We start from the raw sequence: 242,129 nt of genomic DNA, 5'->3' as shown, positions 1-242,129 counted from the left end.
CAAGATATTCCTGGGGGGAAATGCAAAAGGTTCTGGGGGGGAGGATAGACGGAACAAGGAATGACAAATGGTTGAGGCTGGGGGGTAGAAACATATGGGGCTTGACCATATGTGCCTCTTGTATTTGTTGAACTGAATGTTAAAGGGTCACTGTCTGCACAACATAAGGCTTTTAAGTGAGAAATCCTAAGAAGCACAGAGACCAAGTACAACAGTAACGGAATTCAGGGAAGGCTTTGGGCACAAGAGTATGGTATAAAAGTCAACAGTATCACTCTACACAAGATACCACACAACAGAGAAATCATGGAACCCAAACTATAAACTATGAAGAGGAAATCCTTAACACCTCAGGATAGGCAAGGATTTCTTAAAATACAAGTGGCAGACACCTAACAAAAGATTGACAAATTCACTATACTCGACAGCTATCGAGGAAAACCTCTACAAATAAAGACAAATGCTAAGTTAGGAGAAGACATTCGCAACACATACATCGGTTAAACGAATAAAGTAGGCTCTCTGAAGCTCTGCACAGCTCTAGGAGAACGGGAACTGCGAGGCGCATTTTATGGAAGGGTGGACGGTTCACAACAGTCAGTGTATAGTTTAATGAACATGAAGGAACACTGCATTCCTGAACCACCAGAAAAATGGGAACTATAGTCACACCAATTCATAGTGACACAAATTGTAAAAGTCTGATCACATCTAGTCTTGGTGTATATGTTGGTGAGAATGTAAACTACTAATTTTGCAAGTGACCCAGCAAACATGAAAGGCACACTTGCAGGGACTATATTTTATGTACTGGTAAACAATTCAAAGACTCAAATGTCCATCTCAGGGAAACAACTATGATTATATGTATTCAAGGGAATGTAGCAATTAAACCCTGAGAGAGCCTCAAAGAGTAATGGTTAGTGACAATAATTTGGAGAACATTTCTGTGTTATACATTTATGTGAATTAAAAAAAAAATCCCCCGACACTCAACATATGTATTTACAAACAGTTTTAAACATGGTAAAAGTAAATATTGAAATGGACTAAAAGTTTTTCCATAAAATTAATAGTAGAAATTGTCTATTTGGACAGAGGGAAACTAAGTTGGCTGTGTAGTGGTATAATAAGGAGACAGTTCAACTTATCTGTAATTGAAAATTTCTTTTACTTTGAGAGAAATTTAGACTCAAGTGAAAAATGTTAACATTTGTTTACCTCTGATGATATGTATTCAAACGGTTTTTATCATGATTACACAAACATTTTTTTCATAAAAATTAAATTTTATAAAAACCTAAAACTGAAAGGTTGAAGCTCTAGAATGAAAATGTTATACATTTCACTGTAAATAAAAATGATCATTCCAAGGACTTTAGGAATAACATTTGTCGTAGGGGGACTTCAGAATCGTGTGTGTGTATGTATGTATGTATGTATGTATGTATGTATGTATGTATGTATGGTGCACTCCTGGGCTGCGCATTGCACGTGTGTATGCGGGTGAGGTCCCAGCCGGACTTCAGGAGTTCGGACCTGGCTTTCCTCCCAGCTTTGCTGCATTCCGCAATCGGTAGTAACGTCGGCCACGAGGAGCTCGGAGGATTCTGGGAAGCATTTCTGTTTGTTTGTAACCATGGGAAAAGTTCCTCTCGGTCCTAGAGGGATCCGCGTTCATTCCCCGTTTCGTTTCGAATGTAGTCCTCGGCCACTGAAATCGAGTAAAACCGAAAAGTAAACAACACTAAGTAGGCTCTCGAAACTGTTGTTTCACAGTGTCCACATTTTCCAGTTGGAATCCGTAATGCATATGATTTTTTTCTCTAAAAATATTTAGGATCTTGAATTTTAGTAATAAAAGATTTACAACTTACTGCGAGTTTTAGAAACTCTCCTTTAGGAGGTTAAGCATGGACTTGGAGAGTTTACCTCATATATTCTATTTGTTTAAATTTGTTTGAAGGTGGATTTTCTACAAGTATGATTTGTGAGAAAGTTTACCTCGCATCGTGTTCCAGTTAAGAAGCGGTTCTAACACATGTGGGAGACTCTTTGTATTTTTCCCTATTTACTGTACACGTGGAAAAATTTTTTTTAATTTTGTTCTGAGATGTCTATATTGTAGTATTAAGCACAAAGAACAAACCACTATGATCAGGAGATTTTTCATTTTTAGTATTATCAGCAAATTTCAACGATGCGGTAAAATGTGCTTGCTCTCCGCCCAATTTAGAGAGAGAGAGAGAGAGAGAGAGAGAGAGAGAGAGAGAGAGAGAGAAACAAATAAGAACAACCACAAAACCCCACAGCGGGACAGAAAGTGCTGAAATCCTCCTAGGGAAATATTTACTCACAAGTCTACTGAGCTTATCTGCTGACGTCTCCTTAGCTTTTGCTCCAAGGTCCCGTGTGCGGTGAGATAGTTTGCCTCCGCCCGGCCACCGTCCCCCAGCGTTCAGCATATTTTGTCCTCCGTCCACCTCCGTTTCGGATTACTCACCGATCTGAGTTGTGAGGGAGAGGTGTCTGTTTCGGGGAAGCCGGCTTGTGTTGCCGGCGCCATGGAGTCGCCTTTTAGTCCGGTTCTTCCTCATGGACCAGATGAAGACTGGGGTGAGTGGATCTGCGAATGTACCCGAGCTAAGTCGGGCCGCGTCTGTGGTTCTTTTTTTTTTTTTTTTCCTTTTTTTTCCCCTCCCGATTTCTGCCCGGTGGCGGTGACAGGTGTGGACGAACCGTGTCAAGGGAGCGAGGCCACGGGATGCGGGTGGTGGAAGAGCCTGGCAGAACCGCTGGGCTTCTGTCCTGGCCTCAGCGATCGTTCTGATGATGTTCTAATTGAAATTGCTGTAGTTTTCCAGCGTGTGTTCGTGGTGGAAATACCAGGTGATTTTGAGGAACCAGAACTCAGTAGGATGACTGTAGCTGCCCCAAAGGCTCTAAGCTATTTTCTCAGACTGTGGGCGTGTGGGTGGGGAGCGGTGTGTGTGTGTGTGTGTGTGTGTGTGTGTGTGTGTGCGCGCGCGCGTGTGCACTGCACGTGTACGAATATGTTGAGAAAACATGGTTGAAATACAGAAGAAAATCCTTGCCTTCCACTTTAACTGTTGGTTTAAGACATAGATCCAAATTGGCAAAGAAGAAACTGTCCCAAGCACCTGACCTTGTGTCCCTGATTACTAGATCTAACACAAACTGATGTAATCCTGACTGCTCTCCAAACACAGCTCTGAAATCTCTTGTTAGGTCTATTTTTGGTGTTCAGGAAGGATGGAATAGAGAATGACAAGGGACAAGTTTTGGCATCTAAATCCTTACAGACATCTGATATTCCCCTCTTGATTGCAAGACAGAATGTTAACAGGATTATGTGTATTAATACATGAATAGAGTTCTGTAGACATCTCAGTGGATCCTGTAATGAGACTACACTGTCCTTCAGCTTTGGGACACTTTTCTTTCTTGGACCAACATTCCACTATAACACGAGTGGACTCTCAGCTAGGAAGTATTGAGGATCCTGGTTTAACAGTGGCAGACGCTCTCTACAATTACAACTCTTGGGCAGGTTTCGACAACTTTCTGGAAAAAAAGAGAGAGACTTGAAATGTCCATTCCCCAGTGCATTTTCCCAGCTAAACTCTTTTGTTATGGCAAGAGCAGTCACTTGTTTAGGACTTTATTTTTGTCAGCTATTCTGTTGAGCACACTGCATGCCTTATTTATATTATGTTCATAACAGTCCAATGAGGACCTACCATTCTATAGATGTTGAAACCGAGGCTGACAAAGTCTGTTCTCTGAGTCTTAGACTAGTACATGATAAAGTAGGATCAGAACTGGGCTTATCTATCTTTGAAGTCTGTGCCTCTGGTTTTTCTACTCTGTAACACTTTACTATTTTTTTTCTAAAGGCTAGATTCTTCCTAATGCTTCTGTTCTTCTTTTTTTTTTTTTTTTTTGGTTTTTTTGAGACAGGGTTTCTCCGTATAGCCGTATACAGCTCACTCTGTAGACCAGGCTGGCCTCGAACTCAGAAATCCGCCTGCCTCTGCCTCCCAGAGTGCTGGGATTACAGGCGTGCGCCACCACCGCCTGGCAATGCTTCTGTTCTTAACAAGCCTACTTAGGTATGTCAGGTAGTTACCAGTAGTTTCCTCAACCATTTGACCTTTATGTTTGTAGTATTTCTTAACGTATAACTATGAGGCACTGCTGGATGGTATTCTGTTGTCCTAGATTCTGATTCTTAGCTGCATTTCCCTAACTCCTAATCTTGATTCTTCAACAATGTTCAGTTCTTTGTAGTCAGCTGACTGACTCCTTTCTCAGGTATCCTTCCCTGTCTCCTCTTGAATATGTCCTTTCCCCAGTGTTTTTTAGCCTTCTCTTTTCAGACCGTTAACAATTGTCTCTGGCTCAATACTTTCATCCCTCAGGTGTTCAGTAGCTAGGAGAGATTTTTGCAGGCGGTAGAATTGAATACTACTGTCTACTAGAGCTTCTCAATAAAATAATGGGTTCTTTGGTACTTGCTGTTTTGGATATTTGGTTATTTTACTGATGTATTTAAAAGTGATTTTTAATGGCTATCCTGTTAAATTTTGAAAATTGGATTTTATCATTGGTATTTCTTTTGAAGAACAAATTGTACAATTTGAAGAAAGTTATCTCAGCACAGGGTACGGTGGGATGTGCTTCTATTTATTTATTTTCTAAATGTGATTAATGACATATAGAGCTGACATCTGCAAACAGTTTTTGACAAGGTTCAGATAGCAGATATTTTAGGCATCACTGTCCCATGGTTTCTGTCAAAGCTGCTCTGCCACAAGGAAGAGGCAGCCATAGCAGACGGCTTAGACAGGCGAGGATGGCTGTGTTCCCTTTCCCTGCTTTAAGCCTTCTGAATGCTGGGATTACAAGCATACAGTACCATACCTTGAGGTCTTTTGAGACTATATAGCATAGTGCGGCCTACAGCTGTCATAAGCTTCCTGCCTCTCGCTCCCCAATTATATTTAATGTATCACTTAATAATCTTTTTAAAAGTACAGCTTTAGAATTTTAGAGTAATTGTACAGTTCCATGTACTTCTCTCTACTGTTCCCTCTACTGGTGACATCTTATGTTACTATGCTGGTTAGGGTTTTGTTTTGTTTTTTTATTTGGCAGAAGCTAGAAACATCAGGAAAGAGGAAACCTCTATTGAGAAAGTTCCTCCATCAGATTGCCATGTAGGCAAGTCTATGGGTCATTTTTTTTTTTTTTTGATTAATGATTGATGTGAGAGGGCCCGGCCCATTGTGGGTGGTGCCAGTCCTGGGCAGATGGTTCTAGGGTGGATAAGAAAGCAGGCTGAACAAGCCATGAGGAGCAGCATCCTGGCTTGGCTTCTGCTTCAGTTCCTGCTTCTAGGTTCCTGCCCAGACTTTCCTTCTAGTAGACTCTAATTAGCACATGTAAGCCAAGTAAACCTTTTCCTTCTCAATTTACTTTTGGTCACAGGTGTCTTATTACACCAATGGAATGCAAACTAAAGCAATTAGTATTGTACTGTTAAGATGAATGAGCTAATGTTGATCAACTTTTTCTTTTCTCTTCTTCCTTTTTTCTTTTCTTTCGGACATAGGGTCTTTTTTTGTTTGTTTGTTTTTTGTTTTTTGTTTTTCGAGACAGGGTTTCTCTGTGTAGCCCTGGCTGTCCTGGAACTCACTCTGTATTCCAGGCTGGCCTTGAACTCAGAAATTTGCCTGCCTCTGCCTCCCAAGGCTGGGATTACAGTCGTGTGCCACCACTGCCCAGCTAGGGTCTTCTTTTGTAGTCTGACTTGGCCTGGGTTTTTGATGTAACCAGGCTATCCTTGAATTCTTAATGCTCTTGTCTCAGCTTCCCAAATATTAGAATGAAAGGCATGAGCCACCATGTCAGGCTTGGTTCATTAGTGTTAAGTAAAGGATGAGCCTTAATATAGGGGTTTTGACAAACGTAATACAAGGTCGTCATTACAGTGTTGTGTAGAGTAGTATGTGTCTTGTAAACATACCCTGAGCTCCGCCTGCTCATCTCACACCCCAGAACAGATCTCACTGCATCCACCATTTTACTTTGGTTGTAAGGTTGGAACCGATAGTATAACCTTTTCAACCTGGCTTCTTTACTTAGTAGTATGCATTTGAAGTTCCTGTGTGTGTGGCTTATGACTTCTTTTTAAGCACAGAGTAGTGCTAAATATAAGGATCTTGAGAAATGTATAAGGAGAGTGCTCTGTCATTACAGTGGTCTATGGAATATGGAGGATAGCTGGTATGCTCAGGTTTTGATGTTGGCCCTCTTCTTCACTTGTAGATGACTGCCTTCTTGCTGTGTCCTCACATGGCACTGAGGAGAGTTACCGCTTCCCACAGCATCACTTAACCTTAGTAATCTCCTCAAGATTCTGTCAGATATAGCCATATTAGGGATTAAGGTTTCAATATAACTTTTGGGAGGACATAATTCAGTTTATGTATGTTTATCTGTTTATATATTTATTTGCATATATATGTGTATATGCAGTTTGTATATCTGTTTACATGTTGCTGTCTTGGTGCCTCCAGTGTTTAGCACTTATACATGTAGCTGCTCTGAACATCTGTGTGCAGGTTTTTATGTTGGTGTAAAATTTCTTCTCATTTGGCCTGATTCCAAGGTGCACAGTTACTGGATCATATTCTAAGAGTATGTTTGGTTTATAGTAAATTGCCAACCTTGCACTATTCTGTGTCTCCGTCAACAGTGAGTGGATGTTTCTGTTTGCTGCTGCCAGGACTTTGGAGTTTAGCCTTTTTAGCAGGCCTGTGGTGGCACCTTGTTTTAATTTGCAAATTTCTAATATTATATGGTGTTAGTCATCTTTCCAGGGCTAGTTTGCAGTCCTTCCTTTCCCTCTTCTTTCCTCTCCTCTTCCTCTCACTGAGTTGTGCAAAAGCCACTTTTTCTTTTTTTAAAAGCCACTTAAGAGATGTGTGCCAAGATGAGAGGCTTCCTGCCACTGCGGTTCCTCTCATGCCTTTAGTATCTCCTTTGAAGTCTCTCTTCCTTTTCTTGCACTAACCAAAGCGTGACTCTCCCCTGATGACACAGCTTTCCCCGAAGTCCTGGTGAAAGCTTTCTGCTCACAGCTACGCAGCAGACTATAGTAGGTGTTTCTTATCATTCTCCGCCATCTCCAGATCATGGTCCTCCCCTCTGCATTAAGCATCTAGGTGTGAACCTTACTTGGTCACTGTATACAGTCTTCTACCTCGTTCTGTTGCTGAGATCTGCTGATTCTTCAGTCACTTTCAGTCCCTTTTCAGAAAAATGTAGCTGCCAGCTTCCTGTGACTTTCTCCAACACGCTGCTGTTGGGATTCTTGGATATTTCAGTAGGCTTGGCCAGTCTATTATTGGGTCTTGTTATTGTCTCCCTCTCCCTCTCCCTCTCCCTCTCCCTCTCCCTCTCTTCTCTCTCCCTCTCCCTCCCTCTCTCTCTCTTCTCTCTCCCTCTCCTTCCCTCACTCTCCCTAAAACTTTCCTTCTCAGCCTCTTAACACGTCCTCCTTCATGCTCTCAGTTAGAACGTCCAGTCTCTCTCTGGTTCATCTCCTTTTCCTGCCTACTTGCCTTTCCCTATGTAGGTGCTGAGGATGCTCTCTGTTACTAGATAGACCAGTTTTCTCTGTGTAGGCCGCCAGCGGCCACATACGAACCGGGTTACCTGGAAGAGAATTCTGAGGGCGATGGGAAGGGGGGCGAAAGGAGAGACTGAGTCAAGGCGACAGTGCCGGTCAAGACTAACTTTAATATTTCTATGTCAAGATTTATAGTCTTAGGGGGAATAACCCAACCCCTCCCAGTAGCTGGTCACATCAAAGGGCAGGCCGAGAAGTCTTCGGCTCCAGATCTCAGCGGGTCGCCTGTTTCCAGTCTGGCGAGGTCTCTGCTGGGTCTCAGGTGAAACCGCCTTGGGGCAGTGTTGGTAGTCAAGGTGAAGTCGCCTTATTGTTCCAAGGAACAAAGGCCGGAGGTAACCCATCTGAAGAGTGGGGGTTGCCAGCCAGCTTAATGTTGTGGGGGAAGAGACATCTCTGTACATTTCAACTCCCTCATGCTTTATTAAAAATGCCACCCAAGCTCTTTTTCCTAAGTATTTCTCCCATCTCTGTTAGAAAACAAACGTAGTTAGTTAACTTCTCCTATTTGGAGGGGAAAATGCCAAGCTTCCTTAGATGCCACTTCCTCTCTTGCTGTCACCACATTTTTCCTCCTCCTCTTCCCCTATTGCTTTTTTTTTTGAAAGTCCATGTTTAATTGTGACCCTGACTCTTCGTCTAGCTCTCCTTTGTGTTCTATTGATTTCTTTGTTTGTGTGTGGAGGTGTGGTGTACATGCCAAGGTGCATGTATTGGGGTTTTGTCTAAGCTCCACCCCACACCTACCTGGCAATAGCCAGGTATGCCCCGCCCCAGAGATCTGGCCCACTATAAGAGGGGCTACTTGCCCCTCCTCTCTCTCTTTGCTCTCCGCTCTCCCATACTCTCTCACCTCTCTGCCCCTGGGGCTCTTCCCCCCCCCCCCCCCCCCCCCCCCCCGCGTGGTCATAGCCGGCTTCCTCTCTCTCTCTCTCTCTCTCTCTCTCTCTCTCTCTCTCTCTCTCTCTCTACCTCTCTTTCTCTCTTTCTCTCTTTCTCTACCACTAACTCCCATCCCCTATTCTGAATAAACTCTATTCTATACCATGTCTGTGTGTGTGTGTGTGGTCCCTCAGGGGCAGAGGTGCCCAGGCAAGGGCCCGCCTGGACACCTTCCCCCACGCCGCCTAGCCACACTCAACTAACCCCCTATACTCCCCCCTTTAAGCCTCATCATCCTGCTGCCGAAAGTCCTCATCTAACCTCAAAATCCTTCAGCATGGGCGATTGATTATCTTCAGGATTGATTTTTTTTTTTTCCTTCCACCATGTGATTCCTGGAGATTAACCTTGGGACCCCAGACTCAGCAGCGAGCACTTTTCCTTACTGAGCCATCTGTGGCCCCCATATTTCATATTATTGAAAATAATAAGACTCTGGTCAGGCCGAGATAGAGTAAAAAGCAAGGTCACTGTGGAGGAGTAAACAAATAAGTGGTCAGGGCAGAGGGAGGTGAGGTGGAAAAGCTTGCTCAGAAAGCTGAGAATCCCAGCTGCTGTCATTGAGGGAAGTCTGAGTGTTGGAGGTGTGAACTTGGTGGAAAGGCCATAGGGATAGGCAGTAGATTTAGTCCTTTAGAACGATACTTTGTGCTATTAGTTTCTCATGGATTCTTCTGAAATAGTCTATATATACAGAAGTGCATTTATCCACCTTCAGTTTTTTTTTAAACCACAGAAAATGAAAGATTGGTTCGTATACTATATCTGTATTTTCTATATGCACCAACTGTGAAAATCCTGCCCCACTTACTTTGTGCCTCCTTACTACCCACAATTCTCCCGCTTTCACCACCGGAAACACAAGCATGCAGAATGAAACTCCTAAATATTTTACTGGGTATTTCTTAAGAACAAGTGGTGTTTATTTACAAAAAAAACCAAAAAAAAAAAAAAAAAGCCCATGAATGCATGACAATATTTATGGTTCTAAGCCAGACCACAGGGTTCCTTATCTCGCATCAACTATGGTCGTCCATAGTTAGAACAGGAACACATTTTGAGAAGTGTGCTTGCTGTGTGACGGTCTTAGTGTGGCATCTGCCTACAAAACCTAGATTTTAAGGTCTGCTACACACTTAGCCTGTATAACACATATGTGCATATACAACACACACATAATACTCTATCGCCTATGGCTCCTGTGGCCACAATGAGCAAAACAATCAAAGACTAAATAAAATGCAAGAGACGGTGCTGCAGTTGAGACACAGTAGATGTAAGCTGCATGACCTGTCATGCACCGTGGCTCACTATTTTGTTGTAAAGCTGCTTTTATAAGTACAGGGGACACACTGTTAGATAAGGAGGAGAAGTACACTGTGCAAATCCTAAACTAGGAACATAGTTGTCGCTTGTCATCATCAAGGATTATGTGTATACTATACATAATTGTAGGTTTTTATTAGCTTCTCGATGGTTGTTTACACATCATTACCACACCTACCTGAGTGTCCATCATCATAAGATACCATGACAGCCCTGATGTTGCTAGGTGATAGGGGTTTTTCAGGTCTGCTACAATTTTTTGTGACTGCCTTTATATAGTGTTGACCATATTTGTTTTCAGCATCCCTTTTTAAAGGCGTTTTTTTGTTATGTTTTGCTTTGACGGACTCCTATAGCCTAGGGGAGTTTCCAGTTTGCTATGTAGCTAAGGATGGATGACCTTGAACTCCTATACCCCTACCTTCCCCGTGCTGGCATTACAGGACTTGTGTGTGCCTCACTCCTCTGATGGAGCCAGTCTCACCCTTCAGTAGGTTTAACAGGATCTTGTTATGTTAGCATGCTGGTTCAAACTTTTGATTCTCCTGTGTCTACCCCCTGAGTACTAAGCTTACAGGTATGTGCTACTGTAACTGTCCACAGCTACACCTAATGGGTTCCCTGGAAGGGAAGCTGGGGATGTATGGGAAGGCAGCGAAAAGAGATGGAGACCAAGACAACAGTTGCTGCAGAACCAGTTGGGTTTGTTCCACCCGTGGCTTGTGTTTTTCACGTCCTTGAAGAACCGTGGACTTCACCTTGGTCTGAGCACTCCACCCTGGGTGGAGGGGATTATGGCTAGCACAGGAGTCCCAGTTCAAGGCTGGGAGAGGAACTTCACCTTGGTTAATGTCAAGTTCCTGCCAGGTGGCATGGCACCCCAATAAGGCTCTCTCTCTACATGCTACCATGTCTGTCTGTCTTTTATTTGTTTTCGTTTTTTTTTTTTTTTTTTTTTTTTTTTGGAGAGGATCGTATATAGCCCTGTCTGGCTTCCAATTCATGGTATAGATGAGGATGACCTTGAGTTTACTTTAAATAAAATGTTGAGATTATTTTTAGTTTACATGTATGGGTGTTTTGCCCATGTATATCTGTGCAACCATATGTACATCTAGTACCTGTAGAGGTCAGAAAAGGTGTCAGGTCCCCTGGAACTGTAGTTGTGGATAGCTATGAGTCAACCTGTGGGTGCCTGGTCTTGAACTCAGGTCTTCCAGAAGAGCAGCCAATGCCCTTAACTGCTAAGCCATCTCTCTAGCTCCAATTTATCTTAATTTAAAATAAGTAAGTTTATTTGTTTTGTAGTTACTGTTGTGTATACATAAACATGTGTGATGGCAAGAGGACAGCTTTGTGGATTCGGTTTTCTCCATCACCTTTATGTGGGTGCTGAGAAGGGAGCTTAGGTCATCAAGCTTGCTTGGTAGGTTGACCATCTGAGCCCTACTTGAATTTCTTTATTATCATTCTGCTTCTGTCTTCCAAGCAGGGCTGCAGGCATGTGCCATGCTTGGTTCATATGGGGATTGACTGTATGTTGTTTCATGCATGTTGTGTTATACCAACTGAACCACATCCCCATCCCAATTTATAGCTTTGTTTTAGCTTCGGTATTGAGCAGAGCCTGCCTGAGGGCTATGGCGGAAGTCGGAGATGATTTGGAGGCTTCTTATTGGGAATTCCCAGAATTAATTGATAGCAGTAAATGTCTGTACATACACATGCATGGTTTTGAGTCAAGATTTGTCTGTTTCACTCTGGCTGGTCTTGAACTGCTGGACTTAAGCTATCTTGTTTTAGTGTTTTTTGTTTTTGTTTTTTGATTCCCCTTCTCCCTCCCCCCCCCCCCCCCCCCCCCCAGACAGGGTTTCTCTGTGTAGCCCTGGCTGCCCTGGAACTCACTCTGTAGACCAGGCTGGCCTTGAACTCAGAAATTCATCTGCCTCTGCCTCCCAAAGTGCTGGGATTACAGGCGTGCGCCACCACCGCCCAGCTTTAAAAGCTGTCTTGTTACTTCAGCTTCACAAGTAGTTGAGACTAGAGGTCTGTGCCGTACTGTCCCTCTGGACACACACTTTAAAATTCTGAAGTAGCTTCAAACCTGTAAGGACATTGTTTTAAGAGCTCCGAGAAGAACTCTTGCATGCTCTTCTGCAGTCTTTAAATTACATCACAGTTGCCCATTTCCTTCTCTTTTCTCCTTCCCATCTTTCACCCTTAAATACTGCAGTATCTATCACCCCCCCCACCAGAAGATAACAAGCAACGCCCCACTATAAGCTTTCCTCTATTACCACAATGTGTTTCTTCCATTCAGAAAATAAACAGGGTGTACAACACTGATGTTCGTTTTACAGAGGTGGTTCACGTTTTGCTATCTGTCTTAGTTGTCTGGAATTCTTCCTGCAAATACTCAATGATTGTTTGTTGTTGTTGTTGTTGTTTTGTTGTTGTTTTTTTTTACATGTCTCCTTGATGTCCTTCATTCTGGAATAGCTCTTTAGTGTTTTTTCCCTTGTCTATCATTCCCTTAGCAGTCTTTATGCAAGAATTTAATCATAATCTGAGTCTATACACTATGCCTTGTGACCAGACTCAGGCCATGCATTGGCAGGTATGCCTGATGATGCTGTGTTTGATTCTCTGAGTCATGTGGTGCTGGGCACATGATTACAGATGAGTTGCCATCTGTCAGGTTTCTCTACTGTCAAGCCAGTTTTACCTTTTGTGTTTTTATTTATATTTGGGGGAGATAATGGGACAAGGCACTAAAGTCCTGTTATTACCAACATCCCCACGTCCCTGTCCTCCCTGAGTCAACCATTCTCAAATGGTTGCCACAAGCAAGTTATCTCTATCCTGCCTTACATTTATTAAAGCAATGCTTATACCCTTAGAAAGAGCCCTTTCCTTTCCCCCTCTTCCTTTTTCCATATGATTTCACTGAATTTTTTTTTATTAGTGGCTTGTAAACTTTTACTGTGTCTTGATGTTTAGATTTCTCAGATTTGATCAGTGGGAGTTCATTCATGTTAGTGCCTTTGGTCTTTCAACATCGCCATGTGCACATGAAGCAGCGAGGATTGTACTCAGGCCTTGCACATGCTGGGCATGGCCTTGTGTCTTCTGATAGGTTCATGTCTTTTGCTGAGAATTTCCTTTTTTTTTTTTTTTAAAACAAATTAAGATTTCCCAGGCTTATTTTGTCCTTTGCTCTGAATCAGTCCTTTCTCCAAAGTGCCCCTTAGTGATTTCCATTTAGTGGAGGGTGGTTCTTAGTGTCTGCTATCTGAGCACTATCTTAGTCCTGACCACTAGCTTACCTAAGACTCAGTGTCCATCTACTGCCTGAGTAGAATTCTCATTCTTCTGGGTTGTCATTGTGCACAAACCTCTCACCAGGCAGAACTAGGAAATAAATGCATGTCTCTGTGTACACACACATAGAAGAAACATCTTTAATGATCTTTCTTTCTGTTTCATAGTTGTTTTGAAACAGCTGCCATTCTACAGCCCAGGTTTGCCTGGAAGTAGTAATATAGCATAGGCTAGCTAATATGGAACTTGCATATTCTTTCACCACTGCCTCTCCGATGCTGGGATTGTAGGCATGTGCCGCCGTTCCTGGGTGTACATGAGTGCATTTAAACATTAGTTCATTTACTAATCATTTCAGTCTAATACCTTATAGTTATAGTCCTTTTACCCTCACTCATTCGGTGTTTCAGAACCCTCCCTCTGACAGTGAGGCGCCTCACTCCAGTTCCTTAGATATAGTTATTGGTTTGCTCCATCAGTTAACAGATTGTTGACTAGAATCACTGCTAACTGTTGAGGCTTCTCTCCTATCTGCCACACTCTTCTCCCTCCAGCTCCATTTCATTGGTGGCTAGGGAATATTGCCATCTACACCAGGCAACCTGCCCTTCTTCACCACACCATTTCTGTGAATACCAGACCCTTTGCTGCAGATGGCTATGCATAAAACCCCAGCAGCCCCACTGCTCTGCTGCTTAGATGCTGGCTGTGGGGCCCGGGAAGAAGGGAGATAGGAAGAGGGGAAAGGGGATGAAAGGTACGAAGCCAGGTTATGATTTATAAACATACGTTTTGAATAGAAAGTGGATAGGATTTGGAGGTAAATCTAATATAGGGAGAGCACGGGAAAGGAGTAAACATTGGTTCGAAGGTTTTCGGTGAGCCGCCAGGAGAATTGAATGTCATCAAGTAACAATTAGAAACAGTAGAAGGTTAAATAGAAGGAACAAGCCCTCCGTTTGGAGTGTGCCAAATCGGAGGTACTTTTTAAACAATCAGGAGATGTAAACACAGTGTGATGTCCATGCCTCTTGACGTTATCAGCTGGAGATACGTATTTGGGAATGCTTGATATAGAGATGCTATTTAAAGCCAGGAGTTCTGTGGTGGTTCAGAGAGAAAACATTTGATAGAAAACTTTAGTCTGAGCCCAGGGGCAGTTTCGTGTTAAAGGGATGGGGAACCATTAAGGTAGGGTCAGCCAGCGAGGTGGAAGGAGATTCAGGTGAATGCAGGTGAGTGTTACGGAAGCTAAGTGAAGAAAATGTTTTAGTTAATAGGAAAGGATCAGACTGTCAGATGCTCTTGATTGGTCAGTAGAAGCAAGGACTGTGAACCTAGTAGTGTGGAGGTTACTGGTGACGTCAGTATCTTTTGTATGGAGTGTTGTGATGACTGGAGTAGGTTCAAGATGCATGGGATGAAATGAGAGATGGCAAATGCAGAAACCCTGGAGGCGTGTTAGCCTGCACTTCAGGCACATGCTCACAGTCACCTTGCATGATTTTTGGCTCTGGAGCAGAGCTTGAAGTAGCCTTTTCTGACAACTGTGTGGGTGGCCGGGCATTCTTACTATCTATACATTATTGCTGTGCTTTATTTTAGTTGGTGAAAGATTCTTGTCACTGGTCAGTGTCTTCATTACTGTTGTGTTGCTTTATGACACCATGACCCAGGCAACTTATGAAAGCAAGCATTTAACTGGGGCCTTGCTTACAGTTTCAGAGTTAGTCCATGACCCTCGTGGCTGGGGGCATAGCAGCAGCAGGGTGCTGCAGCAGTAGTGAAGAGCTTATGTCCTGATCTGCAGGCAGCCTGCAGAGAGAGCTGAGGCTGCATCTGGTGTGGGCTTTTAAAACTTCAAGGCCCACCACCAGTGACACACCTCCTCTAGCAAGGCCATATCTTTTAATTCTTAATAAATAGTTCACCAACTGTGAGTCTTTTGTGGGGAACTGGTATCCTCATTCAAACCACCACAGCCAGACAAGTGAACTGCCTGTGCAGCTGAGGAGCGTCTGCATGGAGGGAATCACACAGGAGTTTAGTACAAAGGAGGGTCTGGAGCTGGGAAACTTTAAAGAGTTCTGGAAGTGTTAGGAAAGGGGGGCTTTACAGAGTCTATGGTGTAGTGGGCCGAGTCAGCACCTTGAGCTTCAGCTAAAAAGTTTTTTCATGTAGATTATGGAAGAATCTTTTTCTGGTCCATATTTTTCTTAGTTTATAAGCAAACTTCACTAGAAATTAGAATATACTTCAAATTGCTGAAATTTAGGCAAGTCTTTTATTATCTATTAAACATTTTTGTATGTACTTCTGTGTGAGTGTATATACATATGTGTGTGCATGTGTGTGAGTGTATGTATATATGTGTGTGCGTGTGAGTGTATGTACATATGTGTTTACTTCTGTGTGAGTGTATGTACACATGTGTGTGCAAGTGTGTGAGTATATGTACATATGTGTGTGCATGTGTGTGAGTGTATGTACATATGTGTTTACTTCTGTGTGAGTGTATGTACACATGTGTGTGCAAGTGTGTGAGTGTATGTACATGTGTGTGCATGTGTGTGAGTGTATGTACATATGTGTTTACTTCTGTGTGAGTGTATGTACACATGTGTGTGCATGTGTGGGAGTGTGTATGTACATATATATCGTATGTGTGTTGGGGTGAGGGGGGGCATGCCACAGTGTGTGTGGAGGTCAGACGACAACTGTGTGTGTGTTGCGGTTTGGTTCTCCTCCCGCCCTCACGTGGTTCTGAGGACAGAACTCAGGTTATCAGGCCTGTGCAGCAAATGCCTTTCCCTGCTCAGCCATCTTGCCAAGCTGCCACTTTTTGGCTTTGTTTTTTAAGACATAGTCTCTTACTGAAGCTGGAGTTAACTGATTGGGCTAGAGAGCTCTAGGGAATCCATCTTTCTCTGCCTCCCTAGTGCTGAGGTTCGAGGTATATATAGCTGTACCCAGTTTTTTTGTTTTTTTGTTTTTTGTTTTTTTTTTTTTTGTTGTTGTTTTTTTTGTTTTGTCTTGTTTTGTTTTGGTTTGGTTTTTTGGATTTGGTTTTTTTCGAGACAGGGTTTCTCTGTAGTCCAGGCTGGCCTCGAACTCAGAAATCCGCCTGTCTCTGCCTTCCAGAGTGCTGGGATGACAGGCGTGCGCCACCACCGCCTGGCCGTACCCATTTCTTTGCCTGTGTTACGGGGAGCCACGCCCATGTTCTCATGATGTTCACATTGCCGGAGCTTGTCAGCAGCAGCTGTGCCTAAAGGAAAAGGAATAGATCCGCCAAGGGGTGCAGAGCTGGTTCCTCTCTGACTCCTGAGTGACAGTAGCATTTATTTTCCTTCTTTACCCTAGAGTCTACATTGTTTGCTGAACTTGGCTATTTCACAGACACCGATGATGTGCAGTTCGATGCAGCGCCTGAGACTTACGTAAGTATTTATTGTTGGAGAAATAGTGAATAACTTGATGTTTCATCTGTACTGTGATTAATGTATGAGGGTTTCCAAATAAGAGGTTTAGGCTAATAGCTAAGTGACACCATTAACCATGAATGTTAGTAGCTCTTGCAGCCACAAAGTATAGAGCTATAAAACTGTCTAGGTCTTGGTTTGAGAAGCCTTGTGTACTTAGCATATGTTTTGTCTTAGGAGTGAGTGACCTTGGAAAAGCCATTTGACAACCTGTTTGTTTTGGACTTAAGGCTTCATTCACTCTGTAGTCTTGGATGGTCTCGAACTTACTACATAGCTCTGGCTGGCCTGCAGTTGCTAGCTGTCCTCTTGCCTCAGCCTTCTGAGTACTGAAAGCATAAGTGTGAGCCATTAGCTGAGTCCTAGTTCTTGATTTTTACAGATCCTTTGCTGCTTGTGGGAAATAGTAGGATTAAGAGGCATGTGTGAGTCATGTATCTAGTCAAAAGGAATTTACCAACTTCCTCTTCAAGAGCTCTGAAAATTAGTCATGTCCTTATTTTTATCTTTGATTGGTTAGAGAACTATGTAAAAACTGTTATTGTAATACTTTGAGCCATCAAGGTGACTTAGATTTTTTTGATTGGTATTTCTGTAGGGGTTAGCTTTTGGAATTCTGAACTTAGCCTCAGTCTTGAAGCCTTTACCTGCTCAGCTTGTCTTATTGGCTCTAAAAGTGTCTTTTGGGGTTTGTTTTTTGAGTTATAAAAATGTTAGAAGTTTGAAAACCGCAGAATGGTTAAGGTGAAAGCCATCCTCCTGCGGCGCTCACCATCTTTGTGCCTCCTACTTCGTCGTTTCTGGCTTTATTCTATGGAGGTGATATGAATAGCTATTTGTTTGGACTTGCTTTTCTTAATAGCAAAGGGAAAACATCTACCTTGTTGGATATGGGTCTCTCTCACGGCCAAGGACTCAGTTGTGAATCTTTAATGGTCTATTTCCACAAAAAAGAATAAATCTCACAAAGTTTTTAGCTATTGAGCATGTTTCCTTTTCTAGTTCTTGGCCTTTGGGGAGCCAGAAGTGCTGTATCCCTGGGTTCTCTAAGATGTATCTGCAGTATGGCGCGGTTGGCTTGGGTGGTAGCCATTATGTTAGCCATGGTACATGGTGCCTGTGGTTTTATTTCACGGGGTGTGTGTTTCATTTTTAATCATTTGCTGATTTGACACCTACAGGAAAATAATTTTGATCATCTTAATTTTGATTTGGATTTGATGCCTTGGGAGTCAGACATCTGGAGCCCCAGCAGCCACTTCTGCTCAGGTAACTGTGTGCTTTGCCCACAAATGCTCTGACTAGACTTGTGCTATCGCTTGGTTAATACTCAGAATTAAGTGAGTCAGAAAATCCTGGCCAACAGGGCTTACAGAATGAAAAGGATGAGGCTAGGGTTACCAGCAATTAGGAGCCTCATAGTGGGGAACCCGAATTTGGTGTACATCCTTTTGAGGAGGGGCACAGCTTGGCTAATGCTGTTTTTTTTTCAGTGTTCAAAGTTTTATAATATCAATAGAGAGAACAGGAAATTGGATGAAAATATCATTTGTTTCCTATGTCGGCAGTTACTTAAGGTATAATGATTGAAGCTTTTACAGGCTATTACTCAGGGCAGATCAATACACTAGAAAAATCCTTGATACTGGGACAGAGAGTTTAACTACAGTTTACAACAGTTTACTTTGGATTTTAATGTTCAATTTAAAACTTTAAAATTTTTGTGTGTAAGTGTTTTGCCTGCATGTCTGTGTATGTGTGCTTGTGTGCCTGGGGCCCAAGAAGACCAGTAGGGGGTGTCTGGTCCCTGGAGCTGGAGATGATTGTGAACCATGTTGTGGGTGCTGGGATTGAACCTGGTCTGCTGGAAGATTAGTCAGCTCTTAATTGCTGAGCCAGCTCTCTAGCCCTAAAGCTCACTTTTTTTTGAATACAACTTATAATTCCCTTTTAGCCTTGGCTAATGTGACTGCGAATGAGAATCGATTCAGAATTTTCATTTTCCATAGCTTTATGCAACTTCTCAGCCACTCTGGCTTCGTTCTGCAGTCTTGTTATTTACAACCATTGAGCCATCCTACTGAGGGATAAAAAGTAACATTCTCATAACTTATACTTTTTTCTTACCAATACATCTTACCTTCTTTATTAACTAGATACAAAAGCTATCATTCCCTTTAATCTTTATTAATTTTTTTCTGGTATGTGTATGCGTGTGATGTGTGTGTGTGTGTATGTGTGTGTGTGTGTGTATTGAGGCTAGAGAACTTTTTTAGAAAAACATTTTAGAATTACTTATTTTTTTATATTCGCGTGTGAATGTTTTGCTCACATGTATGTTTTGCACCATGTGTGTCCCCAGTGCTTTCGGAGGTCAGAAGAGGGTGTTAGAGACCCTGAGTAGTGAGAATTTTGGTTTCTTTAAAAACACAAAAATATTATAAGATTGTGTTTTTGTTTAAGTCCCAGGTGTGGGATATGGGACTGCTTCAGATTGCCTGCAGCAGCTGACTGTGATTTGCCTCGTGCTCTAGCAGGGGAGTGATTTTGCCAGCTGCAGATAGTTTCTGCAAGTGTCTGGCATTTGGAATTCTGGGGATTCTTCAGAGGGGATATAAATGTTAGGGCACAAGAGGCAGGGTGGATTGTTGGTTGGTGGTTAGTTGCTGTTGGTTGCATTTTGTAAGTAGTTGCATGCATAGAAAACAAAACAAGAAGAATTAGATATCCTGACAATGAAGATCAAACTGATGCCAGAGATCAGCAGGAAGTAGTCTAATGATAAGGCTCCCCTCTATTCTTTTTTCTCTATCTAGTGTTAGGGGTTGAGAGGGTGGAAGAGTAGCCAGAAGTCTGGCTACACCCTGGAACTGGAGTTACGGACAGTTGTGAGCTGCCATGAGGGTGCTGGAATCAAACTCGGGTCCTTTGTTCGAGCAAGTGCTTATCAAGCCGTCTCAGCTCTGGTCCCCTCTGTTCTTATCCGAGGGATTTCTTTACCACAGAGCCTCTTCCTGAACCCAGAGCACATGCGTTTTGGCGAGGTTGGCAGCTAGCAGCGCTGGCATTTTTAAGGGAGCTTGATGAAGTTGGGCTTGAGTGTGCTGCAAGAGCCTGGAGCAGGCTGTCCTGACAGGAGACACTGAAGGAAAATGTCTTCTCCTGTCTTCTAGTGTGCTTCCTCCATCTCTGCATACACCGCCTAAAAGGAAGCGATCATTAGTAGAGATCATTAGCGTCACAGACTGTAGGAGTTGAGAGAAAGTGGGCATAGACCAGCACAGTTTCCCAGCAAATCCCTTTTTATCTCTGCCCTTCCTATTCTCCTTCCTTTTATGTTTGTATTTTGCTCAATTCCTGTCTTCCCTCATAGAATGTGAGTTACAAGAGTGCTCTCCAGTCCAAATACCTGATCCATAGATTCTGGGAAGCTAATAAAATGGTTGTCTCAGCCAAGGTTTAGTTACATGGTAGTAATAGTACACTTGGGGGTGGGTAGCTCCGAGGTGAGATGTTTACCTAGCATGCACAAAGCCTGGGGGTTGATATTCAGTTCCTCAAAACAACAACAAACTGTAGCAACAACAGCAATCAACCAAAGAACCAAAAATAAAACAAAAAGCCAAAAATCCAGAGCGAACATTGACCTTGTCTTTTGTATTCTGAGGTGGGAGGTGGGAGTTGATTAGATGGGTAAGTTCATACAGTGAAGGTGACTAGATAGACACGATTTACGTGGGGGAGTGTTGCTGATTTCCATCTCCTTTCTGATTCAGGGTAATTGGCTTTTTGTATATGGCATAATACTGAAAACAGGAGAGTTTAGAGTAGAATGGTTCTCCCGCTCTTGTTCCTTGACTAACAAAGCCAGTGCAACCAGTTTCTTTTTTTTCTCCAGAGAATTAGTGCAGATGTGACTTCCTACAGGAGTACAAGTGTATGCTGCTTTCTGATCTTGAGTTTTTCATTGAAATGATATGTTTTTGTAACCTTGCCCTCACTACTAATTGAATTTTCAAAGACCATTTTACCTTTTCACCCACCATATATATGGGTGGGTTTATATGGATTGGTGTGTAAAACTGTTCTCTATGTCTTTCCATGACAGACATTAAGGCAGAGCCCCAGCCCCTTTCTCCGGCTTCCTCCAGTTGTTCCGTCTCCTCACCTCGGTCCACAGACTCTTGTTCTTCAACTCAGCATGTTCCTGTAAGTGGACAGTCTTGTGATGAACCGAGTTATAATCCATCTGGAAAATGGGGGTGGGTGGGGAAGGCAGTTGACATTAATGTTTTGAGTAACCTTAAGGAAAATGCAGACTGAGTGAGGCGAGGAGTCAGATGTCATGGATCAGCATGCCACGTCCAAGAGAAAGAACACCCTTGTACTCTCTGGCGGGCTGTCAGGCCTGTTCATTCATTCATTCATTCATTCATTGTTTGTTTGTTTGTTTCTGTCTCTTTCTTTCTTTCTTTCTTTTCTTTCTTTCCTTTCTTTCTTTCTTTCTTTCTTTCCTTCCTTCCTTCCTTCCTTTCCTTTCCTTTCCTTTCCTTTCTTTCCTTTCTTTCTTTCTTTCTTTCTTTCTTTCTTGAGGCAGGATATTACTGTGTAGCTCTGGCTAGCCTGGAACTCATTATGGAGACCAGGTTGGCTTTGAATTTGTAGAGATCCTCTGTCTCTGCCTTCTAAGTGTGGAGATTAAAATAATAACCAGCACACCAGCCTAGTTATTATTATTTTTATATTTATATAAAGCATACATATATTTATTGTTATTATTATTGTTCTTACTAGTACTGTATTGTTGTTGCTGCTGCTCTTCGTCCTCCTCCATGTCCCCATTCTTTTCCTGCCTTTTACTTCTCCTCCTCCCTTCCTTCTATTCTTCTTCCTCCTGTTACTCAAAAGCTTCTTCACCAGTCAGTCAACAGGTCCTCCAGTACAGGAGTGAGGATTAAAAAGACAGAGACAATTAGACAGTGCTGCAGCATGACCCCAGTCAATTCTGAGACTGAAGGCGGGTTTAATTTTTTCCAGTCTGCTTTTATTCCATTTTTATTACATACAAGTACTAAGAGCAATAGTAGTACAACGAGGAGCAAGCAGGACAATACACACTAAATAGTCAAGGCAATAAGCAAAGTCCTGTGACTACTCCACAGGGACAGGTGTTTCTACGGGTGTGTAAGAATGACCAAACTACCTGAGCCCACTTCCTCGCCCAAGCCCAAAATCTTGCCTGAAGCTCACTTCTTTCATTTCACCCCAAGATTAAAATTCCTGCCTTAGCCCACTTCCCTATTATAGCCTAACGTTAGATTCCTGCTTGAGCTTAACTTCCCTGTCATGCCCTAAGGTCGGATTCCTGAAGCCCATTTTCTTGTCCTTGACCAGCGTCAGGCCCCGCCAGGCAGCACATCCCCCAGTAAGGCTCTCTAGCTTCTTCACTCAGAATTCTCTAATTTTTTTTATTCTTGTTCTCTTGCTTACATTGCCTTTTTATTTGGAATGATCTTAAATTTGCAAGTATATTGTGGAGATTTTTGTCTGAGCCATTTGAGAGTCAGTTGGCCACTGAACTCCAAATTCTATGTCTACTTCCTATGAACAATAAATATTTTTTTAACAACAATACAGCCATCAAAACCAGGAACTAAACATTGATATATAACAATAATTTCATATGCAGCCCTGTAGGCCTATTTGTTTTAGCTATTGTATTTGCTTTTTATATACCTCTACCTTCCTTCCAACTCTTATTCCTTCCAACACCCCAACACCAGGTAGGAGAGAAAGAAGGATAGAGGGGAAAGGAGGCTATGTCTCTTTAAACTAGGAGCAAGTCTAATCTTCCTCTATCAGGATGTCTCCAGCTTCTTCTGCTTCTTCTCTCAACCAGCAACAGCAGGAGCGGAAGCAGCAGGTGAACCAGCCAAACAGCCAGGCTTCTTCCTTAGAGTCCCTCCTGCTTCAGAGCTTCCCCAGCCCTCTCTGGGCTCTGGCATTTTTTTTCTCGCTTAAGAGTTCCCAAAATTAAACTATCTGCAGTGGGTACAAATCATGCCCCTGCTGGAGCACGAGGCAAATAGTCTGCTGCTGTGGATAATCTGAAGCAGGCCACACCTGGGGTTAAAACAAAAACATGTTTATATAGCATAACTGAGTTTTAAAAGAAACCGAAACTCACTACACAGCCCCAGTTTAGATTGTGTAATTTCACATGTAGCGCCATTTAGATTGAAACCAGCAAAAGCATCAGGGTATAGTGCATGTGCTTGTCTTACTGCTTTAACGTTCTTTATTCTGGAACAATTCTTCCTTCTTGATTTTGTGCTTTGATGGCCTTATCATTTGGATAGGCAGGCGTTCCCTGGGATCTGGTTGAGCTTTAGTGGCCATGGCAGAAAGGCGCAGAAGTGGTTCTGTGTCTTTTGTTTGCTTGTTTTTGTCTGTCTGTCTGTCTGTCTGTCTCTCTCTGTTTGATTTTTTTAGAGAAGGTTTCTCTGTATAGCCTTGACTGTTTGGCTATCCTGGAACTCACTCAGTTTACCAACTCATAGAGATACACCCGCCTCTGCCTCCCAAGTCCTAGGATTAAAGGAGTATGTCACCACTGCCAGATCTGTTTTTGCCCTTTGAGATAGGATCTCACCTAGTTGAAGCTGGTTTAAAGTTGCTATGTAATGGAAAATGACCTTCAACTCCTGATTCTCCTGCTTTCCCCTCCCAAGAGCTGAGGTTTCAGGTGCAGGTCACCCACACTCTACCTCTTTGTTTGTTTGTTTGTTTATTTATGTTTTTTGAGACCGGGTTTCCCTTTGTAGTTCTGGCTGTCCTGGAACATTACAGGTGGCGCACTCTGGGAGGCAGAGGCAGGCGGATTTCTGAGTTCGAGGCCAGCCTAGTCTCCAGAGTAAGTTCCAGGACAGCCAGGGCTACACAGAGAAACCCTGTCTCAAAAAATACCAAAAAAACCACATACAAAAAAAGATTCAGTTTGATGACACAATTTCAGCTTGTCCTGTTACTGGTGATGTTCACCTTGGTCAGCTGACAGCATCTGCTAGGCTCCCAGCTATGAAGCAGTGGACTCTTTCTCCTTTTGCTAGTTGCCAATATTTCGTGAAGAAGGTACTTTTAAACCATTGAAAAGCACTCTTCTTAAAAAAGATAAACATTTACTGTTTTATTTCGTGTGTGTGTGTGTGTGTGTGATGTATGGTTGTTCATGGATGACTCACAGTGAGTGTGTGGAAGTTAGACTCTCACCACTTGGGTTCTAGGCTTTGAACTCAGTGCCTTTATTTGCTGATCTGTTTCTCCTGCCCAAATGTGCTGTTCTTTGTCAAGCTTTATATCACTTATATATTTGTTAATATTAGTGTTGACTTATTTCCCACTTGGTTTAGATTATAACCTCCTGCTATGATTATTTATTCTGATTCTTGTGTTGTCTTGTGTTGTCCATTAGGAGTCTCTTTCTAGGGCTCCTGTGATCTTTTACTATGTTTCTGTTGGGCTCAGCCATCTTACATCAAGGCTGTCTCCTGGGCTCGTCCAGCTCGTCCAGCCTTCTCAGATCCCCTTGTGAATGTGTCCCAGTCCTTCTGGTGCCCTGACAATTCCCCCAGGCATAGGTGGTGGTCCTGCAGCTCCATCTACTGTCTGATGGTTAAATTATTCAGAAAGGGATATTTTCTATGTGAGTGTTAATTTTTCACAAGGTAAAGGTAGATCTCAGATCCATTTGAAATTGCCTTAGTATGTGATTCGAGACACAGGTTCAATTTTTTGTTTCTCTAAATTATTATTGAAAGGTTTATTCCAATATCATCTATTAAAAGTTTATTTGTCCCCTCACTGATTTCACTTACAAATATGCATTTTAAATTTATACCGATATTATTATTATCATCATCAAATATTGGTTTATTATTATTGATTTATATTTTGAGTTTTGAGACAGAGTCTTGCTTTGCAATTCAGGCTAACCTTGAACTCATGAACGTCTGCTTCAGCTGCTTGAGCGGTGAGGTTCTAGGTGTATTCCACATGCCTGGCTTCCATTTACTTTTAAAGATGAATTCATGTTACTGTGTATGTATTAAATCTGTTGCACCTAATTGCACATTTCAAAAAACATTCACTGTTTCTTACCCATACTATGAAGAATATATTTTTGTAAAACTAATATTCTCTTGTGGACCTTGTCAGGACCCCTTTGGGGTGTATGTCCACGTGTGGTGGGCGATAGGCTGCGGATGTTCATGTCTGTTCTTGCTTAGCTTTTCCGGTGCTGCTGTAGGCACTCTGCAGGCCTGTCAGCAGGGTTTGAAGAACCCAGGACCTCTTCTGCTAAGGCTGATGCTACCCAGTGTTCTGGGTTTTTTCCAGATAGGAAATCTTTTTGTTGTTGTTTACCTGTCATTTCTTTGATTATTGGTTGTTTACAAACTGTCTCTAGTTTCATTATGTATTTGTGATCTTCTATAAATTGTTTATTCTTGTCTTCTGACAGTTGTGTATGGCTTTACTGTGTGTCTGTGTTATTTACAGGAGTCAGTTGAATGGTTAGGCCACCACGCTGTGTTACATGACTTCTGCATGTGTGTTAGTGTCTAGGGAGGCTGGTTCCTCAGGAGTTCCTCACTGCTGTGAGACAGCTCTCAGTCCTCTTGACCTAACTAATCAGGTAGCTGACCTGAGCCCCAGGGCTCCCGGCTGCACTTCCCAGCCTGAGGTTACAAGTGTGAGAGGCTTGGCTCTCAAGTCTCAAACTCTTGCCGGGTAAAGGTGTTGCTAACCTCATCTTCCTGTAACTGTCAACTTTGTAGTCTTTGTTAAGTAAAACTTCTTAATTTTCAATTACTCATCTATCCTCCCACATATACCTTCTTTCCTTCTTGGCTTAATTTTGAAGTGTTTTGTTTTATTTGTTGATGTTTTTTCAGTTTTCTTTCAGATTTAAAAATTTTGTATCAGTCTTTTGCCTGTACGCATGTGTGTGCACATGGGTATGCCTGGTGACTTTGGACGTCAAAAGAGTGTCAGACACCCCAGAACCGGAGTAGAGACGGGTGTGAGCCACTGTGTGGTGCTGAGAAATAAACCTGGGCCTTCTGCAAGAACAAGTGTCCTTACCTGCTTAGCTAGTTCCAGGACCAATTTTGAAGTTTTAAGAAGTTCTTTTGTGCTTGTAGGCCACAAAGATATTTTCCTGCATTTTCTTATATTAACTATATACTTTATCTTTAACATTTACATTTTCTATACCTTTTGAACCTACTTTACTATGTGTTATTAGAAGGGAACCTTAATTTTTCTGTTACCCTAACAAATATGGCAGATTCTCTGAAAATTAAGAGACACTTGTTAAATGCCAATGTCATCCTAAGACATCTTTATATTATCTGTTTTTCCAGTAAATAAAATAACTGTTTAAGATTAATCTCCTTTAAATATTGTGGGAAAAGGCAGTGTTGATAAAAAGGATTAATAGACTTTGCTTTTGAGATTCTTTTAAGGATCAATACAAGAAATGGGAAGGGATCTTAGTCGTAGCTCTAGCCTTATAAGTCACTGTCTGTATGGCTACAGACCAGGTAAGGTCAGAGTGTGGGAGAAGTGGGAGCAGATGAACGATTTGTCTACTGTGTGAGTGCTGCATGGGCATGCTGCCTTTTGGTGTCTTTCCTCTGGGGTCGGTGAGTGCTCACTGACCAGTAGTCGCTTATACCGCATCTTATCTTCGCAGTAAGCTGCCTTCGGCACTTTTCTGTTTATGTAAGATCTTGTTTTCTTTTTAAGTAATTCATTGCTCAAAGATTATACGCTTGCTCATTAATTGTCTGTGTTTTACTGCAGGAGGAGTTGGATTTGCTGTCTAGTTCCCAGTCTCCCCTTTCCTTATACGGCGACAGCTGTAATAGCCCCTCCTCAGTAGAGCCGCTGAAGGAAGAGAAGCCTGTCACTTGTCCTGGGAACAGAACGGGTACCTGTTGCTTTCCCAGCTTCTAGTATTTCTATTTTAGACAACTTAGGTTCCATATTTAAAAGGCAAATCCTGGATTCAGCTTATATTTATTAAACTGGCTTGTGTTTTTAAATTAGTGTATCATTTTGTTTTCTTATGTGTAGGGTGTTTTATTGGTATGTGTGTCTGTGAACCAAGTGCGTGCCCTGCCCCTCCCCCCCCCAAGGCCAAAGGAGGCTTCAGATCCCCTAGAACTGGAACTGCAGACAGTGTAAGCTGTTGAGACTCCAGGTCCACTCAAGACACAGTCAGTAGTCTCAAAGCCCCTAAATTACATCTTATTTTTCTGTTGTTCTGAATGATAACTGTGAAGAGGACAAAGGGAGAAAATCTTTTGTGATGGTCTTTGTTGCCGTTGGTGAAACGTAGTTAAAATAGACTTGGATTCCATCATCTTCGGAGAGGTTGTAAAGGTCCCGTTAAAGACACTGAGTATGGGAGGTAACACCTCTCACCTTGTTAGGCGTAGGCGTCATTCAGTAATTTTAGCATTATCCTTTACCAGCTCATGCTCCCCTTCCAGGAACTGCACAACGGAAGGTCTCAGATTAGGGAGTTCTCTTCAGTCCATTCAGTTACAGAGCAGCGGTGCTCATGCCCATTGGTGATTGTTACTCAGAAGTCAGGGTGACACAGAGGAGAGTGTGCAACGTGGTATCTGTTCTTAGCTTTCTTCACAATGATTTGAAGTTTTGTTTTTTGTTTTTGTTTTTGTTTTTTTACTCTAGAACATGGACTGACTCCAAAGAAAAAAACTCAGATGAGTTCAAAACCTTCAGTTCAGCCCAAGCCTTTATTACTTCCAGCAGCACCCAAGACTCAAACAAATGCCAGTGTTCCGGCAAAAACCATCATCATTCAGACACTACCCGCCCTCATGCCGCTGGCAAAGCAGCAACAGATTATCAGCATACAGCCTGCACCCACCAAAGGTACCCCTGGAGACTGTGATGCTTTGTGTTTAATGGAAAGAACTAAGGCTTACATTACACACTTTATTTTAATTTGTGTTAACTTTTTTGAGCATGTTCCATCAAATCAGGAAATGTCCTTGGTCTAAGGATTTTTCAGAGACAACTAATGTGGTTCCTGTCCTTGCAGAGACAGAGCACTACAGGCCAGGGCTGGTGCTTCTTTTCTCTTACAGCTTTTATTGTGATGATATTTGCATTCAAGGGGCTGCTGCTGCTGCTGCTGCTGCTGCTGCTGCTCCTGCTGCTGCTGCTGTTGTTGTTGCTGCTGCTCTCCTCCTCCTCTTCCTTCTCTTCTTCCTCTCCTCCCCTCCCACCTCCTCCTCCCTCTTCCTTTTCTTGATTTCTTTTTCTCTTGCTTTTTTGAGACAGAGTCTCATATATCGTAAACTGGCCTAGAACTCTGTAAGTAGAGCAGGCTGGCTTCAAATCAACAGAGATGTACATGCTTCTGCCTCCTGAGTGCTGGCACTAAAGGTGTGTGCCTCAGCTGGCTGAGGTTTTTAATATAAAACCACTTAGAATGAGGAAGACATTTTGGGAGACATTTGTATTGCTATTTTATTTTGAGATTATTCTGGTTGTGGCAGTTTTGTTTTTTGTTTTTGTTTTTTTTGTTTTTTGTTTTTTTGTTTTTTTGTTTTTTTGAGACAGGGTTTCTCTGTGTAGCCCTGGCTGTCCTGGAACTCACTTTGTAGACCAGGCTGTCCTTGAACTCAGAAATCCGCCTGCCTCTGCCTCCCAAGTGCTGGGATTAAAGGCGTGCGCCACCACTGCCCAGCTTGTTTTGTTTTGTTTTAGGGGCATAAAATAATAGGGACCATTTCAAATCAGGGATGTGTTGAGCCATAAATCTGGCTCTTAATTTCTGAGGAGACTGTAGTTTGTTAAGCAGGGCATTGAACTAGGTTTTAGAAGACCTGACTTGCCAACCAGCTCAGAATTGGTGTTTTTCTGTATTTTATCCACCAGATGGCCTCATGCACTTATGATTCTGCAAGAAAGTCAAATGGATGTTAAGGGTTCCTAAACTAGTGAAAGAAATTCAGGATTGAGGACTTGATAATCTTGAGATATGTGATACATATGAGATATGTAAGTACAGTTTAGTCATCACTGTACCTACATTAGTCTGTGTGCACATGGCTATGAGAAAATTTATGCAGTGCATATTTCTCAAGATTGAATTTATTGGCACTAATTAACACTAGGAGCTAATAGGGCATCTGTAAATAAACATCAATGTCACATTTGTGTTTATGGCCATATTTGCATTAAGGCTGGTTAGCTTATTTCTCTGGAGCACAGTTTCAATGGGAAAGGCTTCATAAATTTGATCTCAACCCTGGGCATTGATGACCTAAACAGAAGAGCGTAGGCTTGGGTAAGGCCTAGGTAAGGCCTACTCCTGATGAGAGAACAGAGCGAACAGACCGACAGCTTGAAACGCCGGCCTTCGTTCCGGAGCAGCGTTCCCGTTAGTTTTTGTAATAGGAACAATGGCAAGCCTGTGGAATAAGTGCTCTGTGATTTGCAAATGTGTGTTAAGGGTTCATCAACTCTTTGAAATGAGGCAAAGAGTTAGTGTATATTCATAAATGGAGTTTTAGGACTAGTACCTAAAATATTTCCAAGACCTCAAAGTAATTTGTGTCTTTCCAAAGGCTGAGAATTTAAGTTGATGAAGAACCTCATTGCAGTCCCCATAGCTATTAAAGCACGAGTATAAAAGGCCAAAGTATGATGCTAACCTCAGTGTGTGATGAGGGGCATCCGAGCGTGCATCCGAGCGTGCGGGCAGCTCCTAGCTCTGTCTGAGTGATAGGAGATCTTTTCTTGGTTTTGCCTTTTTGTTTTTTGTTTTCCTTTCTTTCTTTTCCCCTCCCCTTTCCCCTCATGCTCAGGCCCTGCTTGCTTTTGTTTCTCTGTTTCCTTACTAAGGATGATTGTGAGCCACCATGTGGTTGCTGGGATTTGAACTTCTGATCTCTGGAAGGGCAGTCGGTGCTCTTAACCACTGAGCCTCTCTCCAGCCCTGTTTTTTGTTTTTCAAGACAGGGTTTCTCTGTGTAGCTCTGGCTGTCCTGGAACTCACTCTGTAGACCCGACTAACTTGGAACTGAGACATCCTCATGCCTCTGCCTCCTGAGTGCTGGGATTAAAGGGAAGCACCCCTACCAGCCCAAGATCTGTAGCAAGATACAGATTGTACTTTTTTGAGCAGCTTATCAGTTCCAGAGATTAAAATAATACATTTTGAATTTCAATAATTTCATATGATCTAAAAACTATATTTTTGATGATCATGTGTTTGTTTTTATAATATAATCTTTGGTATTAATATTATAATCTGAATATTAAATATGTATCTTTCATACTTTTTCTTAACATTTGAACTTGGAATGAGAGGTTGAAGGTGCTGGGGAGATGCTCAGTCAGCAATGCTACCACATGAGCCTGAGGACCTGAGCTCAGGTCCCCAGCACCGCAGAGAAAGCAGGGTGCTCAGCGCCTCTCTGGAAACAGGCGGATCCCTGCGGTCTCTGATCAGCCTGTCTAGCTAACCGATAAGCTCCAGTTTCAATGAGAGACTGTCTCAAAAAATAAGGCGGAGAGCCACTGAAGAAGTACCCATCAGCAACCTCTGGCCTCCACACGCATGTGCCTACACATGCATGTACCACATGGACAAGAAAGAAAAATGGAACAGATGTAATTCCTAAAGGCTTAAGTTCAGATTCTCTAGCGTGGGGTTAAAGTGCATCAAAATATGGTTCCAGTTAGGTTTGCTAACTTTACACTACAGTGTCGTTATTTTCTACAAACCTTTGTGCTGTCTAACTCACCTGGCATTGTCGCTTGAATTCTGCCTACCTGAGCTTTTTTTTTTAAATGTATTTTTGCTTCTAAGTCTTTTTTGCCCTGTAAGAATCTTATAAATAGTGCAGTTGAAAGATGATTAAAGCCTAGAATATTTGAAAATGTAGAGCGAGAATTGGAAGTATAGCTGTTATTAAATCTAGCAATGTAAGCATTGGTAATTGATGGGTGTGTTGGGGAGGGTCATGAAGGATAGAGAGGAGAGTCTCTTGTGTGACTTCTGTTTCTGTCAGACTTCTTTGATGATATTAAAAGTTACTGAAATTAGGAGATACTTAGAGAGTAACATCTAAGGGATGCCAGAGTGAAGCCAAGTGGTCTGGCTAGCCATATCTTGGCAATTAATTATAATATTTTGTCTAAAAAATGATGAAGTATAATCAGTTTCATTCTCAGGATTTTACCTTTTAATTTGAGATTTAAATTTGTATAGTTACATAACATTTATGAGAACTAATAAGTTAATAATACATGGAAGCTACTGTTAAACAGAAAAAAGTGTTAATAATGAATGAATGCCAAACTGTTATTATGTGACATTCTTCTAAATGCTTAAATACATTATCTTATTTAATAGTTACATGTCTCTTGGGATAGGTATCAATATTTTCATTTTATAGATAAGAAAGACTGGTTCAAAGAAATATTTGATCACATTGACACATGAGTGCTATTTTAGAGAAAGTAGATATCCCATAAATGTTTGATATATATAGTTTGAAGTTTTTAAAGAATGTTAAAAAGAAAAATCTGACCATCAAAATTAGTGGTCATATATAGAAGTATTTAATATTGAATCCATCTGTCTTCCATTGAGGGGATTTGCAAATAAAGCTAGAGAGGATTTTGAGCATGCCCAAATGGGTAAACAACCCTTTGGTGTGTTCTGTTTTATGTGTTTCCACACCAGGAACAGTAGTCATTATGCTCAGTTGCTAACTGTGAAGGCCCCACACAGTCCTTTGCATTGTATCTGTGGTCTGTTCAGCACCCAGCTAGTAACTGTGAGTCTTCTCTGTCTGAACATATTGTAATCAGTTCAGTGCTTCCTGCCATTCTCTTGAGCATGCCTAAAATATTTAGAGGGTCCTTGACTTAAATAAAGTGAGGATAGTGAGGAACTTTAGGGTGTAAAAAGCTTGAAATATGGCCTGGAATAAAGGAGGGAACAGTGGCCTGGTAGGACGTGAGCCATAGTTGGTGTTCAGGCTGCCTTGGTAAATCTCCATCTTCCCAAGATGCAATTCTCTTGGCTGGGAGATAGGATAGTGAGACAGAGGACAGTAAAACTTGGATTATTTTTCTCTCCTCTCCTCCCCTCTCCTCTCCTCCCCTCTCCTCCCCTCTCCTCCCCTGCCCTTCCCCTCCCCCCTCCCCTCCCTCCCCCTCCCCTCCCCTCCCCTCTCCCTCCCCTCCCCTCCCCTCTTCTTTCCTTTCCTTTTCTGTTCTTTTCTTTTTCCTTTCCTCCCTCCCACCCATTCTCCCTTCCTTCTTTCTTTTTTTCCAGTAACAGGAATTGAACCTAAGGCTTTGGTTATACTTGGCAAGTGCTCTATCACCAAACTTTATACATCCACACTCTTAACTTTCTATTTTGAGACAGAGTCTCATGTTGCTTAGGCTAGCCTTGAATTCCCTTTGTGACCCTAGGTGGCCTTGAACTTGTGATCCATCTCTCCCCCCTCCCCCCCAGCCTTCTTAGTAACTGAGATTATTATGCCTCTACCACCAGGCCCAGTTTTGGATTATTTTTTAAAATTAATTTAAAAGAATGGTACAGATATTCACAAGTGTTATTTAATAGTGCTTTAACTCTAGCTGGGGTTGCAGGCCTGATTTTCTTTTTTAAAAAAGTAATTCTATGTGTTTATTATCTTCTTCATTCCTTGGAATAGACTCAAAGTTTTGAACAGTGCTTAGAGAGGGAGATTTTTGTTTTTAAATCACAATGTTAAACTTAGATTGTATGGAACATTGTTTCTGAGAATGTTGTTCTATTCTCTTAAGTGTGGTTGTGTGAACGGTGGGCCCAGGGCTGTATGTGGTGGGTGATAGGAATGGGCGGAGAGCAGTGGCCTTGTGGCCTTTGAAGCCATCCTCTCAAAGCTCTGTTTGTTGCAAACTATTATTGCAGATCCAACTATCAGTTTTGCTTATCTTTGAATAGTTATGTTAAAAAATTGTAGCTATATTTTTGGTTAATAAGCTGTAAATTCATAAGTTTTTGATTGTCTTGGTTTTGAGGTGCTGTCTTAATATATCCCCCGAGGCTAGCCTTGAACGCAAAAATCCTGTCTCAGTCTCCCAAGTGCTTGGACTTATAGCCATACACTATTTTCTGTCCAATACAAATTCATTTAAAACCATAGCGAAATTCTTAATAACCTTTTCTCATTGTGTACTTTCGCAGCCCATAGAAATGGCAGACCACCTTCATTATCTACATGGATGAGCTTTTTCTTTTTTGTTATTAATAGAAGAGTACTTTGGGGATGGTGGTGTACCTGTAATCCCAGCACGTGAGAAGCTGAAGCTGGACGCTTGTGAGCTGAGGCTAGCCTGGGGTCTATAGCAGGTTCCAGGCCAGCTTTGAGCTGCATAGTGAGATCCTGGCCCAGTCACCCCCTCACTGCCACCCAGGGTTCAGTGGTAGAAGGCCTTCCTAGTATGTGGGAGACCCTGAACTCAGATGCCAGTGCCCGGAGAAGTAAGGATGCTCAGTTAGGAATCCTTGGCTTCAGTTTCACATTACAGTGAGAATGTCTTTTTATTGCCAGCTTAACTTAATGCTTTATTCATTGCTGTTAAAAACACAGTATTTGTTCATATATTAAAATACATGTATACTTTTATTTGTATATCTGGCCTAAGCATATATCTCTATAACTGCCTTTAACCCATCTCTCCATTTTATAAGAATTTATTTTATAACAGAAGATCAGTTTAGGGGAAAAGAGGATTAAACATGTTTGGCAATGTTATGTTTCAGTAAATGATATCTATTTTAGATTTAAGAAATTAATTTTACATTTTCTTTTAAAAAATCTATTTATTTACTATTAATCTATTATTTACTTATTTATTTTAAACTCCAGATTTTATTCCCCTCCCTGTCCATCCTCCAACGGTTCCACATCCCATACCTCCTGCCCCCTGCCCCACTGTCTCCACGAGGATGTCCCCACCCCACCTGACTTCTAAACTCCCTGGGGCTCCCAGTCTCTTGAGGGTTAGGAACATCTTCTCTGACTAAACCCAGACCCAGCAGTCCTCTGCTGTATGTGTGTCAGGGGCCTCATATCAGCTGGTGTATGCTGCCTGGTTGGTGGTCCAGTGTCTGAGAGATCTCAGGGATCCAGGTTAATCATGACTGCTGGTCCTCCCACAGGTGGCCCTCCTCCTCATCCTCTTCCAGCCTTTCCCTAATGCAACCACAGTGATCAGCTACTGTCCATTGGTTGGACAGAAATATCTGCATCTGACTCTTTCAGCTGCTTGTTGGGTCTTCTGGAGTGTGGTCATGCTAGGTCCCTTTTTGTGAGTGCTGCATAGCTTCAGTCATAGTGTCAGGCCTTGTGACCCCCCCCCCCCTTGAGCTGGATCCCACTTTGGGCCTGTCGCTGGACCTTCTTTTCCTCAGCCTCCTCTCCATTTCCATCCCTGTGATTCATTCAGACAGGAACAGTTCTGGGTCAGAGCTTGGACTGTGGGATGGCAACCCCACCCTCCCCCTTGCTGCCCTGACTTTCTACTGGAGGTGGGCTCTACACGTTCCCCCTCCCCACTCAGGGCGTCCTGTCCAAGGTCCCTCCTGTGATTTCTGAGAGTCCTTCACCTCCCAGGTCTCTGGCACAAACTTACAACTTATTACTTGTAAGTACTAATAACTGAATTGGGAAAAATTGGTAACATTGAATTCTACTTCTGGTCTAATTTTTGAGGTAACTGAAACAAAGAATTTTATTTTATGAATTTGACCTTTTTTTAGCCATGACAGATGTTCTAACAAACAGGTGTTCTGAAAGTATTATTTTGATTTTCAGTTTTTCCTGATCCTTTGAAATATGAAACTGAACTTTATACGCCATCTTAAACTGTCCAAATGCGACATGTCTGCTTTTCCTTGAAGAAAAATTATAAATTTTTATTGAAGTTTAGTTTCTGGTTATAATAATACCTTTATTCAGCTAGATAAAGCCAAACTACTACAGATATTAGGCAAGGCTTTTTAATACCTTATAGAATTGACAAGGAAAGGAAACAGGCAGGTACAGTTTTACTAGATCAGGGTTATGAGCTGTGCTTTCCTGAAGGCAGAGATGTGAGTTCTTCTCGGCTGAGTGCAGGTTGAAGATAATGGCAGCTGAAAGGCTAGAAGACAATGTGAAGACGGCTGGCTAGGTGGGGTCAGAAAGGCAGCTACTGTGCCTCTCAACTAAAGTTTGTAGTTTTTGGCATTTGTACTCACTTGGCTCTTTGTATATGTATATATTTGTAAAAATTTAAAGGGTTTGTTTAAAATAAGAAAAATTCATATAGTACTAATAAAATTCTGAAGCTAGTAACTGGAGAATGTAGATATGATCACAGATTGGTTATGTTTTGTTATATTGAAAAAGATAAAACTGAACTGCCTGGTTTGTTCATGTCTCTAGTGAGTATTTTTGCCCCCTGCCCCCCAGCTCTTCAGTACTGAGGACTAAACGCAGGGCCCTGAGCGTCCTGGGCGAGCCCTTGCACTGAGCTGCGTCCTGGGCGAGCCCTCTGCACTGAGCTGCGTCCTGGGCGAGCCCTCTGCACTGAGTTGTGTCCCCGGTCCTCTTTTTATGTACTTTGTGAGATGAAAGTCTGAATGAACTTCTGATTTTCCTACTTCAGCCTCCTTAGTGGCTACAATTACAGCTTGTAGTTGGGTCTGGTTGTAAAAAGTGTTTAAATTTAAGTGTGTGTGTGTGTGTGTCCATGCACTCTAGAGCTGGGGTTGTGTGCAGTTGTAATCTGCTCAGTGTGGGTACTGGAAATCAAATCCCACCTCTGGAAGACTAGCCAGCACTCGTACCCACTGAGCCATCGCTCCTGCCATTTGTTTGTTTTGTTTTGGTTTGGTTTGGTTTTTTGTTTTCAGTTGGGTCTTGCTGTGTTGTCTAAACTGTCCTCAGGTTTCTGGGCTTGACTGGTTCCCCTGCCTCAGCCTCTTCGCTACTAGGATTTGTACTACCATATTTGCCTTGAAAATAGGTTGTTAATGATAGTTCATTGGTCCCATTAAAATCACAACATCAGAGTCTCTCTGAGCGTGTTGCCTCTGTGGAGTCTTTTCCATTGAAGTTCTCTGCTTCTCTGTAAAACGGAGCTGGTGTTCAGCTACTCCTACACGGAGTTACCTGGAGTTACCCACTCGTTGGTTCCTTTTCTCTTTCCTAACCCAGGTCAGACGGTTTTGCTCTCTCAGCCTACTGTGGTTCAACTTCAGACCCCCGGAGTTCTGTCGTCTGCTCAGCCAGTTCTTGCTGTCACTGGAGGAGCCACACAGCTACCTAACCATGTGGTGAATGTGGTACCAGCCCCTGTGGTGAACAGCGCTGTGAATGGAAGACTTTCCGTGACTAAGCCTGTTCTACAGAGCGCCACCAGAAGTGTGGGTTCAGATGTAAGTACTTTTAAAATGCCTGATTTTAAAAGAAATAAACAAATTCCTTTTGCTTTTGCCATTTGCTGTTTTGAAGTTTGTTTTGTTGAATGAAGTAAGAGTGTGCCAGAATTGTACATTTGGTGTTTGGTGGAGTAGGTCCTAATGAAGCATGAAGTAGGAATGTTTTTTTATTCTTACTTGTTATTAGTATATTTCATCCTGGTTCTCAAGTCCCAGCTGAGCCATTCACTAATATCTCATAGATTCTTTCATAATTCCTGACTGCAGTTGTTTTTAGAAACTCCCCTGATGAGAATCCATATGAAGTCTGATGAGAGACTTCTTTTCTTTTCTTTTCTTTTCTTTTCTTTTCTTTTCTTTTCTTTTCTTTTTTTTTTTCAATTCTTTTTTTCTGAGACAGGGTTTCTCTGTGTAGCCCCGGCTGTCCTGGAACTCACTCTGTAGAGCAGGCTGGCCTGGAACTCAGAAATCCGCCTGCCTCTGCCTCCCAAGTGCTGGGATTAAAGGCATGCACCACCACCGCCCAGTGACTTCTTTTCATTTTATTTATTTTTGGTGGTGGTGGTGGGGGGGTGCGCGCACCTGAAAGTCAGAGAACAGCTTCTTGAAGTGAGTTCCTTCCTCCTTCACTGTGGGTCCCGGGAATTAGCCTCAGGTCTCTAGGCTTGGTGGGAAGGCCTTAGCCTGCTGAGCCACGTCGCCCATCCTGGTCAGTATTCTGCAGCACTGTCAGCACTCCTTCAGTCCTAAGGAGTCCGTCTCTTTGTGGTCATTTGGACCTTTACTGTCTGTCTTTGTAAATCTTAAAATTTCTTATTATAAACCATCCTTTGCCACTCCTTAAAGCCAGCGAAAGCACTTGCTGGTCAACTCTTGTTTTCTTTTAATGTCACTAAATTCTCTTTGGTGAATTCAAGGGAATTGAGTAGCAAGGTCCTTTGGTTTTGTCTTGTCTTGTTTATTTTATTTTATTTTATTTTATTTTATTTTATTTTATTTTATTTTATTTTATTTTATTTTATGTTATGTTTTGAGAGGGTCTCACTGTGTAGCCCTGGCTGTCCTGGAACTCAACTATGTAGACTAGGTTAGCCTCGAGCTCAGAGAGATCCGTGTGCCTCTGTGTCCCTCCCTGGTGTTGAGATTAAAGGTGCATACCACCATGCCTGCTTTATGATCTGTCTACTAGCATTTATTTAAGCATTGTGGCAGTGACTGGCTATGAACCTGGGAGTGTACTTCTCCTCCATAAATATCGCTGTAATCTCAGCTGACAACATTGAGAAAACTTGTAGCAAAGCATATCTAGTGAGTAGAGTATCCTTGGTTCACAACAAGAGTCCCCTGGTTTGTACTGATATGGAGAGCAGTGCATCATATGGAGAAGGAAAATCAGTTTTGTATGGAGAGAGAGAGAGTGGCTCTTTCTTGTGGCATCTCCTTGGTTGGCTGCGTCAAGGTGAAGTTGAATGTTTCCTTCCTAGCCTCTGGCTGTCAGAAGCTCAGTGAAGTGGATAATGAAAACAAGTTTGTGCTTTCTATGAGAAGGACATGGCCACAGAAGTAGTTGCTGATACTCTGGGTAGAGTGGAAGGGCTCTGAGGTCCGTGCCAGTGGCGTGAAGGACACGGCTTTCCTGTGAAGCAAGGTGTCTTTGACACAGTTGAAGTGCACAAGTGAGTAAGAGGCGTCGTCCTTGTTATAGAGCAGGGGAAGTAGAGAAGTCCAAGTGCGTTTGTAGACGCACTGTGTGTGTCAGTCTGAGTGTTCTCACTTGATCACCGAGAGGAGAGAAGGCTGTTGTGGGTGGACACTACCGTGCCTTGGTGGTCGGGGCCCAGAAGAGCAGGATCTGCAGACTGTCAGCTGACAGAAAGCCCTAAACTGAGAAGGAGTGGGGCACTCAGGATTCAGCGTCTCATCACTCCAGCTGTCCTGCAGCACAGACACTGAGGTGCTGCTCTGAAGAAGCGCACTAGGAAGGCAGGAAGGAGGTGCGGAAGGTGTGGATGTTTTGGTCGGAAGAATGCAGGATGCCACCCACAGAAGAGCACCAGGAACAGAGCTGCACGAAGTCCTTGCTGAGAAAATCTACTACATCCTAATCCAGTCAAAAATCAGTCTTTAAGAGTAACAAATAGTACATGTTTCAGCAGCACATAAACTAAAATTGGAACAATACAGAGAAGATTAGCATGGCCCCTGTGCAAGGATGACACGCAAATTTATGAAGTGTCCATATTAAAAATGATTAACAAATATCTAGGAGTCAAAACAGAAAGGCATCTGGTGAACGCAAAACAGAGGAAGCGATATTGGAAAGGCAGAGATAGCTATGGGAGCTGGCTTTCTCTCCTTTTATTAAGTAGGAGATTTTCTAGTATGTAGTATGCAGAAAATGAATGACAATAGCAGAAATTCCAAAATAATCTGAGTGGGTTATTTATTTATTTATTTATTTAGTAAGTGTAACCAGTAGCCGAGTGGTGCTGCTGCACGCCTTTAATCCAGCACTCGGGAGGCAGAGGCAGGCAGATCTCTGAATTTGAGGCCAGCCTGGTCTATAGAGCAAGTTCCAAGATAGCCAAAACTACACAGAGAAACCCTGTCTCAAAAAAAAAAAAAAAAAAAACCTAAAAGAGCATGTTTTTCACAGAACCAGAAAAATTTAAAATGGTGGAAATTTTTCGTTTTTTTTTTTTTTTTTTTTTTTTTTTTTTTAATCTTAGACATGGATATATTTTTTATCATCGAGATTCATAAGAGAGAGCAGGGAGATGTGAGCCGCCCCCCCCCCATGCTTGTCTGAATATCCCCCAAACTAGGGCCTTGGGCCTCCATCCTTGGGGGATACGATCAAGTTTATACCAGTCTTGCCACATGGCAGGGATAGCTGGTTCTAATACCAGGGCTTTTCACTTCCATCATTTCTGGGGAGGCCCCTTAGCAGATTCAGAGGAACTATTTTGGCCAGACCTGAAGGGGTTTGAGACTGTAGGGCTGGCAGGGACAAGGGCTCAGGGATTTGTCCCCTGGCTTGCTGGGTAAAAGTAGCATTTTAACTTCCTGACTGGCTTTTTGGAGTCTGTGAAGGGTAAGGAAGGGCATTGGGTGGCTGCTGTGTACACAGGGCTTGGGGTTTAAGGTCTAAGAGGAAAGGTGTCGAAGAGGGAGAGGCAGGGCACACGGGCACACGGGATTTGACTTAAGACCCAGCTCAGGAAAGAGCTCATTCCTCCAGCAGGGTTCCCTGTCCAGGTCCCAGCTGTGGGCTTTGCTTCTCTGGTAATTCAAAATCACTTCAAATATCTTCTGAATATTTTTGAAATTAGGAGCTTGGCATTTTTTCATGTAATATTCCCAAATGAAAAAAACACTAGAAAACATTTGACATTACCTTAGAACTTTAAGTAGAATGATAGTATGGTGTAGTTTGTTTGTTTGTTTGTTTGTTTGTTTTTTGGATTTGGTTTTTTTGAGACAGGGTTTCTCTGTGTAGCCCTGGCTGTCCTGGAACTCACTCTGTAGACCAGGCTGGCCTCGAACTCAGAAATCCGCCTGCCTCTGCCTCCCAGAGTGCAGGGATTACAGGCATGTGCCACCACCGCCCAGCTGGTATAGTTGTTAAATATTAACATAGTTTGTCATATTTTTTAACAATTATAATACCCCACGTGTTTAGAACTCCTGAGGAACACAAGATGGGAAAGGTTTCTAAAGACAGGGCTGGGGTGTGGTCTGTGGCATAGTGCTTGCTTCTCATGCACAGGCCCTAGGCTCCATCCAGGACCCACTCTACAAGCCTGCCCCATCCCCAAGAAACATGCCATAGGAGACTGGTTAAGGATTGTAGTGATTCAGTACACAGGAAGGGAGGACTGAGGGCAGACATGGGAGCTATCTCTTAGGAAAGGTAGGGTGTCATGTGGACGACAGCATTCTTCTCTGAGTTATTCAGTGGGTCATCTGGAACAGGTGTAGGGAAGCGATAGAAAGAGCTCTTCTAATCCTGAGCTTTTAGATACAGACATTATGTTTAGAAACTGGGACCATTCTTCTTTCAAGACTGTGATTAATAGGCAGCTGAATGTTGACAATTATGGATTCACCGACCCATTTGTAATCTCCAAACAAATTCAGTTAATTACACGCTGGTCTGTTAGCCAGATATCTTTCATTGGTTGTTTGATGTGAAAGAACATATGTTCTGCTTTTGCAGTATTTAGAGTACTCTGGGAAGTTTTGAGTAACTTGCTGACAAAGGCTTAGTTAACACCTTAGTTAGGATATTTGAGATGAGAGTGTATTTGTACTGATGAGTGTTACCTTTTATTGTTAGCAGTATTGGCTCTGATTCAGAAATTAGAACTGACAGAATTAAAAAAGAGATATTGATGTAGTATGTGTTTAATGTAAGAGACCAAAAGACTATTAGGATGATCTTCCCATTAAACAGCCTTGAGGTTTCTGAGCTGTTTGCACTCATAGCAGGGTGTCTTAGTCCCTGTTCAGTGCTGTGAAGAGACACCATGACCAAGGCAACTGGTCCAGGAGAAAGCATTTAAGTGGGGTCTTGCTTATAGTTTCAGAGGTTTAGTCCACTATCATCATGGCAAGGAGCCTGGTGGTATATGGGCGTGGTGCTGAAGAAGTAGCTGAGAGCTACATCCTGAGAGAGAAATGGGTCTCGATGGGCTTTTGAGACCCCAGAGCCCTCCAGCAGCGACACACTTCCTTTAATAAGGTCGCATCTCTTACTCTTTCTCAAATAGTGCCACTCCCTGGTGACTAAGCTTATATGAGGGGTGGCGGTGGGAAAGGGGGGTGTCGGGTGTGTGTGTGTTTGTGTGTGTGCTATTCAAACCGCCACATAGGAAATGAGCCAAGACTTTTCAGTGTGAGTTTTTCATATTTATTTGAGGTAGAAAAGCATTAGTCTGTCCTGTCAGCTGGCTAACCTTCCCAAGGAACCCAAAGTCAAACCTTTTCTAGAAGGAGCTGTAGAGAGGACTGGCCCACAGGAGCAGCCTCTATGCTAGTAACATGCACAAGTGTGAATTAGTGTAGTTACAGTCTTGACTCAAAATGTACCCCTCATTTTTTCATATCATGGCATTTTTGTGCTTTTAAACCATATGGTGGAAAAATTGTAATTCAGAAAGCTATTCCATCAGTCTTTGGAGGCTTTCTCATGTGGACACGGCTGCTCATTCCCTACCTGTTTTGAATTCTTTTGTTTGGCAAGCCCCATTCTCTACGAGTCTGCTCCTGCCATGACCGTATTCTGCAGACTACATTAAGTGCCACATTTTCTGTTAAGGAAACATTTTGCCTGGTTCAGATTATAATTTCAGTCTTCCTGCCCTTGCTCGTAAATCTTTAACTCTTGGAAACTTTATCTACATTTTCAAGAAGTACAGTTTGGTTTTAGCTCTGATCCTGATGGGAAATCTCAGACATTTTATATTAGTGTAGATGTTCTCTATGTAGTCTGTTAAATGAAATTATGAAATTAGAAAGTTGGCTTGGTAGAGAGCATGGGTACCTTTCGTTTGAAGGGCCGTTGAATGTTGCCAGGTGTGAAGTTATGGCTTGGGCATTCTGTTTAAATCTCTTACACTGTTTCCATCTCTTCTCATCTTTATCTCAACAGTTCATGAGCCTTAACCACCTTGGTTTAGGATTTTAAGATTATGAGATTTGAGTTATTGAAATAAAGGACCATGAAAAATATGGTGAAGTTATATTCTATATATTTTATAGTGGAGCATCATAGCTGAGAATTTTACTGAAATTCATCAGCTGGAACAATGGAAAGGAAGAGATCATGAATTAGTACAGAGCTAGAAAGACCTTCAGAGGTGAGAGTGGTTGGCACTGTGTTGCCAGGAGGCCCCAGCCATTTCTCCTGCCTACCCATTCCCGCCATGGAACATCTGTTACACCTTCATCACTCTGCACACTTTCCAATCTTTTCTGATTGGAGACCTTGACACACAAACATGAACATGCGTGGACATGTGCACACACACACACACACACACTTCCAAGAGGACTATCTCTTTTGGAACTCCTGTGTCAGGCCCACAGAGCCAGCATGGAAAGAAGGGTACTGAGGTAGGATTCCTTCCCACACGCCTGCGGGCATTAGAAATACTGAAAAGGGCATTCTCCAATTCCAAATTGGATTTTATATTTCTTTTTTTGTTCCTCTCTTTAATTTCTTAAAAGAACTATTTATTTACGTAAACGAGTAAATTTTAACTGTCTTCAGACTCACCAGAAGAGGGCATCGAATCCCATTACAGATGGTTGTGAGCCACCATGTGGGTGCTGGGAATTGAACTCATGATTTCTGGAAGAGCAGCCAGTGCTCTTAACACTGAGCCATCTCTCCAGCCTGGATTATGATTTCTTTTTTTCTAGGAATGGTATTAAAAAGTTAGAGATTTGGGGTATTAGATTGAAGTGCTGTGGATGTGACCCCATGTGGATGCTCTTGAATATGCTATTCCTTTTCATCCAGTGGACAGATATGAACTCGGGAAATCTTCTATTCTTACAGTAAGCCAGGAGCAACCCTTCCCCTTTACCAGAGGGACTCTATACCTCTTCTTTCAAAGTTGCCTGTTGGGAACATAACACCAAGAAATGACTTTGATTAACCCCTACCACAGATGGTTATAACTTTGCATTCTTAGCTTGTCCAGTAAGGAATAAAACTCATGAGAGACCCTCCTCACAGGATGTCTTTCAAGAATGATGTAATTCTACAGTCTATTTGCGATGTAAAGTAACAGGCACTCTACTTGTATTCTTTTTCAGAGAACGAAACAAAACTCTAAACACTAACACCCAGGGTCCTCTCCTGAGCTTAAATGTGAATTGGCTCTCCTTTTATCCTGTGACTGTCTTAAGTCAGAGAGAGAATGAGTAGACAAGTTTTAGTAACTGAATGCTCTTTTTAAAAAAGCATTTTGTTAAAGCGTTTGTTAAGAACATCAAGACCACGGTATTTCTTTAGGCTGCAGAGTCAAGGAATCTGTCAGAACAATTTCAGGAGGAAAGATTTGGTGCTCTTAGAAGCTGTCCAGATTTTCGGAGGAAAAAGTCACTTTTGTGCTGACTAGCTTTTGGCTTTGCTACTACCAATGACTGCAAATAAAAGAAAAATATGCTTTGTTAAAGTATTTGCAGTTTCTCTTAAATGGAGTTTAGGGATGCCTAAAAATTTATCATGAATAAAGATGTTATAAATTAAAATTTATGGCTGCAGTGGCTCTGTGAAGGAAGCCGGAGCTCCCCTTCCCCTCTTCATGTGCTGAGCTGTGATGGATGGACTCATTGTGTCAACATTAGTGGTCTTTTTGAGACACGGTCTTACTGTGTGCTCTTGTGGGCTCAGAACTTGCTATGTAGACCAATTTGTCCTTGAACTCACACACTTCCCTGCTTCTGTTTCCCTAATGCTGGGATAAAAGGTGTGTGCCACCAAGCCAGCCTAGCTTCAAGTGTTCTTTATGTCTTTCAGTTTGCTATCTTGATAAAGCTAGTAAGTAATTATTTGAAAGCATGTTGACTTATATCTTAAATAATTAAATACTTTACCATCTTTTCTCTGATAGTCTGTCCTACAGTCTTACCTCGGGGCTCACTCAAGGGAGAAAGTGCTCTGCTGCTCAGTTCCCTTCTCAAGAGCATTCACCTTCACTAGTTTTCTGTCCATCTGTCCTGAAGTGGTTCTTACACACTTAGAGGTTTTGCTAAGTGACCTCTTCTAAAGAAATAATAGCTTACACATACACTGTCTTGCAACTTGCTTTTCTTAATATTTATTGGAGATTGTTCCACATCAGGACTTAAAGAAGAAAGGTAGGGATGGAAGTGGTCCGTGATTAAGAGCTCTGGCTGCTCTTCCAGCAAGTCTCATTACCAACATAGTGGCTCACAGTCGTCTGAAACTGGAGTTCCGGGGGGCGGGCAATGTTCTTTTCTGGCCTCCACGGGCACTGCATGCACATGATGCGCAGCTAATCATAAAAAATAGCCATATACACGAAATAAAAATAAGTAAATCTTAGAAGAAGGAGGAGGAGGAGGAAGAAAAGAAGAAGAGGAGGAGGAGGAGGAGGAAGAAGAAGAAGAAGTAGTAGTAGTAGTAGTAGTAGTAGTAGTAGTAGTAGTAGTAGTAGTAGTAAATGGGGGTCTGGAGAGATGGCTCAGCATTTAAAAGTACTGACTGCTCTTCCAGAGGTTCTTAGTTCGATTCCCAGCAACTTCATGGGAGCTCACCGCCATTTATAATGGGGTCAGATGCCCAGTTCTGGTGTATCTGAAGAGAGAACAACAGTATACTCATACACATAAAATAAATTAAAAAGAAAAGAAAAGCTAAATGGGATTCTAGTTCACAGAGATTCTATAATTCACACTTTGTAGTCTGAAGATTCTCATTTTGAATACCTTGATATATACTTTGTTTTTGCTTCTATATAAGTATTCCTGAGGAATTCCTAAAATTGGAATTGTAGGGTCAGAAGATAGGTGCTGCCTTAGTTTTAATAGAGTTTACTGTTATGAAATATAATGTGGCGAGGGGGGCACCTAGTGGGCCCATGACGAGGTGTTCCCTGAGGAATCATGCCACACAACAGACCTGGCATAGGGGAGTTTATTTGAGAGAAAGGGAGTGAGGGTCTGGAGAATGGGAAGAGGCAGATGAGTGGGCGTGTGGAGACAGCAGTGTCAGGAGGGTAGGAGGGCAGGGAAGGGCGGGGGAGGGGGGAGAGGGAGAGAGAGGTGGGGGGGGAGAGAGAGAGAGACAGAGAGAGAGAGAATCACACAAAGAAAAGGTGTGGTAACAGGAGTTAGAGACAACCTACTTGAATGGCATGTCATTTGATTCCCCCAGGCTCCTCCCAGGGACCTAGCAACTGCTTACGTCATCATCACCTGCCTCTGCCCAGTACGCTCTCTGTTCCCATATCTTCTGGCTGTTCTCTGTCTCTCTGTTTCTGTCTCTGTTTCTCTGTCTCTCTTCCCTTCCTTCCTTCCTTCCTTCCTTCCTTCCTTCCTTCCTTCCTTCTGTCCTTCCTTTCTTCTTTTCTTTCTTTCTTGACAAGGTCTCATGTAGCCCAGGCTGTATAGAACTTACCGTATAGCCAAGGTTGGCTTTGAATTCTTAAATCTTTGTTTCCACCTCCTGAGTGCTGGAATTTCCTCATATAATTCTTTGTAGTTCTTTGTTGATGTGTCAGTTAGTTTAAGGAATGATTTTACATTTTTTTAGAAACAACTCCATCAAGAGAATTCATAAACGATAATTTTTTCCTTCTGTGTTGGAGATTGAACTCAGAGTTTTGTACATGCTAGGGAAGCACTCTACCTTTGAGCTGAACTCTTGTTCTTTTATTTTGAGGTGTTCAATTTAGTAGTTTCACATATATTTATTGAGTTGTAGAACAGTGCTATCTAATTCCCAAGAGCCAGTCTGGGCCGGTGAGTTCACTCAGTGGGTAAAGCACTTGCACAAGCCTGGTGACCCGAGCGAGACCTGAGGATGATCGCTGGAAGCGATGAAGGTAGGAGAAGCCAGTCCACATGGTGCCCACATGGTGCCCTCTGGCCACATGCTGCTCTCAATCTGACCTGAGCTTCTGAGATGCTGGACTCTGTGCGCAAACAGAAGTACCGCACTTGCTTTCTCACTACCTTCGTTCTTAGTGTTTGCAGCTCATTTCCAGCAGCGACTTAGACTCAAGGCTCTAAACATTGTCTTGTTTATAAAAGGGTTTTTTTAATAAAGTGTTTATCAGTTGGTAAAGCTTTTAAAATTAAAAAGAAAACATGGGAAATTTTGAAACTTTGCCTTTTAAACTGCCTCAAAAGCCTCAAAAGGAACTTAGCCATTTGTGAAAGTTTTCCATCTACATAAGTCTCTCTTCTGTGCAAACAAATGTTTGTTTTATAAGGAAAACACCACACTTTATAGTGTAGTGGCACTAAGGGACAAATCCTTTGCAGCTGTGGATGTTTTCCTTTGGTTCTTTATTCTTTTTCCAAGGCATGGTGCTTGGTGGGAGAGATCTCTGAAGCAGGATGATCAGAAGCAGGAGTGGGCCAGCCGTTGGCCCGTTTCCGTCTGTTAAGCCATCTGATGTGCCTAGGTGGGAGTGAGTCAGTGAACTAGGAGGCCAGCCCTTCGATTTCAGGCTTGTACATGGGCTAACAGTGGTGAGCTAGCTTCCAGACGCAGGCAGGTACATACGTGTCTGTTTGCAGACGGCATGCCCTCCATGCTGTGGCCCCCCATGCTGTGGAGCCAGCTCTGTGTGGTCTGTGGAGCCTAGCGGGGCTACTGGATGGCTCCGAGAGGCTTGGAGTCAGCTGGCCTTGATTCATGGCTTGTCTGTTCTCTCAGTAGATTCTCATGAGGCTTAGTTATTAACTGTTATTGTTTTATTTTGTTTTAGAGAGGGTCTCATTGTATAGCCCCGACTAGCATGGTACCTACTCCGTAGATGACTCACAACATTTCTCTGGCTTCTGCCTCCCAAGTGCTGGAATTACAGAAGTATGCTATGATGCCTGGATTTAATCTTGAAAACTATAGTAATTTCAACAAATAGAGATTATATTATGTTGTCATTCTTACTACCTGGGGATTATTCTGATACATTGTATTTGCAAAAGTCAGTGTACCAACAGAATTTAACCCTCCTCAAGAACACTGAACAATGTGTATGTATGCTAAGTCTAAAAAGATCATCTATACGCTCTTTGTGGCTAGGAAGTGTGATTTAATATTATGTATTCAGATATCTAAAGACAGCTTGCTGAGATAGAGTGGCAGCTCTCTACTTTCAACTCCTAAGCATTTCATTTATTTATACAATTTTTTACCCTGCTTTTATTGGTGATGCTGAATATTTTCAGACCTATTACAATGGATCTTTTTCTATGAGGAAAACAGACTATTTGGCCACAGGTGGTTTTCATTTTTTTTCCCCCCTTTTTGGTCTGAGGCATGTGGGTTGTCAGCCTTTGAAATCTTAATGCTGTATATAATGTGCAGGTGATTTTTTTTTGTTTATAGAAATGCCTAATCCTTGTTTGAGATTTATTAAATGGTGTGCCATCTGTAAGCCTTCCTAAATCCCATAGATTAATTAGTCTTCAAAGTCGCCTTTTATCTAACTTTCAGTATAAATTCTTCCATCTGGGAACCTTCTCTTTTATGTGTTTTCTCGGTGTTCCATGTACTGTAGCACTCTAGTATTCATTGTGAGCACCGGCTTTCCCAGGAACAGTGACGCTGACTGCAGCTAGTGTTCAGCAGAACAAAGTGGTATTGTCCTGAGAATGTCTGGAAATGATGAGTAATCAATTTGTCATGGTCTTGTCCTCCCCACCTCCCTCCCTCCCTCCCCTCCCTCCCTCCCGTGTGTGTATGTTGGGTATTACTTTGATAGTAGTTGTAATGTAAGCAGTTAGTTATACTGCTTGGGAATAATAACAAAAACAATTCTAGACATATATAGAACTGGGAACTCTTGGCAGGTGCTGGGTATGTGCAGTCAACCTTCTCGAGGAGTTTCAGTTAGAAAGGGAAAAGAGGAGAAAGTGCTCTTTCGATGCCCATGTAATGCTTTTCCATGTGGGTTAGGACTGAAAGATGACGGACACCATCACGTTGGGTACCATTTGGTTATAGTTCACCACTGTTGCTAGGAGATGTAGTAATTGGGTAACTCTAAGTTTCCTATTATAAATGTGCTGGCTGGTTTTTATGTCAGCATGATGTAAGCTCGGTTCATTTTGGAGGAGGGGACCTCGATTGAGAAAAATTTTCCACCAGATTGGCCTGTGGGCAAGGCAGGGGTATACTTTTTAAATTAAGGCCCAGCCTGTTATGGGTGGCGCCATTCCTGGACTGGTGGTCTTGAGTGCTATAAAGACAAAGCAGGCTGAGAAAGCCATGGAGAGCAAGCCCGTGAGCAGCATCCCTTCCTGGCCTCTGCATCAGCTCCTGCCTCAGCTTCCAGCTGTGAGTTCTTACACCCACTTCCCTGGATGATGGATCACAAATTATAAAACGAAATAGATCTTTTCTCTCCAGCTTGATTTTGGTCATGGTGTTGATTTTGATCACAGCAGTAGAAACCGTAACTAAGACAGTTATCTTAAACAGAACTGATCTGAGACTGCATTTACTGAAGGAGTTACGGTACATCCCACACTAGAGAATTTTAAAGTTCATTGAAAAACAGATATCAGAAACTCAACCATTTATGTACATAATCTAATGAAGTTAATATTATTCTTTGGTTTTGTTTTTGAGACTACTTTGTTACCTTGCTACCCAAAGAAATTAGACTAATGATGTAACAATGGGTCCTGTATTTTTTGTTTGTTTTGTTTTTGTTTTTTATTTTTGTTTTTTTGAGACAGGGTTTCTCTGTGTAGCCCTGGTTGTCCTGGAACTCACTTTGTAGACCAGGCTGGCCTCGAACTCAGAAATCTGCCTGCCTCTGCCTCCCAAGTGCTGGGATTAAAGGCGTGCACCAACACCGCCCGGTTGTATTTTTTTAATGTAACAAAAAAATTTAAGTTGTGGCATGGTAGATATTTTTGGTTATTAAACAAAAATAGTATTATATATTACATTGGGTCCCAGGATCTAAAATCTAAGTGAAAAAAGATAGCTAGCATTGTTGAAACCATTGGAGTATTTTGGTTTATCTTCCAAATTTTGAGAATATAAGACATTCAGAGAAATAGATGAGAATTATTGGAGATGGAGGAGTGTAGAAGTTGGTTAGTAGAGAAGATGGCATCAAGTGGGAATAAAGAGCGTGGGCAAAAATGAGAACATAGTGTAGAGATTACTGTCGTTAGTTAGGGAAGAGAGAATACTGTCGTTAAGGAAAATTCCTACTAGTCCAGACTATTTTCTTTTCGTTTTAAGAATAGGGTTAGACTGGTGCCAGTCTGTGTAATCTGCAGGGCTCGGGCCTGGCCAGAGAGGCCAAAGAGTTACAGCTTTCCAAGGGGAAGCCGGAGCAAGGCCAGCTACTGCGCCTCTTCCTTGCCCACTGCTGCCCCAGGGTGTGGAGCTAGGGGCCAAGGTCAGTGCCTCCAAGCAGGAAGTGGCTGCACTCAGGCTGCTGCTCCTGGCTGTTTGGGCCCAGCCGAGGTCCAGCCATGAGAGAAGACTTTTCCCTGAAGTGTTACAGCTCAGTAAAACAGGCGCTCTCGGATATCTTTGGTGAAGTAACTCGTGCACTGTATTCCTCCTGGTTAGGGCCTTATACACACTTGGGGGTGGGTTGGGATCTAGAGGCAGATGCTTTCTATTGGCTTGGTGTGAGATGTTAGGGACGCCTCATCTGCATGTGGAAGGAAGTCAGGTGTTGTCCCTACTGGACTGATTGTCACAGTCCTCTCAGTGGGGTGTTGTGGACATGGGTGTCTTGTCTGGTCATGTGTTCTAGTGCACGAATCTGGAGTAGATTTAAACACCTACTGTCCTCAATTGTGAGAGTTCCTGGGGTTCCTGGATCTGCTGGACCTTACCAGGTTTCTGTCTCGTAGCACAGTCCACTTCGCCACAGACTGGCTTCAAACTTGGAGCAATCCTCCTGCTGTAACCTCTTGGAGTCCTGGGATTTTCAGTGTCATTTACCTCACATAGCTAGCTCCTTTGAGACACTCTCTGAGGGACTTGATGAAGGACCAGTTAGATGCTCACCAATGTACTTCAGAAAGCAACAGTGGTTAAGGTTTAGAAAGGATTTTTTACTCAGTCAACTTGAGTGTACTTAATTTGAGCAGCACATTTAAGGCTTATTTAAAGATAACCCCCAACCTATATTTTGACCAAAGATGTTTAGAAATAATTTGAAAAATCAGTAGGTGTTGATATTTTATGTGGCTACAAAACCAGTACCATGATTCTGTGTGTTGTGTAACTTTTCCTAGATTGCTGTGCTGAGGAGACAGCAGCGTATGATAAAGAACAGAGAGTCTGCTTGTCAGTCACGTAAGAAGAAGAAAGAGTATATGCTAGGACTGGAGGCCAGGCTGAAGGCTGCGCTCTCAGAGAATGAGCAGCTCAAGAAGGAGAATGGCTCCCTGAAGCGACAGCTGGACGAGGTGGTGTCCGAGGTGAGTGCTAGAGCGCGGCCGGCTGAATGCGTGTAAACTGATTTTCTTTTTGATAAGTAAATTGATAGTTACTTTTTTTTTTTTTTTTTTTTTTTTTGGTTTTTCAAGACAGGGTGTGGTAGGCATGCCTGTAATCCCAGCATGTGGGAGGCAGAGGCAGGCGGATTTCTGAGTTCTAGGCCAGCCTGGTCTACAGAGTGAGTTCCAGGACAGCCAGGGCTACTTTTTAAATCATATAAAATAGTAGTGCTAAGAAGATGGGGATACAAGAAGTACAGAATCATTTATAGTAGAAAAAAAATGATAGCAATGCCCTCTAGCACTGAGCCACACCCTTGCCTGACAGGTGACCTTCTGAATTGTGTGTCTCCACCTACCTGCAAACATCCTCTGCTTTCCTGGGGTTTCGTCTAACTTAATACTTTCAATATTTTCTCTTTCTCTTTTTCTCTTCTTAGTTTTTGGACTAGGCCTCTGTACATAGCCCTGGATGTCCTGAAACTATGTAGACGAAGCTGGCCTTGAACTTGCCAAGATCTACTGCCTCTGCCTCCTTGGTGCTGGGGTTAAAGGTGTGAGCTACAGCGCCAGCTTTTCTTTTGGTCAAGTGAGTCAGACTCAGGCTCCCGAACAGTCCTGCTATCTCTCCCCTTTTGTTATTATTCTTTCAATTTACGTTAAATTTTATTTTGTTATTTTTGAGGCAGGGTCTTACTTTATCACCCTGGTTGTTTGGGACTTACATGTGCACTGGACTGAACTTGAAGTTGTATAGGGATTATGGGAATGCACCACCACACTGAACTGGCTTTTCCCTTTTAAAATTTGTTTTATTTTTAATCTTTATTCTTTGAGAATGTCACAGTGTTCCCTGATCATATTCCATCATCCCTACCTCTGACTTTCCAGATCTGCCTGTCTTTCCTACCTATCCAGTTTTGTGTCTTTTTTTAAACCTGTAAGGACCAATTTGTGCTGCCTAGATATTCTTACACATGGCCTTCCGCTGGGCGTGGGAGAAGTCCCAGGGACAAACAACCTCCACTCCCCTCACAACAACTCACCATTCTTGTCAGTTTCCGAGCTGAGCATGACTTCATGCCCAGCCTTTCTGTCCACACGGGGATTTTGTCTGTCGTGGGTTTGCCCAGGTCTTGTCCATGCTGTCACATTCACCGTGAGTGCACATGTGCTGTGCCCCCTTGTTTTCTTATAGATGTCTACCATATTTTTATTCTTTCTGCCCCATATTCCACACAATTCCCGAACCCTGGGAAGAGGCAGTGTGGTGTATATGTCCCCCTTAGGGCTGTCCGTTCTGAAGTCTCATATTGTCTTCACTTTGGCTACAATTAGAAGCTTCTCTGATGAAGGCTGAGAGCTGTATCAATCTATGGTATGGTGATAAGTCATTATGAGTTGGTTTAATAGTCTGTCCATTTAGCAGAATAATAGGTGTAGGCTCTCCTTTAGGGCTATGACCTGTGCCGGGTTCTTGGACCAGTAATGGTGCCAGGTACCAGGGTTTCTCTTGTGGAGCAGTACTAAACCCAGGTGGACAGTGGTTGATGGCTCTGATGATCTCTGTGGCAGCCCCGGGCATGTCTTGCCAGGCCAGTCATTATTGTAGTGCACAAGGTTCGAAGCTGGGTAAGGTAGATGCCTGCTTTCTTCCTCCAGTAGTGTGCATAGCACCTCCCGGCCCTAACATCCTAACATTCTCACAGGTCAGGATGAAACTTCCAGGTCGGCACCAGCTTGTCATGTTGTATGACTCTGTGGTATCTTCAGCAACAGGGTCTTATTATAAAATTCTGGAGAGAAACCCCTAAGATTGATAGTAACATGTAGTGTTCAGGGCTCTCAGGGATCTTACTGGTCAGTAATTCCAAAAGTAACTCGTTCCTGGCACTGGACTTTTCTTACCTTGTGTTGTCCAGTAGGGGCATTGTCGCCTCACTATGGTAACACCATTTTAACTCTTTTTCCCTTTAAAAAAAGAAATAATACAATATAAACCATGTTTTAAATCTTTGCTTGACCCCTGATACCCTCCTTTGCTTTCTCTTCTCTCTGTTCTTCGGCCTGGTTCAGGAAACCTACAGTAACGTTGTCCTGAACGCGTAGATGCCTGTTGAGTGCTGCTTTTTATTCGGTTCTTTCTGTCTTGCTCCTGAGTGTATGAGCATGCTCTAGTGTTGCTGAAGACAGCATCTTTTTTGTTTGTTTGTTTTTGTTTTTTGGTTTTTTTTGTTGTTTTGTTTTTGGGGGGGGGGTTGGATTTGTTTTTTTCGAGACAGGGTTTCTCTGTGTAGCCCTGGCTGTCCTGGATCTCACTCTGTAGACCAGGCTGGCCTCAAACTCAGAAATCTGCCTGTCTCTGCCTCCCAGAGTGCTGGGATTACAGGCGTGCGCCACCACCATCCGGCTGAAGACAGCATCTTAAAAGATAGGAAGACAAGCAACAGAAGTACCCCAGAATTCCTGAGGATCTGCAGAAATACAAAGCTAAAACATTTTAATTTAATTAATTTAATTTTTTTATTACATTACATCTTGCTTACTGTGCTCCTCCCAGTCACCCCCTCCTACAGTCTTTCTCCCCTCCTCTTTTCCTTCTCTTCATGGGTGGGAACCCACCTATCTCCCCCGTGCTGGCGCTTAAAGTTTCTTCGAGGCTAGGTGCGTCCTCTCCCACTGAGTCCAGACAAGGCAGAATAGCTAATAGAACACACCCCAGGTACAGACAACAGCTTTCGGGATCGTTCCCTCTTCAGTTGTTCACGACTCACACGAAGGTCAAGCTGCACATCTGCTACATATGTGTGGAGAGGCCTAGGTCCAGCCCATGTATGTTCTTTAGTTGGCAGTTCAGACTCTTGAGAGACTCAAGGGTCCAGGCTAGTTGACTCTGTTGGTTTTCCTATGAAGTTCCTATTCCCTCAGGGGCCTGCAGCAAGCACTCTTATCTCTGTAACCCTAGCAATGTATATTTAGAAGGACGGTGGTCCAGGTCTCTCTTCAGCCCTCCTCCACCTGCCTGGCCCCTGTGGGTGCTGGGTTCAGCATCCTCAGCACCCGGGGCCTGGCTCCAAGGAGCCTAGGGAAGACATTTGGGCAAGTCTCTGGAGTGGAGTCTGAACACATGGTCTCTGCAATTCTAGCTGCTGGCTGTCTGCTGGCACCTGCCTGTCCTGGTCCTTGTTGCACCCCAGCCAATTCCATAGGCTCTCTGGAGGGTCCCATGGTGGTCATTAGGCTGCCCAGCAGCCAAGAGATAATAAAGACTGACTAGAACATCCCCATCTTTTCTCTTATTTTTTGGGGGCTCACATAGAGCTGGATCAAACTTGTTTCTGATTATGTCAATAGGTTCTCCCCCAGCTCCAGAGAAGGGATCTAGAAGGCAGGCAGCCAGGATGTTCTGTCCACTGTGCTGCTAGTGGCTCTTGCCTCTAGACTAACCTACCCCAGCAGTCCAGACAGTCAGTCACCTCAGGCATTTTGCTCAGTACTGGAAGGGGATACTTCCTTCCTCTGTTGGACAAGACTATTGGAGGCTTTAGTCTTTATAAAAGTACTATTTCTTTACCTTTGAGGTGTTTCAGTTTTATTTTTATGAGAAAAGCTATTCATACAACTTGTAGAAAGGAAGATTCTTAGTTACTGCTTTTCGTACTGTTGACATGCAGTTTCATCCTGTTTCATTTCCTGTAGAACCAGAGGCTCAAAGTCCCAAGTCCAAAGCGAAGAGCTGTCTGTGTGATGATAGTATTAGCATTTATAATGCTGAACTATGGGCCCATGAGGTAAGTGTGAAAATGTTTTGGATACAAATACTAAAATTTAAATATTAGTTATTTGTTATTGTTTTGCTCAACTCAAAAGTAAAAGGAAAATTCATTTGTTTTGAAAAAGAAAATCAGCATTCCAGATGTGTAAAGATAATTGGACAGGAGACAAGTACTTTCACAGATCTCAAAATGCATCTGGGAAGAGAACCACGTGATAAGTGTGACAGGAACAGTGATCAGACTGTGACTGGCCTTGTGAGTTCCTTGACATGATAGTCCATGGCATGTCATAAGTGCATGGAGGATTATTTTCTATAATGGCCAAGTGATATCCTGGAGAATCCTCAGGGAGGAGTCTGAACCCTGAATTGTGACACTAGTTTGCCAAGTGGGAATTATGGGAAAAGCATGGTAAGCAGGGGAAGCACCATGCTAAAAACATGCCTATAAAATAATATGGCATTCTTTTAAAAAGTAAAAAGTTCACTTTCTCTCTCTCTCTTTCTCTCCCTCCCTCTCTCTCTCTCTCACATACGCTTTCTCTCTCTCTCTCTCTCTCTCTCTCTCTATATATATATATATATATATATATACACATACACACACATGATTTTGTCTTTGTGTTTATATATACATAATTTATTAAATTATGCTTACATATGTACAATATGCATTACTCAAAGTGCTGTCTTATTTTTACTTATGTTAGCACATCATTCTTTTTTTAGTAACTTCATTACATTTTGAAGTATAGATATACTATTACTTGATATATTTCAGAAATTTTATGCAATAGGAACCAGTACTTACTATTAAAGTTAAGTTATTGAGAATTACAAAGAACTTACATTTATTAATATTTATTATATAATAGATTAAATAGATTTTAAATGTTTATTCATATATCATTACATGTTAAATAATAATAAAGTGTCTCCAAATATTTATGACACAAAAGAGAGTACCATTGTTTCTTTATTCTTCTTTCTTTTTTTTAACATAGACACACATACACACACACACACACTCACGCACTTCAAATCCCCCATGGTCTTTATGGTGCACATCTGGCAAACCCACACTTTGCCACTGTACTTTTCTCTCTTGAATCCAGACAAGCCACCATGTGAAGGGAAACACAACACAAACTTAGTTCAGAAACAGTGGTAACTCAATCTCTGGGTGCAACAAGTAAAACCTAATCTTGTAAGCCTTATTAAAATCTGATTCCTCCAGTGGTGAATCCTTGTGGATCCACCATAATACCAGGAAACTCTAGCAGTTACATCTTATACTTATGCTGTCCCCGTTTCAAAAGTACCTAACTCTTCTTGCGTCCTCTTTTCTTCCCTCCAACCCGGAAGTACCGCCAACTCGCCCAGTGATTGGCTCCTTTATTCATTAGGGAATTGGTTCATAAGAAGCCACCTGAGTACGTGACTCATTCCTCTTTCCAGACAGCCTTTCCCAGGAGAGCAGAATTAATATAAAATACAAACAGCACAGAGCCATCTACAACATGCTTGTCCATCCATTTACTTACTGCTGTTTTTTTGCCCGTGTGCACACCAGTCTTAGACCCTGCTCATTAGCTATGCTTCTGAGAGGCTGACATTGGCATCCTTGGTGTCGTTTGTATTTGGCTCTTTTCACTAGTTACATAATTCACCTCAGACATTTTCTTCCACCTGCTAACATCTTGCTTTGTGTTATTATTACATTTCTTTATGTTACGGTCTCAAGTTTGTCTAATTCACTACCTTTCTTTTGTAGAGGTAATTCAATGTTCATCCCAGAGCACACATACATTATATATGTTCATTCACTATTTCTGGGATATGTGTACTTTCAGCCTCTCACATCTTACAAGTCTGTGTAATCCGTGCTCATCTGTTAGGCTGAGCATATACAAATACTTGTAGGGCACTTACTGTTTGCAGGTGCTGAGCAGGGACGAAGGGACGCAGGCCTGAACTAAAGTACAGTCTAATAGGAGAAGCAGAAGTATAAACACTGTAGCAGGAGGGGGAATGATAAAGATACCATCAGTGATAAAGGCATTTAAAAAAGAAATAAAACCTCCTTTTCTTTACACTCGTTTCTCTTATCAGGTGTGTGGGTTTTCTAATTCTCTGGCCATCAGTTGGCACGCCTATCATTGAACTCTGGTCACAGACTACTAAGCATTACATAGGCTCTGCAGGCTTAGGGGCGAAGTCTTAGATAAACATTTCTTAACTCAGTCATCAGCCAGTTTGGGTTTGTAATTTATTTATGCAGACCAGCTATAAATTGTACATTCTCTAGTAGTTTGTTAGAGTGACTTATGAAACTCATACTGCTATTTAAAAACAACTTTATGAGTATCATGGGGTAAGCCAAATAGAGCTGCATAAGCTAAGCTCTAGTGGAGCCATGAGAATCTTCCAGGCCTCCCGAGGTTGTTTCTCCTCCCAGCATCTTCTTGTGCCTACCAACCTAGTTCTCCAGACCCACTGGTTGGAGTTTTATGGAGGCTTCAGTAGATTGGCATGATGGTTAGACTTCTAACATTTGGTGATTTAACTCAATTTTAGCCTCTTTCCTGTCCTTGGAGGTAGGGGATGAGACTGGAAATTCCAACTCAGTAATCGGGGCTTAGCTTTCCTGGCAGTTGGCTTCCTTCCTTCATAATTTGCCTCATTTGCATAGACTCAGGTATGGCTGGCTGAAAGGATTTTTTTTTAAATAAAAGTATTTGCTCACCTACATCACTCAGGAAATCTCAAGAGTTTTAAGATTGCTGTGCTGAGAATGCAGGAAGAAGACACCAAATATATTTCTTATAAAATCCCATTCATATTCCTAAATGAACAAGCAACGAATCAGTCCTGGGAGGCCTTGTGAATCGCATCCAGTACACAAGTGAAGATTAGGTTATGCTGTAAGAAATAAGGATGGGGCTGGAGGAAGCATTCTATGAGTGTCCGTTTGAGACAACAGACATTTGGAACAAAAGTTTAAAATGGGTCAGTGATCTTCACAGCCATCAGGTGTATCTCATTTCCACTGTAGATGGATCTACTATAAAATGGCCCCTTCTTATTAAGAAAAGATTTGTGTTTACAAAAGAATTCAATGGCCAAGATGGAAAGGGGGATTTAAGAATGGGAGAAAGTTAAGATGTTTGAAAATCCTGACGGGAAACCATCTAAGATCTGTCTTTCTCTGCAAGCTGAGGGAACAGAACACCAGGTCATGGAAATATTAAGAACTTTTAAAGTTTTGAAATATGTTTAAAAGCTTACATTGAAGACAAGTGAAAGAAAGAAGTGCTGGAAGATTGGAGGAAACAGGAGGTTCTTAACAACTTGGGATGTTACCAAGAAGGAGAAAAGACAAAACTGGCTGCAAAACTCATAAAAGCAGAGAACTGTTTCTTCTAGGCAAGGTTGGCAGACGCAGTCCACATCAAAGCCCAGAGAAAAACAGGGCTTCTAAGTCTGGAACCTGTCGCATAACCAGATGTTGAGAATCAAGATTTGTATTATTCAAGAGTGCCTTTTCATTGCCCCATTGTTTGTATAGCTTCACCTGCTGGAGGGAGTCTGCCAGAGGAGAAGAGAGTTCCCAGATGTTTCTTATCAGTTTCACCTACAAGATAGTTATTGAACAGCCCAGTAAAATACACGTACACTGTCTGTCTCTTTCTAGCCCCCCCCCCCCCCCCAAATTAAGCACCTGGGCCACAAAGATAGATGGCTCAGTGATTAAGAATACTTGTTCCTAATGAAGACCTGGGCTTGACCGCCCATACTTTCATGGTGGTCCATAAGTCCAGTTCCAGAGGATCCTCCTCAGGCGCGAGGCACACACATGGTGCACAGACATACATGGCAGCAGGGCATTCATACACATAAAATAAATCTTTAAAAAGTATATAAGAATTCCCCCTTAAAAACGACAATAATGAGAAACCTTAAGTAATTACTATTATGGTGCAGATTATGAGTTCTAGCTGAATTTTCTTGAATGCCACTGAATTAAATTAGCCAAACAAATGGATAGTTTAATCAGAGTTTTCTTAAGGATTCTAAGTTTAGGAACTTAAACTATTTTTGATGAGTTAATTATAAGGTTTTAGATGTGCAATGTAGAAATCATTTTGTGACTTACTATTATGGGCCCATATAGAAAAAAAAAAACAATTTGTCACACATACCTTAAGAAATATTCCCTGAAAGTTTTGGTTATAAAATATAAATATACCTTACATCTAAAGTAAAAGAATTTGTGAAAGGTAATGTGTAACAAAACAGATTCTGTTGAGTTTTGGGTTACTGTATAGTCATCACACAGAAAAAGAAAATAAATTTAACTGAATTAATTTATCTAACCTTATTGATTTTATGGATGGTGAAGAAGATATCTAGTTATTTTTGGCATGGGATTCAAGGAGTCAGCCCACTCTGGGTGGTCTAGAAAAATAGAGACTCTGGGCCTCAGGAAATGGCTAACCCGTTTGAGCCAGACCTGGTGATATAAGACTGTAATCTAGCTACTCAGAAAGGTGAGGCAGAAAGATCACAAGTTCCCAGCCTGTTTGAGCTCTACATAGTGAGTTCCAGGGCAACCCTGACATCTTAGCAAGACTGTGAATGAAAATAGGAACGATCAGACTAGGCATATAGCTTAGTTAGAGGGTTCGCCTAGCATACCCACAGCCTTGCTGCATAAGCCACACTCCTATAACCCTAGCGTTTGGGAGCTAGGGGCAGGAAGATTAGAAGTTCGAAGTCATCCTTAGCTATATGGCAAGTTCGTGAGCAGCATGGGCTACATGAGACCCTGTCTCAAAAAACAATCTACAGAATCAGACTGGCATTATGGCTATTTGAACTGCCACTTACAGAAGATCAAATGTATTAGATAAAAGAAGAACTACAAATACACAAAAGTAATGAAAGATAAAGTTGATTAGAACATTTTGGAGCAAACTAGACATATGCTAAAATGAGCAAAACATCAACTAACTTAAACCAACTATATCAGCTGGAAAGATGGCTCAGTAGGTAGTTGTCACAATAACTACTTTTGGACCTAAGTTTGAGTCCTCAGTTAAGAGCCAGTTTAGGTAGTGGGCAGAGGCAAGCAGATCTGGTGGATCCCAGGGGCTCGATGTCCAGCCAGTCTAGATTCACTGAGAGACCCTGTCTCAAAAAATAAGTTGGAGATCAGTAGAGGAAGACTCTTGGCATTGACCTCTAGCCTTTATACACCCATGCTTGGGTGAGTTTAAATATAGATGCACACACTTATACACACACACACACCACAAATACAAAGAAAAATAAACCAACTGTAACAGAGATTAAGAGGTAGCATGAGAGATGTTAAAAGACGTGAGGTCATACCACCACAATCCATGATTAGAGTCACATTACAGGTGATGCCATCATAGCCATGTGATAGAGTAACAGTACCAGGTTATGCCACTATAGTAATATGGCATCTGGTATCTGACAAACATGCCAAAAAGAACACCATGACCACTTCTGTGAAATAGTTGCCCTCAAATGCATTTCTCTGAAGTTAATCATAAAAAAAGATAAAGTCTAGATAAGGGGCACTGTACAAAAATCACCTGAATCTTTAAAAATATCACGGTCATGAAAGCCAAGGAAAGGCAGGATCACTCCGAGAATGAAGGAGAAAGCAACACGAGCAAGTGATGTGTTCCGTGGAGCTGGAGCAGAAAATGGAATTAGCGGGACTGAACGGGGACGGGGACTGCAGGGGAGGCACGGGCCAGTGAGTTAGGTCTGCTGCCTGTGCGCTAATTGCTTCAGCATTGGCACCGAGGAAACACTGGAGAAGTATATGTGAGTCACGAAACTCTTTGTAAGTCTGAAATTACTCCAAAGAGAAGTTTCCATTTGAAGTGTATCATACCCTCGGATCTTGCCCTCCCCTCCCACTCCCACTAGTCCCTTCCGCCCCCTGATGTCCCTCCAGCATGTGTATAACTGAGATTTTAACGGAAACAAATGAACAAACCCAAACAAACAAAAGTGAGCGATATTTGAGGAGAGATGGCACCAGAGAACAGGATGGCATAGACAGAGAAACTCCGGGATCTATCACAGTGGATCCCAAAAGGACTAAGGAAGATGGGGAAAGGCAACATTTGAAGACACTAAACTAGAAACATCCCAGAATGGATGGAAGACGGCAATCCTTGTACTTAACAGGCTTAGGGTAAATAAGTTCAGGGGAAAGAAATGAACCAGATAAAAAGATATCCACTCATATCCACCTCCCAGCAACACCACAGAACAGAAGCAAACAGAAAATTTCCAGAACACCCAAGACACAAGCAATATAGCTTACTCACGAGATCATTTTAATCAAAGTAGTAGCTGACTTCCCAACAGTATCAAGGCACTAGAAATCAATGGAATACTATCGTGAAAGTTTAAGAGAAAGTTCAACCTAGTGTCTCTCCTGACAAAAGCACCTTTTAAATATGGTAGTACAGGGCTATCTGAAGACACACAGTTGGCAAGGGCTTCCTATTAGCAGACCCTCATTAAAAATCGCTGAAGTTGTATTTGAAGAAGAAAGAAAATGTCCTTAATAAGATTTAGACAGAGAAGTGGCTAGCTAACAACCAAAAATGAAAGTTGAGCGAAGATTTTTTTTTTTTTTAAAGTTGGCAAAATGAACTTGTAACAATGCCTGGTTTGTTAGATTAAAGCAAATCAAGATGGAAATAATTACTGATACATTGGAAGTGATAGGATCGAACTAGAAGTGCTGTTTATTTTGGTTTGGGGAGATAGAGACACCATACCTAGACCTGCTAAGTTAAACTTTTAAGGTTTTGGACTAAGAAGCCACAAAATACAATTTGACTATTTCATTTCAAAGAGTATTAAAGGGAAAGAACTAGACAAAAAATGTATTCTGTGATGGAGATGAACTTGTGAAAATGGAATGACTGTGTGTGGTGGGGGTGACAGAGGCACACAGGCGCCACAGCTCATGCATCACAGTAGAGGACAACCTTGGGTGTAGGCCTCAACTTGCACCTTGTTTGAGGCAGGGTGGCTTTGCTGTTAACTGCTGTGTGCACCAGGCAAGGCGACTCACAAGCTCTGGAGATTGTCCTGTTTCTGTTGTTCATCTTGCCTGATGAGTACTGATCAGCATTACAGATGATGTGCTACCTAAGTGTACTGAGTACTTTCATGAAGTACTGGCTTTACGTGGCTTTTGGGGATTTGAACTCATGTCCTTACAATTGCACAGGAAACACTATATCCACTAAACCATTTCACTTGCTCCTGGACTGGACTTTTGTCTTTAGGAGGCAAATTTTGTTTAACTAGAGTGAAGAAAAAGCAAATTGAACCTTACTATGTGAAAAGAAACTGTAAGGCTATAGGAAAATTCACAGCTACGGAGGGAAAAAGCAAACAGTAGCCTAAAGCAACCTGAAGGAGAAGAACATCATTCTATGTAGTAAATCTGTAGACACCTCCCTATTAGGCTTGTCTTTTGTACTCAGGAAATTCGTAGGCCCCTGTTCTAAGCAAACGAGTCAGGTCATATCCCTGGGAAAGCAGCTCCTTCCTGGCAGGTTGGGCTGCAGTTTATAGATTTCTGTATTGGGTTTCCCCTTTCTTTTTAAAAGCCAGTAAGTCACCCTTTCTGCAAGTGGTAAATTCCTATCTCAAGGACATTGTAAATGCTACGTGAAAATCAGCAAGTGCTGGGGAAAGAGTTCTTTTTCCTCTCCTGTTCTGGGTTAGGTGATAGGCCCTGGCTAGATCTGCAGTCTGGAGTTTGGGCCTTGGGACATGCAGGAGGGAGACAGAGCTTGCCGTGAAGGGCCCAGCCGCCGCTCTGTACGTTTGCATGAGCCAGCACTTTAAGGGAGCAGCGACCATGGATCCTGCGCATCAAGTGTGAGTCAGGAGTCAAGTGTGAGTCAGGACTCAAGTGTGAGCTCAGAGGCAAAGCTAGGTCCATTCCAGCATTCTTGGGCTTGTCAGCCTTTCATTGTTTTACAGGAAGAATTCTAGTTTCGCATCCTGAGATGAGCTTGTCCCCAAATCTGGTTCCAATTGTGCCCCTTGTTTGATTGTTGAGCACATTTGGCTGTATGATATCACCATTTTGGCTGAATGTTAAAAGACACTGTGTAACTTAGATGTCAGAATTCAAACCGCCAAGTATAGATGGGTTTGTTCAGCCAGATTCTTAAATGTAATCTAATTCAAGCTCTTGGCTGAAAGTATGTTCCACATTTATCAAGATGGCACATAAGCATCTCAAGTACATATAAAATATATCTAAGTACCAGGTGTTACTGAGTCAGGATTGTAGAGCCAGCGCCAGGCTCTTTTCTAGATAGTTTAATTTATTCATGACTGTCAAAGTGTCTGCAAGGTAGTGGGTTGGTTCTGTTTTCTTTCAGTGTAGATGTCAGTCTTTGTTTAGATGGCTCCCAGTCTGTCTTCTGCAGACTGGATTTTAAAGGCGTGGAAAATCCTGCTGATGGTCTTCTCTGGTCTGTGCTTTCACATGAACTGTCTATAGTGTGCTTCCAAGGAGCACGCCAGGGCCTTTATCACATATCACCAGGCCACCTTCTTCTTTAGACCTCAGTTATAGTGAAACAAAGGCTAATTGAAGTTAGACACTGTATCCACACCTAACTTTCTTCTTTACCTGGAGTAGATATAACCCTGGGAGGGTATCACTTTTCAAGCTAAAAGTTGGTAACTTGTGCCATTTCCTCTCCAAGAGGGCGTCAGTAAGAAGCTAGACCAGGTTAGAAGACTCCTGTCAGTGTGTAAGCTCAGTGCATTGCTGTTTTCTCCAGATTACTATGTAAATGTAAAATATGGAGCAGTGAATGGTTTGCCAAAAGTATATGCAGAGATGATCCTGCTGCGTCAGCTGCAGGTCATACATAGTAAAGGAGTGGGTGGCTCAGCTTCGGACCGGGTGCAGAATAGGAGTTGTATGAAACTTAATCTGTGAACATACAAGTGTAATTATAATATTATCTATCACTTAGGCTTCTAGGAAGTTTACCATCAGTGCCATTTTTGTCTCCAGATTTGAATTATTTTATCATTTCAGTAAGTATTTTAGGGATCATTCTGCAGATTATTCTTAATTGCTAATGTCTACATGAATTATGGACATGTGCTATACACTTAGAATTTTTGATATTCCATTTTCCAAGTATAAGCAGCATTTATGCTCTCTCTGTAGTCCGTCTGTCACAGTGCGACCCTGGATGAGCTACAGTTAGGGAGTGTATATGTAGTCAACACAGTTTATGTGGCCTTCTATGCCAGCGCGTTACCAGTACTCTCGCTAAAGCAGTCCTTCTCTCCCTTCCCTCTATCCTTCCCTCCTTTCTCTTTTTTTTTTTAAAAAAAAATTAGAAAATAAGAAATAGAAATAAGTCAATTGGAAGAAAAGAGAATATGTGAAGGTGGAGACAAAGGTCTCAGAACTGTTTAGGTGGATTGTGTGTTGATAATATTAATACTTTGTTGGTGACAGTAGCTAGTTTGTGTGTGTGTGTGTGTGTGTGTGTTATACTATCAGTTATCGAACCCTACTATCAGTTATCGAACCCAATGAACCAAATAGTAATCTGATTTCCCCATGTGTTACCTCATTTTTCCTCCTCCTGCCTTAGGCAGCTGTTACTGGGATTGTTTTACAGATGAGGAAACTGAAAACACAGTTATTGGCTGAGCTGGAGCCCTGTCTTCATCACTAACAAGGCAAAGGCTTCCAGGCGGGCAAGCCCTTCCGGTTGGGGGAGCAGTGTCTACTCCAGCCTGCCGCTCTGCCCCTTCCCCTAAGGCTTAGCCTTGGCTGGGAAACAGGAAAGTGTCTGTCTGATGAATCGATTGGTTTGATGTAAGTGTAACAGCAAAATGAAGACATGAAGTATCCATAAAGCTCACTTATTTTTTATTTAAAATAAAAACAAATTCCAGAAGTGCCCCCTATGCCAGCCACTGACCCACAACAGCACAGAAATTTTTATATCTTTCAGTTTACGCTACATTAAGAGATAATACATTTAACAAGTAAAACCGTCACGTTGTAAATTCTTTGATCAGAATGAAGTATGGTAGGGTAATGGTTTTACAAGTGGCTAGGGGGTTGTTGGCATGTCGCTTTAAGTAATGATTGCTGTTTAACAGATGTGTGAGCTAAGGTTTGAAGGAGATGAGGTTAGCTGTCTGGATATCTGGGGAAGAGAACTGCAAAGGCCTTAGCTGTTGCAGGAGCCCTAGTGTGGGAAGTGTGTGATTCATTTTCAAGGGTAAGCAAGGAGTGTGGGCACACTTATGTGAACAGGACAGGAGAACTAAGAAAATATCATGGCAGCAAAATATAAGGGAAGGGTCAGATAAATATTTGGGCTTTTCATCATGCTTGGGTTGTGGAGAGGCATAACAGTCTGACCTAGATATTTAAAAGGTCACTGCAGTTGCTATGTTGTGAACATATGAACTGGGCAAGCAGGAAGGCAGCTGTGCCATTAAGTATTCCGTGGCGTCCTTGGGCTTTATAAAATATGTCCGCATCTGCTGTCTCATGTGACTCTCAGAAGAGCTCTGTGACAAATTTGCTATTTTTCATAAATTTACTGTGAGGAATTTAGGCTTAAAGAACTTTGCTAAGGCAGGCGGTTGAGTCACATCTTGAATCCAGATCTCCTGCCTTCCATCTCTGTGCCCTTTCCACTGTCCCACATCAGACCCAAGGTCTCCATGATCTTCCCCAGCTGAAGGTAATTCGGCTTTTCATGTTTGGTTCCTTGAGCATCAGCAGTGTGTGGTTTGGGGTGATGAGAAACAGTGTTCCTCTTACCTGTGGAGATGGCTTCAGTTTAAAAGAGGTCTACTGCACCTTACACAGGCTTGCCCAGGGTACACTTGGGTATATGCCGTTTCATGTTCAGCCACTTGCTGTAAAGACTGGATATCCAAAATCTTAAGGAGTAAGTGACCTCACGAATAATCTAAAACAGTTGTTGAAGTTTAGGACTTCAGAGAGGAAAGAGGAAAGTAACAAAAGTAATGCTTCTTTCAAACTTTGGGGCAAATTGAAGCCATTCATGTGGTATTAATCTCTGCTTTTCAGGATGGTTGACCCTAACCTGAGCAAGGCTGTCTGTGTAAGGGCTGTCCTGTGGATTAGAATTGTGACTCTTAGTGGATACTGTGTTGATTGTAGAGACTTAGGCTTCTGTAGTATTTGCTAGTTATTTAAATCGTCGACAGAACGTGACTTAACTGAATTATAAAATGTTCAGTTAGGGAGCTAGAGAGTTGGCTCAGGGGTTAAGAGCATGTTCTACTCTTGCAGAGACCTAGATCCAGTTCCCAGCACCACACAGCAGCTAACAGCTGTCTGTAACTCTAGTCCCAGGGTATTCATCCCCTTCCTCTGGCTTCTAAGGGACTGTATGCACATGGTATGTGCAAAGACATACATGCAACCAAAACATAAAAACAGGTAAAACAAAAATAAATAGATTTTCAAAGTTTAGTTAACTGTTTTATCAATATTCAGAGAAAATCAGTGGATGCCCACTCACCCACCTAAGTTAGAGAGTCAGCGGATATACACTCACTCACACTCACCTAAGTTAGAGAGCAGATATATGCTCACTCACCAAAGTGAGTTAGTTAGTCAACAGGTGCACACTCACTCACCTAAGTTAGAGAGTCAGTGAGTGCACACTCACCTACTGCACGGCCTTGCTGTGCCTGACTCACCCTTTTGTGTTCTTGGAAATTTAATTTTTTCTCAATAGTACAAAAATACTCAGGCCAAGAATATAAAGTTCATATCATCAGTAATTTTCTCACACCCTTTTACATGCTTGGCCACTTCAATAGCTGCCAAATTCCTCTGGATATTTATAATATGACAATTATGCTAAGAGAATCCTGAAATCTGGCAGTAGAATGAAATTCCTTTAAATACTAATAGATACAAGGAAACTATAAAAATGAATTTATTTTTGTAGCAAAACTTAAATTTTTCCCAGTTATTATACAGTTCAAGTATTTTTTTCTTTTTAGAAATTTCACTTTAAGCATTAAAATGTGCATGAATTGCAACCCTTGCTCCACAAAAGAAAGCAAAAAGGGGGAAGATAGTGATTTTATTTATTTTATCATTGTTGTTGTTATTATTGTTGTTGTTTTGAGACAGGGATTCTCTGTGTAGTCCTTGCTGTTCTGGAAAACTACCTCTGTAGACCAGGCTGACCTTGAACTCAGAGATCCAATTGTCTTTGCCTCTAGAGTGCTAGGACTAAAGGTGTGCACCACTGCAGCCTGGCTATCAGTGAGACTAGTGGGTTAAATAAGCTAAGTCATGGCTTAGCTTATTTAAATCCCAGCTGTTATCCCATCATTGAGTTCCTTGCTCAGAGTATTATATTGCCTCTATATAATGAAGTGTGGTGACATGCATTAAGTGAGATTTAAACTCTTTGGTTAAAAGAAGGGTATAAGTCCCTGAAGTGGCTGTGGTGACAGCTGTGGGTACACTACTATTACAACATCAAAGTCATTACCAGCAGAGGAAAACAGTGGCACTGTCATGTCAATAGGACACTTGTTTCCTAGTAAATGTAGCTAAGTAGGTGTCGCACAGTTTTGTTGCAGGTGAAATAGACGGAAGGTTAACAGCTTCTTAAATAAGCTCAGTATGTTTGTGGCGGTAGCTGGCAGTAGCCGGAAATAGTGGCATGAAGTGCCAGGTCTTGGACTGGTGGTCAGGTGATCGGTGATTGAAGGTGGTGATCAGTAGACTCTTTAAATCATCAACACATTAACAATATTGAACCAATTTACAAAAAAAAAAAAAAAAGAAAGAAAGAAAGAAAGAAAGAAAGAAAGAAAGAAAGAAAGAAAGAAAAAAGAAAAGGAAAAGAAAGAGAAGAAAAGACTCAACAAGCCCCAACTTTGCCATGTTGGGCCGCATGCGTCCTTCTGTGTCCCTGGGCCCCCTGCCCAGGCTTCTCAATTGTCCACTTCAGCTGGATCCACTGTAAAGATGTAAGTCTTGGAGGGAAGAGGCTATGGACATGGGTGGAGCATCCCAATCACTGGCAGACGTCCGGACAGCTTGTGGAAACACCGACTTTTAGACAAGCGCCCCAGAGTTTCTTCATACAAGAATATGCATTTCCAGCCAGTTACTAGGTCATAGCAGCGCTGCTGGGCCCAATGTCTTAGTCTGAGAGTTGCTGCTCTAGAGGATTCTGATCACACGAATGATGTGAAGCCACTTTTAGAAGGTGGAACAGCCACGCTGACTTCTCAGTTATAGCCTGACAGTTACGTTAGGGAGATCACTTACGGGTTAAAACACCAGCTGGTAGAGCCAAAGAATTGTTCTCGTGGTCTGTTTGCCAGGCAGTGGTGAGGAATAGTAAACCAGTAAACTAAAGCCTGAAGTGCAGGTGACTGGTGGAGCTACCGCCCAGGAAGTCCCTAGGCTGTCGGAAGCATTACGGTTGATGTGCGGAAGAGTGTAAATTAACACAAGCACAACCTGACTTGTTTCTGTTGTGTAAAGTGTTAGACATACTGAGCGTGGCAGGCAAGGCCATGTGTGGGCGAGCTGTGGTTATTGCTGCTGTCTCTTCTCTCTTAAGATAGTCCTCTTCCCACTGTGCTGCCTGTGTGCACTAACACGCTCCCCTTCCCTAAGTCATGGCCGCCGGAGCTGGTGTGCTTCTCTCAGATAACTATTGCCTTTCCTCATGCTCACTCTCCACGTTCTCTATCGACTGCTGGCTGTTAGATTACCTCACGATCCACAATGGAGACCCAGTGCTCTCAGCTATTGTATTTCATAGCGTTCTGTTTATTCCGGTTATGACACTGGTCACCCTTCCGTCTGTCAGTCAGCCAGTCGATCTAGCTAGCTATACAAAGTAACATAGCTTTGTTTTAAGGGTTATTTATTTTAGGTATGATCGCTCTATTTGCATGTATGGCCACAGGCCAGAAGAGAGCATCAGATCCCAGTACAGACGGCTGTGAGCCACCATTTGGTTGCTGGGAATTGAACTCAGAACCTCTGAAAGAACACACAGTGTTCTTCAGGTCACTGAACCATCTCTTCAGCGTACTTTTTTTTTTATCCCTCCCTCCCCCCTTTGGATCTTTACCACTGAATAGCTCCCTGGAACATAAAAGATATTCAATACTTGTTTTTTTATCTGATAAAATATTTGGGGAATTGCGATCAACAATGTAGTAACACCCATGGAAACCCTGTTTGGAATCGAAGTCCTGACTCCAGTTGGGTGGGAGGTTTCCTCAAGTCCCTGGGGGCATCAGAGCGCATCTGTCTGACAGGAATGATAGTGCACTGGGTATGCTCTACGCATAATGGAGGGACTGAACAGACGTGTTTTATTAACATAAGGGAAAGCTCTTAACTTTTCTTAGCATATTTTTTATATAGAATTTTTTGATAACACGTGTGAAGAATTTTCTCTAAGTCTTAAAAAGAAAACACAAAACTTCCGTCTTTATTTACTTTCCTCCTAAAACTCTTACTGTTTACTCCTTCGTCCCTGCTTCCTCACTGCTCTGCCCCCTGGTTCAGTTGCTCAGTTTGACTTTATCCAGGCCTCTTCAGTCAGAGAGCCTGCTCGGTCTCGTCCTCAGGCTCAGTGGGTACTGTTCGAAGCATCTCCCCTGGGTTCCGTTAGCCTTCTAGATCTCTCCCCCAGGTTCAGTGTGGTAGATCTCTGCTCCAGGTTCCGTTAGATAGCCTACTAGATCTCTTTCCCAGTTCAGTGTAGCATTTTCCAGGTTCAGGTAGATAGCCTACTAGGCCTCTTCATGGGCAGCAAGACTTGCAGTGTCGCATGGATGCTCAAGTATTTGGCCTGAAATAAATAATTGTAAGGACAACAGTATTAGTTTTTAGCAAAATTAAGTTTTATATAGTGGTCATAATTTGGCAGTCTACCTTTCAAGTTTATGGTATGTCGAGATGACAGCATGCCACGTGAGAGTGGCAGGGGGCAGTGATTTCTAGTGGAAAAGAATCGAGAAACTGAGAGTAAGAAATCAGAAAAGGATTCTAGAGAAATATATCTGCCTCTTGTTTTTGCCCGCCTTGTTCACCCATATTTGGAGATAAAGTGCTGTGTTCCCTCAAAGGCTTTCACTTGTAGACCAAATAGTCTTATGCTTCCCTAGGGGATTCCCTTTGTGTTGAGTCAGCATCATGACTAGTGTAAAATATGGGTGTAGCTTTATAAAATAATACACATATTCAAAATGATATTGATAAGCCAGATTTCAAAGTACATGATTGATGAGTTTAAACTATTAAACTTATCCCCACATTGTGTGTCTGCTTGCCTGCTTATGTTGTGGCAAGGCTAGTCGTGTGCGTGCCTACTGAAAGGGAACAGCTCCTGTTTCATTTGAAGTATCTGCTCATTGAAAACATCTGTATGCCACATTGGGGTAGATTTTCTACCTATTTTATTTATATGTACTTGTGTGAGTTTCTATTCATACATGTTAGTTTTCTGTTATGGTAATAAATACCCGAGATAAGTCAACTTAAAACACAGAAAGGTTTGTTTGGCTCTTGCTTTCAGAGGTTGCAGTGTAAGTCCCTGTGCTCAGCTGCTTTGGACTTGTATTGGCACAGTGCATTGTCAGGAACTGTTCTGTGGAAGAAGTCTGCTTACCTCACATTGCTGGGAGGTGAAGATGGGGGCAGAGGAGGGACGGGGATCCCAGTACCCTGTCAACAGCAGACTCAATGTTCTCACTCGTCTACTAGGTTTTAGCCCATAAAGGTTCCACCACCTCCCAGGGGATCCAAACCTTCAGCATCCAAGTCTTTGGGAAACAGTTGAGTATAAACCACAGCAATTTATATAATGTAATTAGAGGGCTTTACAGCAGGTAAAACACTGCTTTTGTTTAGTCAGTTTATAAACACGAGCTTTTATACTTATCAAAATTATTTTGCAGTTGTTGGCTATGTGCAGGCCGCCAGGCCTAGAGTATTTAAGGAGGTCGATGCTGGGACGTGTTTCTAGCGTTACTTTTGCTGTTTGTGTGAACCTATAAGGCCAGTCTTGCTTGCTTTCTAGCTATGTGTAGCATACACGAATGCCGTTTTCATTTCAACCTCTTCATTTTGTTGTCGGTGTTGGTTTTGTTATGTTTTGCAGCATGCTGGAGCAAGATTCCAGGAGAATGAAACCTAGTGTGAGCTCTGCCAGTCAAAGGAGGCATCTTTTAGAATTTTCATCGAAAGAAGTTAAAGACACATCTGATGGTGACAACCAGGAAAACAGTTACAGGTGGGACCGCCTACTGGCCGTATTTGATTTAACGAACTGGAGAGGTCTTACCTCCTATCTCTGTACATGTAAATTGGTCACATAGGTTTCGGTTAGTGGGCAAGTAAACTAGTAATGCCATGAATGTGTTGTATTTTTATGATCAATTTTAAGAATAAGTTTATTTTGAAACAGTTCCCAGTTTAGGATTTTTTTCATTGATTTATTTGCTTTACATCCTAATGGCAGCCTCCCCTTTCTCCCAGTGTCACCCTCATTTGTTGAGATGTGATTATGTAATCAGTTTGTCTGTCCTGACATACATATATACTGAAATACATGTGCCGTCTTCAGTTTTTTCACTGTTATTATGGTTTAGCACATTTATTTAATACTTACGTCTGGATAGATAATACGGCAGAATGATATAGTTGAACCGATTTGTGGTCATGAAGTAAAATTATCTATTTGTTATTTTCTGATTTCTTTCCTTTTTATAATTTGACAGATACCTTGGTAAATTTTCATTTTGCTTAGTAATAAAGCAAAAGATATACATGAAAATACAGCTCCTATAGTCTTTTAATTAGAAGAAGGTACGGTAAATAATTTTGGGACTGTATCCTTTTTGGTAAACATTGCCCTGTGTGTTTTTAGATTCTTATCAGAGGCAAATAAAACCAGACTCTTGAGCAGTAGGCAGAGAGCTCACAGTGCTTTGGGATGAAGTGCTTAAAATTGTTAAAGACCTGGTTACCACAGACTGTCTGCTGTATTACAAGGCAAAGGCCGTAGAGGAATCAGCCTTCTCAGCGTTTCCTCTTGAGGTTGAGTAAGGAGTCAAGAATCTTATATAATGCAGCTCAGCAGTGATGGCGGCCGTGATGGAGGCTCAGCAGTGATGGAGGCTGTGATGGAGGCTCAGCAGTGATGGAGGCTGTGATGGAGGCTCAGCAGTGATGGAGGCTGTGATGGAGGCTCAGCAGTGATGGAGGCCGTGATGGAGGCTCAGCAGTGATGGAGGCTGTGATGTAGGCACAGCAGTGATGGAGGCTGTGATGGAGGCACAGCAGTGATGGAGGCTCAGTAGTGATGGAGGCCGTGATAGAGGCACAGCAGTGATGGAGGCTGTGATGGAGGCTCAGCAGTGATGGAGGCTGTGATGGAGGCTCAGTAGTGATGGAGGCAATGATGGAGGCTTAGCAGTGATGGAGGCTGTGATGGAGGCACAGCAGTGATGGAGGCTGTGATGGAGGCTCAGCAGTGATGGAGGCTGTGATGGAGGCTCAGCAGTGATGGAGACTGTGATGGAGGCTCAGCAGTGATGGAGACTGTGATGGAGGCTCAGCAGTGATGGAGGCACAGCAGTGATGGAGGCCGTGATGGCAGAAAGCACTACGTGCTGTTTTCTGCTAATCTGTTGTTTATATGTTGAATTTGTCACATTTCTGAAATGTTGACATGCTGATAACAGCATTTCTAAAATTGATAGTTTATTAGTTTTCTTATCTTTCTAAAATGTGCCCAGGTTTTCTCTCCATGTTCTATAATTTTGAGTTCTCCACAGGTGGTCTTTCAAAGATTTTAGTTTTAGTTTAATAGTCTTTGGATTTAGAGGGTTTGATTAAATACAGTTAATTGCTAAAAAGAAGTAAAATTGTTGAGTTGGTACTTGAAGACACACTTGTTTTAGATAACTTTATAGGAATATTATTCACTCTAAGATAATCATAGTAACCAGAAGCCTTCGTGTATTTGCTCACATAGGCATGATATAAAACACTGACTCCTGTGACGTGTAGTGGACGGTTCACACATGTCACTCCCCGTGGAGGTCTGTGGAGGGCAACTCTTAGGGTGAGGTTTATCACCTTGAAAGGAGTACCTGAAAGGTGTAAGTCACCTTTGTGTCCCCTACCCAGCGTCACCACTGGACAAGAGAACATAGATTCTTAGGTCTCTTGAAGTACTACAGAAGGTTATTGTAGAACAATTTAGGAGAATTAGGCAAAAATTAGTTCATTAGTTTGAGGTTTTTGTCATCATCATCATCATCGCCATCATTATTGGTGGTAGTAGTAGTATTTTTGAATACAAAATACTAAAAAATTGTGAAACATTTGAAAACATCAAGTTATGTTCAGAACTAAATTTTATGTTTATATGTGCTGTCAGGACATCTATATATTTTTTTCTTTGAAAAAAATTAAATTTAAAATTTAAACTGCTACTATTTTACTAGTTTCCTGTCTTTCAAAAGTATTTAAAAATTTTCACTGGCACAGTACTTGAGCATATTTATTGACTACACTGTGTCTGTCATTTTGATAATGCACAATGATTGGACCAGAGGAATTAGTGTATCCATCATCTGAGACAGATATTCTTTTTTTTTTTTTGTCTTTTTTTAAAATATTTTTATTTTCTATATTCTTTGTTCACATTCCAAATGATTTCCCCTTTCCCGGATCCCCCCTCCCCATATGTCCCATAAACCTTCTTCTCTCCATCCATTCTCCAATCACCTCTCTCTATTTTCTCTGTCCTTATATTCCCTTCCCATGCTAGATCAATCCTTTCCAGGATCAGGACCCTCTCCATACTTCTTCATGGGAGTCATTTGTTATGTGATTTGTGCCTTGGGTATTCAGGGCTTCTGGGCTAATTAATATCCACTTATCAGAGATTGCATTCCATGTGTATTCTTTTGTGATTGGGTTACCTCACTCAGGATGATATTTTCCAGATCAAACCATTTGCCTAAAAATTTTGTGAATTTATTGTTTCTAATTGCTGAGTAGTATTCCATTGTGTAAATATACCACATTTTCAGTATCCATTCCTCCTTTGAGGGACATCTGGGTTCTTTCCAGCTTCTGGCTATTATAAATAAGGCTGCTATGAACATAATGGAGCATGTGTCTTTATTGCATGCCAAGGAATCTTTTGGGTATATGCCCAGGAGAGGTACAGCTGGGTCCTCCGGAAGTGTCATGTCCAGTTTTCTGAGGAACCGCCAGACTGATTTCCAAAGTGGTTGAACCGCCAGACTGATTTTCAAAGTGGTTGTACCATCTTACAGCCCCACCAGCAGTGGAGTAGTGTTTCTCTTTCTCCACATCCTCGCCAACACCTGCTGTCTCCTGAGCTTTTGACCTTAGCCATTCTGACTGGTGTAAGGTGAAATCTCAGGGTTGTTTTGATTTGCATTTCCCTAATGACTAATGATGTTGAACACTTCTTAAGGTCCCTCTTGGCCATCTGAATTTCTTCAGGTGAAAATTCTTTGTTTAGATCTGTACCCCATTTTTAATAGGGTTATTTGGTTCCCTGGAGACAGATATTCATTCATTCTTTGTGTTGAGAACATTCAAATTCTGTTTACTACATGTGTTGAAATACTTGCTGTATTGTGGTCAACCAGAGTTTACTGTGCTTCAGAACACGTAAAGTAATCCCTCTCCTCCTGTCACCCTGGCACCCATTAAGGCCTCTCCTCCCACACCCCTCCCGCTCTCCCCCATTCCTTTTTAGACTCTGATAGCATGATTGTATAAACAAACAGAACAGCGCCTCCCCCCAAAAGACTCCCTGTGATGGCAGGTTTTTAGCTTGCACATCTAACAGAGAAAATCGGTACTTTCCGGGTGTGTGCCTTGTTTCCCTTAATGCATTGGCCTGTGAATCGGTCCATGTCGGTGAAAACAGTAGAATTTCAGTATCTGTTATCAGTAGACAGGTTAATTTCCATGTCTCGACTACTATGACTGGTACTGCAGAAACACGGGCATGCGGAAAGATGTCTTTTTGACATGAATTTTGATTCCTTTGAAATAAAGTAGTTGGGTTTCTAGCTCTCTGAGGAACTTGTATTAGTGAAAATAGAAATCTTTGTCTTGCTCCTGAGCTTAAAGGAAAATATTTCTGTTTTTTCCATTCAGTATGATGTTTGCTATGAGCTGTCATATGTTGATTTTTTTGTCAATGTCAATTTTATATTGTTGAGATAATTTTCTTTTATACCTAATTTTCTTTTCTTGTTTTTGATTAAGGCTAGGATGTCGAGTTTATTGAGTGCTTTTTCTTCATCTTTTGAGACAATCACAAAGTTTTTGTTTTCCATCTGTGGACGTGGTGTGTTACACTTACTGATTTGTTTACATTGAGCCATCCTTGCATTTCTGTGATAAATCCTACTTGATCACGATGTATTGCCTTGTTAATATGTTGGCTTTGAGTTGCTAGTACTTTGTTGAGAATTTCCATAGCTATGATCATCAGAGATTTGGGTCTGTGGATCCCTCTTTTAGTTGTGTTCTTGCCTGGTCTTGATGTCAGAACAACTTTGGAAGGGTTTCTTTTCTTTTACTTCTTTGCACTAGTTTTAGACAAATTTACATCAGTTTTGTTTTGTTAGTTTGTGTTTTGAAAGAATCTCATTAAGGTGCCAGGCCAGCTTCAACCTAACAATCTTCCCTGTCCCAGCTTCTGGGACAGCTGGCACGCTGACACATACTCCTACTGCATCTGGTTCACACTGGCTCTCCTTTTGCAGTTTGGTAAAATTCAGCGGGGAAACTGTCTAGCCTTGGGCTTGTGTTCTTTTGGAGGTGGGGATAGAGACTTTTTATAACAAATTCAATTTTCTTACTTGCTGTGGGCCCATTCAAGTTTTCTATATCATCATTTGTATTTTTAAATGCCTCATTCTGTTTCAGTTTAGGAGAGTTATGGTTCAAATAGTGGAAGGATAGATTATAATCCTATTGTATAACTATTATATTTGTTTGTGATTAGCATATAACCGCTAGCAAATTGCATTGCATAGATTTTTTTCAATGTTAGAAGTATATGTATGTATACATATCTATATTTGTAATAGTATTTGCTTGTCAGCCAAACTGGGATACTTTTATGAAAGAGTATTAGTAGTATAGTGAGAGCTAGTATTAATTTTTACCTCAGGACAGGACATAAGGCTTAAATCACACTTGTCTTCTAGTAAACAGGAAGGGTGGTTTCCGCTCATGGCATCAGCCACAGTGTTTTTAGGAATTCTCATCAGCTCTAGCTCGCAGCATTGCACTTTCCTTTAGTGATTTGTTTGCTGAAGCGTCTTTTTCTGTATGGAATGGTTTGCAAAGATCCGAGGCCTCTGCGGTCTTTGGGTTAATCGGGTCTGATTGTCTCCAGATGGCTGCTTTCTTAGCCTCTCCCCTCCCTCTCTCCCTTTACCCCTGCCAAGTCTACTCTTGTATTTCTCCTATCAGATAGTTTGCTTCTCTACATTTTTGGCTGTTAGAACAAAGTTAACCCACACAGGTGTGCAGAAATCATTACTAGAGTTTAATCATATGGAAAGAAAATTACAGGTCAAAAATACAGTTTTGAAAGCAATTTTGGATTTTCCTCATGGAATTGGAAAAGTATGCAGGTGTGATTTTCAAATGACGTGTGTGTGTGTGTGTGTGTGTGTGTGTGTGTGTGTGTGCATGTGTGAATGTCCCATGTAACTTTAGTTTTTACTTCTTTCACTTGTGCCATACACAGAAATCATTACTTTTATTTTGAAATTAGTTATCCATTGTGGTAGTTGTGTGTGTTGAAGGGGATGTGGGTGGCATGTTTTCACTGTGGCAAATCTAATGGTGACCCATGTGCTCACCTTGAACTTTGAGATTTGACTTAAGTGAGTCACTCCCTAAAAGACTTTCCCTTCTGCATTGTTATAATTTTTAGTCAGTCTGCCTTTCTTTCTTTCTTTCTTTCTTTCTTTCTTTCTTTCTTTCTTTCTTTCTTTCTTTCTTTCTTCCTTTCTTTCTTTTTGTTGGTTCTTTTTTTCCTTCCTTCCTTCCTTCCTTCCTTCCTTCCTTCCTTCCTTCCTTCCTTCCTTCCTTCCTTCCTTCCTTCCTTCCTTCCCTCCCTCCCTTTTTCCTTTGCTTTTTCCTTTCCTTTTTCTCTCCTTTTTCCTCTCCCCTCCCCTCTCCACTCCTCTCCTCCCCTCCCTTCCCCTCCCCTCCCCTCTCTTCTCTTCCCCTCCTCTCCCATCCGTTCCCCCTCCCCTCCCCTTCCCCCTCCCCTCTCTTCTCTTCCCCTCCCCCCTCCCCCTCCCCTCCCCTTCCCCCTCCCTTCTTTTCTCTTCCCCTCCCCTCCCCCTCCCCCTTCTCTCCTCTTCCCCCTCCCCCTTCTCTCCCCTTCCCCCTCCCTCTCCCCTCCCCTTCCCCCTTTTCCCCTCCCCTCTCTTCTCTTCCCCTCCCCCTCCCCCTTCTCTCCCCTTCCCCCTCCCCTTCCCCCATTTCCCCTCCACTCCCCCTCCCCCTCCCCTCCCCTCCCCTCCTTCCTTTCCTTTCCTTTCCTTTCTAATTTTTGAGTGGCTGCTGTTTGTGGTGTTAGGGATTCAGTGCAGGGCCTCGAATAGGCAAGTGCTCTACCTGTGGGATTTCCTTGCCCCTGGTTAATCGAGGCAAACTCTTGCTCTGTAGCACAGGCTGGCTTCAGCTTTGGCATTGGGAACCTCCTGCCTCTACCTCCAGTGTACAAGCTTATCACGCCCACTCTGTCTTCCCTCCGTCCTTTCTGACTTTCCTTGTAGCTTCTCCTTTGTCGAGATCCCAGGCTTTAAAGCTGGGAACTCTGTTTATCTCCTGCTAAAGTGACTCATCTGCACGAAAGTCTCCATGTGTGTTCACACGGGGGATTCTCAGATCCCTGTCCACAGGCGGGACTCCTCATACACACTCACGCAGCCAGTCGGCTCTGACTTTTTCCTTTCCTTATTTAACTAATATTTGGTTTTGGTACAATTGTAAGGTTTAAGGATATTTGGAGTATCTCACTTCTCTACTTAGTAACTTCCTTTTTATTCAACAAATCCTAATTATGACCCGGTCTCTGTCTTCCCAACTTCCTCTTCTGTCTGTCCCACGTGCACACAGCTCTTCAGCAGTCTTCTGTGTTTCTTCGGTCTGCTTTTTTCTCGCTTTTGTCTCCTGTATCCTTCCCCTCGTTTCTGTGCAGCTGGTTTCCTCTTGTCATTGCCTTGACCTGGACCATCCTTTCCTTAGACTGCTTTATCTGAAGTCACTCCTGCCATACTTCACTATTGGAGTCCTTTGTTTCTTTTACAACAATTAGCACAGTTTTGGTCTATTTTATGTAATTGTTTTCTTGTGTTTGACCTGTCTTTCCTGTTAGCTCTTTGAGAATTTATTTCTGTTCTCTCTTGGTTACCCAGCACATAGGTGGTATTCCACAAATTTGAATGAATAAGTAAAAAGCATGAAGCTTATCATGGTCAGTTTTATATTTTAGCATGTCTAATTTATAAATTCAGAGCATCTTATACAAAAACAGATCTAAGATATCTTAGTGAGATAGATTAAAAACACAGACTGAAGAATATAACCAATCGTAGTGGGCCCAGTTCACAGTCTGATTTTCAGCTCAGGAGTTGTTTCTTATCACACTCTAGCTATGAACCATGCGACATAAAGCAGTAGGATAGGTACAGATGTGTGCTTTTTAAGTTAATGAGTAGCTACTAATTGTCACTTAGAGTTTCGTTAGTGACTCAAGGTTATCTACAGTTCTAAAATTTTTATTCAGTTTCTTAACTTTGTTGCTTTTCTCCTGTCAGATATTTTAGGTCTTCTTTACCCCCACTTTACACAAACTTATTTGGGGAGACTGTTGAGTTTTGTTGTCACAGAATGGCAAATGATCACAAGCCTGTAGGCCCTGTCATATAACAACAATGTTTCTGTCAACTGCTAACTTTTCCCCTTAATTTCTCCTCTACTCCAGCAACACCAAAGTTTATTGAATTCATGTGCTGGCCAGGAAATAGTAGCTAAGCAAATGTGAATTACTCCATCAGCTCTTAGAAACTGAGAGAATGACAGTCCACTGTATGGTTTATACTTGATTCTTTCTGTTATATTTATTTTGACCTGGCAACATATTCAATTTGGTATACATTTATTTTAATGAAAATTGACAGAAGTAAACTTTGTAAAATTTATGATACAAGGAATGATTTTGTGTGTGTTTGTTTCAGATATGATCACTCTGTGTCCAATGATAAAGCCTTAATGGTGCTAAGTGAAGAACCATTACTTTACATCCCTCCGCCTCCATGCCAACCCCTGATTAACACGACAGAGTCTCTCAGGTGAGGGCTGTGGATTGGGGCAGAAACTACTGCGTGGCCTCCCATGGCAAGCTTCAGAACCTAGAAAATCATTTCTTCTGCTTTACAAGAGCGTCTGACTTACTGTTGGATAACTGCAGGCCTGCCAGTTGTCCGGGTGGAGATGGTGGTAGGACATTCGATGTGATGACCCTGCTTATGTGTGCCTTGTTTGAGTGGAAGGATGGAGTGAAAGGTCAAATTCAGGGAAGGCTAGACTCGGGGACATAATGTTCTCAGCACACAGTATCCTTTTTTTCAAATTAGGAAGGTAATATCTGACTATGTTGTTCTGGACATATATTTATTTCATTATTTCTTTGAGTTTTGAACTCATGATTGAGAAGGTTGCCTTATAACAATCTATGTCTTATTAAAAAAACAATATTAAATTTCTTAGGTTATTTTTTTTCAAATTAAATTAAAAGCATTGTTAAGTAAGTAGTCAGATATGTTGAACTGCTCTTTGGGTCCTATAGAAAATTAAATTAATTTTCCAACAAAAGAATAAACCAGTTAACTACTATCAAATCTATTTGATTACTCCGTTTTATAGGTTGAACCATGAACTCCGAGGTTGGGTTCATAGACATGAAGTGGAAAGGACCAAGTCTAGAAGAATGACAAACAACCAACAGAAAACCCGCATTCTCCAGGTATGTTGTACTTGTATCTGAAGACATGACGTCCAGGCGCTGGGGATCCGTCCCGGGGACTTGTTTTTATCCTGGGAGATTTGGGGACTTAAGCCTTATTCCTTCCTCACTGGCTGCTTCCGATGCCATAGCTATGGCTGCCCACTCAGTCTCTCTCCCCTCTCTAGCAGGGTATTGTATCAAAGCAGTTAACTCTGGCTGTTAGGACAGCCTCTGAGTCTTCAGAGATGGGTAGGATAGAAACTCATCTCTTACACGAATTCTTCATAGCGCTGGGCTTTAGGGGGAAACCCAGTGAAGTGACTTCCAGGCCAGGGAGTGGCAAATGTAGAAAGGCCCGGAACCTCACGAAGTTGAGTAAAGCTGTGGGGAATGCTGACTGAGGGGTGGGGGAGGTGGCAGGAGCGAGATCTGAGGGCTGCGGAGGAGGGAGTTTAGCAGACACTGCGGACCCTGGTCTGAACTCCAGATCTCATTCAAGGCATGATGGACATCACAGTTTGGTGAGGGGAATGACTTGATCTGATTTATATACTGAAAGGTCATTTTGGTTAGAACTGGTAGAGCTCGTTAGTGAATTTGGGAGACAGGATTATGAGTTCAAGGCTAACCTGAAATATATAGTGAGACCTTGTCTCAAAACAAAAACAAAGAACCAAAAATGTTCATTTTAGCTTCCATACACAGCAGCCTTATGGGAGTGGGAGTGGCAGCTCAGGTAAACTGCATTGCAGTGGTCCAGACGGGAGATCTTTAGGTCTATTCTACGGTGGTAGATATGGAAGGGTAGGCAGGAATGGAGACCTCAATATATTTTGAAAGTAAAACTGTTAAGGAATTGTTGCTATAAAATAAAAAGGAATTGGTGATAGTTTCTGTGTCTATGGTGCTGGATTAATACTGATGCCAGTTATAGAGACAGAAACTGAGGAAGGAGTTAGAGACAGGAGTCAAGAACTTAGATACGGTTTCAGACAATCAGCTGAAGAAGTCTAGTACCGACCATGTGCCCATGTCTGGACTGTAGGTGAGAAGTTGAGGCTAAATGTTGGATTTCTGGGTGCTACTTCCCAATGTGAAACTAAAGACGAGAGAGAGAGAGAGAGAGAGAGAGAGAGAGAGAGAGAGAGAGAGAGAGAGAGAGAGAGAGAGAGAGAAAGAGAGAAAGAAAGAAAGAAAGAAAGAAAGAAAGAAAGAAAGAAAGAAAGAAAGAAAGAAACAAACAGAGAAACAGAAACTAATGCTGGGCATTGCACATGTGTGGGCTGCAAAAGACCTCCCTGGGAGGTGGCTGGCCAGCAAGATGGGGAACAGGAAAGGTCAGTGCAGCTCCCAGCCAAGCTTGAGACAGTCAAGACCGTGAGACATGAAGACGGTTCCTATTAAACGTTTACTGTTGTAACTCACTGGAGACCCGGGAGCTTGGAGCTGGCATTACTGTGGTTGTAGCGACAGAAGCCCAGGGAAGGGGACGTGGGCCAGTAACGTGACAAAGTGGCAGTAATTGTTGCAGAAGAAATCTCCAGAAATGGACATAGAGAATAAGAGTCAGCAAGGAGGTTTGGTTTGCGGATGGGAAGAATTTCACTTGGCTTACATGTTTGGTTTAGGTGCTAATATGGCGGTGCCCACATGCTGCCACATGGCCTGCATCCCAGCGCTGGGAGTGCAGAAGCAGAGGCAGGCAGATCTCTCTGTGAGTTTGAAGCCAGCCTAGTCTACACAAGTTCTAAGCCAGCCAGGGCAACATAGTGAGACCCTGTCATAAAGGAAAGGGAAGGGAGGTTGAGGGAGAGACAGAGAAAGAGGCATCCCGGCCAGGCATGGTGGCAGTGACTTGTAATCACAGAACCCAGGAAGCTGAGGCTGAATTTGCAGTCATCCTGAGCTACATACTAAGTTCCAGGCCAGTTTGGGCTGGATGGTCAGAGTGAGACTCTGCCTCAGGGAGGGGGAAGAGGATGGGGGAAGGGAGGGGGAGGGAGGGGGGAGGGAAGGGGAGAGAGAGAGAGAGAGAGAGAGAGAGAGAGAGAGAGAGAGAGAGAATATACATGTGCATGGGAGAGTGAGCTTAACTATTTGAAAACAGTACATAATTTGTTCAAAAGCACATTAAAGGGATATCAGGAAGCACATGCTTTAACCATATACAACTGTTTTTATCTATAAGATAATTAGAATTCGTGTGGTTGAACTCATGTTCTGACTTCTGAGGGTCTGTGTCTGTGGTCACCCAGTGTGCTTTTCTAGGCTGACCCGCCCCTTCTTGGCCTCCTGTGGCAGCTGCATTGGTTGTTAGTGCTCCTTGAGGCTGCAGGCTGTGAAGACCTGGCAGTCCCAAAGCTCTTCCTGGCATTGTGCATACAATTCAGCTACCTCCTCAGCCAGAGGGAAAGGAGACTGTTTGGCATCTGCTTCCATATTTGGAGGAAGTTTATCTTCCTGGCAGAGTCTAAATGATCGCAACCCAGTGACAGAAGGTTCGAGTAATGTGGTTTTCCAGCTTCTATCCTTTGTGCACTAGAGGAAGAGCACAAGAGTCAGGAATAGGTCACTGTCAAGAGATCACCTCACAAAGCTAATTTATGAAATTAGATGATAATTCTTGGCCTAAATGGAGGGTTTTTGCCTTGTCTTTATAATTTGTCACACTATTCTTTCTTATTTTTCATAACTGTAAGGGTTTTTTTTCTAATCCTGAAAGAATTCTAATGTAAGGGAAGTAATGCCCTAAGTTTAGCCCATTATTTATAGATTTGTAGTTTAGACTACAACCCCTTTCTCTGCTATTTTAGGTACATGTCTCTCTATTGGTCGCTAAGATAATAGTTCAGAAGTCTAGGAATCTTAGCTATTACCTAAAAAGGAACGACATGGAAGAATCTGAATTTGAATAAAGGAAGGCCTGAGTGAGCTAGCTAGGAGAAGAGTCATCTTGGTTGTGTGACGTTAGCTATAAAGCATGTAAGAATCCCTTACCCGCAGCTCCCCTACCCGCATTTCAACATATCTTCCCTCTTGATTATTTATTTTAGATATAAAAACGTCAGTCTTTAAAGTATTCTGTAAGTTTGGAAAACCAACCTTTCTTTTTTTCACTTTATTCAAGTTTCATGTCTTTGTCTTGACTTTTTCTATTTCATAGTCTTTGCAAAAAAAAAAAAATTTAATTAATATATATGAATGCACTGTAGCTGTTTTTCAGACACACCAGAAGAGGGCATCAGATCCCATTACAGATGGTTGTGAGCCACAATGTGGTTGCTGGGATTTGAACTCAGGACCTCTGGAAGAACAGTCAGTGCTCTTAACCACTGAGCCATCCCTCCAGCCCCCTCTTATAGTTTTACCCTCCTTAGACTGGAGCTGTTAGGAAAGATCAAGGATAGATCACAGTTGAAAGGACAGGTTTAAGAAGGCTGAACAGTTAGAAATTCTAGGGAGGCATGGTGGTGTACTTCTGTAGGTCTCATGCTCAAAATAGGAGAATCGTTTGTTTGAGATCATCCTGGGCCATATAACAAGACCCTCTTATAAAGGGGGGAGGAATTCCAAAGCTTTTTAGACTAAGTGAATGATGCCAGATACAAACCATTATTAGTAGGGAGGAAAAACAGCACCATAGATAAATATCACAGTAAAACTAACAGACCATAAAGAGTATGTAAGAGAGAGAGAGAGAGAGAGAGAGAGAGAGAGAGAGAGAGAGAGAGAGAGAGAGAGAGAGAGAATATATACTTGTATTTTTAAAGCAGGAATAAGCTATGGAATATATAGCTTATAAGAATGCAAATGGAGGGTCAAGTAGAATTATATAAATAAGTTGTTTGTTTGAGGCAGGTTCTTACTAGGTAGCCCCCTAGTAAGCTCATACCCTGAGCTTCTTACAGGGAATCAGATATCTAATTTTGAAGCTCTACTTCATGTAAAGATGGATGTATGAACACGATAATTACTAGATTCCAGGAGATTAGGCTGGTATTTATATATCAAAAATACTTACTGTTGTAAAGTAACAGCAAGATCACTTGCTAACATAATAGTAGTAGTATACTCTTGAATTCTGATTCCCTGACAAAATTCTAAAGATTGACTTACTAAGTTCTCAGGAAAATAATAGAACAGACACAGAGGAAGTGCCTTGTGAAATAGAGCTTTCTAGTGTGGCATACGTTGGCCGCTGATCGTTCCATCCTAAACTGTTCTCTGGCCAAAAGAGTCGGGTTAGATGCCTTTCATGAGATACAGCCATAGGTGTGTTAGGTGTGAGCAGTGTGTATGTAACTTGGTGAATAGTGGAAATTTTGTTTCATTTTGAGTCTTTCCTGTTCTTAAGAATTTGTTGGAAACATAATAATTTTTGACAAATATAAGTTGTTACATGTCCCATATTACTTGTACAGCTTGGTCATAAAACTTGCAGGGGGTAAACTGAACTTGGGCAGTCTTTCTATAAACTTTGTGGGAAGTACCTGAAATGTCTTTATAGGACAGTGTAAGATATAATCTCAGCCTACAGCATGGCCTAAAGTATTCTAAATAACAAATCCAGGTATGAGTCAGCACTGGAAGTTTTTTGTGTTAAACTTCTTTCTCTCTTCTAGGGTGCTCTGGAACAGGGCTCAAATTCTCAACTGATGGCTGTCCAGTACACAGAAACCACCAGTATCAGGTAAGAAGCTGCAGAAGTTCTTGGCCAAAGAGCTCGGCATGTCTTTTAATGGCGTAGAAACTCACACTTCCTTTTCATGCTCTTCTGATGACTTTATATCAGTTCAAATGAACATACACAACCAGCTAGCAATCCCAGCAAAGAGCTCACCTCTCTCAGATCTCTTAAGTACATACAGATCCAGTCAGAGGTTTATCCGTCATAACTATGCTGTAAATCCACAGTGCCCATTGCTTCCTTGTTCATGACCTTTTTGTCTGTGTGTTAGTTCTCTCCAACCCCTTGTTGGTGCAGGGTCACTTGTCTCTGTTGGTCCTCAATCTCCCAGCTGGCCCTCAGGCTTCCAGCCGGCTCGCTGTCCCAGCCTCTCACATCGCCGTGCTCATGCCTGGGACAGCCGTGTCCTTCACGCAGCTCTTTTGTGTGGATTCTGGGACTGAACCGGACTTGCTGTGTTTTGGCTCTTGTAGCTGGTGGTTTTACCTGCTGAGCTAGGTCATCCACCCTGGCTGGGAACCTTATATATCTTATCTTTAAATTTATGTAATAATTCAAAGTATATTTATATAGGAAAAGGCTGAGGAGTCAAGTTTTTTTTGTTTTTAATAATTTCTTAATTCACGAACTAAGTGGTAGAAGTAGACATGAGACACGCCTTGTCTGTGTGACTGTGTGACTGAGTACTACATAGCATGACAGGAGGTTTTGAAAGGCCCCAGAGAGCGCAGTACACAGCAGTTGAAATGGCATCATCAAGGCAGAGTAAGGTAAAAGGACAGCAGAGTGGGGCGTGATCAGTCGTGACTAAGGGGCCAGCTCTAGTGCGGCGGATGTGCAGTCACAGCCTTTCTAACTTGCTCTGTGAACCAAGCAGATTAATGTAGCAGATCTGAGACCCCACTGATCTTCCCGTGCCCCAAACAACAATAGCAATAAAAACGTGTCATTTGCATGAGTCAAATGTGGCAGAGCGTCACATGACACCCCATAAAGTTGTGCCAACTAAAACACGTTAAAAAGTACAGAGGGTTTTTAACCATTTTGGCTGAAAGAGGTTCTTAAGATTCAGATGTGGCCTTAGAATGGAAGGACTAGGGAAGACCCATCATGTTTGAATATTAATGGTACTTCTATCTTCTTGTTAGTAGGAATTCTGGGAGTGAGCTGCAAGTGTATTATGCTTCACCCGGAAGTTACCAAGGCTTCTTCGAAGCCATCCGCAGGAGGGGAGATACGTTTTACGTTGTGTCATTTCGAAGGGTAAGTTCATTTTGAAAGAATAAAGCAAAGGCTTTTGAGTAGCTGCTGAATGCAAGGGCAGAGTCTTGGAGAAGGTGCAGAGGCAGGCAGGATAGTCAGCCATGCAGGTGCGGCAGGCTGAGGGAGGGCCGGGATGCAGGAGCATGGCACTGGCGTCAGGACGCGTACAGTGCAGGGAACATGAACCGCATCTGATGTTTATTCCTTGTCACCCTATAGCTAGGCCGCTCATGTCTAACCAGTGGGAGAGTGAAATAGGAAGTGAGGGTTGCCTATTGGTGTGTTTTTAGCCAAGGCCTATTTGGTAATTAAGGAACAAACTTCTGAAACATAGACTTAAGAGTAATCATGGGCTGATTAATTTGTCAATTGTGGGGTGTTTAGATCTATGTTCCCAAGGTTCTTTGTTCATTTTTTATTTCTTTCTTAAACATTTATACTTCTTGGTGAAGAATGTATTAAATAATCAGTCAGGTTATATAAGCAAAACTGTTTATACCAGCAGTTTTGAATGTTAAAGATGTTAGACCACATGAAAAAAAGCTCAGCCGTTTATAGCCCGTCTGCTTTTCCTGTGAATGACAATATGTTCTTCCTGAGTTTCCATCTGACGGCTCCTTACAGTACATTAACCAGGAAGACAGAAGTGGTTGGAATTCCTCAGTGATCCGCATCCTAAGCCATTTCTTAAAGATTTTTTTATTATGTATTACATGTAAATATCATTATGTGCGTGTGAGTGCTGTATGAATTACCTTTCTGTTGCTGTGATAAAACCACAACCAAGGCAACTTAGGGAAGAAGTAGCTCATTTGGGCGTATGGTTCCTGAGGGTAAGAACTCATGATAATGGGGTGAAAGCAGGAAGCAGAGAGAGAGAGAGAGAGAGACAGAGAGAGACAGAGAGAGACAGAGAGAGAGGAGGGGAGGGGAGGGGAGGGGAGGAGGGAAGGGGAGAGGAGAAAGAATATTAGAAATGGCATAAGTCTTTAAACTTTGGAAACCTACCTCCAGTGACATACTTCTTCCAACAAGGCCATGCCTCCTAAGTCTCCCCAAACAGTAGCACCAGCTGGGGACTGAGCATTGAAATACGTGAGACTGTGAGGGACATTTCATTCAAACCTAGATATAAGTACATTGCCCACAGAGAGCAAAAGAGGACGTCAGATCCCTTGGAGCTGGAGTCACAGCCAGTTAATGAGCTACCTGATATGGGTACTGGAAACAGAGCTCAGGTCCTCCACAAGGGAATTGGTGATTCTAACCACTAAGCCACCTCTCTAACTGCCTAAGTCATTTATTTTTTAAAGGAAAGCTTATAGGTGGTACATGGTTGGTAATAAGTATTTACTAACACTAGAATGGGTTCTTCTCAGTTGCTGTTGCCATTCCTTAACAGAAATTGTCAGTAAACTAGTTAAAGCTTTTCTAAATTAGAAATTTTTAGTGCCTCAGGGTTTCAGGAGTAGAGACAATTGATCTTGAAGATCAAGGAAATTAGATGTTATGTATTACTCTATCTATATATCTGTATCTGTTCATCTATGTGGTTGTCAAGCAGACATACCAGGCGGTTTGGGAGGCTTTAGTCGTGCCATCTGATGATCACAGCCTTTTCCCAGAATTCCTCTGCTCATTTTGTTCTCCCAGATAACTAATGTATTCACCAGCCTCGTGGTGCCTTTTGACTGGCAAGGGGGCCGCTGAGAACAGGGTTCCTTACAGCTCAGAGAACGAGGGACTTGTCCTTCTGTTGCCGCGGCTATGTTTAAGGGTAAAGGAAAAGCGAGGCTTTAAAGTGGATCTTGTTCTCCGTGAGGCCTGCTGTGCACTGCCATGACTGCGTCAGCAGATGTCAAGCCATGTGTGGAGATCATTGTTAACAATGTTTTTCTAGGGATGAGAACAAATCCACACACAGGTTGGAGAAAGAGACCATATTAATATCAAAGAAGACTGGATTTTTTTAATAAAGAGGATGAACTGTGCTTCTTTAATTAATTATTTATTTCTTCACATTTCAAATGCTGTCCCCCTTTCCTGTCTCCCCTCCACAAACTCCCACTCCCTCCCCCCTTCTCTTTGCCTCAAAGAGTGTACCCCTCCCCCACCCCTCTAGCATTCCCCTTTGCTGGAGCAACAAGCCTCCCCAGGACCAAGGGTCTCCACTCCCATTCATGTCAGACAGCTATGATCTGGAGCCATGGGTCCCTCCATGTGTTCTCTTTGGTTGGTGGTTTGGTCCCTGGGAGCTCTGAGGGGTCCAGTTAGTTGTCCAGTGAGTTGATATTGTTCTTCCTATGGGGTTGCAATCCCCTTTAGATCCTTTAGTCCTTCCCTATCTTTTCCATTGGGGTCCCCAGGCTCAGTCCAATGGTTGGCTGTATCTGCATCTGTCTTAGTCAAGTGCTGGCAGAGTCTCTCAGAGGACAGCTATACCAGGCTCCTGTCTGCAAGCACATCTTGGCATCAGCAATAGTGTCTAGTTTTGGTGTCTGCATATGGGATGGATCCCTAGGTGGGGCAGTCTCTGGATGGCTTTTCCTTCAGTCTCTGTTCCACTTTTTGTCCCTGCCTTCCTTTAGACAGAAACAATTCTGGGTTAAAGATTTTGAGATAGGTGGGTGTCCCCATCCCTGAACTGGGGCCATGTCTGTCACTGGAGGCAGTCTCTTCAGGTTCTATCTCCCCTCTGTTGGGGATTTCAGCTAATGGCATCCTCATTGGGTTCTGGGAGCCTCTCACATCCCTGGCATCTGGGACTTTCTAGTGGTTCTCCTTATTCCCCATACCCCATTGCTACATATTTCTATTCATTCTCCTGGCCCTCTGCACTTCTCTCCTGTCTCTTCCCTTAAAAAAAAAAAAGAATTACATTCTCCCCTATATGTGTATAAGGCTCTTATTTTACTTTGGAAAGTACTGTTGGAAAATTAGTGATTTCTCCTTCCATTCTTTGATGTTAAGATAGTTTAGTCTGTCACACATTCTTTCTGTATCTCTCATCTAATTATAATTTATCATCTAGTATTTTATATCTAGGAAATCCTGCAACATCATTTCTTCTGCCCCTGACCCCCCCCAGTTCTCTTGTTTTAACAGTAGGGAAATGGAAGTTTACTTTATTGCATTGGCTATAAACTGTATCATGGGACAGGAATCTAATTCTTTTTTTTTTTTTTTTTGGTTTTTTTGAGACAGGGTTTCTCTGTGTAGTCCTGGCTGTCCTGGAATTCACTCTGTAGACCAGGCTGGCCTCGAACTCAGAAATCCACCTGCCTCTGCCTCCCAAGTGCTGGGATTACAGGTGTGCGCCACCACGCCCGGCTTGGAATCTAATTCTTAAGTACCTGGATTGCTCCTTTTTTTTCTTGCTAAGATGAAAATATAAGAAATAATGAATTATGTCATACTTGGCCTTTTCTTCTATATTTTGGTGTGAAATACTTTCCTAAAAGTTTCTTTGAAAATTATGTGACATGAGCAGGCAGAGGTGGATTTTGCTCTTCTTGGTTTCTTAATCTCATTGACAGAAATGATGGCACTGGAATTCAGAAATGAGGAAATTATAAAGGCCCAGCCTCTGCTTAGCATGAGCCAGACACTTATAATCCGGTCAGTAGCACAGTCTGTTGTTTTACTACTCAGCATATTTTTATCCAGGTGCCTTAATAGCTAAAGAAGTACATGTGAGACTGATAATCTAGTGTATACCATTATTTAATAAACTCACATCCCACACTTCTGTGCCTGCTAATCTCTTTACTGTTGAGCTGGTGATGTTATTTTCTCTATAGCAGGTGTTCCTTTGGGTAACTACTGAGGTTCTGCAGTAGGTCAGCAAGAAAGAGATTCTGATGTAAGGTTTTCCGCTGCTTTGGCTTTGTCTGCACGTCTTTCCCTTCCCATAAGTCTTTTTTTCTTTTCCCTCCCTTTAAACTTATTTTGGTATGAACTGGAGGGGGGAGGTAAAGAATAGCTTTTCTCAGACTTCCAAGGCATTTTGAACGAACTATACATAGATGAGGAAAAGGTAATTTGATGTTTCTTTTTCTTAGTGTGTTTGTATAATAGATTATTTAGGGACGGCATGTGGATTAAAGAACGTAAGCACATGAAGGCAAGGGTGTGCGCCAGAAGCTGACGCTCAGAAGAGGAAAGTTAGGAAAGTGACACCAACGAGGAGGGAAAGAAAACCTGAGAAGGGTGAGGAACACGGTGACCTTAGCTGCCATTCCAGTGACCTTTGAAATGCTGTCCATACATTCTACACACACACACACACACACACACACACACACACGGATATGTACATAATACATTTATGATTATATTCCCATTTATTTGCTATTTTTTTCCAATGAGATAGACACATAAGAATACTTTGGCATTTTTTAGTTTATTTTTTGTTTTTAATATCTGTTCTTCACATCAAAAGTAAACACTTTCGTGTCTTCTTGGGTGTTTCAAATTCATGTGATATAAATGGGGGAGTGGTAGATCTGAGCTTCTGCTGCCTATCTCAGAGATGTTTTTCTCCCTCCAGGTATTTCCTCTTCCTCAAGATAGTATCATATTTGGAGGTGGTTTTCACTCCTTAATTATTTGCAAGACATAGGTGAGCGCATTGTGTATATATGGCATAGATTATACGGATTACCTTGAGCAGCGGGGACTCACCATATTATTCATAGCACTTGCAGTAGTGCAGCAAACTGGCTGGTTGGCCAGATAGCTAGCGCCTGGAGTGTTACTGAGGTCGTTTGCTTCAGCAGCAATGTCCACGATTGCACTGCAGTCTTTCTTACACATAGTTGAATCAGATTCCTCAGACAACCGTCATTTTCAGACATTTATGAAGGACCATTGTGGGGGATTTGTGTTCCCTTCTTCTGTAAGCCTGAAACTTTATGCCTGAGGCCACACGGTGAGAAAACCTGAACATCAGCTGTACACATGCCTCAAGAGATGTTTGCTTGTTCGTGCAGGCCCTCGAACCTTCATAAACATTATTATGACACAATAGTTTTATTATTTAAAAAGCATCTTTCTTATGTCAGTTCCTGATTGTTAGATCAGAAACACTCCTCCTCTCATCTGTGCTATAAGTCTGTTAAAGGCAGGAAGCAGTGTGTGCTTGTTAGTTACGACCTGGTACTCAGAACAGGCAGCCGGCCGCTCAGTGCCTGTCAGTGTAGATACCGCGGCTGTGCCTCGCTGAGAGAGTCCTATGCTACGAATGCACCTTTCTTCATGCATTTCATAAGGTATAATGTAAGCGGTGCAGACTGACTTCTCCCTTGTTCATTTCTGGATGCTCCAGCCAGAGTCACAGCAGCTCTGTCTTGGCTCCAAGCCTTTGAGGTGAAGAAACTACCTGATGAATTGCTTAGTGCTTCTCAGTGTCATCAAGTAGAACCTTAAGTTACTCTTACTTTCATAAAAAATTATGACAGCTTTTTGGAGAGGATATACTGTAGTAGTCCTCTCTCTGGTCTTTGGCTTATTGTGAGCTCTGGAGAAAGGTTATTGTCCTATACCAGATTTACGCAGCATGCTCAAGTACATAGGACAGAAACTTAAAGCTCTAGACAAATTGTGGGAAATGCTCTGATGATTGCAAACTTTGCTTGGTGGTGTTACTTATGTAAAATGCTTGCCAAAGGTGTGTTCCCATGGGTGACCACAAAAACAATTTATTGCTTAAGTCAATACATATATCAATTTCCTAATACATAAAAAATGGCACATTTTCTTAATGTGTATAGTTTATACCTTAAAGTTTAAAGTTCATATACAAAGCATATTATGTGATTATAGAAGAACTTGATTATACACAAAACAATTTTACACACATGCACACACACACACATTAGTATATGCATGTTTAGAGGCAGAGGAGTTTCCTTACTGATAAAGATAAATTAGTCTATAAACTGCTTTAAAAAGTGAGTGCTCTTTTGTTTGTGAGAGTTTGCAGCTTGAGTGTGCACACGGAGCGTAGAGGTCAGCCATTTTCTGCCTTCACCTGCGTGACCGTCAAGCCGAGCTCTAGCTGAACAATGAGTAGCTGACCTTGGAGCAGTAATTGCATTTCAGAAAACGTCTTATCTCAGAAGATGGACTTCTTTTTAAAAGTCCCCTGTTTAGAACATGTTTTCTCGTTTTGCCTTTCCTTGAGATGCACTTGCATTCAGGTCTTGAAGTGCATTGTAAAACAGTAGAGCAGAGTTAGCTCCATGTCCACTCCACTTGGGTTTATTTGATGAGTATATCGGCAATGCTCTTTCTGTAATCCTTTTTTATTTCGTTATATACACACACGTTGGCATCTTTATGCAGACTTTGCACTTCACAAAGTTGTTTTCAATATATTCATTAATTCCTTATATATAATCATGCATTTCTGATTCTATTATTGATGAGAGGAATTGAGGCAGAAGGAGATTAAAATATGCAAAAAGCATCAAACATTTAATTTAAAAAAAAAAAAAGCATTAGAACAGTGTCTGAAGATAGTGTGGCATGTGTCCATCATCACAGTCCTTGGGAGGCCATGAGTTCAAGGCTGACCTGGGCTTCTTACTGAGTTTGGTTTTGTAGCCTAAGACCAGCTTGGTTTACAGAGTAAAACAACAATATCAGGGCATGGTAGAACATGCCTTTAATTCTAGCACCCAGGAGGTAGGGGACAGCCTGGTGTACATAGTGAGACCTTGTCTCATAAAACAAGACCCCAAAACAATCAACAGTAAGTAAGTAGGCAAACAAACAAACAAACAAACAAACGTACATGGAGAGGCTCAAGTGAGAGAGCCTAACGCGGAAGGATGAGGCAGTCGAGAGTCTGAGGCTAACTTTGCAGAATGATGAGGTCCTATCTTAGCACTAGTTAACTTGCACTGATTAATGGTAGAGCTTAATAATTAATAGATCAACTTTTGATAGTTTTCCTCACATTAAACTTCAGGATTTTTGTAATGATGGAAAACTTTTTTCCCCAAACAGAGATATATTCTAAGAACGAATATATAAAGAAAAATGTAAGGTCCTGCAGTCTAGCTTCTTTTTTTTTATTTTTATTTTATTCGATATATTTTTTATTTACATTTCAAATGATTTCCCCTTTTCTGGTCCCCCACTCCCCGAAAGTCACATAAACCCCCTTCCCTTCCCCTGTTCTCCCACCCATCCCTTCCCACTTCCCTGTTCTGGTTTTGCCTTATACTGCTACACTGAGTCTTTCCAGAACCAGAGGTCACTCCTCTGTTCTTCTTGTACCTCATTTGATGTGTGGATTATGTTTTGGGTATTCCAGTTTTCCAGGCTAATATTCACTTATTAGTGAGTGCATACCATGATTGATCTTTTGAGACTGGGTTACCTCACTTAGTATGATGTTCTCCAGCTCCATCCATTTGCCTAATTTCATGAATTCATTGTTTCTAATGGCTGAATAGTACTCCATTGTGTATATATACCACATTTTTTGCATCCATTCTTCTGTTGAGGGATACCTGGGTTCTTTCCAGCTTCTGGCTATTATAAATAGGGCTGCTGTGAACATAGTGGAGCATATATCCTTATTACATGCTGGGGAGTCCTCTGGGTATATGCCCAGGAGTGGTATAGCAGGATCTTTCGGAAGTGACATGCCCAGTTTTCTGAGGAACCGCCAGACTGATTTCCAGAGTGGTTGTACTAATTTGCAACCCCACCAGCAGTGGAGGAGTGTTCCTCTTTCTCCACATCCTCGCCAACACCTGCTGTCTCCTGAGTTTTTAATCTTAGCCATTCTGACTGGTATAAGGTGAAATCTCAGGGTTCTGATGTGCTTCTTACTGATATTTACTGTGACTTAGAACAATCCACATAACCCTCGTATCTTGTATCTTTAGCTTCCTTATCTATAAAGTGAGAGCCTTAGAGAGGACTGGCATTTCTAGTTTAGCTTTAGAATGTGGTTTTTATTTTTCTAATTTCATGCTTATATGTACATATAAATATTGCTACTCTAGAAGGCTATGGCATTGCTTTAAACTCTTAGATGTTACTAACTAGTTTAGTCTTATATGAAGTTAAAAGGTAGACGCCCTTTTAAAAGGTTGACCTTGCGATGGCTGCCAGCTTTGTGATTTACTTAGTGCCCATACAGTACACAATATATCAGCCTTTAGTTCTTATTTCTATAATGAAGTTATTATCCCATTCTACAAGTTATGGAAGTGAAGTACAGACGGTTGCTGTAACATGGTTCAAAAGTGACAGAGCTAGAATTTAACCTAAGCAAGCTTCAACACAGTCTGTGTAAATGTGGGGGTGCTCTGTCTGCATGTACACCTGCATGCCAGAAGAGGGCATCAGATCCACCATGTAGTTACTGGGAAATGAATTCAGGACCTCTGAAAGAGGAACTAGTGTTCCTAACCACTGAGCCGTCTCAGAGTCTGTGGACTTAATCATTTTCCTACATTGCCATTTTAAAAGCCTTTATTTCCATATCTTTCAGAACAATCAATTTGGAGTTTCATTCTATCACTCGCTTTGCCCAAACACGTTAGAGTTCTTTGATTTATTCCCAAAGAGAACAAGACCAAGACAAGCCCTTGTGGAAAGCCAAGCCACCTGCCAGTATGTAGAATTGTGTAGGAAGAACAAAACAAGCCGAAACCGCAGGGGAGCATTGTAAGCACAGGAAGAGGAACGGAAGAGTGTACTTCAGAGAAGGGAGGAAAGCATCAACCTGCTTATTTTGTTTAAAACTTAGAGGCCAAGGAGGAAGAGTTCTAGAAAGAGGCCAGCAGCAGCAGCAGGTATCACAGGATCCCTGAGAATGAGAAATAAAAATCCCACTGAAAGCACTGGTGACTGTAGGCACACTTATGGTAGAGGAATGAAAAAGGATCCACACTAGAGATAAGAGACAATATGAAATCCAGTGAAGTAGAAGACGTGCTAGCTTGTGTGTAGTCAGGGAGAGCTTGACTGTGCTAGGCAGCACTTTCTCCCTGTAGCTAGAGACCACTGCAATTGGTTAAGCTACACATAAATGTAAGAATAGTTATGTTTGTGCTTGACAGGTGTTGTGAAGGAAATGAAGCAAGTCAGTCAATCTTTATCTCATGTGTAGGGATGTTTGTATGTTTAAAGCAAAGCAGAGAGGAAGTTGCCAAGTGTGTTTGTTTATTTGAAGTAGAACTACAAAGAAAAAGTGTGTATGGAATCACACTTTTAAACAAATCAGATTTAAACAAATAGAACAATGTTTAAAGTCCTTCCAAGATATTAAGTCTTCCAGGTCATGAATAAGCTGTTATTAATAAATGAGGAGCTGGGCGGTGGTGGTGCACGCCTGTAATCCCAGCACTCTGGGAGGCAGAGGCAGGCGGATTTCTGAGTTCGAGGCCAGCCTGGTCTACAGAGTGAGCTCCAGGACAGCCAGGGCTATACAGAGAAACCCGGTCTCGAAAAAACCAAATCCAAAAAAACCAAAAATAAATAAATGAATGAATGAATAAATAAATAAATAAATAAATAAATAAATAAATAAATGAGGAAAATACTTTAAAATATAAAAGCTGCTGGGTAATGATGGTGCATGCCTTTAATCCCAGCACTTGGGAGGCAAAGGCAAGTGAATCTGAGTTCGAGGCCAGCCTGGTCTACAGAGTGAGCTCCAGGACAGCCACGGCTATACAGAGAAACCCTGTCTCGAAAAAACCAAATCCAAAAAAACCAAAAATAAATAAATAAATGAACGAATGAATAAATAAATAAATAAATAAATAAATAAATAAATAAATAAATAAATGAGGAAAATACTTTAAAATATAAAAGCTGCTGGGTAATGATGGTGCATGCCTTTAATCCCAGCACTTGGGAGGCAAAGGCAAGTGAATCTCTCTGAGTTCGAGGCCAGCCTGGTGTACAGAGCAAGTTCTACGACAGCCAGGGCTATGCAGAGAAATCCTATCTTGAAAAACTATATATATATTTTTCAATAGAGCTGTTTCTAATTAAATTTATATATAGTTTTTGAGGTTCTCATATAAAAGCTAAAAAACTAGCAAAGTAGCTTGTGAAATCATTTTATGCCTTTTCATGATGTCACAAAACTTAATTATGAAGGAAGCAATTATTGTATTACAGGAAACAGCTATGGTTTGTGATTAAGGTCTGAGACACTCTTGCCATTTCCCTCTCCTCCCTCCATGCAGCGACTTGTTCACTTTGGACTCATACTTGTTTAACTTTCGACACCTTCACCAACGTTAAACCTTGACGTTTCATTATTTCTTCCTGAAAAAATCTCAAGTCTAGTAATTGTGTGATTTATTTCCACACATTACTGCTAACTGACTGAGAAGATACTGTTTGAAGAGAGTGTCTATCTATAGTATGGATAACCCACCAGGTGCCAACAGGATGGATAATTTGTTTGAAGTTGGAACCTAACATCTAACTAATGATTTACTGTTGGCTTGATGTCTGTTGTCTCTGCTGTGGTATAAGTATATTGAGTTCAAGAAACCTCTCTGTCAAGGAACCTTCTATCCCCACTTCATAGCATAGTGCCAGGTATGTAGCACATATTCAATAAAGAATAAATGAATGAAAAATTAATGAAATGGATGCCAAATCCATCAATTTGATACTATCTTTAAGTTATTTTTGTAATAGAAAATGTGCTATAATAGTTTCTTGAGCATTTATGTGTATGTAGGGGTTGCATGTATAGGTGCATGTGTATGTATATATATATACATGCACAAGTGTAGAGGTCAGAGGTCAGCTATGGGTGTTGTCACTCAGGTGCTCTCCACTGTATTTTTAAACAGGCTTTCTCACTTGGCCTGGAACTCATTGATGAGGTTGAATTGACTAGCCAGGGAACCCCAGAGATCTTCCTATCTGCCCCTCCCCTCCCACCTTACCTACCCCACCCCACCCCTGTGCTGGAATTACAAGCACACACCACTCTGCCTGACTTTTTTTATTATATAAAAAATTTGTTTTCATACAATATATTCTGATCATGCTTTTTGCCTTCTCCACCTCTTCCCAGATCCTCCCCACGGACCCACTGACAGAGTTCTAGGATCAAACTCTGGTCTTTATGCTTACATAGCAACATCTTCACTGACTGAGCTGTTTGCCCCGCCTCCTCATGAGCATCCTTTTCAGGCTGTCCATCCATGTCTCACTGACTGTAGACATCAATCTTTCAAAATGAGTGAACTCAACTGCAGCTTTACAAGTCAGAGCACCGTTTTGTTCTAGGGAGGTTCTAATAAGATCCTCCTGTTGCATATTTGAGAGTCTAACCTTGGTAATATGTAAACAGAGGTGATTATTTTTCATAGATTTTTTATATCATTTTAATCTCCAGAATGACTAAGCCTCAGACTGATTAGTTCCAGATGCATTTCTGTAATGTGTGTCTGTGATATCCTAAAAGGATAGGACCATGTTAACATTTTGTTCTCTGTGTAGTATGTATTCTGTTAAAAAAAAAATTAAGAAACATTTGTCAACTTAAAATTGTAGACGGTTTTTTGGATAATTTATCTAGAGTAGGCTATGTCTGATTATACAATGCTTTGAAATAAGTCTCTGTAGAATGACTTTGGTCGTTGCACCTTTGAGGGAAAGGCAGCAGCAGTGGGGCAGAGAGAGCAAGCCGAGAGTGTCCTGGTGGCTTGGGGGCAGTTTTATGCTAAGCCTGCTTTGCACGCAGGCTCTTGGCGGTGTGTTCACGCAGCTTCATAGTCTGAATTATGCAGAGAAGTGTAGCTTCCTTTCTTCTCTCTGTTCCTTTTCTACAATGCTTCCCACAGCAGTCGGGGCTTCCTTCCTCCCCACCCCCAACCCCCTTCTCATCACATGCTGGCTGCTCTGCGGGGCTGGGGACTGCCACACCAGGGAACTGACGCCATGGCCTTTCCCCTGGCTGCTCTGTCTTCCTCCTTCAGGCAGATGCCAAGATTTACAGCTTGCTTCTCTTGGGATTTTTCATCAAATTTTAATAAAAAAATTCTTTGAGGTTCAAAAAGTTAGGGTACAATGGGGACTACCATGTGCCAAAGGTGAAAGATTTGGGGTGGGTAGAAGTATGTTTAGTAAAAACAGTGACTTATGTAAGGGAATATGTCCAGTTCGAAGGGCTGTTGGCTCTGACTCTGGGCTTTGAAGAGTGGATAACTGAGGGTTGTTTTTTTTTTTATGTGCTTTTAAGAATTTTCATTTTACCTCATTAAAATCAACAGGAATTAGCCAGGCATGGTGGAACAATCCTTTAATCCCAGCCCTTGGGAGGCAGAGGCAGAGGCAGGCAAATCTCTTGAGTTCAAGGCCAACCTGGTCTACAAAGCTAGGCTTTTCTAGGACAGCCAGGACTACACAGAGAAACTGTTTCTCAAAAAACAAACAAACAAACAAATCATATCAAAGGGAATATGGAATCTCACGAAGGTGGCACCCTACAGCTTTCCTTCTGAAGCACTTGTAGTTTCCTAGATTACATTTAGGTCCATTTTGATTTAATCTCTACATTGTATATTACAGTGTGTGTGTGTGTGTGTGTGTGTGTGTGCGCGCGCGCGTGTGTGTGTGTGTGTGTGTGTGTGTTCATATGTTATATGCATCATATACACACTCTGGTGCATGTATGAAGATCAGAGGATGACTTGCAGGAGTTTCTTGTCCTTTTTCGTCACCTGGGGATCAGACTCGGATCACGGATGGAGCCTGCGCATCAAGTGCCTTTTTGCCCAGACATCTTGCTGGCCCTTGAGTTAATTTTTACATATGGTACGACGTGTGGCTCACAGTCTACTTTTTGCTTGTACAAATCCACTAATTTATGATCTTCGGTGCTATGTTTTCATCCAGTACATTTTTTTTTGAAAGAAGAATTGCAGCAAAGCCAAGTTTAAAAGGTTACACCAGACTGCCAGTTGTCTTTGGCTTGGTGAGTTTGTCCCGTTTCCTGGAGCTTCATGAAAGGATGTCTGTGGTTGAACTCCCTCAGCCTCAAGCGTCCAGTCTTCAGACTCAACCAGCAAAATGCTATTTACATATTCTTTGGAGACATAACTACACTATAGATAATTGCAGCAATCGTGTCATGGGCAGAAGAAACTGCCAAACCAAATTCTAGAAACCAGACTAGACAAACACATATGGGCTAAGAAATGGTCATAAAGTAAGAGAAATTGAAAATAAGGTCCTTGTAGGAGCTTACTCTTTGCTCTGTTGATGCTTTGTTTTCCTTATTTTTTATTAAAAAATTCATAAACCTTAGGATGAATGTTTTAAGATATATATTAATATAATTTCTTTCTGGATATATATTAAATGGCTTAAAGAATAGGAAAATGGCAGAGTATAGTTAATGTATATCATTGTGTAGTCTTGTGGAGAAATAAGAATATTTTCATTCAGCTATGAATTGGTACTTTTCAGGTTAGTGGAAAAAAGAATTATTGGCAGGGCTGATGTAACATTTTTTGGTAGGTTAATATGTAACATGAGGTCAGAAAGATCTGGGTTTTCACCAGCATGGTTGTGTTTGCACACTGCAAGACTCTGGGAAGATCTTGTCCAAAACCCCAATGTCTTTATCTCTGATACAGTAATAGAAATAGGTACCTCTTACTGGGTCATTAAGATTTAAATAAGGTTTAAATAAAATGCTACATCCAATACTGGCACAGCTCTGAACACAGTATGCTCCATACATTATTCTCTGCTTATTTCTCTTTCTTCTGGGGTGTGGGGAGGCCATTTGGAGCAGGGGAAACTGTACAAAGAATCTGTAAGTGGATAGACAAGGCAGAAACGTTTGTTCAGTTTGTAGCAAGACTCATCTGCAATCCCTTCCATCTCAACTCCTCAGCAAGATTCCGTTTTATTATATTCTCATCCATAAACGGATTGAAAATTGGCATGATATTTTACAGTAGCTGTGTTCAAGGTATACTCTATAGATTTAATAAGCCTTTGATTGAACTAATTTAGGTCTACTCCTTTTCAGGATTTGGAGGAATATGATGCAGAAATTTGAAAGGAACACCTCTTTCCAAACAGCCGTGGGACTCCGTACTCTTTCTCCCCTGTGGGTCCTAGAGACTGTACTTAGATTTTTGGGCTAGATTTTCGGGTTAGATGATAGAACTAGATTACAGAAAACTGAGTGGCAGTGGGCATGTGTTTTAGTTGTTTCTAGGACTTTTCAGCTTGACTACATCATATCCATTTGGATGCATTCATCACATCAGCTGATAATTAGAAACTATATAGTCTTTCCTCTGACCATTTTATGCTGATATTAGATGGGAGTCATATGACTAAGTGTCAAGAGCTTATCCAGATAATACAGGTTATTAAGAAAATTAAAATAGTAAGATAACATGAATTCATATTATCAAGTAGGTCATCTGCTCTGAAGAATCAGCTTCACTTGTACCTGAGGCTTTAGGGCATGCTTCTTCATTATAAAGTTTATGTCTTAATGAAGTATAGGGGTTGGGAAATCGTTCAGTTGGTGAAATGCTTGCCAGTCAAGCATGGGTTCCCGTGTTTGACTTAGAGACACAGTGAAGATGCTGAGTGTGATAATCCCAGCAGGAGGAGGCAGAGACGGGTGGGTCCAGGGGCTCACAAGCCAGTCAGAGTAGCTCGCAGCCAGTGAGAGACTGTCTTAAAAAACAGTGTGGATGGCATCTGAGGACTGACATCTGAGAGTGACCTCTGGCCTCTGCTACACATGTGCACACACATGCATTCCTAAACACACGAACATGTGCATACATGCACGCAAAAAGTATGTGAGACTAGTAACTACCCTTTCATGCTCAACCAAGTCCCTGTGTGTTTGCCGCTCCTTGTCTCATGGAAGCTTCTATCCTTCTACAGCAATTTTACCAAGTTTGTATTCATCATAGACCAAAGAGAGTATGGTATAAGCTATTAATATAATATATTAATATAATATATCACAACCAAAGAGGTCCAAAATAACAATTAAAATTTATTTCAGTTTTACATGCAGTGTGTCTAGTTTTAAATAACATTTAATTTTTTTTACTTCAGTCTTGTGTGCTGTATGACTAGTTTTAAGATGTAAAACAAGGAAAGTATATTTTCCACCTAGTACAACATAAATACTAATTTACTGTGGAACAAGAATCTCCAGGAAATGGAATTATAGTGGGAAACGTCACCAACCCCCCACTTCTATTGATCATTTTTTCTTCATCTTTAAGAGAAAACCAAAATATGAGAAATTCTCAGAGCATAAAAGTTTTTCCCTCAAAAGGTGTGTTTCCTCACCTCTTCTGAGGAGTTGCTCTTATTTTTCAAACACCTTTATCCACATTGTAACTATCTTTCTGCATAGTTGCCTTTTATTTCTGTATATATTTTAAAAGCTCTTCCAACTGTAGCTGCCTTAGAGTTAGTACTTAATAAAGCTATAATCAGTTTTATTGTCATTCATCCAACAAGGTGTTTTCTGACAAGCAACCATGTTCCTGGCTGTTCTTTTTAACAAATAATATAGCAGTGGACCAAAAAAAAAAAGAAAAAGAAAAAGAAATACCTTACACTTTTAGAGTTTTCGCTCTAGAGACAGATACTTTTAGAGTTTATGTTCTAAAGACAGATACTAAGAAAATATATAAGTGATGCGATAAAATTAGTACTAAGAAGAAAAATCAGAGTAAGAAGGGAATCATTCCAAATGAGCATTGAAAAATTATTTTATTCAGATCACAGCATATAATTCTTTAGCTTGTCTTTTAAAGATTACTTTTGGTTTTTTTTTTCTTTTTGCTAGTGGTATTTTAAAAAAGAAATTAAGAATCTGAAAATCTAGCTCCGACTAGTGAACGGAGGTAACTAAGGGACCTCAGTTCTTTGGCTGATCACTGTTTTATGTGGAGAAGTAAAGTCTACCTCGGAGGAAGTTGGCAATTGTGGAGTAGCCTTAGTGTGCAGCACCCCAGGGAGCCTGCTGAGGTACAGCAGTCTGAGGTAGTCTGAGGCACAGGTTGTTATTCAGCCGGAGCTTTAACACTCGCTCGCTCAGCCACTCTCTTACATCTTCCTCGCTTAGTCATCCAGAATCTTGTATGTTTGCCAAGTAAAACAAATCTCATACTAATAAGCTATAAATAAACAGTAGGAGCATGAGTCAAAGCCAGCACCAGCCTTCTCCCCGCGTGTACCTCCCCGCAGCTCCCCGGCATGTTCATTTTGCACAAATGAGCAGTGCTGTTAACTCCTGTGCCACAGACCGACGACTCTGGTTAGTTACTGAAGGCTGGTTCTTAGACCTAAGTAATTAGCAGTGCTGTGGCATGTCTCCAGAGTCAGAGGAGATTGTGGTCCACCATGTCCTTCTAGTGGGAGGACGAGGAGAGAAAAAGAAAATGCAGTGCCTTCTTTTCTATAGAAAGCCTTAAAAGTTCAATCCAGAAGGTGTCTGCCATATTTCTAAAAGAAATGTTATGCAGTGTGGCATAGCTCAGCAGGTTTTCAGGGGAAAATAAAAGAAATTGCTTTAAAGTCCTATCTCTTCTGTTAGATCCTTTCTGATAAAATTTTATCCTCTTTTGCATCATTATTTATTCATTCACTACCTTTTCACCAAACATGGTGTTTCATGCATTAAAAACAAGCATGTGAAATCTCTGTTTTCAAGTAATTTGTAATAGTGGGTGAAGTGACTCATCCGGAATGACAGCGTGGTAGCCGTAAGGAACGGTGTGGACAGGATGCCCGCGATCTGCATACACCACCATGGGTGTGGGGCTTCCCTGCCTTCCCTCACTGCTGTGTGTGCGACGGTCTGTCCAGTGCCTCCAGCAGCCTGCTGGGGTTGGCATTCTTACACTCCAGCTTGCTCGAGGGAAAAGGTCTCAGAGAGTTGAGAAAGCACTTAGGACTGTGAGTGGGACTGTGAGGCCGTGGCGCTTCACGTGAGAGACGCCTGTATAAGTGAGTAGGACTCTCAAGCAAAGTGTTTGGAATGTAAAGTGTGTTCCAGGAAATAAAACATGGCAGTCACGATGTTTCTTAAAAGAATTTGGTTCTTATGTAGAAGACAGGAGCAGACTTGCTTTTCATGAATAAACTATAATTGTTTGCACAGGCATTTAAAAGAGAGCTTACTTCTATAGGAAGGAATTTCTTCTCCAGCTTGACTTAAGTATACTAAATGCCTATACAATAAACAAAATTAAAATCTGGAAGGGCCATATTTTACTTTTTCATGAGTAGGCTAAAATAGTTATGTAAGTTAAACATAAATAATATTGTAAAGATAGAAACTAAATCCATGTGAATTTCTGTGAGAGACCGTGTTTGGAGGCTTAGTCATACGAGTGAGACTGTCTTACTGAAGTACTTAGCATTTCCAGACTGTTGACTGCTCTGTGCTAACGGTATCCCCATCTTGCCCCCTAATGATTGATCCCCCTCTTACCTTCCCCCTGCATAAAAGGAAAACAGAAAGTTTGTTCTGTTTGACAGTTTTTAAAGGAAGTGAAAAAGGATTATTATTTTTAAAAGCCATTTCTCTAAGTCACTTTTTTAGTGGAACTTTTTCTTTAAGAATTTCTTTTTTCTTTCTCTTATTTTTTTTAATCATTTTACTCGTTTACATTTTCTTGGACGGTATTTTTGTCGAGAGTGAAACCACCTTGGTGAAATAAGTCTTGATTGATTATACACACTTGACTCTAAAGTTACTGCAAAAGTTATTTCCTAAGCAATATTTATTTAAAACTTTTTCCTCCATTAATTAGTTTATTCACTTTACAATCTGATCACAGCTTACCTTTCCCTCTCCTCCCAGTCCCATCCTTACACACTCTTACCCTACTCCCACTTCCCTTCTCAGAGGAGAGGCTCCCCCATGGGTACTCCCCCCACAACCACCACCACCACCCTGGCACATCAAGTCATAGCGCAACTAAGTGCATCCTCTCCCCGTGAAGCCAGACAAGGCAGCCCAGCTAGGGACAGGTGATCCAAAGGCAGACAACAGAGTCAGACAGCCCCAGTGCCAATAGTTAGGGGACTCACATGAAGAAAAAGCTGCACATCTGCTACGTTTATGTAAGGGACTAGACCTCCTTGGTTGGCAGTTCAGTCTCTGAATTTCCATGGGCCCAGGTTAGTTGACTCTGTAGGTCTTCTTGTGGTGGGCTTGACCCCTCTGGCTCCTTCAATCCTTCCACTCTTCTACAAGACTCCCCAAGCTCCCCCCACTGTTTGGCTGTGGGTCTCTGCATCTGTTTCCATCAGCTTCTGATGAAGCCTCTCAGGAGACAGGTTAGCATAGTAAAGTATCATTAATAGTGTCAGGATGTCAGGAGTCAGCGCTCTCCTATGGGTTTCAAGTTAGGCCAGTCATTAGGTGGCCATTCCCTCAGTCTCTTCTCTTTGTCCCTGCACTTCTTATAGGAAAGACAAATTTTGGGTTGAAGGCTTTGTGGATGGGTTGGTATGCCCTCCTATCCTTGGAAGTCCCGTCTGGCTACAGGAGGTGGCTTCTTCAGGCTCCATATCCCCCGCTGCTAGGAGTCTCAGCCAAAGTCACCCTCAAAGTATCCCAGTCCCAGAGCTTCCCCCACACCACCAACTTGTTTTCTGTCTCCTAGCCCTTCTTCTCTCCTCTTCCACCCCTTCCCTCCCTCCATCTACTTCAGATGTTTAGTTTATTTCCCCTTTTGAGTGAGATACAAGCATCCTCCCTTGGGCCCTCCTTGTTACTCAGTTTCATTAGGTCTGGATTGTAGTGTGGTTATTCTATACTTTATGGCTAATATCTACTTATAAGTGAATACATACATACATGGGTCTGGGTTACCTCACTCAGGATATTATCATCTAGTTGCATCTATTTGCCTGAAAATTTCATAATGTCCTTGTTTTTAATAACTGAGTGGTATTGCGTTATGTAAATTGCTATGTTTTCATTATCCATTCTTCTCTTGAGGGACATCTAGGTTGTTTCCAGTTTCTAGCTATTACAAATAATGCTGCTAATGAGCATAGTTGAGCAAGTGTCCGTGTGGGGGGGTGGAACATCTTTTGGGTATATGCCCGGGAATGGTATATACCTGGAAGTGGTCTTGAGGTAGAACTACTCCCAATTCTCTGATTGATTTCCAAAATGGTTGTATAGATTTGCATTCCCAACAGCAATGGAGAGGTGCTCCCCTTGTTCCACATCCTGGCCAGCATCTGCTGTTGCTTGAGTCACCTTAACCATTCTGGTGGGTGTAAAATGGAATCTCAAGCTGAGACTTCTTTCTTTCTCTCTTTCTTTCTTTTTCCTTTCTTTCTTTCTTTCTTTCTACATTTATTTATTTATTTTTTATATATACAGTGTTCTGGCTGAATATATGTTTATGGCCAGAAGAGGGCACCACATTACACTATGGATGGTTATGAGCTACTCTGTGGTTGCTGGGAATTGAACTCGGGACCTCTGGAAGAGCAGCCAATGCTCTTAACTGCTGAGCCATCACTCCAGCCCAAGCTGAGACTTTTTTTTTTTTTTTTTTTTAATATATATTATTTATTTATTTTTTTTTGTCTTTTTTTTTTAATTTGATATAATTTATTTACATTTCAAATGATTTCCCCTTTTCTAGCCCCCCCCCCTCCCCGAAAGTCCCGTAAGCCCCCTTCTCTTCCCCTGTCCTCCCTCCCACCCCTTCCCAGTTCCCCGTTCTGGTTTTGCCAAATACTGTTTCACTGAGTCTTTCCAGAACCAGGGACCACTCCTGCTTTCTTCTTGTATCTCATTTGATGTGTGGATTATGTTTTGGGTATTCCAGTTTTCTAGGTTAATAACCACTTATTAGTGAGTGCATACCATGATTCACCTTTTGAGTCTGGGTTACCTCACTTAGTATGATGTTCTCTAGCTCCATCCATTTGCCTAAGAATTTCATGAATTCATTGTTTCTAATGGCTGAATAGTACTCCATTGTGTAGATATACCACATTTTTTGTATCCACTCTTCTGTTGAGGGATACCTGGGTTCTTTCCAGCATCTGGCAATTATAAATAGGGCTGCTATGAACATAGTAGAGCATGTATCCTTATTACATGGTGGGGAATCCTCTGGGTATATGCCCAGGAGTGGTATAGCAGGATCTTCTGGAAGTGAGGTGCCCAGTTTTCGGAGGAACCGCCAGACTGCTTTCCAGAGTGGTTGTACCAATTTGCAACCCCACCAGCAGTGGAGGAGTGTTCCTCTTTCTCTGCACCCTCTCCAACACCTGCTGTCTCCTGAATTTTTAATCTTAGCCATTCTGACTGGTGTAAGATGAAATCTTAGGGTTGTTTTGATTTGCATTTCCCTAATGACTAATGAAGTGGAGCATTTTTTAAGATGCTTCTCCGCCATCCGAAGTTCTTCAGGTGAGAATTCTTTGTTTAACTCTGTACCCCATTTTTTAATAGGGTTGTTCGGTTTTCTGGAGTCTAACTTCTTGAGTTCTTTATATATATTGGATATTAGCCCTCTATCTGATGTAGGATTGGTGAAGATCTTTTCCCAATTTGTTGGTTGCCGATCTGTCCTCTTGATGGTGTCCTTTGCCTTACAGAAACTCTGTAACCTTATGAGGTCCCATTTGTCAATTCTTGCTCTTAGAGCATACGCTATTGGTGTTCTGTTCAGAAACTTTCTCCCTGTACCGATGTCCTCAAGGGTCTTCCCCAGTTTCTTTTCTATTAGCTTCAGAGTGTCTGGCTTTATGTGGAGGTCCTTGATCCATTTGGATTTGAGCTTAGTACAAGGAGACAAGGATGGATCAATTCCCATTCTTCTGCATGCTGACCTCCAGTTGAACCAGCACCATTTGTTGAAAAGGCTATCTTTTTTCCATTGGATGTTTTCAGCCTCTTTGTCGAGGATCAAGTGGCCATAGGTGTGTGGGTTCATTTCTGGATCTTCAATCCTGTTCCATTGATCCTCCTGCCTGTCACTGTACCAATACCATGCAGTTTTTAACACTATTGCTCTGTAGTATTGCTTGAGGTCAGGGATACTGATTCCCCCAGATTTTCTTTTGTTGCTGAGAATAGTTTTAGCTATCCTGGGTTTTTTGTTGTTCCAGATGAATTTGATAATTGCTCTTTCTAACTCTGTGAAGAATTGAGTTGGGATTTTGATGGGTATTGCATTGAATCTGTATAGTGCTTTAGGCAAAATGGCCATTTTAACTATATTGATTCTACCGATCCATGAGCATGGGAGGTTTTCCCATTTTTTGAGGTCTTCTTCCATTTCCTTCTTCAGAGTCTTGAAGTTCTTGCCATACAGATCTTTCGCATGTTTGGTAAGAGTCACCCCAAGATACTTTATACTGTTTGTGGCTATTGTGAAGGGGGTCATTTCCCTAATTTCTTTCTCAGCCTGCTTATCCTTTGAGTATAGGAAGGCCACTGATTTGCTTGAGTTGATTTTGTAACCTGCCACTTTGCTGAAGTTGTTTATCAGCTGTAGGAGCTCTCTAGTGGAGTTCTTTGGGTCACTTAGGTAGACGATCATGTCGTCTGCAAATAATGATAGTTTGACTTCCTCCTTTCCAATTTGTATCCCTTTGACCTCCTTATGTTGTCGAATTGCCTGAGCTAGTACCTCAAGTACAATATTGAAAAGATAAGGAGAAAGGGGGCAGCCTTGTCTGGTCCCTGATTTCAGTGGGATTGCTTCAAGTTTCTCTCCGTTTAGTTTGATGCTGGCTACCGGTTTGCTGTATATTGCTTTTACTATGTTTAGGTATGGGCCTTGAATTCCTGTTCTCTCCAAGACTTTAAGCATGAAAGGATGCTGAATTTTGTCAAATGCTTTTTCAGCATCCAATGAAATGACCATGTGGTTTTGTTCTTTGAGTTTGTTTATGTAGTGGATTGTATTGATGGATTTCCGTATATTGAACCAACCCTGCATTCCCGGGATAAAGCCTACTTGATCATGGTGGATGATCGTTTTGATGTGTTCTTGGATTCGGTTGGCAAGAATTTTGTTGAGTATTTTTGCATCGATGTTCATAAGGGAAATTGGTCTGAAGTTCTCTTTCTTTGTTGGATCTTTGTGTGGCTTTGGTATCAGCGTAATTGTGGCTTCGTAGAAGGAATTGGGTAGTGTTCCTTCTGTTTCTATTTTGTGGAATAGTTTGAAGAGTATTGGTGTTAACTCTTCTTTGAAGGTCTGGTAGAATTCTGCACTGAAACCATCTGGTCCTGTGCTTTTTTTGGTTGGAAGACTTTCTATGACTCCTTCTATTTCTTTAGGCTTTATGGGACTGTTTAGATGGTCTAGTTGGTCCTGATTTAATTTTGGTATTTGGTATCTGTCAAGGAAATTGTCCATTTCCTCCAGATTCTCCAGTTGTGTTGAGTACAGGCTCTTGTAGTAGGATCTGATGATTTTTTGGATTTCCTCAGTTTCCGTTGTTATGTCTCCCTTTTCATTTCTAAGTTTGTTAATTTGGATACTTTCTCTGTGCCCTTTGGTCAGTCTGGCTAAGGGTTTATCTATCTTGTTGATTTTCTCAAAGAACCAGCTCCTAGTTTTGTTGATTTTTTGTATGGTTCTCTTTGTTTCTACTTGATTGATTTCGGCCCTGAGTTTGATGATTTCCTGCCTTCTACTCCTCCTGGGTGAAATAGCTTCTTTTTGTTCTAGGGCTTTCAGGTGTGTCATTAAGTTGGTAATGTATGCTCTCTCCATTTTCTTTTTGGAGGCACTCAGGGCTATGAGTTTTCCTCTTAGCACTGCTTTCATTGTGTCCCATAGATTTGGGTATGTTGTGTTTTCATTTTCATTGTGTTCTAAAAAGTCTTTAATTTCTTTCTTTATTTCTTCCTTGACCAAGGTGTCATTGAGTAGAGTATTGTTCAATCTCCACGTGTTTGTGGGTTTTCTGTTGTTTCTGTTGCTATTGAAGACCACTTTTATTCCATAGTGATCAGATAGGAGGCATGGGATTAGTTCTATCTTTTTATATTTGTTGAGGTCTGTCTTGTGACCAATTATATGGTCGATTTTGGAGAAGGTACCATGAGGTGCTGAAAAAAAGGTATATTCTTTTGTTTTAGGATAGAATGTTCTATATATATCAGTTAAATCTAATTGGTCCAAAGCTTCAATTAGTTTCATTGTGTCCTTGTTTAGTTTCTGTTTTCCTGATCGGTCCATTGAGGAAAGTGCAGTGTTGAAGTCACCCACAATTATTGTGTTAGGTGCAATGTGTGCTTTGAGTTTTAATAAAGTTTCTTTTATGAAAGAGGGTGCCCTTGCATTTGGAGCATAGATGTTCAGGATTGAGAGTTCTTCTTGTTGTATTTTTCCTTTGACCAGCAAGAAGTGTCCCTCAGAGTCTCTTTTGATGACTTTGGGTTGAAAGTCAATTTTATCTGATATTAAAATGGCTAGTCCAGCTTGTTTCCTGAGACCATTTGCTTGTAAAATTGTCTTCCAGCCTTTTACTCTAAGGTAGTGTTTGTCTTTGACCCTGAGGTGTGTTTCCTGTAAGCAGCAAAATGTAGGGTCCTGTTTACGTATCCAGTCAGTTAGTCTGTGTCTTTTTATTGGGGCATTGAGTCCATTGATGTTAAGAGATATTAAGGAATAGTGATTGTTACTTCCTATCATTTTTGACGTTATTTTTTAAATTTGATTGCTTAACTTATTTGGGTTTGATGAAAGGTTACTATCTTGCTTTTTTCAGGGTGGAGTTTCCCTCCTTGTATTGGTGTTGTCCTCCTATTATCCTTTTTAGGGCTGGGTTTGTGGATAGATATTGGGTGAACTTGGTTTTGTCGTGAAATATCTTAGTTTCTCCATCTATGGTGATTGAGAGTTTTGCTGGATATAGTAGTTTTGGTTGGCATTTGTGTTCTCTTAGAGTCTGCATGAGATCTGCCCAGGACCTTCTAGCCTTCATAGTCTCAGGTGAAAAGTCTGCTGTGATTCTGATAGGTCTTCCTTTATATGTTACTTGGCCTTTTTCTCTTACTGCCTTTAGTATTCTTTCTTTGTTTAGAACATTTGGTGTTTTGATTATTATGTGACGGGAAGTATTTCTGTTCTGGTCCAGTCTGTTTGGAGTTCTGTAGGCTTCTTGTATATTCATGGGCATCTCTCTCTTTAGGTTAGGGAAGTTTTCTTCCATAATTTTATTGAAGATATTTGCTGGCCCTTTAAGTTGTAAATCTTCACTCTCATCTATGCCTATAATCCTTAGGTTTGGTCTTCTCATTGTGTCCTGGATTTCCTGGATATTTTGGGTTACAAGCTTTTTGCACTTTGCATTTTCTTTAACTGTTGAGTCCATGGTTTCTATGGAATCTTCAGCATCTGAGATTCTTTCTTCTATCTCTTGTATTCTGTTGTTGATATTTGCATCTCTGTCCCCTGATTTCTTCCCAAGGCTTTCTATCTCCAAAGTTGTCTCCCTTTGAGTTTTCTTAGTTGTTTCTACTTCTGATTTTAGATCCTGGATGGTTTTGCTTAGCTCCTTCACTTGCATGTTTGTGTTTTCCTGTAATTCTTTAAGAGATTTTTGTGTTTCCTCTTTCATGAGCTCAGCCTGTTGACCAAAGTTCTCCTGTATTTCTTTAAGAGATTTTTGTGTTTCGTCTTTCATGACCTCAGCCTGTTGAGCAAAGTTCTCCTGTATTTCTTTAAGTGTTTTTTGCATTTCCTCCTTGTTGGCTTTTGTATTCTCCTGGATTTCTTTCAATGATTTTTGTGTTTCCCTTGCAAGGGCTTCTAACTTTTGATCCATTTTCTCCTCAATGTCCTTCATGTGTTCCTGTACCAGCATCATGACCAGTGATTTTAAATCCAAATCTTGTTTTACTGGTGTGATGGGGTATCCAGGACTTGCTGGTAGAGGAGAATTTGGTTCAGATGTTGCCATATTGCCTTGATTTCTGTTAGTGACGTTTCTGCGTTTGCCTTTTGCCATCTAGCTCTCACTGGTGTTACTTGGTCTTGTCAGTGCTGGACTCACCAGTGCAAGTTGCCCCTTCCCCGTTGGCCTCTGGTGCACAGCTTACACTCTGCACTGCCTATAGACAGGGTGCTGTTGTCCAGGCTGTTCAGATCCCGAAGCAGGCACCTGAAGGCTCCCGCTGGGGCCGGCAGGATTTATTGGAGCACACCGACTTCTCCCAGCTGGCCGCCCGGAAGCCCCCACTAGCCTCTTGAGGGACCTGGAGATGTGGCGGCCACCCAGGCTGATCTGAAGCGGAGAGAGTTGAACTGGGGGCTTCTGCCTGAGGCCTTGCCCCAGATTGTGTCTGTGGACCAGGTGGAACCCGTGTGCACCCCCAGGGAGCTCCGAAGGTGAATGTTGCTGTGACCTCCCCTGTGCTCCGCTCACTCCGCTGGGCAGCCGATTTCCCCAACCGGGCTGGCGCACACTAGGTTAGCCTTGTCGCCTGGGCCCTGAGTCCAGGCAAACGCCTGGGAGGCCAAGGTCCGAGCAAAGTTCCCCTAGGGCTATGTCTGTTATTTGGGTCCGCCAGGTGACCTGGATGGCGGGCGTGCGCGTCCGCGCTCCGCGAAAGCACCGGGAGAGTCTGTTGTGCTAATAACCTCCTGGGCTGGTTGACACACAGATGGCCCACCAAGCCGCCCAGTTCTTGGGGTCAGTCCTGTGCCTTTTGGGGCCTAGACCCCCGTTTTGTTAGCCTCAGGCTACGCTTGTTAGCAGTCTCTGCCCTCCCGAGCACTCTGGCTCCTGTAGGCAAAATGGCGGCGCGTGCACCGGCCGGGGCAAAAAAAAAAAAAAACTCCTGGCTGGGTTGGCGCCCGATGGCCACTCGAACAGCCCAGGGCCTGGGTGCAGGCCAACGCCCGTCTGGCTCAGACCCCTGCGGTGTTGGGCCTAGGATTATGTTTGTGTACCTCAGTCTGACCGATCTCTGGAGCCCGGGATCAAGATGGCGGTGAGTCTCTCCTGACTGGCGGGCAGCAGAGTTCTGAAGTGGCTTCCGTGCAGCGAAAGGCTCCGCAGAACCGCAGTTGCTTGCCGCCCGGCTGGTCAGCGAAGGTCAGTGGTCGTGGGCGCAGGGCCTAACTGGACCCTGTGTCGCCTTGGTTCCACTGCTGATGGCCCTTCAGCTGGAGCAGCCACTGCTACCACCGCCGCCGCCGCCGCCGCCGCCGAGACTTTTTTTAACCAATATTTTTCTTTAAAATTTTTTTAAATTACATTTTTAAAAATATTTTATTCTTGGACATTGGTCACATGAGCAAGTGGGTCTGGGAAATGGAATTGAGGTTGTCGGGCTTAGTGAGAAGCAACTCTGCCTGCTGAGCCATCTCACTGATCTTCACCCAGCATTCCCCAGTCAAGAACCATCTGAGGATTACAGCTCTTAGAAATGGCCACGGTTTCTATTTGTCCATTTCAACCTTAAAACAATAAACTGTGTGCATCCTGAAGCAAGGGTTCCTGACTTTGAGCCCATTTGTTTTTCTGACTGTATCAGCATTAGTTCAGAAAGCGCCCAACTTCTGACATTCGGGTGTAATGGCACCTAATGATGCACTGCTGCATTATGGACAGTGTAAGGGAAGGCCGAACGCTGCTTAATTATTCATCTAGTGTCAATCATCTAAGCTTTAAAATGTCTACTCTTTATATGATATAGTCATCATCTTTCACTTGTCCCATTTACTCTTAAACTTGTCAAACTGTACACCAGACTGAAATACTTGTTCTTAATCCCAGGCGTGCCTTTTACTAAGAAAATCTGTAAGTCCTTTATAGTTAAAGACTTGCTGTTTGCATTCCACTCCGTGTCCTAACTGTGTCGTAGTGAATTGGTGGAGGAATGCTTTTATAAAGCCATACTATAGCAGTTAATCTCTGTGATTTTCCTTTTCTTGAAAGTGGTTGGAAAATTTCTATAGTAAATAAGCCTATTCCAGAACCTAGTGTTAAAGCATGATACCAAGTATGAGTCATTTGCCTGTTATTAGTACTGAGTCATAAAGCCTCCACCCTTGAGACAGGATCTCCTGTGTAGCCTTGGCTGGCCTTGAACTTGCTTGTGTAGATGACACTAGCCTCACATTCCCAGAGATCCACCAAGTGTCAGGATTAAAGGCTGCACCACCACATCTCAGGTTTTTAAAAAGATGACTGTGAAATGGGAGGGGATTAAGATTGTTTTGGGATGTGTGTGTGTGCACGTACGTGTGCATGCATGTACACCAGTGGGTGTGCCACACTCCTGAGTGAATGTCAAAGGTCAGCTTTTGAGTGGATTTTCTCCTTCCCTCTCAGGCTTGTGAACAAGCTCTTCCACCCTGCAGCACGTTGCTTCCTTTTAATTTTTTTTTTAGCCAAAACCCAAGAAATGGTGAAATGGCTTTTCACAATTATGTAAGGAGGGTAGAAGAGCCAGGATTTTAAAGTCCTTAAACTTGTGAGCATAGAGTTATTTCTAGTTTTTTTTTTTTAACTCAGTTGATTACAAAGTCTTCTTTATCATCAGAGACATTTTCTAGAAGTCTTCTGAGTTTCATATAGAATTCTTACAAGTCATCTGAATCAGCAAGTAACTATAAGCTTAATGGGATTTGTTGTGGTTTCACGTTTCTAAAGAACTCTCACTGTTTAGAAATTTGAATTACAAAGTTCAATACTCTTACCAAAATAAATGTCTCATTTATTTTAAAGGCCTTCACTCATTGTGAGAGGCGAATATATTTTATGTCCTAGCAACTTAGCATGCATACTTAGGTAGAGGATGAATGTTTATATTTGTACCTATTTTAATACTGAAATTTTGTTTGATTCTAGATGTACACAATAGATATGTCCCATTCACCCTGTTTCCCATGGTCCTTAGGGTTGTCTTCCTAGCTGTGGGATATTTGTCTGAGGAAGTTTTTCTATTAGACAAAAGTGGAGATTGGATAGCTAGAGGATATAAATATACTCAGATAACTGGGGTATCATTCTGCTTCTGCATCTGGGCTCCATCACAGCATGTCATCTTTCTGCAATCATTTTGTTACTGTTTGTCTTCCTCTCTCCCAAAAGCCTTTAATTCTGTCTGTAAGATACTTACAAAAAAGCTTCTTCCTTTTTTGTCTTCTGCTGACCAGATGAGCTGTTCCTGGCTGTGTGACTTGATGTGAGGAAGGGATATTCTACAGAACCATCCCTATAACCTGCACAGATACTGGTGCACCTTCACCTGTCCTGGTGAAATTATTTATGGGAAGCAGAATATATATAGATTTCATTATTTGTGTTTTACTTCATATAAGGTATTTGTGGTGGTTTGAATAGTCTTGGGAAGTGGCACTTTTAGGAGGTGTGGCCTTTGAAGAAGAAGTGTGTCACTGTGGAGGTGGGGCTTTGAGGTCAAGTCTGACCAGTATAATCAGCCTCCTCCTTGCTGCCTGCAGAAGACAGTCTTCTCCTGGCTGCCTTCAGATCAAGATGTAGAATTCTTGGCCCTTCTAGCACTATGTCTGCCATGATGATAATGGATTGAACCTCTGAAACTGTAAGCCAGCCTCAGTTAAAAGTTTTCCTTATAATAGTTACCTTATAAAGGTGTCTCCTTACAACCATGCAACCCTCACAAAGACAGTCTTCTATATTGGATGATTATTCCCTTGTAGGGTATTTCCTCTCTCTGATGAATCTTCAAGTCAAAAGCTGAATTTTATCATTTAAACATACAGTGCTTCACGTGTAAGCGTATATAGTGTCTTTTGTGTGGAGAATGTCAAGTGTTATTGTGTATCAGTGAAAACCTTGAATGACTTCGTGAATAGGAAGTAAATCTACAGTCAGGAGAATTAAATGCCTCTCACAGTTTGGCCATATTACCTCTATTATTTAATCTCACTTTCGTGCACTTTCACAACAATGACGTGTTGAAAGTAACATTTGTCTCAAATGATACTGCTTGTAAAGTGTATAGTGCACTTTCTTGATATAGTTTCCACTTTATATTTCTGAGACATAGAAAGGTGGTTTTGCCCTTGTTATTTACAGGAAGGAATATGACCTCTGAAAGGTCAGCACCCACCACTCATTTGTCACAATGCCAAATGGGGTATCTTCAAAATCAGACTGGTGTTTTCCTGCACTTTAGTGCTTTCCTGCAGTCAATAGCATAAATAAAATTACATTCAAAGAATCCCAGAAATATGTAGAAATAGAATTCAATGAGTTAATGTAACATTTCCTCCAGGGGGAGAATTTTGTTCTGTGAAGTTAAGAAAAGTTGATTTTTTAAAAAATACTCTATAATTTTTTACCCAACTAAAGATTATGTAAAGAACCAATATGCCCTCTAAATGTATATGTTAAGGTTTATTTTGTCCATAATGTTCCTTACTAGGGCTAGGAAGGTGGCTCAGTGGTTAGGAGTACTTCTTACTCTTCTGGAAGACCTGGTTTTCTTTCAGCACTCAGGATCAGCAGCTCCCAACTGCCTGTGTGAGCTCCAGGGATCCCACATGGTCTTCCGGCCCCTGAGGGCACCCCTACACTTGTGTCATACATTCCCGCCCCTGAGGGCACTCACACACACACACACACACACACACACACACACACACGCGCGCCATATACATTCTGACCCCCGAGGGCACTCCCACACTTCCACACATGAGCCATACATTCCGGCCCCTGAGGGCACTCCCACACACATTCCATACATTCACACATACACTTGTAGTGAGAATGCTGGAATTTTGGTTTCTTTAAAAAGCAGAAATATAAGAATATGTTTTTGTTTTAATCCCAGGTGTGGGGATATGGGGCTGCTTCAAAGCTGCTGAGTATGATTTGCCTTGTGCTCTAGCAGAGGCCTGGTTTTGCCAGCTGCAGATAGTTTCTGCGATGTGTGTGATATGCAGAAATTTTCGGAGGGTATATAAAAGCCAGAGCCCTGGTAGGTGGGGTGGATGGTTGCTGGTGTTCAGGGAGTTGGTTGTGGTTTGTTAGTAGTTGTGCTCAAAGAAGAAACAAGAAGAAAGACATTAGATTCAGGGATCTCTATCTCTCTCCCCTCTATCCTTGTTTCTCTCTTATCTAGTGATTAGAGATTAAACCTGGGCTTTTTCTGTAAGACACCTATAATGTAAACATGCACTATCTTCAGTTTAACTAATCCTGAAATGTGCTATAAATGGAAAATACTACTAGATTTTTAACACATTGAATAAAAAAGTAAAATATTTCAATAATGTTTGTGTTGATTTCATGTTGAATGATTGTATTTTTAGATATATTGAATAATTAAAATAAATTTTATCTATTTTAACTTTTTGTTATGTACTTTAGAGATTTTAAAGTGCCATTTGTCTTAAATGTCTGGTCAACAACATGTTTGTAATTATTAGTGTGTATTCATTGTCTATAATTACAGGTTTCACAGACATTTTCTCCTGTCATGTGTTTACACGTCTCCATATTTTTTCCCCATCACTTCCAGACAGTCTTGCTTCTGCTTTCATATATATGTATGTCTGTACATATATATTTCATATCTAGATACCATTTTATCCATCTATATAAACTCTAGAATCCTAAAATGAGATAATATATGTCTTTTTGGGCTTGTTATTTCTTATAATGCTGTCTAGAGGAGTCCATTTTCTCTTAATTACATAATTTATTTTGTCTATATAACTAAATCAGACACCATTGTGCATATATGCTGCATTTTCTTCCTTCCTTCCTTTCTTTTTGTTTGGGTTTTTTGTTGTTGTTTTGTTTTGAGACAGTTTTTTTGTGTGTCTATCTGGACTTGAACTCACAGAAATCAGCCTGTCTCTTAGGCCACATTATCTTACTAATCTGTTTATCTGTTGATGGGAACTCCGCTAATTCCATAGCTGCTACAGTAATCATGCATGTGTCAATGTCTCTGTGGGATTGATGACTTGGAGTCCTTTGTCACATCCTCAGGGGTGGAGTACATCAGTCATAGTCCAGTTCTACTTTTAGTTTGGGGGCACCTTCACCACTTTCCATGGTTACTGGACTAATCTGTCCCTTCCTGCAGTCTGTAACGCAGACACACACCCACCCCGTCAGAACTTGTTATCCGTTTTCTTGGTGACAACCACTCTGACTGGGATAGATAGAATCTCAGCGTAATTTTAATTTGCATTTCCCTGGTGGTTAACGATGTTGAATGTCTTTTTTCTATTTTATTAGTTCTTTGCATTTCATCTTTTGAGAACTGTTGGTTCATTTCATTAGTTCCATTATTAATTTAGGTTGGTATTTTTTTCTAGTTTAGTTTTTGTGTTCCTTCTGTATTTTAGATATTAATCCACTGACATTTGGATAACTAGCACAGAATTTTCCTGCTATCTGAATAGCGTTCTCTTTACCTGGTTATTTTCTTGCTGTACAGGAGACTTTTAATCTGTGTAATTCCACTGGTCAAGTCTTTGTATTCTTTCCTGAGCTGTTGCATACTTCTCCAGAAAGTCCTCACTTGTACCTGTGTCATGAAACATTCCTTGTTTTTCTCCAGTAATTCCAGAGTTTTGAGCTTTCCCATAGTTGTTGAGTTTAGTTTGAGTAGCGTCCTGAAGTTACCACTGAAGAAATGGACGTGCTGGTGAGGAAAGGACAGACAGCCAAAGATTGGGGCTGGAGAGACGGCTTAGAGGTTAAGGGCACTGACTGCTCTTCCAGAGGTCCTGAGTTCAACTCCCAGCAACCACACGGTGGCTCATGACCATCTATAAAGGGACGTGATGCTCTTTTCTGGTATGCCAGTGTACACGCCAGTGTACACGCAACAGAGCGCTCATACATTAAACAAACAAACAAAACAAAACACACAGACACCAAAGAAACAAAAAGCCCAGGCAAAGAACAAAAGCTTCCTTCTTCTATGATCTTATACAGGCTTCCAGCAAAAGGCATGGCCCAGACTAGAGGTGAGTCTTCCCACCTCAAAGAGCCAGAGCAGAAGTAAATTTTCTCACTTCAGTTCAGCAAAAATCCCTCACAGATATGCTCCTCTATTTTAGGGTGTTAGGTAGTTCCATATGTAGTCAAGTTGACAGCCAAGAATAGCCATTCCAAATCATATGTTACAAAAGGACTTGCCAAGTAGTCACAAGGATATTAGGTCACATACAGAGGTGGACAGGAAATAGCCTTGCAGAGACTCAGACAAACCCAGGATACTTGGATCTGTGACTGCGGCATTTCAGTTAAGAAAACTTTTTTATTTATTTTTTTTGTACGTGAGTTCACTGTAGCTGCCTTCAGACACACCAGAAGAGGGCATCAGGATTCCATTACAGGTGGTTTTGAGCCACCATGTGGTTACTGAGAATTGAGCTCAGGACCTCTGAAAGAGCAGTCAGTGCTCTTTATAACTGCTGGGCCATCTCTTCAGCCCCCAAAGGGAGGATTTTTAATTCGCCTTTTTATTCATTCTAGTGCTATGCACACATAATACTTGATCTTAGTCAAAAAGCCGAGAAGTACTGAAAGTGTTTTGAATTAAGTTGAACTAAGGAAAAGTGATTCAAAGCCCAGACAGTTGATTCTCTCATTGTCTGCCATACTATGACAGCTGTTAGGGCTGAGCACATCCATGTGTGGAGCGTGTACTGAAGGACTGTGTGGCAATGTTGAGAGACTGAAAATTAAAGGCCGTTCCTCATATCACTGTACTGTGAATGTTTTAAAGTGCCCAGCCAGCTCTCCTTTGTGCTTCCCATGATTTCAGTAAGTGGCTCACTCTGCAACAGCTGCAAGTTATTCGCAACATCTGCACCGTGAGTGCTAATGTCCTCCAAGTCTATTGAAAACAATGCTCTCACCCCATTAACAGCCTCCGTCATTCTCCACTGTTTTTCTAACCAAGAGTTAGGGAAGAGTGAGTGTACTATATCATAGTAAGGAGCTCTGGCTGCTTCTCTGCAGTCAGGTACACAATGCTTCATTTGTCCCTCCAGTTTTCTGGATGTAAAAAGCTAAATAGTTTCTTAAATATGAAAAGGTAGTTTGTTAAATATATAAAGAAATCTTTAAAATGGTCTTATTTGCTAATGAATGTAAAGATTAAGCATTATGGTTGAGAAGTATTTCATAAACTTTAAGCAGCTAAATAGAGTAATGTGAACGTAGCATCTGCTATCTCATTTCTCCACCTGCGTCGTAGGGAGCTTGCTCTTTGCTCCTGACCTAGAAGTTCCACTTTGGGGCAAGCACAGAGTTATTGGATGCGTGTATTCCACGGCTTCCCCCAGGACTTCTTTTAGGGGTGCCATCTGGATCTGAAGAAACTCAATGGATTGTACAAATGCTCTCCATGAGGTGTATCAACTTCTAACAAATAATGAATAGGTTGTATGGGGAGGGGCCCCATTCTTGCCAGCATGTTGAACTGGCAGTTAATATTTTCAATAAGCAAGTAAATGAAACATAATCTTTTACATTTAAATGATCATCTCATATAAGTTTACAGTAGTTTATGTATTAGGAGAATCAAGTGCTCATTTATGAATGTAATTTCTGCGTATAATTTTAGATCAAAGATTAAGAGTACTGGAGAAAAATGAAGCCAGCATAATAAATTACTATAGCTTATTAGAAACCATCTCTTTGGCTGAGCATGGCCTGTACTCCCAGTACTGGATAAGCCAAGGCAGGAAGACCGAGAGGCCGAAGTCTGCCTGACTGCAGCCAGCCAGTCCCGAGGGTCAGAGAGAGAGAGGTGCTGAAAAACAATCCCTAACGTTACTGTACCTTCTGCTGAACCCTGTGCTGTGTGTGTGCGCGCATGTGTGTGTGCGTGTGTGTGTGTGTGTGTGTGTGCGTGCGTGTGTGTGTGTGTGCATGTGTGTGTGTGTGTGTGTTGTTTTCCCATTCCATTTAGCATCTAAATAGTACATTGTGTAGAGTTCTGTAAAGAATGATGTATCTTGCTGACACAAAAAAGGAAGCAGAAATTTTGCGTTAAATACAAGTAAGATTTTATAGACAGTAATAATAAAATCTATGTTTCCTTATTATTACTGGATGTGATTTTCTTTTATCAAGAGAAATCCAAGAATCTACCCAAGTAGTGGCAGAGTTCAGTGCTAGTAGTTAGATAAAATGCCCACACAAGGGAAGAGTGCTTTCTACGTGTAGGGTCTTACTGTCATTTTCCATGGTTGTTTTTAAAGCATTGCTTTTGGTGTGGAGGTTGTTGGTATAATGGAGTAAAACTATGGTCAGCACAGCTGGATGTAAATCCCAGCTGGGTCGTTTTTCCTCCTGGATGTGGGGCCTGCTTATCTCTTAGCTCTCTTCATGCTGTGACACTGTGCATAGAATCATCATGTAATTTCTATCACAATTATTGATTTTTAAAATGTAGTAACAGACCTTTAAGAAAACTCAGTGTGACACCGAGCCCTGAGAATTTGGGTGTGGAGGAAGATTCTTAGTGAACTGTGGCTCACAGGGGAAACACTGTGTTTATCTGCTTACTTCCAGATGCTGCATCTCAGGGAATCACAGAGGCAGGTACTGGCATTTCTATGGCTTCTGGAGATCTGAACTCAGGTTCTCAGGGTCCTTTAGCCAAAGAGTCATCTTCCTAGCCTCAAGCAGGAAGATTTAAGGAATTAAGACCCAAGCATGATTATAAGTAAAGGTGAGGATATAACTTCATATAAATAAAAATAATAATTTCAGTATTATCAACAGAACCATAATAAGAATTTTCCTGAACAACCTAACATGTTACTCAAAATAGGGATAGTCAATAGATATATTTTCTTATATATTAATAATCTTTTAGGTTTTAAGTCAGAAATAGTGGAAAGTCTTGTGAATTAATCTTTAATCTATTATTCTACTGTGGTTAGCATATATGTTATATATAGTATATAATAAAATACACATATATAATATATAATATATAGTACATATATATTTATATATGATCTTTACAGTGTCTGATCTATATGAATGACAAATGGGTAGTGCCTCTTCTTCTCATTAAGGCAGGGTCTCTCAACTAAACCCAGGTCTCACAAGTACCCCCCTATCCAGCTTACTGTGCAGATCCTGTCTTTGCCTTCCAAGTCTAGAAGTTTGGAACTTTAGGAGCTTCATACCATGGAGTGTGTGTGTGTGTGTGTGTAATGGTTTGTAAATTCTGAGAAACTCAAATTATTTTCTTCCCCAGTATCACATTTTTATATTTATTTAGCTTTGCAGGACTTCCCATGCCTGGAATGTTGGTTTGTTTTCCCTGTGCTTGGAATTTCTTTTTACTTTCTTAGATACTCATTGCTTATTATTCCACATCATTTATATATTTTTTAGTTCTTGTTGGTGGGTGAAGTCTTTCAATGACTTCTATGAATGCCAGAGAACACAAGCAGTTGATCAGTCTAAAGAGTGAACTAATGATCGTATTCCCATAAAAGATTTAACTCGTTTTACAAGTAGTGATCCAAAATGTGGAACAGTTAGCTGCCAGCCAGAACCCCCTGGAGCAATACTATCTTTGTGTCACTCCTTTCCAAGAGGCTCCCGTCTCATCAGTCTTTGTCGATGAGGAACACTATGTGTGACTTGCACTCCAGTGCAGGACTCACAACACATTTCTCAATGCTTCTGCATTAATTGATGGCTCATAGCAGCCCTGTGGAGGGCTAGCAGAAGAGAGTCGACTCCTCTATACTCTCCACACGCTGTATCAAAAGTTTTCCTGCATGGCACACTATGTTAAAATATTTGTACCTGTTCTTCAGAGGCATCTGAGATGCATATGAGCTCTGATGAGGAAGGCAAATGATTTCAAATTAGTCTGATTGTCATTAGTTGTCCTTTGTGTGTTACTGTTTCTAATGAAGAACATATTTCCTACGTTCTTGGAACAATCTTTTTTAGCCTATCTGGTGTATGGTTTGGTTTTGCAATAATTTCAGTTAAAATTTGAAATAAATTTGCCATAATTTGAGAAATTTTTGAAAACTGAGTTTTCTCAGTTTTCAAATAATAAGCATCTTGAAATGTGTCTCCTTTCTGTTCTGTTGACTGCAGGCTTCCTTTAACAGGGGAAAATAAGGTCCATTTAGTCATTTTTAAAAGCTGTGGCTAGACATTGGTGGTACACACCTTTTCAACCCCAACACTGGAGAGGCAGAGGCAGTGGATCTCTGAGGTTATGGGCAGCCTGGTCTGCATAGCGAGATTCAGGCTATCCAAGGCTACATAGTAAGTCCTTATCTCAAATAAATAAATAAATAAATAAATAAATAAATAAATAAATAAATAAAAACAAGTTTTGATTATTATTTACCTATATGCCAGGGCTCTGGATTCAAAAGAATTCCAACATTTTTTTTTTTTTTTTACTTTGAATCCATCTTTGTACATCTACCCTAAATTCCTTTAATTCCTAGTGAATTGCATCATGCTATAAATATTGATCAGCAATACTTGTTTCTGTTGGGAATACAGTTAAATCCACATTTAATTGTAAACAAGATTGTGAAGGTTTCCAAAGCTTTCCCAAGGATGTGAGTTGTGACCATGGTGACTGGAGAACCACAAACTGACCAGTGCAGTTATTAGTCTTTTTTAAGTTATGTCTAGGATGTAAGAAAATCATATAAAAAACATTAGGGGTGAAGTCAGCTGTTCCATGTGTAGTGCTTGGCCAGAATATTCTCACTGTTTAATCACTGACCACTCATATTCTATCTGTAAATGAATCTTAAAATTAAATAAAGTAGAAATGGACATATAAACTCGAAGTATAATGTGTTAATTGACTTAACAGTGATACGTATAGGAGATTGTGGGGACATAAAACCAGACCAGTTCATTTTACCTAAGCCTAGGTGGTAGAGGGCAGAAACATCAAGAGAGATAAATAGGTTTGACTTGGTCCTAGAAGTTTGAGAATAGAGTTGACACTTCAACAACATCCTAATGAAAAAGCAAAACTAATGGCAAAACAATGTCAGATGCAGAGAAACTATCACTCCTGAGTTGCGAAAGGGAATGCATAATAATTCACTCTCAAAAAGCTAACTGAAGCAAACGTGCCTTAGGACAACAAAGCACAAGTCAGAGGGTGGAAAACATGAATTAGAACTTTGTCAAAAGTAAAATCTCTTGTGAGAAAAGGATGCCATCTCTAAAGCTACAAAACAGCTTACCCCGTGTAGAAACACTTGCAAACCAAATATGTCCTAAGAGACTTGCTCCCAGAGTGTGCAAAGAAATCTTATAACTCAGTAATAAAATGACAATCTAATTAAAAATGGACAGGAAAAATAAAAGGCCAGTGCGGGTGCCTGTCAGTAGCTGAAAGGATGCGGACTGGTACACATGCCCACAGTAGACCATGGTTCTGCCAGGGCAGGGCTGGAACCAGAGAGCATGCTAAGTGAAACGAGGCCGACTTACAGTATGAGATACAAAGGCCCTCACTTCAGAGTAAGAGCACTGTAGATTCAGTGGTGAAAAGGAGGCTTTTATTGTATGATTTTGCAGTCAGGCATCAGCCCCAAATGGCGGATGAGCTGACTGAGGCAAAGAACAAATCTTTATAACCCTGAGTTCATGATCCTTCCTGCCTTTCTCCTTACCTGAGTGATTGGGGAGGGGTATAAAGGCTTACATGTCATCTAGGTATCATCTTTCCTGCCCCCAGTGTTTGTCTTTTCCTCAACAAACCCATGTGTGGGTTCATCTCTGCACTTTACATCCTATTTATTATAAAGCCTGTCAGGCCCGTGCCTTGCAGGCCAGCTTGGCCGTTAGTAATTTTCCTCTCTTGGGGTAGCTTTAGCAGAGTTTGATTGGTGGGCTACAGTAGATCTCCAGAGGGGTCAAGCGTTCCGTGTTCTACTGTATTTTGAATGCTTTTGAAAATGAACCATCAGATTTGCTTACATAAAGAAATTTATGCTCGTGTGTGTGTATGTGTGTGTGTGTGTATGTGTGTACACCTTTGCCACTGCATGTGTAAAAGTCAGAAGTTAACTCTGGGGAGTCAGTTCTTGCCCTCCACCTTGTTGAGACAGGGTCTCATTATTTCTGCTGGCAAACTGACTGACCAGTGAGTTTCCAGGGCTTCCCATCTCACCACGATGAGATATTTTTGACAGTTTCTTAATTTTTCCTAGTATATATAAATTATACATAATAATGGGTTTATTATAACTCTTATACCTGTACATATTTCCATCGTATTCATCCCTCAGTACCTTTCTTGTCCCCATCCAACTCTGGCTAATCTTCTTTTTGTTCCCAGCTAACTTCCCTTCTACTTCTGAGAGGAGAGGTGTGGGAGGGACCCAGTGAGTTACAATCAAGTTTCAACAAGGATGTTCTTAACTGCTGTTGCCTTTGAATGCTTTAGTTGTTGATGCATGCACTGTGAGTATGTGGCAGTGGTGGCCACAGAAACTGCTAGTCTGTCAGTGCCACTTCCCAGGGTCAGGCAAGTCTCACCTTTATCATGGTAGTATCACTGACAATTTGTCAGTAGTGTGACATTCATTGAAAGGTCTCAGGGAAAGACTGCAGTAGATTCTATTACTGTGGAGAGTATCACAAAGGCTAGAAATTCATGATGTGTAGAAAATCGGGGCCTGAAAAGAAGCACACGCGCAGTAAAGAGCAGAAAAGGCTCTGCTGCTGCCAGAGCATGGAGAACCAGAGAGTAATATGCCAGAAAAGCAGGTGTAACCTCATGGCCACTGAGGGAACTTTTAACTTTATTCTGAGATTGGCAGTCACTTTGATTTATATTGTAACACAATTATTCTAGACATAGAAAGAATATCAAACCTGAGCACTTTGAGCCTTTTTTTTTTTTTTTGGCAGTTACTTTTTGTCAACTTGACACTGCCTAGAGTCACCTGAGAAATTGACAAGATGTTTTTCATACATGAGCACTTCATCAACATCAGTCTTGCCCTTCCCCCAACTCCTCTTGTGTCCCCACTACTTCCTTCCAAATCCATGATGTCTTTGTCCTATTATACACCCTCGCACACACACAGGCACACATACATGTGCATGCATATTCAGTCTCCTGAGTTCATTTATCACTACTAGTTTGTATGTGTGTTCAGGGCTTGGGATTCAATAACCTATGCAAAAGTTCATGGCAAGAAAAACCAATTCTTCCTCTCTCAGTGGCCATTAAGCGCCTGTAGCTCTTCATCAAAGGGTGGGAGTCCTTATCTGTGTAATTCAAGTAAAAGTGGAGCTTCTTCTTGGCAGTAGTGTTCAATTTCTAGGTTTCTAGGGTTTAGCTTGGCTATGTTGGTAACCAAAGATCCTAACAGAAAATCAACTCACTAAAACAGATAGACAGAATTACTAAGGTTTGTGGTTTACATTTTTAGGACATTAAGAAAATTTAAAAGACATATTTTTCTCTCTTATTTTGTAGTTTGATTTGTGAGGACAAATCTTTCATAAAGTGTACTCTGGGGGCATTGTATAATCCTCCCAATTTGTACAAAACCAAGATCGAAATAGCCTTGGAAATAATGTGACCATAGTGGTACTGGTGGTGCTAGTGGTGGTGGTGAGGGGTAGCAATGGTGGTGCTGGTGCTAGTGGTGGTGGTGGGGTAGCAATGGTGCTATTATCTTTTTTTTTTTTTCATGACCAAGGCAACTCTTATAAGGACAATTATTTGGAGCTGGCTTACAGGTTCAGAGGTTCAGTCCATTATCATCAAGGAGTGAACATGGCAGCATCCAAGCAAGCACGGTACAGGAGGAGCTGAGGATTCTACATCTTCATCTGAAGGCTGCTAGCAGAATACTCACTTCTAGGCAGTTAGGATGAGGGCCTTAAAGCCCACACTCACAGTGACACATCTACTCCATCAGGGCCAGAACTTCTAATAGTGCCACTCCCTGGGCCAAGCATATACAAACCATAACATTCCGCTCCCTGGCCCCCATAGGCTAGTTCAAACATACTACTCTGTGTGTGTGTGTGGGGGGGGGGGGTCATACCTAAATATAACATAGTGCAAAATACATTTAGTGCAATTTCCAAAGTCCCCAGAGTCTATAGCAGTCTCAACAATGTTAAAAGTCCAAAGTTCACAGCCTCTTCTGACATTCATCTAATCACTTAACTGTAATCCCTGAAGCAAGACAGGAAACCAGCTGGGCAAACTCCAAACTCTGTATCTCCATGGCTGATGTCAAAGCGGTTTTCAGATCTACAACTCCTTTTTCATCTTTGTTGACTGAAACAAACTTCTTTCTCCTGGGCTGGTTCCACACACTGGTAGCAGCCTTCCTCAGCAGATATCTTAAGGCTCTGGTATTTGTGATGTCTTGGGGTCTCCAAGGCAACGTCAGTGTTACAACTTCTTGTTCCAATGTCTGGGATCCACATAAAATCTTCTAGTCTCCTCCAAGGGCTGGTGTCACTTCTCCAGCTCTGCCCTTTGTAGTACTCTAAAGCTCAGATTGGTCTACTCCATTGCTGCTGCTCTTCTTGGTGATCATCCTATGGTACTGGCATCTCCAATATGCTGGCATCTTCCGCGGCAACTAGGCTTCACCAATAGTTTCTCATAGGCTCTCTTCATGGTACCAAACCTCAGTTCCTTTGCATGACTCCTTCAGTCCTGAGCTGTCAGCTCCAACTAGGGCTGTTCCTTCCATGGCCTCTCACAGTGCCAGTCCTCAGCTGTTCTTCATGACTCTTTCATGCCTTCAAAACCAGTACCACCTGGGTGACTCTAGCATATTACCAAGAACAGCTGCAGCCTATCTCTGGTACATAGCTTCTATGTGCTCTCAGAAAATACTTCCCAGAAGATTTCATCTCAGTGATGCTGGTCTCATTTTTAAAATAATGAATAGTTATGGTTTTATTAATTATGGGGAGTATTATACATGGTAATTGTAAGAAACAGAGTTACTTTTCTTTTAATGCACTGGTGGACCCCAGGGCCTTGCACAGGCTGAGGAATGCTGTACCACTGAGCTATACTTCCAGCCTCAATTTTCTTCTCCTTGATGGCTACCTATTTGTCTTTAGAACAGTGTTTTTATGTCATATCCTTCTAGGTTTTTTTTTTTTCAATTATTTTATTTTAATTTACTTACATTTCAAGTGTTAGCTCCTTACCTGGTTTCCCCCTCTGCTGGAACTCCCCTCTCCTATTCCCCCTTTCCCCTGCTTCTATGAGGGTGTTCCTCCACCAACCCACCTACTCCCACCTCCCTGCACTCGATTCCCCTATACTGGGGCATCTGTCAAACCTTCATATTTCCCAGGACCTCTCCTCCCTTCTTAGCTCCAGGTAACCAGCCTCAGTTGTCCCAGTAGTCCCATCTGTTTTTCACTCTAAAGCCAGAGCAGCATGGCAGAAGCAACCAAGTTCTGATGCTTGCAGGAGCTGGAACATGGCCCCCTTGTTCTATTATATTATCACTAGCTTCCTGTCTTCCAACTCCTTCCAGTGGTGATTATCTTAGAAAGAACATGCTTAACTTCCATACACAGGTAGAGGAATATCCAGACCTAAGGGTCATGCAAGGAGAAATGACTGTAGCCATATAAATTAAGTAGGACTGTCTTATTTCTTTTCTGTTACTGTGATAAACAACTTCAAGAAGAAAGGATTCATTTTAGCTCACTAATCCAGGAAATAGTTCAACATGGCACAAAAGTCCTAACAGTAGGAACTTGAAACATATGTTCACAATCAGAAGAGAGTGACAAGTGCATGCATGTACATTAGTGCTTGGCTTGCCTCCTCTACTCTTACATGTACGCCTCTAGATCCTCTGCCTAGGGAATCGTGCCACCCACAGTGGGCTGTGTTCCCATTCCAATTAATGTAGTCAGGTAATTCCCACAGATATGTTTAGAGCCCCATGTCCTAGGTGATTTTAGTTTTTGTCAAGCTAACAGTTACCACTAATCATCGCACTGTCTCTTTCCCCTTCTAGGAAGCTAGAATCAATGATACGAAAGAGTCAGGTAGTGGGGTGTCACTGATACGAAAGAGTCAGCAAGGGTGGGAAGGCCAGCTAGCTAGACTATATATTCCTTGTGCTCTGTACCCGTCCTGCCATGTTGTCTACACAGCTGCATGACATTTGGGGAGCTTTCCACAGAGTCTAATATAATAATCCTATCCCAAGGCAAACTTGTTTGACCTTATTAGAATTTCAAACTCATTTTTCATGGTGACCTTGCCAGAATTGTCAAGATTGCATTGCATGTCAAATTTTTCCTCTTGTCAGAATAGAAATGTTGGCGCTGTCTTGGGCCATCTGTTGTGCACTAATGGTTTTGATTTATTCTTTGTCTCCCTGATACATATTAGTGTACAGATTTATTCTTTATTTTTCCTGTTGTTTGGTCTGTAATTTTATTGCATATATTAGTGGCACAAATACCACATTCATTTTAGCTGTTTCTACTAACTGTTTCTTTTGGGGGTGAGTAATGTATTTGCTTACGTTTTTAATATGGTGAGAAGCTCTACATCATTTAATAGACTTTACAGGATGACATCCCACTTAATTTTATTCCCTTTGATTTTTTTCTTGCAATTTTTGTTTTCATGGTATTTTATTATGTGTGTCTATATATTTTGATGAATTCAAACTTCCTAATTATTTCTTTAGTGAGTAGACACTGTGTTTCTAATCAACAGTTTGTGCAACTATAGGAAAACAGTATCAGTTCCAAATGCTGTGGATTTAAGTAGTAAATTTGAAAGGCCCACTCCTGACTGCTGCTCTGGCTCTTTTATTTTTGAGGTTTGGCAGCTTGAAAGATAGTTGGGAAGAGGAAGAGATATATTGTGACAGTAGAAAACTAAAGCTTCGGGAGATGGAAGTTAGAGAAAACCCAAAGCTGCTTTTGGAATAAGGATGGATGTTTGTTGGTTGGTTGTTTCTTCTTCTTCTTCTTCTTCTTCTTCTTCTTCTTCTTCTTCTTCTTCTTCTTCTTCTTTCTTCTTCGTTCTTCTTTCTTCTTTCTTCTTTCTTCTATCTGGTTTCTATATTTGAAAAACAAGCTGTCTCAGGAATTCAGTGGATATAGGCCAAATACGAAACGTTAAGAGATCGTTGTAGTCAGTGTTGGCCTGATACACAAACCTCTGACTCACAGCAGGCCATCCCAGTGCAGGAGAGCTGCGTGGTGCTGTACTCGAAGCCTTTGCAGACTGAGGCCCCTCATTCTCTGGGAGTAGCTATTCCAGGTATTCCTTCCTACCAAAGACAGACACCCACACCGAGCCAGAGTGTCCTCATATAGGAGAAGCTGTTTCATCTAGTATGACATGAACTATTCAATTATTAATAAGTATTTCACTTGCAAGTTTTTGATGTAAACATCAGGGCTTTTTTTTTTAAGACTAAGTCTGCTGTTCAGAATCCCATAAATTTTTTTTTCCATAAATCATACTCACAATCCATATGCCATAATTTCCAGTTACCATTTATAATTACTTTCAATTATAGTAAGAACTTACAGATTGTTAAACAATGTGGTGCAAACTTACTGTTTTCTGTGCTGTTTATAGTTCTTCAATAAGAAAAATAAAGTTAATCTATTTACTTCTAACGAGCTCTCATTTTACTTAGTTTATCAGTTTTATATAATATTGAATACACAGTTACACTCACAAGTCAGCAATTAGAAAACCTAATTAGCAGTTGGTTTAGTAAATCAGTGTGTGCTCTGTGGTAATGTAGAACCAACATTTCTTAGCTGTATTTGGATTTTAATTTTATTGTGAGATATTGTCTGAACTCCAGCTAAGGAACATGCATTATGTTTTTGCTCAGTCTGTCTCTGATGGTTTTGTGCTTCTTTAAAAAGGTGAAATGCCGTTTTCAGAATGGCTAAGATTAAAAATTCAGGAGACAGCAGGTATTGGCAAGGATGTGGAGAAAGAGGAACACCCCTCCACTGCTGGTGGGGTTGCAAATTGGTACAACCACTCTGGAAATCAGTCTGGCAGTTCTTCCGAAAACTGGGCACCTCACTTCCAGAAGATCCTGCTATACCACTCCTGGGCATGTACCCAAAAGATTCCCCAGCATGTAATAAGGATACATGTTCCACTATGTTCATAGCAGCCCTATTTATAATTGCCAGAAGTTGGAAAGAACCCAGGTATCCCTCAACAGAAGAGTGGATGCAAAAAATGTGGTATATCTACACAATGGAGTACTATTCAGCCATTAGAAACAATGAATTCATGAAATTCTTAGGCAAATGGATGGAGCTGGAGAATATCATACTAAGTGAGGTAACCCAGACTCAAAAGATGAATCATGGTATGCACTCACTAATAAGTGGATATTAACCTGGAAAACTGGAATACCCAAAACATAATCCATACATCAAATGAGGTACAAGAAGAACGGAGGAGTGGCCCCTTGTTCTGAAAAGACTCAGTGAAGCAGTATAGAGCAAAATCAGAACAGGGAAGTGGGAAGGGTTGGGTGGGAAAACAGGGGGAGGGAAGGGGACTGAGGGGAGTGGGGGGTCCAGAAAAGGGGAAATCATTTGAAATGTAAATAAATATATCAATAAATTAAAAAAATAGAAAAAAATGCTTACTGTGTCTTCACACTTGGACTGTCTCTAACAAGGTGCATGGGAGAGGCAGTTGGAGGACTGTACACCAGACTGCTACCTTAGACCATGAATGGTAGCCAACAGTGGCAAAGGCTGATGGTTTGTTCTTGCTCTGCAGAGCTGTGCTGCTTTTCTAGATAGTCTATGGGAGTAGGAGGAACAAAGCACTGACTGTAATTTTTGTCCACATGGTTTTATTCCTGAAGATATCCTGTAGCTTATCAGCCAGATATAGGACTTTCAGCAGCCCATTTGAAAATGTCTTAAAATAAGTAACGAGATTTTGAATGGCAGTGTTGAGATGTATTTATTTTTAGAGCAATGTCCTTTTGCATTTCTCTTTTATTTCTAAATAGCGCAACTTTTGTTGTAGTTGATTTTTTTTTAAACTGATGTAATAGGAATAAAACAACTTTGTTAAAATCCATCAAATTATACCTTGACTTTTCCAAAGCTGAAATTCCTCCATTAGTTCATTAATACAGATTTAGATAAAGTGAGAGGGGGGTTCCCTATCAAGAAGTTTGAATAATAAATGTGGCTTTTCTGTGCAGTTAAACAGTAACAAAGACATAGTGGCGCATGCCTTTAATCTTAGCACTGGGAGGCACATGAGTCTCTGTGAGTTCAAGGCCATTCTGGTCTACATAGCAAGTTCTAGGCCAGCCAAGGCTACTTAGAGATAGAGACTCTGTCTCAAAACAAAGTTAATGAAGCTATCCCTGATGATGCTAACCTTTATTGAATTTCTGTTCACAAAAATCACTGGTTCATAAACAGATACTGTAACTAATTATTATACCTAGCTTTAGGTGTTGACAGAAAATGCAGTGCAGTGGTGTCTGAGGAACATCAAATGTAATCTGTCTCATAACTTTCAAAGCTCTTACTGTGGCTCCGCGGTCACCATGCTCCCTGTCTCCTGCTTTGTGCTCTGTAATCCTCCAGTGCAGCCTCCATCGCAGAGCCCACCGTGGCTACTCCGGCTGGACTGCCATGGCCACTTTCTAGCAGGGAGGAGGAGACCGTGAGCCGGCCATCACTGTCCTCCCAAAGAAGTGCTTCCACCAAGGCCACACTGCCTCACCTGGCTGCAGATGAGTCTGCTTTCTGCCCAATTAAGGATCACAGATTCTATTTCTAGTTCAAAATTATAGTAACAGAAGAGCCCATATTGGAAACAAATCACCATCTATCTCTCAGTGTCCATTGTTTCCCTCAAGAAAATAAAAACCCGAATTTCTAGTCTTTAAAACACCCCATAGCTGGTGCTGAATAGGGTAGCTGAGCATGCTCAGTACGTGTTCCCTGTAATGAATGGAGAAGTCTCTAAACACTTGTGGACTGATTGAGGTTCCTGGTTTCTACTTTTATAACTAATAGGATTAATGATCTAAATGAGAGTGATATGAACTCAGGAAAGTAATTCAAAGATCATTGTTGATTTAAGGACCATCCTTTTTTCCCAAAGGAAGTAAGGTACCTGTTTAACAAAGCAACTGTAGTGTCCTAACTATATGTGTATCAATTTTTATATAAAATACTGTTAGAATGGCTCCCTTCAGTTTTGACCAGTAAAATGAGCATTTTAAGTTATAGGCTCCATCTTGTGTGACTCCCTATATTCTATCCCTAGCAATGGGAAAAACAAAAAGCCCAGGCGCACGCCTATAAGCAAGCCTCTCAGGAGGAGGAGGCAGGAGAGTTCAGACCAGCTGAACTGCAGAGCAAGCGCTAGGCCAGCTTATTTACTAGTGCACCAAAGAATGGCCGTGCCACAGTCTGTGTGTCTGTAACAAGAGACAAAACAGATTAACTTTAATTATGTGTGTACATATGATTCCTTTTCATAAACAATAGCATAATTTTTTACTTCCTGCTACAAAATGTAGGAGACATTACATTTGAAAAAGTCCTGTTTAGAAACATCCAGATCTCCAAAGGAAACTCATAATTAAATCTGAGCCTGACTTTAACCCGTCACCAATATGGTCTAAGTGTGTTTGTTTTTACAGTAACCTTAATTTGGGCCTTGTAGTTTGAGGGTTGTGTTGTTATTTAGTTTAGAGCCCATGAAACAATATTTTAATTATAGGAACTAAGCTATTTATAAATTTCATAACAGGAAGATGAGCAAATTGTGTTTCTTCTAGGATATAATTTATTATCTTGCTTTCAGAAATGTGTGATCTTTGTGTCTAACAATGCAGTTAAACAAAACAGGAAAAGAAAACAACCTCTTTTTTCCAAGGCTGGGATTCTCTCAGACCCTCACTCTTCCCTCCACCCTTGAAAATTGTCTTCTTCTCATGGAACTGCGGCTCCTAATCGCCGCACAAAGCACAGCAGTTACCGGAAGAGTCTTCTCACAGGTCTGCGTGTGTCCACAGCTTAGCATTCACGGTCTAGGTTTTTCCTTTGCTTTGCTGATAACCCCATTTATCAACTACATCGGATCTGACTTTTGAGGAGTTTATCCATAGAGCGAGTTTGTTGAATGAATGACAGTGACTATAGGAACAACAACAAAAAGCAACACCAACTAGGTTAGACTCAGGTTCTGTCTACCTCAGCCTAACGCGCTTCTGTAAGGAGAGATGCTGTCAGAGCCCTGACCCCTGCGGTAATTGTATGTGGTTGTTAGGAAAAGTTGTTAGCAATTCTAGTTAATATGATATTAACTAATAAGGCCTTTATAACCAGCTTTAGACCATCTACAGATGAATCTGTATTTTCCAAACCTCTCGACCTCCCCACTTTTCTACAGCCAGCCTCCTCTTGATTTATTCTTACTTTGAAGAGCTGTGTGGCTGGAGACCTGGCAGCCCAGATACTTTGAATCATTTATAGGTATTCAAAAGTTGTCTGGCATTTTGTAGAAATATAGAAAACAGAGTTCTTTAAACTCTCTAACTGTGTGCCTTTTGTGGCTGTGTGTATGTGCAGATGTGTTTGTGGGTATATATGCATGTGTACAAAGGTCAGAGGCCAGTCTCAGGTATTGTTCCTGAGACAAGGTCTCTCACTGGCCTGGAACCCTCCAGTTAGGCGAGGCTGGTGAGCCGTTGAGTCCGGGCCATCTTCTATCTCACTTCCCTGTGTTGGGATTACAGCACACACACCTCAATACCTGGCTTTACGTATATGAGTGTTGGTATCGAACTTAGGTCTTCATATTTGCACAGCAATTTGAACTACCATTCCAGCCTACACACCTTTTAGTGTGCACTTGTCACAGACAATATCTAAAGTGCAGCATCTTACCTTAAAGGAAGGCACAAAGCAGCCAGGGCCCCAGAGCTCTGGGCCTGCTTTACCCTTTTACATTTTAGAGAACAAAAAGATTGTCTCTTTTACAGTTTGAAAATGACTTTTTAATTGGAAGCCATGTTGGTGTCTTATAACATAATCTACCCCAGCCCTCATAATTCTCTAAGACTGGAAACAGACCTGGACAGAGGATGCAGTCTTATCCAGATTACACACCTACTATATAGTTGTATGACTAGAATTAAGACCTGTTGTCTTGACAACTTGACCAATATTCTTTATGGTGCCCTAGTCATAGATTGTTATCAAAAGCCAGGAGTATTAAAAAAAAAAAACCCGTCACAGTGTGTCTGGCAGTAGCAATCCCCACATCTGGAAAATGTGATTTACATTAAGATCATTTATAGTTCATTTCTTCTAAGCCAAGTTTATATAAAAAATTAATTTTCATGACCTGAGTCATGTTGGCTCCCTAAAAAATGTAAATCTGGAGACTTCCTAGAGTAAACCAGTCACCATGGTGTATAAAATGCTGTTCTTTTTTAATTTTAGGATCACCTGCTATTACCAGCTACCACCCACAACAAGACCACAAGACCAAAAATGTCAATTGTATTACCAGCAATAAACATAAATGGTAAGTTGAAATTTTGATTTGTCAACACAAAAGTCCTTTGCTTAACCAGTGTTCTCTTAATTAATGAGAGGGCATTCCAAAAAGTCACTCAGACAAATTTATACATATATTATTTTGGAAATGTTTCTCTTTTACAATTTGAAAATGACTTTTTAATTGGAAGCCACATTAGTGTCTTGTAACATAATCTACCCCAGCCCCCATAATTCTCTAGGACTGGAAACAGACCTGAACAGAGGATGCAGTCTTATCCAGATCACACACCTACTATGTAGTGGTATGACTAGAATTAAGACCTGTTGTATTGACAACTTGACCAATATTCTTTATGGTGCCCTAGTCATAGATTGTTATCAAAATCCAGGAGTATTTAAAAAAAAAAAAAAAAAAACCTGTCACAGTGTGTCTGGCAGGAAATATTCATTTTAATTTCATGATTTTTATTTGTAAACTACTTACTCTGTTTCTTAAGGTTTATTTTTATTATTATTTTTAAAGTTTGTATGTATTAGGAGAGGTATATAGAGGCCAGAAGAGGCCTGGACCCTCTGGAACTGGAGTTCAATGAGGTAGTTGTAAGTGAGGCACAGTGACCCCACCGAGCCAGACCACTCTGTGGGTAGAAAGAAAGTCTGTATGGGAATCAAGCTGCTGGGCTGTCTGTCAGAGGGCAGAGGACAGCAGACGTGGGAAGGGAAAACTTATCCAAGTTGTCTTCTTGCTTCTACATGCATAGCTCTAAAGATATTCACAAGATAGCCATACTACTGTTCGATGAGGGAGAATTTATTACAACTGGATTATATTGTACTCTGAAGACTTATCTGTGAAATCTTTTGTTCTTATCCCATAGCTACTTGGGTTTCTTTGCTTAAACTCTGAACTGACTTTGGTCAGTTAATTTTCAGAGAAGTTGTTCTCTAAATATCACCCAGGCCGAACCAACTTGATTTTTGTTCTTGAGATTGGGCTCTTAAGCAGTACAGTGCCTGCTATTGTTTTATAGTGGTGAATTGTCCATTTAAATCAAGCCATAAACAGTAAGATGCTGTTTGACTCTGTTTATGTTGGCCAGGGAACTAATTTTTAAAGATAAATCTTTCCTGGATTTGGGAAATACAATTGTTAGCAGATCATTTCCTTTTTAATTTGTTCCAGATTTTTTTTTTTTTTTTGCAAATAAGTTCTGAGTAATTTTCCTTTTAAGATATCATAAATTTAGGAAACTTAAGATTAAAATTCAAGAAGTCCTGACAGAGAGCGTGCTGCATGTTAAGTCTGGTGCCACACCGTGCCTCTCCTCTGAACAGTGCCCTCAAGCCTTTGCTCTGAGGTTTTCCTCAGATTAGCGCTTGATTTTATTCATCAGCCTCCGAGCTTCCCGGGAGGTGGATGGCATCCTCCAGGGCCACAGCTAATAAATGATGGCTCCTTCTTCCTCCCACCCTCCCCCACGTCGTTCAGTCATGGCAGTAGACTGTGTTCCTCTAACCTAGCTGTGCTGCAGTCGTCAGCACCCTTGGCACCTCTCATCTTTCTGCAGTGTTGGGCTGCACAGCCAGTTCATCAAGGGTGGCAGTCTTTGTTGATGGCAGCTCTCTCTCGTGCCACCTCAGCGCCAGTGGCCACATGACTGTAGTCAGAGCTTGTCCTCACTGGCACTAATAGCACTGACTTTGAAACCTCCTCTCCAGACACCCGCTCTCTGACCACTGTTTAATCCCTTCCTTCAGTGTCCACACTCCAGCTCTCCTCCCTCACAGATCTGCAGGCCCTTGACCCTGTCATCTTTACTAAACTCATCTCATCCTTACTGGACATACTTCTTCCTGTCCTAACCTAGATCTCATGGCTCCTTTGTAGGCAGAAATTTTTTGCAGCCTACTTTTAATAAGGGTTCAACCTCCCTCTACCCCACCACCCCAAGTCAGTGGAAAAGAAAAGTTATTAGGATGTGGGGGAGTGGACCTGCTCAGCGATAGTTCTTTGGGACAAGCTCAATCTTCTTGGGCAGCTGTTTAGTCCTATAGCAAACACCAAATATGACTCAGCAGCTGCAGTCCAGTCCTCTCGGCAGGCAGACACCAGAAACAAACACCAACCAGCCTGAGGTAAGGCTCTAGAAGCAGCAAGCCTTACCTCAAGAGCCTTGCAAGCAGTTCTTGGGAGAGTTTCTCTCAATGGTTAACACTCTAAGGCGAACCAATGCATGCGTGTCCTAAGACAAGAACAGCAAGGTGGAGCGAACCAAAGCATTGCTCAGTGCTGCTCCTCGCCCACTGTCTGGGGTCAGATTTATTCTCCTCCTTCACAGGTCCGACCCTGTGTCTGCTATAGCCAAACATACTTTCACCTGTGACTGCTTCAGGAAAACATTCTTTCCCCTGTCAACTTTAGCAAGACATCCTCTCACCTGTGTGCCCCAGCCAAACCTTTGATAGAGCTGACTTTCCAAAGAACTAGACGGCTGTGCTTTGTTCCTGACTGTCACCACTCTTGCACATACCCCTGGATTTCCAGCTCCTCTCTCTGCATACGCCCTGCTTGTCCCAAAGCCCACCCTATGAAACCCAACTATCTTGTTAATGCCTGCTGCCAGGCATTTGAAACTAGCTAGAAAATATCAACCAATCAAATCAAATTGATTGATTTCAAGTTTGTGACCATTGGTTTTGGTGGGGTATCCATAAAACCAGTCCTGACTAAGGAATTCACTTTTCCCCTCTGAATCAAGAATTCTTCTGATCTTCATTTTTTAAATCCCCATTATATCCTTTCCCCAACCGCCCTCAGCTAATAAACTTGCTAAGGGATACACTGAAAAAAAAAAAATCATGCACATGCCCACTACCACTGGCCCAGCTGCAGCTCCACAACCCTCTACCTTTCTTTTTGAAGTACTAGAAGAAAAATGTCCTCCCTGGGCTTCCAAATCTGCTTTACCATTTACCAGCTATGCATTGTTGGGAAGTCAATGAACTTTGCCATTCAGCTTTCTCCGAATGCTTAATGTGTGCCCTGTCATTTCTGAATTCGGAAGGTTCATGTGCCCTAGAAATAGATGGGCTGTGGCTGGCCCCTCCCTGACCTAATGGTGCCTGTAGAATTTTGGAGATGGTGGTAAAGGACTGAAAGTTCATTGAGTGCTGATTTCTATGGTATACTAGCTGGTGATATTTGGGAAGAGGAATTTGATTTTCCAACTTGAGCAAAATAAATACATTTCCAGGTCAGCATTTAATCTTACATTATTATGAATGATGATTATACTTTGTCAGCTTGAGCTGTGGAGAAATGTCTAAGAAACAGAAAGAAAATAGAATATGACCATGACATTTGTCATTTAGAAATTGCTGGTCACGGGCCAGTGAAATGAGTCAGTGGTTGAAGGCACTTTCTACCATGTCTGACAAACTAAGTTCCATTCTTAGACTCCTCATGAGGAAGGCAGTCCTGCTGGAAGCCCTCTAGCCTCCATGTGTGCCATGCTGTGAACTCTTTTATACGTACACACATGCACGCGCAAACACAAATGTGATTTAAAAATTTTAAAGTAATTACTGTCAATATCATTCTTTGTTATTTTGTATTCTCTTTTATTTAAATTTCTTGGTCTCTTAAGAGAGTTGAAAACAGGTTTGTAAAGCTGTCATTGCCTGAGGTGGAAGTCTTCATGTAAAAAATAAGTTGTATGTATCTATTTTGAAATAGATTTTAAGAACTGATTGCATAGTTGGTAGAGAAATGGATGGAAAATGAAAGGCTATTGTTACTTTCGAGGAAAGGGATTGTGGAAGTCATGCTTTTAATACTGTAAGTCAACAGTTACTGTTTTTAAGTTATTTTCATGTGTGTTATGGTAAAAGTACAGTTTTCCTTCACTCTTGATAAATAATTCAACAAAGCAGAATGTGGAGGAGGTTTTTGTGGTAGCGACTTTACAATGGCTGTCTTGGAGGAGTGAGGCTGATCTCAGCAGAAGCATAGGCTGCTGCTTTCACTGACGTGTTCTTACTGTCTTCCTGTGCTGTGTGTGTGTGTGTGTTTACAATCCTGAATTTCTGTTGTAATCACCATAATTCACCCGGTTTCATCTAGAGAGTTAAGTGCTGAAGCTATAATGTATAAGCATAGTTCTTGACGTTTTGGCTCCTGCCAGATGCATGTGTGGTTTTTTATTATACGAAAATATTGATATACTACTCTTGATGATCATAGTTGTGTGGAAGTACCTCTTTCAAATTGAATTATTTTGAAACTGTCCTGTTGGTGCTGCTCAGGTAGGCTGGCTGCCTAGTAAGTACAGTGTTCCCTTTTACTCGTCTATTCATCTTTAGAGGCCTGCGGCTTGCCTTTGTGTGTGTGTGTGTGTGTGTGTGTGTGTGTGTGTGTGTGTGTGTGTTTACAATCCTGAATTTCTATTGTAATCACCGTAATCCACCCTGTTTCATCTAGAGAGTTAAGTGCTGAAGCTATGATATATAAGCATAGTTCTTGGCGTTTTGTCTTCTGCCTGATATTGTCACACTGAGAATCTCTGCTGAGAACAGAGAGAGCAGTCACACTAACCATCTGAAGAAGAACTAATTTTTCCTCCGAGTGCCACCACGGGTCACTAATTATGTGTAGCTAGAAGATAAGGTAGCAAAATGTCTTTTTAGTAGCAGCGTCTCTGTGAAGACGAAAGGTTGACTTCCGGCCCTGAGTGGAATCTGCTGTTTTGTGCTGGGACAACGTTACCAATGGAAGCCAGAGCCAAACTCAAGATCTGGGTACAGTTTGACTCAGTTTGTTGGACTTTTTTATAGTTTATCCCACCCTGGTAAAGCTAAGATACCCTGTGATCTCAGATTAGTAGTGACAACGGAGGTGAGTTCCCACATCAACAACGTGGGAACTCACTTTTTAAAGAGATCAGTCAAGTACCGGTTGTGTATTCCATGCTTTTGGTACAGAATAAAAACTTGAAGAATATTCTAACAGATGGTAGAATTTTTGTGACTGACCTCAGTTGGTGCTTTGAGGTTGAAGCTTGAGCCTGACTTAAAAGGATACAACAAATATAAGGGATTTGCTGTGTGAGGACAGCATCCAGCTACAACTGACAAAGTCTAAGTAAGCCTGAGCTTTACAAATGTGTGGAGAAATGTACAGCAGGGCCTGCAGGGAACCTGTCTCCTTGCTAATACTGACCACAGCCCGAGGGTACCAGGCCAGGAAGTCTGGATTTACTTGGCTCTTCTCAAATAAGCAAATCATCAGCTCTGTATTCCAGGCAGAAAGGAGAGGGAACAGTGTCTCTGAAAACTAACATCTTTCAGAGATTTCTAGTAAGTTCTTTGCCTGTGCCTCATTGCACATGGATTGTGACCAATACTTAGACCTAGTTTTGTGTTAGGCTCAGAAATGTAATACTTTAATGAGGTGCACTGTGGTCTGAAAAAGAGACAACGAGTTCTTTGAGTCCTTGAGGAGCCGGGTTGGATTAGGTGGTCAGATGGCGGCTACTTATGCTGCAGCGCCCCATCCTGTGCTGAGGTGGACTGAGCAAGTAGCCTGGGAGAGGACAGTTTTAGGGAGGACTCCGAGTGGAAAGAGAAGAGCAATAAATGTTTACTGGAAGGGATGCATCCAGATGACGCATGTCATTAATGAAAAGTTACTCCAAGCTCTCAGACAGCATGGTGAAGACTGTCAAGGCGACCAGTGGGGAGTGGGTGTGGCTCAATAACCATATAGGTAGCATGTGGTGGGGAGGGCCTAGCTTGTGGTAGGGAGTGCCTAGCATGGGGGGGAGGGCCTAGCGTGGTGGGGAGGGCCTAGCCTGTGGTGGGGAGGGCCTAGCGTGGGGGGGAGGGCCTAGCGTGGGAGGGGCAGGGCCTAGCGTGGTGGGGGCAGGGCCTGGGCTCCATTCCAAGCACTGTAGAAATAAGAAACTATTAACTCTTCTGAGGCATACAGCAGACAGAACAGAGAGAAGACGACCCTGGAGGAAGAAGGTGAATTAACTTTGCAGAGGAAGTAAGCTTGGAGACATTGAAGCAACTGAGATGATTAAAGACCTGGAATGGAAAAAAGGAAAAACTTCAAAAGTAATTCCAAAGGAAAAAATCTATAAGCTTGGCAGCTGGTGGTTTATGAAGAATAAAGATCCTGCAGTGTGACTCCGATGTTAACCACTTGCTTATCCTTCACCCTTCTGTTGGTGTTTTAAGGGTGTTGCCAGGAACGTGAGGTGGCCTCACGAGTAAAGGGGCTCGCTGACAGTCTTGCCTGCCGCCTGAGTTTATTCCCAGGACCCACATGGGAGAAAGGTCCCTGACAGACAGACAGAGACAGACAGAGACACTGAGGGAGGAAGGGACAGAGAGACAGACAGAGGGAGAGCGCTGTTAAAGTGAAATCATTGGAATCATAAAATAAACTTTGAAGTGAGTCTGTTTTATACCTATTCACATTGCTGGGTGTATCATGAATGAACTTTTTTTTTTTTTTTTTTTTTTGGTTTTTTTCGAGATGGTTTCCCTGTAGCCCTGGCTGTCCTGGAACTCACTCTGTAGACCAGGCTGGCCTCGAACTCAGGAAATCCGCCTGCCTCTGCCTCCCAAGTGCTGGGATTACAGGTGTGCGCTACCACCGCCCGGCTATGAATGGACTTTATTTTGTTGAATGTACCCATAGTTTGCTTTTCCACTCACCAATGGATATTTGCATTGTTTCCATCCTGTTTGTTTGTCTTTATTATTATTATTTATGGATAGAATGATTGCTTTGCTGAGGGGTTAAACCCAGGACCATGAGTTTACCAGGCAAAGCATACTGCTACTGAGTAAGCTACCTGCCCAACTGTGACGCCAACCCTTGGGCTTTTTTCTCATCTTGTCTGAGAGCCAAGCATGGTGCTGTATGTCTGTAATCTCAGCACTTGGGAGACAGAACAGGAAGATCTGGAGTTCAAGGCCATTGTCAGCCATCTAGTGAGTTAAAGGCCAGTCTAAAATAAAAGAGACCCTCTCTCAAAAATTAGAAAGAAGTTCTGATCTAGGCCAGACCAGATGAGATGGGGCTCTAGAGAAGGCCAGGAGGTTACAGTCAGCAGAGTGAGGATGTGCTCAGAGCAGGAGAGCTTCAGGTAGAGAAGCCACTTCTCCTCTCTGTGCGTGGGCGGCAGTTATTTAAGATTGCCCACCTCCATGCCAGCTATGCCATCCTCGGAGACACAGCTGAAATCCACCACCGCTAAGCAGTTTTTCTCATCTCCGTGGGCCACACTGTTTCTAGGCCTGTTGCTGGCTTTCCTTCCATTGCCTACCGCCATGCCTCTCGCTTCTGGCATTATCTGCACTACTCAAAGGTGTTAGCATTAGTGTGCTGAATTGTTCATACTGATCGGGGTCCTCCTCCCCTTCTCTTCTATACCACATTACTTCATTTTCAGATGTGCTTCTTTTCAAGCTGTGGATTTTCCCGAGTTATGTTTTCATAAATTGACTCTCATGTAGCCCTGCCCCGCCTCTTTCATTTCCTCTAGCTGTCCTTATTTCCCGCTTTATTCTTACCTCATCAGTGTACCCACTTTGAATTCTCACACTGTGGCTTCACCAATTAGCACAGCCTTTCTGGAAAGTTCTTCTACAAAGTAACTCTAAAAATAAATCTGTATTTCTAAGTGGATGAAGCAGCGCCGGACAGAGCGCCTCTGTGCACTGGATGGAATATCCCTTGCCAAGAGTGACTATGGCTTTGATGCCTGGTTGGCAGTTGCATAGGAAGAATGTCTTCTGTGGATAGTTTGTCTTGGTTACTGATTATTTAGTCCATAGGTGCCTTCAGAAGCCCCCAGGGTTTAGATTGGAGCAGCTTGCATTGGGTCTTGTAGGATTTTGATCCTTCCTTGATACAAGGAGCTGGTGGCAGAGTCCACTGTTCCTAACTGGCCTTCGGAATCTCTTTCTTATGGGAAGATCTCTTCGCTCTTCCTGCTGTGTGGCAAAAATCTGTTTTTACTCAAACAGATGGTTTAGCTTTCAACAAATAAAAACTAGAGGTCAGCATCTACTTAAGCCAACTTTTTTATAAATCCTCCTAACTTTAAAAAATCTGAATACTTCATTTTATACACATCAGAGTGGACCTATCATGATACTGGAAATTTAAGATCCGTGTGCTTTGTCAGAACATTGAACCATTTCATAGAACCTCAGACTTCTGTATTTCAGAACTGTTCAGTGAGCAGTGTCCAGCTCCTCTGTGGACTCTCTGATGTAGGACCAACTGGAAGCACTGGGGATCATAACTTTCTGTGGAGCATTGCGTAGTTCTGTCGGCACTTGCATGCTAGGTCTTTGTTATTTAAGACATCTGGATACTGATATATGATCAGCCAGCATCTTTTCAAAGATGTACTTATCGAATTTTTGTCCACATTAGGACATATTTTTCCACTTTTATAGTAAGGATTATAAAGGCTTCAAAGATCTATATTTTTAGGGTTTTTATATAAAATCTTAACTGAATATATACCTAGGTGTGTGTGTGTGTGTGTGTGTGTGTGTGTGTGTGTGTGTAGACTTTGGGGAAGTAAAAGTAGCCTTTGGGCTCTATTACATACTCAAAGACTACTTGCCTCTACATTTATTACAGTTTTACAGAAACACACATGTTTTAAATACCAGAGTTAGACTAAATAATGAGACAAATGTAAACTGTAAAGTAGTTTGGTGCTGAGGAAAGACTTGGTAGCAAGGCTATGTAACAAGCCCTTGAAGGATGCCTAACACCCACCATGTTCTTGTACCCTTCCTACTGTATAGGATAGAACTGTATGAGAAATCTGATCCACTTGTCATTGGAAGAAGTAAAGACGAGGAAAGAAAGACCAGTGTCCATGGATTCAAGCCATAGGCCATCGGGCTGGACAAGGCCTAGTGTGCAGTCATCTGTGATAATTCCCTTTCAGGGTTTGGATCCCCTCTGAAACACTGTCCAGTGGCCAACCAGTTGAGATGTAATTACTTCCAGGGACAGTCTGCCTGCTTTAAATAGCTCCGACAATTGTAAATTCTTCCTTTTCTGTCTCTTCCTTAATCCACCTTGTTATAGATGAATATAATCTTTCTTCTGCATGATAATCTTCAGCTGTTTGCACATCACATACCCTATGAATCTCTGCATTCCAAGACCTAAGTTTTTAGAGGTCTGTTCTTTCTTTCTGTCATGTCCCTAGGCTTGCCTCTGAAGCCATTTTTCTTTCCTTTTCTTTTTTTGAGACCAAGTCGATCTCTGCTAGTCCTGGCTATCCTGGAATTTACTATAAAGACCAGATTGACCTGAGCTCAGATCTGCTTGCCTCTACCTTCTACGTGCTGGGATCAGAGACATGCACCTTGCTAGCAGCTAATTTTTTTTGGTCTTGTTACTTGTTTCCAGTTCTGGTCCTTCTCTATAGAATAGATTCAGTCTTGTCATAGCGCTTGAGAAAGCTGATGAAAGATGAGCATAAATAGAAGTATCTTCAGATTCTGTGCGGTATATTGTTCTTTTTTTTTTCATTTATTTAGTCAGTTAGCTACACACTTAGTTAGTTAGCTAGTTAGTTTTTTGAGATAGGGTTTCTCTGTGTAGCCTTGGCTACATAGAGAGTCCTAGAACTCACTCGGTAGACCTTGAACCCACAAAGATCAATCCACTTCTGCCTCCCAAGTGCTGGGATTAAAGCCATGTGCTTCCACTGCCCAACTTCTATGTGGTTTATGTCTATTGGTAAAGCCAATGTGATTTTTTCCATTTAATAATGACTGTGTTTTCTATCAAATACAATCTGCTAAGTTTTCATGTGAATCACTGCTACGTCATCTCCATCCCCTCTTCCTTTAACTCTTTGTTGCTGTTCTTATTGATGATGATGATGATAATGATGATGACAGCAACAACTTGGGGCTGAAATTTGTTTTTGTTTTTTTTAAGATTTATTTATTTTATGTATGTGAGTACACCATTGCTCGCTTCAGACACACCACAAGAGGGCATCAGATCTCATTACAGATGGTTGTGAGCCACCATGTGGTTGCTGGGAACTGAACTCAGGACCTTTGCAAGAGCAGTCTATTCTCTTAACTGCTAAGCCATCTCTCCAGCCTGGGGAGATGAAATTTAGACTGATTAAATTTTTTTTACCTTGATTCATTTTTTCCCATTAAATCCCCTACTTAAAACTATTCATTGTCCATAGTGTAACTTAGGTTTGATATGCCTAGAATCCTGAACTTTTTCAATTTTGCAACATTTATCTCACTTGCAATCAGTAGTTTATTTGTCTGTTTTCTCTGCTAAATTATATGGAGTTTTTTGTTTTGTTTTGTTTTGTTTTTGTTTGTTTTTTGGTTTTTTGAGACAGGGTTTCTCTGTATAGTCCTGGCTGGACTCACTCTGTAGACCAGGCTGGCCTCGAACTCAGAAATACGCCTGCCTCTGCCTCTCAAGTGCTGGGATTAAAGACATGTGTTAAGAACCTTATTTGGAGCCAGCAAGATGGCTCCTCAGCCGTCATTTGCCACCAAAGCTGACAGTCCGAGTGTGATCCCTCAGACTCACATGGTTGGGGGAGAGAAGCAGCTCCCATTAGTTGTCCTCTGGCTTCACATGTGTGCCGTGGCACAGGCACCCACAAAATAAATAAGTGTAAGAATTGTTTTAGAAAGAACCATACATGTTTGTCTTTGTTATTCCTACTGCTTTTCAAAAAAAGTGTCAAATAGGGGCTTAAGTAGATGTTGTATTAGTTACTATTCTTGTCTCTGACACCAGATATTTGACAGAAGCAGCTTAAGGGAAGAGAGATTTATTAGGCTCACAGAGCAAGAAGTGCTGCCCGTCTTGTTGGGGAAGGCATAGTTGTGTTGTCCGAGGACAGTGTGAATCTGTATACTTCAGCCCTTCTGGAAGACTGAAATAAGCCCATGTAAGCCAAGAGACCAGCAGAAGCCAGTTCATCGAGGCCTGGCATGAGATATCATGGAGTTTGATCAGTCCTGTAAATAGGAGGAGCTACTAAGACTTTGAACAAAGAAGCAGAAAAGCCAGTGTGTGTAGATGTCCCTAAGGCTCACGGATGCCTGAGGTGTACAGGGGACATTAAAGAGGAGGGCCTGGAAAGGATGCAGAGGGAGACAGGCAGGGAGAGGGGCTTCAAAATGCATCCTGTGGGCAGGATGCATCCAGCCTTGGCAGTGCTAACCCTCAGCAGCTGAGGTACCTACACTGTGTCTATACCAAATGGATTGGAGGAGGGGCTCAGAGGCCCTCCACCTTCTCACTGAACTATTTGCCTTTGATAGACTCAGGGAGAGGGCATTTCCTCAGCTCTGTACCCACTAGCGACCCTACAAGGTTCGAATGGGTAGTTCCAATCCAGTGTTAACACAGGTGCCCTTGGTTAAACTGAATGGGTCAAAAAGAACTAAAACTCTTAAATATGGGAAAGGACCTGTTGGGTATTGGTTCCAATAGGATTGTTGATATTGTTAGGATGGGGTTGAAGAGGGAAGAGAATGATCAGATTGTATTATTTACGTGTTTGAAACTGTCAAAGACTGTACATACTTAATAATACTTAAAAAATATTTCCCTAACGATAGTATAAAAGATTATAAAGGATGTTGCTTTTACAGAGACCACAATTGGGGAGTTAGCCTCTAGGTAAAAAAAAATAAAAAATAAAACCATTATGCATATTATTTATCTATTTCCTAAATTACAAGTTACCCAAACCTAGCGGCTTAAAAGAAGAAATCTTATCCCATACTGTGGCTGAAGGTCAGGGAGCTTAGCAGGGTGGTTCTAGCCCCAGGTATATTTGAGCTTGCAGTTCAGATGTTGTCTGGGTCTAAAGATGTCACTGGGTCTAAATGATGTCACCTGCATGGCCCTTGGCCTCCCCTGGGTCTGCTTATGGCATCGCTTCCCTCAAAGCAACTTTGGAGGTTACCCTCCAGCGCCACGCACCGCCATCTCTCCTGCGTGTTTATGGTTACCTAGACCAGCCACACTTGTCAAGTTGGAAACACTCTGATGGATTATGGAGAAGAAAAGACAGAATAATTCACATAGAAACTATTCTATTAGTCATTTCTTCCAGCTTCTTCTTGCCTAGAACAAATAAATAAAGCATTTGCTTGACTAACAACCAAGTTAAGTCCCTGCTGTTAATGTTAAATTCCTTTGCAATTATTGCTTCGTTCGATGCCATAAAATAGAATAATTTGGATCCACGTTTGCTTTTAGTGTACTGTTGGTGTTGCAGTTCAGTGTGGTTCATGCTTCAGAGTTGGTAGCTTTCCTGGGAAGCAGGACATGTGGCGATCATAGAGTCGTCTGGGAAGCACAGACTGGCACAACTCCGTGATAGGCAGATAAGGAGAGGCATATAAAGATGCTGGGAGCTGCAGAGCGGATCCAACCTGGCTCCTTGAGACTAGACTAGAGCCGAGCTGAGAACACACTCTTCCTGATGCCAGGACACAGCACAGGCGCTAAGTGACAAGGCATCTGGTCACATCACTAAGAGCATAGACAGAAGAACAACTTAGTGTTTGCTGAGGGGGAAGATAAATATATTAGAAGATATTTCTGTCATTAGTTGGAAGACCATCTCATTGTGATATTGATTAGTGTGTGACTTTGAGATAATTTAAAACATGAGAAAATACATAAGAAAATCATAACACTGTCATGTCTTTTATGTATTTTTTAAAGCAGGAACAACTTACTTGGCAGTAAAATATTTGTGTCAGTTTTCTCATTTTAAAGAATGTGCAAGGTTCCATGAAAAGGATTGTGGAGCAAATCATCAGAAAAATGTGAACCATTTTTCTGTTGGAACAATAAGATGGTAGAAATAGATAATGTTGATCACTCACAATATTCACAAGGTTTAAAGTAATTTTTAAATAGAATGTTTTTTAGCATTTGTTGACTATATGTGACATAGTTTAGAGTTTGGGGGTAAAGTATTTTACTGATTCCAATGTTATTACAAAGTATTTTACAATTTTAAAATTTTTTGTTAAAAGTAGTCACATACATTATGACATATAAACTGTAGGGTAATCCAGTAAATGAGCAGAAAATAATTTGAATACCTTAAGATGCACAAACTTTAATTTGGGAATCATTGATGTAAGTTTCCCAGGCCTCTCTCCCAGGGTTCCATCTGGCCTATCCTTATGACTTCTAGCTAGTGACTCACACTCCCAGGCTAGACCTTCTACCATCTACCTGCAGTTACCTTTATTTTCTTCTACTTGCACTTCAGCCATGAGGGGCTGTTTTCCAACATCTGCAAACCTAGGGTGATTGCAGATGCGCTGGGCCTTGAAGTAGTGGGCAGTATTTCAGGACACATGGTAGGACACAGGGTACCACAGATGATGGGTCATTCATTGGTAGTAAGTCTTCTCCTGAAAGCCCAGACCCTTGGTGCCTAAACTACAGGGAGGATCAGTGTTGATATTGTCATGAAACGTCGATAAATTCAGATTTTAAGTTCAGGTTCAAATCTGCCCTTTAAGCACCCACTATGTACATTAAATATATTTCTGCATTTGTTGGTGTATAAGTTACATTTGGTCTTCATAGGGACTATACAAGATAGGCATTAGCCATACTTAACTGTTAAAGTAACTGAGAAGGTTCAAACGATCATAACCGGATTTGTGGTCCATGGCAAGTGGTATTCTGTAGACCGAGCACTTGCTGACCTCTTTGGCCTCTCTCTTAAGGACAATGTGTGAGTGAGTGAAGGCTGTAAAACTAAATACCAGTTTGTTGTTAGAACTGCAGAGTGGCAGGTACTATGTTGTTGAGCTCAGTGTCCATGATGGGAACAAAGAGGAAGCATTTCTGTTCCCAGTAAGATTTGCTCACAGACTGATTTCATGTGTGGTTTGTGATAAACTAGAAGAGCTGTTTTCACCACTGTATTGAAGTATGAAGAAACACGAGGAACATAAAGTACAGATTTCCTGGGATTTTAAGTTTATCTAATTAAAGACCTTTGTATAAATTCATTCCATCCAAATTTAGAGGACATCAATTTCAGAGTTTGCTTACTGTTCCTTGGCATTTAAACATACAAAACCCCCTTTTAGAAAAGACTTTCCAAAAGTAACCATCAGCCACTTCCATAAACCAGCCTGTCCCAGAACAATAAACTAGCTCTGGATTCAAATAAAATGTGACATTTAGTAGAGAAAGAAAGAGTCTGTTTCCTCACATTTTTGTCTACATTACTTTGTGTGTGACCATTTATTTTCCCAGGGAAACTGGTTCACACTCAATCTGTGATAGCTAATAGGAACTATTAAAAGAACTGAGACAGATAAATCTCCTCCTGTCCACCTATTCCGAGGACGGTTAATTTTTCACCCCAGCCCCTGATGGTTGGGTTAGCTCCTGCACACAGTCAATCCGTAGGTGTTTTGTAGACAGTTGGTTCAAGTCACAGTACTGAAGTTCTCATCATTGTGTTAGTAGGTGAAAGATACCAGAATGAAAACCATATACATCTCAAGTTCTACAAAAACTCATGTATGGTACAGAAGAATATTCTGTCTGTACTTGAAGACAAGAGGATAATGTTCATGTATTTACTTAGCCATAGCTGTGGTCTTTGAACTACCGTAGTCTGTTGGTTTCCAGTGAGAGAAACTGTATGTGGGGTTTCTGACCAAAGAGTCTGACTTGGAAGTCCCTTCATCAGAACAGAAGCCACATGGATGATAGTGTACCCCACCTGGTTTCACTGGTGCTGAACCCTGCTTCCAACAGTAAGGTTTGAGCTGCTTCCTACCCTACTTCCGGGGCTACCACAACTCCAGAGACTTCATTACTTTGCTTCCTTTGTGGTCTAGAGCTGGTGCATATGATTGGCAGAGACTTTTTAAGTCCATGAAAGTGCCAGAAGGTGGGGGCCTCTTATCTGCATCCCAGTACTCAGCAGGCTAGGACAAGATATTTCACATCTTTATACTGGGAATGTCTCAGGAACCATTGAGATGCTGTTGTAGGTAAGCCAACCTGGAATGTAGTCTTCCAGTCTACTAATGAATTTGTTTTCCTCAGGTTTGAGTTAGTTGGTCCTGCTATAAAAGTAAATACCAGATAAAGAGAAAATACACTTTACAAGGTTGTACAAAGAACAAGTGTTTCATGACATTTAGCAGGTTTGGAGACAGCAGGTTTGATGACAGCAGGTTTGGTGACAATTGGCACGTTTTGGTTTTGGTGGTCTATTTAAAATGTGAGGTCATTCCACGGCTGGGACCACTAAAGCTGGCTCCTACAGTAACCCACGTTTTCCTAAGTAGAGTGGGACCAACTCCCATATACACTGCTTTTTTCCTGGAACAACACTCTACTAACTACTCCCAGGAGAGTCCTCCCCCAAAGAATATGACTTCTTCCCTACTTTCATTTAAGATATCTTTTAGGGTAGGTGGGTTTTCCCCCCATGTAAACAATCTATGTAGCCAGCGATGACCTCCAGCTAGCTCTATAGCCCCATACTGGCCTTCAATGTATAACCTCCCTGCCTTTGCCTCTCAAGTACTAGAATTTAAAGAGATCTGATTTTTTTTTTCAAGGAAATCTTATAGATACAGCACTCAGTTGTCAAGAACGACAGATACAGATGAAATTGTCACAACATTCTTTTAGATGAATAGATATTTAACTAAACAGAATCTTTTTCCATATTAACCACAAGAGAATGTCTTAACATGATCAATGCTCATGCAAGAAGCCATAGTTAAGTTTGTTGGATCACAGTAAAAAAAAAAAAAAGAAAAACCATCATATTCGGGGTGGAGGCTTGTTGGAGCTGTACCTGCTCTCACACCAGCAGCTGTAATCATCACATATGTAATTATGCAATACATACAAATGTGCAAAGCTTGTTGGGTAAAGAAGGGTTTAGCTGAGAGGAGGATCAGAGAGTAAATGGTGAAAATGAAACTTATATGGCTATGTGAAACTATCTGAAGTAAATGAGAGAAAATGTTTAAATAATGCTGGATTTGAAAAGGGCACTATTAAAATTATACTGACTAGCATGTACTGTAAGCTAAAAAGCCAAATCATTAAAATATATACCAAAATAGATAGTTTGAAAAGCTGTCCTAAGAAATGAAAATATCCAGAGAGAAACATGCATGTTCAAATGGACTCTGAGGTAGATACTATAAATGGTGTTGTGGCCTGAATATGCAAAGCCTGAGACGTTTCTTTCAGAGTAGAGCTTAAGTGGCCAGTTCTTAGACCCCAGCCCATTGCTCTGGTTGCTCTCAGCCACCATTGCCACTCATGAGGACCAGAGGACTCTCCTAGTTGTCACCTAGCAAGAAAGAAGGAAGAACAACTGCTAGGAGACTTCTTAAAATATGAGGACCTTTAACATTTTCATTGTATGTGTGTGAGTGGGTGTATTGCCTGTGTGTGTCTGCATATGTCATGGGTGTGCAGTGCCTGATGAAGTCAGAACAGTGGAACCCTTGGAACTGAAGTTCGAGATGGCTAGGGGTGTGAGCCTCTACCTAGGTGTGGGGAACTGAACCCAGATCCTGTGCAAGCGCAGCAAGTACTCTAAACTAAGAAACCACATCTCCAGTCCCAAATGAGGAAAATTCTAATTCATCTATAACAGCTTTCTGAACCCAAAGTAGATATTGGTATTTACCATATTTTGATTGTTACCTCTTCTCACTTTATCACACTTTTTTCCTTATTTTTAGTTTATGTGTGGATGTTTTGCCTACATGTATGTCTGTGAACCACATGTACCTGGCATCTGAGGAGGCCAGAGAGAGGGTGTTAGATCTTGTCGTTAGAGTCAATTGTGATCCGACATGTTGATACTGAGAATCGAACCTAGGTTCTCTGGGAAAGTAGCCAGTGCTCCTAACATGGAGCCAAATCTCCAGCCCTGCTACCTCTTCTTAAGGTCACGCATAGAGCTTGCTGTTATAGGGAAGCATGCAGAGACAGCCCTAAGGTCAGAGCTGATGCTCCCTCTTCACAGCTGTGTGTTTGGGGAAATGAATATGAACCTGATACATAGGTTTGTGGTGTAGTGATAAGGGCCCCTGCTACGTGCCTATGCGGTCTTAGTTTGGTTTGGTTGTTGCTGTTTTGATAATATTCAACTTTATTTTGTTGTTGTTGAGATAGTGTCTTGCTGTGTAGCTGTGGCTGGCCTGGACTCACTATGTAGTCTAGGATAGCCTTGAACTCACAGAGTTCCATGGCCCTCTGCCTCCTGAGAGCTGGGAATAAAGGAATGTGCCACCATGCTCAACAGTTATAAAGGCTGTTTTAAGAATTGAATAAACAAGCCGGGCAGGGATGGCACACACCTGTAATCCCAGCACTCTGGGATGCAGAGGCAGGCGGATTTCTGAGTTCGAGGCCAGCCTGGTCTACAGAGTGAGTTCCAGGACAGCCAGACACAGAGAAACCCAAACCCTGTCTCTAAAAAACAAAAAAACAAAAAACAAAAAAAGAATTAAACAGTGTGCATTGGTTCTCTTCCTGTTTTTATAACCTTTCCCACTCATCATTACTATGAGCCATTATGCATCTTTCTCATAAAGTATTTCATTGCTTTTGTATACTTATTTGCACTAATTTCTGAGCATACATAACCACAGCAGTATGCATGACTGTTACTCAGTAGTGTAACCAAAGTTAGTTCCCCAAAAAAGCAGTGTACAAATTGAAAGCAGTGTAGGAAATGTAGCAAATTCTTCAGTAATCCCTTCCTAATCCTCTGTTTCTCCAGAACCTTTCCAAATAGCCCATTTCTGAACATTCTGCAGTAGGCTGTACCATTGTGTTGCCCATAAAGTCATGGTTGACCTAAGAGTATGGTTTGGAAATTCTACTTTTCACATTAGGCTCATTTTCCCCAGACAAACTGAAACTTAACAGAGTATGCCTCTCACATCGACCGGGGTCTACGTTATACACTGGACTTCTGTGGGAAATATTCTTCTGTGTTTTTATCTTAACTGTCAGATATGAGTCAACAGAACTCTTAGCTCCGGAGGAAATAAATTAGAACATGTAAAATGGAGGGCTGACTCATCTGTTTACTGTGGCTGCCAGCCTCACCATCTCTGTTTCCCACCAGAACATCCCATTCCAACAGATTCCATCTCTTCCCATCTCCCGTTTCTCTGAAGCCTTTCTTTTTCTTTTTCTTTTTCTTTTTCTTTTTCTTTTTCTTTTCTTTTCTTTTCTTTTTTTTTTTTTTTTTTTTGGATTTGGTTTTTTCAGAGATCCGCCTGCCTCTGCCTCCCAGAGTGCTGGGATTACAGGCGTGAGCCACCCGCCCGGTTCTCTGAAACCTTTCAATGGCTCCCTACGGCCACCGAGCTTCATCCTAAACTCTGTGGACACCTCCTCTTCCCTCCTTGCATCATCGTCCCCTTCCTGTCCCAAGCTTGGTTCTTCAGCAGCACCTCACACAGTGCACCACCCAGACATGATGTGTTTCCTCTACTTACCCACTCCAGAATTTCCCCAGCTCCAAAGAATCCTTCCAGGCTTGGCTCCAGTGAACTCCTTCAGAAAGCCTTCTTGTGTCCTGTCTACCACCCCCACCGTCAGGGTCGGCAGCCCACCTCCTTGTTCTTCCTGCCCCATGCTCCTGCCCATCTCACACTTAGGCCTGCCTGCTGTGTGTTTACATAGCTGCCCGTTTTACTAGATGGCAAATGCTTTGATTGGAGGCCAGGTCTTACTCATCTCCGTTTCTCCAACAGCCAGCACACTCCCTAGCACATAACAGCTGCTGTATAAATATTTATGTAATTGAATCATGTTGATCATAGGAACAAACTTTCGCTGGGAGAACATACCTGTTGCCTTAAAAATCTAGGGGAAAATTCATTTCTAAGACCCTATTAATTGAATATATTGAGTTATATTGAATTGGGGATTTTAGTCACTGCTTTCAAAATAAAGATTAAATTAAGCATATTTGTAGCTTTTTAAAGATTGTGTCATATCTTAGTGTAAGACCCCAAGTGGTGGCTACACTTTGGTTGATTAGGGTTTGTGATGCCCAGCTGCAGAGTAAGGTGTTTGTGTGTTCAGAGGATTTGACTGGGTGAGCGAACAACATGAAAGTAAAACGTCCCTGTTGGTCTGGGAGCAGTAGGTGCCCTTTAATTCCCTGGTCCCTACCCCAAGAAGAAGGGTCTTTGAAGAAAATTATGGCCTACACTTTCTAAGTCGTAAACCAACCTAGTTTTCAGGCAGTAGCTTGACTTCTGTCTAACTATAACACCATATAAACTATGCTGTTAACCACAACCCATATATAGTATGTTGACAGCATAGTGTATATGGGTTATAGTTAGTAGTATAGTGCATACCATGTGAACTACACTGTTAACCATAACCCATGTAAACTGTGCTGTTAACTATAACCCAGTAAACTATGTTGTTAACCATAACCTCTATTCACTATACTACTAACCATAACCCATATATACTATACTACTAACTATAACCCATATATACCATGCTGTTCACCATAACCCATATACACTGTGCTGTTAACTATAACTCATATACTCTATGCTTTTAACCATAGCCTATATACACGATACTGTTAACTAGAACCCATACACACTCTGCTATGGATCCAGTTACCTAACTCAGAGGACCCCAGGGTTTTCATTGAAGAAACCCAGAAAACAATTCAGGGATTTGGGTTTTAAAAAGATCAAGATTCAAGAAGCTGATTGGGCAAATTTGCTTTAAAAATGAGAGATAGGAAACTTGCCAAAATTTTTAGTGTTTTTGTAACACTAAATGAGCACTTAAGAAATGTAATGCTTTAATGCACTGTTTTCTCTCTGAAAATTTCTACTGTGTGATAGAGATCTGCTGCTGCTACAAGTTAGTGTCTTCCTACCCCACCTCTCCTCCCCTGTTCTTCTTCCCCAGCTCCCGTTCCCCTCCACCTCCTCTTCCCTTCTTCCGCTCTTCCTTCCTTATCTGTGATTGAACTAAAAAAAAAAGTTTCTGGACACTGTTTTCAGGACAGACAGATAAATCTGTTGGTTTCCAGTATAGCCAGTGCCCTGGGTTGTTGTCATTGTCCCATCATCAGTCTCAGTCACAACTGTGTGAGCAGTAGCAGCCACAGTCTTTGTTCTAGCACAGTGATGTCTCAAGAGTTCACCCCTCATCCCTCCGTCACCCCAGGAAAGCAGTGGTCCTTGTACGCTGATGTACAGTGACACTGCATCGATTTCCTCCATAGAGCATGAAGCAGGAGAAGGAAGGCAGGGTAGACCCCCACACCTTGGATGCTCAGAGCTGCTGCCTGGGCCTGGGCTGCACAGGCACCTTTCAGTCCTCGCTGTGTTGAAGAGTATAGGTGCTTGGCATAACTAACTCTTGAGGTAACCATATAGTTGGGTATTTATTAGTTCCTCTGTTACAGTTAAAGTTACTAACACTTACTAGCCAGTAACAGAAAGAGCTAGCCTTTAGATCCATAACAGATTGTGAAGCCTGGCGTTTCCACTCTGTCACACCAACTCTCCACAGTTACAGTCCTCAGATTTTATATTGTTTAACATCCTGGAAGCCTACCATAGGTACCATCACAGTTAATTCTTAAAGAACTTTGCAAATGTAACTTGCTATCCTGTATCTTGAAATAATCAAGCTGTTAGTCAGCGTGGCATTATCAGTCATAGTCTGAGCTCCCACTCAGACCCACCCTTTGCCTCTCATCTGAGTAAAGGACTCAGTCTGGGCAACCTCCTTAGTGCTCAGATCCTCAGGGCATGCCCCAGCCTCAGGGCCTTTGCACTGCCTTTTCCCAACTTGCTTGGTTGTCTCTCTCAGTTCTGTAGACCCTGACCAAAAAATCCCTCCCAATGGCTTCCTCTGCACGACTTTCCGCGCTCCTGTGCAGCCTGAGCCATTCCCTGCCTCCCTTTACCCCGTCGCCCATCATTCTCAAACACTGCTTGCTTCTCTTGTTTCCTGTCTCCTCTCCCCTCACCACTGAATGCAGTCTGTGAGAGGACTCATTGCTCTCTCATTTGTGGGGTTTTCCCTTTCAGTTCAAACCCCTAGACTAGGCTTGGCCCAATAGTGATTCAGTAAATATTATTAAATGAGAGAGGCTAGAAAGTGGAGGTGACGCGGCTTTTCCTTAAGATGGTAGGTGTGTCCTGAATGTACGCGCTTAGTAACCCTGGTCTTCTGCAACACAGTCCATGTTTCCTCAGTCTGCAGCCTCAGAGGCTAACATCCAGAAAAAGATTTAAATGATAATATAAATAAAACCCAGGTAGTTGTGAATCCTTTTTAGGTGATTTGCATCTCAAGCTGTTTTTCCTCAGTTACTATACTTTGGAGGCTGTAGGCCAGTCCTTCTTTGGACTGTCTCTAAGAAACAATAATATGAGAATAAATTACAGAACTTAAAATAAACCTGAAGAATTTGTGGGCCTGATTTCTAATGTCTAAAATGAGAGCATATGTCATTTCTAAGACTGGCACAACTCTAACATGAATTGTCACAAGAATGCACAAAACACTTTATTTTCTTTATAACTCGTTTAATACTGTTTATAAGGTGTTCTGCTTATCTGGCGACAGACAACGGATATTCTATCACTTCCCTTAATCACCATGTGCTTCTTATGGACAAAATAGAGACTTTTTTTTTTCTTTTGACCTAGCTACTTTATACTGAAAACGGCTGAGCTCACGCGGCCAGCTTTGCCACAGGGAGACTCCAAGCACCACATCCTCTGGGTTACCCACAGGCCAGACAAGCCCGAAAGCAGGCCAGGAAACACAGGCGGTAACAGGCCTGTCTGGATCAGGAAAGGAAGTACGTCTCCATCATGTCCACTTTCAATTAAGAACATACCCCGTAAGCCAGGCTGCTGGCTTTCCAACTCTGTTAACTGTTGGCAAATACGGTCAAGTGCAATGCTGGCATCTCAGCCTGCTTAATTTCTTTGTCAGAAATTTCCTTGAGAGAGAATAAAATCCAGTTCCTTAAAGATTTTTTTTTTTTTCGAGACAGGGTTTCTCTGTATAGCCCTGGCTGTCCTGGATCTCACTCTGTAGACCAAGCTGGCCTCAAACTCAGAAATCCACCTGCCTCTGCCTCCCAAGTGCTGGGATTAAAGGCGTGTGCCATCGCCACCCAGCCCTTAAAGATTTTATATCCTTATGAGCAAGAGACAGCTTTTCAAGCTTGTATCTGAATATGAGCTGTTAGGTGCACAGCTTGAATAAAGATTGTGATTCTCCCTCCTGTTAGACCGCTGGCTGCACTGTGGCTTAAGACACAGGGAAGGGAAGGAAGCTGCAGCTGTGCCCACGTAGAACAAGTCTGAGAAAGGAAGACCCCAAGTTAGTTACTAAACTTGTACTTGAAAATAAGATGGCAGCGCCCTGGTCACCCGTGTCTACCGTGTCTCCATCAGCTCCAGAAGGGATCACTCCTGAGCACTTTATATGTGTGCGCATGGGCTTGAGACGGCTCTGTGAGGGTTTGGGGGTTTTTTTGTTTTGTTTTTTTGGTTTGGACAAAAATGTCTTTCATTTATTGTAGCCATTACTCCTGTCACTGTACCAGATGATGTGTTTGAACTTGGTAGTCTTACTTTTTCCAAGATTCTTTCTCTGCTCGTTCTAGAAAGACTTTCCACTAGAAGACCTGTAATTATCCCACAAAACAACAGTAAACAGAATCTTAAAAATAAGTTTAGTAATTTCTGTTAGATGTGATAATCTTCCGCAGTGTTTTCATATCCCATCCTGTGAAATGTTATTAGGTCTTCTCAACCCTGTTATATATTTATCCTAAGAAGCCGATAGCAACTTACTTGATGATAGTAGCTTACGTCAGCATTTGAACCCATTGTGTGCATTCGTGTGCACTGGGAATCGGCACGTGAAGTAGCCAGCCTGCTTACCACTCTTCTCTGACTCTGCCCTGAGATACTGAGGGCCTCTAAAAGAGCAGCAGTGCATCTAATCAGCCATCCACCTGAATATCGTTATGTAAGGTGCCACAAGTTCCCCAGTCACACACCTGCACCACATTAGAATCCATGTTAGGAGCATGGGGGGGGGGGTCCTCATTTATTTTAAACCTTATGCTATCTTGGGAGAGAGCTGTCTGTCTGGCTTCTCTTAAATGGGCAGGGTTTGCTAATGAGGTAGAGTTAATGAGCTCTATCAGCACGTGCAAGGAACCTTATAGAGATGAGAAATCAAATTACATCCTTGATTTTTTTTTTTTTTTTAAATCTTAATGGTGATGATTCCTAGTTCCCACCAGGAATCTCTGGGCATTTGCCCTTGAAGCTCTCCTCAGACTGTTTGGAATACATTCCACAAGGACCTGGGGAATGGGGCAGACCCAGTTTCTTTTTTTTGAGCTATGAGTGTCATTTTCACAGCTGACTGGAACACTGGAATGTTGTGTTTACTCAAGGATGCTCGGTTTTTATTCCATAGATAACTTACAGTGTGGCAGCACTTATCCTAAAAACACAACAAATCAACAAAAAAAATCTTTGACTTCTGTTATTGACATTTATAAGACAAATGAGAGCACGAGGTCCCTTTCCATCGGCCTTCATCCCTCGACACTGCCTTTGCCTCGGCCTTCTTCCTGTGTCCTCAGCAGACCAGGCGGAGACATCTGCCCATCGGGGCATCTTATGACGTGCTTTAGATTTTCTAAAATGCTGCTTGGCTTCCCGCCAACAGCGATTCACACCAGGATTTGGTCTCAAGTATTACTGCTTCCTTTTTTTCTGAAAGAAATAGGACAGACATCAGCAACTAACAATGTTAAAGAAAATATCATTCCTGCCACCTGCTGAACTTGCTGAGGGAGCCTCTGCTCAGGGATGGCGGTGGCCATGATGGTGGTGGCCATGGGTATAGGGATCTTCATAATGGGGCTCTGCAGTTGGGAAAAGGGGATTAGGAACCTACAGCCAAGGGGAAGAGGGCCCAGGAGGCATCAGTGACTCAAAGATTATAAGAAACATGAGAGGTAGGAGGGATTCACTGAAGAGTACTTGCGGACGGACGGCCAGAGGAGCTGGATGCTGCCAGTGATCAAGCACCAAGCGGGCACTCAGTAAAGCTCTTGCTCAAGCTGAGTTCTACAGAAGTGAAACGAAGAGGCTCAGAGTAACCAGATGAGACTCTGCTCAACCTGCTAACGAGAATTTAGGGCCTCAAAGGATGATACTATCGCCACAAGAAAGATGTCTACATTAATATAAAGCGTATATTAACTAAAAAAATATATTTTCTTAAGGAGTCAACATTGTTATAAATCATGAGTAAGGCTGTTTATATTTTATGCAGTATGTACCAAACTTCATAGAAATAGGTAAGTTGTTTTCTAATTTATTTTGTTTTTATAGAGATTAGAAGCATTCCATATTCATAAATCATTTACCTGAGAATCTGCGAGAAGGTTTGTAGGTAGGCACTCCTAATGTTTTTGTATGGGGTGTCAGAATAGCACCTCAGTTTTCCTTAGCACTGGCCTCTCCTAGCTTCAGTCAGCACCCTCCTGGACTTACCTGAGCTTACCTCCTGGACTGTCTCATAGTGCTTTGTTATGTAGGTTTCCAGTTGTAAAAGAACGGAAATTCTTTCTCGTTCTTCCCCAGAATGAGATGTTTTCTGATTATTTCATCTGCAGGGCTGAGCGCTAGAAATGCCACAGTGGCTCCAGCCATTGGTCCACTAAGACGGTCACCTGCTGTCATAAGATACATACAGTGGGAATTATGTATTAATTAATTAATTAATTTGCATCCTGATCGAAGCTCCCCCTGCCTCTTTTCCTCCCAGTCCCTCTCTCTGTCACCTCCCCCCAAACCCCTCCCTTTCTCTTCCAAGAAGCGTATCAAGCAGACCAGGAGCATCTTCTCATATTAATAGTGGCCAGACAAGGCAGCCTAGTTAGGGGACAGGGATCCAATGGCAAGCGACAGAACCAGAGACAGCCCTGCTCCTGCTGTTTCAGGGCCCCACATGAAGACCAAGCTCCACTTTTGTTACACATGTGCAGAGGGCCAAGGTCCATCCTATGCTGTTGGGTTTGGGATGGCCACTCAGGGATTCAGGATGTTGACTGTGCTTACCCCATACTGGGCTGGGGTGGGTGTCAGGCTGTGAGAAGCTGGGACACCACTGGTGGGGTTGGGGGAGTGCAGTTTGAGGACCCTGGAACCACTGGAGCTGGCTTGGGTGTCCTGGGCCTGTGCGGAGGCCAGGACCGTCTGGTTCTCAGGCTCTCGAGCACCCAGACGTAGCTGGGAGCTTTGGAAGAGCTGAGAATGGAGTGGGGCCGGCGGGCTGGATCTAGCCCGGAACAAAGGGCACAAGAAGGGAGAGCTCCAGGTGGGTCCTGCAGGAAGGAGAGAGTCCTTGGCTTGTTCAGCTTGGAGCTCTGAGAGGCCTTGTGGGAGATTGGACATGGATCTTTAGGTGAAGGCCTGTTCCATTGCTCCCCAGAGAAGAGACAGTCCATGGTTTTAAGGCATTTATTGTCATGGTGGAGAGTGGCAGTGAGTAAAACCATACCCCCTATCTCAGGGCGGGCCTGAGGTTAAATACCTTTTGCAGGGAGGAGTGTCTGGGAAGGGGAGTTTATTGGCTAAGCCTCCAGGCCTTTAGGTACCTCATTAAAATGGAGATCTGTCTTGAAGCTATACCTGTGGTCACGTCTTCTACCTGTGGAGGGGCTTGGAGCATTGCCCTTATGTGACTGATGGCTACAAACCTATGGAGGGAGAACTGTGGCCTTGTGCCAGGAGCCTGGTGTCCAGGAGCGTGGCAAAACACCTACCATTCCTTGCAGGGTTATCCCCTCTAGGGTCACTGGAGTTTCAAACCTTAGCTCAACCAGAAACCAGGCTGCCTTTCACATTCCTATACTATGCATGCATGGTCTCTGGCTAGTGCTTCAGTCTCTGTGAGCCCAGGTTAGTTGATTCTGTAATTTTTCTTGTGGTGAACATAACCTCTTTAGCTCCTTCGATTCTTTCTCCCCTCTTCAATTTGATTTCCCCAAGCTCTGTCTGATGTTTGCCTATGGGTCTCTGCATATGTTTCCATCAGCTGCTGGTCGAAGCCTCTCAGATGACAATTATGCTAGGCTCCTGTCAGCAAATACAGCAGAATATCATGAATAGTGTCAGGTAGTCTCTCTCTCTCTCTCTCTCTCTCTCTCTCTATCTATCTATCTATCTCTATCTATCTCAAGTTGTCCATTCCCTCATTTCTGCTCCTTCTTTATCCCTACACATCTTGTAGGCAGGAAAAGTGGTGGGTCTAAGGTTTTGTTTCTGGGTGGGTGTCCCCATCCCTCCATTGGAGTTTCACCTGGCTGTGGAAGGTGACTGTTTCATGTTCCGTATCCCCTGTTGCTAGAAGTCTTAGGTATCTAGCTACCCTCATAGACTGATGAGCGTTCCCATTGTCCTAGGTTTCCAGCTTGTCCCAGAGATGCTCGCCATCGGCTTCCAGCTCTCTCCCTCAGTCCTCTCCACCCTGCTGCTCCTGTTCCCCTCCCCATACCCTCTCCACTCCATTCCCTCCCACCATCCACCATTGACGTCTAATCATTTCCCTGTCTCAGTGAGAGTCAAGCATACTTCCTTGAGCCCTCCTTGGTACTTAGCTTCTTTGGGGTCTGTGGATTTAGCACGATTATCCTATACTCTATGGGTAATAGATATTTACCATGTATGTAGGATACATACCATGTTTGTCTTTCTGGATCTTTGTTACTTCACTCAGGATGATAGTTTCTAGTTCCATCCATTTCCTGCAAATTTTATGATGTCATTTTTAATAGCTGAGTAGTATTGTGTTGTGTAAATGTACCACATTTTCTTTATCCGTTGTTCTGTCGAGGGCCATCTAGATTTTTTCCAGTTTCGGGGCTATTACGAATAAAACTACTATGAACATAGTTGAACAAGTATCTTTGTGGGATGTTGGAGCATCTCAGATCTCAGCATGTTATTTGGCTTACAGATTATTCTGAGATTATTTGGCTGTGTGTGTGTGTGTGTGTGTGTGTGTGTGTGTCTGTCTGTCTGTCTGTCTGTCTGTCTTATCTGTCTGTCGGTCTGTTTTTAAAGATAAGGACTTGGTATTTGTCCAGGCTGTCCGGGAATTCTAGACTCTTCAGTCTCAACCTCTGGAGTGCTAGAATTAGAGGCATATATCCAACTTGCCTTGCTATTTGTTAATAAGTCTTGCCTGCAAGAAGGGAAGTGTGTTGCAAAACAGTGTGGGAAATAGAAACCCAGACATTTTTCTGAAGACCTGTTTGCTTAGTTTTATTTATGTAAAGTTGTCTATTAGTTGTAAAGAACTGAGGGAATTAATCACAGTGGGCATCCATAGGGTCTGGGCTTTTAAAACAGGCTCAAATTTAATTCAGATTGGAGATTTCTGACATGCCAGTGGAATAAAAGATTCAGAACAGCAAATGATGTTCCAGATGCCGACTTGTGAACCTGGCCTCTACCCTGTTCTTAACTTTGCTTTTGCTCCAAAGATTGTCCACTTAAAAACTGAGCCTGTGGTTGGGAAATCTCTGGTTCAGTTAAATGCTTGCCGTTCAACATGAAAAATGCATGCATCCTCAGATGCATTTAAAAAGCCGGAGCATGATGGGGCACACATGTTATCTGGGTACATGGATACAGGCAGGACTCCTGAGGCTCATTAGACAGCTTGGGAAGCTCCAGGCCAGTGAGAGATACTGTCTCAAAAGTAAAGGTGTAGATAGTTCCTGAGAAACAAGACCTGAGTGTGTCCCCTGATCTTCACCGCATACACATGCTCACACACATGTACAAACTACACAGCATGTGCACGTGGGCAAAAAACGGCATCTCTGGGCTGTGTTGAGGTGGCTTTCTTTCATTTATGCTCAACACGGTTCTCTGAGTACTCGTCTCAGCTTACTCTCTTTAAGCCAACTGCCTTCAGGGTTATTTCTACACATCTATGTTATGTAATATATCAACAATGAATGTTGATAAAGTAATTGCTTCTGTTTACAGTAAGGTTTCAGCATGGACAAAAATGCCCGTCCTCAGGGAGCTGACTTAGTGTGTTCCTCCAGGAATTTGTCTTTGAAGTTAAGCCTACCTTGTTTCTGAGAAACCTCAGGAGTTTGCCAACTCCCATCCTCCAGATCTGTCTTTGTGCTTCAAGAGACTGTGTGCCTAGCCAGGTGTGGAAGGCCACCATTTTTCTCAGAAATTAAAGAAAAGCATGAAGAACAGTAGTATTTGCTGCTACATAAACTGCTTCCTGTACATTTCTATTTGGAAGAAAATTAATGAGGTTATCTAAATTTATAATATCGCATTCATTTTATCCTGTTCATGGGCGTTTCTATTTTTAAATGAACTTTTCTGAATCATTATCTAAGTGCTATCATATATATTCATACATGTAATTATATATATATATATAAATTTTTACAGTTTCTTAGACTTCTCAGAATTTTGAACCTTCATGGTTCAAAATTACTGTATGATCTTTACCTCTGATGTTATCCAGTCTCCACATAACATTTTGCCAAGACAGTCTTGGTGACGTCTCCCTGACTTTCTAACCTTTCTGTTCTCTGAGTTGGTCTCACCATGTTATTCATTTTCTTCTCATAGCATGTCGTGAAGGTCTGTACTTGGGTTCGTTTTTCTCTAAACATCATACCAGAGCTAGTTGTCTTGTCATTACTGAAATGGATTCTGGATCCAAATATAAAGGCAGTATTGGGTGTGGTTTTGTCCTTTTGACAAGTGTTTCCTGAACTTCTGATCTGGGTACTGCTGCCTTCCTGAGAAGAATGGACCTGTCAATGATGGTTCCTTTCCTCTGAGGTAGATGGTTGGTCATAAACTCTCTAGTACAGATATTTTTGTGTCATTTCCTGATAATAGCAGATCCTCATGAAGCCAAGGAGAAATGGAACCCAACATGGTATGATTCTATTTTATGAACTGAAAGAAAAGATGCCAAGATCTTTGATAAGCTGAGAACAATTAGTCCTACTAGGCCTCATTATCTTTTAAGACTCTACCATGCTCTGAATTCTTCATCACTGATCTCCTGGAAGCCACACTTGCCAACATAGTGGGCAGAAATATTGTACAGGTCATTTCAACATTCTGGAAAGAATATAAAATCCCCATTCAATTGATTTTTTTTTTTTTAATGCAAGTAAACAAGTCTGGGCATGGTGTCAACCTTTAATGCTAGCACTCAGAAGGCCAAGGTAGGCAAATCTCTATAACTCAAGGTTAGCTTCATCTACATAGTGAGTTCCAGGCCAGCCAATGTTACATAGTAAGACCCTGTCTGATAGATGGGTGGGTGGGCGGATGGAGGGGTGCATAATTTTACCATCATGATCACAGAGGATCTGGGTTTTACAGTGAAGGTCTTCTGAACATTATTAGTATTAGTAGTAGTGTCTGCTAATATATGAGAAGAAAAGGAATTGGCACTTTATTCACCTGTTAGGCTCCATTTTTAAATAACAGTTAAATTTATATAGCATTCCTCAAGAGTTCAGGGCAGGGGTATAATTAGAGGAACCACCTGAACAAGAGTGACATGGGCTCTTGGGAGGTAGTATTTTGGACCTGCCCTCTTTTGATTCTGGGTCCCCACAATGGAGTTTAATTGGGATATCCTCTGATACTGAGTGATTCTGATACTGAAAGTGATCTCATTTTTTTTAATGATAAATAGATTCTTGAGTTTTCTAATTTTAGGGAAAAGATATTCCTAACTCAACCTAGATAGGATAAAACTGATAGAATAGTTTTAAGAATGGATCTGCCCGAGTCGAGATCTACTTTGCCATTTTCCAGCTAAGTGGTGAGGCACTTAATATCTGTGCTTTAGTTGTTTTTGTCTCAGAAATGGAAATATTAACAATAATAATAATTGTTATATCTGATTTAAGAGTTGATGAGAACAATCAATGTTTTACATTAAAACATTGTCGTCAGTGTTTTACATTAAAATGTATTAATGAGGCTTAGACTAATATAGAAATAACAGGGTGTTTGTTTTGCTTGTACCTAGTAAATCATGACCACTAAAGATGTCCTTTGAGGTTCAGTGAATCTTATACAGTCACTATTTTAGGCCCACATACACATTTTTGATGTGATTTTTTTTTTTTTTGAGAGTTAAGGTCATTATTTGTTACTCTTAAAGACTTATTTTTGACTGGACATAGATTTAGAAGTAGAAGCTCTCAGCGAGGACAGCCTGCGTCTCTTAGTGATCTGTTCCTGGCGCTTTTCTTTGGCTTCCTTCATTCTCTTGGCCAAAAGTTTAGCGTATTCTGCAGCCTCCTCCTTAGTGCATTGTTTTTTCAGAGCAATACATCACCGTTTGTGTTGCAGGGTGCATGGAGTAACAAGACGTTGACTCTTGGGTGCTTTGGTCCTGGGCTTCTTAACTTCTTTGTTTAAGGGCTTTCTGACAAAATGTTGGCGGACATCATCTTTGGAGAGATTAGAAAGCTTTAGGATTCTACTAGCTCTTTTAGGTCCCAACCAATGAGGCACAGTAATATCTGTCAGTCGAGGAATAGCCTTCTCTCCTTTCTTTACAATAACCAAGTTAAGAACACAGAGATTGGCATCTACAATGTATCCATGAACAGACTTGTACTTCCTCTCTCCAGTTCTCCTTGGTCTACAACAAGAATGCCTCTTACTCAACACAATAAGAATGCCCCTTACTCAACAGCGGGCGCACTCTGCCGTGGGTCAAAATGCTTTGCTTCATGGGAAAACCCTGTTTGCCATTCCTACCGCTGATCTGGACCAAAAACTCTTCACCCAGAGCATCAGCAGCTGCCTCTGTGGCCATGCCTTCCCACAGAACGTCCGTAGCATGTGTTCGTCACCTACTTCAGTGAGTTCTGACAGCCAGTGGAAGGGAAGGACATATTCAGCTTCATTTTGACACAGCCGACACCTAGGGGTTGTCACGAAAAAGAGGCCTGTGATGTCATTTCTAATCTAACAGGACAAAACCCTTTCCTGTCCATAATCCCCATTGTCCAGTGACTATAAACTTATACTATTCAACAAATTCTAGTTTTGTCAAAATTGAATGTGTGATATCTGCCCTACCCTGGATTTTTCTCTCCTTTTGAACATCCTCAATCCTAAAATCTTCCCATCAGAGAAACTTTTAAGTTTCTTTTGGCAAAGGGCATCTGTGACAGTTGCTGGGGAGTCTTTGTCCCTTGTGTTCTTACATCTCCAGATACTCCATGTTGGAAGTGCTGGCTGTGTCACCATCTGCGTTGACAGTTGCTCAGTCAGTGTTCTTGCCAGCCAGTGAGGGGGGCCTCCAATCTCACTCCCCATATTCCCTTTAATTTTTCCCCACTCCCAGTTTTTTTTTTTTCAGCTATTTCTTTCTTTCTTTTCTTTTGGTTTTTTCGAGACAGGGTTTCTCTGTATAGCCCTGGCTGTCCTGGAACTCACTCTGTAGACCAGGCTGGCCTCAAACTCAGAGATCCGCCTGCCTCTGTCTCCCAGAGTGCTGGGATTACAGGTGTGCACCACCACCGCCTGGCTTTTCAGCTATTTCTTAACCCTTTTTCTTTTCTGTAATGATCTTAACACAGTTTAATAAAATGGATCGTTTACACATTGCTCATAAGGGCAGGTGCCAGCACTGGAGCTCTTATGGCAGCTTTCTTAGAAGCGGATACTACAGTAGGCCTTACAGGGTTGTTAGACTGGAGAGAGAACCTGAGCGGTAAATGAACAGAGAAGGTTTCCCCTCACCAGAGGTGAGAGCACGAGCAGCGTGTAGTAGTCAGAGCGACCAAAACCAGGACCTGGGTGACAATTAGAGATGTATTGGCATAGTAGAGTTCACTTATGGACATGAGAAGACACAACAAGCAGATGTCATTTTAGCTTGTCTTTATTCTTTATTCATAGTGCTCCTGGATCTTGTGTTTTTATTGAGGTTGTCTCCTGTGTCACCAGATTTGGGTACAGTTCAGAGCAGCATAGCTTGGCAGTGTCCAGACTTGCACGGAGCAAACTCAAACTCCTTCACTAGGATTGGTGTCTGAGTCTAGATGAAAATCTGTCTTTGGCTCTAGAGAGGTGGCTTAGCAGTTTTGGGCACTAGCTGTCCTTGCATAGGACATAAGCCCATTTCCTAACACCCACACTGGCAGCTCCAGACCATCATAACTATAATTCCAGGGGACAGACACCCTCCTCTGGTTGCTGCAGTCAGCAGGCACAGCAGTACATAGTGCACAGGCTACAGGTGAGCATTTGTGACGTCACTCCTGGTTGTCATCTGACTAGATCTGGAATGAACTACAGTTCAGACATGGAGGGCTCGCCTGTGATCCAGGCCTTAAGACTGGAAGACACAAGCTTCTGACCTCGATCTTGGCATGGAGATCTTGAGGCACGTGGCTATGAAAAGCTTAGGCTCAGGCAAGATTAATACATGCCTTTAATCCCAGGAGATCTCTGAGTTCAAGGTCAGCCTAGGACATACCTTCTGATAGTGCCACTTCCTGAGCGGAACATATACAAACTACCACAACACTCAGACACATAAATAACAAATACATAATTTTTTAAAAAAAAATCTCTCTTATATATACTTCTTTACAAAGTACTAGACAAGTCTTGTCACTTTTAAAAATTAAACTTTATGTGAATTTTTGGCTATTTAGTTGTGTTTACCCTCAGGATTCTGGTTTTTGTGTTAGTCATCTAGCAGCAGCTAGCCCCTTGGCACACTGTGCTTAGTTCAGTTACTGTGTGTTTACAAGCTCTTCAGAATTCCTCAGCGCCTGGAATGTTTCCACCCTCAGTGCTCAGACACCTTTCCTGGCTCCCCGGATCCTTCCGAGCATTCAGAACGCATTCCAGTGCTGCGCGCTGCCTTTCATCTCGTTTCCTTTTTATTTGCCTGATGGATTTTAAATGTAAAATACCCAGTTTGTGCATTTTACCAGACTTGCATCAGTGTTCTGTCTCATTCTCTATGTTTCAAAAAGCCCAGCACACGAGATGGATAGTTTTCTAAACGTTACGGTTTCCACATATCTGTAGGGGGAAGCATAAACCCAAAGCGCCTTCACTTTAGTGAAGTGTGACTCTTTGTGGTCTGTTTTCCCAGATAGACGTGGTTTGTTTTCTTTCTTTAGTTCCATTGTTCTTTCTTTTTAAATTAAATCTCTTTTTGGAGTGGGGAAAGCTTATGGGGTTTTTTACATAAGTTGATTATGAATTCCTTGACCTACTGTTTACCACGCTCCCTGCCATCAGGAGACTTTCTCCACATGAAGAGGAGACATCATCTTTAAGGCTGTGCTGTGTCTCAGCTGCTCATGTCCTAACCCTGCTTCTTCTCTCTAAGGACCCTTCTTCTCCTGCCCTTCTAAGTCAGCCTGTCTTCAGACCCTCCCTCTGCACCTGCTTGATCATTGTATTCACACTGAGTGGCAAACTGTTGGCTTCAGTTGAAGGAACCATCCTTCCCAGATGTGCTCACCTGGTAGCAGGGCTTCAAGGTCTTGAGAGTTGCAGGAGCCTCATCTGCCCTCACTACAGGAAGTACTAAAGCTCCCGCTGTTCCGGGTGCAGGCTGAGCCTACAGCCCAGCCCTCTGGAGACTTAAGCAAGATCAAGTTACCCTGAAGCCTCCATGGTGACTCACACCTGCAGGAGAGATGCCTTGAGTTCAAGTCTAGCCTGGGCTACAGAGTAACATTTTATAAAGAATTACCAAGAGCCTGTTTCTTAATCTGTCCTCTTTAGTTGTAGCAATTCAAACATCAGTAATGATTGGTGAGACTGCTCACTTACCATGCAGTTGGGTTATATGAAACCCACAGAGAAGCCTTTTATAAGATCTTCCAGAGCAGACCAGTGATATAGATTCTTATCTTTAGAGATGAGAGATGCTGGCAACATTACAACTTTTAATTGCCATTAAGTATGAATACACAAAAAAATATATGCAGAATGTCTTGGAGAAGACATACATTGTCTTCCCTGATTCCACTGCCTCCACTTACTGTCTAGGTCTGATAGGGTCTTCTAGCATTGCTCCCACTTACCATGGCCTAGCACTTGCCACCACCAGGAAGTAATGAACAGCATAGATCGTAAAGCCACCTAGGCCAGAGCCGCCCGGAGCCTCCTGGTTGGGCTTCAGATAACAAGACCATTTCAGCCATAGCTGGGAGCTGCTAGGCTTGGAATCCAGTTTGCTGCTTTGGTTTCCCTTCAGAGCATCTAAGCTTGTATTGCTGAGGCTTTCATCTCTCCTTGATATTTAAGGCATTCAGGAACTCTAGTTATCCATTTAAACTGCACAGGTATGTGGAGCTAATGTCTTCTACAGGTGGTTTAAACTATATTAGACAGCCCAGTTCTGCTCTTAAACTGTCATCTGGATTCTGAGTTGATCCAAAGAAAAATTTAGTAATATATATTTCAGGTCTCTGACATGTGTTTTCCATTATTTGGTCTTCTGTGTTGCTGCGCATGCGTGTGTGTACATTCATACACAGAAAGACACACACAGGGACTGTGGTTCCAAAAGGAAATGACTGGTGTGGTGCCTTGAAATCTGAACTTGGTCACATGTTCTAAATGAAATGATTCCAAATACATTAGTAGAATGTCTTCCATCTTCTAGTTTCTGGAAAATAGTTCAGTGAGAAACACTGGCTAACTTCTAGACGTTCAAATGTAGTTGTATAAAGATAAATAATTGGAAAGCCATTGCGTGGAGGCATGTCTTAGAAAATTGATGCTAAGCTGCTATAGCAATGGTCTTAAAGAAGAGGCTAGTGCACCACAGCAGCCAGCTGCTCCTTGTCCCTGCTGCGGCTGCAAAGAAGAAGGTTAGCTTCATTTGTAATCAAAGACACTTAGAGGGAACCTTATCATCAGTGGAAATGGTTGGCGCATTCAGACGGATGACGGCGGGCAAGCCACAGGGATATTTTCCCTTGGATTTAAAATAGAAGAAATGTACCATATACTACAAAATTAATAGGTTATTTGATTTATCTCACGTTTTCTTTTTTTTTTTTACCCCATTAAGGATATGATAGGCTTTGTTTTCCTATCAAATGTTTCCACAAAACTTTTTATGTGGTTTCAGAGAACGTATGGACGTATGTGCAGTAGAGCCCTTTGAGCACACCCAGACCAGACGTCTCCAGCGTCCCCACCTTCTTCTGTGACAAGCTCCATGGCTCACTTTCCCCAAACAAATCAGCGGACTGTCATGAATGTCCACTGATGAAATGTCAAACTTGGGGTTTTCTTCCAAAGTGCTTGACTTGTGTAGTGTAAAAGTTCACAGGGAGGAGAAGGGGACAGGGAAAAAGTATTTTAATCTGAGCTCTTTGTCACTAAAGTATTCAAATTTAAAAATTACTCCTTGGCTTTGCATGATCTTAATAAATAGAAAGGCAGAATGAAACCAGGCTCCCCCACAGCACAGCTCCAGGCTCACAGATGAAGACGCAAGAGCGGATGCCACGTTGACGACAGTCGTCCAAGCGCCAGGCTTCCGGTGCCGGGCCGTGATTGTTCAGCGGGGCTTAAGAAATATTTTCTGTTTGTAATTCTCTCATCATTTCATTTACTACAAGTTGGAAAATGACCACTTACATTACAAATAAGGGAGTAATTTGGCTCTGTCCTAAAATAAAGCCTCCATCCTCTTAGGAAGCGTGGAGGGAGTATAGCATGTATCTAAGTTTCTTAAATTCACGATGATGGAGACTGCAGACATGACTCGGTGGCTGAGAGCACGCGCTGCTTTTCCAGAGGCCTGGGGTTTGGTTCCCAGCACTCACGTCAGGTGGCTCAGTCTTCTAGAAACCCCAGCTCCAGGGAATCCAATCCTCTCCTGGTGCCTGCATGCCTGCAGATATGTGTGTGTCACACCATTTTGTTATGTTCCCAGACACACAAAATAAAAGTGATACAGATAAATCTTTAAGTCCATGACAGTTACCCTGTGTATATATTTAGCAGGAGTCTGTGTTCCTTCTTACAGATACCACTGTCTTTAAGAACTAAACACACAGAACTGCACTTGTTTCTTTGACATGGAACCAAGAACTCTGGAGATGTGTATTGCCCTACTATAGTAGTGATCTAAAGATCCCTAAGAAAGTACATAAGTATTGGATGGTGTGATGTCTCCCCTGTCTTCACTGTTATGTTCACAGTTGGGAGAATCAAATGGAATTAGAAATTGTACCGGTTGGCACAATTGCTCAGTGGTTAGAGCACTGGCACTGGCCACTCTTCCAGAGGTCCTGAGTTGAATTCCCAGCACCCACATGGTGGCTCTCATTGTCTGTAACTGTTAGTCCCATGGGATCCGATGCTCTCTTCTGACATGCAGAGATGTATATGCACATAAAACACCCATACATATCAAATACATGAATACAGTTTTAGATTACACAGGTAAACGGGGCTAACCTTCCTGACCATTCACGTGGTTGGACCCTTTCACAGTTCCTTCTAAAAGGCAAAATAAGAGTTAAACATTCTTTCCTGTGCTCTGCTCTGTACTGCTCTAAATCCTCTGATCCTATTGCTTTGAAAATGCAGCACTGTGTGAAAAGCATTTAAGACACAGTGTCTGCACACCAATATGACTGTGTCATAGCTTTGTTAGTGGTATTAGCTTTGAAAGTGATTCCAGCCCTTATTTAAAAAAACGTAAATAGTACTTTCAGTATTTTACAAAAGAGTATATGCAGGATTGGGTTTTATTATAGCATTTCATACATTTTGGTTTCTGTCATTCCTATTTCCTTATCCCACATCTCCTGTTCCTGCTACCTGCCCTCTTCCTCTTCCTTTTCCTTTTCCTCTTCCTCTTCCTCTTCGCAGGGGCCCTACAGCTCTCACATCGCATGTATCCTATTACTCTTTCCCTCTCCCCTTAAGACTCTTTTCTACTTTTGTGGTTCTTCTTCTAGTTTCATGACATGTACACATCCCACCCCATACACTCACATACCACACACACACACACACACACATACATACATACAATTAAAATCTTAGATTTATATGTGAAAGAAAACATGCAGCATTTGTCTTTCTGAGTCTGGCTTATTTTAATTCACATAACAATTGTAGTTCCATCCATTTTCCTGAAAATGCCATGATTTCACTTTTCTTCGTGACTTAGTAAAATTCCATTATATACAAGTACTGTGATTTATCTGGTGATTAGCATCTTAGTGATTGTGAATAATTCAACAGTGAGCTATCTCTGTGGTAGGACTCAGAAACCTTTTGGAGGCGTATTCTAATTTGTCAATTCTTGATGGACTGCCTATGTCTTTGTCCCGTAGTGGTTTTCCTCTAGCAGTTTCAGCTTCTCATTCGTTTTGTTTTATTTTAAGACAGGTTTTTTCTGTGTAAGAGCCCTAGCTGTTCTAGAACCCAGTTTGTAAGACAAGACTGACCTTGAACTCACAGGGATTTGCCTGCCTCTGCTTCCCAAGTGCTGGGATTAAAAGTGTGTGCCACCACACCTGGCTTGTCATATTTTATATTAAAGTCTTTTATTTGTTGTTCTTATTCATTGTTTAAGGTAAGAGATAGGGATCAAATTTCATTCCTCTACATGCAGAAAGCAAAGATTTTGAAGAGTCTGTCTTGTTTCTAACTGCATATTTTTAATACACTTGCCAAAGACAAGGTGGTGCATGTAGCTCCGTGGGCTGATTTCTGGGTCCGTTCTGCCCCACTGCTCTATGTATCTGTCTCTGTCCAGGACATGCCGTGGCCACTGTGGCTCTGTGGGATAATATGAAGTTGGGCACTGTGGTACCTGACATTTTTCTTTCTGTTTAGGAGTGTTTTAACTATTCAGGCTCTATTGTGATTTTCCTATGAATTTTAGGTTATTTTTTTCTAGTCCTGTAAAAAATGTCATTTGAATTTTGGAATCAGTGAATCTGTAGACAACATTTGGTGATTTGGCCATTTCCATAATATTCTGTTAATCTATGATTCTCTGCTAATCAAAAGTTTTTATATTGTCTAGTATCTTTAGTTTCTTTCTTTAGTGCCTTAAAATTTTCACTGTAGAGTTTTTACCTCCTTGTTAGATATATTTCTGGGGACTTTCTTATTATTGGGGCTGTTTTGAATAATTAGAATAATTTATTCTAATTTCTTTCTTAGCAAATTAATTGATGGTATATAGGAAAACTGATTTTTAACATATTGGTTTTGTGTTCTGCCACTTTGTTGAAAACACAGAGTTAAGAGTGTTTCCAGGCTTCGGTGTACCTTAAGTAAAACCATGAATGGCGTCACCTGAAAACAGAGTTGGCCGACGTCAGGCTTTGCTGTTTATATCCCTGTCTTCTCTTATTGCTCTAGCTGACTTTGAGCATTCTTTTCAATGAGAGGAGAGAGAAGGCACCCATGTATCCTTCCAGAGGAAATGCCCTTGCCCCTTTAATGTTGACTATAGGTTTGCTATATGTTGCCTTTATATGTTTGGTCTGCTCCTAGTTTCTTTAAGCTATCATGAAGACATATAGAACTTTGCCAGATACCTTTTCTGTGTGTATTGAGGTGATTCTTTCTGTCTTTAAGTCTGCTTACGTGTTGTGTTACGTTATTGATTTGCATATGCTGAACCAGTCTTGCATTCCTGACATGAAATCATCTTTGTTCTGATGTGTGATTGCCAATGTATTCCCTTTGTTCGTGTGTCCTGGGCTTATTCTCCTGCATAGATTCTGTTTGGAGTCTACTCTGTCAGCTCTGCCGGCCTGCTGATATTTGCTGAGAAAGCTGACTCTACCTTTGACTCTTAGTTTGTGATAGCTTTACTAGTAAGTTATTTTTTGGAAACAGAAAATAAATAAGTTTGTTTTTTAATCCAGTCAATTTGTATTATTTTCAATGGTCAGTTGAGGTTATTGCTTTTAATGTTATAATTGAGAGAGACTTGCTATTTCCAATGGTTATTTTAACAGTTGTTCTTGTGTCATACATAATGAATTGTTTCTCCGCTCTCCTTTGGTTCATGAATGAGACTGTCCTTCTCCTTTGACTGTGTATGGTATTTAAGTGATTTCTTCCTTGTCATGAATTGCTTTAGTTTGTGCTCATCTTGAAATGTCAAGAAATAGCTTGTTAGGTATATTGTTCTTGGCAGTTATTTATGTTTAGGGCTTGAAATATATCATGCCATGCTTTCTTAGTATCTCAGGTTGCTAACAAATCTAATGTTCTGATATGTCTTCATTGTATATGCATCAGCATTTTCCCCTTATACCTTCTAATATTGATTCTCAGCTTTACACTACTGACATTTGGAGCAGTTAGTGTTAATTGTTAACTTGACAGAATCTAGAATCACGTGGGAGATGAGCCTTTGGGCAAGCGTATAGGAGGTTTCTTGATTGCTTTAACAGAGGTGGGACGGCACACTAGGGGATGGAGTTATTCCCTGGATGGCCTCCTCACATGAAACTGGAGAGCAGGGGCTGAGCACAGCGTGCATCCACCTCTGTATGGTTCCTGCCTGTGGATGTGCTACAACCAGCTCACCAAGCTTCTGCCATCTTGACTTCTCCTTGTCAGAGAGGCCAGAATAAACTCGTTCTTTCTTCGTTTCCTTCGTCAGGATCCTTTATCCCAGCAACAGAGAAAACTGAAGACAGCGTCTTAGTTTAACATCATTGAAAGGTTTCTGGGCACATCTCTTTGGGGCTTGAAATGGCTCACATATTTGAGTGTCCATTTCCTTCTCTGGCTATAATTTTATTGACTAAATAGTCTCTGCCCTTAGGCTCTAAGTCACGTCCTCCTTCCCACGTTTTGGTTTTCAGAAGACACACCAGCATTCCTGTGTCCCTGGGTTTAGCAACAATAGAACTACGGTCGGTGCCTGTCGGGGACTTGAGTAAATAAGTAGTGAAAGGGAAAGAGAAGGAAGAGTGAGAGAGAAACAATAGGGTTTGCAGCTGAGACATAGAGGAAATCCTGGCGAGTGGGTAGACCAGTGGCCTCAACTAAAGTACAAAAGTGCAAGGAATTTCAGTAGAGAATATAATGAGCGAAGACATAAGGCCTTGGTATTTCTTCTTTGTTGGGATGATGGGGTTTCTTCCTCCTCTTCAGCTTTCTTGTGTATCAGTCTCCATGAGTTGAGGGAAGGGTACGGCTCTTACTGAACCAAAGAAGACCTTTGAAGAATTAAATTGAGGAAAGGGCGGGGCATATTGGCACACATGTATAGAGACTGATAAAACTCTGTAGCTTGAAAGTGTATTGACAGCTCCTACCCTGAACACTCTGTTGAATCCTGTGTCATTCCTCTGCAGATAATGTGATCAATGGGCAGGACTATGAAGTAATGATGCAGATTGACTGTCAAGTGATGGATACTAGGATCCTCCACATCAAAAGCTCCTCAGTGCCCCCGTATCTCCGAGATCATCAGAGGAACCAAACCAGCACCTTCTTTGGTCCCCCTCCCACCACAGAGACGACCCATGTGGTCAGCACCGTCCCGGAGGCAGTACAGTAGCGCCCTGAGCTGCGCTGGAGCAGAGTGGGCCTTGGCAACTGGAGGCTGCTGCCTCTACCTCCTCAGCAAGTGGAGAACTGCCTCGTACTGCAACTCCGGGGAAAGAGAAAGAACGAGAAGCCACTCTGCTTTTCACCGTCCATGCACCCGGGTGGAACATCTAGAGAGCAGGTCTCTGGTGGCAGTGCATCCCCCGCAGGCAGTGTCACTGTGTTCCTTCTGCTGTGTCCTCTTCAGTGCTTTTCCCATTGTGTGTTTCGTTCTCAGTCATCTTCCTTCAGATCAGACCCACTTCCTCTTCTGTCCACTGCTCTTCCTGGCACAGTAAAGAGATTTGTATTTAAAGCTTTAGAACACAGACTCGTGTGGTTTCCACAGAACGGCTTTCTCTCTCCTTTGATTCAAATCCATTCTGAATATCATACTTGAGAAAACACATTTCAAAAAACTGAGCAGCCAAAAACATCCCACAAAGAGTCAAAACAGTTTGGAGTTTGGGTAAAGGGATTATTCCCAGTTGGTAGAGTTTATTTTTACTTGTGATTTGTGGTTTAGCCCTGGACAAATAACTGTTGTGGGGTCACAGAGTAAGCCACACACTGGAGACAGGGAGGGGAAGGCCAGTGGTGGAATGGAAGAGGAGGTGACTCCATTCTCATATGGTTTTAAACTGGGAGTTCACACGCCTCTGTAAGCTCAGGGCCACGGCCACCCCTCACCCTTGGAGTTCTGCTAATCAGCAAAGATCCTTAAAGACCTCAGGGCAAGTGCTTTCCTCTCCTGTGAACCCTCAGCCCAGGGCACACTCCTGCTACACCAGACTCAGCCAAGGAACTTGGAGGTAACCAAGCTTAAGCCAGAGCAGAGAATGTCCCTTAAGGACTGACAGTGCCCAGAGCAAGAGTGGCTCCCCAGAGAGGCTGCAGTGCAGTATGGTGAAACTCTCTGCTGCTGCAGTGGAAGATGATAAAGGAATTAAGCTCTCCGTGATGTTGCTAGGGCTGTGACTGCCTTTAATCCTAGCTCCATTTGGAAGGGAAGGCAGGCTTTGATATCAGCCTGGTCTACACCTCAAATTCTAGGACAGGACGGCTAAAGCTATATAGAGAAGCCACCTCAAAAATAGATAAATGAATGAATACAAACGAAAAGCAAAAGTTATGTTCACATAAATGTTATTGTATTTTGCCTGTTTCCTTCACCATAGCAAGCAGCTAAATTTATATTGCACTGTACATTGTACATTGCAAATTCACAGAAAGGGGTGTGAGGACGAGCGTTGTTCCTCATGTGCCGCCTCCCTTCCTAGGATTTCACAGGGTTTTGATGGACTCTTCCCAGATGGCTTGCCACTGTCAGGTGATCCCATTCCAGGGCACAAAATGGTGGCTAAGTCCTCTTTCTCCCTACAAGGGACAAGAAGGCTAGCCCTGGGGTGGCATGCAGTCAGGCCATTTGCCCATGGCCCCATTATGCCTGACACTGCCCCACCAACAACTGTTCCCTGTACAGTGCTGCTGCCTTCCAAGCAAGTTAGAGGCTTCCAGGGCGGGGCCATTCTTGCTGAATTCAGTGCCACAGTCCATCCTGATTGACTCTGGGGATTTTCAGACAAGACCTGTTGGCCCTGGGGACCAGACCTCCAAAGGGTGCCAAGGAGAAAATAGCAAGTGCACAGAATACCTTTAGGAGTAGCCCTTTGTGGGGAAGGTGGGCTACCCTGTGGTCATGCCCATCCTGCCTATGAAGCAGTTCAACAAGAGGGTGTGCCCCTCAACAACAGGGGCAGCGTGCCCATTCCTGATGCCGATCTGCTGAGAGACACCAACAGTGTCCGTGGTGATTCCCGTGTGCCAGCGCCTCAGACCAAAGACCTCAGTAACGTCACATTCGTCACATTCGCTAAGGCTGATGCCTCTCCTACAGGTAACAGTGGGGATGGCGGTTGGAAGGCACCGCCAAAGAGCAGACACATTAAGGTGGCCCCAGCACAGGTCAGGGAGCCAAGGAGCTGGGGAGCACTGCTCAGAACTAGTCTGGAAGCTTGCTTCTCTGCCCTCACTGGCCCATCATAACCTCACTGCCATCATGACCACTCTTAGGCCCGTCTTAGGAGATGAGGGAGGAACGGGGCCCTCCTCAGAGAAAGGTTCCGGAAACCAGGGAAAGGCAGTTGACAGATACAAAGAAGTATCCTGCCATTTAAATTGCTGAAAGCGCTGTATTCCCTGGGCACAGTAGTTTGTGTCTTAGCGTCTATGTGCTAGCACAGGCCTTTGGAGAGGAAAGCAGCTGCTCTGGGAGCAAATGCAGCAGCCATTCAGGGCTCATTTTTTAATTTTGGTAAGATTGCCCTTGGGGATTTATAGTCTGGAAATGTAGGAGCTATGCATGTACATAATATATTTTTTCTTTTAATTTATTAAGTTTTAAAATGTGATTTTTCAAGATTATGAAAAAAATTAAAGTTGAGCTGGAGAAATGGCTCAGGGTTAACAACACTTATTGCTCTTCCAGAAGACCCAGGTTCAGTCCCAGCTTACAACCGTCTATAACTCCATTGCAGGGGTGGGACTGGGGTGGGGGTCCTTTGTCTTTTTCAGGCCTTCCTCTGCAGGCACCAGACACACATATGGTGCACATACGTGTCTTCAGTCAAAACACTAATATAGATAAAAATAACAATAAAGAAATCTGTGTTTTTTTTTTTTTTTTTTTAATGAGATAAATTCCCAGAAGAAGTCACTCCACCTGTTACTAGATGATTTTGTGCCCTGGGCTGATGGTACTGTAATGTTGGGAAGTGTTGATAGAGACTGGCGGTGTGGTCTTCATGTGTTTGCAAGTCCCCCACTTCTAGATTCAGTGGGAGTAACTGGATGTTTCCTCCTGTTAACTGCTGAGTCAGAACTCTGCAGTTAGCTCACAAGACGGCTCCCCGAGAATATAATGTAAACCCGCTTTCAAGTTAGGAGGTGACAAGAAAGGATACTGGGGAGGTGAGTGTCACCTGCCCAGAGCCGGCCCCCTTTCGCCTTTCTCCTTAGCAACTAGACCCTGGGCTGTGGAGATGGCTCAGCCGTCGTGGAGAGCTCTGGCTGCGTTTCCAGAGGACTCAGGTTCCATTCCCAGCACCCACAGCACAGCTCACAACTGCTAACCAGTTCCAGGAGATTCAGCGCCCTCTTCCGGCCTCCTTTGGCACTGCACACACATGGCATTCACTGACACAGATAGGCACACATAAATAATACTAGTAAAAATATTAATAATGAGGCAGACAAGGAGGTACTCAAAAGTTACATTATGTGCATCATTCCTGAATTTTCCCAATAACTTATTTATGAACAGAGGGAACTGACTTTTCTCTCATTTGTTTAAAGAGACTATCGTGGTTCAATCTTGTTGGCCCGAATCTCCATCCTGGGCAAATACTCCCCAGTAGTTAGAGCTGCCCAATGCTGCTATTCACGGCTGCCACGACTAGAGCATTTAACCCAGGACAACTCCCACAGTGCACTGTGGGACTGTAAGACGGTATTACAGCAGGACTGTAAGACTGGGAATTTATCTAATTAAAAAAACCAATCTTGCTGTTTTACTATGAAACTTGACAGAAATGTACCACAGCGACAGAACTAGGAATCATGTTTGACTTCCTCCCACATCAAACCCTCCAGTCAGGCTTCTGCTTTAATGGCCCATTAGGAACTCTTACACTTCCTTAACCTAGAGAGCCAGCCTTCCTATCCAGAATGGCTCCACATCCTGAACTCATGGAAGTGCCTCCCTCACCCCGACCCCCGACCCCCGACCCACCCCACCCCTGCGATAGCCTTCTTTCCACCTCAACCTGGGCGAATCCTTCAGCAGGTACATAGACCTCAACTTCCACGTGTGACCTGTAGCTCCATCATAGGAATCAACCTCCCAAGCGCCGCACAGTCCCAGCCTTGAGATTAGCTTACTGCCGTCTACAAACCCATGTTCCTTACCCACCTGTCCTTTCTTCAGTTGTGGGCATTTTAATTTACATAAGTAATGTTTTTTGTTTTGTTTTGTTTTTGCTGCTAATATGAACAGTAGTTATATTTTTAACCAAAAGAAAAAAAGTAAGGCCTAGAAGGAAGATAATGGATGGAAGACATTGTCATTCCCACCCTGATAGCAGCTGGAAAAAGACATTTCCTCCCCAGTCCCCACTATAGGAATTGTGGGTGATTTTTAAGTAACTACTGGACTGCCTAGGAAGATATTCCCAGAGTCCAAGAGGAACTATGCACATAGAGAAAATACAGTTTCCTCCTGCCTAAGGAAACTCTATTAGTATTCTATTAGCTTATATTTTTAATAACTAAGCTTAAAACATAGTTTATTTTGGATATTACTAGAACTTGTAGCAATTCTAATATCTGTCAGGTATTCATAGAATCTATGAAAAAAAAAAGATAAGGCTGTGTGATTAGGGCAACTTCTGAATCATGGCATGGCCAGCCAGTGTCACAAAACAACCCTGTGCTTGGCTAACTTTAAGCATTACAGATTTAGTGCATGAAAAGACTTAATTATATCGGGTTCAAGAACTAAAGAGTCAATAAGTCATCTGTGAAGGTCAACGAATACCACACTGGTGTGCTTTTTGTCCTCAGTCAAGCTGGTGGCTATAGTTAAATGAAGCAGGAAGTGTGGCATATTCCCCAGGACGCTAATCCCAGACCGAATCAGCAGGCTGGATTCACAGCAGTTGAACTATTATAGTTCATTATCACCTGTGCTTTCTGGGCAGTTGCCAGGATGCAGGGCATGATGAAAGCTACAAAGCACTGCTAGTCTTTGAGACTCTAGGTTGGTTTGTTTGTTTGTTTTCACATTGTGGTAATGAGGTTCAGTGAAGCCAGTGGCTTAGATGAGCATAAATCAATGCTCTTTTAAGAGTGGGTGGGAGATGGACAGGGTATGTGGCTTGCTTAGGACGCCTGAAGCCATTGCTTCCTTCACCACATAAACCAGGATGCTGGGGCGTGCGTAGAATCCTAGCACTTGGAAGTCGGAAGTGGGAGGATCCGGTGTTAAGGGTCAACCTGGGAAACATGGGACCCAGTCTTAACTGTGAGCAGAAGAAATCAGGAAAAATGTATTGTTCTCTCCCTGAATAATTATGTCCACTTACAATAAATAATGGCAACAAACTATTTCATATTTTCAAATAAGTCTTTATAATGCAATACCTGTTCTTTCTCTGAAATCCAAATAAAGACTTTTAAAACTTTGTTGTCTGTCTGTACAAATGGCTCCTCAGTGTTAAGTGGTTAGTAATGGGAGTGGAAGCCTAGGAGGTCCTGTGGCTTTTGGGGTGTCTAGAGGAAACACCAAGCTTGTTTCTCTGTCCTCCCAGGATGGACCAGGTAAAGATTTGCCTATGGTGTCCAGACATTTGAACTATAATCACATCAAGGGATAGAATCATCTAAAACCCATTCTTTAACCTTCTGCATCATCAAAAAACAGTTACTCAGTTACAGATCCGGTCTGGGTGGCAGTGCTGCCGCGACCGAAGCAAGTCACTATGAGAATTTAACACAGGCGTGTGCTGGGCCTCAGACCACTTCAAGTTCATTGTCTCATTTCAACGCTCGGCAGCGTGTTTCCTCCGAGAGTTACATAGTTAGGAAGCAATGGAGCCAGAGTTTGGACCTAGGCCACTTAGCTCCGATGCGGATTGTTAACTACTATATTCTTTTACCTTCAGAGGCATAGAGGTGACAGAGGTTTTTGCTCTGAAAGAACACTTGTAAAGACAGCCTTGTAAAGGAGCCAGATACACAAATAGATAAAATTAGGATAACCTCAGGATTCTCCAAATGGCTAGATTCATCATTGTTATGTTTCTGTGATAAAATACCTGAGATAACAGGAAAGACGTATCTTTGGCTCATGATTCAGTGCGTAGCTGGCCCTTTTGCTGTTGGGTCTGTGGTAGAAGCCCACAACAGAAGAAGCTGCTTATCTCATGGTAGCCAGGAAACCATGAGAAACCAAGCAAGGGACCGGGATGCAATATCCCCTTCAAAAGCATGTCCCCAGTGGCCTAACTTCCTGCCACTAGGATCCACTTCCTAACAATTCTATCAGCTCCGAGTAGCACCACATGCTGGTAACTACACCTTCAACACATGGCCTTTGAAGGACATTCAAGATTCAAACTATCTATAGCAAAGGCAAAATGGCATCCGTTTCAGAATATACCTAAATAGACTTTAGAAAGGTACACCTCACCCAGAATGACATCTCAGATCCCTTCTGCAGGGATGCTCAACAAAGAGGAATGAACAGCAGAAAGGAATCAAGACCAGGCAACATGGCTGGAGATGGGTCCTCCAGAAAGGAGAGTCCCAGGAAGGAGCTCTGGAGGCAGAAGAGCCTTAGGGCTTTGATAAGCTGCAGTGATGGAACACGCACCTCTTTCTTTGCCAAACTCTTCGATCAGAGCTGCTGTGCAGCATTCTACCACTGTTGTTCCGGGGAGGGAGGGAGGAAGGACAGCTTCAGTGTGGCATGACTAGCGAAAGCATGCCAGCAGTTCAGCAAGCCAAAGCCATGGTGAAGAGTCAGTAGGAACAGGAACAGGAAAAGAAAACAGTTCACTCAACCCACTGTCACCAGCAGAGTCCTATAGCATTGACCCCTGGGGCCTCCTGCTCTATGTGGATGTGGGTCAAGGCAGTTTTTGAATCTCAAAGGATAACCACAGATGACACTTGGTTGTGCAATACATGATGTCTTAAGTAGAAGCTTCTTCTGGTACAACCCGGCAATTTCTCCAACTGCTGATTCAGATCCCAGGAAATCTATAGCATATTTCTGTGCGTCACACTCGTGTGATATGATCTGTACAAGCTCTGGAAGAAAATCCTTCCTTGGTTCAGTTAATGGTAATAGCTGATGCTTATCAAAGGTGTAGCTTTTGGCCAGACATTGTTCTAAGGCTTTACAAGCATTAATCATTTAAGCTTCAAAGAAGTCGTAGAAAGGCTGGAGAGAGGGCTCTGGTTAAGAGAGCTTCCTCTTCCAGAAGATATGCTTCTATTCCCAGCATCCACATGGAAAGTTACAACCGTCTCTAATTCCAGTATCAGGGGATCTGAGATACACACACACACACACACACAAAAAAAAAAAACATATACTAAAACAAAAGGTTTTAAAAAGGTATCAGCCTAGTCATAGATATTATCACACACATCACAGATGAAGAAACAGAAAGGATTAACTTACCTAGGATCTTAGACTAGTTCGCAGTGAAGCTTGTCGTTGACCTTGTGTCTGATGACTGGAAAGCCACAGCCCTCTTTCTTCATTAGTATTCACTCTTTGAGGCCATCCATAGAAGATGACAACAGGTGACAAAGTAGAGAGTAAGAAACCAAACACACAGTATGTGCGGCCAGGGTGTTCAGGAAAGGGGAACTTCACAGAAAGGCAAGTGCTGAGGAGGTTGTCATGAGTCACTCATTCCCTCAGAAGCCCCTCAGTGCTGACTGCACGGAAAACAGCTGTTGTACTGCCTCTCCTGGACCGCAGCCTTTGTGGTCTCCATCTGTCTGAGTCACACAGTGGGACATAACATGCAACCCTATTCCCAGGATGCATCCACTGCCCGTTCTCCAGTAGGTGCTTCTACACAGCTTTTCCCTGTCTTCAGACTCTTCCTCACAAAATAAACTCCTAGTGAGAGTCTTGGACTCTGAGATGGTAAGATATTATTAACCATGCAATACATTGGTCCAGCAGTAAAGGATTTATGTTACAAGAAATGCAACACATTACATTAATAAGTGGACTGTTTTATGACATGAATTGCTTTGCAAGACTTCCTGAAATCTATGTGCCTTTAAATGGAGAACCTTTTGAGACTAATTTTTTAAAGTGTCATCTGCAGTCATTTAAAGGCATAGCTCATAATATTCTCAGCAGTGAATCAGGTACCCAGGAAGAACTCAGAGTCTTAGCAGCATTCTCTTTGATTTCCTAGGTGTCCTGCCTGACTTCTCAAGTCTCTGGGGTCAACGCCATTGTCTGGGCATCAGTGGGATTCCTGTACTCTTCCCTCATAGACAGCGGGCTAGAAGAATTGGCCCTGGAATGTAAACTCTTAACCACAGCCTAAGTGATGCACCAGGCCCAAGCGTCTAGTGGTAGGTCATGGGAAACTGCACAGAGGCTGGACAATACTTTTTCTCTTGGAGATGCTTGAACAGTGTCTGCTCCTGGTCCCATGTGGTCACCCTCTGTCCCCACAGAAGAAAAGGCAAGCTCTAGAAGTTCCTGGTCAGCCTAAAAGAATAAAGTTAAGACACAGTTGATCCCAGGAGAGAGATGTGGTGTGGAAGGCTCACTGGCCAGGGTCTTACCATAGCCACAGAGTTCACCCCTCATTTGACTGCTGGTCCCAGGATGTAAATGGTATGTCTGCCACATTGCCTCTGGTTTCAAATTGCTGGAATTCCCCACTGCTAAGCAACATTTTTCACATCAGACCAACATATTGCCCCTTTTGAGTCTTGCAGTCTCTTAGAAGACAAAATCCAACTGCCCTTGTACAACCAGCCAGGCCTTTCCATCAAGCCACCAGCTGGGAGGAACTGGAAATTCATCTTAATTTAAACATCCTGGGCAGGAAGGAGGCTGAAGCATTGAGACCTTTGTTGCAAATGTCTCTGTGGGTGAGCATCCTGGTGAGCATCTTGAGAGGAACACTGCACACGTTGCAACAGGCAGGCTAATTCCTCTCCCGGGAGTTACTATCTGGTTCAGGTCAGCAGGACAGGAGCCACCCAGAAAGAGGCTTGAACTCACAGAAATTGGATATTTTTTTCCCTTCTCACCACCTCTGAAGCAGATGTTTGTTAAATATTTGCCATTCCTGCGAGACAGTGATGTTCAGACAGGCAGGAATCTCAGGGTCTCAGCCATTATGTTAGGCCCAAAATGCTATGGGCAGTGTGCTCTGGACATAGGGTTTGGGGCATGTTTGAGTTGCTTTGTTGAGTCTTTACAAAGCCCAGAAACATAGCCTTTCCAGAATAAGCAATAAGCTGGCATTCATCACATGTGTTTGCTTGTCACCACATGCTAATAGTCACAGAGCATTCACAGTGCAGAATGCATGCCCCCACCCCCAACACTGACATATGATACCAGAGAAAGAGCCTACCCAGCCTTCCCTCAACAGGTGGGCAGATTCCCCTCCTCCTCCTCCTCCTCCTCCTCCTCCTCCTCCTCCTCCTCCTCCTCCTCCTCCTTCTCCTCCTCCTTCTCCTCCTCCTTCTTCTCCTCCTCCTCCTCTCAGTCTGCCTTCAGTCTGGCAAGTTAGGCTTACAACTATAGCCCCTAGATTGCTACAGCCCCTGAGAACTTGATAGAGAGGCAACTTCCATGATTCCCAAGCCAAAGCCAATGTCACACCCTGTGGTAGTCTGAATGAGAATGGCTTCCATAGGCTCATATGGTCCCAGGCTGGTGGAACTGTTTGGGAAGGATTGGGAGGTGTGGCCTTGATGGAGGAGGTGTGGCAGTGGGGGCGGGCTTTGAAGTGTCAAAAGCCAATGCCATTCCCAGTTGTTTCTCGCTGCCTCATGGTTGTGGCTCAAGATGTGGTCTCTTAGCTACTGCTCCAGCATCATGCCTGCCTGCCTGCTGTCACGCTCCCCTCCATGATGGTCATGGGCTCTAACCCTCTGAAACTATAAGCCCCAAATTAAACACTGCCTTTGCCTTGGCCATACTCTCTTATCAAAGCAATAGAAAAGCAACTAAGACAGCCCCTGAGGCTGGCTAGGCCCAGTAATCTGTTTAAACAGACAGAGAGGGATCCACACATGTGTCTGAGAACCATGTATGAAGATGCCTGCCCAAGAACCTGGAGCTAAGGACCTTGAGACTCTGCCACAGGTAAATCTTCTGCAGCTTCCTTTTTTTTTTTTTTTTTTTTTTTTGCCGCTGCTATTTTGAAAGACCACAGGAGTCATCAAGAACATTCACAGTCTCCCATCCTTGGTTGGATCACATGGCCTCCTGATGTCCCAGGTGGCTGCATCTTTAGCCAAAGAGACTGGAGTCAGGATTAGGCCCTTTCCCAGGTGCACATGCTCAGCCCTGTGGGCAAGCATCCAGGGCTGGGGTCTGACTCCGGGAAGGAAGCACGCAGACTACTTGCTCTCCTCCAGACCTATGGCTTCTGGACTTGGGCTTCTGAGATGTCCTGTTTGAAATGGAACCCTCTGTTGATGAAGTCTCATGGGCTGGTAATCAGCCCTCCCTAAGATACAGTCTGGGAGAGCTCAGATGTACCTGGAAGGGACCCTGGACCCTCCTCTCTGTCTTCACAGTTCCCCAAGCTCTGAGGAGGCTCTCACTCTCTTCAGCACAACCCTCTTCATATTGGTGGATCTCAGTCTCTGAGATCTACTAGAGTCATTGGGAGTGTTTAAAACCTACTGCAGGCCGGTTCCCACCCCCACCCCCCCAGACATTCTGACTTAATTGCCACAGGGTGTGATCTAAACATAGGAGTGTTACATTTCCCCAGATGATTCTAATGTGTAGATGAGTTTGGAACCAATGAGGTAGGTCTTTTGAGACCTGCATCTGATGTTTATGAAGCAACACAATTCAAGACACTCAGGGTGGAACAGGGTTCCAGCAACACACAGAGAAAGTTCCGTTTAAACAGAGTCAAGTCTGAGCAAAGATCTAGCAAAAAAAGGAAAGGAGAGAGTAACTGGGGCGGGTGGCTATTGGATTCTTTTGTGGAGATGACGTCAGACATTCCTCTGCGATGTTAGAACGGGAAACACATGAAAATAACCATGACTGCAAGTGGAACTTTCTGGGAAATGGCATGTTCTTGGAAGGAGAGGAAACAGGACTGGGAGAAGAAGAAAAGAGAGGGGAGGAGGGAGGTCTGGTAGAGAGAGAGAGAGAGAGAGAGAGAGAGAGAGAGAGAGAGAGAGAGAGAGAGAGGAGAGAAGGAAGGTGAGATTTGGCTCCTAGGCCTCTGACCTCAGAGAGGCTGACTAGAAATGGTATAAACAGAGAGGAGAGAAGGCTTGGGTTGGTGTGAGGAGTTGGTGAGAAAGGCTAGTGGCACCCGAGAAGAAGCCTGAAGCAACACGAAGACCAAGAAAGAAGAGAAATTCTCTCCTGAGAAGATGGAAGAATTCAAAACCTGGTCAGTGACCAAACCCTCCCAGCCTAAGGCCCCTGGAGTTGGAGTTTCCTGGGAAGAGGCTTAGCACACAACTTCTGGTCATGTAGGTGCTCAAGGGAAAGAGTAAGACCCCCACAGTACCCTCAGCCCCTTCCCTCCTCCTCATGCCCCTGAGAGAGGACTCCATGCCTGCAGGTGGGGAGGCCAAACCCTCCTCTTGGAAATCTCCTGGGGAGAGAGGGCCTGTGCTTCAGGGGTAGCCTAGCAACAGTGCCCAAGGGGCAGACAGGCCAGCTTCAGTCTCAGCTCCATGCTTGTGTATCAGGGCACAGGAAAGCAACTCGACCCCAAACCTGGCACCGGTCTCATTCTTAGGTCACACCCTAGTACCCTTGGGAGAACCATCCAAATACTGAGTCAGAGAAAACAAAGAGAAAGAAAAGAAAAAAAAAGGAACCTTAAAGATAAAACCAAGGGAAAGTACGCAGCTCTTAAATTCTTGGAGGAAAGATTTCATAGTGGCTCTGTGTAACATCAAGAGACTCCTCATAATGGGATGATGACATTATAGCCCACCTGCTGTGACAAACCCCTACGTCACATGGAAGAGGCTCTAACGTCCATGCCTTGGCCCAGACAGGGAGTCCCAGCTTCAGTGGTGAAACTATCGGGGAAGATGGTGGCATATGATGTGCACACACCCCACCCCGTTCTGCTCCCAGCCATTTGAAGTCGTTCTCTGGAGGTTCTGGAGAGACGCTCAGGGAAGCACTTGGTCTTGTGGGGAGCCCATCCTCAAATGTGTCAAGACACTGAAGTATCTACTAACCAGTACCACTCCTCTTGGACATGATAGACCTTCAACATTATTTCTCAGGCCGAACCCTTGCCCTAGCCTGGCCTTCGAGCTGTGTTTAAAGGCTCTGGGGAGATGCATACTATCACCCTTTGAGCCTTGTAGCCAGGAGCTGCCCTGGTGGCTCCAGTATTTCTAGTCAGCAGTTTCCTGTGGCAGAGAGGTCCAGTTGCTGGCAGACCTCCCAGCTTTCTGTGCAGCCTCCAATTCATCTCAACCACTGGCCTGGGTGTCACAGAGAAACAAAAGGTAGACTCGTTTCCATTCAGTTCAAAAGACAGCAAGGCCTGGGGGGCCATAAGCAGTCACTTGCTCTTTAAGAGATGGGAGAGCAATAAAGGCCCTGGCCCCTTGGAGTGAAGAGCTTGTCTCTTGCAGCGTCACAGAGGGCAGGATGGTTAGTCCTGCCGGAATGCTGTGAGCAAAAGGGCACCCCTGTGAAGGCCCTTTCTGTCCGGCAAGAGCGTCATGGAAGAAAGCAGCCCTTCCATAACAGAAGTGACCATTGTGAGGTGAAGGAGTCAGCACGGGTCTGTAGAGGCAGACAGGAATTCGTCTGCCAAAGAGAAGGCCTAGAAGGGCAGAGTAACCCAGAGGCCATGGGAGCCTGGAGGGTATCAGGGGCTATTGAGAGGGTGAGATGACTCAAACGGTGTGGTCACAGCCTGAATTCCCTGGGGTTCTAACAGTGGAAGGAGAGAAATGACTTCCACAAAGTTGTCCTCTGACCTCCATGTCTATGCATTATAGCACATGTGCCCACAAATAAATGAATAAGTATAGTTTTTAAAATGTAAAGGTCCCATCATGTGAGCAGAAGCAGAGCCAGACCACCAGACAGACAGAGAAGGCATGCAGGAATGAGAGGAAAGAGAGGTGTTAGGATTCTAAGCTCCACCCCACAATTACCTGGCAACAGCCAGGTAGGCATGACCTGCTATAAAAGGGGCTGCCCCGGCCCTCCTCTCTCTCTCTCTCTCTCTCTCTCTCTCTCTCTCTCTCTCTCTCTCTCTCTCTCTCTCGCTCTTACTCCCCCTTACTCCCTTACTCTCACCTCTCTCACTCTCAGCCTCTCTCTTGTGCTCTCCTCCCCTCCCCCTCTCTCCACGTGGTCATGACTGATCTCTGCCTCTTTACTCTCCCTCTCTCTGCCTTTCTCTGCCTCCACTACCCCATTAACTCCCATCCACTGCCCTAAATAAACTCTATTCTATTCCATGTTGGTATGTGTCTGGTCCCTGGGTGGGGGGCCGGGGGAAGGATGTCTCAGCATGGGTCCGCTGGGCACCCCCTTCCCCCACATCACCTCATACCACATTCTCTAAGCCTCTTTCTCTTTTTATGATCACAACATTGGTGCCGAAACCACAGCAAGAGGCCCTGACATGGCCTGAGAAGGCATATGCTAAGACACAGGTGAACAGGTTTAGGAGCCACAGGAAGATGAGAGTCTTGTGGGAGGGAGGTTTGAATGAGGCCTTGTGGAAAGGGGAGAATTCAGCCCATGTTGACTGGGAAAGACAGTTAAGCAAACAATTGAGAGGAGCCCGGACGGATTCATGGCCAAAGGTCTGTTGTGCTCCGAGAAGAGTCAAACCGGCTAATAGGTCTTCCCCTGCCGGTGTCACCTCAGTGCTAACTCTTGAGCGATCAGGAAGGGTGCCAGTGGCTCCTTGCACTTAGCTCGGTTTCAAGAATCATGTTCAAGGGACCCAGGAGAGAGTGCACAGGCATCAGCTTGCAAAAATTGAGTTCTTGGAAAGGCTGAGCGCTGCCATGATGGCTGTTCTTGGTTGTCTGCTTGACTACATCTGAAATTAGCAAAACCCAAATGCCTAGGTACACTTGGAAGGGATTTTTGAAAAAAAAAATAATTAAGTCATTTGAAGAGGAAAGACCCACTTCTAAGACACATCTTTAATCCTGGTCTTTTGATGAGGAAAGATGCATGGATAATCTCGGCCATCCCTTCTGCTGGCAGCCTGTATAAAGGACATGGAAGAAGGAAGCTGTCTCTCTTTAGCCGGCCTGCTCTCTGTGGTGGATGGTCCTGGTGCTGTTTGTATTTTGATGTTAATTCTGCTTTCCCAGGAGGGACTGTCTGGAATGAGGAATGAGTCACATACTCAGGTGACTTCTTGTGAACCTTCCCCTAATGAATAAAGGAATCAATCACTGGGCGAGTAGGCGGGACTTCCAGGTTGGACTGAGGAAAAGAGGAGGCCAGAGAGAGATTGGGGCTTTGGGGCAGGGACAGCTAGAGGACAAGATATAACTACTAGTGTCTAGATGGCGAATCCTGGTGGATTTAGATTTAATATGGTTTACAAGATTAGAATTCTAGTTGATGCGCCCAAAGATTGAGTTACCAGTGATTCTGAACTAAGTTTGTGTGGTGTTTTCTTTCACATGGTGGCTTGACAAGGTTCCAGAGAGAAAGGTATGGCGGCAAAGTGTGGCTTTGCCTGATGTACGCCACAAAGGCCATGGGGCTTTTGGATCTTGGGGCTGGCATGGTAGTGACCTGTCAGTGGGAACTCAGTGAGCTGGGTGGAGAGATTTCAGAGTTCTGAGTGAGAGACTCTCCACGAGAGAACAGGCCACAGGCCAACCATTGCTCACCAGTGCCTGGCTGGCAATAGCATGGATTCATTTCTTAAATTTTGCATAACAAGACGCCGAGCGGTGGTGGCGCATGCCTGTAATCCCAGTGCTCTGGGAGGCAGAGGCAGGTGGATTTCTGAGTTCAAGGCCAGCCTGGTCTACAGAGTGACTTCCAGGACAGCCAGGGCTACACAGAGAAACCCTGTCTCCCAAAAAAAAAAAAAAAAAAAAAAAAAAAATCCGAAAAGCAAACAAACATTTCGCACAACAGCTCTCACAGTAACAAGAGTCCATTCCTTCACTGACATTAGAGCCTACTTCTTTAGGTTTCTGATGTATACTGAAGACCAACTGAGACATCTGGCCTCATAGACTGAACCTTCTATTGGTAAACAGCCATTGGTGGACTAGCAGGACCACAGCCTGTAAGCCATTCAAATAAATCCCCATTCTGTAAGTTATGTTTCTCTGGGAAACCCTGACTAATATAACTGCTTTCCACCAGTGGTCCAAACGCACCTCTTTTTCTCAGAATATTGAGTCTACAGCCCTGGGGTATAGGAATCCCTTCCCATCTGGACCCAAGAAAGCTCTGAAGGCTCTTTCGGTGACCTTTCAGCTAAAGGGAAAAGCCAGTGTTGACAACTCAATAGAATATTTATTGAGCCCCTCTATGAACCTAGAGGAATACACACAGGCTTTCTCCTAGCCATGGCTAATGAGAAGAGAAGAGGATGGGCGTGGTCAGTCGTGTTAATGGCACGAACAGAGAGGCATTTGGCCAGTCATGTAGTTTGAGCTAGAAACGGGGGGTGGGGGGGGCAGGTGGGGGGAGGGGGGTGGAATTGTGGACACTCAAGCGTAGAGAGCTAGAAGAGGTTCCTTGTTCTGCCCTGTGGGACCGCATGCAAGAGGAGAGAGCAGAGAGAAGTGAAATGGGAGCCTTCGAGGGACCCCAGAGGTGCAGAAGGTCAACACGGATCTCCCATCTCTGGCCCTGGTAACTAAGAGCATAGCCACTCCTCCCCAGAAACTGGTGGACTTCGTGTTGTATCCTCCTGGCTGCTGACCTCTGTTTGAGCCAGGCAGAGTGGGTGGGGGGCTGACCTCTGCAATCAGCACCAATGTGAGGCACACACCACTCCCAGGTCTCTCCCAGCCACAGGCTCACAGGCGAAATGCTAGTTTATCCGAGGTTGGAGGGTGGAGCTGGGGTTCTTAGGAGAGCAGCAGGCAGACCTCGCATCTTTCCCTCCCAACCTCAGCCTTGTCTCTCCGGTCAAGAGCTGGTTGCTCTGGGACTCTGGGAAGTTCACCAGAGTTCTCTGGCCCTTCTTGGCTCTTGGGGCAGTTGGCTGTGTTTTAATTCCCCCGGCACTGCCAGATTTTCCTTGGTGCTTCCAGGCCAGGCCATCTCCTCCAGAAAGAGAGCTCAGCTGAGGTCACTTGGAAAGTAACCCAGCCTGGGGCCCTGCCCCACATGGTCTCTGCCAACTAGCCTTTGTTCCTGCTGTCTTTCCCGCTCACTCTCTTGTTGGCCTGGCCTGTGTTACCATAGGTCATGCTGTGGTCCCCAAACATAGGAGTACTATGCAACTTGTTGTTTGATACAACTTGTTTGCATCTAGTGACTCTGGGAAAGCACTAAAAATGGAGTGCCCTAGGGACGCTGGGCCATGACATCTTTGTAACCATTGGTTTTCAGACTTCTGATGGGAAAACCCTCAGTACAGAGAAGCTCATCCCAAAGCATCACACATTCCTGAAGAGTCATAGATAATCTGCTCACTTATGTTCTGACTTATTCCAGAAATGCACACGCACACACAGAGACACACACACACACACACACACACACACACACACAGACCACACACACAGAGACACACACACACACAGACACACACACACACACAGACACACACACAGACACACACACACAGACACACACACACACAGACCACACACACACAGACACACACACACACAGACACACACAGACACACACACACAGACCACACACACACAGACACACACACACAGACACACACACACACAGACACACACACACACAGACACACACAGACACACACACACAGACCACACACACACAGACACACACACACAGACACACACACACAGACACACACACACAGAGACACACACACACAGACACACACACACAGACACACACACAGAGATACACAGACACACACACACACACACTCCCTTATAGCTAGTTAGAAAGAAAAGGGAACATTGAAAACATACAACAGACCCGGGAGAGAGGCAAGGTCAACGTGGACACCATAAAAAAATCCCACATTTCCGATGAACCTTAAGCTTTCCAGCAGCTAATATGAAAAGAGAACTTTGTATGAAATGAACTTCGGAAAATTGAGGCAGATTTTGAATGTATTAACAGAGGTTGCTATAAAATATGTTTGTAGTGGACATCTGGCTTTGTTTTATTTTGTTTGTTTTTCTGCTCTGCAGTTCTTCGTAAAGGAGCCACCCCTTCCTAACTTGGTATGATGAAGGTGGGCGGTCGGTCAAAACCCACCCTGGGTATGAGGTAGGGCTGGCACCCAAACTCATAGTCAGACACTCTCAGGGAAATCTGAATCCTGGAGAGAGACAAGGGAGCTGTGGGTGTCTAAATCGGAGGTTCCTGTGAGAGCACCATCTTCAGGGGACAAGTCACAGAGTTCTGCTGTCCAGAGCTGGTCTGCTCTGTCCTTCCCATGGCCTGACTTTCCACATTTGCCTCTGAGACTGTGAACTGCTCCCATCTTGCCAATAAATTCCTTTTGGCTTAAGATAGCTCAAAACTATTTTTGTGGCTTACAACCACGAACTTCTAAAAGATATGAGGCTAATAAAACTTTGTGTAGAATATGAGAATGCCCTCAAAAAGCAAATAATTCGTTCAGGGTTGGTGTCTTAGAAAGTTATTTCATTCATGCCCACTTGTGACTTTATGAGAGTTGGGGAACAGTTGATGAAGCGTGTGGGGAAGAGGATTTGGGTGTTGAGGTGCTCATGGGGATCCTAAGAGAACTCTAGTCAGGAGAGCTAAGTTCTTTTTTAATATTGACTAATACTGCTTTCCCGTGCTCAGTGCAAATCCCAAATGGCCCCATTTCCTGCATGTTATTTCACTAGTTGAACTACAGGATATTTCGTGCTGTCTTTCTGGGTTTCCAGAAGAGGCGGCTGATTATCCTCACCTAGGCCGTGACGTGGGATGAATGATACAGGTCCTCTGGGAGCCTTCTCTCAGCGTGTCCAGTGTCTGCCCTCCTTGAGCCTCAGGTTCCCTAAGTCTCATCATGACCACACTATAGCCTGCCTGATCTATGGAGCATTTATGAAAGGTCTGTGGGCAGGAGGAGAATGGGATTGGAGAATGACCACCCAAACACTCGCTGCAGGACACCCCATGACTTTAGTCAGGGTGCACTTTGTGAAGTCCCTGATTTGGCTTTGCTTATTATATGGTTTAGTCAACTCCTCATTCATGGAACAGATCCCTAAGGTACAGGTATTAGAAGTTAGATTCAGTGCTGAGAGAAGTCTCAGATGAAAGAATTGACCTCTTCCCAGTCTCTGGGAGGGAATCCTCCCTGCAGAGACCACCTGTTCACAAACATGACTAAATGCAAGCAGAGTCATCGCTGGGCTCATATTTAGGGCTACTTTTCCGTGTCTGGGGGAATGGGTACGGTGGTTAGGCTTATGTCAATTTGACACACAAACCAGAGGTATCTATTTCAAAGGAAGGAACCTTAATTGAGAAAATGCCTCCATAAGATCTGTCGGTAAGGCATTTTCTTGACTAATTATGAATGGAGGGGGCCCAGCCCACTGCAGGTGATTCCAACCCTGGGCTGGTTGGTAGTCCTGAGTTCTAAATGAAAGCAGGTTGAATGCACCATGGGAAGCAAGCCAGTAAGCAGCACTCCTCCAAGGCCTCAGCATCAGTTCTGCCTCCAGGATCCTGCCCTGCTTCAGTTCCTGTCCTGACTTCCTTTGGTGATGAACAGCATTGTGGAAGTGTAAGCCAGATAAAACCCTTTAGTCCCCAACTTTGCTTTTTGGTCCTGCTGTTTCATTGCAGCAGTAGAAACCCTAACCAAGGCAGGGGTCATGACACCACTTGGATAAGACCTTGCAGACAACCCAAGTGCCAAGGAAAACAGGACACAAGGTCAGGGAAAGTGGCCTGTCTGCAGGGAACTAGGGAAGTATCTTAGGATGTGAAGGTGGAGTTTCAACCAAGCTCAGCTCACATTCCAGAGGGTGGAGCTCCAGGCTTGAGCAGATTCACAGCCAGAACTCAGCAGGGAGGGGTCCGGAAGCTTTTAAACTCAACGCTCATGTGAAGATTATCAAAGTATTTAGAGTTGGGGGGAAGTCTCAAGAGAATGTTTGAAAGGTTCCTTCGGAAACATCTCTGCTGGGTCCTGCTGTCTTTTGGGTGGGGTATGCCTCTCTTCATGCAAGGCTGTGGGAGGATGGTTTTAAACACACATCTGGGGATACTTAATCCATGCTCTTGTAGTTTGGAGCCACAGTGGTCTGGCAATTGACACCCATTTGGCCAGCCTTAGATGGGAAGACAGGCAGAAGACATATTATTTCTCAGTACCAGTACGTATGCATACACATTCATGTACACACCTCATACGCTTCAGATACATATACATCAGATGCATATATATCATCATATACACATACAATTACTTAACTGGGGTGAACCTGCACTCCCAGACTTTGTGCAAGAATTTTCTGTGGGCTGGATGTGACCAAGTATAAAGTCATCTTGGGTCCTCTCCAAGTGAACCATTCGGAGGGGCAGAGGAGACAGCACTAGATTTTTTTTTCAGGTTTAGGAAAGGAAGACGGCCATCTGGAATAGAGACTGGTCACATAAAGACAACATGGAAGAAAGTCCATATGAAAGTACGAGCTCTTCTGAGAGCCACCGAAATGCTCAGGAAAGTTTCTGAACCACCTCAGAGACCTGGACTTCTGGGACCTGAAGGACAGGCCGCGCTTTCCCATGCACTTGGCCTCCCCCTCCCTCCCTCATCTTCCCCACCTCCTTCTCTCCACTCTCACTGTGACAGTGCCCTCCTTAGGAGTCCAGCACTCCCACCACCAGCAGGCCCATGTAGGGCGGCAACCAGGGCAGCAAACTGAAACGAAGCTCAGTGTTTTGTTTTCCAATTTTTTTCTCTTTGAATAGTTTTCAAATTTTATTTTTTGTTTTATCTTATGTGTATGGGTGTTTTGCCTACATGCACCTCTGTGTATCATGTGCATGCCTAGTGCCTGCAGAGTCCAGAAAAAGACATCAGATCCCATGGAACTGGAGTTACAGATGGTTGCAGGCTATCATGTGGGGGCCAAGAATTGAACCTGCGTCTGGGAATCAGACTTGGGTCCTTGGGAGAGCTGCCAGTGCTCTTAACTACTGAGCCATCTCTCCAGCCATTTGGTGTTTTGATGACAAAGATTGATCAGTCAGTCAGGCACAGTGGTGTGCATCAAGTAATTCCAGCACGTGGGAGGCTGAGGTAGGAAGATCACAAGTTCTAGGACAGCCTGAACTACACAGTGAGTCTATGTGTATACGTGTTTGTGTATACATATATACATATGTAGTGTGCATAATCATACACACATATATAATATATAAATGTTACATATATATGTATATGTACATATATGGACATATATATGTAACATTTATATATGTGTGTGTATATGTAACATTTATATTTATATATTATTTATATATTTATATATGTATAAACACACATATATAAATGTATACATCCATCCATACATATATATATAGTATGTGTGTCCCAAGTTAATCACTCAAGTGAATCTGTGTTGCTGCTGCTGCTGTTATTTGAGTGGCCATAGGACTTGTTATGATTTCAAAGTTTTCAAAGAAGTCTCTGGGGTCATCTAAGCTCTGCAGGAGGAAAAACCAAAACCAAAAACTGAAGGCACCAAATAAATTATGGGATATTGCAAGAAAAACACAGAGTTGCTCAGTGACCATCCACGCATTCAACACCAGGTCCATCTATCAACAGCAGGTCAGGGAGGTCCACATGAGGGTGGACTGCCAAAGCCACCCCAGCATGGCAGGGTGACCAAGGGCCTGCAAATCCATGGCTGAGCACAGAATTCATAGTATCACTGAGAAGTGTCCTTCTCAAAGCAGCTGACTGAATCTTTAGAGCTGATTTCATCTTTAAAGGAAAGACAGGGCTGAGAGACTTAAGTTACATGGTGGGAGGGGGAGCAGAAAGGGGTCTTTCCACAGGAACCAGCAGTCTCTTCAGCAAGACGATGGTGTGACAGATGGGTGGGTGGAGCTGTCTTCATGGAAGAGACTTGGTCAAGACGAAGCCAAGGAGCTGGCACACTGCTTCTTAATTGTCAGAGGCCAGGATTGTGTAAGGTGTTAACATGGTGGAAAATTGGGTAAAAGGTACACAGGAAATCTCTACTGATATTGCAACTTTTCTGGGAATCTAAAATTAGCCCCAAATTAAAAAAAAAAAAACTGTAAGAGAGGAAAGGCTTAAGCTATGAAACCCTAAGTTCAATGTGTGGACAAGATTGTCCAAATTTCCCAACTGTACAAGATGTCTCAGACCGCTGGGAAATTAAATGTGGGTCAGTGGTAACGATCTCAAAGTACTGCCTTAAACATATTAAGTGGCAGTCATGTAGAAAAATACCCTTCTTGTCAGCTGCTTACAGAAGGCTAGCATAAAATGTCAAGCTGCCTTCAGTTTAGAATCTACCAGCAGAAAAGGAAAGTCAAAGCAAACAGAACAAAATACTAATGACTGATAACTTGGACATATGGGTCCGGGAATTCTTAAACTTCCTAGTTTGTGATGGTCAATGTATGTGTGGAGGGGTACGTGCATGTGCCTGTGTGTGTGTGTGTGTGTGTGATGGGTAGTGGATGGATGTGTGCATGTGTATGTGTGTGTTCATGTGCACATACATGTGAAGGTGTGCATGCATCGGGTCCCTGTGATACCTGTCTCCTCCCCCGATGGATGACAGGCACGTAGCACCATGTTCCATTTTCCATGTGGACTCTGGGTTCCCTGAGTCCTTCTGCTGTGCAATTACTCTACCCACCAAGCCTTCTTGGCAGCCTAGTTAGTGCTTTCCGGTATTATTTTCATAATAAAAACTAAAACTACCAAATGCTTGTTTTTCTTATGCTTTAGCTGTTTTATTGTGTCTCCAAACAACTCTTTAAGATAGGTCCATTACTGACATTTTGAAAAGGAGAAAACCTAAGGCTCATAGAATCTCAGTGATTTGTTTAAGAGCACACAGCCAGCTCACACCGGAGCTAGGAGTTGTCTCCCAGAGGCTACTGTTCTCCAGAAGGCTGTTGTGGAAACTCAAGGAGAGGGGAGGAGAAAGAGAGCCTTTTGCTCGTATCCCAGGGGACCAGGGGACCATCAAGGAAATTCAAAGGAGAACTTGGGACATCAAGATAAGGAATTTACTTTTAGATAGCAACAATGGCTACCGTTTGTTGCGGCTGCTTTTAAGGCAGTGTCATATATCCCAGACTGGCTTTGAACTAGTTTTGGAGTTGAGGATAGACGACCTTGATCCTTCTGTCTTCCCCTCGAGCTGGGATTACAAGTGTGCACAGCCGTGGGTAGCTAGCTCTCTTTTATGTTATGCTGGGGATGGAACTAGGACTTCATAACTGCTGGGCAAGCATGCTCCCCACTGAGCCCCACCCCCAGCCTGACGGCTAAAACGGTCCTCACACCCTTGCTTTACCTTCCTTGAACATTTCACAGTCTGCCCTCCTCACAGACAAAGGCAGGTCCATGTTTCAGGGACAACTAGACTAAGAGTGGTTGGGAGACTTACCCAAGATCACACGTGTGCTGAGCAGGGAGCCAGGACTCAGGCACAGACCTGGAAGAAAGTTTCCTGCACCCAGTGTCCTTCCCTGCAAGTTGGGAGGGGTGTGAAGGAAGCATGTTGCAGTCAACTGACACGTTCCCATGCATTGGCCACGCAGAGGCAGCAGAATGCCACCAGCCTCACCGAGTGACACGGGCCACAGGTAGTCTGTGCGTCTGCTCCTTCATGCTCTGCCTGCTGCTGGCCTCTGAATCTGCATGTTCAGACCCTCTTACTTGTCCTCTGCTTCTTTCCCAATGCAAACCCACGCTGGCCTGTGCCAGCAGCCCCTCCCTTCCTCATAGCTCTATCTCTTCTCTGCTTTACTCATTTACACAGAACATGCCATGAACTGTTCTCTCTCCTCTAAAGGAGGGTTTCTTACGCTCTCTGTTTGAAACACCTCCCCACCTGAGAAACTTGAACACATCCCTAGGTACATAGGTATATAAAATAAGGATGCAAATTAAAATGCACTGATAATAAGTCTTAAGTTTGTCTTAAAATGTTTGTTTTACACACAGTTTACCATTGAGACAACTGATGTTAATTCTCCACTTGGAAAAATCTAAAAATCATCTGAGTAGGACTCCAGGCACAGCAGGGATAATGTTACAGGATGGGAAGACTTGTCCACTGTGGGTGGCACCATTCCTTACGCAGAGGATCCTGCACTGTTTCAGAGTGAAGGAACTCGACTGAACATTAGCCTGTGCACATTAACCCCGCCTCTGTTCCTTGACTATGGATGCACTGTGACCAAGCTGTCTTAGAATGACGACTGTAACTGGAACCATGAACCACAAAATAAACCCTTCCTCTACTAAGTTGCTTTTTTCAGGTTATTTTATCAGAGCATCAGGAAATGAAACATTTATTAAAGATGAAAGCAATTTTCATACTAATGAGATGGAGTGCTAGTTTACTTACATCTTGCCTGAATATTGGCTACTTCACAGTGCAGAGCATCTTCAGTGCAGTGGCTTGGCCTATAGAGAATGACACTATTAGGAGGTGTGTTCTTGTTGGAGTGGGTGTGGCCTTGGTGGAGGGGGTGTGTCACCATGGGGGTGGGCTTTGAGTTCTCATATATCTGTAGTATGCTCAAGTCTAGCCAGAGCGAGTCTCTTCTGGTCGCCTTTGGATCAAGATGCAGAACTCTAAGCTCATCCTCTAGACCCATGTCTGCCTGTACGCTGCCGTGCTTCCTGCCAATGAGGACGGAACCTCTGAACCTGTAAGCCAGCCCCAGTTAAATGTTTGCCTTTCTAAGAGTTGCCTTGGTCAATGGTGTCTCTTCACAGCAATGGAAATCCTAACTAAGACATTCAGCGTTTTCAAAGTTGATTCACATTTTAATATTATAGTCATTAATACTGAGAACTCTGCTTAGCAGAAATACATAGTCCAGAATGGCAGAAGAATATTTAGGATCATTTTAGAAATAGTTGGAAATTCTGACCTCATCACAAGCCAAAATTCATTGGTTGTTAATGAAATTCAAGTCAGTGCCTCAAAACTGCAATTTTTGAACTCAAATATTCTAATGCAATCTAATCCAATATTATACTAATTTGAAACTTATATACTGGGGCATGGTGGTAGGAAAATAGCAAATGGTTTTGTTTTCTATAAATAACCAATATTTTAATTGGTTATTTTATTTATTTACATTTCAAATGTTGTCCCCTGGCTTAGTCAGGGTTTCTATTCCTGCACAAACATCAAGACCAAGAAGCAAGTTGGGGAGGAAAGGGTTTATTCAGCTTACACCTCCACATTGCTGTTCATCACTAAAGGAAGTTGGGGCTGGAACTCAAGCAGGTCAAGAAGCAGGAGCTGATGGAGAGGCCATGGAGGGATGTTACTTACTGGCTTGCTTCCCCTGGCTTGCTCAAAGATCCCAAGACTTATAAAACCCAGCAATGGCACCACTCACAATGGGCCCTCCTACCCTTGATCACTAATTGAGAAAATGTCTTACAGCTGGATCTCAGGGAGGCATTTCCTCACCTGAAGCTCCTCACCACACAGTGTTTTCTTTTCTATCTTTTTTCTTTTTTTTCTTTTTCTTTCTTTCCTTTTTTTTAAATTTTTGTTTATTTATTTATTTATTTATTTATTTGTTTGTTTGTTTGTTTATTTATTTATTGTGGTTTTTCAAAACAGGATTTCTCTGTGTAGCCCTAGCTGTTCTGGAACTCACTCTGTAGACCAGGCTGGCCTCAAACTCAGAAATCCTCCTGCCTCTGCCTCCCAAGTGCTGGGATTACAGGCATGCACCACCACTGCCCGGCTAACACAGTGTTTTCAAAATGAGTGGTGAGTGCAGAGAAGATTGGGAGGGTGAGTTGCTTTGTTTCCTCTGTCTTTGAAATGATACTGTTAGGAATATTTTAATAGGGAAACAACAAGTATATATTTGTCATCAAGTCAAGTGCCCTAGGTTATGTACAGGGTGGCAGAGTGAACTGATAGTAAGTACAGGAAGCTGAAAATGCCCCTTTATCTGACAGGTGAGGTCATGGCCCAAGGAGAAGAGATGTACCTTATGCCTGTGGCTAGCAGCAACAAGGGAAGGCGCTTCTGTTTTTTGAGACAATTTCTCAGTTTCTTGATGTTTCCAAAGTTTTATCCCAACTGAATAGAGTCAGAGGAGGGCGTTTCCCACCGCCCAGCCTCAGGCGGCTGTAGTTCCTCTGTGTCCATCATTCCTTCCTCTGCTTCCTCTTTCCAGCTGGTGGAAGGCCCTAGGCAGCATAGATAGTCTGTTTGGTCCTAAGGCAATTAGTCCGCCCAGATGCAACCGGCTCGATTCCCTAGAGGGCTGTTCCTCGAGGCTTTCCCCTGTTCTGCATGCAGTGGGAACCCCAATAGGTTACCTGACAAGAGAGGCAGGAAGTTAGCCCTCTCTCAAGCCCTTCTGCCGCTACCAAGCCAAACCGCTCTTGCTTCAGATGCGAAAGACTTGACTACCTGTTATCTGAAAAGGTTTCAGGCACAGGAAGCTAGCAGGTCTGGGAGTGGAGGGATGGGCTAAGAAGCCACCCAGGCTGCACACATGGGCAGTGACGGGTGGGCATGGTCGGAGGCTGAGGTCCACAGGGACGTCTGAGAGAGTGGGATCCTGACATCCAAGAGAGCGGGATGGACATGACGTCATCACCTCCCTGTCTCAAGGCCAGGTTCTGCCTCCTCCCACACCATCGCCCACATTTCTCTGGGTGTTCTGGCTTGTGCCTGTGCACTGGGCAGAGAATCGCACTGTGCACTGCAGGGGCCACTCAGGGCTCAGTCTGAATTAGGAGGGACTGCAAGTCTTCCCTGCCCCTTCAGGAACCTTGTTTCTGAAAGAAAAGACGTAACGGTATCATGCATGGGGGCTTGTACTTGGAATTCAGAGGAAGAGACATGAGGACTGTGAGCATGGGGCTGTCAAACGCGAGAAAGGGGGAGTCGGGAAGGAGAGGGCAGGGGGGAAGAGCAAAGAACACACACTACCTCATCACCCCAAGACGCGGAGAGGGGGTGTCTTGTACCTCAGCTTGGAAATAGGCAGTTTGGCAACCTAATATTTTTTTTCTTCTTCAGTTAGAGCCTTGCTAAGTTGTCTGGGCTGGGCTGGAATTCACACGGTTGTAACTCACACGGCCTTGAACTTTCAATGTTTCTAAGATCTCAAGTGCACACCACCCCTGAAAGGATGCTTCTGAGGAACACCCAGTCTCCTTCAGGAGCAGAAAGCTAACACCTAGTTAAGTGCATCCCCGAGAAACAAAAATGACCCTGCGAAGGATTTTAAAATATCTCCTTTATTAAAAAAAAAAAAGTATTTTTTTTCTGAGTTTTAAGAACTTCTCCAATACATAAAAACTTTGCCGCCACTTAACACTTCTTTCCTGAGCCCCTCACACCTGCTTCTGGCTGCAAGACCCGGAGGAAGAAACCCTCCAACCCTAGAGCCCAGGAGCCAGAGGTTCAGAGCGCGAAAGAAGGTAGTTACTGGTCAGAAGGAGAAGTTCATTTGCACAAAAATATAACTTGTGAAGGATGAGACCAGCACATACACGTATGGATTGATCTACAATCCATATTTTAAAAAAAATAGACCCAAACTGTCATTTTACATTTGTAATATAATACAAAATAATATATTTTAAAACAGCACACACCCACCTGCACAATCTCACACACAGACATGCACACAGACACACACAAGGTGCTAGCGGCCCCTCTGCGCTGCCTTTTTTGCAGGGTCAAGTGTGTCAATAGGCAAAGATGACATGGTAGGTGACTTGGTGGCCATTGTCCCAGGCATAGAGGAGGCGGTCCTTGGGGTTGTAGTCTATCTGGGTGGTGTAGGAATACTCATTCTCAAACAGCAGCCTAGGGACAATCTGTGTGTTGGTGTGTGTGTCAAAGGCGTAGGAGATGTTGGCATTCCTCTGGTTATAGCTGTCCACAGCATATAGTACCCCGCAGATGACAAAGCAGTTGCCGTAGAAATTCCTCCGGAGCCCGGTGCGCCACGTGGTTTCCTTCTGCGTGCTCAGGTCCACCGCGTTGAGCTTGCTCAGGACAATGACCTCCTGGCTGAAGCCTTCATCATCCAGAGCTGGGTATATAAGCCACAGGCCATTCTCATCCACGGCAAAGTCCACATCCGAGTGGCCCTGCCACCGCCAGGGTGTGGTCTCCTCATAAGCCACATCGTGGAGCATGGCCCAAGCAGCCACATAGCGCTGCTTCAGGTCGTACTTGATGATGTTCCGGGTAAAGGCCCGGTTATAGTAGAAGGCGCCATTGTACACCACGTGACCCGTGCCGATCCAGCTGTACGGAAGCTTGTAGGAATTGCTCCAGCGACCTGTGATGGCAAGAAGGTGGGAAGCTTCAGGGCAGCACGGCCTGGGATGGAACCAGCTATTGACTAGGGTCTGCACACCCGGGATAGCGCCTCGACTCTACTACTTCCCAGTGTTCTGCCGCACACTGCTTACTGTTCGCACCCGGCATCCTTGGCGGTGAAACGGCCAGAGCAGTCTCACTCGCTTCCCTTGGAACCCGAGTGCTCCAAGGGCCCCACGCTCATCTCTCTGACTGTGATTTGTAAACTGTGGAGGGCCACGGGGGCAGGGGGGAGGGGAAGGCAGGGGGAGGGGGAGGAAAAGGATGTTTGATTTTTTCTAGACTGGTTCAAGGTCATCTCTATCCCAGGAGCTGGAACAGAGCCAAGAGAGCATAGAGTGGGAGAGAGAGTGATAGAGTGGCCCGCCCTTCTGCAGAATGCCCTTTTGCAATCCCTAGAGGATGGCCCTCTCCTCCTCGTGTAGCACCGCTGTGCCACAGTCAGCGGAGGGCAGTGAGCCGGGGCAGGCACTGCCACATCAGAGTGAGTCACAAACCTTGTTTGAAGTTCTCCAGATTCCGGAACTCTATGAGTGTGTTGCCATAGTAATAATTGGTTACATAAATCCGGTCATCCTTTGCTAGCGGGTCCTTCATCCAGGCCCCTTCATTCCGTCCGTATGTGTTCTGGGTGGTCGGTCCCGTGATTGTAGAGAGGGTGTCCTTGCACCTTCCTGATGGAGAAGAGAGGTGTGGAAGGGTTGGGGTGATTGAATGGTGTCCTCTTTACTCCTTACGTTTCTCCTGGCCCCTCCAGTTGATGTCTTGGCAGAGTTTAGCAGCCCTGTGTAACCTGACCCCTGGTATCCCAGTGTCATCCAATGTCATCCAACGCTAGGCCCATTGTGTAGTCTGCATTCTACTCCCTCAAAGCTGCCTAGAGTCAGCCTGGTGGGTCACTGTGATGCCACCCTACCGCCATTCCTTTGACCCTACCCTTTACTAGGCGAAGATCCAAAGTCAGTTTTGGGTGCCATACCCAAATGTCATTCTGTCCTGTTCTGTTAAGTTCTGCTACCACAGTACCATGAGCATACCTCTGTTACAGGACATGCCTCCCTCCCCCCCTCTGTCTCTCATGTGTGTGTGTGTGTGTGTGTGTGAATTACCGGGGATTGGATTTAGGGCTTCATGCACACTAGGCAAGCACTCACTGCTACTCACCAGTACCGCCCACTGCCCCCCCCCCATCTTCCCGATCAAGAGCATAAGCTCAGAATAAGCAAGGGCTGTGGCTTTCCCTGTGTTCTCAGAACACAGGACACAAAGTATCTGGCACAGCACAAGCTCCAGCAGATGGTCTGATACTTGGGTGTGGGGATTGGGAACAGAGAGGAGTGTTTGCAGAAAGAACTCTTGACAGGGACAGCCAGGAGCACACAGCTGTGCCCTACCAACCTGGAGCAGCTCTGACTGGATAGCAGGCAGTCACGTCCCTAGGGAACTGGTACAAGTCCATGCTGTACCTGATCCCACCAGGGACAGGCTGCCTGCCAACCCTGCTGGGGAGGCTGCAGGGGCAGGGCACCCACTAGCTCACTCTGGTAAATAGAGCCTCCTTTAAAGTTCCAGCCTTCCTCAGTGGAGCAGGAATCCAGCAATTCTCCACCAAGTGGCTCTTTGGAATGGCGTGGTACCTGGGAAAGACCCTTCCAGGCCACTAGAACTATTTAGGATTGTAATCCAGACTAATCTGAAATGCGTGAGATGTAGCATTACTGAACATGGATGATACTGAAGTCACGTGCAAGTACTCAAGCACGCATGCATCTGTGGCTGCATTAGTGGGCCCTGGTGAAAGAGGATGACTGGAGAACCAGATGCCCCTTGTCCCCAGAAGGTCCTCAGGGCCTTCTGACCACAGGCACCACCTGCCTCCAACACCAGCAGGCTCTGGAGAACAGTGGTGTTGAGGGATTAGTTCTTGACACTCGGGCAAAAATCACATAGGTCTATAGCTTGGATTCGGGGTTTTCTAATTTCCAGGTGACTCCACGTCCAAATGCTTCCAGCCTGCTGCATGAAATCTGTGTTGCGGTGATCTGAGGCAGGAGGAAACCAGGATCAGCAGCTGGTAGTGCAGTGCGGGGAAAGGGCAGTTGTGCCTTGGCCCTGGCTCGGGGGTAGACAGGGGGTAGAACTGGGCTGAGCAGTGTTTTCCAGGCAGGCTTCACTATGAGGTGTGGATGGCTGGCTGGCTTTAGGCAGCTCTGCGTGGGGTTCATGGGCTTCTATTCTGACAGAGAGGGGAGAGTCTCCCTTTGACAAACAACAGAAACCACCCACCAGTGCCTCATTCCCTCAAGTCTGAGCTCATTTGTTCAAGACAATAAAACAGAAGTCTCCAGCGGAGCCTGGCAGCAGTGAGATGGAAAATAATCTCATTTCCTGGCACTAAGCAGGGCCTTGACTGCCAGTGGAGAAGCCACAGTGCCCTCACGCCACACTCCCCCTGCGCTGAGGTGAGCCCTCTCGTGCCATCCCCAGGCAGCCTTCGTTTATGAGTTTATGAGCCCCTTTCCTTGGCAAAGTCCCACAAGGACACCAACTCTCTACCAGCCATGCCTTGAAGCCCAGTAGCCACGCCCATCTCTCACTACACATTAAGGTGCTGATGGCTCTGGAAGCCAAAACCAATTCTTTGTTTCTTGACAGCCCCAGGGATAACAAAACCCCTGTAAGGTCCAATCTCAGCCCCAAGGTGTTCAGTGGCAGGACCTTGATGTAGGACTTTAAATATACATGGGCTTGGAGCCAATGGCCTAGCCGCCATTTTGGTCCCACCACTAACTTCAATTTGGTCTGTTGCCCCCATTAATGGCAGTGGACCCTAACTTCTTCACAATGCACCTGGAGAAGTTACCCTGACGATAGAGGGCGATCTGCATGGCTGCTCTGTGATCAACAGTGCTAATTGTCAACTTGGCAGAGGATGGAACTATTTTGGGAGATGGGCCTCTAGGCGTTCCTACGGGGGATTACCATGGTTGTGTTGAAGAGGGATGACCTGAGCCCAGTTGGCATTGCAGTGGCCACATAGCCATTACCCGAGCTTTCTGATTGTGGATGTGTTACGATCAGCTGTGTTGGCTCTCTCTTGTTGCTTTGATTTCCCATCCATAAAAGGTACCTTGCTCCATACGCTGAAATAAATCCTCTTTCCCCTGGGTTGTTTTTGTTAGAGTATATTGTCACAGCAGCAGGAAAATAGACTAACTAAGACAGGCTCTAACCCTCCGGACTCACAAAAGTGACCTTCTATGGCAAAAAGGATGCTGTGTGATGGAGTCAAGAATCTTGAGACTAGCCTGGATTATCTGAGTTCTAAATGTCATCCACATACCAGAGAGGCGGGGAAATGGCCTACAAAGTGGAGGAGGTGTTATAATGATGGAAGCAAAGACTGCCCTGATGTGGCCGCCAGCCACGGAATGCTGGCGTTGAGTGGACTCTGGAAAGACAAGGCATGGGTCCCCCTCCCCTGGAACCTCTGGAAGGAACTAGACTTCTGACACCAAAGACTTAGCCCTATAAAACTAACTTGAGACTTCTAGCCTATAGAACTGCTAGAGAATAAATGTCTATTGTTTTTAGCCAGTAGGCCTAGGGCAGTTTGTCCCAGTGGGGATGAATATGGATGAGGTCAGTTTCTGCAGCAAGAGGAGAGTCCCCAGCTTACAACTCTGACATGCCTGAGGACAAATTTCCACATGCCACCGAGGTACAGAAAAGCTCACAGAATGGACAAGTCCATGCAGGAAGGCAGGACTGACGTGTGTGCCTTCAGTACATCTGAAGACATCCAGGAGAGTGAGCAGACTGTGGTACCTGCATACATCCCCATGCACAGATGACCCTGGGAGATGGCTCTTGTGATGGCTAAAATGGTCACTTGGAGGGGATCTAGAGTCATGAAGGGGACATGCTTTGGGCAAGTCTGTGAGGGATTATGGGAAGACTACCTTAGCTGTGGACAGCATCATCCCAGGGGCAAGAATCCTGGGCCACATGAAGAGGAGGAAGTGAGTAAAACATCAGCGTGCCTTACCCTCTGCTTTCCGACTGTGGAGAGGATGTGACCGGCTGCTTCAAGGTCCTGCCATCATGGCTCCCTGCACGCCATGATGGCCTGCACCCTCAAGTGTGAGCCAGAATAAACCCCTCTTTCCTTAAGTTTGCTTCCGGTCAGGTGTGAAGCAACTGAGACAGTTTCAAAGCTCCCACCCATGGACACGGACCATCAGCCTTAGAAAGAAGGCAGGAGATAGAGGGGGGTTCACAGATCTTAGGGAGGAGAGCTCTGTCTGCGCCCCTCTTCATCTCCCCTCAGCAGGGCTACCATAGATGATGTCAGCAGACACTAACATTCTGAGTACTTCCTGTTCTAACCTTGCTCATCAACAGTCCTTCAAGGCAGATAGCCTCTGCTATAAAGCTTACCAGGACCGGAAGGAGAGGGTCCCTCAGTATATACACCTGATTGCATGTCATACCTCAGACAAACATAGCGGCAAATGTGTGCCCCCTGCCTCACTGTCCGCTTGTCAACTGTCCCCTCTGTGAGGTACTCCTTCATCCCACAGTGTGTCCCCTTCACTGTGCCTACATGGTCTGAGCCTCTCACTACCCGCCGTTCTACAGGGTTGCCACTGCCTCTCAGGGACATTGGCATCCTCTGGTCTAGCCAAGCCTCTCTTTAGGTTAGCCTCCGAGGGAGGGCCATCTGCAGTGCTCCCATCCATCTCAGGAGGTGGGACCTCCCTCCCTGGCTTGCTCTGGCCACCATCTCAGAGTCTCCACCCATCCCCACAACCACCTTCTCGTGGGGACCCTCCCCTCCCAGTGGCTTCCTCTGCCCTCAGCTCTTCTTAAAGAGTCAGAGCCCAGTCAGGCGCATGCAGTGGCCTACTTGACACCTGCCCCTGAGTGTCCCTCTGCTTCCTCAAACCTGGTTATTAGCAAGCGTATTCACTTGCTTCCATTCACATCCTGTGGCATCTATATCTCCTGGCATAGCATGACATCCACTAACCAAGCCAGAGGCTTGGGTCATCCTGAGATCTCCTCCTCCTCCCATGCTGCTTCAAGTGGTCTGCGAGTGCATCCATTTTCCATCCTTCTCACCTCTCAGCCCTTCCCCTCCACAGACTTAGTTTAGATCTCACTGCTGCTAGTTTGGCTCAAGCCAACAACACCAGTTCTCGTCTTACGGATTCACCTCTGCCTCCTTCCGGCCTGCCTACTGAGGACGGCTAGAGCTGCCTTCCCACAACATAGATCTGCTGAAGCCCTTAGGAATTTGTCGTCTCTAGATACCATGCGAAGCCCCAAGTCGCCATCCTAGCATCTCAGCCCCTCAGCATCGCCATTCTGTTTCCCACCATCTCTCTCTCTTCAGAAGTCTTCACCCAACTGCTTCTGAGAGGCAAGCAGACACTAAAATGAGCCTTCGAGTTGAGCATGTGACAACGGTCTGCCACAGAGATGGGGCCACCGAGGAGCAACTGACCCAGAGGCATTCAAATGTAAGAGCACACACACACACACACCACACACCACACACACCACACACACACACACACACACACACACACACACACACACCCCCACACACCACACACACACCACACACACACACCACACACACACACACACACACACACCACACACACACACACACACACACACACACCACACACACACACAGACACATCACACACACACCACACACACACACACACCACATACAACACACACACACACACAGCACACCGCAGAGTGACCTCAGCCCTAAGATGGCCAGCTGGAGACGCTCACCCCAATTTTAGCCTCATGGGGGGCCATGCCCAGAGATGGCTTGATGAACCTACGGCCTGTGTAGTAACATAGGGCCCTTATTCAGAGTCCACTCCATGTTAATGTTCTAAAGCTGCCATTCTGAAATTCTTACGGTATGGTGGTTTGAATGAAAATTATCCCCCTCCCCACGGGCAAATGTGTCATTTGCAAAGGTTATGGAACCTTTATGAGGTTCGCACTTGCTGGAGGAAGTATGTTACTGGCAGCAGGCTTTGAGAATAACCCCGCTTCCTGTTAAGGCTCTCCTTCCTGTGCACGGATAGAAAATGTGACTAGCCTGCTCCTGCTGTCTGCTACTGTGTCTCCCCAGCCATCATGGGCTCTAGCTCTCTGGAACTGTGAGCCCAAACAAACTCTTTCTTAAGTGACTTCCAGTCGAGGTGTCTTATCACAGGGACAGAGAGATAACTAAGATGGATGTGCAACCATTTTTCCTATGCCAGTCTGTGCCAGAACATCCAGGCTGCTTTCCCTCCTCTGCCACGCCTGGTGCTTACTGCTACCTCTGTGGTAGGGTTCCTCTCTGTCCTGTGAACCTGCAATCCATGGCTGCCTTTGGATAGAGAGCCCCGCAGCAGAGTGGGTACATGCATCTGATGCTTGCTGTGCCTCCAGACAAGTTTACCACCCTGGCTGCTGGCCCCTCCCGTGGTCAGTCCCACTGAGGGCATGATCGTGCCTCGCTCAGCCTGGAACCTTGTGGCCTGGCACCAATGGTTTAGCTTGATGTACAAAAGGACCTATCCTCCTTGAGGGCCTCCGACTTTGGTCTGTATACATCTAAGGGAGCAATTCCACTTTATAGACTCGTTTCTGGGGCCCATTTCAGGAGACAGTCAGATTCCCTTTGAGCTGAGGGCTGACTTACAGGAGTCATTAGACTTTGTAGCCTGTGGCAGAGAGCTGTCGGTCCTGTAGGAAGAGTCTTAGGGCCACAGAGGTCCTGGAAAGCTCAGCCCCAGGCCACGTCAGCACCCTTCTCTCTGAATGTCCCGGGAGCAGCCTCCCTGACCTAAGGCAGGCAGGCCAGGCCCCTCACACCACTGCCAGAGTGGTTGGCCAGACCCTGGGTTTTCTCAGGCTGTGTGCTCTGTGGGGGAGACATTCTTTACAGATCATGATAGAATCAAATTCAAGACAAACGCTTGCTGCTGTTGTCGTAAGTTGACTGTCCTCTTTGTCCTTGCCTCCCCTCCACCCTGGCCCTCCACCCCCGCCACTGCCCATAACCACCCCTTCTAAAAATCACATCAGGACTTGGCACTGATAAAGTCTAGGAATCTGCAGAGCTGTGGTCATTTAACACAAGCCTTCTAGTTCTCCATGGCAGCCAGAGCAGCTGAGCAGAGGCACCAGGCTCCTCGGTCCTCAGTCTCCTAGGAGCCCAGGCTGCTACTTGACACTGCCAAGATCTCCCCTCTCCCTCTCTTACAGCTACACCTCAGTGTCCAATAAAAACCAATCCCTATTTACTTGTGTTAGAAATTTTCTTGGGGCTTTAACACTTCCTTGAGGATGGCTCTGGGTATCTCAGGCCATTACAAAATCAGGTCTAAAAACCTGGGGTAAGATATTCCTTTCTGAGACCATGGAATACTTGCTCACATGCGTGAAGCCCTGGTGTTTATCCTGAGCACTACGTAAACCCCGAGTGTAGTGATGCACTCTGATAATTCTAAAACTCAAAAAGAGTCCAGAGGACCAGAAGATGAAGGTTGAGGCCAACTTGGGCAACACTGCCTTTAAAACTCCATGGTGAAGTTGGGTATGATGGCACACGCCTTTATTCCCAGAATTTGGGAGGCAGATGCAGGAAGATCTACGTAGACCAGCTTGGGCTACATAGTGAGTACAAGGATAGCCAGGGCTATGTAGAGAGATCCTGTCTCAAAAAAATAAAAATGGTTCATCCACACCTATAATCCTAGCACTCAGGAAACTGAGTTAGAGAGATTGTGAACTACAGGCCCAGTGATTTTTGTTTTGTTTTGCATTTTCAGAAAAAGAAAAGAGAAAAATCAAAACTACCAACCTCCCCCTACCCCCCACCCCGAAAACCCAAAGAACAAACAAAACAACAAAACAAAACAAGATACCATCAAACCACCATCGAACCACCTTTGCCAGCAGCAACTCAGTGGCCTGTATCTGTTTCAGTCAAATGACTTTTATTTGGCTGATGATGGCAAGGTATCAGCACACCATTTTTGTGTTTCATGAGTTTGCAGAGAAGGTTCTAGTAACAAGACCTTATCCACACTAACAGCGGCCAGTGGGAGGCACTTGATGGCAAGAAGATGATTAGGTGTAATTAGCCAAAGAGCCAAAAGAATGGAAGAACCAAGAGGGTGGGAAGGACCGGCCACAAAACCGCTGCCATCCAGATGTGACTCGGCTGCGGGAAGGACCGGCCACAAAACCGCTGCCATCCAGATGTGACTCGGCTGCGGGAAGGACCGGCCACAAAACCGCTGCCATCCAGATGTGACTCGGCCCCATGCAGCCTTGAGCACACAGCAGCTGATTTAGCCCTTCACCACTTACTTCATCATGGACGGAGGAGGTGCCCACGAGGCCCTGCCTATCCCCGAAGAGCTGTTCGGGGAGGGGGACTAGTCCAGAAGAAGGGGTTGGGGGGAGGAAGAGGGGATAACAGGAGGCATTGGGGGAGGTGGTGAATATAACCACAGTGCATTGTATATACTTGTGAAATTTCTTCCTTGGCATCTGAAGAGAACACTCCATCTATTCCCTGAGTAGATAGAAGAGGCCGGAGCCCTCTGCCAGGATCTCCAAGGCTCAGTCCAGTCAAACAGAATACAGAGCAACAGGAGAGCATGTATCCCCAATCTCCAGCTCCGGTCACCAGGCACATGGCTGTCAGGATACAGGGGTTCTCTGCAGGCCAGCTGTGCTAAGAGAGCTAAGACCTGAGAACTAGATAGGCATGTACTGGCAATTACAGCGGTTTAAAGGTCCACTGGAGACAAAACCTGGGAAGGCAGGTAGGAGAGGCTGGGGTAGGAGCCAGCATGGAGACAGAGGGGGGGGTCCCCCTTTTGCTAGCTAGTCTATGGAAGAAGAGGCTTCCAGGTTCAAACCTAGTGGCCTTATGACCAAAGGTGTATGGACCTCGCCTGCAGACTATCTTCACTCTGAGCTTTCCAGCTCCCTGCACAGGGCGGTGGAGACACACAGTGAAACAGCTAAAGGAATTTCCCCTCCCACTCAAAGGGTGCCAGGAAGCTGGAGGGTGGAGTGTGGAGCCCACGGAGCCGTAGGTGCCGGGCCTGGAGCTGTGGGTTCATGGCAGCCCTGAGCTAGGGTAAGAGAGGGCTGTCTACCTAGAATCTGGCACATTCTGCAGACAGGAAGGAGGACCCAGGTCTTTGAAAAGGTGGTTATCCATACAGCAGGGAACTGGCCTTTGGCTTTTTCACCCCATGGAAGAAAAAAAAGAAAAGAAAGGAAAATAAAAGAAAAGAAAAAAGGGAAAGGGAAGGAAAGAGAGTGGAAAGGTAGGGTGGGAGAGAGAGGAGAGTAGGGGGAGGAGGGGAAGGAGGAGGGGACAGGAAAGTGAAGATTGAAGAGATGGTTAGGAGGCAAAACACAAGTGAGAGGATTGGGGTTCAGGTCCCCGGAATCCACTTGTAGTCCCCTTCAGGAGGCAGAGATGGGGATTCCTGGAGCAAGCTGGCTGGCTAGACCAGCTAGACTTAGCAAGCCCCAGGCTTAGTGAGAAACCCTGCCCCAGTAAATAAAGTGGAGTGCTATCAAGGAAGATCAGTCATGCCAACATAGGACTGCCACACACACGTGTATGTGAGCATGCATACACATGTGAACACACACATACACATACACCAGACAGAGAGAGAGAGAGAGAGAGAGAGAGAGAGAGAGAGACAGACAGACAGACAGCAAAATGAAACACTTTCTCCTTCAGCCCAGCCTCCTCCATCCAAGAGCTGCCTTCTTGCTGGTTTTCCTGAGACCCTCTCCTGGGGAGACCCTCTCCTGGGGAGACCCTCTCCTGGGGAGTCTTACTGCCTGTGGTGGTTTGAATGCTACCCCCTGTGGTAGGCTAAAATGCTTGCATCCTTGGTCCCCAATTGGTGGAGCTGCTTAGGAAGGACTGGGAGGTATGGTCTTGTTGGAGGAGCTGTGCCACTGGGGGAGGCTTTGAGATTTCAAAAATGTCTGCCCTCTCCCATGTTCCCTCTCTCTCTGCCTCCTGTCTAAAGATCAGGCTGTGAGCTCGGCTCTTCCTGCTGCCGTTCCTTCGCTCCACCATCATGCACTCTAACCCTCTGAAGCCACAAGCTCTGTTAAATGCTTTCTTTTACACATTGCCTTGGCCATAGTGTCTTGTCACAGCAACAGGAAAGTAACAAAGACACTTCCTCTCTGGCATTTTTCTGGGACTTTCTCCTGATCAGCACCCCTTACATCAGTACATCCTTGCAAACTTCCCACAGAAAACCACAGAACACAGTGGAAGAAAAGATACTTGGCAAATTGCTAACTTCATCTGAGACTCAGAGAAAGGTGCCGCTTAGCTAAGGTCATCGAGCCAATGGCAGGGACAGGAGAGTGCAGCCTTCAGCAGGTACCGCCTTGCTTCTGGAGCTAGCGTGACATGCTGAAGAGGGCCTGGGAACAAGGTTACCAAAGGGAGCTGGGAAGAAGAAAATGATGCTGAAGGGACAGACCTTGCCCTCTGCTGGAGCTGTGACTTTCCCAGATATTTGACAGAGTCGCCACTCAACAGCATTCCGGTCCAGTCACTCTTAATGAGTGGCGACTTAATAAACAGTTATAATTTTCTTAAACTTTAATCCTTAACATAGAGTCTGGCTATATACTCCAAGTTGGCTTCAAACTTGAGCTCGTCCTGCCTTGGCCTGCTGAATCCTGGGATTTCAAAATCACACCACCACACACCCAGGTAGTCGGCTGTTTTCTATAACTATTTCTATTTTCCGCCCCGGCCCTCTGCTCTCCTGTCTCTCCTTTTTCTCAGAGTCACCTTGTGGTATGGAACTCTCTGGAACAGACGGCCTGTCTTCTCCATGCTTCTAGAATGTACCCTGCACCACTAGTCCTGTCAGTCAGAAGGCTCTCTTTCTGTGTAGAGCATTCCTAGTCACCCTTTGAGACCAACTCACATGCCAACCCCCTCACAACCTTTGCCGTGCTTCCTAGCAGCAGGCACAGCGCTCTGCTTTCGGCTGACTCCTGCCTCTTCATCAGAGCATTGCTCAGTGATCTCCTAGCTCTGGGTTCTTTAAATTCCCCACGATGGCCTATGCCACTACCTATTCCCTGGTTTCTTAGTTAAGGTTTCTATTGCTGTAATAAATCATCGTGACCAAAAGCGACCCAAGGAGAAAGGGTTCACCTGGTTCATTATTAGAAAAGCCAAGACAGGACCCTGGAGGCAGGAACTGAAGGCGTGGCTGTGGATGGGTGCGGTTTTTTTTTTTGTTTTGTTTTGTTTTTTTTTTTTGACTTGCTCAGCCTGCTTTCTTATACAGCTCAGGACCACCTGCCCAGGGATGGCCCCACCCACAGTGAGCTGGACCTTCCTTTATCAGTCATGAATCAAGAAAACGTCCAGGCTGGAGAAATGGCTCAGCGTTTAAGAGCACTGACTGCTCTTCCAGAGGTTCTGAGTTCAATTCCCAGCAACCACATGGTGGCTCACAACCATCTGTAATGGGATATGATGCCCTCTTCTGGTGTGCCTGAAGATAGCAAGAGTGTATTTATATAAATAAATACATCTTTTTTTTTTTTAAAAAAAAAAGAGGAACAAATAAATTACCAGTCTTTGAAAGAAAGAAAGAAAGAAAGAAAGTAAGAAAGAAAAGAAAGAAAGAAAGTTCCCAAGAGGCGTGCCTATAGGCCAATATTGTGGAGGCATTTTCTCAGTGGAGAGTCCCTCTTCCCTATGACTCTAGCTTATGCCACGTTGACATAACCTAACCAGCATACCTGGCCCTACTTTGCGGTCATCCCAATAAGAATGCTCCACTGGCTCGTGGCCTGGCCACCTTCCTGTGGTAAGCTTTATTCAGTTGCTGATGGACACTTCAGGATTCACCGCAAACTCAGTGGATAAATTCGTATTTGGAAAAGTCACCCATGGCAATATGGAGTTCATTTTATCCATTCATATGTATGTCAGGAAGGAGATTGCTACCCTCGTCACTGACACATTTACATATGACATTCTTCAGACATGTTCAGACAGCACCCCATGGATAAATGTGGTCATGATTGCGGACCAATAAAAAATTGTAAAAACAATTAATATATAAGATTTTTTTTTGCAGGTTTTCCTTTTCTAACTCTATAGCATAGTTTTCCAATGTAAATTCTGTGGTGACGATGTCATGTTACAACCTCAAAAGGTTGGCCATGCTTCTAGCTGTGAAAACTAACTACTGGTCAGAGACACACCTCCACTGGCCTTTCTTGTGTTGCATTGCTTTGGCAGAGCAGAGGGTGAGACCCAGAGCCTTGCTCACGCAAGGCCAATGCTTCCCAGTTCCTGTCCTCTACAAAGCCCTCTACCTTTTACCAAAATGACTAGAGGAGCACCAGTCCAGGGAAGCACGACTTACCTATGACATTCCGAATGTCATCTTCTTCTTCTGGGCTCAGGATGGGACCAGCAGAGGTTGCTTCCTGCCCTGCAGTCCCCTCTTCCTCTGGCATGTCTGTCCCAACTGTGTCAGGCAACTCAGGGACCAAGTGTAGAGCTTCCACATATATGTCCCCAGGAACCATTGCCGGCGGGGGCTGGAAGGTTGTGTGGGCCACAGTGGTGGGTGAGGCTGGAGTAGAAGGCATCACCTCCTTGGGCTCTGGAAACGCTGTGGTAGTCTGTGGGCTTGCCAAGAGCTGTCTCTCTGAGGCCTGGGAAGCAGGGTCAACAAGGCTGGGTGCTGAGGCAGAGGCCTGTGCGGGCTCTGAGGACAGGGTTGTGGCCTGAACGCTCGCATCAGTGGTCACAGCAGCAGCGTGACGAGTGGTTGCTGGCCTCCGGGTGGCACTTGTCAGTAGGTCTTCCTGTCTTAGAAGCTGATCTTCAATCAGCAAGTCCACTCCGCTGTCGCCACTGAAAAGCTCATCATCTGTGGAACAAACACAAGGCTCGTTTGTGGCACAGGACAAGGACCACTCCGGCCAAGTGGCAGGTGAAGGAAGCTCCTTGCTCCAACATGGCAGTGGGCTTGGAGATCGAGTACAGCCTGGATTTTACCTGGTCACTTTTATTTTCTTTTTGGAGGTGGAACCCTGAACTTTGTGAATTTTATACAAGCCCTCTAGCTGAAGTTCATCCCAAGCCCTTCTGGCTGGAGACTTAGACACTGGCCAGGAACATGGAGAGAGCAGTGTCTTCCCTTGAGAGTCTCTGAACGTTTTGCTACTATCCTTACCCCAGCCTGGGGGGGAACAGTCAGAGCAATCATGGGCTATGCACCTGGGCATCTCACATCTGCAATGTTAGCACTTGGGAAACTGAGTCAGGAGGATTGTGAGTTTGAGGATAGCCTGGAAAACAATAGCTAAGAAAATATTTTAGAGAAAGAAAATAAAGACAATAAAACGCCCCAGGAGTGAATAGAATGGTCAGTCAGATGAACCCCACTGACCTGGGTGGGCAGAGGAACCGGAAAAGGTAACAGCAGACCAAGAAACATGGAGGTGGGCAAGGGGAGGATTTTGGGGGGGCGGGGTGCAAGAAATAACAGTAATACGAAACCTAGGATCCACAACAAGCCTGCTGAGGGTGAGGAGTAGTGAGGGGGCCAGCGTGGACCCAGCAGAGGGTCCGAGTGGGAGGCAGGGTCAGAGGAAGCCCACACTTAGATCGTGGGCAGCTTGGGGTCTCTGCACAGAGTTCAGTTTTGATTCTGAGTGAGATGGATGAGGCTGAAGGCGTCTGAGCAGACAACATGTGGATAGCAAAGTGTATGAGAGGGGACACCGATTTCTAAGTGCAAAAGAAAGAGCTAGAAAGCTAGAATTCAGAGGTTTGCCAAGAACACCAGGAGGGAGATGAAGTTACAGGCAGCCCGTGGGCAGGGAGAAAACACCCTAATGGCTGGACCGGAAGTGGGACAGAGAGAGAGCTCCCGTGGTCCGAGACGGAGAACACAGTTAACGTGGGTGAAATGACTCTGCAGCTACAGGTTGAGCATAAAGCATCCTATGGAAGAACAAGGTGAAACAGGGAGGCCATGTGGGAGGCTGTTTCCTGAGACCAGAGGGAAGGAATTGACTGGGGCAGAGAGGTGCAGGCAAGGGGTGAGTGGGGGACAGTGGCTTCCGGGCCACAGTGTCTTTGAAACCCAGAGAAGTTAAGTGCCCTGACCAAGGCTTCTCAGCAAACACTGGGATAACTGCAACCCGCACTGTGGATGAGGTGTGGAATCCAATCTAAGATCCAGGCGGCTGTTTCCTCCCTGCCCTGCCTCCAGGGCTGTCCCTCACACCCAGACTCACGCGGCTCTTCTATGTCATTTTCCTCCTCAGAGACCTTGGCTTTATAGTAGGTGATTCCCCTGATGACGGTGGGCTTGGAGGCCGGGCGACCTCTCAGGTGCACCTGTCTCTGCAGGGGCCTCTGTGGCTTCGTCACTGCAGGCGGGGCCAGCGGCTGCGTCCGTGGGAGTTCGATGGAGTTGATCTGCTGTGACACGGTTTCCTCCTGCAGAAACCGCTCTTCATACTGTTCCTCAGAGGGGACAAAATGGAAGGTCAAGTCACTCCCTGACCAGAGAGATGGGACAGGATGAGCAGTGCTGGAGCAGAGGTCACAATCAAAGACAGCAGCACTTCCCAAGAGGGCCATATCCTGAGCAAAACAGGGCCACATTAGCTGTAGAGATCCAATCCCGTCATCATGGCCAAACTGCCTTCCCCCTCCCCATGCCATCTCTGTGTGCACAGAGGGGGCCATCATGGCGTTCATTCTGACCTTTAAGATCCAGCCTGGAGAAAACCATGCTCACTTCCAACCACATCTCCTTCCGTCTCTGCTCGTTTTCCCATGAGGAGAGTTTAACCAGACGGCGCAACAGATATGACCGACCCTAAATATGGCTGTCTCTTTGGCATGAGGCAAAATGGGCAGCTGGAAAAATGTGTACACATCTTTGCCAGTCCCTTCACTGGGGTAAAAGAACTGCCCAGGAGAACATAAAACATCCAAGTATGTGCCTTCTGTGTGTCCATCCTCTATGTGCCTCCCTCGTGAGGTAACCTCTCTCTACCAGAAGTATGGGGATGCCTGCCTGTTGGTGGCACCATTTTAGTGAGCACCTATTTTGGCCAATCCACTCTGTATTATTTTTAATCCTCATAACAATGGAGCGAGGTAATGCTACCAGCATTTCATGGGTAAGGAAACAGCCATTTGGTAACTTAGTTGAAACACCACCCGGTAAAGTGGCTAAGGATACAAATGAAGTCACACAATTATCAGGTAGGCCCCACTGTGACTTCCTAGGCCTGCGTTCCTCCTTACGTTAAACCACATTGCCTGTGACCTCAGGTCTATCTACTTATTTGCTTTCCAAAAAGTGGCCAACATCTCCGTGTCTTCAGGGCTGTGGTCTGGCAACTGCCCAGCGGACGGCTGTGGAAGATGTTTCATTTCCCAGTGGGAAGAACTGCCTGAGAGGCTGACAAGAGGCTCCTGCCGCAGCCCCCACCTCACATGCCCAGGAGCATCTGATTGCTGGCCCTGGTTTCCCTCTGGGTCAGAGAAAACAGCTGTCATTTCTTTGTGGCAAACCCCAGGAACTGACTTTAGTTCCAGGCTCTCTGGAAAGGGCAGGGACTGCAGTTCTTCGTCCCAGCCAAGGATATGGAGCAAGACGGTGGACAGTCTTTGCCAGACAACATATAATTTCCTCGGATTCGCTGGCGACAAGTTGAACTGGGCGGCAGCTACCCCTACCACGCTCTGATTGCCTCTCTGTTCATCCAAGAGTCTGCCAAATGATTTCACCTCTTGGCATCCGTTGTTCCCACACCCACTCTGCCTTTTCCACCACCAACCTAGTCTCTGGGCCTCCCTGCCAACCTTCTAGACAAGGACCGTGTTGGAAGACCACCTTACAAATAATCACTTGCCATTCCAAGAATTGTCCAACATCATCCGTAAGAACCAAAAATAACCAGCTAAAGCCATCTCCCCCAGTGCAGCGTGGTGCTGACCAAAGACACAGGCCGCCGCACACACACGGAGAGAATGAACCTACCTTTGGGTATCCTGCATCTCCCTCTGTGCTTCTAGCCTGGCTGGGTGGATTGTGCTAACTTCAGCACTGTGTGCTGGGGGACTTGGGGAAGGACCGGGAAGGACTTTGCTGAGCAAGGAGAAAAAAGGGTTTGGTGTGTTTGATTTGGTTTGTAGTTTGCCCTCGGGAAATCTGAGCTGGGTTTTCTGAACGCACCACAGAATGTGTCATCAAGACAAGAGACCGCATTCTCTGGCTTAGCTGGCTGGCTGGGAAGCTGGAGGAGAATCAAGGGATGCTGGCTGCACTGGGCAGTGAGGGCTGAGACGAGAGGCAAGAGACCCCAGTGCGGGGGGCAAATACCTTCAAGTCCTTTTCTGGTTCCCAGATCTGCTGGCTTTGGGGTGATTTCAGGTTCCCCCAGGGGTGACCCACCAGACAGGCTAAATACACATTTCAGTGATCAACATGTAAGGGACACTCAGAAATGAGAAAAACTATTTATGAACGAATATAATGTTTCAAAACCATCAAGAGTCAGGTAATTGCTACCGTTCCACTCTTTATAGCACGGGATTGCTTTTGACTTCTTGGGGAAGTCCACACACCACACTTGTTCCCACTACTTGTTGTCTCAGAGTCCCCAAGTATCATCAGAGCACCTGGACTTAAACGTTCCCAAGCCCACCAGGAACTCGCCCTTGGCCCCACTACCATGGGTTTTTTTACCCAAGAGTTCTGAGCCTGTAAGGCAGGAATGTAATTCGCTTTGTAGAGGGCTTACCCTGCCCACAGTCCCTAGCACCACATAGCCCAAGCATGGCAGTGCACACTTGTAATCCCAGCACCTGGGAGTTGGAGGCAGGAGAATCAGGACTTCAAGGCCATCTTTGGCTACATAGCGAGTTTGAAGCTAGTCTAGGAGAGATGAGGCCCAACAACCAAATAAACAAAAAGAGTTCTGAGCTGCATACACAGCTTTTCATCTTCTCCACCCAGATTTATGATGACCCACACAACAGAGTCCCACAAAGCAATGTGACCTGCTGCCATTTGAATCTTAAGTCCCCTAAAGGTCTATTTATTGAAGGCTTGGTGTCTAGTTCATGGTGCTATGAGGTGGTGCAAGCTTTAAGACATGGGGCTTAGTGGGAGAAGTTAGGTCATAGGGCCCTAACCCCTTCTTCTCCTTTGCTTTGCCACGCCCTGGGGTAACTGGCAGAGCTTTACCACGTACCCCCCCCCCCCATCCAAAGCAATGACAATAAACTGAAACGGCTGAAATCAAATCTTTTAACTATTCCTCTTTTTTAGTTGATTATCTCAGGTAATTCGTTATAGTAACAGAAAGCCAAGAAACACACTTCCAAAACTTTTACATATCACAGCACACAGACAACCAGCTCAGTCTCTAAGTAACCTAGGCTCCGCCCAACACACAGCCAGAACAATTACCCAAGACACCAGTGTGACTCAGCTCTGCCAATCACCCCAGACCCAGAGAGGCCAGTTAAAGTGACCCTGGTCTCAGAGATGCTGCTGTCCCCCTATATTGCATGTAAACATATTTAACCACATAGAAGTTTTATCATCATCATTACATAGCCCTGTCTGTCCTGGAATTCACTATGTAAACCACGCTGGCCTCAAACGCACACAGATCTAATTGCCTCTGCCTCCCAAGTGCTGGGATTAAAGATGTGTACCACCAAGCTCAGCTAGTAATTTTTAGGAGAAAGTCACCAAATGACAAGGTCTTGTGGCATGACTCAAAACTATATTAGCCATCTTATTCAGGGCTAGCTTTGTGGTAGGGACACAAGTAGGTGGAAGGAACAGGGGTTCAACCACACTGCTCTGCCACACTACTCTCTAACTGATCCAGGATCTATATCCATCTGTAAGATGGGGATACTGACCTGTGTCTGGCCCACTTTCCAGAACTGCAGTCATAACCATACACTGGTGATGGTGATTAGCGTGTCCCTTGTAAATAAGGGGACCATATAATTTATTGTCTGCAAGCTGAGGCATTTCCAAGAGAGAAAATATGTGGTGTTAATAACGATGCTAGGAGAGATGCAAACATAGATTGTTCCAGGTAGCACATGTGTCCTGTAAGGGAAGCTCATGGGATAGCATGAGGATGGTACCAAGCCTCAGATGATCCGATTTGAGTACCAACTTCCAGCCTTATTCACTGAACTTCCCTGGCTGCCTGTGTTGACAGCAGCCAGGCCAAGCCTTACCCGTCACACCTATGGGGCTGTTACACAGAAGTGAGACCCTGGCTATGGAAGGACTCAGTCCTAAGGAGCTCTGCCTTAAGCTGATCTCACACGTCCAGGCCAAGAAGATGCCCTGGCGAGATGGGGCCGTACCTCTGGGTGGGCGTAGGCTGCGGCTGCGTCCCTCTGCAGGGCTGAGCGGATGTCTGGCATGCTCTCTAGGATGTGGTCAGAGCAGTTCTCCTTGCCTCGCTTATTCAGCTCTGTTCGGATTCCTTCCACGTCCTCTTTGATTTGCTCATTCTCCTTGGTGAGGTTTTTAGAGACTTCCTGAGAAGAAGAGAGTTTTTGAAAAGGGGTTACGTTAAAATGCTTTGAAGATGGACAGTAGGTAACTAACAGCCTTCAGATATTCAGAGGCAGGGTGGCTTGGAGCATGGAGATTTGCAGCTGTGGAGATGGAACAGAGGATGGAGACACACACACACACACACACACACACACACACACACAGACACACACACGCCTAGCCCTGTCCTGGAACCAGTGACAGGCACCCAAGCAGTGTTTCCAGACACCCAACTACCCAGACTACCATAGCTTCCCTACTAATACCACTGCCATGGTCGGGGCACGCAGATCCTTTTGTTTTTTTGTATACAGTGTCCCTGTCAAGTGATGAAGAACAGTGCCAGCGATTCCATTCACTTGCTCAAGTGAATCAGTCACCTGGTGTGTGAAAGAAAGGTAAGAGGTGATTTTAAGGACTGCACTTACTTTGCTTGTCTGTGGGCAACCAACCACTCATCCCTTTGGATCACTCACATAGAAAATGGATAGGCTGACCTCAAACTTTCCTATCTGTGCACAAGGACGGCTGCCTGAAATGACCCTGTGTTGGCCATTGCCAGTGCACTATCCCTGGTTCACACCAGGAAGGGTCAAAGCAGCATCTTGGTCAGCTGGCACAGAGGGGGCAGGAGAGGCTCCAAAGGCCCTGGAGTCGTCGTCATCTCAGGGAGGTGGCTATTGTCACGGAGGAGAGACACTGCTGCAGAGTCTCTACATGCCTGACATGACAATCAGAACATCCAAGGGGAATGTGGAAGGCAGGGGGCAGACCTGCAGAAGGTGGGCGTAGGTGGGATCTGAGTTACAGAGATCCCCTATGACTGTGGTTAATTTTAGAGAAAGTGACTTCATAGAGTCCCAACGTTGTTCAGCTGTGCTATTATACTGAGATTTCCATGAGTATCTAAAATGTTCTATGGGGGCCTTTGCAGAGAACCTGAGATCAGTTCCCAGCACCCATATCGGGCTATTTATTCAGTATTCTGTATTGTTCTGAAGCTCACAACTCCCTGTAACTACAACTCCATGGGAGCTGCCGCCTCCAGCCTCTTTGGATTCCTGCATTCATGTGCATGCACCTGTGGGCCTGTGTACCTGTTGAGAGAGACCGGCTGGGAGGTGTGAGTCCTTGGCCCAGTCTGGCGCCTGGAAGCACTGAGAGGCCTGTTCCATTGCTCCAACACGGCGGGTTTAGATAAGAGGAGACAGCCCATGGTTTTAAAGCTTTATTATAGAAAAGGAGGGGCAAAGAAAAGAGATGAAAAGGTCAAGAGAGAAAGAAGAGATGGAGAGGTGAGAGCCGGCCATGGCCACGTGGAAAGGCAGTGGGGAAAGATGGGGAGCAGGGGGAACAAGAGATAAGGGAGAGAGTAAGAGAGAAGGACAAGAAAGAGTGGGTAAGAGAGTGAGGAGGGGCCACGCAGCCCCTTTTATAGTGGGCCAGGCTACCTGGCTGTTGCCAGGTAACTGTGGGGCGGGGCAAACCTGGCTGTAGCCAGGGGACTGTGGTGTTGGAGTCCAGCCAGATTACCACGGGCTTGGGGTGTGGCCCTACGTGACTGATGGCCACAGAATTATGGAGTTGAGGGTCTCGTGGTGTCAGCCTGGTGTCTGGGAGCATGGGCAAACAGCCTTCCATCCCACGTGGATTATATTCACTGGGTCGCCGGGGTTCAAACCTAGCTCAACCAGAACATAGACTGCCTTTTATGGTCTGACAATTAAAAATAATAGAAGTAAAACCCTTTAAGATGTCATGTTGTGGAGCTAGCAATGTAGCTCAGCAAAAAAAAAAAAAAAAAAAAAAAAAAAAAAAAAAAAAAACTGCTTGCTGATGACCTGGGTTCAATTCCTGGACATGGTGAGGACAGAAAACCAACCACTGTAAAGCTGTCCTCTGACCTCCACATGTGTGCTGAGACATGTGCACATGTGTGGGAGTGCTCGGGAGTACCTGTGCATTACTTCATGCATAATAAATAAATAAATTTTAAGACAATGTTGGGGATGTAGCTCAGTGGTTGTAGAAGCTTTTTCTAGCCGGGCGGTAGTGGCTCACACCTGTAATCCCAGCACTCTGGGAGGCAGAGGCAGGCAGATTTCTGAGTTCGAGACCAGCCTGGTCTACAGAGTGAACTCCAGGACAGCCAGGGCTACACAGAGAAACCCTGTCTCGAAAAAAACCAAATCCATAGAACCAAAAAAGAAGAAGCCTTTTCTATCTTTCATAAGGCCCTGGGTTCCATCCTCAGCTCTGAGAATAAATGCAATCAAATGTTCTGTGTAGCCTGGGCTGGTGGCTCAGGCCTATAGTCCCAGCTCCACAGAAGGTTGCAACAACAAAGAGAATAAGAACTCCACAGGAAGACCAACAGAGTCAGCTAACCTGGACCCTTGAGGGCTCCCAGAGACTGAACCACCAGCCAAAGAGCATACATGGGCTGGACCTAGTTTCTCTGCACATATGTAGCAAATGAGCAACTTGGTCTTCATGCTGGTCCACGAACAACTGGAGCAGGGCTTGTTCCTAAGCCTGTTGCCTGCCTGCCTGCCTGTGGAGCCTGCGCCTCTAAACGGGACATGGGAAGCACAAAAGCTCAGACGTTTCCAGGCACAGCCCTGAAGCCTGGTAATGTTGTTACTAGTGTCCTAGAAGGGAGCCTGGGTGGCTCAGCGCCAAGGTGATGTTCATATATCCAGGAAGACGGTGACACCCAGACACGGTGGCTCCAGGGTGCCTGTGAGGGCCGCCCAGGGGAGCCCAGTAGATTCTTGTTAAATGTTCCAGACTCCAACATGGTCAGCACAGCCTCCCAGGGCCATTCCATCTTGAGCCCTCAAACGGCTCGCAGTGTTCTTAGCCCAAGCCAGACTCTCTAAATTACACAGCGTCAGCTGGGGAAGCTACGGTCTGTGAGAAAGGGTCTCGTTTGGAGAACTCACCCTGGGTGAGTGTGTGTGGCCTCTCCTGACAAGCTCTCAGAGACGCAACAGCTGAAGCCATAGGTTAAGGAGGGGGCGCCCGGCTCACGCCTCACTGATGCTGTTCCCAGCTCTGTGATCTGAGGCAGATCATTTAAACTCCCCCGGGGATCCATTTCCCATCAATAAAACATTGACAGTACTGGCACATTCCCTATGCACGATTATAATGATTGAATTCAGTACATCTGAATGCACAAGGACAACACTAGGTCATTACTGTTCACAGCATCACTACCGGAAGGGACCCCAACATTCTTGCCTAATCTTTCATATTACAGAGAGGCTGCCGAGGCCTAACAGTAAGGATGAGATTTGGTAACTGCCATTTAAAAAAGAAACTGGCAAAGGGCTAATAAGATGGCCTGAGGGTAAAGGGCTTGTTTCGAAAGCCTGGAGACATAAGTTCAATTTTCTCAGAACCCACAGAGAGTCGGAAGGAGAGAACCAACGCCACAACGTTGTCGTCTACTTGTGTGCTGAGGTACGTGCACTTATGACACACACTTACAATAATAATAAATAAAAAGTGGCAGAGCTGACTCATCACCAGGCTGCCGGCCTTTGCTTCTGAAGTTCACTTACTGGGCCACGCAAGGTGCCCATCCAGTCCAGCCAGCCCTCAGCAGTACCACACACTTTAAGGATGCCAGGGCATCCTTAAACAATTTGCTTTCAGATGCACACAGGTCTCACATTCGTGCATCTGCTGAGCAACTCAGGATGCAAGACTCCTACAGACCCTCATGATTCAAAATATGGACGAAGAGACCAGCCCCATCAGCACCACGGAGGAGCTTGTCAAAAATGCAAATCCGCAGGCCTTCCCCAGACCTGCAGAATAAGAACCTGCATTTCTCCAAAATCTCCAGGTGTGCTGGGTCTGCCTGGGAGTTTGAGGGATGTTGCCTTAAAGAGAAGCTCAGGGTAGCTCTAGAAGGAGTGAACAGTATGGGCCTTGAATTCCTGATCTTTACACACGGCTCCAGATGCATATGTAGCAGAGGATGGCCTTGTCAGGCATCAATGGGAGGAGAGGTCCTTGGTCCTACGAAGGCTCCTCCAGGGTAGAGGAATCGAGGGCGGGGAGGTGGGAGTTGGGTGGGTGGAGGAACACCCTCATAGAAGGGAGGATGGATGGGATGGAGGATGGGATAGGGGCTTTCCAGGAGGGGTTGGGACTGAGAAAGGGGATAACATTTGAAATGTAGATAAAGAATATACATTACATTTAAAAAAAGAAAAAGAAATATTGAGAATAAGCTCCAAGAGTTGAGTTTTCCAGACTGTTTAAACTTACTCTTAAAATCCCAAATAAATCTCTTATAATTCTTAAAAAAGAAGAAAGAAAAAAGAAGGAGTGAACAGAAGTGGGAAGGAAGCTGTTTGTGTCAGCCAAGGTCATCCTGGGTGAGAGCAGAACCAACCGTTCCTGGTCTCTGGACTCCACAGGAACCAGCATAGAACAGCTGCTGGTGCCACAGCTTCTTATCCTAAGACAGAGAACAAAGCCCTGGCTGGGCAGAGACCAGCTGTGTAATGTCAGTGCACGCATACTGAGGGCTGCACACCGAGGGCCGGGAGGTGGCTTGGTGAGCAAGAAGGAGGGGGAACCCAACCTGGGGAAGATCACCTTCAGGGAGGGGAAAGGAAGCAACAGACCAAACACTGAGCAAACATGACCAGAGAAAAGAATTGGGCAGACACAATGTAATGTAACAGAGGCCAGCACTGACCCCCGCTGAGGGCAGGGACAACACTCCCGGGGGGTGCTGAGTGGTGTTCTCAGCCCCAGAACACGCCATCCAAAGTGCTACTATCTTGAAGCGCTCAGGATGGGGGGGGCCTGCAGCCTTGAGGATCTTCATTATGTGAAAGGCAGCCCCTCTGATTTCTGACCAGCCCTGCGCATGCGCTTCCAGTGCAGTGTGCTCTGGGCGGTCACAGTCTCGGCAGCCCACAGGTGCAACTCCTCCCGCTCGCCTACCAGGGTCCCAGGGGTTTGCTGCCTATTGATTTATAGTCTCTGATCCCTTTTCTGATTCCATGGAGGCCATTATTTGGGATTTCCACAGAGGAGGGTTTGAGGCAGGCCAGCTCTGAAAACCCGGAGGAGCTGTATAGTTAATTTCTCTCGTGGGAACAGCAAAGCCTGTTGGCCGCCTGAATAAACATTAGGCTGGAGGTGGCATCACCGCCCCCGCCCCCCATCAGCCTGTTGGGCTGAGCCAGCTGATGTCCCCAGGGCAGGAGCAGCAGCTGCCCCTTTGTGGCTACCTCCACTCAGACACCTCCCACGTGTGGCTGCTGGCCCTCCCTGAGGCTCTGCCTTCCTCACACCAAGGGCCTTTTGTGGGGCACTTCTTGGAGGTGTGGGGCATGGCGTTCACCCACTCAGCGTGCTTAGGATCCCGCCCTGGCAAATAAATGAACTGCATGATCTCATGCCTTGAGCTCTTCCCCTCTGGGACTGCTGCGGCCATGACATTTACGGTGTATATAACTCGCCTCACGGAGAGCGCATTGAAGACAGGGAGAAGGGCGCCTATCTATCTTCAGCTGGCACTCTACAAGGTCCCTGCCAAGGATGTTGGAACTGCTAAGTGGAGGGTATCGGGGGAATTGAAAGAGCAGTCATCCCAGAGGGCTGGAACAGAAGGCTGATCGCAATTAAAGATCTGGACGCTTGACTATGAGTCCCCAGACTAGGCAGAGCTAGGGAACTGGGGAGTGTCACTGAAGAAGTGCCACATGCTAGAGACATGCAGTTAGGCGTGGCAGTCTATCAGCTAAGATCAAGCCCAGGCGATCAAATGGGTCAAGATACCAGGGCTAGCTGTGGCTAGAGGTACAAAGGGCAGAGGGAGAGAGCATGTGAGGTGGGCGGAGTCCCTGGGCAATGCAGAAACACATAGGGGGAAATTGGGCTCAGCACGGGCGCTCATGAGCGCGCACCTCAGCGGTTGGTCAGCAAACACTTTGGTGAGGTGTGGGAGCCAGTACACCCAAATCTGCACACAGGTGGGGCACGGGGGAAGAGTGTCCTCTGGGGGGCAAGTCCTACCCTGGACTTTCATAGCTATTGGAGGAGGGTGGGCATGGCAGGTAGAGAGAAGGTACCATCGATGCCTTGCTTAGAACAAAACTGCTAGAATCAGGGAGAAAGGCGGCAGAGCTCTGGCAGCTCTCTACGGCCCTGCTTTTCTAACCAGAACCAAGAAGAGGATGCAGGGGGAACGGCTCTGGAGGTCCCGGCGGGTTATATAACTAAGTCACCAATGATACCGTATCTCCATCGGGAGGAAGAATAGAGGTGTGCCGGGCACCAAGGTTTGCTGCAGAGAGCAGACAAAAGGTCGTGTGCGGCTTAGCGATTGGGGAGAACCAGGCCTGGAGATGAAGAGGTGATGCTGAATGACCCCTAAAGTGATAGAAGCAGGTGCACAGGTGTGACAGGTAAGAGCTATGGTTGGTATGTCTGAGGCAGCGGGGAAAGAAGGAACCCTGGGATACATTCGATGCTTGTGGGAGGCAGCTGGGCCTGGCTACCTGTAGGCCAAACTTTGCTCCCAAGTCATGCACACCATGCTCAGGTACTGATGATGACAGCAAGGGTGAAGTGGTCTTGCAGCTGAATTGTACCCATGTGTTGGGGTGAACGGGGTCTACTGTCTCCTCCCCTTCTAAGCCCTCGGGGATATACAACTCAGAGCAGATGGCCAGGGACAGCCACCCCAGCTGACAGCTGTCTCCCAGCTCTTACCAAGGGAGCTGGAGTTAGAGGGAAGAGCAGCTGGGAGCAGCTGATGGCAGGACGGAGAGGCGGTGGCCGATCCCTCTACCACAGCTGGTGGAGCCACCGGCTGCTGCTCAAATCCTTCCCCAACTAAACAGCTGTGGCACATCTTGTGTGTATCAGGTGCTGCTAAGCCAGGACAGAGGAACAAAGAACAGGACTGCCCAGCTGCCCTCAGGAGATCCCAAACTAAGAAAGAGACTCAGTCCAGTTAAGTCCCTCAGACCAGATAACTCCCCAGGGTTGAGTTTCTATGTTAGTCAGAAGCACCAGACACCCCAACACCAAGCCATACACTCCCTTATATCCTGGCAGCTGTGTGCTATTCCTAAGCCAACAGATGGAAGTCTGACTCCTATACCTTTAGCCAAGAAGTAAAGTTTGCTTTCCACAGTAGCAAATTAGATTTGAAGCATATATAACCCCAGGAGAGGTGATAACATTGGCTTGAACTCATATTAAGATGTAAATTGAATTAAGGAAAGCTGAAATGTATATTGGAAACATCACTGACCCTCTCTCTGCCTTTTCAGAGTATACTCTGCTGGAGACGGGGTGGACCTTCCTCTCCAAAGCCACACTTAAGGAAGCCACAAGGGGGAAAAGACTACAGAGAGCCCTTCTGAAGAGGCAGTTTTGATCAGGAGCCTGAGCACTTGGGGTGTTTTGATGGGTAGGAGGCAAGGTGACAGGGTCACTTGGAAAGCAAGTTTCCCTAACTCACTGCCAGCTTTGCACAGGTGAAAATTACATTTTCCTACTAGTTAGTGTAAATATATATCCCCCTGAGTGAGGCACGCTACTCTGGCGTTGCCTTCTGAGCCAGAAACACGGAAGCCAATAGATCTTCAGATTTCCGGGAGAGACCTCATCAATGCCTGAGCCAGGGGATCCTAGGAAGAGGGCTAATTCTGAGCCTGGAAACCCCATCAGAGACTTTTAACCTTCCTAGGAGGCAATAGTATCTGGAGATAATGCTCCAGCTGACATACAGTGCCCTGCCCACACCTCCCTACCCCCTCCTCCAATGCTCACCTGTGCACAGGGTCAAAGGAAAAGCCACCCACCAGGAGGGGCAGAGCTCTTCGACAGAAACTGCGCTTTGAAAACACGTAGGCATGCATGTATTTGGTTTTGTTTCTTTGCTGTTGTTTGAGATGGTGTCTTAGGTTAACTAGGCCGTCCTTGAACTCCCTATAGAAGGAATTATCCCAAATACCTGATCCTCCCGCCACCAGCACCTAGAGGCTGGGATTGAAAGTGAGCGCAGCTTCAATCCTGTGTTTTACAAGTATGGGTTATGCAGTCACGCATATAGAAATGTATATACACAATGGTAGACAGGCATATTTAAACACTTACACAAAAGCATTTATAGGTGTCCTGCCTTTAGGTAGGGGGAGGGGCTCCTCAAAGATTTGCATATTTTATGGAAATCTTATCCCATAGAGCCTCCACAACAGAGCTGGTTCTCCCAACCATCTCCCCTCCAGTATGTTTTCTGCCTTTGAATATGTCTGATCCTGAGAGCAATGAGCTGTCACAGCCCATGCTTGGAATCCTGAGCCTTTAGAATCCATTTTTGGGTTCAGACAGCTGGTAAGTCTCTGTGTCCTTGGTACACCTGTAGCTCACGATGAAAATATTTTCTTAGATTAAATCACTGCCACTCAGGCCTGTATGAAATGGACAGGGTTTGTTGTTGCCTTTGGAAGTTATAGGTTTCCCTCCTGAACTTCCAATTCCTAGCTCTCCTAGTATATATATATATATATATATATATATATATATATATATATATATATATATATATATATGTCCTGTGTTTAGCTACCTTTCAAATCCAACTCCCCCATCATCGTCTCTGAATTCTCTTCCCCTCCCCAGCCATTGGCAGAATTGGGACAGCGTGAGTCTGCTGTGTTGAAGATGTTTGGCTGTTTCTTCTTGGTAGACTGGTTTTAGAAGCAGGGTGCATGTTTCAGGCCTCCCCAGAGTGAATAGGAAAGGTGTTTGGGGCTCAGATTTTGGAACTCAATAAAATGGTTTCATTATAATATATCCCCCTCCCCAAATTAGAAAGTCTGATATTTTCAAGTGCTGGTGAAGGTTCATATCTGCTTGAGGCAGTATAAGCTTGTACTCACTTGAGAAGGCAGTTTGACAATACTCCCTTAAAGTCTGAGACAGCAGCAGTTATCAACCTGTGGATCACAACCCTTGGGTTGCATATCAGATATCCTGCATCTCAGATATTTGCGTTATGATTCATAACATAATTCATTCATAACAAAATTACAGTTATGAAGTATCAATGAAAGATTATATGTTTGGGGGCCACCACAACCTGAGAAACTATATATATATATATATATATTTTTTTTTTTTTTTTTGGATTTGGTTTTTTGAGACAGGGTTTCTCTGTATAGCCCTGGCTGTCCTGGAACTCACTCTGTAGACCAGGCTGGCCTCGAACTCAGAAATCCGCCTGCCTCTGCCTCCCAGAGTGCTGGAATTACAGGCGTGCACCACCACCACCCAGATGAGGAACTGTATTAAAGGGTCCTTAAAGTATTAGGAATTCCTTAAAGTATTAGGAAGGTTAAGAACTGCTGTTCTAAGAAAATTAATGAGCTATTTACCCCATTACTTGTCCTATGCCATAAAAACTACAAGCAAGCATGTGCCAGGTTATATGTGCAAAGATATTCATACATAGCAGTGCTCCTGGGCTATTCTGAATATGAATCTGGAAAGAATTAAATCTATCATCACCAAATGAATAGAAAAATTGGATTATATCTATATAGTAAGGAATAAAAATGGGTGAATCATAAAACACAAAAACAACAGTTACATGTTAAAAATGTGAAATTGAGCGATAGCAGCTCAGCACATACACATTCGTGAAGACGCATGTGTTCTGCAGGATTCTATATAATCAAAGTTCAAACTTAGATGAAACTATCATACTTGAGGACTCGTCCTTAGAGAAGAAACCTATACGGAAAAGCAAGGAGGTGGCTGGAGAGATGGATCCCTGGCTAAGAGCACTGGCTGCTCTTGCAGAGGACAGGGTTTCAGTTCCCAGCACCCACACTGTGGCTCACAACCATTTTTAACTCTAGCTGAAGGGGATCTGGTGCCCTCTTCTGACTTCCCTGGGTAAAACCAGGCAGGCATGCGGTACACATACATTCATGCAGGCAAACACTCAAACACATAAGAATGGAATAAATAAATATTTAAAAAAAAATACCATGTTTTTAAAGGAGAAAGAAAACAAGGAAGATGATCTAGTTTCCCTGGGGGTGAGCCTGGGAGGGCGCAGGGGGTTGTGGGTATGTGCTGACCTCACTGTATCTTCAGCTGGAAGATATAGTGGTTCCTCAGAAGTTCTCATTATAGTGAGTTGTCAAGCTCGTTGTGAATTTTCCTAAGCGTGTATCTTTTCCATCACTTAAAATAAAAGGTTAAACTCAGCCCTCAGGCAGAGCTGCCCGGGAGGATCCTGCTGAGAGGGAGGAGGCTCGGAACCAGGGTTCAGTTTCCTCTTCCTCCTTCCTCTTTCATCTGCAAATGAGGTTTCCATGCCTACATTTTCCTCTTTGCCCGAGACGCGTGTGCACGCGTGTGCCCCCTTGCACAGCCAAGCAGCCACCTCACTGAGAGGGCAGCCCCTCCAACCTGACCTCCTTTAGTCTTGTCTGACCTCCAGAGAGATCTCCTTGGGACTCAAGAATCTACAAGGAGTGGGATCAGAATTTTACTTCTTATCCTCCCACAGAGCCGGCTGGACTGGAGAGAGGGAAATGTTTTTTCCATTTACCCAACATTCTGCCTTTTCAATTACTGCATACCCCAGACAGCAGGCTGTACAAGCTTGACTCCACTTCAGTCTAAGATACAGTGCTTCACTTCATGGGTCAGAAGACTCCTGTCAGCACAGTGACCTGTCGCCTGAGATTGTCTGGTTTAGGGGAGGCTCCGCAGAGCCGGACCTCCATGCACATGGGATACAGCCATAGTCCTGCCTAGAAACTCCCTTGGAAAGACAATTGTTTTTAAACTCTGGTTAGGAAAAACTGATGCCTACAAGGCAGACAACAAAGATTCGAAGGAACTTCTGAGATTGATTAGAAAGAGCCCTGGACCAGAACCAGAAGGGCCTGGACCAGAATCCAGCCCTGAGCTTCTTTTTTTCTTGATTTCAGGCAAGCCATGGAATTTCCTGAGGTCTCACATCCTGCCCAGCTCACAGAAACAAATCACTAAATGTATATGGAATGTTTAAAAAAAAAACTGTAAAATGCTGCGTAAATACAAGGATTATTATTATAAAAGTCCAACGCTGGCTACTAAACACTCGAGGTTTGAAAAGAGATACTCTTGTCACTATGACGATTGGGACAAAACCCCAGTGTGACTCAGTGCCACCAGGCTGGGCCGCTATACTGCACCAGACTCCTCCCACTTCTGACCTTGGCCAGAGAAGGGTCTGCGCAGTGGGAGTGGGGGATGGGCTTGGCCATTCTGCAGAGCCTATTCCATTGGCCTCTAAGGCTGGGTATCTGACCTTGGCCTCTAGTATCCTCTCACAAAGCTATCTTTCCCAAGCTGTGCTTGCTAGAAGGAATGGAAACTATGTGGCTGTCAAGGTCAAATAAAAGTAGAAGAGGTGGCCGTCAATCATTTTTTCTTAAAGGGACATCCCATATTTAGGCAGTTCTGGGGGACTCTGGGAACAGGGTGCTTGCAAGCTCTGGATTAGAGGAATGGGCTACCATGACTGGCTTTTGGGAAATTAAAAATCTCTCTCTTACCCCACCCCCGTGTGTGTGTGTGTGTGTGTGTGTGTGTGTGTGTGTGTGTGTATGTACTCCAGTGTGGAGATCAGAGGCTTCCTTGAGGAAATCTGTTTCACTGTGTGGGTCCCAGGGATTAAACTCAGATAAAGAGGCATGCATCAAGCTATCTCATAGTCTCACAGGCCCCTCTGAGAATATCTTTCGGGGTGAAGAGACTGTGAGCTAGCCAAAGATGAACGCTGTGGTTCATCTTCTCTGGCCCAGTATCCGCAGCAGTGCATTGTGGGAATGTTTATCTTCATTTCTCTTTGGTCATAATCCAGATGCCGCGTTAAATTTAATGAGTTTTGAAGTCATTCCATGGCCAATGTGCCTTTTGTCCCCTGGACAATCATACCCTGGGCAGGATATCATGAGTGGGGTGGGGTATAGCTACTTGGTAGTGGCAGTCAGACTAACTCACTCTGCTAACCCTGAGTCTGCTGATCTTTCTGAATAAATTAGAGATCCTTCCTTTCTCATACTCAGAATCATTCAGAAAAGAACCTCAGATTCGCCATGATAGAACCCCTAAAGTCTGTCTATTCCAAGGGGAATATCGACTGCTTGTGGTCATTGCATTATTAAATCCATCACTTAAAGCGGTAGTTCTCAGTCTATGGTCCAAACCCCTTCAGGTGTGGATAACAAACAACCCTTTCACAGGGGTCATATACCAGATATCCTAGATATCACATATTTATATCATGACTCATTACAGTAGTGAAATTACAGTTATGAAGTAGCAATGAAAATAATTTTGTGGTCGGGAGTCGCCACAACATGAGGAACTGTGTTAAAGGGTCACAGTGTTAGGAAGGCTAAGAACCACTGACTTAGAGTAACACCCCAAAACTGATGTTATAGGTTTGTGCTTGAAACAGCAACTGTTTGGGCACAAGACTTAAATACCAGTCAATAGCACCAGTCCATGGACTTCTTCCAGCAGGACTGAGCTAGGAACAGTAAAGCATTATATCCTTTGGGGGCTCGGTTGGAGAAAAAGATAGCAAGACTGGAATCTTCCTTACCTCCTCCAGTTTATCCACTCGCCCCACGAGTTTAGTGGTAACTGAATGCAGCTTGAGGAGATCCAGGCCATAGAAAGCACCTTCCAGCATGTCTATAATTGTAGACAGCTAAGAAGCAAGAACAGAGGATTAGTTAGTGCAGGGCCAGGGCTAACAGATGCCCATGTTGGAAGCTCTACAGGGAATCCACCAGCCAGGAATGGAGAGGAGCCCTCGGAAGCCTACCTGTGTAGGGAAGGACTTAGGCCCCAGCTGGGATAGGCAGTCTGCCTTCAGAATAAGACAATTGGCTGGCCTTCCACAAGTGGACCTGAAGTCTAGCTACTTTGACCGGCTATTGGTGTCTGTTACAAAACAGGTCAGTCCTTCCTACCAGACTCTAAACTCCGTCAAGGGGCCTTTTCACCTCTGTTCTCTCAAGATCTGTACCAGACATTTTGCTAACAGACCCATAATACTCAGCATAGTGGCTGCAAATGTCAACACCTTGAGGGCATGCTTCTGAAACCCTTAACTTTATCCTGGGCTGAAGGTCCTGAAAGGCGCCCACAGTCTTCTCAGTACCAAAAACAAAAAACAAAAACAAAACCAAAAACAAACCCCCAAAAAACCAAAACCAAAACATAATAACCAAAGCTGATTCTGGAATATAACCAGCCCAGTGGCCCGTGTTTGAGGTGGTGACCTGCCCCAGGGCATGAAGCCTTCTTATCTCTTCCAAATACTACCTCCCCCTGACAATCTAGGCTCTGGCGGCATCTGGTAGAGCTCAGACTAAAGTGAGGTGAGACCTGGAGCAGGGCCTCCCTGCCTAAGACCTGAGCCTGGAAGATAGATGCTGGGCTACACCTATGTCATTTCTGTTTTCCATTCCATTCCTTGCTTTGCTTCCAAGTGAAGAACTCCACACCAGAACACTCAATGTTTAGAAGGTCTCCTTTCAAACCAGGCATCCCACAGCTGGTTAATATGATTTTCTTTTTCTGATTCCTAAATAGAAATTTAGGAATTTGCCTGGTGTGGTCCTTGGAATCGCCCAGATTTCAACCCTAGAGCTGAATGCCCGTGGCTCTGGGTTCTAGAGGTGCCACTCTGAGTCACGTGGCCAAACCTGAGTCACCCCTTGCCCTGTTGAACACTTCTCTGCTTAAAGAGCCATCAGTGCCTGCCATTGTGGGTACCAGCAGAAGCCATATCTATCTCCCGGGATCTACTCAGTAGGTGTCATCCATCAGTGTTCTCAGACCCTCCAGAGCCCTCCACATTGTATTCAAGGAGGCTGAGCTCGGAGAAGCTAAAGAGGATCGTGGAGCTATAACTAAAATACAAGTCAGTCTGAGCAACCCACACTACATAAAAGAGGAAGAACAGGAGTGGCTGAAGCCCTCAGCCTACCCTGGGGCCGTCCGCATAGGCCTAAATTTCCCCACAAGCCCAGGAGCAGTGTGAAGGCCTGACCAGAGCAGGTCAGAACCAAAGCGTTTGTCCATTGTTCTTTGAGTCTTACAGCATCTACGTGCATGGTAGACCGACAGAAAATTGTGACAGTGATTTTCCTGGAGAACACTGAGTTCTTTTAGCCAGATGGTCCTGGCAGCTCCTCCTAGGCCTGGCCCTCTCTGATTCCTCTGGCATAGGGGCATAATTTGCTCCCCCCTCAACCTGTCTCTCACTGACTTCAGAGCTGAAAGTTGGTTAGATCGGCCTCAGATCCACACTGAAGACTCCAGGGGCCAGGCCCGACCCTCCAAGGCTTTCCACGCCCAGCTGTGAGTCTGTAGTTTCCTAGGTTCCCGAGGTACCCTCTCACCCCACGAACCACCTCTTACCAGTTCCTACCTTCAAATCCCGGCTGTCAGCCTCCCGAAGCTTCTGGAGCCTGAAGTCTCCCTCACAGGGATTGACGGCAGACGGAGGAGCAACGCAAGCACATTTACAGGATGAGCCTGAGGTGATGGTTTCCACAGTGTAGAAGTCTTCCTTCCTGGAAGCCCCCTGGTTGATCCTTTGGCAGGCATCTCGGCCCAGCGGTCTCACCACACACTTGCACTGACAGTCAGAGCCCTCAGACACAGCCTTGACCTTGTCATAGTCTCCCAGCAGCTAGACACAGAGAGAGACTGAGCTGAAGGTACGCAAACACATGCTCCTCAAGGACGCGGCCGTGTCGTTTTGTCAAACGTGCTGCCCCAGCCAGACACTTCATTCAGCCCCAAGCCGTGGAGAGAACAAGTCATAGATCATAATTCGCTGACACAGACATTTTCTCGAACGCACTCAGGGTTCTGCTAGCATGCAGGCCTTGAAAAGATGTGCGTTTCACAGCAGGGCCTCGCCCTTTTAGCATTAAAAGAAGAAAAAGAAAACAAAACAAACAAACAACAACAACAAAACCAAACCTCAATAGCCTTGCCCTTCAGCTCCAATCCAGGATTATATTAGAAATAGAGAGAGTTGAAAGAGGGATCAGAAAACTGGTCTTTGATGGAGGACTACAGGCTTCTCCATCCATCCATCCATCCATCCATCCATCCATCCATCCATCCATTCATGACTTACGAGTACCTCTTCATGTCAGCGCAAAGTAACTGAGTGACAGTGATGGCCAGGCAGAGAGCCTGTTCCCAAGGAGACCACTGTAAAAGAAGCCACCCAGACTAGACAATACTATTAGCCCCTAAAGAGCTGGGATAGCATTTGTGCAGGGAGCTGAGGCTCCACCTGGGATCTAGGGAAGACTTCTTGGAGGAGGTAGTATTTAATGTGAGCCTTCAGGGATGGATTAGATTGACAGAAAGAGCTGGTTGAGAGAGAAAGAAAACAGGTCCAGGAGTCTGTAACGTTTACGTAGTCTTAGAGTTCCTTTGGCTCCTGAACCAAAACCCCAGGCCAAAACCAGAACAAAACTAGCTGTGCTCGCTGCTTCTACAATGTTAAACATTTCCTTCTGGGTACAAGTTCCTCACAGGTTCCTCATGCGGACTTTCTGTTGTTCCTACCCTGGGAGAAACGTCTCCCTGTAAGCTCCCTCAACTCATCGTTAGTAGGTCTTACATCCCCAAAGCCACGGCTCCCATCCTAACCAGGCAGAGGGGTTCCTTCGTTTGACTAATGATGGCAGCTGGTGGGTAGGCTTGGAACCTGCAAATGCTCCTTGGGATGCTGTTTGCGGGAAGACGGCATGTAATGTTTTCCTTGAAACGGTTGGGTTTCTTCTAAAGCTAATGTTTGCTTTAGGATTGTGGTGAAATATAGACTCCACCAGTGGAAGCAGGAGGTGTAGGTAGCTCCTGGTGATGTAAGCAGCCGGTCTCCCCACGTTGATAGTAAATCGTTCCTGTCTCCTTTCTGAAACTGCCTAGATTCCTATGCAATCCTCCTCAGAGAACCCTGGATGGGTTCCTTCCCTTCAGGGGGCTCCGGTTTCAGGCAAGCTTTTGTTTATAGTTTCTCAGAGTCCCAGTGGGAGGGATTTTAAGTCTTCGATTTAAGGGTCAGTGTGAGGTTATGGGTGGGCATAGAGCATATGTTAGCATAATTATTAAAATAAGAAACAAGCTTTTGATCAACCCGACAGCGACAGCTCTCTCCACAGAGAGAAAAGACCCAGACTGAGGGCCTGGAGGAGGTACAGGTAACAAACTCAGCATCCTTTCTCTGATATTACTCATCCCGAGGACCAAGGAGACGCCCGCCCACCACACATCAGCTTGCCAGCTTTGGAAAGTAGGAATACCACATAAGTATGAGAAACGCCCCTCACAGTCCAGAGAAGCAGGCTGGGAGGTGCGGGAAGCCCGGCTCTCTCTCTTTCACTTTTAGCTTCGGCTCCTCGCCTCTGAGAGGGCCATCAGGGTGTTCTGAGAACTGAGTCAGTTCGTAAATGGACACGCTACAGCACTGATCGCCATCCTGGGTCACTTGGCCCCCACTGAGAATCAGCCACAAGTGTGTGGCTCTGCACTGACCCTCTACTCCCTGTGCACCGGGTCTTAACATAAACCCCTCTGTTCTGGGGTCCCCCCACATATATGTCACACGCGTAGCATATCGCACATTCTGTCTTCACCCCACACTTCTGTCCGAGTGTCTCGTCTGAGGCCATAAACCATCTCCCGTGGCCTCTGCCATCTCCCTCCTTTCCAACGTGCTCTCCTGTTTATACATTCCAGTTTTGACAGGCAGTCTCATATGCAAGAAGAACTTTTCACAGCTATTACATTATACACACACACACACACACACACCTTTCTTCTCAACGAGCACAGAGTCTTCTCTTCCTCTCCTTTCTCCTGACTTGGTAAGCTTGAAACACTCCACAGTTGTGGCCCACGCCCTTACTTTTAATACAATACCTTAACCCAACACAACAAAACTAAAGTCAGTGCAGTAGAATCTCCACACTTGAGAAGGGGAGGTAGGAGGGACCAAAAGTTCAAGGCTCGCCTGAGCAGCACAGTGAGCTGGAAGCCAGCCTGGTCTACGAGAAAGCCTGTCCAACACCAAACAGGCATTAGACGGTGATAAACTAAAAGTAAACATCCTCTTCACTAAAAATATAGAGAAAAACTGCTGCTCCTAAACACTTCCTCCAGGACCAGCCTCGGGTCCTTGCAGTCCCCCAAGGCAAGAGGGGTGGACATTCGATTCCTCATCCTACCTGAGATAAAACGTTCTCCTGGTTGTCCGCCTCGTTTTGCAGAATGTCATCCTCCGTGGGCGCCACTGTTTGCCCATCAGGGGGCTCGCTTGTCCCTGTGGGAGGTGTAGTGGACCCCCAGACCAGTGCCACCACCAGAGCAAAGCAGAGAACCAATGGCAGGGGATAGGCCATGAGAGATGTGACAATAGGGACCTTAGTCCCTCCAGAGACCACCTTGGGTCGGGGGTCTCAGCAAAGACAGGCTGGAGGCGTCTTCACTGGAGTTAGGAAGAGTAGCTGCTCCGAGAACCGTCTATAGCTGGGTGTGGCTGAGTGAAGCAGGACTGTGCTCCCCAGAGACCCTGAACATATCCTCCCAGACCCCAGCAACCTAGACTGTGCAGAGAGGTCACAAGAAAGAGGTGACTGAGGGAGCAGAGGAGGGCGCCGGCTCTCTGAGGGCAAGCCGCAGGGTGAGCTCAGGTGGAAGGCTGGTGCCCGGGAAGCTCGGGACACACGGAGACTGGGCGCAAGTCGGACAGTGGCCACAGCGCAGGAGGCAAGGGAGGGCTGCTGGCCCAGGGCGCCGCGGGGCTGGCGCGGAGGGAGGGCGGAGCCTCTATTGTGCCGGGGCTGAAAGATGCAGCCAGTGACGGCGCGGAGGAGGAGGACCGGGAAGCGCACAGACTCCGGGGCTGCGCCCGCCCGGGGACCCCGCCTCCTCCTGGGTTCGGCCGCTGCGCATAGCGGGCGCCCGCCAGCGTGGGAAGGGCGCTGGTGGCCTTGCATCTGAGTTTGGATGCTCACCCGAGAGGGACTTCGTGTGCATTTTCTCGAGTTTTTTTTTTTTTTTTTCACTCCCGAGCCACGGCGACTTGCCCCCTAGACTGCAACCCGAACAGCGGAGAGATGCGATCTCTCCTCTTGAAGAGTTGTTTTGTTTTTGTTTGTTTGTTTGTTTGTTTGTTTTCCGTGACTTGACCCCATCTGGAGCGCGGGAAGCTTTGAACTTATGAACAATTGTAGTCCTCATGTCTGCTACAACCTTAGAACCTGATAAATACCTCCACCCAGAGGATGCTTCTTGAATCTCCGACAGAATGTGGCGAAGTTGGATACATTTTTAAAACAAGGAGACTGGCTACAGGTCTCTGCCTCTCTGCTTGTCCTGGGGACTTCCCAGAATTAAATGCCTGCCACAGGGAATGTCTCTTGCAATCTCCCTAGTTTGGGACGAATGGCTAGGCCTCTCTCTCTGGCCAGATAATCTCTAAAGGGTATTTACTTGCATTGGCGTGATAGTTACTGTGCTCTTTAACTAGTGTCCCTGAATATACCTACTCTGAAGATTAACAATGTGTCTCTTTCGGAAAGAGCATTGCATCTTCCAGGACAATTGCCACTCTGAAAATACTCAGCAGAGCCAGGTCGGTTCTGAGGGGCTCTAGCAGACCTGAGCATGGCAAGCGTGGCCCTGGCAGTTTTCCCGTCTCCTATCCCATCTTCCTGGTTAAAAACCGTTACTTGACACTCCTAAAGCTTGCCGCCAGATCTAGTCCCTTATTTAGCCACTTCCTCCCCCCTGAGGCAGACTACAAAAGTGCAGCAACTAAAAGCCCCTCCCCTTGGCTGCCCTAATTAATCTGTACAATCAAAATGAAATCCCTCATCCTATCACGGGGTCCCCCCTTTACCTTTATAAGCTGTCATTTGCCTCTGTGCCACATCTGTCTCCCCTCTATCCAGAGGCAGTCCTTTGTCCCTCCGGGACAGAGATCTCTTCTGCTTCTCCCTTGTTCCTTTTCCCTTCTTTATCCTCTGTCTCCTGTCTTTGACTGCATTCCCTGCCCTTTGTTCCTCTGAGGCAAATAAATCTCCTTTGGGCTAAGAGCTTGGTCTTGGGATGTTTTGTGCAGAATATCAATCCCTTCAAATTCAAAGCCCTAAAAGGTATTTTACCTCCTTGAGAAATCTGTACACCTTGTTCCTAATGCTAAGCAAAGAGTTTGGGATAATTAAAGTAATAAACCAAGCAGAAGCAGACTCCGGCTTAGATATGATAGTTGATAGAAGTGTAATGTTACCATTTATTATTACTAATATTATCATTTCAGTGACAGGGATACAACTCAGAGTCTCCAGGATCCTAGACAAACTTTCTGAGCCATACCCTTCACACTAATAATAACTATAATTACTATTTTCTTAAAAAGAACAAAGTTTATGGAGAGAAATCCAAGTCTCTAGATGCCTACTTTTGCAGGGATGCTACACACATACATTTCTACGAACACTATCAAATCTTGTATGAAACTAGGTTGGGGCTGTTTAACGCTATAAATGCAGTTTTCAAGTCCAGCTTAAAAAAATGTTGAGGGGTTGTTAACAGCAGTTAAAAGTACTGACTGTTCTTCCAGAGGTCCTGAGTTCAATTCCCAGCAATTACATGGTGGCTCATGATCATCTGTATTGAGATACAATGCCCTCTTCTGGTGTGTCTGAAGACAGCAACAGTGTACTCACATACATACAATAAAAAAAAAATCTTTAAAAATATGTTGAGGGCCGCCTAAGTCCAAAGTGATGGTCAGGCAGCTAGGTGTTTCCTGGGCAAGATAAGAAGCCCTTGCAATGGGGGGACATGAACAGAGAAGTGCTACAAAGAAGCATGGGGGACCTCGAGACAGCATAGAACAAACCCTGCAGAGCTTGAAGAAGCAAGTCAGTTAGTAGAAGGCCAGTAAGGATCATGGAGAGTAAGACAGAAGATGGCTACCACAGTGGGGAAATTTTGACAGGTCAAGATGCAGGGAAGAGCTGGATGCATTTCTGGGCAGACAACAGCCTTAATCATCAGATTCTCGTCTCAGATTGTGACCTCCTGTCAGGAAAGCCTTCCCTGACTCTAGCTCCTGGGTGGTTCCTCTGTGGTGTGCTCCTACAGGACTGGCTGTTGGGGATTCATATCTGTCATGCCTGCCTTGCCTGCGGTCACATGGCAGGGACTGTGGCTGACTTACTCACCGCCACATCCTCAGAGGCCCATTAGAGCCTAGAGTGCTGCTTTAGTTACTTTTCTATTGCCATGACAAAACTCCACAGTCAAGGCAACTTATAAAATGTACTTGGGGCTCACTGTTCCAGAGGGTGGTAGAGTCCATGACCATCACAGAGGGAAGCACAGCAGGCCTGGTGCTGGAGCGGCAGCTAAGAGCTTACATCCTGGCTTGCAGGCAGCTGGCAGAGAGAGAAACGGAACCTGGCACAGGCTTGTGAAACCTCCAAATCCACTTCTAATGGCATGCCACCTTCTCCAATAAGGCTATACCCTCTAATCCTTCCCAAACAGTTCCACCAACCTGGACCTAACATTTGAATACTTGAGCTTGTGGTGGGGAAGGGGTGAGGGAGGAGCATTCTCATTCAAACCACCATAAGTATAGTAGCCATTCAGTGACTATTGTTTGAATGAATGGGAGCTACAAGCAGTCCAACTGGATGTGGTCCCCATGACCTTCAGCAGCAGCATCTTTGAATCCACTAGGGTGTATTTGACTGGAGCACCAGAGACTCCTACTGGCAACAACCTAATCAAATATACATCCCCCCCCCACCACCCCACAAATAATAGAAGTCAGCTATTGAGCTGCTCAGTCATGTAATCAAGGAGCCAAACTCTTCATAATCTACTCTATTATTGTTAAGGTATTGGCATGTTGGCCTGATCATAAATGATTTACACTTGATTTGATTACCCATAGCCAGATACTCAATTTCCTTGTTTCCTCTACAGCTACAGGTAACAAATAGAAAAACAAATCTGCAATGAGTTTCTGGAAAAGGTATCAGAT

At 43.7% G+C, this 242,129-nt stretch overlaps 2 protein-coding genes, 1 non-coding gene and 1 pseudogene across 7 annotated transcripts; 2 read left to right on the top strand and 2 right to left on the bottom strand.

Annotated features, from left to right (window-relative positions):
* The first annotated feature begins 2,523 nt into the window (after positions 1-2,523).
* Atf6 (activating transcription factor 6) lies at positions 2,524-179,999 on the top strand. 2 transcript variants are annotated; one of them, XM_052201325.1, is made up of 16 exons: positions 2,524-2,616; positions 16,670-16,746; positions 17,970-18,057; positions 20,897-20,997; positions 26,653-26,779; positions 27,550-27,753; positions 36,102-36,322; positions 50,306-50,491; positions 54,209-54,300; positions 70,544-70,675; positions 78,711-78,824; positions 79,399-79,498; positions 84,103-84,170; positions 85,319-85,430; positions 133,917-134,001; positions 174,524-179,999. In XM_052201325.1, exons 1-16 carry the CDS (start codon positions 2,565-2,567, stop codon positions 174,727-174,729), a joined length of 1,965 nt encoding a protein of 654 aa, XP_052057285.1. In that variant the 5' UTR covers positions 2,524-2,564; the 3' UTR covers positions 174,730-179,999. The 2 variants fall into 2 exon arrangements, with proteins under 2 accessions (XP_052057285.1, XP_052057284.1); XM_052201324.1 differs by having other exon boundaries at positions 85,316-85,430.
* On the top strand, positions 38,470-38,572 carry LOC127698018 (U6 spliceosomal RNA). The gene has a single exon (XR_007980661.1). It is a non-coding gene; the product is annotated as a U6 spliceosomal RNA (small nuclear RNA).
* LOC127697926 (40S ribosomal protein S6-like) lies at positions 164,317-165,183 on the bottom strand (annotated as a pseudogene).
* A 21,195-nt stretch (positions 180,000-201,194) lies between the features above and the next one.
* Olfml2b (olfactomedin like 2B) lies at positions 201,195-238,890 on the bottom strand. Of its 4 annotated transcripts, none has more exons than XM_052200679.1 (8): positions 238,297-238,889; positions 235,476-235,739; positions 233,637-233,744; positions 220,783-220,959; positions 216,660-216,891; positions 214,772-215,284; positions 202,781-202,957; positions 201,195-202,242 (listed from the first exon to the last, which is right to left on the bottom strand). In XM_052200679.1, the coding sequence occupies exons 1-8, from the start codon at positions 238,468-238,470 to the stop codon at positions 201,641-201,643; spliced, it is 2,247 nt and encodes a 748-aa protein (XP_052056639.1). In that variant the 5' UTR covers positions 238,471-238,889; the 3' UTR covers positions 201,195-201,640. The 4 variants fall into 4 exon arrangements, with proteins under 4 accessions (XP_052056639.1, XP_052056640.1, XP_052056641.1 ...); XM_052200680.1 differs by having other exon boundaries at positions 216,660-216,885; positions 238,297-238,888; XM_052200681.1 differs by having other exon boundaries at positions 202,161-202,242; positions 202,777-202,957; positions 238,297-238,890.
* Between the last annotated feature and the right edge of the window lie 3,239 nt (positions 238,891-242,129).

Source organism: Apodemus sylvaticus, chromosome 12 (genome assembly GCF_947179515.1).
Source record: "Apodemus sylvaticus chromosome 12, mApoSyl1.1, whole genome shotgun sequence".
NCBI classification, from domain to species: Eukaryota; Metazoa; Chordata; class Mammalia; order Rodentia; family Muridae; genus Apodemus; species Apodemus sylvaticus.
The sequence above is the reverse complement of the archived record's forward strand: the minus strand, read 5'-3'. Positions and strand labels throughout refer to the sequence as shown.

What these genes read in the sequence shown, in the direction of transcription:
- Atf6 (XM_052201324.1), top strand. Translation starts at nt 2,565, where the DNA reads ATGGAGTCGCCTTTTAGTCCGGTTCTTCCTCATGGACCAGATGAAGAC. An exon ending in ATGCAGCGCCTGAGACTTAC is followed by an intron (nt 16,747 to 17,969) that starts GTAAGTATTTAT and finishes TGACACCTACAG; the next exon opens with GAAAATAATTTTGATCATCT. An exon ending in CTGAACTATGGGCCCATGAG is followed by an intron (nt 54,301 to 70,543) that starts GTAAGTGTGAAA and finishes TATGTTTTGCAG; the next exon opens with CATGCTGGAGCAAGATTCCA.
- Olfml2b (XM_052200679.1), bottom strand. Translation starts at nt 238,470, where the DNA reads ATGGCCTATCCCCTGCCATTGGTTCTCTGCTTTGCTCTGGTGGTGGCA. An exon ending in GAGTGGATAAACTGGAGGAG is followed by an intron (nt 220,960 to 233,636) that starts GTAAGGAAGATT and finishes TCTTCTTCTCAG; the next exon opens with GAAGTCTCTAAAAACCTCAC. An exon ending in TCTGGAGAACTTCAAACAAG is followed by an intron (nt 202,243 to 202,780) that starts GTTTGTGACTCA and finishes TTGCCATCACAG; the next exon opens with GTCGCTGGAGCAATTCCTAC.